We start from the raw sequence: 288,358 nt of genomic DNA, 5'->3' as shown, positions 1-288,358 counted from the left end.
ATGTAACACTTGGTTAAAAAAAAATAAATCAAATACAATAGAGTATATCAAAAAACAAATAATAAAAAGAAACGTAAAATACTGGTCGTTAGCTACGATAACAAGCGAAATGAATCGAATGGCTCCGCTCTCGTTGCAGACGTCTCCTTATATAATGTAGTCGTTGTAATTTTTATGACTCGGCTTAATTGACTTCTACTTCGTATGTCATCGCTGTTTTAATATCTAATAATTTTATGTATATAATATCTACAATAACATAATTTGTAATAATTTATAGTGCGAAAAAAAGTCTTTACCTAGTTGACGAACACAGAAAAAAAGAGAATATTACAACGTTGTACAGCATGACGTGTATACGGACGTTCCAAAATTGTGTCAGCCAAACACGGTTTATATTAAATAGTTATCTATAACCTATTAGACACAGTTCGTTATTTGACAATTTGGTGCTTAACGGACGGAAAGTTTCAGAGGTATAAACATCAACGCTACGTCGCAATGCCAAATGTCAAACAATTTCACTGTACACAAACTCGAATAAAACCTTTGTTTCGTCAAGTGTACTTATTATATGTATATTGTAGGTACGTATTTTCGACTTGACATATTATCGTCAAAACCCTCGCGTCGTGCGGGTTGTAGTAACGTCAAAATACGAAAGAAAAAACTCAAATAAATTATTATACAGGATGATTTAAACCGCTATTTTCCATCAACAATTGAATTTTCAAACTCTGGTTATTAGAATTTTTTTAATTTATCATGTATTCAATCATCATATTTTCAAATTATGGTATCCATAGATTTTTTCGTAATAAGTGCTTAAGAGGTGACCTGTGGTGATCCAAACTTTTGTTATTCAAATTAGAACTAACCTTTCCCCATCCCCTAGCTATTTTACCATCAATTATTTATTAGACATTTTTTTCGAAAATCTTGATGTTGATACCTAATTTAAAATTCAACCTATTATTATAGTTTATCAAATATCAAAACTTATATCCCATCCCAAGAATAATAATATATACTCTTTAAAATTTTTTTTTTCCAAAAATAAAGATGATGAAATATTGGATCTAATATTTATCACACTTGGACATTTTTACAAATTTTAATGTTTTATGATTAAAATTAATCTCTAAAATCACAATTTAGACTTAATATTTTCAAAACCCATTTTCGAGAACATATTATCCTTCGTACATAAAGTCAAATAACTTAAAAATTTTCTCGTTTGAATTTTAATTGTGTTACGTCAAAATGATCAGAAAATAATCTGTTAAATATTATTAACAGTAGAAAAATTTGAGATCTCTTTGAAAAACACAAGTTTTTATCTCCACAGGACACTCTTAATGCAGTATGAAAAAATCTCAAAAATTTATAAATATGATCATTTTAAAATTAAAAAAATCGGGTTTTGAGTAACTGGCATTATTGTAGAAAATAAAAAATGAGTGAGTATATATTATGATATGAATCACTCGGTGTGTAAATGTAGGTAACGATTTTTATATTGTTATCTGTCAACGGTTTTTTACAAGTTTTGGAGATATTATAGGTGAGCGATGGGTACTTAGGTGGTTTTATTTTATTTTACTGATGATAATATTATGCACTTTGCAATTTGGTAATATTATGAAATATTTTTCACTATAATTCATTTCCTAGCTTATTATTAGATTACTTCATTTCGCCGTTTTAAAAGGATTTTCAACTCGCTGATTGATTTACAGGGAATCGTTAACTTTCTGGCAGCTCTATTATAACTTATAATGTAATATTTTGCGTTCCACGAACCTGTCTCTTTCGTCTCGTCACTATCGTCATTCGAACTGATAATAAATAACAATATATGGATCGAACCGCATCAATGGTTATTAGGTTGTTCCAGACGACTATTTAGCGTTTTCTATCGATCATAATATTATTATCGTCTGTTGTTATCAGGTAATGCAGTCTGTCACCGCGTCGCAATGTGCGGCCAATCAAATGTCAGCGTTGTCTATTTTTGTTTTTCCCAGTACAGCTTTTTTTTCTTCCATTTCATTATACATTTGTTCTCATTTGTTTCTCGATATGACTGCGTGGCGTATTTTATTTGTCTCTTAATATTTTATATAAAATCGTTTTACCCATAATAAAGTAATATACACTACAAACTAAATATTATATTATAATATGTAGATACCCACATTATAGGTATATTACCTGCAGAAACTATACATGACAATCTTACACGTCATCGACTCAAAATAAAATGATGCTGCTACTTTTTAGTTATGTTGTGGCAAAGTTTCTCACATATTAGTGTCACTACCTAATGAGCATAGTCTTATTAATTATATATTGACTGCGATTCTCTCATATCACATGATATGATGTCATGTACCAACTTTGTTATAAAGACATGGTCAGTATCTGACATCTGTATAATACAATACGACCTGACTATTCTAAGGTCTATGCTATCTTTTTCTAACAATATTGGCCCTAGACCACTCTCGCTCTCTCTCTTACTCCTCTCTGTTATCGCTCGATTTCTCTAAAGGTCTATGCTGATGAGCGAACTATTTCGCAAAACTAAAGGTATGGGTAAAGGTATATTCAAAATAATGAATAATGACGAAAAATATTTCACAAAGGTTTATTGATTTTAAATCACTATAACATAATTTAAAATACCATATTATTATATTATGTGATCAAAAATAAACAAATTTTATTAATATGTTATGGTATAATTTATTATATCGAATTTAGTATGGAATTTGTTGCATTATTATTTTACACGAATGATGAATATATAATAAAATTACGAATAGATTAAATGTAGACATCAAAATAAATGTTATTACTTATTCGTATCTTAATTGAAACAGTCACACAATATATTATAGTTAATTTGGGTATTATATAAGCATATTTATAAAAAAAACTGATCAACAACATTTTTTATACATAAAAAATTAATATTATTGATTTAATTTAATTCAATTTTAATTTGATGAATATTTATGCTAAAAAAAATATTTTTTTATTATTATAAATATTAAAGCCTCAACCACTAAAATTATTGGTTTACATTATTTATAAAATTAATGTAATCGTGGCCTTATTGCATAAGAAAGAAAAATAGAATTCGATAAAATATTATACATTATGATTATTTTTAGGAAAAATATGATTTTGTTGGAGTTTTCATGATCACATCCAAATACTTCGTATAGGCGAGTAAAAATATTTAATACACTTATGTTATATTTACAAAAGTGTAAGTTTAAAATAAAATAATACGCCATGCAATGTAAATAGTAAAATAAATTTAATTTAAAAATTAAAAAAAAAAACATCAATAATTGTAATTATAAAGAGTTAATTAACTATTTTCTGAATGCAGACATAAGTCAAGTCCAGCTTAAAAATGGTCGGAGAAAGTAGAAAGTCTTTAAATTGTGAATGTCATTGACGACAAAATGTTTCTATTCATTTGGAACTTAATATTTCTTCGTGTAAACGGTACTGCCACGAACACTAATCTTTTGTCAAGAATTTATTATAGCGAATAGTTATTATTTTTTCTGCAGAGGAAAAGTAATTAAAAGAAACCTATTTTAACATTATCATGAACGGGGTGAAGGAAATTACTGCAAACTATTCAATTTAAGACTACGTATTATAAATACAAAAGAAAAAACCGTCAAAGGAAACCAGATAACGTTATATTTTATTATCGTTTTTTCCCTAAATTTTAATCTCTTTATTCTTTTATAAAACTAAAAACACACACATATAATTCCGATTTTTACCGCGTTTCATAAATTAAGTCAGCTTGGTATAATCTATTTCTTATTATCTTATAATATATGTTATATAAGTTTCAAACATATTATTTATTAGCTTTTGTTTATTACTATTAATTATATTACTATACCGCTTTGCTAAAGATGTTTCAAAGTGGTTTGATTTATAATATAATCACATATACCACGAAAATGATTCACATCCACATTATTATAACTACAGGTACTATCAAAATATTTTTCTAAGATAATGAAACTCTCACAAAAAAATAAAGCCAAAGTTTCATTATAGTCACAATTACTGAACTAGGTACAGACAAGATACCGTATAATTTTAATCACCAACAAGAATTAAACGTTTAAATTATTTATTACTTGTTGAGACAAATGTACGCATGACAAACATCATGTAATAATTATATCAATTAATTTAGTTTGGATACAATAAAATTAACATTATTTTGTAATTTAAAAAAAAAATAAATTATATTTTAAACTTTGAATAAGAGTATATGACGAACGAATATGCCATTAAAAATGCTAATAATAATAATTTTTAAAGTATTTAAAAATATATAAATATAAAATAACTAACTTTGAAAGTATTTAAAAATATATATAAAACTAAATAACCTCGAAATGTGCTAGTTTTTAATGAGATTTGATTTTATTATTTTGCCACCATGGATTTTTAAATTCGTGTTCCTTAACTCCTGAAAGTTCATAATAGTTTTTTATACTTTGTCAGCCGGACGTATTTTTTAATGATCTAGATAAATTTGATACGTGTACAAAATGATTGTACAACGTTGTCAGAACAATTTGAGTCTTGAATTATAGTTAAGCAGAGCAAAGAAATTAGCATTTTAAGTGTCCTGTGGTTTCAAAGTAGTTTCAAAAGTGTTTAAGTTTTTTTTGGTTTTTTTTTTTTTGCATCTTCCCAAGTACCCAAAATCCAACGATAAAGCTGGGTTGACTTTAATTAGTACGAACTTAATAAGGAATAATGTTTTGGTTAACAGAGTTGAAAACTTTCACGTAGAGTGTCTCTTGAATGTTAATACCATTTTGACTAATTCATTGAAGATTAACACCTCGCGGGACGACGACCGGTGTCTCTTTTTCGTAATTCTTGGCTCAAGTTTACGAAGCCGTCTCCGGATTGGATGGGAAACAAACAAGAAACAACAATAATCATAACGAGATGGGTAATTCTGCCTCAGTGTGCGGTGATAAAATTAAAAAACATAACACATCTTAAAACAAAAGAGACCGTATACTAGGGAAAGTTTTTTAAATATAATGATTTTTTAAAAAAAACCTCAACCCAGGTGTAGTGGTTAAAATTTCTTTAGACGCGCATAATCATGAACAAATTCTGGGTGTGTGCAACTCCTTTGTTAATCCTTGAATATATAATTACGCGTTCCTGTAAAGAATCTCTCACCCACCCTTCACCCCCGCCTCAAGGGTATAACTTGGCTGAATGGTATTTCTCGAAATACTCTAGGTGTGGTTTTATTCCACAACACAATAGATGTCATTTTTCCTAACTCAAACGACGAATCGATTATTTTAAATATTCATATATAACATAATATCTAAGCAGAAAATGTATTTCATACCTATATGGCTATATGCAAGTATGATAGACATCATTTTGTCTGCAGTTCGCCCTCGGTGAAAACATTTAAGTAGTTTTGATTTTTTTTTTTTAACTATCGTTACACAATTTATTTCTTATATGGCATATTATTAACATAATGTTAATATTGATAATGTTCGGGTTTTAAGTTTATTAATTACTTGTTATTTTAATTATATTATGGATCTCACCTGCAGAGTATTTGCTGCTCAACTCCAATTTCGTAAATATTTTTTTTCTCTTTCCCTCTTTCACACTTTCTCTCAATTTATACTGCCGTCAAAACAATCAGATAAAAGGTTTTTCCCAGAAAAGTACATTTTCAATTTGGACAAAGAGATATAATCCTGCTCAACGCTAAAATACGACGTTAATTAGGTACATCTCTTTGTTGATTCAATTTTACTTCTAAACCTAAATACTAAAAGAAGCTTTCATTGAAAGTATAAGGATATTATGTACATATTTATCTGCAAAGATTACAAACTTCGATCTACTTCTGACTGAAAACTTAAACGATAATTCGAAATTTGAGTTTTTTCGTTTTATTATACGTTCTGATACGACACATAGTAAATGCGATTGTCTCAGAGTGTAACTAACGTGGTGAATGTCAATGAATATAATTAAAACCTTTTCTATTTAATCATTTACTTTTATTTTCACAGTAAAAATGTTAAACATTGTACACATAAAAGTATTCTAAATTATTTTGTTTACGAAAAGTTTAAGATTAAAATCAATAAATATTAAATAGATAAAATATAATTCAATTTAAATATATTATCGACCCGAGGTCGTCATGATGTAACATTATATTATTTTACATAGTCATAGTAGATATTTATATATTATACATAATTAAAAAATAATGTTACTATTTAAATAATTTCAACTGAGAACTTAATGTGATAAATGTTTTTTTGATTCATATCGAAAATGTAAATATAAGTTATCATATATTTACAGTGTTATCGACATTTCATTTTTTAAATTCGTACACATATGCAAATATATATTTGCGGATTCACTTAAAATCTAAAAATTAATATTGAACATTTTTAATATAAAAAAAAATGCAACGCACAAGTTCTAGTACCTAATCAATAATTTTATAGTATTTTTCATAAATTAATATTATAATATTTGCAAGTACTAAAATTAATATTAATATGTATTTTAAATAAAGATGAGTATTACTCTTATAATCTAAACAAAAATATTTTGCTTGCAAATTTAATTCCAAGTGCCTATTTTTTGTCAGCATTTTAAATTCTGAGTGGAGCGAGGAATGTACTTATTGATTTTACCATGATGTGTGTGTGTGTTTTTTTTTTGTGTCTGTCATCAGTTCATCACATTTTGGGGCAGTAAAAATGCTTCGAATTTCGACTTCAGTACCTTGTTAGATCAGAAAGTGAATCTAATTGGTACTTTGTGAGATAAAAAAAATAATATTTTTCTAAATAAATAATAATCCGGATAAACAAACTAAAATTAAGGAAAAAACGGGAAATTTTACGCACAATCAGTTCTTGACAAAATCGATTTTGGTTTTTGATGTAACTTTTAAAAAAATGACCAACAAATAGATACATGCATTTTTATATAAGTATATTCTATCCACCATGCAATTTTCAAAACATTTTGATTTAAGTGTAACTATTTATAGGCATATGCAATTTTAAATCATTATTAGTTTTTTTTTAAATTAATATCAATAAAATCTATTTGTTGGGTAGAAAATCTTGAAAATTTAATTCAAGACACTCAACATATTGTTACAGTAGCAGTTGAAAAATATTAAAAATATATTGGCGCGATTTTTTTTTTATAAGGATTTAAAGTTCAAATTTTGACTAAATACGTATATATTACGGAAATAATGTTCAAATTATCTTAGATAGAAATTCATAAAAGTTTTTCTTTTTAAATCTAAGATTTGAAAATTTAAATCAAGATTCCTTATAAGTCAAAAAAAAAAAAAAAATGCCCACCGAAAAGTCAAATATTTTAATAAGTATTAATAATAATCTTTAATATATCTTAGAGTCTAGGACCTAGACAGATAAACCATCTCCGTTCAATCGTTTTTCGTTTACAATGATATAATATTATTGGCTTCAAATTTAATTCCATGCATTACAGTAACTCACTTGTAACCTACTGTACAGCAGAGCGACATCCACGACTTACCCGCTTTTTAAATTTTTTATTTTATAAAATAATAAAGAACATTGCATTGATTCAATGATTTTTTTTTAATACAATTTAGTATTAAGTATTTGTGTTTGATAATTATATCAAATGTTTTAACTGGATCTATTTGGTGTAGTTAAAACAAATTATAACTGATTGTAATTTTATTTTTAATGGTAACAGTGCAAAACTAATCAATACAAACCCAATAACACAACCACACGATAACTTAATATACTTAAACAACAACATTTTGTTTCTTGTAATTATTGTAGGTCACTAGACGGTGTATCCTAGTTGCGGACAAAGTGACAAAAACCATGTGAGTTGTGGACGAAATCTAAAAAGGTAACATCTGAATTGCGGACACAAATGTTACAATATACTAATTGCGAAAAAATTTCCGAACGTTGGGAAATTACTGTTAAATAAGAAGAGATCTGTTTATCTTCGAAGATAACAGATGTAAATCTATATATAAATTATAACCTTATCAGCATTAAGATTGTGCTTGTGCTTTTGAGACGGCTGTCAAAAAAAATATGATTAACTACTTTAAAACCTATAAAACCTATCACAATAAATAAATAAATAAATAAATAAATAATAGTCTATAAATATTTTATGAAAAATAGCTTTCAACAATTTTTAAAATAACCATAACTATTTCGCAAGACACAAATATTTTTAACCCCACCTACCATTTTTTTGGTAGCATGTCCTAAGTCTCGAAAAAGTAGTGAAGGGAAATATTTGTGTCCGCAACTCTCGTGATTTTTTATTTAAAAAAATTTTGTATACGCAACTAGTATTATGATAACGAAACTCGTGTCCGCTATTGTTGTGTTATAATATTGACCTGAATAATTTCGTCCGCAACTAATATGTGTCCACACTAGACACCTATCATTCCCGTTAACGAGAATTACCCGTTTTCGCCAAAATTTAAAATGACCGATTCCGCCATCGCCCGTTTCCGCCAATTTACCTGCTATGGAATAATAATAATAATTATTATTATTCATAGTTCATAAATTCTAAGTATTTTGGTTCATCGTAGATCGTGAAAATATTTTAATTAATTTCAGTTCACTAAAACTACGTACACATGATGCAGTAGTACATAGGAAATGTTAGATACAAACGAGCAATAAGCGATAGTTGTACACATTAATCTATGATAGTGACAATTTTAAATGCACCCATACATACAATATATATTAGGTTTTCAATGTTTTCATACATAATGTATAATATATAAATATTACTTAAATATGGAATCATCACATATAAATCGATAAGATTGAAACTACAGTACAGATAAGAACATTTTTTACTCCATAAAACTACTGTATCTATTTATGAATAAATGACTTTTACTTTATTATTGTACTATGACAAAATATTATGTATTTATTATTTGCTATATTATTTATAAATATATTTTTCAATATTTAATGTTATCATATTATATTATATCATGTACAATTACTTCAAGTTAAAAATAATACGAATATAATACGGCAATTAATACAGAATAATATTATGTATAATATACATATGTATAAAATTATTATAATGATACCATAGCAGGTAGATTGGTGGAAACGAGAATCGAACCTTTTTTAAATTGGCGGAGACGGTACATGCCCCCGTTAATATATCTCCGTCATAATATTCACCCACTCTTCGCGGGTTCCGTGTTAATAATGTACGCTTTATAACGAGGATCTGTTTAAATGTATTGGATTTTGAACTATTTATCATGACCGATTTCTCTCCCCATTTTATTGAAAACCGCCCCCAAATTAGACGTATATGACATCAACACGTTAGCCAGTGTCACGTATAGATGATTTTCTAATCAAATAATCGAAAAAATAATCTCGTGTGGAGTACTAGTAGGGGTGATAGCAACCCCAAGGTTGATTTAATTTCAAGCACAAAAACTCATATGTATTGTTTAATATATTTAAAAACGTGTAAGCTATGCGTGTAGGTATATTGCTATTTATTTTTTTTAATACTCTCGTCCTGCAACGATAATAATTAAAATTAATCAATACTCATATACAATATAATATAATATATTATATAATATTTTGGTCAAACGTTTTAGTAAAATATTAAACAGTTCATCGAAAATCGCGCGATCGGTGCGATCGATTCGAGGCATTACCGGCGAACCGAATGAGGTTTTCCTCGCAGTTGGTTTTCCGCTCAACTGCTCAAGTATGTATAGATATACCACTGTACGTGTACGCGTAATGATACACTCGTATTGTAATATAGTCTTCGGGACCGGAAAGTCCTACACGCACGTTTTATTTCGACTTTTTAGCGGTTAGCTCCACGCGTCGTCGTTGTTTACGATTTCGCATACCATAATATATAATACCTACTATAATACGTATATACTATATATATGTATATATATATGCAAAAACATCGCGTACGACGGTCTAAATCCGATTTGAGCGCGGCGTATACAATCATAATAATAATATTACTATTATTACATAAACACAGGTGTTTATTGTAATGTACTCGCGACCGACGGGCGGTAAAGCACACACAAATGTATAATATATTTATACGTATGCGCGCAGGAAATACCGGTAAATTCGATTATGAACTACCCCGAGGCGATATTTTTTTTTTACTTTTTTTCCCCCTTTACTCCCCCGCTCGCTCGGCCCGTCGTACAATAATAATAATATGTGGATTCCCTTCGGCTACAAGGCGGTTACAATCAGGTCACGTTTATAATGAAACGGTCAATTTTATGGAGGATAACCTGCACCTCCAGCCACTACCCCGCCTCTCCTCTTCGACCACCACGCGACGCGCAGCTTACGGCGTATACCGGGACGACAAAGTCGGAAAACGATGAACAGACGACCGGGTGAGCGCGCGCGCGCGCGGGTGTGTGTGTGTGCGTGTCTGGTGGTGGTGGCTCTGCATGAGGAGGTGTAGGCGGCCGAGACGGGTGGATGATTGGCGGCGGGGGCGGAGGAGGGCAGGACAACAACTATACGCGTATAAACCGTATTTGGTTATTGCTTTCGGGCGGCTGGTGGCACGTAAGGGCGTTTGTTTGTAATGGAAGCGAAACTGTCCCCTTAAATAAGGTTTATCATTAAATTTATTGGCATTATCTTATGAGTCAACTGCGCGTTTACGAAACGTCCCGCCCGGCTGCTGCCGCCACCGCCGCCGCGTTCTCTCCAATAACTCAAACCCATTTGTTTCTCTCTCCCCGTTCACCGTACGTCCGTTTCGTCGTATCCTCCGCACTCTCGCTCACTCACACTATCTCACTTTCTCTTTCTCTCGCACACACACGTTGTCTCTCTGTCGCCATTTATACGGTTCTCTCTCTCCACACACACATACAAATAGAGACAGTCGGTTTACCGTTTTCCTGCACCGCCGTCGCGCGTGCAAACAATCTGCAACATTAAACTGATCAGTCCGCGCGTATATATATATATAGTTTTAATTATTTGAACACACATACAAGATGTGTAGTTGTGTTCAAATCGAATTTAATCTCGGTATTTAAGTGTCTGACTTCTTGCTCTCTTACCCATCCACCACCTCATCATCCCCCCACTCGTGCACAAACCCTTAGCAGGCCACCTCGTTTCTTGTTCGACGAGTCTCCACCGTCGACACCGTAGCTTGGGGTAAACACACTTAGCACTGCCGTACTGTGCATCCAAACTCGAAATCCAACTGAATTAACCCCTCCCCCGAAAAAAGTCGAAGCACGTGATTTGTGAAACTATACATATATTATTATGTATAGTATTATGTGTTGTGTCTGTCGGTCGGTTGGTAAGTAGAAAGATAAGTACCAAGTGGCTTCGCAAACAAATTCGTAATCCACACACTCCGAAGAGAGTAAATAAGATACGCGTTTACGTGTTTACGCGTCAAATTCAAATCGACGAAGGTGTTTTTTAAACTCAAAATATTTTGTAATTTTTGTTCTCATTAAAAAAAAAAAATGTAAATACCTATATTGGTCCAGTTAGAGCCTGTTAAGATTTTGAAGCTCGTAAGAATAATAGTATATTACCATATTGATTTGCGACTGCACACTGATAAGGAAGGACTGTGACATGATTTTTAGTATAAAATATTATACTGATGAATGTGCATTATGCATATTGTGCATCATAATTTTACCTACTACACTCGTATAGATGGTATCTTACAATTAATGAATACATCGTATTATCGTGCACTTTTTCCGGCGTCGTTATAAACGTGTGATATTTTTATCAAATTAGTTAAAGTCGTGCTAGAAAATCGAATAAATCTGAATCAAACTTATTTACAGTTAAAATCCTTTAGAAAGTGTTGTTATCCCCGATCAAACATTGTATTCAATTTTCGTCTATTATATATTACCTATATAATTACAGTTTCCGTATTAAAGTTGTTCCAAAACAATCTCCCTTATTAACAATATATAATATCATGCAACCATAAGAGTATTTCAATAATTATTTTAACTATTTATGCGCCTCACACTTATATCTATTATAATATTATAAATTACCTACATCGTACAACGATATATTATAATAATATCATAATGACGTGACATTCACTAACTATAGCCTATATAATATCCAAACATTTAATTTTGATGTCTTATTTATGTCACATTTGAATATAACAACGCTTCAACGTTAACAAAATGTGTTGCTTTTTATATTTATTGTCGAATACATATTTTTTAATTTCTGTGTTACTAAACAACGGTAATATTATCATTTCGTCGTAGTTATTCTGTACTCATTGTTCAAAGTATTCAAAACACGAAGGAGAAGGAGAAAAATTGTCGCTCTGCACAGCTAACAGCTAACATAGGTGTATTGATTAGTAATAATACAATATCCGATTAAAGGGAGCGGCGACGAGTGGGTCGGACTGAGGAAAAGGATTTTCATCGGTGTCGCGCGTACCTATACCTACCAATGTATATATATATATATATATGTACATCCAACAACTCTCTTATCGCTCGTTCCGATATATAAAATAAGCGTACTCGACAATTTGGCCGCGAAAACGTTGCCTGGCAAACGGTCACCATACGCGGGCGCGCTTGTGTGTGTGTTCGTAAAAAGGTTTAGCCTATGTCGTATTCTGAGAACTGCGAGCTATTATTTTGAAGGTGCGAGAGAGAGAGAGAGAGAGAGCGTTTTTTCGGCGACGAAACTTTTCCCGTAAATGAAAAGGCGACTCGTTGAAAATAATGTCGCTGCCCGTTGCACCGCGCACTGCGGCAGTCATCGCCGTAGTCGCGTAACGGCCACGTAAAAGAGAACAATATATATAATATATAATATAATATAAAAACAAACGATATGGTCCGGAAAAGGTCGTCGTCCGACTGGGGGGACGTGAATTTTACGACGGTCGGTGTATATCATTATGTGTACGGCGCGATAAGTCTCTATTCCTATATAATATGAAATCGATTCCTGTGTATCCGCATAAAATAGCCGACTTCTGCGAATGTCGCTCGCTGCATAAATTGTCCGTGCGACGACAATAATAGCACCGTTCAGATAATATTATGATACGGAAGTTCCATCGAGTCTGATAATATGAGATATTATTATGTCGATGAACGCGAGAGGCGGTTTTAGTGATATTATGGTTTGAAACACAATTTAGATATCATAAAATAAATATCACATTTCAAAATGATTTCTCCAAAAATAATATTGAAATATAGCAGTTCTTGTCTCTATTTTCATTATGCATCCGATTTGTTTATTACTGATTAATCCACCAATCATTAAAATAATATCAAAAATATTATATTTCATAACCGATTAACTCCGATAGGCGACAGTATATAATATTATATAGGTTTTGGTTTTTATTTAGTTGGCAATGTAATTGCGTATAGTTCAAGGTTAATATTATAAGGATTAGTCTAAAAGTTTCTCGCAGACCAGATACAATGTCATGTAGATTTATCATTGCGCTGTTGATCACGAACAAGGATTGAGTTTATTTTAGATTAGGAATATTTCTTAGTAGTTGGTATGTTTTTGATAAATTCTAAGAATAAAATATACACCCCAGATCTGATACTCTAAACACGATCTGTACCTCAGTAATAGTTAATACTATAATGTATATAATATGTAATAAGCCAACAAAATGACAACAGGATCTATGGTTTATCTAACTGTCCAACTCGATGAACCCCGTTCGCATTATTTTGAAATCGTTACAATTGGTTCGCCTCTCATATTGATAATCTCTAATCAATTCAACATTTCAGCTATTAATTAAATATTTTAACCTTTACATTGATACGTTTTTGTTTGTTTAGAAACACGTAAGACGTAAGTCATTGTAATAATGTGAACGCTATTCGTACACTTAGTTAGGTATAAAAATATCGAAAAAACGTAAATAATTTATAAAACAACGTATAACTCACATTTTGATCTAATCGCATACTTAATTTACCGTAGAGAGACATAAATTTGAGAATCAGTGGTCTATGTTCAAAAAGGGACTGTCTTGAAAAATAATAATAATAAAAAACCGTAATGATTTAAACATGGAAGTCTATTATTATCATGTAATGTGAGCTGTATATTACATTATGAAAGCGTTTTAAGGATAACACGTTTTTCTATTATTTTTTTTTTCGTCGAAGTGTACGTGTTTTTATCCTTTCCGTCGAGGATATTGCAACCGCGGTCCAGTTCACGCTCGGCACAGCCCGAGCGGGGTGGTGGTGTCACAGCGGGACCAAAGCTCAGACCTTTTTTTTCTTTCATAATAATATTATATACTTATACAATATCCTCGTGCTTGTACGTCGAAAAAATGCGTTTCGACGTAACGGCCGGCCACTCGTCACTCAGCGGGGCCGTTGCCAATTATTGTTATTATTATTATTTTCGCGTTTATACGGCCGTCCGTCACTCGGCTGTCCCCGTGGCGAGGAGAGAGCCCGCCCACGCGCACTTAACCCGACCGCGGCGACCTAATAATATATTATCACGATTACTACGATCATTATGATTATATATACCGAACCACTGCCCCCGCTTCCGCAGTCCGTCCTCGGGCCCACGATTCTTCCCCTTCGTCCACCGTCGGAGATTGTTATTAGTATTTTTTTTTTCTTTTACACGCGCGTTTTTATGATTATTATTATTATTATTAAGCCCGACGTCTGTCAACGTATTTTCCGCTGCGATCCCATTGCTAATGGACCGCCGCCCGTCTCTTAATTGAATCCTTTCAAGGCTTATTACGTGCCATTATCTTTAATTCCGTGTATAGCGCGTATTATATGGACCGATGCCCCCCGTGCGGCGCCGATGGCAGCCACGCAGACCCGTCGTTAACCGGAATCGCCTTTTAAAAACGAAAGGACTACAACTGCGCCCGCCGGTGTGTGTCCGTGGCGAACTGGCGAACGACGGCTTTCCGAGGAAATTAATATCTGCCCGTCGGATTATACACAGCACTATATTATATTGCCACGATAATATAATATACGATCACTAGCTGGGGAGTATACGAAATATGTTGACAGCGATACAACGATGACGAAGACGAAGACGGCACTATATTATTATTATATTATTGTGCACACGATTAAGATACAATATTATACTACCTACACGATTTAAGGTACGCATCTAACGTGACCGTCATAATTTTTTTTTTCTTCAAAGCGGGACACCTGTACATTTTAACGAAAACACTATAATATAATTTCGCGTAAAATAACAATTTTTTTATTGAAAAAAAACATTCATAATTGTTTCTATAAAAAATGACGACAGAAAAACGCAGATAATATATTAATCATAATAAACTCCCAAAAATCTATGGACCACGGGTTTTAGTGTTATACAGTACCTATATGTAAAATATGTAGGTATACATATATACTGTATAGTATAGTATAGTATATATATATAGTATATAGCCTATAGTGTATAGTATATACGTTGCCGCATTCAGCGCTTAATAATATAACCATAACAACATATTAATTTGTGCCTTTACGACTGTGATGAGGTAGGCAACTTAACATGTAGCACTACCTCAGCGCATTCAAATAATAATAATAATATAGTATAGTATAATAGTTGGTGGCAGGTATTTTATTACAAAATAATATGACACGATGCAATAAACTGATACAGCGCTTGTTTGGCAGATAACAACAAAAATGTGTATACAAATAATACGCCTAATATGGCTATCAAAATAGTATAAAGTTTAACAGTAGGCCCCAATGTGGCTACCAAAATAATATACAATACAACAGTATGCCCAATGTGGCTACCAAAATAATATAAAAAGATAGGTGTTATACAAATGTTACAATAATAGTAATAATAATAGAATTGATATGTAGTTCCTCAGACTACCTTTATAAAAAATGTAACAATAACTATACAATAATCCAAGACCCGTCGGTCATACAAACACAAAACTTTTGGTCGACCAATACTCACATACCAGTTGGGACACACACCTGGTTTTACACCCACGCTACCGCACCAGGGCCTGTAGGTATATTAAATAGTTTACAATAAAAACAAATTGACCCTGCGTACGTGCGAATGTGTGCCTACAACTGTTCACGACGACTTCACAACGATAAAACACTGGATGCAGCCGGGACAGGATCTCAAGTCCACACTACTGTCCCCACGAGCAATAAGGTACACCAAAACACGTTGAATCACTATACAAATCGCTGGTAATTTTGGCCACCCTAAAACAGGCGATGAATTTACAAATTCACAACAACGTGCTTTGGGACGACTGCAACCAGAACATGAAAAAATGGTAAAACACAAGCTGACTGCACAGCGGACAAAAAGTAAGTAATGACTTGACTTTTACATGTAACGGACGGAACCTACGTAAAAACTCAAAATGAACGATCTTTCAGTGTCACCACACTAAACAATAAACAATGGAAACTAGGAACTTTGTGACACTGAAAGCATGACTAAATGAAAAAACTTAAAGTTTTGAACATAACCGATATTATAGAAAACATTGATAATGATTCCACAGCTGGCCGGTCGCACATGGAAGCCTGATAAGGCTCCGCCGACAAGGCTGTAACTGTGGAACGCACCGATACATGCACATGAAAATGATACCAACAACAACACCACATTAAACTTGTTTGCGGCGCAAACAATATATAAGTATAAAGCGGGACATTTTTAGGTTCATCGGGGACAGCGTTAGGTATATCTTAAATCGTGATTATGCACTGTCCAACGAGAAAAACGACAGTTTTTTTATTTTGTACATCTCCACTACGTAGCACCCTGCCATTGGGTGACCGGTTTTGATACCAATATTATCTATTATAATACCTATTACGGTGGGGGATGCGCAGAATTGGTACGTTCTCTCGCTGGATAGAGTATGGGTACCAGCCGGTTAGGTCATTATCATATACCTGCAGTCGTCCGTGATCAATTAGTCGAAATAATGTCATCACTTACTGCCCCGAATCCCGATTGATCATGAATTTGTCCACGCTCCAAGCGAAATAACGCGTTTTTCGTGTACAATTTAAACTATATAGGGCCTATAATATAATAGAAAACGCGTTTAGAATTCGTGTCTGGTTAGGCGTATACTATCTAATTTCCTGTTTGATTTTCGACCAAATAAATCAGTCATATTGCTGTAGTAAAATTTGGTAGTCGGTAGTCGTATATAGGATACCTAGGTAAATATTATACTATTGATACCTATTTATATTAAGTATAAAAAATTGTTGAAGTAGTGTCACTGGGCACCCTCTTCACTCACGACATAAAGCCTTGTAAAAAAAAATATTACTTATTATATATACATTTACAGACTGTATATTTTCTTTTCTAATAAAAAAAAAAGCATAAAAAAGCGGGTAAGCGGATGTCGCTCGGCTGTACATTAGGTAGTGGGGTGGACCTCTGACTAGGGAAGGTTAGATTTGAATGCAATGATAGGTATCATTGTATACGAAAAACGATTCTGAACGGAGATGATTTGTCAGTCTAGGATAATATATTATATTTAAATATTGTCATATATTCTATTTTGAAATAAATATTTTATTTTTCAATTAGGACGCATTTTGCATAAGGCATGGTTAATCAATTTTTCCAAAAACATTGCATGTAGTTATCATAATTCATAATACCTTATATTATCATAGATATTATACATATACCTGATTTCATAAAAATTTAAAACTCAATCGCTCAAAACATTTTTCCTACTATGACGCTTCGAGTTTTCTCTATAGCTACTTGAAGAAAAACTTATGGATATCTTAGTGTTGTATTTTTAATCCTTAGTTATGAACCCAACAATTTTTTTGATTTTTCAACTTCAAAATAATTTGCAAATATTCATGGTTTTGTCAAATTTTTGTCAATATTTGAAATTCAAATGCTAATATAAAAAAATTGTGCCTATAAATTCTTATAATTTTTTAATCACTATAAGAATAACTTATGAGAAACTTTGTATTAAATTTTCAAGTATTTTGATTGAGCCAAACAAATTTTTTCAACACTTCAAAAAAAAATTTCAGTTGTCTATAAATATCTCGAAAAAAGTCAAAATATTTTGAAAATTAAATCAGGTAAAGAAAATGTCAATCTAAATAACTGGTAAAATGTTCAAGTATCTACGACTCATACTTTTTGAATAATCACAAATATTTAAAATCGTTTCAGGATAAATCGTTATTGTTACGCTATTTCGTAAAAATTTAAAATTCAAACGCACTTAAAATTTGTCCAATAATGATGATTCGAGTTTTCTCTATAGCTACTTGAAGGAAAATTATGGAAAACTTAGTGTTGTATTTTTAATCCATAGTTATAAACACAAACAATTTTATGATTTTTCAACTTTAAAATTACTTGCAAATTTTTGCGTTTTCAACAGATTTCGTAAAAATTTGAACTAAACACTTATAAAAAAAATTGTGACTTATGATTTTTAATTTTTTTTTAGCTACAATAAGAACAATTCATAAGGAACCTTGTATTAAGTTTTTTTGGTCATCTAAAATTTTTTTACTGACACTTCAAAAAAAAATCGAAAATTTCAGTGGTCCATAAATATATCAAAAAAAGTCAAAACATTTTGAAAATTAAACTGTATATAGATAACACTAACATAAACATTTGGTGAAAATTTCAAGTATTTACACAGTGAATAGTTTTTGAATAACAACCATATACAAAAATCGATTTGGTCGAAAACTGGTTTTGCGTAAAAATTCCCGTTTTTCTGTCATTTTTTTTTTGTTTTTCTTGATTTTTTTGAAAACTGTTGGAAAATATTAACTTTTGACCTCTATAATGCACCAAGGATATTCACTTTTACATCGGAAACCACCCCCAAAGTTTGAAATTGAAGCATTATTTCGACTAGTTATGCTGTACACAGAAACAAAAACAAACAAAAAAAATAAATAAAAATACACATCATTGTAAAATCAAATATTCATCACTTCGTTCAGAATCTAAAATATGTATCAATATATATAATATATTAGGTATTATTTGAAAAAAATTGCACTTTATGTTTACGAAAGGGGCAAGATAAAAACAATTAGATTTTTGAAAAACTAAAAAATATGCAAGTTCACAAACTTCAACAAACCATTCATAAAATATGTATAAATATACTATTATTTCTTTTAAATTCAATATGGAGTGACGACATATTTAATAATTATTATTACCAGCTAGTTAAAAAGAAGTGGCCCCTATTGTAGCCGATCGTATAAAGTAAAGTTTAGTTTCAGGTTTGCTACTCTCAATCGAAATAATGTATGCTCGCAAAATATGTGTTATCAAACAATATAATATCATACCATATGTTTGTTGTGAACATATGTTTTGAATTGCATGGTGTCAATGAGCGCGGGGAAAACGAATAGGACAACGAAAATAATATCAGATGGCCGTTATAGAACATATTGTAATACACTAGTAAACAAAATCTGGGCTCGCGTAGAATGAAAAAAAATATATGGACACGCAATGTGTATCTGTGTACGTTTTTATTAAAGACTAAATAAAAAAATGGATTTGCCATCCCTGTCATAGATATAAGATAAAAATTGTACTGTTTTAGGTATTTAATGTTTGGATTGGAATACATATTTTGCATCTAGTAGAGAGTTATCAAAAACACTCAAAGTAATTTAATTGTTAATGAATCGATTATATGGTAGGTATATAATATACATTTATAGGATGGTTATTTCTTCATTCTCATCTACGTGTATTTACGGTTAATTTCAACAGCGCCTGTTGTACATATATAACGGTGTCATTTTTGGAAAACTGTGGATTTCAACGACGAACTTTTTTGAAAGTGTGCGTGTATGTGGACCGCTGGTCAGTGAAAAGTATAGAGGCGATCGCTTTAGAATGACAGTTTTTTCCTGTAGATATACTTATATCATATATAATACGCATAATATGTATAAATATAGTGGTAGAAAAAAAATTTAAACAAAAAAATATTTTCTTTATAATGGACTTTCAAGTTTCAAATATGCAGTCTTTGAGTCTAAGCAAAAATTTTAAGCGCAAATATGTTTATAATAATATTATAACAATGTATTAAAGTCACGTGATATCTCGGGCGCTTGTAATTAACTGCTCGTAAACGTCAAAATCTAAAACGTTCAAGTAATAGTTATTACGCGTGTGGTCTTGCATCGCGGGCGGCCTCCTAGGTTATAAAATAAAGTTTCTCGCCGTCGGTCGCTGTACTCTGTTAAAGACTTTTGTATAGCGATTTGGCAAGTACACCCCTTTTCGTTAACCGTCGACGTCGTTGCCGGACGGGAAAACAATGCTTTTGTCACGAACACTGATAAATTATTATACGGCCATGCGGGGTTCGGATTAAAAACATGCCATAATATATCCGAGAAAAATAGAAATGGCGGGATGAAGAAAAAATTAAATTTCAAATGTACGTTGGACTCGGACCGGACGAGTGCGGCCAAGTGCAAAATATCGGGGTCTTCGTTGTTTCGTTCGTTGGAAATAAGTGTAGGTCCGCGCGTTATTCGCTCATCTAATTACAGATTTCAGGTATAATATATGTATTAGGTATATTTCACGACAGCCACACATCGAACACACATCTTAAAGTCGAAATTTCTGCAAAGAGTTAAATTTGTTAACTACAAACTTATAGGTTAGGTATATCTGCTAATAAAACCCTACGAATCGTACAATATACAATCCGACAGACAAACGTGAGAATTCGATTTCATCGCAATAACCATCGCGATTCGACCCAACGTCAATTTTCACCACGGTGATCACGTTTCGGACACTATATTATTATTATTATACACCTCGTCGAGGTTGACATCGCATATAGACTTACACGTTTTGATATTTCCATCATATATACCTATGCTGGCAAGATTGGCATGTAATCTATTATAGTGATAAATTTGAATATATCATACATATAACATAATATTATTTATCATAGGTACGCAGGTATACCGCTATGAATGTCGGTCTATGGTCTTTGTTATCTATGTGTATTTTGGAATTATTCAGAAAATGTTTACAAATTCTATATCTATTATAAGGGTATATGTTCATGTTTCTTGAATTATTTAATGCCAAAAATCTCAAACATTAATTTTTTAAATTATAATTTCGCGAGTTTATATACTACTTCCTACAGATAATAGCTGCATAGTATCTGATTTACGATTATTTTTTACTTTTCGATTCCATATACAACCTTTATTGCCAATGTTCGATTTGGTCCAATAAATTACGCGTCTATAATAACATACACCTGTAGTAACTCGCACATATATACATATAATATTTATAATTTATACGCGTTTTCGTAGATTATCATCATTTATACGTTTAAAAAAACCGTTAACAATATAAATCGTGAGTGAATAATATGTGTTTTTATACGTATATATTATATAGTTGTTATTGTTAATTAAATGTAAATCTCTTTGTGTATATATATACACAAATATTGTTTATTGTGTGGTTGATTTAGTGTAATATATATAAATTTGACGATGAATGCGAATATCGAAACAGATAAACGTCAATATTATTTTGAAATATTTCGCGATCGATAGTTGTGGTAAAAATATATGTTTTATGGTTTAAAAAAAATAAAACAAAAAACGATAATTTATTATGCTCGTAAACGCTCGGACAATTGGATACAGCGTTTTACGACCAAGGCCCATATTTGTATATCACTGTTAGTGAAGTTTTATAACGGTTGATTTGAAAATTTGACATGTATATTACACGCGTTTTCACCGATAACGTCGTCAAAGTCCAATAGTATGATATTCATGTGATAGGGACATGTGTCGGATCGTGTTGGGTACTCGAAATTGGATATTTTTTTGATCGATCTACTATAATGTTATGTTTTTATCAATTATAATGTGTCGAAGCTGAATGCTGTTATACTTCTATATAATTTATCATTCAACAAGAAGTGCACAATCGATTAGAAAGGTTTAATCATTTCTCTAATTTATTTTGAAGGGAACATCTTTATCACATAAACTCCAAATGAATTAATAACACTATTTGAAATAAAATATAAGTACTTGAGAGAAATCAATAACAATATTCAAAACATCTTCAAAATTAATTAATTGATAAAAAAAAGAATACCTCTCGCTTAGGTAATAAATTAATTAAATAATAAAAAAATTTACATATGCAAAAATCAGATAGATAATAATTAAAAATTTCCTGACATAGATTTTAATAACATCTAAACAGGTTGGATTAACAAACTTAACATACTAAAATTAATAACTGAAATGTCAAGAAGACAGTTAATAACATCTGGTCTAGTTCCAGATCTAAAAAATTTAAAATAGGCTGAAAAAATATCTAAAAGGAGAATCTACTCCTGACGATTTCGAAAAATCAGTACATAATTTAACATTTATTTCAGAAACAATTACTAATTCTGTCAATAATACAATAAAAAACAATATGACTGACAATAAAAAATCATATTTTAAAGTTTTAAACCAACTAATTTCTCAGATTCTATTTCGGAAAATATTGATTAATTTTTAAAAAAATACAACAGAGCAGCCATTATAAATGGTTGGTCTGAATCTGAAAAAACTCAATACATCCCTGTATTTTTAGAACGTTCCGCTCTTACTTTTTATGACAATATTATAGATAGTGGGGAGGATATCAAATGGGCTGAATTAGAGAAAAAACTTAGACTAATAGAATTTGAACCGATAGCTTAAACTGATATGTTTCGATTAATGTTAGAAAAACGTCAATAATTGACGAATTAACCTGACGAACCTATTGTCTTGTACATCAACGAAGCTGAGTCTTTGTGCAAACGTATTGATAGAAATATGTCTGAAATATGTCTCAGGAAGAGATGGTGTGTAATATTATGAAAAGCTAAAATCCCTCCATAGCACGATACATAGCTATAATGGGTAGGTAACGAAAATTTATCTGAATTAAAAAGTAATGTACGAAAACATGAAATGATTGAATTTATGATCGCAGGTGAAACCCCTAAATCTTCTTTTGATTTCGAAATAGATATAATAAAAACCAAAATTCAACAAATAAATACAAATAAAACACAAAACAAGAGGAAATCGATAAAATACGCGATGAAATCAAAGACATAAAGACTATGTCTAGTAAATATTTAAACGACGATAAAAACAAACAATGTCAGGATAATACTGAACTTAAAAATCCCTATGAACCTAATAACAAATTAAATCAGAATAACTTTAATAATCAACAATGGCACACGCAAATGCCTCAAACATATAACTTACTAGTCCTACCATATAACAATACACGACATTGAAACACAGTTCCAGCGCATTATAATCAATCATACTTTCCACAATATATATATATCTCCCGATATATTTTTATTTTATTTTTTTTTTTTGTGTTATTACAATATTTAAATAAGTTCTTGGCTATTTTTGAAACACGAAAATATACATCTTAATTGTTTGCAATAAATAATTTAAGTTTATGTATAAATCAAAAAAATACTATAAATTACAGCATTGTATTCAACAATAAATTCGTTGATGGACGTGTGAGGTGTGACACTCGTAATTTAAGTTTGACAATGAATTAATCAATTCACTTCTTCTAAATTCGTTATATTGTACCTAAATGTTATGGACGTACAAATTTAACTACTTATTAAAAGGAACTTTAAAATGTTTTATGAATTACGATTAGAGTGTCACCGATGAGTTCACCTTAAAAGTAAAATATTTTATATATCATTGTTTACGTAATAAGCTATTCAGAACTATTGACCGTAGGATCAGCGACCTAATAATTACAATATTACGATTAATTTTTAAAAAAAAGATGAGATAGGCATTTCTGGAGAAATTATGACCCACAAGGCCACAATTCACATATTCAAGAATTCTGTTAAATGTGTGTTTGTTACATAACTATTTTTACAATTCCCAAAATGTACCGAAAACTATGGCTTCTATTAAAACATGCTGTTACGAAAAAATACTAACGAGGGCATTGGCCGTAGTCGATTTATTCCACTTAATCGTATAGGACCACAGGTTTAAGAAAATAGAGGGATATGAACAACATTTTTTTATAATGGATTTTGTATACTTACGAGTTTGTAAGATTTATAATAACTATAGAGCAGCATCACATCACACGATATGAACAGTTACACTTTTAAATTTTTCTTTAAGTTTGTGGCCTGTGTATCAATTTAATTAATAAATATCTTGCATTCAACTAAATGAAATTAACTTGCATGTGTCAGTGTTCCATATAACATTATATATAATGTGTATATACAGGGTGATTTTTTTTATCATGAACCACTCATTATTTCAAAAAGTATCAATGTTTTTGAAAATATTTTTTTACAGAGTTTCATGTTGTTAAAAAAACAACGTTTTTCTTTAAAAATTATGTTTTTTAATATTTTTTATTCATATAATTTTTTAAGTTTTTACTTTTTTGAATGACAACCTAGAGTTTTAATTTCATATTCCACAGCAGAATATTTTTCTAAGTATTTTGATACGTAAATATCGAATTTTGGACGAGTAATTTATGAGTTATAAGTATTTAAAGTTTAGACAAGCGGAGTAGTGGACAAACATTTTACGGGGTAACCTCGTAACACTCCACTCCGCCAATCTAAACTTTAAATACTTATAACTCATAAACTACTCGTCCAAAATTCGATTTTTACGTATCAAAATACTTAGAAAAATATTCTGCTTTGGAATATGAAATTAAAACTCTAGGTTGTCATTCAAAAAAGTAAAAACTTAAAAAAATATTTAAAAACATAATTTTTTTAATAAAAACGTTGTTTTTTAACAACATGAAACTTTGTAAAAAAATATTTTCAAAAACATTGATACTTTTTGAAATAATTAGTGGTTCATGATAAAAAAATCACCCTGTATGTGTGTCACTGTAAAGTTCCTCTGGTAAATAGGTACTTACTATTGGAATTGAATCCACGAAGAGTTTGTATTTTATAAGTTTTGTTGTTTTTATCGTTTGAATTTGGAACGTTACATTTCCGAATCGTATCGATTCTGTGTTTTAATTTTCTGTAAACTACTTCATGGATGGTTGATAGGTACAACTTATAGACATGGTTTTAAATGTTAACATATTATTATCATATATTTGTTTAAATTATTATTGCAGTTTTAACGATAAAAGTTAGTCTGAGACGTGGATGTTAATTTTAGATGAGTAGATATTCTAGTTGTAATAATAATAATAATAATATTTTACAGGTTCTTTGAAGTGCGATTGTTTATGTCAAGTTTTCTTTTAAAACCCTGAATCATTCTTTCGCCCTGAATCATATTATTCGGAATGGTATAATAAGTTCTTTTTGTTTCAAATATTAAATATTAAATTTATATCTAAAAATTTAATAAGATAAGTTTAAAAATATATATATATATTTCTTTATATATATGAAAAAAAAACTTTAGATGATATGTTCTCATGGAAAGTTAAATACCTACAGTTTAACTAACATAATATAAAATCGGTTATATTGTCGCTTACCCTGTGATACCTATTACATGATGTATTATTTGATCTAATTTGTTTTTAATCTAATATTGTACAATTGTGTTTATATATTTCTTGTAACTTGGTACTTATTTATGATTTTTACGCATTTTATACATAATCTACATATTTAAAATTGTCCCCAAACATTTTTGTTATTTGCCCTTTAAATGATGTAGGATCCCTTGCCTTTTTTACCAGTCCACGCCTGGATATATACGTGTAATACCTATACTTCTACATATTATTATACACCATTCTAGCCGGGTGCAGCTGTACGACATATTATTATTATTATAATATTATATAATATGCTACGCATAACTGCTGTGTAGACGACTTGCAAATCATGTCGGGTGATTCATATACCGGCTAGTCGTAAAGTTCATAAACACGTTTTTTTGAAGTCGACTCTGCCGTTTTAATCAAGTCTTAGAGGCGGCGGTGCTGTTTGTTGGCAATTGAATAACGCGTATTTTTCCATGCAGCACCGTGAGGAGTGCTCGTTTTAACGCGCGCAACACAAAGTAAGAAATAAATAAAGAAGAAAAAAAAAGAAGAAAAAAATCGGATAGGAGAAGAAAAGCAACGTAAAACGTACCGGACGGCGGCGGCGGCGGCGGCGGGGTGTAGAAAAACATTACGTATTTATGTATTTTAAAGGCATCATAAAAAATAATGAAACAAACTTCCTTGCCTGTAGAATTATCGGTTTCGTCGCGCTAATATTTCTCTTTTTCTCATGTCGGTGCTTGTGTGCGTTTGTATGCGCGCCTCCGCTGCAACAACACAACGCACCCGCCACGCCGCTCGCTCTCCGCACTGATGTAATAGCAAAATCCAGCTTTCCCTTGTCGGGATTTTTCATCGTATTTATACATTTTTCCTTCACCCCCGGCCCGTTTCGCTGCCACCCGACCACCACCCGCCGGCCGACGACCCGAAAGAACGCAGCTATTTCTTTTTATGCTCGACGCCCGGGATATCACTCCGGCATTATTGCCACTAATAAAATCGTCAAATTTAGACAGATTTATGCGGTACATTATTTTTTATTGTTATGTCCTTCGAGGCTTTAGGACCTGGGCCGCGTGCATGCGCCACCACCCCCATGCACCACCGCCACCATCTGCACGCTTTCCATCGTGATACCCACGAACACCCCCACGCGCACGCGCGCACGTGTTATATTCAAGTTCTTTCACCCCCTCACGCAGGAATATATATATATATATATATATGGTGTGTGTGTGTGTGTGTGTGTGTGTGTGTGTGTGTGTGTGTGTGTGTGTGTGTGTGTGTGTGTGTGTGTGTGTGTGTGTGTGTGTGTGTGTGTGTGTGTGTGTGTGTGTGTGTGTGTGTGTGTGTGTGTGTGTGCGCTAAATATACATTTACCCTCGATACGGCAGTCCCCCCGCCACCACCGCTAACCACTTCCCATTCAATGGTGCCTTAGGAGGATGTTCCTGCCCGAGTACCTTTTTTTCACTCCTGCTCGTTCTTATCTCGCACTATCGCCGCACAAAAATTGTGTAACCCATATCATAAATATACCACGGGTGCGTCTACTTCCTCTGTCTGGTGTAGTGCAAAGCGTGTACGAGTTTGCATACTGTGAGGCGTCTCCGCGATAGATGGCGTCGGCCGATTCGTGGAAAGAAAACTGTTTTCAAAAACAAATCGAGCCTCGATGGAGACGGAATGATGATACATTATTTCAAAACTGTATCTATTTTCTTGTCGAATTAATATGGGTACCTATATGATTAAAATATTACTATCGTCTTGTATTGATCCCTCGCTAGCCTTGACCGATGACGTCAAACTCTTTCCCATGGACTGTGGTTTTGTATGTTGTTTAATCTCTCCCGAAACCCGACGATTAATTAATATTTTACTGTGAGATTTGTGATGTTTATCCGAAGATATGTGACGGGAATCATATTAATACAATAGGTACTATAAAATAATATTATAGCTTTCAAACGTGAAACACTATTTGATATTCAGTTTTTTTGTCAGTGGCGCTGGTAAAGGCCAGATTATAAAAAATAAAAATAAAACTATTTTTGAAAAATCGTAGATTAGTTAAATGTATTTTTGAATTAAACGACAAATGAAATAAGCTTTTTCCTTCAAACCTAGTGAATTATTATAATTAATAAAATATAGTAAGTACTTATTAATATTAAACATAATATAAGTAATCAACATTTTTTGGTGGACGGTGGTGTTCAATCTTATTGCAAATAGTAATTAGTTTAATAATAGTTCCCAAAGTTTGCGTTGCGGCATCCTGAAATGCTGTGGTGTCTTTGCAGAGGCGTTGTGCTTCCGTAGAATTGTTTATATACTGTTTATAGTCCAAAAGTAAATTTGAAAATCTCACGATGATTCCAACGGAAACGATTACTGTTATGTAAATAAAAATGTATTATAGATTATGTTTAATTTCAATCAAGTGCATATTATTTTCATATTGTTTTTATTTACTTTTCTATTTCTAATAGTTAGTCACTCCATCATGGCTTGGAAAGGATTTCCTTAGAAAACCTTAGTTCAATTAAGACACACCTAGCTAAAAAGTTTGGAAACCCCGGGTTTAGACTGTTATAATAATCATTATTGGATAACTCTCTTTTTATACAGTTAAGCACTTCTAGCTCAGTCAAGTTTACATATTACACTGTAATGTTTAATTCTCTATATTTTTTACGATTTGTCTTCTTTTTTTTATACATTTAAAATTCAAAAAAACTATTTGAGAATGTTTGTACCAAATATCGTAGTATGGCGATTTTTTCGTTACAGTTTTTTATCCGTTTTAAGAACTTAAAAAACCTTTAACAGTCTGATATTTTATAATTTTACGTTAGTTTAGTTGTTTTCTGTACTGTGTACTGTGTATGTACAGGTGTATTCATGATATATTATTTCATATGACTCATAATGTGGTAAATATAGTCTTATATATTATTATATACGATGAATACAAATATAATAAATAGGACAACACATGTGTGATTTTTTTTATCGAAATTCGTTCAATTTGTTGTTGTAGTTTGGGACGACGTTTTCTGAATTGCGGACAAGTTTTCTAGTAATTTAGTGATGGTTGCAAATGTAATATCGTGAACGGAGGGATAGGATGGGGTTATGTGGGGGGAAAAAAGTTTTAACGAACGAAAGTTGACGAAATAAAGCCGACAATTTATGGCGACGTTTCAACTTTGAAACGACCAATACGTACGCCGTTTCTTGCTACGCGCGTCTCCGCCAACTTTTCGGACACGGAACAAGGAATTAATTATACGGCCAAGGAAATAAAATTGTCACTCGCCTTACCCCTCGCGATTGTCCCCTTTCCACTCACAGACTTCCAGAACCCACCTTTGTTTTTTAATTTTTTTTATTAAAAAAATGTCTCATTTCCTTCGCGATCCGCGAAAAAAACAAATTAAACTAACAAAATTATGGGATTTAAGTCTTTAACTGGGTTTTTCAAGGAGAAATAGCGAACACTCGGCCACAAAAACTCATTAGCTTCACAATCTTCAGTGACACAAAAACAAGTAAATAATAATACAATATTAAAATATCCTAAGCTAGATAATTTAATTTTTCCAAAAAATTTTAACACTTATTTATTGGATGTCTTTGTTTTAGTATTATATGTACATCTTAAAAAATTTATTATTTATAAAATGTTCAAGATAAAAAAAAAAATTATATTTTTAATTATTCATCAATAATTGTTATTTCTGCTGTTCAGCTATCATAAAAAGGTAATACCTATAATAATAAAAACTGTTATTTCATGTTTGTCACACTTAGTATTTTGTTTTTTTAATAATAACTTACTATAGTGACAAATAATTGTAAAATAATATTTAAATCTTTAAAAAAGAAATCGTACCTCCTTGTTGTATAGTGACTTAACCTAATTACGTTGCTTCGTTGGCATATCTTTGGGCTCGTCTGTTTTAATCAAAAATAATGTAAACGATAATATACATAATAATATAATATATTATATAGTATAATATAGTCATGAAAACTCCTTGGATTAGCCTTTAGGGTTATTATATGTTAGTTCGCGTTAGTTGTTATATGTAACCAAAAATAAGGTAATCAATATATGCTTTACGTTTGGGTCTAGTGAAATTTTAAATTTTCGTACAATGTCTTACGTTGAATATTATGCGAGTAATTAAAGGTTTGTTATTATGTGACGTAAGTATATATTGTATAATCGATATTCTTGTAAGGTTATTTCGAATATCTTAAATTATAATACTTTACCAGCCACTTAGTTGTTGACGTTGAGCCTTAAAATTACAGAAATCCAATAGATATATCATATATGTCAAAATATATATAGAAACCTGATGTATTTATAACTTCTGGATTAACTATTACTATATACTATGCTATATAATATAACTATATGTTCAAAAAACAACCAATATAATACAAATTTATTAAGCTAGTTCGTCGCATATAATGCACTTTATTATAATGTATTATGATAATACTCGATTTTATTGGTGAAATTCAAACAGAACTTTTCAATAAAAAGTGCTATACTGTATATTTAGAACAATTATCTACGAATAAAACACTGAAATAATAATTAAAACTAACATTATATTATAATATTATGTATTATGATGATCAAACCCTGCAAAATCGATATAACACTAGAATATAAAATTTAATTATTTACAATAAAATCGAGTGTGCTTGTGCACACATTTTAAAATTTGTAATTTCAAACATAATATTAAGTTATAGATCAACACTTAATATTATAAGCGTGCACGTGTTATTTTGTTTGTAAACGACAAGAGTAAAATTTAGAATAATTAATTTTGTGTCATATGTTCTTTGATCGGAAACTGTTTGAAATGATTATATTATTTGATAGTAACGACACAAGACAAATTTTTAATTAAAAACTTTTATCTTTATTCATTTTATTCGTTGATACAATTTTACTTTGTATATAAAAAAAAACTACTTTATGTTTATAATTTAATAAAACAATACAGACCGACTCATGTTCCAAGTAACGACTAGTAGTCAGTAGACGCTTCTCAGTCTGTCCAAAAACTTTCAATTACGTAACCGTCGAACTCGTTCCGGACAATCGTTTCGGACGTCATTCACATCACCCCCAATACATTCAGGAATGTTTAATTAAAATTCACCTAATTACAAAACGAATTCAGTCTTTGTTCAAGTTTTCCATCAGTGCTCCCATAATGTCCACCGTTCTCGCCGTTATCGACAACTTAACGGAATTTTAAAACTTGACGCAAAATGTAATCACGTAAAACACTTTTTCCTTAAATGACACCGACAATATTATATTTTCTTACTTGAAATATTTATGAAACTTCAAAATTCCTATTACTATAATTATTAGCAAATGTCTGTTACCTAACCTGCTATGGTGTAAACATTTTATAAGGTGTTCACGCGTCTTAATGATGCATATAGTTTTAATCGAATCATATATAAATACGTCACGCTGATCGGGTGACCGAGTACGAATAGTTGTTTATGGTTTATACTGGTATATATTATATACCTAATAACGTTTACTGAGTGGTGGAATAAGAGGGATGGAAGTTTCTTTCGAGTGTGCTATACGACGACGACCCTTACCCACTCTCACACGAGCACCACAAGCCCCGACGCTGCGCTCCCGTCGCCGCCGCATCATCGGACACGGTATTAAACACGGCAGTTAAGTAGACTACTAGTGAACCATAAATAAGCGCATTCGTTTTTATTATTTCTTTTTTCCGTTCGCTGTTTTTCCAGAATTTTCTGGCAAAGTACACCACCACAGCATGGCCTAAAGAACAGTTATATGTATTTAATGCACCATTTAACAACCACTAACAGTAATTAACGATTGTGGTCTTATATATGGATATATAAGGACTAAGGAGTTAGCTCTCTGTTGTTCCTCTTCGGAGATTATCGGCGCATAATAATAATTATAACAATCATTTCGCGGATGATGGTTGGGGGGGGGGATGGCGATGTGCTACAGAAATTGTGTGGCGGCGATAGCTGGGGTGTATATTGGATGAAGGGGGTATATGGTGGTGTAAACTTTTTGCCCGGCTATTATCTTAATCAGCCCAGTGCCTGCGGTCGTTACAATTATTTTTGCTCGAAAAACGAGCCCAACCAAGCTCATCCGACGCGCTAAACCCGCGAATTTTTATTATAGTCATATCTTTAAAAAGTGTTGCCTACGCCGGGGGACTCGTTTGCCAGTGATGCAATTAAACAATAGCATATACACGTATATATATTTCTTCTCTTTGTTAAACACAGATACAGTGTATACATGTTATATCCCTCGCAAAGTATTATATTATTGTATTATATTATAGTCCTCTTCCGCCGTTCGGCTGTTGTTGTAACGACGATCTCGAGGAGCTGGCTTTTCTCTCTTTCCCACCGCAGTTCCATCTTGTATAATGTATTTATTTTATTTTTTTCGTCCGTCTCGCGTACAAGCGTGTGGTCGTGGTGCGTATACACTCGCCCGACGGCTTCGCTCCAATAACAGTAAACTAAACGCTAGCTCCCGAAACTGCAATATCAATAAATTGTCTACAATCTTCCCGAGAAATTAAAAAAAAACCACAGTCAAACCCTTTCTTTCACTCTCCCGCAGCTATATACTCCTGAGAAAAACTGGAGTCCTCCCGCGTCTTTTCTTCAAGTCTTTTTTTTTTACAAAGTTAAAGTCTCCGATTTACCTATATATATATATATATAATTTGAATCAGATAACACTACGCGGAATTAGTTAACTTAATCCGTTGGCCGGTTTATGGGTTTGCATGCGTCTGTGTGTGTGTGTGTGTGTGTGTGTGTGTGTGTGTGTGTGTGTGTGTGTGTGTGTGTGTGTGTGTGTGTGTGTGTGTGTGTGTGTGTGTGTGTGTGTGTGTGTGTGTGTGTGTGTGTGTGTGTGTGTGTGTGTGTGTGTGTGTGTGTGTGTGGTGTGTGTGTGTGTGTGTGTGTGTGTGTGTGTGTATGTGTGGTTATTTATATTTACGACGGGAGACGATAGATATAGTCGTAATGCGCACACACAATCACTAGCAAGTATATGCTGGTGATAAGAATGTATAACATTATAAAAGGAACCGAAACGTGTTTGCGTATTATTTCATATTATATATATTATATCCCGTGTAACAGCGCGTGTGCAACGTACACGTACATCAGTCGCCCGAACGAGAGCGGTCGTGCTGACGGAGCATAGGAAGTGAGAGAGAGGAAGCTCAATTAAAGTTTAATCCGAAATTATTATATCCTTTCGGCGGGCGTGCTAGTAACGCCGGTGGGAGTGAAGCCTTCATCCTCGACCCACCCGCTGCAACCGCTCGTCCGATGTGCCGTTTACGTTAAAGACATGTACATACATTTATATTATATATGTATTGTTCCGATTGCTCGCATTGGTCGTCTCCGAATAGCATATATATATAGTAAGTATATACACTAATATTACATGCGCGTATACATAAAAGTCAGTGGGGGTATATATACACTGCGAAGGAGCGAGACGCGCATAGACGACGGTGACTTGCTTAGAAATCGCCTTGATTTGCCGCCGACTGCAACTGTTGTTGCCCGCGTCACGTCCCTAAAACGCACCCTCCCGCCCCGTCGATCCTCATCGCTATATAATAGCTGCGACTGGCGACAACGCTTCTCTCTCCTTTTCACTCCCTGTGTATATCTATATATCCCCTCTCGCTCTCTCTCTCTCTCCAAAACGCACTCTCTCAGTCTTCCACAATCCTCAGCCATAACTTAGGTATACGCCACCAATAAACGTCACCCCTTCTACCCTCTGATCACAAGCCGCCAGAAATTCGTATTATTATACGCGTAGGTTTTCCTCTGCTGTCCCTCCCTGCAAGCGCCCCGAATTTATTAGTACATTACAACAAGCCCAAGATCAGCCGCCACCACCTCTGATGCACCGGTGGGTAGGACAGGATGTGAGGGGAGGGTATTTGTATAATATAAAAACGGTCACGCGTGCAATCTAATGCGCTCGGCGAGATCACGTCGTGCCGGTAAAACCGCGGTAAATTTGGAATATGAAAATACACGTTTCCGACCACAATCGTACAGTTGATATTATATATATTTTAGTGTGGTCGTATTCTCATACTAGATCCTGCAGGTCGCATAGCTGGATTGTATCGATTAGTACCTATAGTGATTTGAAAATTTTAAATCAAACAAGCTCCTGATACAAAAGCAAATAAATTGGTGGTAAAACTACGACGGTAACCGTGACACGGATGAGTTTTTAAAATATATCGATGTCTATATGATAAAATATATTTTTTTGAAACATATGCGTACCGAGTATACAGCAGTGGAGATTAAGTATTTTGTAAAAATTTTATAGACTCTCAAATAAAACAGTATTTAGGTATATGCAAATGATGAAATTATTGATTATAGCTGATTAAGGTATTTGGGTTTTAGTAATATCTGAAAGTGTTTTTATACATAAGAATAGAAAAAAAAACCTGCATAATGCTAACATCTACGGTGTCATAAAAAACGAAATAGTATAAAATAGTTTATTTATTTTGTATTTTTGTGTACATCGATTGGTTTTTGCATGTTTATGCAATCATTAACATTGTTTCAAAATTTCCCCAGGTGGCAATATAAAAATTAGGCTTAGTGGTGGAAAAATATTGAAATGGTAAAAAATGTAAAATGTAAAGTTATAAATTAATTGAACATTTTTATTTTTCAAGTTGTTTTGTCATTTTAAAGATTATTTAAAATAATATTATATATTGGTTATTACTTATTAGTTATTATACTGAGTTTAATTTTACATTAATTTACCTAATTATTTATTTCTTTTATTTATATTGTTCCAGCAGCAACTACAAGGTTATTAGCTTACAGTAGTAATATTTTAAGTTATAGATTATAATATATTATCTATTTGGTACTATAGATTAAAATTATGCTAATATATATAATGCAATTTATAATATTATTTAATAATAACAATATTTTACAATTAATAACATTTTTTTAGAGATAGCATAATACGTCAGAATTGGAAGCATAGGATGCATATTTAAAAGCTGGAGTACGTAAAAGAGCTAGTACCTACATCAAATGATAATTCTCAAATTCCAATAAAACAAAGGAAACTAACTGAATATAAAAGTACTGATCGGTCTATCATAAACAAAAAAAATTAGACGAAAACATTTTGCATTACATTATTCTTGGTATGAAACCACTGTTTACAGTGGAATATGAAAATTTTATAAAAATATTTAAAGCTAACTCCATTCTCCATGAAATTAAAAATATTATACGATATTATTAATTCTTTTATTGCATAGATTTAGATTGTGCTCTTATTATTTATCACGTAATCATTTTATCGTCATTGCTGTGGAACCTTTATGTTGCTTGGATAGTTCTTCAATTCTTCAGAAGAAAGTGGCTTAAACACAGATCTATAATATGTAGGAAAAATGCAATGAATAAATGAATATAAAAACAAAAATTAGTTTTACATACGTGGACAAAAAATCGTAAAATCCAGTGGCATCATTTTTGGGAGGTCGTACACAAATATTAATGGGTTGTATTTTGTATAAATGTTCTACTTTTCTCGATATTCTGTACTTTTGAAATACGTCAATAATTCCAACAAATAGCAATAATCGTTCATTATTATCACCTAGAGCAGGTATACTACCTATTAATGAATCAAAATTTTCTTTTGGCAAAGTTTTAGTAGTATCTTGAATACTATCCATTCCTATTGAATTATTCATCAAACGTTCCCACCTGGCTATAGCTGCTTTATTTAAAGAAGTGTCTGGTTCTTGAACTTGATCGATATAGTGAATGCCTATTAAAAGACTGTAATGTTTTATATTATATTCTTTTAGAAAATCACAATCACTTTTGATGATTTTGAGAAGATCACTTAGAGTATTTGGCATCAACAATATACCTTCAGGATAACTTGTTTTAAAGTTATTTTTTTTGTAAGTAGGCATATTTTCTTTATATAAAGCATATCTATTGTTTGTCGATCCTTTTAGATCATACATTTCGTGTATTTCCACGTCTGAAGGTAATAAATTAATCATAATTACTAATATGATATTTATTAAACAAGAGGGTATATACTCATAAAGACCCGTAAATTTAGTCAGCATAGAGCCCTGATTTGAATTTAAATGATTGATGTAATGTTTAAGCATATTTCTTAAAAACTCAAGTTCGTTGTCTTTAATAGTTTTAATAATAAACTTTTTATCCTCTGTGATGTAAACTTTTGATCTGCTAGTACCCGGGTTGGGCAATACACTCAGTTGGTGTTTACATAATGAATCTAAGTAATCAGATTTGTTTATATCAAATAAGGATCTGAGATACGCATATGCTAAGAAACCATAATTCTTGAATGTCCAATTTGGACAAGAGTAAGTTGAAGGTTTTTCATCATCATGTGATTTCTCATGAACAGTGTTATAATCAGACTCACCTAACTTGAATTCAGGCATTTCAATCATGTTGATTAATCCTCTATATAAACCTAATTGTATGCATATCTCAGTTGGAGCAGATTGGATTTTATCATGGCTGTTTTCCTCCTCCACAATCATATCCCTGTAAACACCTAAAACGATTTTAAATTCAAATCAATATAAATGAATATATTGAATAAAATGAATAACTAAAATGTAGAAATGGGTTGTCGATGACTTATAAATAACACATGAAATAGCCCTAATAACTCCAGAAAAATAACTAAAAAAAATCTACATACACAGCAGAATAAAATATAAAAATGACAATTATTGTTAAAGAAATGGAGATTTAATTGATAAAATTTCTAAAATTAATAGATAATAAAAAACATTTAAATCACAAGTCTAATACATGGTAAATACATTTGTATGTAATTATTAAGTAGGAATTAAAATATAAAATAGAAATAAAAATAATATTACAATACTATTTTTCATGGTTTTCGCTGGGTTTGAATATGATTGAATATCATATTACTATAATACAGACCAACAACTTTTGTCTACTCTTCAGCATTCCCTTAACCATCTCGAAATGTCTTCCTTCGTTATTTTTTTTCAAAACAAAATTTCACATTCAGATTTATTTCATGTTATATATATGAAAATAAATCATGTTTGTGCTACTGCAGACTTTTGTAAATGTGATCGACATAAAATTTAAATCATTAATTTTTTTAAATTACATAAACAATATATAATATTTAAAAACATTAAAATAATAGATTATTATTTAAAAACAATGATTATGTCAATATAGCGTCATAATACAAACGGCATACCATCATCTACAACTTCAGAATATAAACTATAATTACACGTTATCGTTAAAATTTAAATTATTTTATAATACAATAATATTTGATCTGTTCAAACTAATTACGAATTGGTTAATAAATACTTTTGAGCATTACCTTCACCCCCTCAAAATGTCTTCCATCATTAATTTTTTAAAACTAAATTTAACATTCAAGTTTATTACGTGCATAACCCTGTGTGAAAATAAAAAAATGTGTGCAATACTAGTGTTACTACGGACATTTTTAAGTATGATTTTCACACAATGACATTTCTACCTATTTAATATATCTTAGAATATTAGATTTTTGTCTATACACAATGTCAATAATTGTATCAATATAATATTGTGTCATAATACAAATGACATACATACCAGTATCATTGTAAAGTTTTTTCACTTTTAAAGCTTTAACATGCATATTATGGAATAATACGGTTAAAAGTGTTAAAGCCATGATATTATAAACTAATAAAATGTTAAGGCCTTTGAGAAGTTTATACGTATTAATCATCATTTTTAGATTTGTAAACACAATTTTCAACACAGTTACTTCTCACGCGGTAAATGAACGAATGATGTTACTTTACAGTCTTGTTAACAATATTGGTTGTTTAACCATATTGAAGCGATGTCTGTGTTATATAAACATTCAAAAACCAATTGGTGCACACAACTGTATAAACCATTACACTTTTTGTGCGTTAAAAGTTCCTAACCAACAATATATAATTTGATACACAACGTTTTGAAAATTTAGAAACATTAAATTTAAGCATTAAAAATGTACTTATTTAAGATGCCAAAAAGAAAGCATTTGATAAAATTATCTAAAATGTTAAAATTTCTAAAATAAAGCCAATAAAGGTAGTATTATTAAATACAAATGCAAAATACGCTTCGACAGCCATTAATTTAATTCTGAAATTATCATCATCAGTTATCAAATCAATACAAAATTAATAAAGGTGTACTAATCTTTTGAATTCCATTGTTCTATCTTATTTTGTTAAAATCACAAACACTAGTAAATTTTTTAGTTCGAAATTCGTAATATTTTAATTTTATATAAAATTAAAAAATTCAGTAAATTGTGTTTGATAGCTTATATCAATATAATACTATTTAATACATATGAAAAATAGATAGAAATATTTTAATTTTAAGATAGGTCAGGCCGGCGAGCGGTGAAGCTAAATGTGCTGAGGCCACAACAATATTATTTCCTATTTAACATTTCCGCGCACGCAGGCAAGGGAGTCCGGTTGTCGCTGAGTAATTCGGCCCGATGAGAGGAGGTACGACTATCGTGTATGTGAAGCAACAGTCGTAGTACGATTATTTTGATTTTGTATTATTGTTTTATGCTTTTAATAAAAAATGTTTCCGACCTATCGAATCTTATATTATGTTTTATTACTAGCCACACAATCCTGCCGTACTCTTTGAATCCAACCTGTAACCCGTTAATTTATGGGCATTGTTCGTGCCATACGGAGTAGTATTCCTCGCCCTATCGTAAAATATTTCTTATAATAAAATATATAAAACCTTATATTATCTGTGTGTTGTCATTGAGGCTTCAGCCAAAATACGTTGCATAATACATGCGATTCGGAACACAGTCTGTCGGCCCTCTGAAGACTGATCGTCACTAACAAACGCTGTATAATCGGACACGTTTGCCGTCGGGTGCCGTATAATATACCAACCTTGTTCGGTAGCGAATGCTACATGTTGAATCATATTGGTAACACAAGGTCTCTTTCCTCACCAGATAGAACAATAGCATGGCCTGTCCATAATTTCATTATCTAATGACTACGGCACGCAACACGGCGCTATGCAGCAGCATCCGAAGAACATCGACGAATGAATGTCCTTAGGCGTGGACAACCGCCGCAGACGCCTCAGTCTACGAGCACTATCATACGGCGGCGCGCAACCAAAGGGGGGGGGGGGGGGGTCCCCGGGTCCAGGCCCCCCCCTGAGTGTTTATAAAATGGAACATTAATTAATTTGGGAATATAATAATACATTGTAAGTATAATAAATTTTGTTAACCAACTAAATAATTTTGATAACAAACCTTATCAGCTATGACTTATTGTCATTTTCTCATATCTTAGTCCGTGATATCAATGGATCGTAGTAAGTAAATTGTAGGAGAGGACGACGTAGTCCGTGGCACGGTTATCTACTAAGGTTGGAGCACGGCACGTTATCACATGTTGAAGTGGCGTGACTAGTGAACTAAAAGCGCTAGTAGTAGTCGACCCGATTTTTATATGTTAAACATACTAAAATTTATAGTTTTGTACTACTTAAACGTAAAACAATTATTTTTATTGAAAAATTGTTTGAAGTAAAGATGTTTGATATTAAATTGCTCATTGATTCAACTTGGTTAGAATTATTTAATTAATAATTAAGTCTGTAAATAAGGTTTTTATAACATAAGCTTAGGGAAACATCTCATAAATGAAATTTTCAATTATGAAAATAATTATTTTTAATAATATAACATTTTTAACAGATTTCATCACGTTTTGTAATTGATCATTTATACTTCCAATCATTTCTTGAATTGTATGTTAGATTCTCGAATCCTAGAAAACATAAATTATTGTTATACCGAAAAATATTTTTTTAATAATTAATACTTTAATTATTAAAAAGCAATAAGCTAAAGCCAAGCAAGTATAAGCAAGTTTAAGTATTTAATGTAATTTAATTATTATGTTTTATGTATTATAAAGTTTAGATATTTTCTTTTTTTCTCTTGATATTTTTTGTAATTTAAGGTTTTCTTGATAAGTATATTGGCGTAGCCTCATTTGAATAAAATAAACTAAAATTTCTGTAGCCACTTCAAGTTGATGTTCTGCACATGTATATTTGAGTTCAAATTTACTTTCAACAACTTCATCTATAACTCTTTCAAATACATTATAACTTGTACAATGTTTAGCAAAGGAACTTTCAACTTTACTGAGAAATTCAAACAAATAAGTGTTTGGATATAAAAGGTTACCTCTTGATTTTAAAGTAATAAGTTTTGCTGCAGGATGCTCATTACCTTCAATATTTGATGTATCAATTTTTTCATCTAATATTTCAGAGTTCACATTAAGCACCGGATGGTCAACAGATTTTCTAATTTTTCTAGGTTTAACATATTTTTTAGAAAGATATGAAGGACCATAAAAAATAGTAGGAATAGCTCCTTCAACAAGTCTCCATTGTTTGTATGGGATCTAATATAAATTTAAAATAAATACTTTAGGTGATAACATTAAAAAAAAAAAAATCACAAATATTAAATAACTTACTTTAACAGCGCCTGAAGACCAAAACTTTATTATATCATTTTCATTAAAATGCTTAGCACAAACATATGTATTTTTTGTAAATACTAAATCTTGGCGAGGTATTGCTTTTGCCCACTTCATTCGGAGATCCTTATTTTTTGGCACACAAAATTGATGAACTTTTTCAGTATTGCTCTCTGAAGTACACCCAACTACACAACATTTAACCATTTTATAAATACGATACTTTAAATAGTCAATAGGTATTATAAATCTCAATAGGTATGCTACCAATAGGTCATCTCCTAATTAACACTATAACGTCAAAAACAAATACTCGAAAAAAAAATATTAAATATTGAAGAATGATATCTGCTCGTTTTTGGAGGGAAAAACGTGATATCAATTTTCTATCACAATAAACGGTATAATATTTCTTTTTAATTACGTACTTAATTAATAATTATAGTTATTGAAAATTAAGTCATCTTAATCTATAAAAAATAAAATTCCGTATCAAAATTAACTTATTTATTTCATTACAACACAAATTTTTATAAATTTTAGATAAAAAAACTTATTTTATCCTATTCTTTATATATTAAAACCGGGCCAACTACTACTAGCGCTTTTAGTTCACTAGTTACGCCACTTCGACATGGCTATTCATAGGGAACATAGTAGCGAGTTCCAACCTTAGTAGATAACCGTGGTCCGTGGTGAGAATTGAAAATTGAAATAGTGCTACCAATTATTTTAATTGTGGTCACACTGTCATAGACATTAACTTAAACGTGTTTACTTTATACGACATACGTAAATGATAATCGCTTATCGCAATAACTTTTAAGCTACTCCTACAATTATGTTCCTACTAACGTACCGTATTATCAAACAACAATTTGCTTTTTTTTTATCTTAACCAAACGGTCGTAAACGGTTGTCCAGTTAATATAAAATTGTATATTTCTGTTCTATTCGTATTTTGTACTTTATACTTTCATTATGAAACGTATAAATACATATTTTAAAGTATTAGATTCATCAGAATCAAATTCTAAACTTACTTCTGAATTCTGATGATGTTCAAACTTCTGATACAGAAACAGTGAGTGTAGTTGACCATAGTATTTTCGATATTAACATATATGTTGGTAAAAAATTGAATGATGCTGAAAAAATTAAATACCTAGAAAACATCTGGATTCCAGGTAAGACTTTTTCATTTCCTTCTACTGAGCATGGCAAGAAACTCTTAAAATGTCAATATAGCTGGCTAGAAAAATGGAATTGGCTGGCTTATAGTAAAGTAAAAGATGGCGCTTACTGTAAATATTGTGTGCTTTTTTCTCAATAAAAAGGTGGTAAGGGTAATCAGCCGCTTGGTCAGCTTTGCACAGAGGCTTTTAATAAATGGAAGCATGCTGTAGAACGGTTTAATAGTCTTGAAAAAACGAATTATCATCAAAATAGTGTTATCGATTGTCAATCAGTTTCTGCAATTGTTATAGGAAAATCCGATTCAGTTTATCATCAATTAAATAAAGCTGAAAAAACTCAAAAAGAAAACAATCGAAAAATTATTATTCCAGTAATTGATTCGGTACTACTATGTGGCCGACAAGGCATTGCACTCAGAGGTCACCGTGACTCTGGAGTCCTTCTTCAACATTAAGCCATTAATTTAATTCTGAAATTATCATCATCAGTTATCAAATCAATACAAAATTAATAAAGGTGTTATTCTTTTAAATGAGTTGTGATATTGAGTGGGGAAATGAAAACGCAAAAAGAATCTATTAGTTTCTATTCTTTTCCCAAAGATCTTGCCGGTTTTTTTTATATTTTATTTTATTATGATGTTAACTATCAAACAATTCGACTATACTTGTTATATATACAACATCATGTTAAGTACACAGCTACACAATATACCAAATGGTTTTAGTTTAGTAAACAATCCAGTGTACAATATATAACGAGGACCAAGTCAGTTGTGTTTTTTAGTAAAATTATACCATTTTTTTACAACAATTTTGTGTTTTTGATTCAAATGATCAACGAAATTCGGTTACATCACTGTTAACTGCCAGCTGGCATTCTATCTCAAAAATAAATATCAAAATATTATGTGGGCATCATTTTGAGAAAAACATGCTCCTCAATTTTTTGGATACTACTCTAATTTTTGCTCAACATGCCATCATATACCTGTAATAACCTAGCCTCTTTATTTTTTTCCTCCAAATTTGACTCACCTGCGTTGACTTTCTTTCTCCACCATTCAAGCCTGTCTTCAACAATCGTATTTTATTAGCTATCAAAACTACATCGGATGCATTTTAGCGTATAGAAAATAAAATATTATATTTTAGATATTAAAAAAATGTGTATTTTTTCCATCATGTAATTATGTTAATACTTAAATATGTATTTGATTTAATATACTAATCTTATACGGTTGATAATTTTAAAGTTAAAACTTTTATGCAAGTAGCAAGTTAAAATTTGAATAAAATTCAAAAAAAAAAATGTAATGAATATTTTGTTTTTCGGGTATGGTAAGGTAACATAACACTGATTGACCAATGGTAAGGTGGCCACCACGTTTTTGAACGAGCGTCTCGGGAGAAAAATTACGTGACCAATCAGAAATGTTCACATTAATTGTTAGCTGCATTTGTGAAAATAACATTTCTTATCATCCTAAAAAAAAGATTTATCATTTATATTATAAAATTATAAGTTTATTTTCACCGCAAGAGCTCCTGTACTAGACGGTTGGCTCCTACGACTCGCACCACAGAATTTAAAGATATAGCTGAAATTACAATGACTGTTAACAATGAACTGCCGCCATCTCTCACTCTGGGACATGGCAGAAACCTACGGATGCCCCAATAAAAATTCTGCCAAAACTCACCCACGTGTAACACACCTTAGCGTTCCATAAACCTACAGTACCACCCCCTTCCCAATGGCCTAAGGTGCCGTGGGATAATTGTTTAAAAAAAAAAAAAAAAAAAACAATGAACTATTTATTCAATTACCATTAATATACATAATAATAATAATGACTTTCCAGGGGATGTCCAATCCACCTGAATATAATTATAAATAAAATATATAAATCAATCAATGTTAATTGACCCAATGTCAATTAAAAATATATGGGTAAATAGCAATAAAATAAAACAAGTAAAAAATGCAAATACAGTTATTAAATGATGCCAGAGTTACCCAATACACAATATAAGAAGACAGAAGGTGAAACGTTGAACTGCAGATGGTTGAGATGAAAGTGGATAAAGAACCATGTAGTAGCCGATCTGACAATTTAAGGTGATGACCACGTGATCTTGGATACCGTGAACGACGATGAAGTGTGATGTCAAATAATCACAAGAAGAACTGGCAGCTATCCCAATGGCTATTAGATTGAATAAGCACAAGATCAATTATACGAACGATAGCGGCCATCTTCCCGTTGGCTAAACAGTGTAACCATATCAGAAAAACAAAATGTTAAATACAATGTTTTTCCAAAAATGTATAGATCCACCTCTAGTTTTATTCAAATTAATTACTAATTGCTTAAGATTCTTAATTTTAAAATTATCAACTGCATAAGATTAGTATAAATCAAATATATGATTAAATAGGTATTCATATTAAATACATATTGAAAAAAAAATACACGTTTTATTAAATAAAATATATATTTTATTTATTAGAAGCTAAAATGTAGTTTTGAAATTTATAGATCATGATTGTTTGAAGGCAAGCTTGAATTAATTAATTAAGGTACATTAAGATTATGGTTTAAAAATAAGAAAATAGATTGAGAAGAAAAAAGATAAAAGAGTATGTTATTATATAATGCTTCTAATGCACAGTATTATTCAAAAAAGTACAGACGACAGATCACAACAGAACATGTTCTGCATGTTTTAACTGCAGTTAAAAAGCAGTACACGCTAAAAAACGTGTAACAAATGCTTTTGCTAAGATTTTTAATAATCTTAATGTAAATTTTTTGAATTAAATCATGAATTATGATATCAGTTTTTTAACTGATAACACTAAATTGATAAAGTAGTCAACGGGAACATGGCCGCCACGTTTTTGTTTAAATTAAAAGTGTCCCTTTATGATTTAATCTATTCTGTGCTATTAATAGACCTATAGTGTCCAACGACAACAAAAGGCCTGGCGGCAACATGAGGCGCTGTCCGAGCGGGAAAGCGGTGAGTGGTGGGAACGTCAGCCAACACTGGTGAGAGAGCAGTTGCACCTTCATAGGGGCGCGAACAAAATAATATAATACCACAGATTATATAAAATTATATAATAATTATATATATATATATATATATATAATCTATGATAAAACGGACGATTAGTGCTTACGTCATACACGTTATCAAATCCTATCAATGAATCCGTTGGATCCAAACAAAAACTATTGCAATGTATTAATATTTTAATTGTAGTTACACGTTTTTTAAGTTGAATTGTTTAGCTTTATAAATTCTTAAGGTTTGTGTGTACTAATTCACTGTGCATAGTTAATTTACACTGCTTGCAACCCTATTTTTGCTAAGCTTTTCAGATTGCTCACAGTTTAATCACGTATTGTTAAAATTGTATAATATAAATTATATAACTATTAATTAATAGCAATTTTGCATTATATACAGATGCTATTGTTTAAATAAGGTTTAAACTGTGTATTCGGTTGTGCTTATTACACTGAAAATAGTCCTTGTAGCTTATATCGCTTTCCAAAAGAATTAAAATCAAGAAGATATTGGACAAAATTAATAAGGTAGTGTTGGGCCTATATCTTTAATAAAATTATTTTATTTGGTAGTAAAAGTATTGGTAATAATAATATTAAAACAAATTTAATTTGTATATAGTGGACAATTTTCTATGATAACTGTAAAATTATAAATAAAATGTTGTGTAAAAATTTTCAAACTGATTTTGTCAATAAAAGTTTGTACCTACTACCTAGGTACTTCAAATAGTCGTGTCCAACATTGCTTAAAAGTTATGTTTGTAACTATGACATAATTCTGCAACTTTTTTTCTACTAAATGCAAATCATCATTATTATTAATTTTTAAAATATGTAGCTTCAACATATTTGTATTATATTATTGACACCAATTGACTTCATTCCAACTTGTTTAGATTCTGCCTATAAGCCTTTACTTATGTTTTATATTATGTCCTATAGATTATGGGTATTAAAAATAGTTAGGGTTGCTTGAAATATTTATATAATTTTAAGTATTTTTCATCATTTAACTATACAACTTTTGGGTTTAAAAATGAAAAAAATCATATTTATTATTTTAGAAGGACAGATGAGCCTAAATCAGGTGCTCGTGTGTGCAGTTACCACTTTCAAGGTGGAAATAAATTAAATGGTCCTACTATACTTCCTCATCGTTTAAACCAATTTGACATTCATCATCTTATTACACCAGAAAAGAAAAAGACCCGCAAGAACTCTCCAAAATTTATTATGAACAAAGAGACAGAAAATAAAATTGTTTGTGCACCGTCTCCGTTCCAACGGCCGCGGCGCGGCGGGCATCGAATCTTGTGATGGGGGGCATCACCTACATCGCGTAAGCCGAGCGCCCCGCGCCCAAGGTTAATATAATTAGAAGGTTCGCTTATCGGGCTAATATGTTGTGATTGGTTGAATTGCGTGTGACGTCAAAATAGTACACATCTTTTTATCTGTTATCCTCGATTGTAAAGTATACAAAACTCGGGGTTTTTAGTTGTTACTTGTTAGTTGTTATGTCTTATGTTGTATACCTATCTTGTAAATAATTTATTTTGAACATGTTTAATATATAAATTTAAAACATGTTTAATACATAAATTTAAAACATATTTTGTTTTAAACGTTTTGTTAATTGTTCAAACGAATAAAACATGTTCAAAACAATGTAAAATGTGTGTACCTATCTAAAGTGAATATTGTATTTTTTTTTTTTTAAATATTCTGTTTAAAACTCAAACAATTTATTTTTTTTAAACATTGTTTTGAACAGAAAAATCAGTTTAAAACCAAAAATTGAAACAAAACTACAGTAGGTACAAAGAAATAACAAAACTTAAATTAAATTTGCATTAAGTTGTTAACTCCATACATTATTAGATTTTTTATTGCTTTTTCATTAATTTTCTGAATATCATATATATCTGGGTGTACAATATAATATTAATACAGCTAATATGAAATTGAATATTGGTAAGTAAAAATGTACTATATATTATAACATAAAAATTAATCAATTCTTACAAATATTAGCCAACTACTGCAGTACCCAATTTTTTAAAGTATTATTTATAAGCATTAAAATTAAATTTTTGATGTTGTAAGACATGAATATTAAATAATAATGTTTTTAACCTAATAAAACATAAAAAAATATTAATGAATTTTATATACAAATATTGTCAAATAATAAAGTAGCATATGGATAACTTATAATTACATGGTCTACTTACATGGCTGAATATCATATATGTATATTATAGTTAAGTAATTTTTTTTTTCATTTTTTTACAATTTTTATATCCTTCAATATCTCTATTATAATTTTTTCTTTTTATTAATTTATTAAATTGAACTTCTTTTATTTTTATACAACCTAACCTATCAATATAGATTTGTGAATGGATAGGGTGGTCCGTGTGAATTAGTTCATTAAATAGATTTCGATATACTATTTCAGGAAATTTTTTTTTTAGGTGGGTACATAGACTGGTATTAATTTCGTAATTATGTATACTTAATGGGGGGATAAGGCAAGTTTCCTGTTGAAAAATTGTGTCAGGAGAGATATTGTTGTCTGTAATTTCTTTTGATAATCTTAGGATTAGTGGCTTTCTGAGTTTAGTGTTTGACTCATAAATAGATGAAAAATGATTTTCATTTATAATGAAATGTTGAGTTATCTATCTGGTGTAGACAAGATTCTAGTTATATACTTGAGAGATAGCTTAATTCTGCGGAACTGGAGTGGTGGTTCTCCAGTAATGGATAGTAAGCTAGTAATAGGGCTACTTCAAAAGACTCCAATTGAATACCTTATTCCAGTATTATGGACTGGATACAGAATTTTTGTAATGTTCAAGTTAGAATTACCAAAGCAAATTGAACCATAATCTAGTTTGGACCTAACAAGTGATATGAATAGGTTTAATAGAATTTATTTTTACAATTGTGTAATATCAAAAATGAAATTTTTTGGAGGGGGGGAGTGGCAAATTTTATGTTGCCCCTGATGGCAATTTTTTTTAAATGGACTAGCTTGTTGCAATTAATATCAGCGGTATGTATGCCATTTGTATTATGACACTATATTTAAATAGGTAGTCATCTGATATTCTAATGTTTTTAAATAGTATGTGAAATGTATATTTTATAAAATAAAAAACTAACCTTAATGTCATTCATACTTATAAAATTCTGCAGTAGTGCACATATGATTTGTTATCAGACGGGGTTAATGCATGTAATAAATCTGAATGTGAAATTTAGTTTTATAAAAAAAAATAGCAAAAGATAAACATTTCAAAGGTTGAGAGAATGTGCAAGAGTAGAAAAAAATTGTTTGTATAGTAATAATATGTATGCTACAATATTGTCAGCTTCTATTGTCAGTTTTTCGTGTTTCCAAGAGCAGGACAGTTATTGAAAAATTAATAGCACGAATTGCAATTCGTAGCAAAATCAATTAATGATACATATTAGAAATCATAGTCTAAAACTGCTAAACTTTTCATTACTTATTGTTTTGTTTCCTACGATTGGAATTTATTTATAAATAATACTTTTAACGGGAATAGGTAAGAGGTAAGACGAAACAATTTTAGGTGCCACAGGCTCACAGTCAGCCATCATCATTTGACAACGATGCAAATAAAAAACTAAATAAATTTATATTTACAACAAAGAAAATACTCAATGCAATCTTAAAATTCAAAACTTATATAGTTAGTTTCTTATATTTTTTATGTAGGTGCCTACTACTTTTTATTGGCTTAGTGTTCCTTTAGAGGACGTAGAATATAGCATACCGCGAAAGGAACAAATATATCTTAAATATATACTTGCATATATAATAATATATTATATATATAGGTATATATAGGTATATATTATATATATATTATATACTTAATATAAAAAAATGTTCCCAATCTTCTCAATATTTCCCAGGAATTTTAATATTATTTAACTTCCATTGACGTATCATCTAGATAAAACTCGTCAATTTCGTCGAAATTATAAATGTAAAATCTAATGTAAAAGCTATGTGTGTAATATGTAGAGAGAAAAAAAGAAAAGAAAATTATTTCAGAAGCAATAAATTCCACATCAAATTTTCATCTACATATATGAAAGTAAGTACCTATTTAAAATATGGAAACTCTATGTCTATAATATTAACCAATTAACTAATTTAAAACTATATATAAATATATAAATATATAATTTACTTATGTACCACACATTTTGAACATTTATAACTATATGTCTATTGTCTATATAATATAAAGTTATTAAGATTCGAAATTTATAATATTATTTAATAATAACAATATTTTACAATAAATAAAAAATTTTAAGAGATTGCATATGTCAGAATTGGAAGTATATGATGCATACTTAAAAATTGGAGGACTGTTGTGAACCCCTGTCTGTATAATATAGTATAGTGTGTAAGCATAAACATGTAAACCGATGGAGTCACATGGTCTTAAGAATTCGCTGTGTGGACAGTTTTGAGCCCGAGCGAACCCCTACCGTGCTCGCCGTCTGGGAAATATTTAGTGTAGTTCTGGCAGACCATTGAGCAGAGCCTCTGTTATTTTATTAAGTCTCACAATTATTCTGTGCAACTAAATTTCTTTTAAAATTTATTAAATTAATAAAGTATTAGTGATAACTCAAACACTGCGTATTTATTACTAACGAACAAACTTGGTAGTGGAGACGTTCATAACAGGACGCAAAAGAGCAAGTACATCAAATGATAACTTTCAAATTCCAATAAAAAAAAGAAAACTAACTGAATATAAAAGTACTGATCAGTCTGATCATAAACAAAAAAATTAGACGAAAATATTCTACGCTACATTATTCTCGGTATGAAACCACTGTTTACAGTGAAAGATGAAAATTTTATAAAAATATTTAAAATTCTTTTATTGCATAGATTTAGATTGTGCTCTTATTATTTATCACGTAATCATTTTATCGTCATTGCTGTGGAACCTTTATGTCGCTTGGATACTTCTTCAATTCTTCAGAAGAAAGTGGCTTAAACACAGATCTATAATATGTAGGAAAAATGCAATTAATAAATGAATATAAAAACAAAAATTAGTTTTACATACGTGGACAAAAAATCGTAAAATCCAGTGACATCATTTTTGGGAGGTTGTACACAAATATTAATGGATTGTATATTGATTTTGAATAAACGTTCTACTTTTTTCGACATTCTGTACTTTTGAAATACGTCAATAATTCCAACAAATAGCAATAATCGTTTATTATTATCACCTAGAGCAGGTATACTACCTATTAATGAATCAAAATTTTCTTTTGGCAAAGTTTTAGTAGTATCTTGAATACTATCCATTCCTATTGAATTATTCATCAAACGTTCCCACCTGGCTATAGCTGCTTTATTTAAAGAAGTGTCTGGTTCTTGAACTTGATCGATATAGTGAATGCCTATTAAAAGACTGTAATCCTTTATATTATATTTTTTTAGAAAATCACAATCACTTTTGATGATTTTGAGAAGATCATTTAGAGTATTTGGCATCAACAATATACCTTCAGGATAACTTGTGTTAAAGTTATTTTTTTTGTAAGTAGGCATATTTTCTTTATATAAAGCATATCTATTGTTTGTCGATCCTTTTAGATCATACATTTCGTGTATTTCCACGTCTGAAGGTAATAAATTAATCATAATTACTAATATGATATTTATTAAACAAGAGGGTATATACTCATAAAGACCCGTAAATTTAGTCAGCATAGAGCCCTGATTTGAATTTAAATGATTGATGTAATGTTTAAGCATATTTCTTAATAACTCACGTTCTCTTTTCTTAATAGTTTTAATAATAAACTTTTGATCCTCTGTGATGTAAAATTTTGATCTACTAATACCCGGTTTGGGCAATTTTATCAGTTGGTGTTTACATAATGAATCTAAGTAATCAGATTTGTTTATATCAAATAAGGATCTGAGATAAGCATATGCTAAGAAACCATAATTCTTGAATGTCCAATTTGGACAAGAGTAAGTTGGAGTTTTTTCATCATCATGTGATTTCTCATGAACAGTGTTATAATCAGACTCGCCTAACTTGAATTCAGGCATTTCAATCATGTTGATTAATCCTCTATATAAACCTAATTGTATGCATTTCTCAGTTGGAGTAGATTGGATTTTATCATGGCTGTTTTTCTTCTGCACAATCACATTCCTGTAAACACCTAAAACGATTTTAAATTCAAATCAATATAAATGAATATATTGAATAAAATGAATAACTAAAATGTAGAAATGGGTTGTCGATGACTTATAAATAACACATGAAATAGCCCTAATAACTCCAGAAAAATAACTAAAAAAAATCTACATACACAGCAGAATAAAATATAAAAATGACAATTATTGTTAAAGAAATGGAGATTTAATTGATAAAATTTCTAAAATTAATAGATAATAAAAAACATTTAAATCACAAGTCTAATACATGGTAAATACATTTGTATGTAATTATTAAGTAGGAATTAAAATATAAAATATAAATAAAAATAATATTACAATACTATTTTTCATGGTTTTCGCTGGGTTTGAATATGATTGAATATCATATTACTATAATACAGACCAACAACTTTTGTCTACTCTTCAGCATTCCCTTAACCATCTCTAAATGTCTTCCTTCGTTATTTTTTTTCAAAACAAAATTTCACATTCAGATTTATTTCATGTTATATATATGAAAATAAATCATGTTTGTGCTACTGCAGACTTTTGTAAATGTGATCGACATAAAATTTAAATCATTAATTTTTTTAAATTACATAAACAATATATAATATTTAAAAACATTAAAATAATAGATTATTATTTAAAAACAATGATTATGTCAATATAGCGTCATAATACAAACGACATACCATCATCTACAACTTCAGAATATAAACTATAATTACACGTTATCGTTAAAATTTAAATTATTTTATAATACAATAATATTTGATCTGTTCAAACTAATTACGAATTGGTTAATAAATACTTTTGAGCATTACCTTCACCCCCTCAAAATGTCTTCCATCATTAATTTTTTAAAACTAAATTTAACATTCAAGTTTATTACGTGCATAACCCTGTGTGAAAATAAAAAAATGTGTGCAATACTAGTGTTACTACGGACATTTTTAAGTATGATTTTCACACAATGACATTTCTACCTATTTAATATATCTTAGAATATTAGATTTTTGTCTATACACAATGTCAATAATTGTATCAATATAATATTGTGTCATAATACAAATGACATACATACCAGTATCATTGTAAAGTTTTTTCATTTTTACAGCTTTAACATGCATATTATGGAATAATACGGTTAAAAGTGTTAAAGCCATGATATTATAAACTAATAAAATGTTAAGGCCTTTGAGAAGTTTATACGTATTAATCATCATTTTTAGATTTGTAAACACAATTTTCAACACAGTTACTTCTCACGCGGTAAATGAACGAATGATGTTACTTTACAGTCTTGTTAACAATATTGGTTGTTTAACCATATTGAAGCGATGTCTGTGTTATATAAACATTCAAAAACCAATTGGTGCACACAACTGTATAAACCATCACACTTTTTGTGCGTTAAAAGTACCTAACCAACAATATATAATTTGATACACAACGTTTTGAAAATTTAGAAACATTAAATTTAAGCATTAAAAATGTACTTATTTAAGATGCCAAATAGAAAGCATTTGATAAAATTATCTAAAATGTTAAAATTTCTGAAATAAAGGTAGTATTATTAAATACAAATGCTAAATACGCTGCGACAGCCATTAGTTTAATTCTGAAATTATTATCATCAGTTATCAAATCAATACAAAATTAATAAAGGTGTACTAATCTTTTGAATTCCATTGTTCTATCTTATTTTGTTAAAATCACAAACACTAGTAAATTTTTTAGTTCGAAATTCGTAATATTTTAATTTTATATAAAATTAAAAAATTCAGTAAATTGTGTTTGATAGCTTATATCAATATAATACTATTTAATACATATGAAAAATAGATAGAAATATTTTAATTTTAAGATAGGTCAGGCCGGCGAGCGGTGAAGCTAAATGTGCTGAGGCCACAACAATATTATTTCCTATTTAACATTTCCGCGCACGCAGGCAAGGGAGTCCGGTTGTCGCTGAGTAATTCGGCCCGATGAGAGGAGGTACGACTATCGTGTATGTGAAGCAACAGTCGTAGTACGATTATTTTGATTTTGTATTATTGTTTTATGCTTTTAATAAAAAATGTTTCCGACCTATCGAATCTTATATTATGTTTTATTACTAGCCACACAATCCTGCCGTACTCTTTGAATCCAACCTGTAACCCGTTAATTTATGGGCATTGTTCGTGCCATACGGAGTAGTATTCCTCGCCCTATCGTAAAATATTTCTTATAATAAAATATATAAAACCTTATATTATCTGTGTGTTGTCATTGAGGCTTCAGCCAAAATACGTTGCATAATACATGCGATTCGGAACACAGTCTGTCGGCCCTCTGAAGACTGATCGTCACTAACAAACGCTGTATAATCGGACACGTTTGCCGTCGGGTGCCGTATAATATACCAACCTTGTTCGGTAGCGAATGCTACATGTTGAATCATATTGGTAACACAAGGTCTCTTTCCTCACCAGATAGAACAATAGCATAATGGACCGTCCATAACTTCATTATCTAATGACTACGGCACGCAACACGGCGCTATGCAGCAGCATTCGAAGAACATCGACGAATGAATGTCCTTAGGCGTGGACAACCGCCGCAGACGCCTCAGTCTACGAGCACTATCATACGGCGCCTAGTGTCACCCCAGTATCTTACATGCAGCTGCAGCCATTCACAGAGAATCGTAGGTGAGGCTCACAAGCGCCGCAGTCAACGACCGTCATTTATCGGCTGCGGCGCTGCGCTGCGGTTCCGTGGGAGTTTATGTGCAAAACCAATCAGTTTACTTCTAAGACGAACAAGAAGTTAAATACACAGTCCACTGACTTAAGGAGGACTCGTCAAAACAGGCGTTGAGGACTTAAGGTTTTAATGGTAAATTTAGTCTTACGTTAATTGTATTCTTTCAATTTCATCTGTAACCGGTTAATTTATGGTTGTCGAATGTCGAGGACTGAATTTATAAATCAAAAAATATCACAGAATAGATTAAATCAGAAGGGACACTTTTAATGTAAACAAAAACCGTGTCAGCCATGTTCCCCTTGGCTAATTTTAAGTTTCAAACTGGCTCAGAACTATCAAAGGAATGCAGTTAATTTGTAAACGTCTAGGTATTGAAAGATGGTTTCAAGTATGTTTTACTTAGAAACTTCAACCAGGACCCTATCGAAAACTTTTTCGGTTCAATAAGAAGCCATGGAATTAGAAATATTAACCCAACCCCTGCAAACTTCATTTCTTCTTTTAAAGCTCTTGTCATTAATAATTTTACATCTAGTCATTCCGTTGGGGCGAACTGTGAAGACGACGACTGCGATGGTGTTCTGGATAATTTAAAATAATTTTTGTTTGATGAACTACCAACTGAAACTATTATTGTAGAAACTGATTGTAATGACCAACTAAAAAATACTTTAGTGTCAATGCCACCCAATAACGATAATATTATAACCTCTATTATAAGTATTATAATATATATATATATAAATATACCCTTAGTTATTAAAATAATTTATGTTCATTTTAAAAAAAACATCAAATTTAATAATTTTGCAAAAAGTTTGCCGGTGTACATTGTACAATGAATATTATGATTAATGTTTAATTTCTAAAATAGATGGCGCTAGGTACTACACTTGTACCTTTGGAAACATTTGGGGGGATCACTGATAATGTTTTCGATACCAGTCCTGTATATCTTAGTCCGCGGTCCAACGACAACAAAAGGCCTGGCGGCAACATGAGACGAGCGTCTGGAGACAGCACCCTCGGAACAGTTTCCCTTATCACAATACCATTATCACATAACCAACCAAGATACCGGTTACAATGTTTAATACCATTCCTTTGGTTAATACTTTATCAGTATAATTGATATTAAATTTAAATTATTATTTATACCATAAGGGCATATTAACGTTTTTAGCGACTTTAACAAAATACCAATACATATTGATATTATATAATTATTTTGTCATTTTGTCATGATTATTAGTTACTACAAATTACAATACTTATTTCAATTTTGTATAATAATTCAACATTGTTTTACTAAACACTAAACTCACATTAATAAATATGGTAAGTCATTAAAAAAATATAAAAAATAATTATCCTTCACTGAAGTCTAAAATTAAAATTGTTTAAATTACTAAATTAGTAATCTTATTTGAGACTGCAGACAATGCAGTACATAACTATTTTAGGTAATAACAGAAAAAATATAGGGAAACGTGCCATAAAAATTATTGGATAGTGTGAAATAGGTATGTGTTATTTCAAAAATATTATAATTTAGATTATTTTTGGCAATGTATATTATATTTATGATGAAGTAATAAAATTATATATAAATATTTTGTTAATTAATTGTAGTATTTAATGATTGGAAAGAGAGGGAATAAATATGCTCATCTACTAAAGTTGTTCAACACAGAGGGATAAAATTAAATTATGTATATAATTATGTATTTCATAGTAAAAATATAGGGAAATGTGCCTTATTAAATTAAATTTAATGTGTCCTGTTTTGCTATTGTATTGTAATTTGTAGTAACTAATAATCATGACAAAATAATTATGTATATTTTGTTATAGAAGTTATGCTGTGTTATGGTAATAATTTAAATAATTTAATATTTAAATTTAATATCAACTATACTGGTAAAGTATTAACCAAAGGAATGGTATTAAACATTGTAACCGGTATCTTGGTTGGTTATGTGATAATGGTATTGTGATAAGGGAAACTGCTCCGAGGGTGCTGTCTCCAGACGCTCGTCAACATGAGGCGCTGTCCGAGTGGAAAAGCACGAATGGCTCTTAGCAGGAAAAATTTTTTGTAGAATCCATGACGTCATATCTCATGAAACTGTGATAAGGCGAACTATGATAACAATGATAACAAGAATATCAAATTCAGTGTTGCCAGATGATACGATCTTGGTGGGAAAATACAATAATTTAAAGTTTGGTACGATCCCCCACCAAACCATTAAAAACAATAATACTACCTATTAAAATAAATGTTTATTAATAGCAAAATAGTAAATTGTAATATAATATTATATAATATTATTTTAATTTTATAAAATGGTATATTAAAGTATTTTACAATACTATTACCTCTCTGCTAATAAGTAAATAGGGAGTAACGACTATTTTAATAGCAATTATTATTTATAATTAGCAAGAGCAGTACTATTTTATTCATCTTAATCAGTCAGTTCTCAGTTCTTCACATCGTTTGCCTATTGTTAAATCATATTTTATGTTGTATTAAATTATTAATTCTTTTAAAATGAACAGTGAAACTAAAGATAATCCTGATAATCCAAAAAGGGTGAGAACTCCGGAGTTGTGCGGTGAGTGGTGAGTGGTGAGCGGTGAGTGGTGGGAACGTCAGCACTCAGTGTCGCCAACAATGGTGAGAGAGCAGTTGAACCTTTATCGGGGCGCGAACAAGTTAATATAATACGGACGATTAGTGCTTACGTCATACACGTTATCAAATCTTATCAATGAATCCGTTGGATCAAATCAAAAACTATTGCAATGTATTAATATTTTAATTACAGTTACACGTTTTTTAAGTTGAATTGTTTAGCTTTATAAATTCTTAAGGTGTGTATGTACTAATTCAATGTGCAAAGTTAATTTACACTGCTTGCAACCCTATTTTTGCTAAGCTTTTCAGATTGCTCACCGTTTAATCACGTATTGTTAAAATTGTGTGAGATTTCGGTCTTTTTAGGGACTTACTTTCCACCCTTGTGCTCAGGGGAACACTGACCACATGACCTATAAACAGCACCGCGTGTTGGCTCAAGAGTCAGGTCGATGGAATTTATAGGTTTTTGTACACGCAGTGGTTAATGAAAACCAAAGATTTTTTTAAAAAAAAAAGAAAAAAAGGGGAAAAGAAATATTTTAAATAACAAAATTAGAAATTTAAAGGTAATTATAAGATTTATTTTAAACGGGGCACTAAATTTGCATACTAAATAAATAAAAAAAAATTAATAATATCAAAAGGCACATGGCAAATACATTTAAAATATAATATAAAATTTTGCACATGGCAAAGTGCACCAAAACAGCGGAAGTAATTAATAATATAAATTTGGCACATGGCAGTTACATTTAAAATATAATATAAAATTTTGTAAGTAGCAAGGTGCACCAAACAGGGAAAAAAAATAATAATATATTTTTGGCACATGGCAGAATTATCAGGAAAGTAATAGAGAAAAATACAAGAAATAATGCTACGGCTCCGCATGACGGTTAACGGGACACCTCTTAGGAAAAAACGGAGCATAAGTAAAAAATAAGTTAGAGTGATACATAATCAAAATGAAAAAAGGGAAAAATAATACTTGATTATACCGGGGCACCTTTTAGGAGAACCGGAGTGTAAAAAAAAACAGTGGTGATACATAATCAAAATGAAAAAACAAAGGGAAGTTGGGGAAAATAATACTTGACGACTGCTGGTGGCTTGAGATGTTGGTAACCGGTTGCTGCGATGAGCTGGCCTCGTGGGCTGTCGATACCTTATACTCGTGATCGACACGGCCCATCTGCACCGGTTACGTTGAAGATGGTTGTGGATGTTAGCCGCCGGGCCTTCCACGGCCCCAGATAGTCGACTAGGCCCATCATGGCGTCGGTGAACATCAATAAAAGAAGAAAAGACAGGAACACCAAAATGCTGACCGCGTGGTTTTTGACGTTGACAGACGGATCGGCAGACTTGACCAGTGGGACTTGCACTAAAGTCAGTGGTCATGAAAAGGGTGTCGAGACGTCGGCAGGCGGCTCGGCTTGTCGGTGACCGTTGTCGAGATATTGATAGAGTGGGACGTGTGCAGTGTCGCTTTTTGCGGGGATTTACAATATTATTGGCTTCAGACGTCTTGTCAGCATGTACCGGCGGACGCGACCGTATCGCCGACAGCCGCGCAGGTAACCACAGTTGCTGAGCCATAGATAATAGAAGAATGGATAGGCCATGTTAAAGCATACAACGCAAGTGGTCGCGGTCTTTAATGTGGAAGAGAGAAAGGCCGGGCTCTCACTCTCGCAGTTGGCGATTTTGTTAGGTTTGCCAAATATTAAAATCATAGACCTTATACTCATAGACGGAACGTGGTAGTAATTCCGGTGTCCAAGCGTGAGAGCGCTGATCAAGGTAGTACACCCGTACACCGCACATGCGCACAAGGCCTATCGTATTGTACAATAATTTTTAATTCTGTTGCGCCTGCGACTTATCAACACACCGCGTACTATCACAATAGTATATTACTGTTATATTTCCTATTTATGTTTATATTCATTATATCATGATTTATACAATAATATTATAACATATAATATCAATAGCATAATATCCAGCTTCTTCTCTAAGTGCTTCTTCTTTTTCAAGTTCTTCAACTTTCTATATTTATTATTATAAAATGTTCAGTTAGATAATATTATATATACTATATAATATAGTTTGTCGTCCAAGAGCTGCTTTCTTCACCATTTTTATAAAAAGCATATATTAAACTTCTTTTATACTAGGTACTACTTACAACTTACTAGTACCTACTAAGTACCTTACTTTGTTAATTACAATAGAACTATTATAGTAATATAGTCTAGCTGATTATAATTTATAAGTCTGTTTGGCTTTGATCTATGCAGTATACAATAATGAAGTTGTAATTATAAAATGGTATGTGTTAATAACAATGTTTTTGGTCGCAAGGAATGGCATCACTGCTGGCACGCTAGGAAAGACCGCACCACCCACCCGCATCCCGCCTGGATGTTCCATCTATGAGTATAAGGTATATGATTAAAATTAAAATACTAGTAGATAACAATATTGATAATAGAAGAAACTAAAAATAACTTTTATAATTGGTCATATTTGTCAACATGACACAGGCGCTCACTGGACACGGCTGTTTCCAGTTTGTTACTAAACAAAAGCAAACGAACAAATTGAACTTACTAAAACAGTTTTATTAAATGCATAAACATAAAAAAAACAGTGAACAGATACAAACAGAGCCCACAACCGGTACTCTGAGACTGACTGTGAGAATGACCATAACTGAGTGATTGGTCAAGCCTTTTACAAAAAACAGGGTAGCCAACACTCGGCCATCCGACTTTACTTATCGGCCTCGATAAGTCATTATATAAAATAAACTTAATTAAATTAATATTTCAAACAAAATTAAACAAATCAACAAATCAGTTCTTTAGATAGACTTAACTAAATTAATATAAATATTTTTTTTTTTTTTTTTTAAACAAATAAACAATCAGTTCTTTAGATAGACTTAACTAAACATAATCTTTTAAATACTTTGGTGGTTTCCTTTGACGTTTGAGTTTGACAGTTCCATCCACCCTTGGTAGATCAGCATTTGATTTGTTAATCTCTTCATCTTCATCTGCTGATGACTCACTTCCTTTTTCCTCAACCTGCTCCTCTTGCATTATTGAAACTGCCTTTAACTGAGACACATGAGCTGTTGTAGCATAAATGTGTTTACCATCCCTTGCCATCTCAGCGACTCGGTATGTGTTTCCAGGTAGTTTCCCTATAATTTGTAACGGGCCCCGATACTTGGTCTGAAGCTTGGTAGATTGACCTGGGTTAGGTGCACGCAACATTGCCACCATTTCTCCAACTTCATAGCTTATTGATGTGTTCCTTTTCTGATCATATCTTTCTTTCATTGACACCTGAGTTTTCAAAATGTTATCTCTTGCCTTAACCTGTAACTCTGCTGCATTCAAATGTTGATGTGTACCAACACCATCTAGTAATCTCAGCACACTTGAATGGAACTGAGGACGGTAACCGTGAATCAACTCAAATGGTGTGTATCTGGTAGTCTTACTTTCTGTGTTGTTTATGTCACGTTCAACTTCTCTCAACTTTTGGTCCCATAACTTTTGATCTTGCGCTTGAATTGCAAGCATTGGCAACAAGGTTCTATTGGTCCTCTCTACTTGTCCGTTGGCTTGCGGGTGTCGAGACGAATTGAGAGTGTGTCTGATCCCATTATGTTGACAGTAGTCCTGGAACGCCTTGGACGTAAAACATGTCCCTCTATCTGTTATCAAACGATCCGGCAATCCCCATTGACTAACAAACTTCTGTAAACTTCTAATGGCTGCTTGAGTGTGAGTGGATTTTGCTGGACATAACAATACATATTTGGTAAGGTTATCTATTAACACTAACAAAAATTTATTGCCCTTTAGACTGGTTTCAAAAGGTCCCAAATGGTCCAAGTGAACAACTGCAAATGGTCTTTTTCCAGGGGGAATAGGATATAACTCTCCTGATTGTTTTCCTCCAGGCTTCTTGTTAACCAGACAATCCAAACATCCACCAATATGCATCTGTACGTACCTCCGCATTTTTGAAAACCAATAGTGTTCCTGAATTTTCTTTAGTGTTTGATCCAATGCCCTATGACCTGCCATATCATGGGCCATTATCACTATCCCCTTCCTCAGAGGCTTAGGTACCACAAAACGACTTATCCCCTCTAATTCTCGATACAATACACCATCCAATAACTTGAATTTATTTACAGCATTCCTCTCATATGGAGTTCGGTCACCTTCGCCCTTCTCCAATATGTTGATTAATTGACATGTATCAGGATCAGCTTGTTGCATGTATCGTACACGTTCTCTAAAGTCATTAATGTCATAACCAAGGACCGATTATCCAATGCCTCTTCTACTGCTTGTGCACTGTCCGTAGTACCTTCTAAACGACTCAATGCATCAACGTGAGCCATCTGCTCACCTGATCGGTACTTGATATTCATTTCAAATTCTTGTAATAGGTCGAACCAACGAGCCACCTGTGGCTTTGCTGACTTGTTGGTGTTCAAATATACCAAAGCCTGACAATCAGTCACCACTGTGAATCTGATTCCAAGCAGATATGGCCTCAATCGAATTAACGTCCATACAATTGCGTATAATTCTAGTCTACTGGAGTGATAATGTGATTCCGCTTCAGTTCTTTTGCTCACCGCATACACTAAGTGTAGTGATTTCTCAGTGTCACCCTGCATTAACATGCCCGATAGACCTTTTGCGCTAGCATCTGTGTGTACTTCAGTCACCGGTGATTCGTGATTGTATAATTTCAACACTGGAGCAGATGTCAGTGTACGCTTCCATTGTTCAAATACTCCTTGTTGTGCTTCCATCCATTTCCATGGTTGATCCTTCTTCGTCAAAGCAGTCAGTGGTGCAGAAATGTCCGCATAATGTGTTATGAAACGACGGAAGTATCCTGTCAATCCAAGGAATCTTCTTAGTTCATGGACATTATTTGGTTCTGGGTAATTTTCAATTACAGCTATTTTCCGCCCCGGACGCAGCTGACCTTCCTTAATATTGAAACCTAAGTAATCCAATTCAGTGACTCCAAAAGCACACTTGGTTGGGTTCAAGGTCAACTTAGCTCGTTCAAGAGCTTGAAATACTCTTTCCACTTTCTTACACATGTCTCCCCAATCTGTTGCTGGAATAATGACATCGTCGATGTAACAACGAACAACACCTTCCCTCTTGAGCGTTCCCAACACCTGGTCCATCAATCGGCAAAACTCGGCTGGTGCATTTTTCAAACCAAAAGGCATACGTTCGAACTTGTATACTGCATCAGGAGTGATAAACGAAGTCTTGTCTTTCGCTGCCTCAGCCAAAGGTATCTGTAAATAACCATTCGATAAATCTAAAGTGCAAAACATCTTACCAGCCGACAATGAACTCAATTGTGAATCCACATCCGGCATTGGATATGGCTGTGATATTGTCTGCCTATTCAGTCTCCTGAAGTCAACACACAACCTCTTCTTTCCATTTGCTTTATTGACTAATATTACTGGTGACGCATAAGGAGACCTGGTCTCACTAATTATACCACTCCTGACCCATTCTTCAGTAATTTCTGCTATCTGTCTTCGCTCTTGTTCGGATGTGCGGTATGGCTTCATCGACACAGGCTTACTGTTTTGTTCTTCTGTTATCTCCATTGTCACCAAATCCGTGCAACCCAATTCTTGTAAATTCAATGCAAACACTGCACGATACTTATTCAATAACACTGTTAATTCTTCTTTTTGCGTGGAGTCAACCTGACTACCTATTATCACATCATCTGTTGACAGTGACACTTTTGATGTCGACTGTTCTTGCACCAAACATACTTGGACTCCATGTTCATGCTTATTAACATTGCCGCATATTGCTTCCACGTCCATATCTGCGTACTCAACGACAAACGTGTCATCTTGTTTGTGGTAAGCAATCTGAGGCAAATTGAGCCAAGACTGTCCAATCAGTACTTCTACTGGAATTGCTTTGTCCTCAACTACTAAGAATTGCATCTTGTCAGTCTTAACCCCATCGATAACCAGCTCTCCCATTATTTCTGCTAATGAAGTGATTCTAGGTGTCTTCATATCACCCACAGCATACAATGGTTTGATTGATGACACTATTGGTAATTTGGTCCGTACAGCTGCAGACGATCGGATTAAACATACTGTACTACCTGAGTCAATGAGTCCACTGAATTCAACTTGATTAATTTTCACTTGTTTCCCAAACGGATTCTTCCCTGCACACTCCGCCACCACCACCTGGCACGTTTGAGCAGGATGTTCTTGCTTAACAGAAGGACATTTGCCACGAGTATGTCCTTCGGCGCTACACAATGAACATTTCATTGGTCGTTTTGGTCTCGGACAATCGCGCGCTATGTGACCAAAACCAGAACAATTGTAACACTTAACTGTACTGTGTCGTGAGTCAGATGTCGGTGATTCTGTTTTCATAATGGTTCGTGTCGCCGATGTGAACTTACTTGGTTCTGACTGATTACTTGTTGTTTCTTTTTTCGACCACATCTTACTATGATCGACTTTAGTACTTACGGGAGTGTTTGGCTGATCTCCACGACGATCAGATTGACGTTGCCACTCCAATATGTCTATGAGTAATTGATCTTCGTCGTCGTGCTTCCTCCCAAATGCATACATCGCGAGTTCCCGAGATAAAATGCCCTGTAGGACATAATCGCGAATTTCCTCGAACGGTAATCTGACACCTTTGCACAATCGCACCTTATCTTGAAAATATGACATCAGTGATTCATCTTTGTGTTGTACACGACTGCGCATAGCGTCCCACTTGTCGGCCATGCGTAATTCACGTACGAACACTAGTTTAAACTTCTCACGGAACGTGGACCAACTCACAAAATTTTTCGATAAAAACCAATTACGTGCCGCATCCGACATATTCGAACGTACAAAATGTAAACGAAATTTGAATGGCCACTGATTCAAATCAGCTAAACCCTCTATCGTTTCCAACCAATCTTCGGCTACGTGAGAAGGTTCCGATCCAGTAAAACATTTAACTGACTTATTGACGTCTGGGATGACACGAAACTCTATTGACTCATCATTTGCCTTAGTGTTCAATGATGTCTCGCCATATTTCGCATTTACCTGTGCTAATTCATCTTCTAGCTGTCTGAGTTTAGCTCGCTGCTCGTTCACTAATTGATACAATTCATTATACTTAGGTGCTGTAATTTCATCAACGCGTTCACTCGCCATCGTCATTCGTCACAACAAACGATTCGTTCAGGACTGATAAGATAATCTTTGTGATAACAATGTAATCATTTCCAGCTTATCTCTACTAACAATGCAGTCATCGATTGACACACCGTAACGTCAACTTGTACACCACCGTTACTTCTTCCGCACACTGTTACCACTAAACCTCGTGATTTCGCAACACCAGTAGCGACTATTGAATATAATAGGCACCAACCGTTTCCCGTATTAAAACGAAATCAAAACGGCAACTACACTCGCGAACTATGGATTTATTATCCCACTTCTGAAAATGTTACTAAACAAAAGCAAACGAACAAATTGAACTTACTAAAACAGTTTTATTAAATGCATAAACATAAAAAAAACAGTGAACAGATACAAACAGAGCCCACAACCGGTACTCTGAGACTGACTGTGAGAATGACCATAACTGAGTGATTGGTCAAGCCTTTTACAAAAAACAGGGTAGCCAACAAGTTCTACCTCCATCGCTTCGCCAGGGCCGCAAGCCCAAGGTGTGTCCACTGCCAGTGTCCCTCGGATACAGCAGAACACACCTTGTTCCACTGCGAGAACTGGAACGGTCTACGAACCGACCTCTCTGAGCGCCTCGGGCATCCACCAACAACAGCTGATGTGCCCGACATACTCTGTGGTCCTCTACTCGAAGACTTGCCAGCAGACGGCCGTCAAAGGGCGTTTGTACTCTGCGATGCTGAAGAGACTCTCAGACTCTTCTACAAGATGGTGGAAAACATTCTCACCGTCAAGGAAGAGGAGGAGAGGGCGCGACAAGCCACAGGAGCTGAAAGATGAAGTCAGTACGGGATTCGAAAGTGGCGGGCTAAGCCGGCTTGAGAAGATGTCATCAGTACGAGATGTCTAATGTCTAGGATGGCTGGCTAGTACGGTCCGAGAAGAGGCGTCAGAATGCGATGTCTAGGGCGGCGGACGCGGTCGGCCCGAGAAGATATATGAAGGGATAAATATTTAAAAAAAATATACTGCTGTATAAAACTGCTGTGAGGGGATATAGCGGGTTAATCTTGCTTGTCCCTACTTACGATGCATTGTTTTGTAAACTCATAACAGGATTGGGGCATTCGCATATATACCAGGTTACTGAGGAATGGGTATCTCAAAACTGTTATGTCTACTTCTACTTGTATAAATTTATGACTTTTATAAATAAACGATGCTGCATGGGGGCAAAGCAATGTGAAAACAGATCGGCCTCCATGCAGTGATTTAAACAGGAAAAAAAAAGGTACGGTCCACAGGAGGGGCAGTTGCATACTCTGCCCCTCCCGTAGTACCGCCCATGCGGAATTGTCTACACCAACCCATTATATAACCATCACCATCTTCGAAAAGTTCATCACCATCTTCATATCCACCCAGGCATACTGCATATAGGTTACGTGAGTCGGCTTTACACCACATCATAACCTTGTATTCTTATATATGCCATGTTATCTATTTTGTTATTATTATCGTCATCATGTGTTATATGACGCGGGGGTACTAACTACTAACACTAGTATTTTAAGTACCATTACCCTGTTATATATCAAATAGTTATTATTTAAAATATTATTTAGTACCTATTATCATCTACGCCAATATTTGTCTGTTTATTATATGTATTACTATTTCATTACACCTATATTTCCTTGCCATAATGGTCACCACACCGGTACAATTTATATTGCGTGGCTAACAATTTCTTATTTGTTGAGACTTGGTACGCATCATCATTCATTGAGTGATGTGCATAGAGCGTCAGTATCCAACAAATTTCAAGATGACGTGGAAATAAATTCAAAGAAAAATCCATGTTGCAGGTAATATATTATTGTAAATATCAATAAAGCATATGTTGCTAGGTAGATCATGTGCTGTGTACACCTTGAGTCTAGTAAAAGTAAAATCAAACGGAAGTCTAGAGATCAATTGACGATTTCGGCATTCGAGTATAATAACATTGGGTGTGCATCACAATCGATTAACTTGTCAATGGGGCCAGGACAATCTAAATGTGGATTTGCCAAATGTAGATGTCCATAACGATGTCGCAAGCGTATGGTAACGGATGACTGCACACTCAACTAGTAATCTGAGATATGACGATCACGTTGGTGGGCTTGAATCGCGGACACTCAGACACCGACAGAACAGACTCACACTGAGTAGCACCCTTTTTTGGGTGATTAATTGTTGAGGTAGCGCATAAACATCATTGTAGTTATGAGTTTAAAACCCAATTTTTTGCGCAGCTTAGTGTCATCACCGATACTTATGATCTGTTGTCTAGTAAAACTCGAATAGGATGTAATAGTCCAGTGATATCTTGAACACGAATAACGGTGATTCCCAAAACTATAGCTGTTTCGTCGGACAGGTCACCAGCGAGAGAAGCTTGTTCTGTCTATCGGTTTCTCACTCGTTTTTTCGTTATGGACAATGAAATTCACTGATTTTTCGCTGGTATCAGACAACTCAGACAACAAGTGTTATGTGCAGCATGATATTATGTTGTCTCTTCGAATTTTTTACACGTGTACGGGGCCATAAACATATAATAGAATAGACCGCGAACAACACATATTCCATGTAGAAATTATAGAAGCCAACATAATATGTGCAAGTGAGAAAGACTCTAAAGTGGTTTTCTCATGGAAAAAAACTATTTACTCCATGACAATAATAATAGTGATAGTGATATTATCATTTTTTTACCATAACAAAAACAATAACAAATTGTTGATGAACATCTGCTTTTTACGTGAACAGCGAGTTTTTTAGTTGCCTATTAAGCCTTTTTATTTTGATCACTTTGATATTATAATGGTTCAAAAATGTTACACGAGGACTCCCGGGTTTAGTGCCTTTCGACTACAACCGCGGACCTCACATTAGCGCTGTGCGCTAGTCGAGAGCCACGGAGGTTTACGACCGGCGTAAGTCAGCTATTGCCGGCCGGACGCAGGCCGCACGTCGTCTAAGGACCACGAGCACCTGACGCAAACCCGTTCCCACCGAAGTCGGGAGAGAGTGCGCCCGTACCGTTGACTGAGGCTTGCACGTGCCCTTCACCACCCTGGTCGGGTCGCGAGCTATCCTCATCGCTTCCGTATATGGTCACGGGCAACCTCTGGTGCATATAGCCCCACCAGCAGGCTGGGTGAGCGCTAAGGAGTAATCTCACTCAGCCGCCTTCCCCTAGACCCAGCTTGGTCTTTTAACCACATAGTACAGCCACTCCGAAACCAATCCGCCAGCGATCGCGCAACGACCGGAGCCGGTACGCGACCGCTGTGTGAGGGCACGGCGTCAATCGCTCAACGCCGCGGAGCTCCCCCACATCCCGAAGTACCATTCTCGCTTCCGTTAAGAAAGCACATCAATGGTGAGATGGGCGGGCCGAGCTTCGTTGGCGTTATGCCTCAGCTGTGGTCCTCCCGAGATTTGGGCCGTGTACCACGGGCTCACGGTGGGCCCTCGCCCGGCAGCGCTCGCTGCCGACGCAGTGGGCGCGACCCCCGAGTTAGAGGCTCGGTAGCCTGTTCAACGCCTCCCAGAGGCAAGGACCCGCTCTTTGTGAGGTCGCGGTCAGAACCTCGCAACACCCTAGTCCCCGGAGGTTTCGGTGTGTTCGCGTCCCTGACGCCGACCCCGACTGGCCAACCCTTTAGTTGCCTCCTACGAAATGCGGGTGAGGCTGCTGACCTATTCGATCTCGCCCGGCTCGCAGGACGATCTTGAGATCATCGATCAGTTCTTTGTTGAAGACTCTCCCGAGCGAAGGTTCGGAAAGCCTCGTAGCTCTTTCTACTGTGTAGTATGACCCCATTCTATGGTGGCCACGGAATCGCTTCTTCTTGCAGTTTTCTCTTCAAATGTTCTCTCTAAGTATGAGTCCTGGGACATGCGAGAAGAACGTGTCTGACTGTTTCGCTGCCATTTCCGCAGGCGCATCCTGGAGCCGGTACCAACTTGAACGTGTGGAGCTTTCCTCGGAAATCCCCGTGTCCAGTTATAATTTGACTCGTGTAATGGTCCATAACGAGTGGTAGTCCGTATCGGACTCTTACGCCGGAATAAGTTGGAATGTCCACTCCCCTTTGTCCTGTGAGGACCATCTGTCTTGCCATACCTCTAGTAGGTTTTGGAGGCCTTGTTCATATTCTATGTATGATATGTCATTTGTCTTCAGGGTTCTGCAAATGTTACAGCTGTGGTTCTGCTAAGACAGACAATGTCAAACTTCACGGGTAAATATTTTTTTATTCATAATATAGGATGATCCTTTTATCAAACTTATTTTTTATCTAAAAAACCCTAAAAAACCTAAAAAAAAACTTTAAAAAATATAAAAAATATATTTTTTTTAATACAAACGTTTTTTTTTTTTTTTTTAACTTGAAGCTGAAAAAAACATTTTCAAAATAATGACTATAAATATAAAATAATTCTAAGTACAGTTTGTGAAAAATCTTTGGGAACAAAAGAATCGGGATCTGCTCTAATTGGACGTAAAAATTGAGTTGGTTTAATTATACCGAATCCAGATGTCATTGAAATTTGTAAAATAGCTGAACGTGTAATTCGTGGATACTAAAAAATTGATGGGTCAAACGTTCTAAAGAGGATTATAATTGAATATATGAGAAAAATTAATATTAATAAATATTTTATCTCATTATCAAATTATTTTCTCGAACAAGAACCCTTCAATAATCATCTCCTACAGCTTTCAAAACTAATTATGCACATTTTTACTACATTAAGACTTCATCATATTAATTCATCAACAGATTCAATAGATCAAAAAATTAGAACATTCTACACAAAATTAATACTTTTTAAACATCAATAAAATATCATAATTAACATAAAAATAATAATATATTGTTTTACCTTTTTTTTTTGTTATTATACCATTTGTACAAAACACATTATAATATATTAATTGTAATTTGTAATAATTTGTATATTATATACTTTAAAGTTTAAAATGTTTAAATTGTAAATATATTTTTTTTAAACTTGTAAATTGTGTCAAATTTTTATATCCCACCCATATAATATAATATTATCTACATCGTGATTCTGCCTCATAATATAATTCAACTGGAAAAAAAAAACAGTTTTAATAACTCATCCATGAGAAAACCTCTTATGGTTCTTTCTCTCTCACACATATCATAGCTTTGTACTTCTCTTTCTATTCGCGGTCTATTCTATTATAATATGTCTATGTACGGGGCCATACAGTTATTTGACGCATGTCCCGATGCAAAACAAATAAAGAATAGTGACTTATCAGAGATAAACTTAAAACAACGATAAAGCATACGACCGTGCTGACAAAATAGGCTTTTTGTAGGCTTCTGCTATGAGGTGGTCGCGAACGGAGACTTTCTAAACTTGACACTCTTACCATTTTTTCAGAAGGTCTTATCCGACCTCTCTTCCTTCTTATACAAAAAGTGTAAGATGAATTAAGTAATAGTGACTTTCAGTAGTCATCGTGATTGCATATTTCGATATAATATGCTTACAAATAAATAAATAATTTAATTATTATTAATCAACCTAAATAAAGAAAACATCAATCTTAACTACTGCTATGTACTGACGTCCAGCTAAAACACATAAAACCGCATATACACGTAAGTGTACGTAAGTGTCCTTGGGGCGTACGATTTCGCCAACCAGTTATTGTATGTTTAGGACAATAAGTGAAAGTTCCGTCTGCTAATATAAATTCAACTTCATTACATAAAAAATTGGAGATTTGTTTTACATGTCACTATATAATTATTTGAGCGGACTCATTTACAAACACAAATTGTTCACCATTATTTAGTGTGATGTTTGATTCCTTTATTTTATTAAGAGCATCTAATAGTGACACAGGCACAGAGGGTAGAAGTTTTTGTCTTTCACGATATACATAGACTGCCTCATAGCATCAATGTTATCTAATATAATATGTACTAATATTTGAAAAATAAAAACCATAATCGTATCTTATCTGTTTAAATGAGAAACGTATAGTTATAGAAATCTGCGTATACCTAATCCCGAAAGTTTTATTTTTATGATTTTGTGATCTTGATTAAATATGATTAACTTGTGTGCGGTACTATAAACGATAATGTTTTTTTAGATAAATGTATATGTAATATGTTATTGATATATATTAATGTGTGCGATATTGTCGTATTGAACGGTTTGATTTGAGGAAAATATGCGGTATTAAGATATAAAAGTGTGCGGTTTTGAACGACGACCTTTTTTTGAAATTGTGCGGTTATGAACGACGCCCGAATATATTATAATAAATAATATAAATATTTAATAAAATATCAGAATCATAAATTTATCATAATGATGGAACACTTGAAATAACGTCAAATATTTTGTAGTAAATTATTGTTGATGAACGTAAAATACTCTTAGTTTTTTAATAATTCAGTACCTTAAAAATAACCGTAAAATTCGTTAATATAGTTGTTTAATACTGTTGTAAAAACGTAATGTATTTTAAACACAAAACATAACTTTAAAAATATAAAAACATATAAAATAAACTTAAAAACCATAACAACTTAAATGTTAATAAAAGTATTTATTATTCATTTTATTATACAGAATTAACTATATTGGTCAATCTTTACTATGATTTATTTTTGATGGTGATTATAATTTTTTTAGTCTATTGTTGACAAAGCAGTATAAATATTTATTACTTTAGTTTATTTATTATTATTTTTTTTTTTTAGGGGAGGTGTTTTTTAAATGCTTATATTAGAATTACAAATGTATACAAATAGAATAATAATCGTTGGTATAATTTTTATTTTTTGAATTTTCAAGTATGGTGATTATACAAATGTGACGGGCCTGTTCTGAATAATTAAAACTATGTTACTATTGCATTATAAAACCTGTTTAGGATACATTTTTCTCTGATGATGTTAATTATATGTACCTACGTAATAATAATAATAACAGTCTTGTTTAAAGTTTTGTTTTGAGCTTTCATTGACAGTCCTACCCCGGACATAACCAACGCGTAATCTGCTGTCGGAAATGTTAGGATAGTTTTTCGGAGAATCGCCGACAGAGGGCAACGCTTTGTCGTGCTCTTTGTGGTTTTGCCACAACCGAAAACCCGCGATACCGCAATACTAAGACCATGATATAAACAATAATATAGTAAAAGTCCTAATTCGGTCAAATTTCACGCAACACATCTGCTTACCCATATTATCATATTGACATATTGTCATTAAATTATTATTACTAGGTAAATCATTCTCCCCATTAATTTAATATATACCTAAATCTTAATATAACTAATGTCGTATAACATATGTATAATTACAATTAAATAAATATTTTCATAGTATATATTACAAATTGTTCTGGTTTTTATTATTTTTTATAAGGAGCACCATGTAAACCTCTTATTTCAAAAAACGGCGCCGCGAGACTAAAAAGTTTGGAAACCTTTGGCCTATAGGCTATAGGTATGCCGAAGGACCTGCATAATGACCGTCAAAAAGTTACGATAAAGGCTTGTTGTTACGGTGCAACTCGTTTGTGCACAATCCAAATTGTTTACCTAGATATCGATGACTCGTTTGCGCACAACATAAACACTGCGTAACATATATATTTTATATTTTTAAATTTTGACTCACCTAAAGTAATTGATTATCGGTACAAATGACCGGCATATCAATAATCAATATATTATCATTACTCATTAGTTATTATCATCATTGAAAATAATCGACGTGTATTAAAAATAATATTTTTAAGCAACAGTCGTTCGCCAGAAAATGGTACTATAACTACTGAATATGGATGTAGAAATTTGTGATGTTTTTGAAAAGCTTCGAGGTAAAAAGTGTATAAATATAGATAGTTATAAATTTAGAGAATTTCGAACTTTAAAATCTGGTGATACACATTTTAGGTGTACAAATAAAAAATGTTCCGTGAGTGCTGTAGTAAGGTTAGTTAATAATGAAAAGTATAAAAATTTTTAAATGACAAACACGCATACCCATGACGAATATGACAACCTAACAATTCATCGAGAAGTACTTAAGCAATTTAAAACGTAGAGCCGAAGAGATTTACACATTAAACCAAATAAACTTATACACCGGGAACTGCAAAACACTGATAACTCCGAACATCTTAAATATTGAAATTAATTCAAAGATCAAACGAAAAAAATCCTTTCCAAACATACCGAAATCTTTAGAAGATGCTAAAAAACAATTAATTGATGTTTAGCATAATCTTACTTACAAATAGGTAATAAATTTTATTTTGTTAGTGATGATGAAAATATATTTATATTTACATGTAAACAAAATTTGGAATTGCTACAAAGTGCAGAACACGTTTTTGGGGATGGGACATTTTCATTTGCTCCGAAATGTTTTGTTCAACTTTATACTATTATATTCACGTATATACAAACAATTTTTATGTTCCTGTGGCATTTTGTTTTTTAAGTAACAAACATACTGATACTTACATCAATATATGGAATACGTTACAAAATATAATATGTATTCAAATTACTGGTAATATAATACATTTAAGCAATTTTCATGTAGACTTTGAAAAAGCTGCGCATAATGCAGTATTGCAAATTTTTTCTAACTGCTAAATTGCATGCTGTAACTTTCATTTAGGACAAAATTGGTTTAGAGTTTAGACATATTCAACAACACGAAATATTATCGAGCTAGTACTTAAACAATGACTATGAAATATTTTTTTGGATTAAGTTATTTACCCTCTGAAGAAGTTTCTGATAGATTTTGTGATCTTATGTCAATAGCAATAACTCGGCTACATATACCTACACCTCACACGCCTACAAAACCCACCCACACTGATCGAGGTAGGTACTACTGTTGTCGATAATACTCGTATTATAAATATTGTAATAATATTATATTATGGTGAACAATTTTCTTAAAACAAAACCGTATGTAGCACGGTACACTGTAAACGTGTCCAGAGCAAAGCTTTAAGATAATATTATTGCAGTATTATACATGATGTCGTTTAAATCTAGTCGGTGCTGTTACACTCTGTTACAGCTAGACTGTACTAGGTATAGATATAAAAATATAATACAGCCATGTCACGACTCTCGACAATCCAAAGTTAAAATGGAGATAAAAAAATCGTTTCGAAAGAATATAATATATCATATGACGTATTAATTGAGATATGAAACTCAAATTTAAAGCCGATTAAATTCAGCTACAAGCTGACGAATACCCCAAATTGCGTCTGTACGAGTGTATGGCGTGAAGCGATTTTGGGTAGTTGGAAAAGAACAAGTTTAGTTTATTGTTAACGAATTTAGAATTTTATTCCTATGAAATTGCATTTTGCGACTAGGATCAGAGCCATAGTGTAATGCATACTATTATTGACTATTGTAGGATAGGTCAAATAAGATGTATCATAGTAATGAGTGCACAAAGATGCCGCAATTTTAGATTCTGAGCGGAGCAATAAATGTATTGATTTTACCATGATGTGTTTTTTCTTTTGTGTGTCATCACGTTTTGGAGCAGTAAAAGTGCTTCGATTTTAGACTTCAGAAAAGCTTAAAAATTTAATACAAGGCTCTTAACATATTGTTACAATAGCAGTTGAAAAATAAAAGAAATTCATAGCCACATTTTTTTTTTATAAGCATTCAAAGTTTGAATTTTGACAAAATACGTAAAAATCACGAAAATTCACAAATTATTTTAAGGTAGAAATTCATAAAAAATTTTCTTTTTAAATCTAAGATTTAAAAATTTAATACAAGATTCCTTACAAGTTTTTCAATCTTTATCACACATAAAAATTCCACCGGAAATTCAAATTACATTTTTATGAGCATTTGAAATTTAAATTTTTACAACATTGGATTTTCACTTTTAGCGATTTCCTTATTTTGGTGTAACTCTAAAACAAATGACCGCAGATACTTGAAATTTTCACTGAATGTTTATATAGGCATTTTATATATTTGATAAAATTTTCAAAATATTTAGATTTGTTTTTAGCTGTTTACTGACATTTTAATTTTTCAAATTTTTTAGTTTATTTTCCTATAAATATCGATAAAAAATTATTTGTTGGGTAGAAAAGCTTGAAAATTTAATACAATGATTTTAACACATTGTAACAATAGTAGTTAAAAGATATTAAAAATACATAGGCACGATTTTTTTTTATAAGCATTTAAAGTTCAAATTTTGACTAAATAGTAAAAATTACGGCAAAGTTCAAATTATTTTATGCTAAAAATTCATAACAAATTTTTCTTTTATATCTAAGATTTGAAAATTAAATACAAGGCTCCTAACATATTTTTACAATAGCAGGTGAAAATAAAAGATATATATAGGCACAATTTTTTTTACAAACGTTAAAATTTTGAATTTTGACAACATACGTAAAAATCACGAAAATTCACAAATTATTTTAAGCTAGAAATTCAGAAAAAAATTTTATTTTAAATCAAAGACTTGAAAATTTTTAATAATCTATAATATATTCTAGACAAATAAATCGTCTTCGCTCAGAATCGTTTTTCGTATACAATGATAGAATATCATTGGATATAAATTTAGGTTCATACCCACTTTGCCGAATCCCAATTTGCCGACAAATATACCAGTTTCAAAATATTTTAAAAACGTTCCCATTTCGCCGACAGTCTAGTTTGCCGACATCTTGGTTTGCCGACAAATTATAAATATAGTTTCAATTTTCTCGATTCGCCAAAAGGTGACAATAATTTTTATCAAAAACGGATTTTACTTATGGACTATTTTGTGGATACATATTTAAATAACGATCCTTGCATGTTCGACAGGAAAATATGGAATCACATCAACACTGATAAGAAACGGACAACTATTTTGAGCTGTTTACTGACATTTAATTTTTCAACTTTTTTAGTTTTTTTTTCTATAAATATCAATAAAAATATATTTGTTCAGTAGAAAAGCTTGAAAATTTAATACAAGGCTTCTAACACATTGTAACAATAGCAGTTAAAAAATATTAAAAATACGTAGGCACGATTTTTTTTATAAGCATTTAAAGTTCAAATTTTGACTAAATACGTAAAAATGCGGCAAATGTTCAAATTATCTTAGATAGAAATTCATAAAAGTTTTTCTTTTTAATTCTAAGATTTGAAAATTTAATACAAGGCTCCTAACATATTTTTACAATAGCAGTTGAAAAATAAAGTAAATTCTTTGTCACAATTTATTTTACAAGCATTCAAAGTTTGAATTTTGACAACATATGTAAAAATCACGAAAATCACGAAAATTCGCAAATTATTTTAAACTATAAATCCATAAAATTTTTTCTTTTTAAATCTAAGATTTGACAATTTTTAATAATCTATAATATATCCTAGACAGATAAACCGTCTTCGCTCAGAATCGTTTTTCGTATACAATGATATAATATCATTGGATTCAAATTTAATTCCGTCCATTACAATAACCCACTTGTAACCTACTGTACAGCAGAGCGACATCCACGACTTACCCGCCTTTTGTTTTTTGTAATTACGCATTTTATAATAATTATTATATATTATTATTTCAAATGACCATTCCACTAACAATACATTGAACATTCATTGCGCGTCTTAGCTGAGACATGAATTAAAAATAATCACTTCAATAATACATCATGATATCATTGATATCACATGATTATAGAAGTGCCTTTACATTATTCAAACTATATATACTCAGAATCAAATACTATAATATAATATAATATTATTCGCTTTACATGGATGTAACATGCAATTATTTGTTTGTATTTTATAACACTATTTCACATACATACACTCACATAAATACGATTATGTTGCAAACACGCGCGCGTATAAGAATTTTTTTTTTAAGAAAATGTATGATATTATACAATTCCGACAGGGTTTAGAGATTCATATACTGCTTATTTACGTACCTACGTATGAGAACAACGGACTACCTATGTACATATAAAAAGTTAATAACGTTTACATAAACAATAATTAATATAATTATAACGCACATTATACAGTTTTTTTTTTATGAAAGAACATTCCAAAAAAAATCAATGACTAATGAGTTTTCTTGGTGCTACATAAAGGCGTGTACATTAATTCATTAGTCGGGTCTATCATACTTCTATTAATATTTAAAAATGATTTTCAAAAAAAAAAAAGGAGGGTAAGTCGTGGATGTCGCTCTGCTGTACAGTAGGTTACAAGTAGGTTACTGTAATGGAAGGAATTCAATTTGAATCCAATGATATTATATCATTGTATACGAAAAACGATTCTGAGCGAAGACGGTTTATCTGTCTAGGATATATTATAGATTATTAAAAATTTTCAAATCTTAGATTTAAAAAGAAAATTTTTTAATAATTTCTAGTTTAAAATAATTTGCGAATTTTCGTGATTTTTACATATGTTGTTAAAATTCAAACTTTGAATGCTTGTAAAAAAAATTGTGCCAATATATTTATTTTATTTTTCAATTGCTATTGTAAAAATATATTATGAGCCTTGTATTAAATTTTGAAATCTTAGATATAAAAGGAAAATTTTTTATGAATTTCTAGCATAAAATAATTTACGAATTTTCGTGATTTTTACATAATATGTTGTCAAAATTTGAACTTTAAATGCTTATAAATAAAAATTGTGACTATGTATTCCTTTTATTTTGCAACTGCTATTGTAAAAATATATTATGAGCCTTGTATTAAATTCTCAAATCTTAGAATTAAAAAGAAAAATTTTTATGAATTTCTATCTAAGATATTTTGAACATTGCCGTAATTTTTACGTATTTAGTCAAAATTTGAACTTAAAAGCTTATAAAAAAAAATCTTGCCTACGAATTTTTAAGATTTTTTAACTGCTATTGTTACAATGTGTTAGAAGCCTTGTATTAAATTTTCAAGCTTTTCTACTGAACAAATACATTTTTATTGATATTTATAGAAAAAAAAACTAAAAAAGTTTAAAAATTAAAATGTCAGTAAACAGCTCAAAACGAATCTAAATATTTTGAAAATTTTATCAAATATATAAAATGCCTATGTAAACATTCAGTGAAAATTTCAAGTATCTGGCAGATACTATCTGCGGTCATTTGTTTTAGAGTTACACCAAAATAAGGAAATCGCTAAAAGTGAAAATCCAATGTTGTAAAAATTTAAATTTCAAATGCTCATAAAAATGTAATTTGAATTTCCGGTGGACTTTTTATTTGTGATAAAGATTGAAAAACTTGTAAGGAATCTTATAATTATCTATAATAATTTGCGAATTTTCGTGATTTTTACGTATGTTGTCAAAATTCAAACTTTGAATGCTTATAAAAAAGAATTGTGACTTATGAATTTATTTTATTTTTCAACTGCTATTGTCAAATTATTATAGATAATTATAAGATTCCTTACAAGTTTTTCAATCTTTATCACAAATAAAAAGTCCACCGGAAATTCAAATTACATTTTTATGAGCATTTGAAGTTTAAATTTTTACAACATTGGATTTTCACTTTTAGCGATTTCCTTATTTTGGTGTAACTCTAAAACAAATGACCGCAGATACTTGAAATTTTCACTGAATGTTTACATAGGCATTTTATATATTTGATAAAATTTTCAAAATATTTAGATTCGTTTTGAGCTGTTTACTGACATTTTAATTTTTAAACTACTTTTTTAGTTTTTTTTTCTATAAATATCAATAAAAATGTATAATTAGATTTTACGCACAATCTAAAATCGTGCAAATTACAAAAATAGTCGTGCAAATTCGTGCTAATTACGTGCTAAATAATTGCATAAAAAAATTGTCATAACATAAAAGTGGGGGGGCTGGGGAAACGTACGTTATTGTAACAATATGTTAAGAGCCTTGTATTAAATTTTCAAGCTTTTCTGCCTAACAAATAATTTTTATCAATCTTAATAAAACGTGATGACAGACACAAAAAAAAAACACACACACATCATGGTAAAATCAATACATTCATCGCTCCGCTCAGAATCTAAAATATCAATATCGTAAAATCAGTTATATGTTAACTAAGTATACTTTTCGATTATAATATATAGAAATATTTAAAAAAAACTTATAAAATATATACATCATTATACCGTCTGTGGATATAGTTAACTGATTTTTTTTTTAAATGTTATTGTTTTTAAAATTTATTTTCTATTTTTTAAATTCACTCAAAAGGATAATATTAATATTGTATACTTTTTCTAATTAACAATGTAGTAGGAATCGTTATCATAGTAGTCTCATACTGACATGGTAGGTACATTTCACATAACTTATGAATGTTGGTAAATAATAAATAATAACAGTCGTTTGAATTTGGTATACGATCAAATAATTTATAACTGCAACTGTGGATGATTAGAAGCGTATGTAAATTATGTTACATATAAATATATAAAATAAAAAATATGATAAGTATAACGAAATATGTGTAGTTTTTTATAATCGTATTTACCCTGCGTCTTTTAATGCAATTTCTACTCATGGTCCATTTTTCATTTTATCTTACACACCAAATCGTAAAGAAATCAATGAGATTTTTTTAAGTTAGAATCAATGTTATTTATGTTATATAATAATCACGCGGATAGGCATATAATACAGTGACATTTTTGTCTGAGGAATTTATTTAAATACACCACTACTTATCAAAATCAAAATCTGCGTAGTCGTTACTTTAAAAACAAAATATAATACGATCAAATTATACATTGATAAAAAATTTAAATTTAATTCTCTTTTATTTTAATGAATAATAATTTGTTTTTAATTCAACATAATATAGCCAATATAGGGATGAGAGTCCCGTAAAGATGATTCAGGTCCGATTTTCCGACATCCAATTCACCGACTACTCGTTTCGCCGACGCGGAAACCGGTTTCCGGTAAAAATTAGAAAAGATTCAATTCGCCAACAAACGTTATTTTATAAAATATAAAAATAATTTTTATGTGGAAACCTAGAATATTACAATCTACAATCAAAATGTTGATAAAACTATTAAACTACGATATTATTTGGAATTTGTCAGTTGATAGTAATCATTGCATTGATAGTTGCGTCGTCAGTTGTTATTTAATAATTAAAATGTCGTGGTTTAAAATAAATTCTGATCGTGATGGTCAACTTTTAGTAGTGGATAACTTCATACATCGAGTTGATAGAATAAGATGTTCTAACCACTATTACAAATGTATTGACAATTGTGGAGGTCGAGCAATATATAGAGAAGATTCAGATAATGCTATGATGTCAAAAACGCATAGACATCCGTCACATGGTCACATGGAATCCAATTGGCTGAACGTGGTTTTCGGAATAAGCTTAAAGTGAGTTTGTATTAATTTATAAAAAAATTTTCACAGTTGAAAAATATTAAAAATACATATTATAGTCACATTTATTTTATAACCATTTAAAGTTCGAGTTTTAATATGTTATAACTTAACAATATAGGACGAAGTGGTAATAAATCCCACAAAAACTATACCACAGACATTTAATGAAATCCGAAGATCAATTATGGCTTCAGGAATAGAAGGTTCTACGGAAGCCGAAGTAAATGACGCTATACCAATTTATACTAGTGTAAAAAGTTCGGCATACAGAAAAAGTATGAAATTAATGCCAACGTTACCCAAAAAGCTGTCTGAATTAAATATTGAAGGTGACTGGCGATCAACAAACGACGGAAAAGATTTTCTTTTAGGTATTTATACTAAATTATTTAAATTATTTATTTGTAAACTATTACTAATACATAATAATATTATCACAGGATGTGATGGCACGGATAATAAAATCGTTATATTTGGTTCCCGAAGGATTTTTACGTTGTCTTTGTTCTGGTAATATAGTTTTTATGGATGGCACTTTTAAATCAGCGCCAAAATTATTTACACAAATTTATACCTTACACTGTTTTGTTGTAGGAGTGATTATACCTCTAGTAATTATTATTTTATTTTAAAATTTTATTTAGAATAACGAATAAATCTGAAAATAAAATATATTTTTTAGGCTTACGCATTATTACCCAATAAAAGTACATCAACATATTCAAGAATGTTTGAAATAATAAAAGAAGTGGCATTAAAAAATGGATTAAAGTTTAATCCTGCTTGTTTCCAAATAGATTTTGAAATTGGAATGATCGTCTCCATTCGACAGTGCTTTGGTTCTGATAAACCCATAAAAGGGTGTTTATTTCACTTTAAGCAATCTATTTGCAGGCGTAAAGTTCAAAGTTTGGGATTAGTTTACGATTATACACATGACGATGGTATTAAAAAAGTTGTTTGTCGTCTTTGTTCATTAGCCTTAGTTCCGATGGAACAAATTGATAATTGTTGGACAGAAATTCATAGTGAAGCACGACAGTAAGAAAGTAAATATAATTTTTACGTAATTTATTAGAACTATATTAGCCAAACCTCATTTTTTACTATTATTATTTTAGGTGTGCTGAAATTATTAAATTATTTTACCGAAACATACTTGGATCCAGATATTTGTTTATTTAATAGAAATATGTGGAATCATTTTAATACAGATGGAGCAAGGACTATAAACCACCTTGAAGCATGGCATGTAGCTCTTAACAAAGCTGTTGGAAGACCAAAGCCAAACATATTTATTTTATTCAAAGAGCTAAAAAATCAACAAACAAACTTCGAGCTCAAGCTCATAGATGTAACCTCATAGCACAAAAAATATAAATTTTTAATAATAAATATACCCATTACCCGTAGAGGGGAATCTTGCCGACCGATGAAAACCAGTTTTTGCCATTTTATATATAGGCTAAAAAAATATTAAAAATCGTGAGATTGACAAAAATAAAATGTCGAAAGGTCAAAATTTTCAATAAAAAAAAAAGCGGGTAAGTGCAGGGTATTTCTCTGCTGTACATTAGGGGGTAGGGTGGACCTCTGACTAGGGTAGGTTAAATTTGAATGCAATGATAGGTATCATTGTATACGAAAAACGATTCTGAACGGAGACTGTTTATCTATCTAGGATATAATATAGATTATTAAACATTTTCAAATCTTAGATTTAAAAAGAAAATTTTTTATGAATTTCTAGCTTAAAAATAATTTGCAAATTTTCATAATTTTTACGTATGTTGTCAAAATTTAAATTTAAATGCTTGTAAAAAAAAATGTGACTATGCATTTCCTTTATTTTTCAACTGCTATTGTAAAAATATTTTAGGAGCCTTGTATTAGTTGTATTAAATTTTCAAATCTTACATTTAAAAAGAAAAACTTTTATGAATTTCTATCTAAGATAATTTGAACATTGCCGTAATTTTTACGTATATTAAATCAATATTTGAACTTCAAATGCTAACAACAAAAAATTGTGGGTATGTATTCTTATAATTTTTTAATCACTATAAGAATAACTTATGAGAAACTTTGTATTACATTTTCAAGTATTTCGATTGGGCAAAAAAAAATTTATCGACACTTAAAAAAAAAATTTTCAGAAAAATTAAAATTTCAATTGTCTATAAATATCTAAAAAAAGTCAAAATATTTCGAAAATTAAATAATGTAAAGAAAATCCAATCTAAATAACTTGTGAAATTTTCAAGTATCTACGGCTTATACTTTTTGAATAATAACAAATATTAAAAATCGTTTGAGGATAAATCGTTATCGTTACGCTATTTCGTAGGAATTTAAAATTCAAACGCATTTAATATTTTTCTTATAATGATGTTTCGAGTTTTCTCTATAGCTACTTGAAGGAAAACTAATGGAAAACTTAGTCTTATATTTTTAATCCTTACTTATAAACACAAAAAATGTTATGATTTTCAACTTCAAAATTACTTGCAAATTTTCGCGTTTTCGACAGATTTCTTAAAAATTTGATCTATAAACATCTATAAAAAAAAAAATTATGACTAACGATTTTTAATCAAACAAGAACAACTCATAAGGAACCTTGTATTAAATTTTCGTCTTCCAAAATTTTTTTACCGGTACTTCAAAAAAAAATTCTAAAAAAAGTGGTCTTTTAATAACTAAAAAAAAATTAAATTTTTTTGAAAATTAAACTGTATATAGATAACACTAACATAAACATTTGGTGAAAATTTCAAGTATTTATAGAGATTAGTTTTTGAATTACAACCATATAAAAAAATCGATATGGTCAAAAACTGGTTTTGCGTAAAAATTCCCGTTTTTCTGTCAATTTTTTTTTTGTTTTTCTCGATTTTTTTGAAAACTGTTGGAAAATGTTTAAAGAAATGATGAAGGTATTGATTTTACAATGAAAATGCTTCAATTTCAAACTTTGGGGGTGGTTTCCGATGTAAAAGTGAATATTCTTGGAGCATTATAGAGGTCAAAAGTTAACATTTTCCAACAGTTTTCAAAAATATCAAGAAAAACAAAAAAAATGACGGAAAAACGGGAATTTTTACGCAAAACCAGTTTTCGACCAAATTGATTTTTTTTATATGGTTGTAATTCAAAATCTATTCACTGTGTAAATACTTGAAATTTTCACCAAATGTTTAGGTTAGTATTATCTATATACAGATAAATTTTCAAAATGTTTCAAAAATTTGAAAAATGAATACAAGGTTCCTTATGAGTTGTTCGTGTTGTAGCTAAAAATTTAAAAATTGTTAGTCGTAATTTTTTTTATAAGCGTTTATAGTTCAAATTTTTACGAAATCTGTCAAAAACACGAAAATTTGCAAGTAATTTTAAAGTTGAAAAATCATAAAAATTTTTGTGTTTATAACTAAGGATTAAAAATACAACACTTAGTTTTCCATAAGTTTCCTTCAAGTAGCTATAGAGAAAACTCGAATCATCATTATTGGACAAATTTTAAATGCGTTTGAATTTTAAATTTTACGAAATAGCGTAACGATAACGATTTATCCCGAAACGATTTTAAATATTAGTGATTAATCAAAAAGTATGAGTCTTAGATACTTGAAAAATTTACCAGTTATTAAGTTTGGCATTTTATTTACATGATTTAATTTTCAAAATATTTTGACTTTTTTCAAAATATTTATAGACAACTGAAATTTTCAATGTTTCTGAAATTTTTTTTCGAAGTGTCGATAAAAAATTTTTGGCCCAATCAAAATACTTGAAAATTTAATACAAAGTTCCTCATAAGTTATTGTTATAGTGATTAAAAAATTATAAGAATACATAGTCACAATTTTTTTTTATAAGCGGTTATAGTTCACATTTTTACGAAATCTGTCGAAAATTCGAAAATTTGCAAGTAATTTTTAAGTTGAAAAATCATAAAATTTTAGATTCTGAGCGGAGCGATGAATGTATTGATTTTACCATGATGTGTGTTTTTTTTTTGTGTGTCTGTCATCACGTTTTGGGGCAGTAAAAGTGCTTTGATTTTTGCTTCAGTACCTCGTTCGATCAGAAAGTGAATCTTGTTGGTACTTTGGGGGGGGGGGGGGGGGTCAAAAGTTTTTTTTACAAGCATTCAAAGTTTGAGTTTTGACAACATATTATGTAAAAATCATGAAAATTCACAAATTATTTTAAGCTAGAAATTCATAAAAAAATGTCTTTTTAAATCTAAGATTTGAAAATTTAATACAAGATTCCTTACAAGTTTGTCAATCTTTATCACAAATAAAAAATCCACCGGAAATTCAAATTAAATTTTTATGAGCATTTGAAATTTAAATTTTTACAACATTGGATTTTCACTGGATTTCACATTTAGCGATTTTCTTATTTTGGTGTAACTCTAAAAGTCTAAAATGAATGACCGCAGATACTTGAAATTTTCACTGTATGTTTATAGAGGCATTTTCTATATTTGATCAAATTTTCAAATTTTTTTTTATTTGCCTTTTTGACATTTTAGAAGTTACTGCATTATTCCTTTTGAAATAATCTACATTAAAATTACGAATTCCAGTAAATTCATATTCTTTCTATATTTTTAAATTTTATATGACCTGCAATTTGCAGCTGTAGGGTAATAAACTGAAAAATTAAGTCAAAATAAAGTATAATCTAGTCAACAATCTAATTTAAAAACTATAGAAACTCCAACATAAATAAAGGGTTATATATTATTGAATATTATGTCGAAATTGGTGTCTTCTGTTCTTGTATTTTGTTATCGAACGCCATAACAGTGTGATATAGTATCAATTTTATTATTAGTTGTTTGATTTAACAATCCTTTAATTCTGTATTATGAAGTGTATATTATAAATCATGGTTAGAAACATTTAAATTCAAAAAGATAACATTTTCCAAAATTATGCACATCCTATATTCCTAGGTGACCTGGGTTACCAATGTTACCATAATGTTTTTAGATCATTCGGAAAATCAGTTCCGTTTCACGGTGGGGGGGGGGTAATAATTGAAAATAAACAATATTGTTATTTCATTTATACAATTTTACTCAGATCTATGGATACAATGTCAACATTAGAGTTATTAGGTTAAATAATAAATGTTAAAATAATACAAATATGATACTTATACAACAAAATACAATGTGTTACATAATTTTTATCAATTTATTATTCAGTCCATGTTCGCCACATTCAAATAATAGTTTGTAGGATTTAGTATTTTATGACAACAACGATAATAACGAGTAATCGTTTATCGTGAGGTTAAATTAATAAAATCATACAAAAATATGAACAAAAATAAAAATTACATATTGTACAGAGTGAACACGATAATCTGTCACTTGATATAACATTTTGCATCAATATAACCATGTTAAATGATTATCTTTGTAAAATTCAGACATTTTTCAAATCCGGAGGCCAATCTCGACAGATGTTTGAAACCGGACGTATGGTAATTCTAGCTATTGATAAGGCAATTATGCAGTAAGAAAAGTAAAGCTTTTAAGAATCCGATTTCTAAGAAATAATGCAGTAAAGCCATGGACAATGGCCTTGCTATTTTTATTCTCAGTATTTTCTTAGTAAAATTTTTCATGGGGTTTATAGTGGTTTTTACCACATCTAACCTTAATAAAAAAAAACACAGAACTCTTCAATTAATAAAAATTTCATATTACCTCAATTTTCCCTATTTCGGAGTTACTAGTTACTATACACTGTCTACACTTCTTGGTAGCAGAGTGAGATATTTAGGTTTCTCCAGCGTGTTTTGTTAGTAGGTATTCCTTGTAGATTATCGATAACGGAATATATTTTATTCAGATATATTGCTCGTATAATAGGTAGTTGTGTAACATAAAACTTGGAAAAAATTATTTGAGCCGATATTACAATTATTGATATTTTAATAATTAAATTACCTGCCACAAAGTGCTGGTTCGGTTTCTAATCAACCTTATATTATATAAGGTATATTATATCACATGCATTATTGACGGACCATGGACAGTTTACAACAAAAATTTAATAGTGGACGGAAATGCAGATTTTTAAATTAATATTTAATAATAAAAATTAATATTTGTGAACATTTACATTTTTCAACCAAGACAAGGTAATAACACATCTATACAATTATATAGTTACGTTGTAGTGAAATATATAATTAAATACAAACATTTTCACGTCCCATTGTCTCGTTATTTAAAATTATAACATTTGATTAATTTATTTAATTTTTTATGCACAGATACTACCTATGTCATGTACTTGCATATTATACTATACTTTTAGGGTTATCGTATTTTATTTTTATTGTTAGGTAACCTACCTGCCTATTTATTTTTCGATCTAGTTCGATAATTTGATTTGATGTCAGGGTAGTGTTGCACGGATGGAAGTGTTTAGGTATTTAAAAAATAATTTTTAATTTCCCGAAAAAAAGTTATCGCATATTTTACTACAATTTATTATGGTAATGTGACATAATAAAATAAAAAAAAGTTATAGCATAATTAACTTTATGTTTATAGTATGTAGAGTCTATTTCTTACACATTGGCCGAGGCCGTTGAAAATATTTAAAATTTATTGAGAAACATGAATCATCATCTAATAGGTATACATTTACGATTTACAATGGGTTTTCACATCTATTAACAAAACAAACATTACAACAACTATTATTTATAGAATTCTATTTCTAATTTCTATAAATAATACGATTAAATTAGATAACATCGATAGTAATATTTATAAATAGGTACTATATTTGTAATCATTATAATATAAATGTAATATTATAATTATGATATTAAAATATTATCTAATACTGTTTTAAAAATATTATGATATAATTCTCTATATTTTAAGTATACTAATTCTGATCGACTATAAAAAAAATTATTTATCTATATTATATACACTAATGTATATTAATTTACTATACATTTTATTTATTGTTTTTCTTCAAATACTCGTATAGCTGTCCTCACTAGCACACAGGAATTCATTATGTAATTTTAAATTTTAGGCAACAATTTTCGTATTTAAAAAACACTTTTAAGTATAGTTTACACTGATAAACCTAAAATATTTTGAACTAAAATTATGAATAATTTTAAGATTAATATAGAGAATATTTATCTATACTACAATAATACTAAAATAATGTAGTATCATTATGACGTAATTATTATAATGATTTGAAAATATTGTTTTGCTTAGGTCAGCAAGATACGTATGTAAAACTAAATATCATAAATTCATAACTTTTTTATTATATCATACAATTAAACTTTATTCTTGTACTACCATATATTATGAAAATATTTTAAAATAATTATAATGTTGGTATGGGTGTAGAAAAGCTTACTTAACAGGATAACAAATATAAATATCAAAAACATATTTCAAAATGTACTTATTAATATTATTGAATACTTGATGGTTTATCATGTATATTAATATATTATGATAATATAACAAATATTTTGTACAGATTCAATTTATTCCGTGATATAGTCATATCACATATTATACGTAACTATTTATAGCTAATAATATAATATAATACTATAGTATATTATAATATTCGATATACCTACGACCTAAGCATGATTAAATCCATATTTTAAATACGTATTTTTTTACGCATTTTTTAAAATAATGAATAATATATTAGCTATTTATGTTATGTGCATACCTATAATGACACATTGACGAACTCCATGCATTGGTCAATTTGAATATTTTCGTTTCTTATATACATAATTTAGTTGATATTATTGCTATATTATGTAATAAACCAGTCTCTATGTATAATACATAGTACATATTACAAATTGTTTCTGTATTTGTTTTTCTGTATATTGATCTGTATTTGGTTTATAATATATATAATAATACAGCAGTCAGCAGTTGTACATAATATAGATAATATATACATATGATACTATAGTAACAGTGCACTTTTTTATCTACTCTCATGCGCAATGACGTCACATCGTGAACTTTCAATTGACTTTAAAATTAATCTTATAATTACAGAAAATTAGGTATGGTTTTCTTTGTTTCGTACGTAATTTCGACAATTAGATGGGTGTTGTGAAACGAAAATCGATGTAATATTATATATTCTAAACTCTAGCGACTGGATTAAATGCGATTATTTTAATGCCTAGTAAGCGAATTCCTTGGAAACCGTTACAATCTGCAGCGTGTCGCGTACCCTATATCTGGTTGTATACCTATAAATCATAATAACGTATCGTATGCCGTCACCAAATCGCTGGTCTCTATAAATCATCTTACGGCAAAATATTCAAAAATTATTTATCTTAAATTCGCTCAGTATTTATCTCACATTTAGAAATACCAATAGCCTACACGCTAGTACGCTACACAATAATACTTGCATCTATTATAATATATTATTATGATAAAATTATATTATCTATTTGCGCGACATCAGCTTTGAGAGCTGCTACGGTAAGCCGGTCGTCCTACTACCTCATCGACAAATATGTAGGTACAGACAATAGGTCACATTAAAATCACAGTATCACACCTGTATCTAATTAAATAATAATTATTGTAATATTATATAGAAGTGGTGGGGGGTGGCGGGAACAGTTTACGCCAAATAAGTATACCATTTTTCCCCACCAATATCCATTTCCATCAAAAGTGAAAAGTTTACCTTTCCGATTTCCCTTGATACCAGTTTGCAACAAATGAAATATTGCTCACGTTTCAACCATATCAATTTTTATACTTGAAAAAACACATATGAGCTGTAATAAAGCACACTATTTAAAACACTATATACTTGAATATAGAATAACTAAGTAACAATAGAAATTCCGTCACTCCGTAAGGTACTCGTATACCGGCACCGAATAATAATTATGATTCATGAGTTGGTCGTATAAAAACATAAAATAGAAAAGAAAAACAATTTTATTTTAAAGTAAATATAAATTTTTTACTTAACAATATATTTTCTTAGAAAAATAAAATAAAATACTCGTGTGGTTTTGCAATGACTAATTGGTTTATTTTTAACTGTAGACACTTTACCTATATATTATTTTTAAATATAACAATTTTATTATAACAATATACAGCGTATATTTAACGAATTCAATATAATACTTTGTTAACGGTACCGAGTTGTATATTATTATCAATTATCATTATTGGTGTATACTAACTGTTTTATAACCACCAAACCAAATTTATAATACTTAGCAACTCACTCAGCAACTTAATCGCCATCACAAATACACGAAACCAACCAGATATCACAAAGCTCATCAAAGAGGAAACTTTTCTTGCAGGGAAAAAAAATAAACATATCCTTTTTGTATGGATCCCGGGGCACATAGGCATTCCCGGAAATTAAATGGCTGACCAAGAAGCTTACAATGCAATTGTCTCTACATCAACTCCAACCATAAATTCCATCCATAAATTCCATCACATTCGCAGATTGCATTCGCAACTCAACACCAAAATCAACAAAATAAAAAATAATATAAACCCATGGAAAAATCCAAAACTCAATAGAAAAGATGGAACCATAATAAACCTCCTCCGAATTGGTCACACACACTTAACACACAGCTACTTGAGGAGTAAAGACGATCCTCCACTATGTGAGTAATGCAGCGTACTTTTAACCGTCAACCACATCATCACTGAATGTCAAAAATACAACCAGTATCGAAATCAATTTCACATATCCGAACAAATCTGTCAAGCACTTGGACCAAACCCACAGAATGTAAAAAGTTTAATTTTATTATTAAAAAAAAAAACAGAATTGTACAATTTAATTTAATGTAGAAAATTTATACTTAAAATACTAAAAATGTAACAAAAAAAAAATTTCTTTTACTAATGGCCTAGTTGTCGATGTACTTTGATCAATAAAAAAAAAAAAAATGTTTTATTTAAGTTTATGGTACATATTCATATTCATTTACCTATATACCCCATTTCTTTTATATTCCCATTTGTCCTCTACACGTTATCCAAAAATCAATCCTGGATAATGAAGCTGGCCAACGGGGACTTATCATTCTTCATTTGATACAATATTATTACTATTGCAAATTAAAACTTGGTATATAAACTAGTATATAGGTGTTATTAATATTATTACTATTGAATTCATTTTATGTTATTGTATTATTTTAATTTTTTGGTAGGATTTAAAAATTTTTTTAATTCACCAAATCTTATGATTTGTCTGGCTCAGCTGCTTTAACATAATATTTGGAATTGGGTTCACGTGTATAATGTAATAGAGGCACGAGATACCCAAATAAATTATGAATGAAAACATATTTTGCAGTTTTTTTAGAAGTTTAAAATGTAGACTTACTGTATCATAACTTTCAATAGCAGTATAGTACATACAAATTATTCTGATGGAAACGCGTGGTGAATGTCTTCTCGTCTGGTGAAAAAAGAAAAAATACGTTTTTGATGGAAACGGACGGAACTGGTGGGCAAAAAAAATTTACACTTTTGGTCGAAACGTGGTCCACCCATGGTCGTTGTCGCGTCTGGTGCTAGTGTGGTCGTACGGGTGACCGGTCCGGCACTCCCTTTGAAAAATCTCGTCGGAAAATCTCATCACGACGAGACGCGTGCGATCCCGGCCGGCCGGCAGATGGCGTCCCATCTTGTTTACTGCTGTTGCGCTGCCCCGTTATCAAAAACTGGATGCACTCGTCGGCGGCGGCAACGATCGAGGCCACCGGTCTATTAATAGTAATCATATCACTCTCAGAATGTGCGCGTGTGTACAGTTAATGTACGTGCGTGTGCGTGTGTGTGTGTGTGTGTGTGTGTGTAACAACAACTTGTTGCTCGCCGCCGCCGCCGCCGTCGCCGTCGTCGCTGTTGCTGCCGCCGCCGCCACCGCAACCGTAATATTTAGTTTTAGTAGTAGTCTACGACTACGATTCGTGCACGTTTCGCGCGCTCATCGTACACGCGTTAACACGTCGTGTAATTGTAATTTATATCATAATAATAGTAATAATATCAATAATAATATCCTATACGGACAACAGCTGTAAATTATTATCATTGTCAATAGTAGTTGTATTCCCGTCGTGTTGTTAATATTTTTTTTCTTTGAGCCGCGTCACATTTATTATTTTCCGAAAATTTGACAAACGTATTCATACGTGCGTGCTTTAAAAACTTTTTTTTAAACATTAATATTCTTCAACGCTATTAAAATCATCATAATGTTGTAACGAGGCGCTTATAAAATAATATAATATCATCATTATTAACTGTTGCTGCTGCGGCCTGCGGTGATCGGTCAGTGTTTCAGCACGCTCGTTTCCCGCCGCCGTCGTTCATTTTCTAGGTTATGTTTAATGATAACCAGTTGTCCGAACAGTGATAATATTATACAAAATACACGATTGAGTTGGACCTGTGGTACGACGTCGTGGACGGATACAAATCAAATGCGTTATCGTTTTACCGACCAGTAAGTAAAAGCCATTGGCGGGACTATAACGACTGTCGTTCTCAGTTTTATTTTGCATTGTTTACTTTTATCGTTTCATAGGTATAATATGTACTTACCTTAAATTTACTGCCGACGTTTTATTTTTCCTCGTATTTTATTGTGATCGTCTGTCTAACCCTCCCCGCAAGTGTTTCGAAATTTTGTTTTTCGCGTTAGCTGTTTTTAATTTTAATTTATAATTCATACGTTTTTAACTTTTACCGCATTTACGTGTGTGTGCATAATTTTATAATATCATGTGTAGACTGTAGAGTATACATTTCTCAGCGTTCGTGACGAGCCGGATTAAAGAAAATATTCGTTTTGTATTTACAGGTAATCGGGGCGTGCATGAATTCAGAATTATTATCGGTCCGTCAATGATGTCAACTCGGACGCTAATTCTGACGGGTAAGTGTTATACATTTTAATTATAACAATATAAATACATAATATATTACAATTATTACATTATATATATATATATAATATATCGTTGTCATATGCAGGTGTACTCGTTATATGTAGGTAAATAGATCTAGAGGTAATACCCTGCTTCATGTAACTAAGTAATTATAATACAATTATGAAACTAGTTTGTGTTTGTCATGTGTTCGAGTAGTCCGTCGCTCGCGTTAAAATTATATTTTTGAAATGGTTAATATCCCGGTTAATATGCATATCGGCTGGACCCTCACCCTTTTTAAGAGTTTTTGCGTGCGTCACGTTTCCCGAATGACATCTATATATTATTGCCTCGAATTCATTTGTAAAATACTAATAATATTGTATTAATTGTGTCTTTTAACCACTATTATTAACAATAAATAAATAAATTGCGTCGCACCGCCGGTGGTGTCCCTTCTATTATTGACTATTGTGCTGTGTCTCCTGATGCTTTACAACTACTACACACTCACGTTTCGTTGACCGATGACCCATCCATTAATATAATAATAATAATAATGATAATAAAATATTAATAATGTTATTTGGTTTTCGCGCAATTGAGCGTCGGCAGTCTTCTCGATTTTCGGGCGGATGACGAGAACTAACGCGACTGTCGTTAATTATAATTATTTTTATTACGTCTTGTTAATAAAATAATAATACGATGGATGCGCCGCTCTTTGTCGTTGCGGTTGCCTCCATTTGCAGTTTTGAAGAAAAAATAGAAGTGTATGTTGATGATAAAAAAATATGCGCTAAGCCTACGAATAAATTACAAATCTACAGTGTTTAAAAAATGATTTTGTATATCTGTACGAGGCTTTAGGTATAATCATTGATTAGTATTTATAATCAATGGTATAATGTAATATGGGTAAACGTTTCAGCGGCAGCATCCATGTAAGACGTACATGCATACTATAATGTCTATAATATATATAGTATTATATGACACTGACATACTTCAACGACTCCGGGAAACATATAGGTAGATCGCAGGTATGTACCAGGTATATTATCGGTAGGTCGTCTATTGTATTTTATTGCACGTTACGATTATACTGTGGTCAGTGTGTGTATATGCGCGCACTAAATGTCCGTCTTATAACAAGCAGATGCAAACGAGCTCAGAAATCTACTTGTAAATAAAATAAATATTAAACAAAAACTGAATTTTTACCCGAGCAAGCCACACCACAACTAAAACTTACTATAACACGACTACACACCACACCACACTACGCACAATCTTGACCGTGACATTTTCGGCGGAGGCCACCCAAACAGCATTGAGAGCTCGAGGCGCCGCCTGCATAGGTTTTTAACATTACAAAATACAGTATATTTTACTATTAAATTTATTGTAATTTGTAAAATTGTATGATTATGATACTATTATTATTATTATTATTATTATTATTATTATTATCGCGTTATAATAATAATATTTATAATAACCAATGTTATCGAAGATGTTCGGACGATGAAGGCATTTCGGTTTTTTTCTTTACACATTGCGCTCCGCCGAAATTACGTAATTCCGATACAAAAGTCCGACTGTTCTCCCCGCCACCGTTACCAATCCTATGCAATTGTGTGTTCTTTTTGCCCCGGTCGTTTGATAATTACACAGTAATTCGGGAACGTTTTCGAAGGTCAACGTGTGACACTCTGGCCAGCGGTGTTTTTACACACATATTCCCACAGATACGTGTCATAAGTACAATGTACATCAATATTCAATACTATATTATGATATTATTATTGTTATTATTATTACTACAACAATTATTATTATTAGTTATTACTACTATTACTAATATACTACTAATACATACTACCACTACTACTACTACTAATACCTACTACCACTACTACTACTACTACTATAATATTACAACCACTGTACATGGCGTTGCCTCATTGTTTTCGGAAATGAGTAAATGACGAGGTCGAATTGTTCGCAAAGTGGTTCGACTTCGTCAATATATATAGTACTTTATAACAACGCGTGTGGTGCGTAGGTGTTACCCCGGGGCGATGTATATACGTGGTCCTACGATAATAATTCTAATATTAATATTTTGGCATGTCAATCGCTCTTATATTACACATTATTATTTGGTATGAAATCGATTTGTCCGACGAGACGTGTTGGGCGTACCCGGCCATATGATCGCGCGTGCTCGATGTAGTACCTATTGACGATTTGACTCTGAAATTACATAATATTTTTAATATTATGCCATATTATTATTATTATCATATCTTCTGCGTATACAATAGATATACATCCTGTTCCTGTATGTATGACGCCGCAAACTTAAGAGTTTTCATGTGCACACTTGTTGCATTTAACGTCCGTTTAAATAAATCGAATAAAATGATCGTATATTGTGCCGAGTACTCACATACTTTAAATAGGTAGGTTACATGTCTACTTATACTGATTAGCTAGCTTGTCGTGCGACTTATCGCGATCAAACAATGCATTATAATTTAATGCTAATATAATGTTATTGTTTTCCAAATTTTATAAGTTTATAACATACAAATATTATTTATTATGCGTCTAGTGTGTTTGCCCGATTACGAAAAGACAACACACGCGTATCTGTGATGAGGAAATACAAAGTTTACTATAATATTTTTAAAGTTATTTTACGACGCGTTATAAAAAAAAAGGCGATTGTCTAGATAACCCGAAAAGACACTTCACGTTTTGGCGATATTTTTACTTTTTTTTTTAAATTTTTATACTTCGATGGGTTAGCTAAAAGACATCTCGCGTGTTTTGGTACAGAGTTATAATCTGAAAAGTCCCTTAACAATTACCGAGTTATTTTTAATTGATTTAATAATGTTTTACGCGTTAGGATTTTCAAATACACGCTGTAGGTATTGCTTGATATTATACCATTATTATAAGTTTAATATTTTAATTATTCATAAACTTTAACCAATTAATGCGACTACCTTTCGAAATAATAATTACCTATTGAAAACGAAAATTGTTACTAGCCGCATAATTTATTATCATTACCTATGTGAAACAAAATATTATATTATTATGTTTGTGTACGAAACGTGACAATTGTATTACATCACGTCGTTTTGCTCAACGCAGCTCTGAGATTTATATATTAAAATATATTATATTTTAACAGTTTTATATTATTCTTATTCCTATACCTAAAGTTAGCATTAAAACTAATTATATGGTAATATACCAATACTAACCTAATATTGCCGGACATTTTTTATGTCGATTTATAAATTTAAATCCTTTACCATAACAAATTAATAAATTGTTTAAAATAATTATTCTCTAGTGGATGAGTTATCTTCTCACCTAACCTAAAACTATTCCAAAATTTAGGTAGTTTAAAAAAATAGATTTTTTAAATGCGTTAACTATACGTAGATATAATAATATATAATATATATTACGTCTTATTTGTCATAAAAATATCATTAATGATTTTAACTCATCTTATGTCTGGTTGTACGCACTCTTGTAGGTGCCTAAGTATATTGTGTATTTGACATTATTGTGTGTTTAATGACTATAACGTGTATACTGTATATATTATATATACATAATAATTACTCCCTTGCCCAGTAATTTTATTTAGCAATATTTATGACGTACTACTTTTGACGATAATAAAGCTGCAGTCGTTTGTGTTATTGATGAAATTATGAACATGAATCATTATTTAGCTTAAGAATATTATTTTTTATCTAAATCCTTGTATTTATGAACATGTTATTTAATCAGTTGTTATATAAGGTAAAATGATTTTTGAGATTATCAATTTAGTGTATTACCTATTAAAGAGTAGGTGAATGCAATAAATAAAATAATAATAATAATAGTATACATTTAATTATAACATAATAACCATTAAATTATCTTTTCGTGCCCAAACATCATCTGCCTGCTATACTAGTGAAATATAATAAAATTTATTTTTATTACTTTTATAGATAATTTGAACAATGTTAACAGATAATTTAAATGGCTTTTTTCTTTCATGTAGGTACAAATACATATAATATGATCATTATAATGATAATAATTTTCCTTGGTAGATACAAAGATATTTTATATCATATTATATTCATATATATATAATGAACTTTTATCTCGTACAGAATCGTGATACGTAATTGTGGAAATTGTGTGTGAACTGTCTACAAGGTCTATTATACGTTATGATATCAGTTTCGTAATAAATTATTATATTACGAAATCGGAAATTGTATATCATCATCGTGATTTTGTATTTTCTTTTTCAATTTTTCCACTTTAAGCTCTTATAGGTTACTCGGCCAATATATGCAATATATGCATATTGGAGTGTCATAAAAATGTTGTTACATTATTTGCATGTAACATCCAACAGGGATTAAATCAGCAATTTTATTACCTACGGCTTATACAAATCAACAAAACATACAATATTAATTGATTTATTGTCCTACAAATCCTCCAGATGTATAATTGATTTTTACTACCGACACATGTTAATCGAAATCTTTATTACAATAAGTACTAATCTACATATTGTGATTATCACCTATAGTTGTCATCGATATTAATAATCACCGCACACGTGAGTACTCTACTAATTATTATTCTGTTCGATTTCCCATAACACTTCAAGATATTTACGAATTTCTGAAATTGTCGACTCAACATGTTGATACTCGTATTATATAGCAGCTATGTTCTAGTCTTTTCGTTTAATTCAAAACATAAATTATTAACAATCGGTCCACGAATTCTCACCGAGAAGGAGGAGGTACTTAGTGAAATAACTGGCAACTGGAAGTCGGGCTATTTCCTGCGTCCATGAAAAACCTCACCTGTCACCGCGGTAAACAAAATATATTTTTCTTCTCCCCTCGATGGCTGACACCATTCTTACGTTTTAGAAATTATCGTTCACCGACTTACGTGTAAAACAGCTATTATATTATAGTGTGGGTACCTGCTGTAATATTATAATATTATCGTCGGGAATTTTTTTTCGCACACTCGTTTACGCGTTTCCGGCTGTTCGACGGTCATATATGCATAATAAATAATAATATATAATATTTTGTTATATATACCGACTGTGTTGGTCGTCGCCGGTGTTTACGTGTGCAGATTTCGAGCACGCCACACAAGTGAATTTACACGCACTGCGCTTGTGTGGCCTCAGATATTATATATTTTTGAAAGGACGGCGACCGACGGTCAACAGATGAGAACCAGTTGTTCTGCTGCTGCTGTTGTCGTTGTTGTTGTTGAGCTATGATAATATAAGGTGCCAGGTTGTCTGGTCCACACTCGTTACATATATTATACCTATATAGTATATAGTATACCCGTCACCTGGGCGCTCCCATTGGGCCGATGAGAGAGAAAACGCATCACTGCGTGCGACATGTTCTCCATTCGAAATTGCACATTTTATTATTATTATTATTATTACTATAAGGGAACGAGTATTTTTTTCAGACTGCACACGTGAATACTGCAATGTTTATTATTTGTATATTGTAAATAAAATAAAATATATACATCCGAAATCTCTAAAGTAGTTTCCTGACGTGCCATCATAAATTCTTATTGATGGCTATAATATACGCGTACAATTACAACTGTTGTGCAACTGTGAGTTCTTTCTATTTATGCCGAGCGTGTGTGATGTGCGAATTTCATCGTTTCATAAAATACTCGAAATCGTACTTAGACTAATATAGTAATATTAAGTATACTTCAGTAAGTTGTAATATTATTGAATAGTAGATAAATGCATGACGTGTAGAAATATATACAAGCCAGTGTATATATACCGATAAAATTTGGTTGCAACCGCCGTAATGTTATAAATCTTAGGGTTAGACCAACCACTAAAGTCTGGACATATTTTATGTGTACCTATTATTCTCAGGATTAGATATAACATAATAATGTGGCGTATTTCTTTCGACATTAAACTTAGGCCCCAGGGTTGTCTCTTGTCTGTGTACCATTTTTTGACAGTTGTTCGGTATGTTTTCATGGGCTTCATTTGAAAGGGGGTTTCAGGGTGTGCAACGGTACCACTAACTTCCATGGGTGACGAAAAATTAAATTATCTAATGATTATTGCAGTTGAGAAGGAAGAAACAAGTATGATATTGGTTTACAAGAGATTGTAAATGTTTTTACACACATTAAAACCCTCGTTAAAACCCGTCGATATTAAATCTTAAAATAATTAATATTTTAATATTTTGTATGATTGATGTTTAATTTTGGAATTAGAGAGTATCATTCATTATTCATTATATACTTTATCTGCCTTTTTTCAAATAATAGTGAAATGGCTTTATTAGCTCGTTGCTCATAATTTATAAGCTTTTAATTTTTTGAACTGCTAGCTATTTAAAAGTTGCATTAGTCAAATAATTTCAATTAGAATTATAAAAGGAAAGGAAAGAATATTTACATTGGTTTGCATAGGTACCTATTATATATATGGCCTGGTGATAATATCAAAATTGGCCTGCCTAAAAGTTCGCACATCTGGAAAAAAACTGAAATGACGCCCCTGTACGTTTTAATAAGTTAAATAAACATTTTATACACGAATTGTTTAGAATTACTGAATAATTGGTTCGCTGCAATAAATATATCTATGACATGTTTTATAACGTGTTTTGTAAAGTGTACTTGTGTATACTATCATGTAAATTTATTACCTATACTAATTATAATTTTTTTATTGTTTTTAATGTTTCTGATATTGGGTTTTTGTATATTTGCTTTTATGCTATGTTCAGTAGGTCTCTATAATAATTAATATCCATTAGTCATGATGTTATTCAAACTAATACCTACACATGTAAAGGTAACTTATAGATTTGATTAAAAATTACATTTTTCATAAAATAGTGGTTGAAATGTTTCATGTGTTCCTTATTGGTTTATCTATTTTTTTAAATCTTTTATGTAATTTTCTATAACTCATCTTAACTTGAGTTTATATACTTAAGTCCATTCGTAGATTATCGATTGTAAAATAACTTATGAAAATGAATACACACTACTTATATTTTAGAAAGTTGATCGCATTTTTGTTTAAATTTGGTACACCCACATTGAAAAATTGTTTTCTCTAATCTAATATTGATGTGACTACCTATTATATAACATAATATTAAATATTGTTATATTTTATGGATATTGAATAAAGTGCGAACATGTTTTTAACAAATTCCTTAAATAGTAAACGATTGTTTCATTTTATTATTTCAATGTGATTATATAATAATAGGATTAATATTTTGATTATTATTTTATCAGGCGAGTATATATGAAACCATAATTTTATTATATAATATATTTTGTTTTACGTAACATATCACTGAAACTGAAATCTGCCCTAAATTGTAATGAATTATAACAAACGCATACTGCATATTTTATATAGACAAGCAGTAACATAATATTTTTAATCTTACGATCCTTCAACAACGTATACACGGCAAATATCTAGTAATCAAATAATATTTTGGCAACCAAATACAACTGTACTCATACGTTTAGAATATGGTTCAGCACAAAAGAATGGTTCCATTTTGGTTTATGTGCATCGTTTTATTTCTAGTGTCCATACGCATATGTTTAATGTTCTAAAAAAAAAAATGAAGTTATTTACTTCTAAAGAAATCGCAGTCAATAAGTGGGTTGTGCACACATGTGTCTAAAACCAAAACCGTCGGATTCAAATATTTAAAAATGTTTCTATAGCGAGGAAAGCCGAAAAATAATATTCATGAATGCATTTAATGAGTTATTATTCGTGATGACCAGTTAACATAATGAATAATGATATATATACATAATATGACGACTGGAAGTTTTAATATTTCGTGAATTCATAGGATCTGTACAAACCAAAAATGTGTTCAATATTTATACTAACAACAATGCTTTGCCTCAGAGATATGAAGTGAAGTGACATGACAGTTTGATTAATAACGCTTTAAAAACATTTGAAACCGATTACGATTAAAAAAAAGGGGGAATTCGTATTAATATAAATAGCATAATAATTATAATAATATACCAAATGTTTATAAAAACAAAAGTGATATAATATTACACTGGTTAGTGGTTCTAAATAAATAAAAAATAACACAAAGCTCATATACAAGCTACCTAATACAAGTTCTATTTTCACTGCGGAATCATTCGCAATTCTCAAAGCGATTTAATTAGCAATTAACTCAAACATTACAAAAGCAACAATTTTTTCAGATTCTCTCGGCGCGATAAATAACATAAAGAATTCACACAACACCAATGAGTTAAACATACAGGTTCAAAATCTGCTTCAACAAGGGAAAGAAAAAGGAAATACCATTCAACTTTGCTGGATACTGGGTCATTCTGGTATTATCGAAAATGAGATAGCCGATAAGGCAGCAAAAGACGCAATTACTAACCTACTAGATGCTAAGCATCAGCAGTTCAGCTCGTTACCAAACAAGATTTAACACCCTTAATTGTCCAGCATTGTACCAAGTTATGGCAGGCAAACTGGAATTCCGCGCGCACTAAACTACACGAAATTAAACAAGATGTTTTCTCATGGCCTCATCCCACACACTTTCCTAGAAAATTTAAAGTTATACTAACAAGACTATACGGATCGGCCACACCAAGATCACTCACAGTTATTAAATGAGTAAAAACGATCCCCCGATATGCAAAACTTGCGGCACGTACCTATCAGTCAAACACATTATGACTGAATGTCCGACTGAATGTCTTATCTTATACCGATTCAAGATTGGAATCAAATCTTCCTGAACACCTGGCAGAATCACTTGGCCACAACAACTCTTCACTCGCAGTCACCTTCAATTCATTTCATTGGCAGAACTTCAAAAAAAAATTTAAAAAAAAAAATAAGCGGGTAAGTCTTGGATGTCGCTCTGCTGTACTGTAGGTTACTGTAATGGATGGGATTAAATTTGAATGCAATGATAGGTATCATTGTATACGAAAAACGATTCTGAACGGAGATGATTTGTCAGTCTAGGATATATTATATTTAAATATTGTCATATATTCTATTTTGAAACAAATATTTTATTTTTCGATTAAGACGCATTTTGCATAATATGGCATGGTTAATCAATTAGTGTAGTTATCATGTAGTGATGTAGTTATCATAATTCATAATACCTTATATATACGAATACCTGGTTTGAGGATAAATCGTTATCATTACGCGATTTCATAAAAATTTAAAACTCAAACACTCAAAACATTTTTCCTATAATGACGCTTCAAATTTTCTCTATAGCTATTTGAAGCAAAACTTGTGGAAAACTTGGTGTTAAATTTTATAACCTTAGATATAAATACAAACAATATTATGAATTTTAAAATACAAAATAATTTTGAAATATTCATGGTTTTGACAAATATTTGTCAATATTTGAAATTCAAATGATAATAAAAATTTAATTTGAATTTCCGGTGGACATTTTTTTTGTGATTAAGATTGACAAATTTGTAAGGAATCTTGTGTTAAATTTTAAAATCTTAGATTTAAAAAGAAAATTTTTTATGAATTTCTAGCTTATAATAATTTGCGAATTTTCGTGATTTTTACGTATGTTGTCAAAATTAAAATTTAAATGCTTGTAAAAAAAAATGTGACTATACATTTCTTTTATTTTTCAAATGCTATTGTAAAAATATATTATGAGCCTTGTATTAAATTCTCAAATCTTAGAATTAAAAAGAAAAACTTTTATGAATTTCGATCTAAGATAATTTGGAAATTGCCGTAACTTTTACGTATTAAGTTAATATTTGAACTTCAAATGCTAATAAAAAAAAATCGTGCCTATGTATTCTTATAATTTTTTAATCACTATAAGAATAACTTATGAGAACTTTGTATTAAATTTTCAAGTATTTTGATTGGGCCAAAAAATTTTTATCGACACTTCAAAAAAAAATTTTCAGACAAATTTAAAATTTCAGTCGTCTATAAATATCTCAAAAAAAGTCAAAATATTTTTAAAATTAAATCATGTAAAGAAAATGCCAATCCTAATAACTGGTAAAATTTTCAAGTATCTACGACTTATACTTTTTGAATAATAACAAATATTTAAAATCGTTTCAGGATAAATCGTTATCGGTACGCTATTTCGTAAAAATTTAAAATTCAAACCCACTTAAAATTTTTCCTATAATGATGCTTCGAGTTTTCTCTATAACTTCTTGAAGGAAAACTTATGGAAAACTTAGTGTTGTATTTTTAATCCTTAGTTATAAACGCAAAAAATTTTATGATTTTTCAACTTCAAAATGACTTGCAAATTTTCGCGTTTTCGACAGATTTCGTAAAATTTTGAACTATAAACGCTTATTAAAAAAAATTGTGACTTACGATTTTTAATTTTTTTTTAGCTACAATAAGAACAACTTATAAGGAACCTTGTATTAAATTTTTAAGTTTTTTTGGTCGTCCAACATTTTTTTACCGACACTTCAAAAAAAATTCTCAAAAAAAAAAAAAAAAAACACACATCATTGTAAAATCAATACATTCATCACTTCGTTCAGAATCTAAAAATGTACACTTATTCAAATGTAAATTCTGTAAATTATAGATGTAAATAATGTAATTTCATTGTTCCCAATGGCCGATGTCGCAGAGGGCTTATTCTTAATAAAAAAAAAAAATAATAAATAAATAAAAAAATATTGTTCTATTATATATATATTGATCTATAATATATATTATAATTATACTGCAGTAGTGTAGCTAAAGGTATTATATACACATTTTACATATACAGATATTATCACTACGCGCAATAAAGTATTGTTAATAATATTATATATAGGCAATAGGCATATTAAGATATATTAATGATTTTAATTTAAATGTATTGAAATCGAGTACCTATTTACGTGTATATTATATATATGTATGTAGTATTATAATGTAGCGAATAACATTTGATTATTATTTATTAAATTATAATTATTAGCATTCACGTTAATTATTAATCGTTGTACAATAAAATATTTTGACTGTGTCAACCTCTATAAGTATAATATAGTTATCGATCGTCTATAAAGTTTTACGTCTATACTATAATAATAAAGATCTACTCCTTATTAAGTTCTCTCGTTTATGTTTCTTACTGTAAATATTTAATTTAAGCTATTCATATTTTGTAAGCCCAATGGCCTATGCTGCCGAGGGCTCTTTCCTAATAAAAAAAAAGATCTACTCCGTCAATCGTTATACTTATAACTTTATAGCTATCTTTTTTTTATCTGCGCCTATTTCTAAGTTTTTCTATGTGTTTCGTCTGAGAACCACTGCGGCGTTGTACTAATTTTAAACGATTATTCTCGCTTTTTAAAACGACTAAACCTTCAACTCAATTCACTTAAGTGCGTGTTACGTCCCTTCCTCATTGGTTTTTCGTAAAAAAAATTTATATATGATTAGGTACATACTTTGAAGAATATTATGTTATTTGTGTTCAAGTTTTGATAGCGATATTTTCCTGAATAAAGTTGTTTCTTATATAATTATTATTCTGTTAATGTTTAACAAAGGTTATATTATATTATTAATTTAGTATTATAATCATATTGTTATTATTGACTTGTTATTGTCGTGAAACTAGTACAACACTACTATATTTTCTTCATGTCGTATACACATTTGTATTGAGCAATGTTTTAATTATTAATATATAAACCTATCTTTGTGATGTATATTATGTTAGTACATCACATGTGTAATAGAAATAAAGACAATACAATATTATCGTAGTCATAAGTCGCTGCAGGGACAGAGGTGCGCATACCAAGTGCCGTAAACCTATAAAAATACGTAGGTAATAATAATTGTAAATCCTTTTTATCTTTTCGTCAAGTCTTATAATATTATAAAATGTATATGTACATTATTGAGCTAGGTAACTAAAAGGTAAATAAAAAAAATTATTACATTATTATTCTATAATATAGTTGGCAGTGGTGAGTGTGCGCTGTGCGTATTATTGTAATGTGTGTTTGCGTGCAAATCGAAGCAAGGAGTGCCTTGTGTGTAGTGTATAATATAGTGTTCGGTGTGATATTTATATATTATGCTTGTATAATATAATACAAACCGGCCGCCATCAGTAAAATATAAATATATATAGGTATATGTAATATGTACAGGCAGGGCCACCACACCCGGCAATTTATCAACGGGCCAAATGGCCAAATGCACAGTATCTAATATACAACACTTGCTATATAATATTATTATACTTGAGGTGTCTATTTATAGTACGACCGCGATTCCTCGTTCAGTGTAATAATATTCCGCGAGTATATTATAAAAAAATTATAAATATATATATAATAATTAATAATACAATTATTATGTAATATTATATTGCGACCGCGGTGTTCTTCTAAGGAAAAAAAAATTGTTGTTCGTGTGTCCAAACGATCTCGTATTTTTCGAATCCCACGCTCCTTCACGTCCTTTATACCAGTTAGTACTCTATGTATCGTATATATATATATATATATAGATACAGCCTCTGGGGATGTTTCGCGTAGAGCATACCTATATATGTATTATTATAATGTATATTATATGATATATGTCATGTAAATCTTTTTTTCTTTTTTGTGTTTGCTGTCGCTGGCTGGCCGTGAAATTTGGCATAGCGCGAGGTAAAAATCCGCTAAACGATAACCTCGCTTAAAAATAATAATAACACGTACCCTACCTATATACCTATGCGCAAATAATATGCATAACCTGTTAAGTCGCTGAATACTCTACGCACGTTATTCGAGTATATATTATGATATTGTATAATTTATATATATATATATATATATATGTATGTATGTTTATATATATATATATATGTATGTATGTTTATATATATAATTGTTATATTTTTTTCACAAGAGTGGTTTACGTATAACGGAACCGTATTCGAGTGTGAATGTGTTTGTGTTTACAGTTTGAATGCTATATATAGGTACATAAAATATATAGACTACAATAATGCAAGGTACCTACAAAAGTATTATATTATTATTCTCTGTATATAGGCAAGTACGCGATATTTACTTAATATTTGTACGCGATTATCGATTTTTATTTTAAAACCACATATTGCAATTAAAAACAATCCTTATGTACGTTTTATTATCAATAAATATTTTTCGCTGAATACTTATCTCTAAAAGTAATCTGATAATCTGTTTTTATTTAAAATAAAATAAAAGTTTAAAGCAAAATTTCATGATCAAACAAAAGGTTATCACATCTTATCCGCTTTTAAAAGTTGCATGTTTAATTATATTTATACAAAAGACAATTTCACTTCATAACAATATTATGTGTTCATCAAACTACATATGTCTGCATTATGATCTCTAGTCCGAAGACGTTTTTATTGTTTTTAATTATGTGAGAATTTTGAATTAATGTTTATAGTAATTATTGTACATGCCGTTGTCCAATGAAATACACGGAGTAAAAACAAAGATAAACTTTTGATCCACGTTGCATTTGCTTGAATCACTCTACATATTATATAGGTATAATGTATATACGAGCATTTATATCTAAATACATAATGATTAAAAAGAAAACATTAATAAAACTGTTTAATTTATAGCTTTTACATTCTACACTTTGTCCTAACATCTGTTATAGTTATTATATGACAATAAAGGATGCTATGTTATGTATATGTGCACACGAATATTTACTTGAACTTGTAAAAATTTAACAAATTACACTTACCTATATATTATAGCATTATTATTATTTTTTTTTCAATTCGTTCTTGAGAGAATTAATTATTTATAATTTTATAGCCACAATATGTAATTTATTATTTAAAAACAATTATGAGCAGTAGCTTAATCCCAACTATATACCTGCTTAATCTTATTTATTATCAAAATGCAATAAAAATATGATTAACACTTAAAAAAGGTATATTGAATTTTCCCCTCAAGAAATGTCACTTAATATTTTAATAATTTTAAACCTATACATAAATTACTCATATCTTTCGAATACATTGCGCAAATATCATATTGTATGAATATAATCATACAAATTAATAATTATGTACTTCCATTGAATTTACTATATTTTATTCTTTAGTTAACTAGAGGTTAATATATCTCTACGAAATTCATAAAATAATTACAGTTTGATATTCGCTGGTTTTGTCAATAATAAATTACTTACGTTGAATGCATAACTAATTGTGTCAGTAAATTTCTAGGTATATTTTAGTAGGAACATTTCATCAATTATGTGTCGGATAAACTGAGGGCATTCAAAAATAAGAACTAACCTCTATATTTTATGGATGGATATTAAAATTAATTCATATATTATTAATAAGTAATTGAATAGTACCTATATTTTTCGTGGGCTATCAAATGAAGCAATAATAGTTGTTGGAAATGTTTTTTCTTTGAGAAAAAATAGGAATAGGATAATAGCAAATATTAATAAATATATTTATAAATATTTGCGCTTTAAGTTTTCCAAAACAATCCAAATAATAATTTTTCTCAAATTTTACATTAAAATATGATATGTCTTATTAAATTTATTTTTTTACATTGCTTTATAGAACGATATTATCAATCTTGAATTATTATATTTTCTTACAAATTTAAATGCATAACATAATAATTAACTATTCTCTGTGTTGATAAATTATACACATTATCTATATTGTGATTATATTGTTTTAAAAGATAATAATAGGATATTACCGGTTGATTAAACGAGTGTGATCTATACCGACAAACGATGATCTACGGTATGTATAGCTTATTAATAATATTATATGTAACCTATTATAAAATTATGATAAATGCATGGCTTCGTTAATCTGATCATCCCAGAGAATTTAATAACAATTGATCATTGCTATTTTGTATAATTAATTATAATAATATGCCGTTTTAAATTTTTTTTTTTTACTTCGGGTGCCACTATTAACCGGGAGTAGGCTTAATCTGACGTAGTTCTGTCGCGCCCTTAGAGGTATACAATAATGATGGCGATCTCTTTATCTGTAGGTAAGTCTCGTCTGGTTCAGAAAGAGAAACCGCCTGTGACCGTGTTCGAAATGATGATTTTGCGCATTACCCCCTTCAAAAACTTCACTTTATTTCAGGTATAATGGTAAATTATTGTTTAGAAAGTCATTTTTTTAAATATACAGAAATAAAGTGTTTTTTTTTCGAAACTATAGGTACTATATGGGTACCTACCATATCGATATAGTTAGTGACCATGTTAGTTATGTGATAAACTGATGATAAGTATTACTTTAATTTGTTTCCTAAAAACTTTGTAGATCCTTCACTGCTAGGGTTTGGATCGCAATCATTCTTAGGATTAAATTAGGTACCTATATTTATTTTTACCTTCTATTATTACATCGAAATGAATCATAAATACGTATAATGGCGACATCAATTTTTATATTGCATTACTAACTTATTGCGTACCTACCCACCAATTGCTGTTACCTAAAAAGTACTCATAACATACTATTTGGTTTTTTATATACACCTATACTTGATATTTTATTGAATTTTTTATGTATGGTTAAATATATTTTTAAATATTTAATTGCGTGAGATAAATCACTCTTAGAGCTTCCCGTCTATTGGTGAACTTTTTATTAAAATGAAACTTTTTATTGGGTTTGACCACAATCTTCACTTTTATTTTATTTCCTTATCCAAGTAATATAACGTAGTATATGTATGATATATATTTATACGGTTTCGGGTTGTAATTACTATCAATATCATAGTTACATTTATTCTACATGCATATTTCTGTTTAGATTGATTGCTTTCGTGACGCTTAGTCGTGGGTCTTTGAATAAAATGTTCAGAAGTTTCTCCTTCTCTCTCTTTCTTTCTCCAATTATGTTTTTGCAATGCAAACAACACTAATTATTAACTCTTATTGGACATATTGAAATAATCGATTTGAAGTTAACCCAAGTCAATTTTTTTTGGTAAACACAGAAATGCTAACACACCATGTATATATTGGTAAATTAGCTAAAGAGGGTTTTTATAGTCGAGCTGTGTCAACAAAATGTCTTAATAATTTAGCCAGCAACAAAACAAGCTATAAATTTACTTCGGCTTGATCAAAAAATAAAAACTATACGTTGTCTATAAGTAGAATTTTGATATGACTATTACCTACTCAAAATATGATGTTCGAAGTCCCAACCATGAAAATATAGACTATATTTTTATGATAGAGTTTTCGATGTTGCTTCTATTACATCATGAACAATTTTTTCAATATTTTACTTCAAATCATATTATATATCAAAGCATTTAATACTAAAATGTATAGTGAGTGTGTAAAATGTAAAAAGTAATGACTCGTTGTATGTTATTAATTATATTAATGCTGAAATTACGTATCTATAAATATAGATTATAGATACTAAGACAATTCGATTTTTTTACAATATCAGGATTTAGCATTTGAGAAAACTAAACAATGTTTTGTGTAGAAACAGACATGACCGAGAAAATGATTGTACGAATATTTGCGTGCCTATACTAAAAGAAAAATAGTAGTTAATATTTATAATTCACATTATTACTAAACTTATATACTGTAAAAAGCCTGAACACAAAACTATTTTTATCTTATCTAATAACTTTTGCTAAGTAAATTAGAAAACATTTTAATCCAATTAAGAAAACAATTTAATGTTTACGATACCTATTTATAAAAAACGATAAATTATTATGGCGTGCTTTGTGTACTCTAGTTACTAATTAACTTTACCGTCTTCAAAAACTATCGCGCTACAATAATAATACAACTTCCAATAAACGATTAGCTAATAATTCAATTAAATACTTACCAATATATAATTTAATATGTAGGTAGGCACTCTTTATGTTTACATTGAACTCGAGCTTAAATTAATTATTTTAGGAAAATTAAATCCTTCAATTTACGTATTATTATTATTTAGCTCACGTATAAATATAATATATTAAATATTTATATTGTTTCATTCAAATTATATTTACTATTATCGCGTCAATTATGAGTTATTAATGTCATTCAATTTTTATGTAAATAGTACTCAAACATATTATTATTATTATTATTATTATTAAAAAAATATCGGCGCATCAAAGGCAAGCGTGAGATACAAAATAAGCGATTTTTTCCCTCTTGCACAATATTATATTATATTACCTCTTATACATAATAATATTATCATAATTACATCGGCTATTTCAAAGGTGTGTGTGTGCTATCTTTAACACATACACGTGGGCAACATAAAAAGATACCTACTTTGTTTTCTGTTGTGATGTACCTACTAAAACGTATGTGTTACATATTATATTACATATTACACGTTATATTTATATTACTATTATTATTATTATTATAATGCTGTTAAACTAGAAGTGGTCGTAATAGACGTAATAACATGTTCTGCGGGCCTAATGCGACGTACGTTTTATGCGAATTATGTGCTTAGTGTACACAAATTAATAAAATATACATTTTTAGGTGTATAGTAGCTCCAGTGCTATAAAGAGTACAAAAAACGACCGTGTGTTATAAAAACACACGTCGCACGAATGCGTTTTGGCCGTCGATAAACGACATTTCCAAACACATAATTTCACGGCGATAAATGTGTTTTTAATTTGACTCAATATTCTCCCCTTGTAATTGGTCTGCCCGTGTACCGGTAATTGGTTTATCATCATAAACTACTTTCAAACTTACATTTCATTTTCATCAGTCATAATTACAAAAAAATTAAAAAAATTATTGTTTAAAACTACTCAAGGGAGTATGGGCTCTAAAAAATATGCAGTTAAATTTTGATTCCACATCGACAATATATATGAGAACTCGAAAATTCCGATTGAAAATATTATTTTAGTGTCGAATTATTGCAGCACACTATCTACAAACATGTTTTCATACGGTTTAGAAATATATTATATGTTTTAGTACCATTTTTCAAATGAGTAATCGTTATCTTGTATATTATTATAATAAAAACCTATACAATTAATACCTAATTTAAATTAAACAAATCAAATCTGAATGATTCAAGCGTAGTTTCAAAAATCATCATGCTAAAAATCTGCGCTTTTGTATTTATGTTTTCATCCTTGATCTATATATAGCACAAATAAAGTTAATACATTTTTTGTATAATTTTTTAAAAAATTGTTGATGTGCTCAAAAGTCCAACCCATGTTCAAGTTTTAATTGATTGGACATGCTATGCGTACTAAACGAGCATATTGCATGCTCAAAATTCTAAAATATATGAATTTCAGCAGACTTGCTAATTGATTATAATGTAAAACTACTAAAATAGCTACTTATTACACAGCTCGAGGAATTAATCGAGTAAGTACAATTTTATTATATTTGTGTTAATAGCATTAAATCGGAGGTAGTTACGTAATGGGAATTTTCAGAGTTCATCAAACTTTGTAAACTTATAAAAATAGACATTCCACTTTTAAATAGAATTTACATATTATGATTTGTTTTTTTCAAACCATAACAATAGGCACTATAAATATACCTACTAGTGTTTAAAAAGAAGTTATTTATTAATTATTATATATTTAAACTAGGTAGGTGCGATTAGAAAATTATTTTACTCGGTAATCGTGTATACAACCTGCAGCATACACAATAAATGTATATACCTAGTTAAAATAATAATAATAACAATAATTTCTTTATCATAAACTTAAATTTAAATTTATGCATTTATAAAAATTGTACATGTCTCAACTCTTAGATAAAATAACTCCTAAGTCCAACCTGTTGGCGACCGATGAAACTGAAAATTATTACTATAATATATTGATAAGTATTTTTGAGTAATTTGATATAATTTATAAATAAAATAAATTGCTACTAATTTTAAGGATCGTATAAAAATGGTAACTATATTTTTAGTACGTAATTAATTGTCTAAACCAGTGCTTCTGAACCTTGGAGCCGCCACCCCTAGTAGGCCGCGGCTTTATGACTGGGGAGCCTTGAAATATTTATTCCATTTAAAATATTTTTGGTTATTTAGTTATAATATTATAATATCATATGGTTATATGATTAATCATTGTCGATAAAGTTTAATGTTAGATTACTGTTATTAAATAATAATACAATTGTTAGGGGGGCCTTGACAGTTTTACATTAAATTTAGGAGGCCCCATAACAAAAGAGGTTGAGAAACACGCTGTTCTAAGCTATAAACTTCGATCGCACCAGATAATTATTACGAACAATTTGAAAGGAATACTCACATAAACATGGCAATCTAAATGGTGTTTATTGTCTTACTGACATAATTATTGTACTAATAATTTTTCAAAACCTATCAATAAGTGATAAGTAAGTCGTTTGTTCAAAATAATATCTTTTTAGATAAATATTATAATATAATCACATAGTTTTAGTACATGGAATTTCTGGCACACGATTCGTACTTATATAGCTATATTGTACATTTTGATTCAGCTGCTTATAATAATTGGCCAGATGTAAACCCGTAAACGGTATACACATAATACATGTGTGGGGCGTATTATAGGTATATATTTACGGAATTATTTTTAACTTACCATAAAAGACTTTCTGTGTTAACCATTAAGTGATATAGCTTTACTTATTATAATTTGTTTGTAATTATCGTGTTCTACTTATATGGCGACATTGTAGCGATTTATGATGGTAAAATGTATTTTCTTGACGCCATGAATAATTTAAAACTGTGTTGTTCAAATATTCAATACAATACAAAAACCTACGCCTATGTACCTACCTATATTAATTTCGTCGATTTAAACTATTTAGATTTTACTGTTAAATTGAACAATAAACTTGTTTATTACATGGGTATTTATAGTTTTTTTGATTACGGTCCTACCAAAGACCAAATATTTACATAGAGATACCTAACAAGTATCTGTTAGTGTAATTTATGTATTTTCTTATAATAATTTTTATTTTTTCATTTTTTTTCTTGTCTGTCACGCGTAGGTTACACATTTTAAGTATTTTACTTGAATATGATTTTCTATATAAAGAACTTTCTTCCGCGTATCTGAAAGAATATTATATTGTATTTATGTAGATAGTATAGTATACACTAAAAGATATAATATCTGACCGTGTTCATTTGTGAAATTTATTGTTGTACCTACGCCTGTAATTTCACAATTTCGATAAAAAAAAAAAAAATTAAAAATTCATCAACAATAAATGCTCCTCACTGGAATTATTATATTATTATCGTGTTAATTAATAACGAAAAAAATTACGTATGTAAAGTATACGAACTGGTCGATAATCAAAAACACAAATATAAATACTTGTATGTTTTAATATCTGATTTATACAAATATCAAATAATTATGTGTTTCCTCTCGATATGATTCAATGTATTTAACTACGTTATAATCAAATCCCGCACGAGAAAAATAACACATTGAACTCGATTGCGATCAAATTTTGCTGTGTACGTATATATAATACACTAAACATAATATGCGCGCGCGCGCGCGCGTGTGTGTGTGTGTACATTCTTTAGTTTGGGACAGAGTAATTCTGACTATAATCAATATATATATATTATTATTTATTATTATGAGACCGGGCGTTTTGTTCAATTGTCTCGAATGAATAACAGCGGAGGCATCCAATTGACTGTAGCACTACAAATGTCGTCGACGGCGCGTGATGACGGAGATACATCGTCGAAGTCGCAGTTGTAATTACAATAATATTATGTGTAGTTTCTAAAAAATAAAATGTCGTGTCGTATGAATATGATGTATATACATGATATATCGAAATGCACGGACCTCGCCCAATTATTATGCGACTGCTGTTCTCGTCACACACGTGCTGTGTGTTCCCTGATACACCATAAAGCTATAATATTATTTTAGGCGGCATTCTCATGTCTGCGCGTTTATCTAAAATTCGTTGATAACTAGGAAGATAGTGTAGCAACAACAGCTGAACTAGTAGTAGGTAGTAGTAGTAGTAGAAGTGATGATGATTGATGGGTCACGACCTTATTATTAACTGGTTGGCACAATAGTATTATATATATATATATATATATATATATATATATATATATATATATTATAAGATATAAACGTATTATAATATGCCATGTATATCGGTTTGCATTGTTTTCTGTGAGCAACTGCGTGCCAATCGTTTATTTATAATAATAATGTACACATGATGTACGTATAATGTATATGTAATATATATTTTAAACAATTTATTTATTTATATTATTATTATAATAATCTTTAATATTTTACCAAAAATTTTTTGCCGATACATTCCTGAAAAATCATATATATGTATAAATATTCCATTCATGCTCAACCTTTTTGTGATGGAAGCGGTAGGGAGCAGCTTCAATATAATGTATGTATGAAAAAACATTTCTATATTATGTCTCGTTTCTGATGTCAAAAAACTTTGTATTTTTTGACAAAAATGGTTCTCTGCCACCCTTGCAACTTAATATCATATTAATCTTATGAACTAAAATCAAATAAACAAAAAATAAATCATTGATGATAAATTATAATGTAATATTATTCATTATGAATAGTAAATTATACATATCGTTTATTTAACTCTGTCCTATTTATGATTTTCATATTATTTTAGAAGTGGCTGGCGGTAATTTTAATCAAATCGTATTTTACATAATCAACAACAACAAAATAATCGTATTCTTTAAAACAAATTATTGACTTCGTATCAATAACTGAATAACGTATAAAATAATAAATATACAACACTAATTAATAAAAACAAAATAATCTCAACATAATATAGACTATAGTACAACGGTCGGCAACTGGCGGACCGCGGTCCGAATCCGGACTGTGGAACGCAGAGAGCCTCCGGACAGTTGACATGTCTTAACATTTTTTCTTCATATTACTATTATAAAAACATAAAGATTTGGCAAACATTTTTTTCACCTAACCTCATTTATTTATTATTTTAATCTTACGGACTCCAATAGAAATTACTTGCCGACCCCTGCTATAGTAGATAGGCAAGTTTAAAATTAAGGATATTTTAATTTATAGATAACCACTGCTTCAGTGGTATTGCTATTATTTTACTGACCTTTTAAAGATCAATAAACCAATTAATAAATTACGTAGGTGTATAAAACAAGTTGATTTTAACTATACCTATAATAATATACGGACAATGTTTCCACACGCATTTTGCTGTTTAAGCTTCGCTGGTATTTAGTATGTTAAATATTTCAAAATAAATTTATCTTTATTTTGTCAAACATTCCAAAATATGTTGAATGCAAATTTGATTTAATTATGTAAATCAGTGTTTTATTTATAATTTTAATTTTTAGTATTTGAAACTCATACTTGATGATAGAACATCTAAAAATGTCGAACTGTATTGAAGTGAAATATTTAAAATATTTGTCTGGAATCCCGACTTACAAAAATATATTTATATAATATTAGTATACCTACTCATATTATGATACAACATATTTTCAATTTTATATGAGAACTGTAATCTATATTTATTTGTTTAAAAAAAAAATCGTTCTGGACTCGGAAAAAATTATTTTAAAACATTAACGCGTTTTTTTTTTATTTAAATAAATAAAAAAAAAAATCTATTGAGCTTATAATATTAACCATACATTCGCAGCGCACGTGACGTTGTAGTGATCACAGATATAATATATAACACTATATTATACTGCGAGAGTGATGACTGACCAGTGACCGTTAATGCTAAATGCACTATTATAGCTACTCAGCAATGGGGATGACCGCTATATGTTTGCAAACGTCCTTGGTAATAACTTGGCATTTTGAGGGTTATGCGTGATTTCGAGAAGTCAACTACTTCTTACGTACGTAGTACCAATAATAATATTTTAGTTTTATTTATATTTCTGCGCGGGTAGGTAATCGACTGATAATTATTTTCTTTCTGTTTTCAACCGCCGACACGAACACGTGCTTAATTATAGTATATTTAGTAGTTGTAAAATAATAATCATTATGATGTATTTTTTTTTTTTTTTTTTGTAAATATATTTTTATTACGTTTTATGTTTGAAAACAAATTGCGCGAATACATGCAGCTATTATCTCGTTATAATAATAAATAAATGCGATTATTGCATCCTTATAACAAAATTATATTATATACCTATTATATTCTTTGTCATCACGCGTTTAATACATTATCGTTATGTTATATACTCATCGCATGATGTAGGGGTACTTATATAATATATATATAAGAGAGATATACCAGCTATAATGCGATCGGGTTGATGGGTTCAATTAACCATTTCGTTTTGTTACTCTGATTGAATGGAGAAAATCCATTTGGAGTTTGTGCAAAAAAAAAAAACCTTAAAAACCAGTTTATTAGATTTGTATTTTATTCCATACATTATTTTTGTTATACGCCACCGTCTTCCTGTGCAACAAACCAAAAACCTGTTATTACTGTATACTTTATTTTACTTTTTTTTTATAATCGGTCGGTTGGTTTATTCAAATCGAACCGGTCGCGGTCGTCACTTGTTTCGTATATGCACACACTAAACTATATCATGATCATTATTCCCTTAAATTACAAGCGCGGGGCTTAATTGTGTCTCGCTTAAAAAATTTAAAAAATAAAAATATTATATTATGTATATAATATAAAATAATAAAAGATAAACACTGAAATGTTTTCCACGATGTATATATAATAAATAAATCATATGTGTACCGGCGACATGTACGTCAGACCACCGCAGAGAGTTTTAACGACTAAATTAGGTATATACATGTAGTATGCATATAACTAAATGTGTTTAGTTTTCTCTATTATGTATGTATGTATGTACTTTGTATGTATATAGCCGGTGTGTTTATCCCGTCTACAGTCACGTCGCCGGTTTGGATGTATTACGACCAAACGATACACGTACCTAATGTATACAACGTAAATATTAATTTCCAACCCTTCGTTTATACTGTTTAGAATCAACAGATCGTGAACTGATATAGAAATATAAACGGCTCATGTGCACTTAAAATATCTAAGTAGAACTCATTACGGGTATAATAACATAGGCATGGTAGTCGACGTTATATTGTTATAATATATCCTGACAAAAGATTTTTAATGTTTGATAATGTATCTATCTAGTAAACGTTTTATTATATATTTTGATAATTCCAAATTATTTTTTCATGGTTTAGAGATTCGTAATAAGCATTCCACTAATTGATTGATTTTTAATGTACCTATTATTCACGTAGTATAGTCGTCAGACCGATGTGTATCTAAGTATCTTTACAATTTTTTCTTTTTTATACAAAAACCAATTTATAGTTTTAAGTGACTTGTATTTATAATGTAAAGAAAAATACTTGTTTAGATTGATTGATTTATTCCGTTTCTTAATTTTAACTCTTATATGAAAAAAAAACAGTTGTATCTACTAATATAGACATACGTTAAACATTCATATTGATGTTGTTGTGTATAACTTAATAGAATACAATATTCGCTTAAAGCTCTTGAAATAAAAATATATGGTTCCTACCTATATCAGATATATTATATTGACATTCGTTGTTTAGTAATTATTGCGGTAAATTTTTATTTTATATTTCTCAGTATCATGTTTTATAACATATATTCTAGTAAAATCAATATATACACACAGTGGATATATATAGGTAATAAATATTTACTAGAATTAAATTTGAAAACGTACTTTATTCTGTATTAAGTGTATCAAACGTATAAATTTCTATCCATTTTAATTAAAATATAATTTGATTGTTGTTATAACTGGATTAAAAATTATCAACTATTCGGTCTGGAAATTAGGTAAATAGTTGCCTTAAGCAATGAGTAATTACATTTTTTGTGTTTACAATCTTTGTTATATATACAACCATACATTTATTCAAACATTAGTTCGATCAAATCGACAAATCAAGATTGTCTTTTTTTATCCAAATCTATACTTCACATCACCTGCATTATTTAATGCAAATACGAATTAACACGTAGTAGTGGATATTATAATAATAATATCTTATAAAATGCACATATGGTACGATAATATATGCATATTATAAGTATAGATATACCTATGTATTATCTATACCTATTTTCGTTTGAAAACATTTGGCTTTTAAATAGATTGTTAAAATGGTAATCGGTAAAATGATTTGGTCAAGCGTCAGCAAATTATGGCATAATCGTGTTTATATTAAGGTTATTTAAAAGTTGATTACTCAATCGAAAGAAAATGTTAATTTAAACACAAATACATGTATTTATTAACATATATAGCTACATAATATTACAATAATATTTCAGTAGGTATGTACAAAACGAATAACGATTCGTTTACTCGTTTTGCGTGGACATAGTATTATGAAAAATGTATTATTAGCGTATTCTACGCCTCAGTGCTTGAATTTGATGCATACCTAAGCTGCATTATATATTGCATACGTATTATAAAAAAATGAACCATATTATGTATTTATATCGCATACATATTGTGTTCGACATAAATTAAATGTAAATAATATAAAATATAATGTGAGGCTGTGAGGGGTTAAAATGCTTTTTATCCCTCTTATAATATGTGTCTTGTCGGAACGATATTACGTCTGCGCGGTCTACTATAGACACCTCTCTCGATAATAAATTATTATTATTAATAATATCATAACATGATCACTCACACCCGCATTTAAATAGTATATATTATCGTTAATTAGGTTGTCCTCGCTTGTTGTTTAGTCATGATCAAGAATAATAGAGATGACAGCCACGTTTTTAATTTTTTTTTTTTTGTCAACAAACATATAAACAAATATTATGTATATAATAATATATATAGGTAGGTACTTTTTTTCCCATGTTATAGTGTTTTCGTTTTTTTTTCTCTTACTAGTAGGTATAATTTATACACGTACTCGTGTAGTTTTATTATTATTGTTATTATTACCATCATCGTATATGTGATATATCTACCAACCAGAAAAAGCGTATTCACTGCTTCTGGTGCATGCAGAGAACAGGTGAAACGTACAAACTTCCCTTCGCTCTCCACCGCAGCCCACGCGTCTCCGCGTAGATATATCCATTGTGCATTTTTCTCCGAAGACTTGCAATGTGTTTACACACTGCGCACATGAGCCATTGTCTTCTCAATCTGGACAAGAATTTATAATAATAATTATTACCTACATCGGTCAAATGAAAATGTATTAGCATTTGCGATTGCAGAAAGGTGACTTGTGGCGGTAACAATAATTTAAAAAAAGAGGGGAAAACGAATGATAAACAAATCGATTTAGACATTTTACAATATTATTATTTTGTGGCGCGAAGTGTCCTTGTTTATATATCTATGTAGTGAGTGACTAGCCAACGTCCACAATATAACACATATACACACACCCGCGCGCACACACACTAGAATAAGTAGTTGTAGGTTGTATAATGATAATAATAATGTACATAAAATGCGTGAGTGTGTGTGAGTGCGTAGGATTCGTTTGACCTCTGATACGCTCATGGCTATAGGATCTAAAAATAGACTAATTTATCTCGACCAGTGCTTCTCAATTTTATTCTGAATTTTTTTCTCGCAAAAACCAAAACCCAATCTTTCTATGTAGTGACATGGCAAAGATGGTACCAATTTAATTATTCAACCCATATTATTTTGTACACCAATTTTTTAAACCTATTTTTTTTAAATTTGTGTTTACAGATATGGAATGGTAACGCGTCGAATTAAGTTGCTTTCAAAAATGGAGCTGTTGGTTTGCAGGTATGGCTAATTTGATTTAATGCAAGAAACTTTCATTGCTTCCGGCAATTTGATTATTTCATCAACTAAATCAATAAATATTAATTACATGTTGTCACGGAAGCATGTGCATAATATTATTACAATAGTTTAAAAATTGCGCAACTTTTTTATAGCTTCGTGTGTTTGGTTATTATTTGTTATTAAATTATAACATTATAATATGTATTAAATATTAATCGTATAATTGTTTTAAATTATTTTCTAAATAACAATTTATTACTATCTAAGTTTACTGTAATTATACAATGAGGTAATTATACAATACATGTCCCCGTTCTATGTAGATTTTTACTTGAGTTAAATATTATGACATGTGTCAATTGTGTTTATTATAACATTTATTGATTTCAACAAATCTATATACCCTGCATAATCTAATGATCTATAAATTAACTTATAAAGATTATATTTTATAATCAATATCGTATCATTCATATTACTTAAACGCCCTCCGCCTTTTAAAACACGAAATTCTTTCGCCATACTATCGCAAACGTTTATGTCTTTAAATATATTTTCCTGTTTTAATGCACAGTTTATAACACAACACGTAATCATTGTTCGTGACGCCAGTCACCCAAGGGGAGCTGCAGGAACCCGCAGACCACTAGACCGCTCGGATCTATTAAAATGTGACTGCTCAGTGTGTCCCAAATATGATCCTTATAGAGTATATTATTATTTTTGTTTGTAAACGCGCGGTCACGATGTAGAAAAGATATCTTCTCTACATCGTTGCACGCGGTGTATACTACGCTTTGCCATGGTTTATAACTTGTAAAGCGTCCCGTGAGTCTGTGATGAATATATTTTTTTTTCTTTTGTTAATGGGGTGATGAAATCGTCATATCCACCAAACTGCTTAATACTTTTACCCCCCCCCCCCCCCCATGGTTCGAAATAAATTTCAAAACGAACAATTAGGATTAATAAATAAGTGTATTTAAAAACGGTATCCTGTACGTATAAATATATATATATTAATAGCCAATTTATGATATAGGTACCAATACTAAGTAGTTAAGTTTATGTGCAAACTCGATATAACATAAAACTATATTGAGAATATAACATTTAATAACCTTTCTTCCTGTAAATTATCTATTTTGTATAAATCTAAAATGGCGTAACTTTCCTTCGTTATTAATATTATATAGTTTACTTGTATGGACGCGCGCGTTTATGTGTGCGTGTATGATAGAGTTAACTATATAATTGTATTGTATATATAAATATATTATTATAGTTTATTTTACGTACAAGTACGCGTAATAATGTTGGTGTGATATATACACATACCTGGCATGCCCTAGTACATTCGTTAATAAATTGTATTGTTTCTTTTCTAACGTACAAACAATTTTGTTTGTTTTCTAGATTAAATTATTATTTATTCAAATCACTCACTCTCACTTAAAATCGTTATGTTTATTGGTATAATGTTTGCTCCTACAATAATAATATACTAGTCAGCGTATAGTTAAGAATTTATTTGTATGTTTAACACAAACATTATATACCTCTTAATCTACAGCGAGTCTTAATTTAATTTCATGACCACGTGTTGAATAACTTGTGCAAATACCGTTGTGATTTGTTTGATAATAAAACGAACCTTATACTACCATCCCTTTTATAACTAGTGCACAATAGTATATATATATTATATTACTAGTAGGTATATATGTACGTAAGCTAAGCTGTTAGAACTAACGAACTTATGGATAGGATGGGGTCATTCATCATCATTTCGCCTCATAGTTTTTTATAAGTCGACGCAATAGATATTTGGTAAAAAAATGTCACTTCAGTCATTTTGTTATTGATATACTAAAAAATGTAATCTTTTACTTTGACCTTTTTCATATATAATATCTATTTTAATGCTTCATGTGTATTATACGAAATATAATATATTATACACGTGTATAAAATTATTAACTTTTCTATAATTACTACCTCGATGTTTATAACTAAGATGCAAGATGCAACTTTTTAGGTACATTGAAAATATGGATAAATGATGTAGGTCCAAAAAAATAATATCATTTTCTAACCTTATTCATTTTCCGTGAATATTTATAAAAAATATGCATTATACATGTTATAAAATATGTGTGTGATAATTTTTAAAAATTCACCATGCCGAAACATTAATATACATGGCTATTTGAATCTGGTGTCTAATGCATTTTTATTTCTAAGTTTTTTTCATACCTAATCAATGACGATATATACCTACTTGTAAATATTTTTACTATAAAAAGTAGATTGCGTTGTTTGTACAGTATTAATTTTATTGTTAATAATTGCCAATTCTCAGAATATGACAATCCAGTTGATATATTATTATATAAGCATTATAAAAATATTTATTATGATTATATGCAATCATTTATTGTTAGTTATTACGATTTCTGCGTAATCGTCATATTTTTTTTTACTTTCCCTATCTAGGTAGGTATGCAACATATTTAATGTTTGTAATATTGATGATAAAAACATCAGACGTACCACCCAAAGTTGAGTTCTATACGTCCATACTTCTGTGTGCCAAAATTTCTACCTAAATTGAGCGATAATAATACTTAATCGTGACTTAGGACTGTCAAACAATATTTCAAAAAAATAAGATGAGTATCAAATAAATACTTAAATATACGTGCATTTTATTGAAATTTAATTTTTCTTATTCATTATTTGTATTATTGTCAATTATTGCTACCGACTACTGATGATCGACAATATCATTAATATTTATATGCAAATAGTGATTTCTCCAGTTCTCCTACTCCGTGCGCATTCAAATCGTTATTGTTAGTCCATATAGATAAATTACGTAAAGAAAATAACTAAACGATAGGAAAATCCTATGAACTAAACAACTCCCGAAACATCGTACATATTGATTCCCTTAAGGCCCAAATGCAATGACATACTTATAACACAAAGGTATTGCTGCTGTCCAATCAATAAAAATCATTTTAAGTGCATTTAAACATCCCCCCCCCCAAAAATGTGTTATGATTTGACTAAAACCACGCTTATTGGAATCCTCAAAACGTTGGTGTTCGGAACATATCCTCCCCTTAAGCATGCGACGACACCTGCACCATAAAAATACTCAAACATATTATACATTATTATTATTATTTTAATGCTACTTATATACCTACCCATGCACGGCTAACACGTATCCGTTTCGGCAGGTGAAATGCGGAACGGTCGACCGAAGGCGGCGGTCCTAATCTTGTTGCTCGCGTTGTTCGTCCTGACCGGACCCCCCGGGACGCCGGCGCAGAACACCGGTGGCTCATCGCCCACAGCCGCCGTAGCCATCACCGCCGTTGCCAACACCGCTTATATCCCATCTACCACCACCACCGCCACCACCACTGGCCCGACAACCGGCAACTCCACGACCACCGTCATCGAAACTGCCACCCCCGCCTCCAATACAGTGTTGCGGAACCTGACGATCGGCTATCTAACCGCGGCCAGGGGCAAACTGGACAACCGACAAGGCCTGGCCATTTCGGGTGCCTTGACTTTGGCGCTGAAGGAGGCGAGTATATACTGCTATAAAACCGTTCTTGTCCCTTATATGCCCGACCTGCAGCATCGACATTTGCAGGACGCGTTTAGCCCCAAAACGATATATTATTATTATTATTATATTCATTATATTGTATATTATATTATAGTCACTTGCGACGAGAGACGATGATTAGACTTCGTGTCATTTTTGTGACTCTTAGATTATGAAACATTTGATTTTCAATCAGATTTATTCAAAGTAGATTACACAAAAAAGCGACGTGTTTGCATTTAAACAATTAAATCCAGGCCCGGTAGGCCTTTCATTCGTCTAAAGTTGAGTACAGTAATCCTTCGTTATCCGCGGTTGGGTGGGCGATAACATTTTATTAATAAATAGTACATAGTACATACCATGAAATTGTATCTTTATTATACCCATACTTATAACAGATAAGCTACATGAAGTACATACCTTAATATGTACGGTTAATTTGTTATATCTTGAAATTGTTCAGTTAACAAACATGAATTACAAATTTTTTTCATCCTTCCTAATATATTATGTATGTATAAATAATTAATAAATTATATTTAAAAAAAAATAATCAAGTAATTGTAAAAAATATTAACCTTTTTGAGATTTTTAAAATTAAATACAAAATAATAAAAATTAAAACTGTATGTAAATAAAACCTAACTTCCCGTTTTACATTGCTTAATGGTCTCGTTATTCGCGGTTTCGATATCCGCGCAACTTTGCTGGGACCTAACCTCCGCGGATAACGAGGAATTACTGTAGTTATACCGCTCTTAAAATTATTGACTCGTAAACGGTGGGCTGTATTGCGCGGTTTTGCGATAACATGGTAAATGCATTCAGGACGGATTTTTGATTTAATTTAATTTGTTTTGCAGATCGAGGATGATCCGCACCTGTTGCCCAACGTGTCGTTGGTGTTGAAATGGGACGACACTCATGGCGAGACGGTGCACGCGACCAAAACCATCACGAAGATGATATGCGACAAGGTGGCAGTGTTTTTCGGACCCGAGGGCAATACGTGCTACACAGAGGCGATAGTCGCGCAGGCGTGGAACATTCCAATGATCAGCTATGTGAGTGCCTTACGTTTTGATAATAATATTATTGTTATTAGGTATGTGTAATAATTATTATGTGGAGAAGACACAATGCGGTTCCTATTATATTATTATTCTTTACCACTGGATTTCGTACCCATGGGTATAGTATTACGCAAGGTGAGATTATTTTGACGACTTGCGTTCCGATTATTACATTTGTACTTCGATTGGGCATTACCCATTTCGTTTGATTTATCTTATAAATTACACTGTTATTGAAGAACAATGCTTCATTTTCAAAAAAAAATAATTTTTCATTTGTTTAGGTTTATTATCCTTTGAAAAATTCTAAATATAGTTCCATATTCTATAAATCAGAGGAAATAAACTTTTATAAACTGAAAATGTTAGTTTCTGCAGTTGTAGGTTTTAGTATTTACTGTGTAAAAGCTTATCTTTAAGAAACACTAATAATAGTCCAAGATAACAAGATGTGTGTTGTGTGTCCAGTGTCCACTGTTGTATTTCCCTACAATATTTAAATATATAGGTAAGGTACACCATGCGTATCAAATACTATTAATAATAATAATAATAATGATACTCGCAGCGGCCACTTTTCTCTGTTTATCTTGCCCATTCTTATTAATGTTATTATGTTATTATTGTTTATATGGTCGACGTTTTTACGTATATAATATATATTAGTAGGTGTACCGTAGTTATGTCAGGGTGGACGATTGTTGACTTTATTTATTCGCATCTCGCTGTCAATTATCGGCTGCTGTAGTCGATTCACACGTGTACATCATCATATATAATATTATTATAGTGTATAGATAAGGACAATTAATCGACATTCTTGATTCGAATAATCGAAACTAATTGTTTGATTTATAAAAGGAGGTTAATCATGTAAATCGAAGACTACTCGATTATTAAAAATAAATAAGTTTTATTATTAAAATAGTAACGATAAAAATGTACAAGGACAACAATGAGAGGTTTAAGTTTTTTTTTTTATAGGTTTTATTTTTTATAAAATAAGTTTTACAGCGTTATTAGTGTATTATTCTATAATATATTTCGTGTCTCTTTAATCCATTAAAAATTTAACATAAACCGTACTTTTTAGCGTTTTCAGTACTTTAAGAAGCGTCCTTGGGAAGTTATATATACTTCTCCTGGAAAATTGTACATGCTTTAACCTATATTTTTCGCTGACAGCCTGTCGTGAGTCCTATAGTTTATACGTAGGTATGGTTAATAAATAATAACATTGAACTCACTATTTCAATCGTGTGCAATGTGCATACTGAGAGTTCATGTTCTTAATTTGTTAGACGCATTGATAAACAATTTGTATTTATTATTTTTTATGTCTCCCCTATTAATCATACTTATAGCATAATAATAGTAATAATAATAATAATAATAATAGTATAAATGATAACGTTACGAAGAAATTTAATAGTATAAAGCAAACATTTCGATATAATAAAATGTTCGCAAAACATATTTTAAGACTAACAAGTCAACAATTTTTGAAAAGATTGATCGTTAATGCAGCGATATATTATGTATAGCAATTTGATCGCCTCCGTGGAAATCTTTTCTTATCCCTTTACTTTACTAATATATTTATATACTCGTAGAGGATAAGTGATGGTGGCATTGTATCTATTGACACATATATATAATAGCCTTATAAGTGCTCACATAATTATATTGTTATAAACAGGGCTTGGGACTTAAAGCATTTGCTTATTTTTATGGATTGACTTAAAATATAGCATAGTGCTATGGAAGTGTATGTCATGTTATAATACGTTTAATTATGAAGTTTGAAAGTGCTTTTTTTCGCTTCTTTCAGCTGTTTTTCTGATTATTTTTGCTTATTTGACCAGTATTTCTACGTTTTTATAATGTTTTCTACTATTACAAATACCTATCGTTTGCATTTCATTTTTCAGAAAATTCATAAAATCCTTAAAGTCTCGAAAGTGAATTTTAATTTATTTTATAATATGAAGATAAAGATTTATTTATTTCGTTTGATTTTTTAGTTGGAATTTTTTTAATTTTTGTTTTTTGATAAATATTTTTGCAAAAATGTAATTTTTTTAAATGCTTATTTGAGTGCTTATAATTATGTTTTAAGTGCTTTTTTAAGCGCTTATTTTAATGATTTTAAGTGCTATAAGTCCCTAGCCCTGGTTATAAACGTTAAAAAAATATATGAAAATGAAAACATAATACATAGAAAGGCGAGCAATTACATTTTGAATATGGTTGTAACATTTTTCAGTTGACTCGTTTGAATTATAAATACGTTAACATTTTTCTTTGACGCGCCTATTCAAGTATAACTTAAGAAATATATTATTTTTATTACAAAAAAATAATCTGAATTGAATATCTAATATATTTGAATACCTCCAAGGTCTTAAGACGTTTTGATTTTAATATTTCTGTATTAGTTGTTGTGGTTTATTATACTTATATAAAACTGTAATATGCGAAGCTGTAAAATCTACTATATTAATGTGTTTTTTTTATCCAATTCTAAAGCTTCAAGTGTATTTTTATAACAATTTATACTACATACTATCATCGCTGCATATATTTATATAATTATTGTATTATAGTTAAGCCGCATAACCAAAACACAATAGTGTTTTAAAAAGCCTTTAACAATAAATTTAAAATATCAAACAATCATATTAATTTTTTTAAGCTGTATCATTATCATATTATTATATAATTCGATAATTTAATTTTTTATCAATATACTTAATAATATATTTACTATATTTTGCATTTTTACCAAAAATTTATATTTATTATTGGATTATAACAATTTTACATTAATAAATCTAATAAAATAAAAATAAATAAATAAAAACCAGGAATTGCTGTAAACAAATTAAACAAATAATGCTTTATCAGTAAAACGAGTGATGTTCAATGTCTGATAACATAATAATATGTTTATATTGGCACTAAAGCTGTATACACAAAACACAACTGAATAAAAATCGTTTTAATAATTTTATTGATAAAAGTAAAAAACTAACAGATATATCCGTACAGCTTTTACTGTGAACAACACATTCCATAAATCATCAAAACTTTTAGTGGCAAGTACTTAAAATTTAACCTGCAAGCTTAATTAAAAATATTGAACTTTTTTTTGACATTTTATATTAATTTTTATCAGTTAATATGATTCCGTCGATTTTTGAATATATTAACTATTAAGTATGTTTTTATATGTAGTAACAGTGGCGTACTCAGATTTTTCAATGTTAGGGGCTTGGAAATAAAAATCACTCAGTCGTCTTAAAATATGGTTTGAAAAATAAAGTAGATACTTTCTTAATTATATAGTAGGTATTTATGTTATATTATTTATATATATATATATATATATAGATTATACTTGTAATAATTAGGTAAACACTAAACATACGATTTAAGTTGCTATATTAAATAATGGGTAAATATAAAAACAAATAATAATAAATTATATGGTCAATTGGGGGGAGGAGCTTCAGCCCGTTAGCCCCCCTTCTAAGTACGCCACTGTGTAGTCACTGTAGTAATGTAATTGCTTTTTAATACAAATTCTTGGGACTACACCACCCAGTCCATTGTTCTCAACCATCTAACCTAACCTAACTATATAATATTTGAAATTGTGTTAGTAATTATGTTCTTTATTGTTTTTATATATTATACTCTTGACAGTTTACAGTGGTAAAATACATAGGTAATAAAATAATAAAAAAATGAAAACAAACTAGCTTCATAAGTACCTACTATATAATATAAGTTGGTTTATTTTTTTTAATTTTATTAATTTTTATTTTTCAACTATGTTTGTTGGTACACATAAGTTTATTTTACGACATTGCATGTAGGTCCAACACACAAAGTCATTTAAAATCTCATAAGCATGACCTACGCTAGTCATTAATAGGAGAAGAACAGCACATCGTGTGTTTTACGAACGGTTAAGTTAAGGTTATTATTAGTGTTGTTTGCAAACTCTTTATGTGGATTTAGTTCATCTGACGTGTAATTAAAATATGTACTTTGTGTACAGTTTCTTTTTTAAAATAAAATTTAAAAAACCATAATTTTTACACCGCGAAATTTCTTCGGTTTTCATTGTACCTATGAATTGTATTATTTCCATATACTTTTATACTCAGGTTATATTTCAGGTGTGTTTTTTCCCACGAGGTAAATGTGTATAGGAGCTATGTTACAACTTTTTTCCTTTTTATATATTTTACCACAACATAATAACTTATTAATATTTAAGCTGACGTTCCCGATACTATATAACAGTGGTTTATGTGAACAATATTACAGTATAATATTAGAGTAATAGAAATAATATTATGTATATATTCTTAATGCTTTTTTTTTTTTTTTTTTGGAGACCATAAAAATTGTTTAGCGTGCATGTGCACGATTAAATTGCGTTGCGTTCAACTGTCACCGGCCACCGTCCACAACAATGGTGCGTTTTATATTTTAGATTATATAGGGTGCACATTGTTCATTGGGGTATAAATCTGGTATAGGTAAATAGGGTAGACTGATTCCCAAAGTCGTATTTTTTTGCATTTATACTATTATAATACAATTATTATTATATAACGTGGTCGATGGTTGTTACATGTGAAAACGGGCGACGAGAAAATCTATACATAGCATTTTGGTTAACGTGTGTTTTAGATTTTCCAAGGTCGTGTTTTCTGCTATAAATAACCGATGACGGATCTCTTTGTACTTTTTACTGTTTTGTTAGGTTTATGTTTTTGCGAGAAACGGCGTGCTGTCGTGTGTACAGTTCGATCGGAGAAATGCTGCTCGCGGTCGTTGTAGGTATTGGTGAAAGATAAATGCGCTGAGCTTTTCACTTATCACGATCATATTACATTTTCGTTCGTTAATATGTCCATCATATTATCATAATATATGACCAGTAACAACAGAATATTATTTATTACTGAGTGTCTGAAGCTGAGATATGTTCTAAAATATTTATAACGCTCAATAAGCGCTCACTTACCCTTGTGGACAAATCCCCGACCGTCGGGGAAATGGAAAATAGGTTATCGAAATATGCATTTTTGATATTCAAACTTTTTCGTTAGACAATATTTAAATGACAAAAGGATAATATTTTCTAATTTTGTATCAAGAGTTAAACTCTGATATCCACTGTTAATTAAACACATTAGGTCCTAAACGACCTAGACGTCATTACTGTATTTTACCATAATATGTTCGAAGGCTGTACTACTGACTACACGAAAGAGCGTTTTCTCCTATATTTTTTTGGTTTCCAATGAAGGGAAAACATTGGTAACGACACAATCTTGCAGTGGTCTTCTAGTTAATCATAATAACTTTAATTTTATTATCAACTTATAAATTATTATACAGTATACGATTACACACAAAAGTAATGAAATACATTATGTAACAGCGCATGTCGTCTAACGATTATTATTATTTATATTCCGAATAAAGTACTTATAAACAACGTTTAAAGTATATATTCTATCAAGAAATGAGCTTAGACGAGTCGCACTCTTCCAGTCAGTACATTTTTTTCGCATAAGTGCCTATATATATAGGTACCTAATCTAACCTAACCTAACGCTTTTTATTCGCCGTTTAGAAATATTATATACTACATCATGTCAAAAGTTGCAAGTGATAATATATTATAATAATGATTACACATATTATTTATATATTTATTAGTGTTTTACCTTGAACATCGTGATATTTTTTTTCAAATTTAAATTTTGTTACCTATTCATCTACTATTATTCGTTTGCGAAGGATGTAATTATACACTAATATAATTTTTTTTCAATAACACCTTGATAGTTTCGTCAGGGATTTTTTCAAATATTTTATCAATGTATTATACATACATCACATGATTTCATTTATAATATTATACAGAGTGATTCTGCAATCATGTTAACCACCATATTTCCTTTAATAATGACTTTGTTCAAATTCTGATTTTTGGAATTTTTAATTATACCTACTTAAAGATCAAGTTTTAAAAATTCTTAATTTTTTTTTGAATTTCTATAGGAGTGTCATGTAGCTATAAAAGCGTTTGTTTATCAAATTAAATACCCCCATCCCCTTATTTTTACTATAAATTATTTAGTGGATGATTTTTTTTTTGAAAATGTTGATGTACCTAATTTAAAATTCGAATAAATAGTTTTTTAATTATTAAAATGGTTGTACTAAGGATAATATAGTTCTCAAAAATAGTTTTACAAAAGTATAAAACATACGTAATTATCGAACTAGTATATTATATTTGGGTTGTTCTTACGAATTACCTATATATTAATCAGATTATTACTATTATTGACTAACATCTTAAAATCTCCATAGCCCACATATCTTATAAACTCATTTCCATTGACCTTTTATCTTATTAGAATATAAATATAAATTATAAATAACTCAAACGAATTTTGATTCTGATATATATACCTACATCAAATTTTTTAGAAAAATTATTCACTGAATAATTTACAGTTGAAATGGAAGTTCTCGATTGAAAAACAAAAGTTTGTAATTCCACGGGGCTCCTTAAATAATACAGAAAAATCTCAAGAATTTGAAAATATTCTCTTAAGTATAACTAAAAATCCAAAATCAGCTTTTGAATAACTATACAGTATTGAACGAAAAAGAGGGTCGATCATGCTTAGTGAATCACTCTGTATATTATAATGGAGCACATCGTTTGATCAATCTATTATTTAATTTTACTAACGAATTATTATAAAAGTATTATTCTGACTATATAACCTACATTTAAAATGTTTCAGAAATGTGCCGATTACAAAGCATCGCAAGTACCAACGTTTGCTAGAACCGAACCTCCGGATACGCAGGTATTATGAAAAAAAAAATGTTTTCATATTCTATAATATATCATATTATGTTATGTAACATATTTCATTACTGGAAGCGATCAAATTTGTTGTTTTAATGTGTTTCGTAGATAACCAAATCGATTATATCCCTTTTGAGGTATTACAACTGGAAGAAGTTCAGCATAATCACAGAAGAACCGTGGAAGAACGTGGCTGAGTCTTTGAAAATCCAAGCGCTAAACGCCAACATGACCATAAACCATTTCTTGACGATAGTCGATCCGCACCAGTGCTGCGAACAAGATCAGTCGTGCTGCAACGTCGGACACTGGTACTCGGTTGTACAAGAAACCATGGTCAATACCAGAAGTAAGATTTTAGAATATTTTATGTCTCCACAGTTGGCTACCCATAATGTGTGCGTTACTCAAAAATTTCCATATTTATCGAGTAATACAGTTGAGTACCTATTATGAATTCGTGACTGTCATAATATATATTATTGTAACTATAAGACAACAAGTACCTATAAACATAAACATTTTAAACGCATATAGATACCATAAAAACAAAACATAACCGACATTTTTTAAATGACATCAAATTAACAAACTCGATGTAATCTAATTGCTAGAAGCTATACGTAAACTATTAATAATGATAATAATTTATTAAAATCAAGACTATATATATATCCATAGGCGTGCGCAGACCTTTTTGGCAGGGTGAGCCAATTCAATGATTTAGACACTTCAAGATATACTTAAAAATATTTGATCAATTCAATTTTTCAATTTTCAATGTATTTAATTTATTATTATTATTGAAAATTGTAATTTGTAATTGTATTATTTAATTTTCGTGACAAAAAATTATCAGGTCACAAAATTTACAGCAGATACTGACATACCATACGGCTCGCAGGGTGGGCCATGGTCCACCTAGCCCACCCCGTGCACACGCCTATGTATATATCTAGATTCAGCCTTCTATGCTACTTTTGTTATGTATACCTATATTCTATACTGCATTTAGTTAGTGTTAACATTGTTGATAGGTACCTGTTATTATTAACTATTCAGTATGTACTTGTCTTATTATAAAATCAATTAAATTGTATACGTATATATTTCAAACAATACAAATTCCATATAGTTTTCTAACTACGTATTAAGCTGTTTTTGATAATTTTAGGAGAAAAACTTGGATAATACATTTTTTATCAGAATCAAATTAATTCGTTTTTTGTCACTTCGGAACGAATAAAACAATATTTTTTAGTTTGCAGTGACATTGACCATAATTATAATAATATGCTTATACAACGTGTTATTTACGTTTCGAATGTTCCGAACACGTGTTGGTGCCTACTTAATTTTATATGACGCGGTGCGGCAAGATGTGAAGAAGACTTATCTTCTGAACGCAACTCGATAGCATTATTACATAATTAATAATTATCGGACACCACCCTTTATTCCTACGTCTTTCGTACCATAAATATTTTGACCATTGCTAAATTATTGTTATTTAGCCATGATTTTGACAATTATTTTTATGCACGCATTTTGTTTGTCAGTTTACGTATTTTTGGGCGTTGCTAAATCACTGGTGGACATGATGAACACAATGCATGCCTTACAGCTATTTGACAATGGGGATTACATGGTCATTTTCGCGGACACTAAGATCAACACTTGGAAAGATGCCCAACAATATTTGTGGAGTAACTATAATCATTCTATAACATCTGCACATTATTAGCTATACTATCTCAAACTTATTTTCGTATTTCGATTTCGCCTCGTGTAGGACAACGTGATTCATTCGACGTATCGAATTGTATGGAAGAGAAAAATTTTCTCAAGCGTGCACGTTCGTTGCTGGTCATTGTTGCCTCGCCACCGTCGCCTGAAAAATACGGAGTTTTCACAAATAAAGTATTAGAATTCACCAGCAAAGATCCGTTTAAATTTTCGACACCCAACGTGTTTAAAAACGTGTCTTATGTCAAGGCAAGTACTGTTTCACCTTATTTGTTCAATTTTTATGATCCAATCGTGCAACGCTAATTTTACTTTTGTCGATGTACAGTTTGTGTCCATTTACGCTGCTTATTTATACGATTCAGTTATGTTATACGCACGAGCGTTAGATCTCTTGCTCAGAGCCAAAGCCAACGGTGGGGAATTAACGGGTGAAATGATTGATGAAGTAGCTTACAATGGAACACTAATCATTGAGACACTTGTCAGGAATATAACATACCAAAGTAAGAACAAAAATATTATATTTAAAAACTAATATTATAACTATATTGGCATATATATATATATATAATATATATGGTGCCTTATATTAAACAATGCAATTTGTGTGTAAAGGTATCACTGGTGCTACAATAAAATTAGACAATAATGGTGATTCGGAAGGAAACTATTCGGTGGTTGCGTTAAAGTCACATGACTTTCAATACCATTTGGCTGAAGGAAATTTCTCTTGCCCCTACTACATGATACCTGTGGCTCAATTCTACCACGGTGAATTACTGGTAAGAATCTACAACTTTGCAATACATTTTATTCCATTCTTAAATGTTAAATAATTTGTTGTTACTTGTAAGTGTAGGAGTACAAATTGAACTCTCCTAATTTGAAAATCGAATGGCCTGGTAAGAGTCGACCTGATGATGAACCGAGTTGTGGCTTCAACAATGAGTTGTGCAAAAAAAATGACATGGAAAAGAGCTCTATTATAGTTGCTACAGTTTTAGGACTGACATTATTTTGTGCGTTTGTCATCACCCTATCGATATACAGAAAATGGAAGATAGAATTAGAAATTGAAGGACTGTTGTGGAAAATAGATCCATCAGATCTACTTGGATACTACAATAAAGATATTGTTTCATCTCCTAGCAAAGTAACTGCATTCATTAAAGTTGAGTATTTTAATTTTGTCAAACTGATGTTGTTTAGTTGAGTTTGGTTTCGGCTACCTCTTACGAATCCCGCTGTGGACTTCAAGTTTTTGCAACAACCGGCCATTATCGCAATATAACTGTCAGAATTAAAGAATTAAAATTTTCAAAGCGCAAAGACATCTCTAGGGAACAAATGAAAGAAATGAGACTATTGAGAGATTTGAAGCATAGCAATGTAAATTCTTTTATTGGTGCTACTATTGAACCATTACGAATACTTATTGTCACCGATTATTGTGCTAAAGGAAGTCTCTATGTAAGTTTTTTTTTTTTTTTGAAATTTTATTATTTATGTAATATTTATAAAAATAATTTTTAATTTATTATTTATGTAGGATATAGTAGAAAACGAAGACATTAAATTAGATAAAATGTTTATCACTTCTTTAGTCCACGATCTCATCAGAGTAAGTTGTAACCGGCTTTACATTGGTCTAATAACTCTGTTATTAATGCTAATTACATTCTAATTTATTTGAACGTGTCAATCGTTAGTGTACCCCATTGTTGTGCAGGGTATGATATTTATACACAACTCGCCTTTAGGTTGTCATGGGAACTTAAAATCATCTAATTGTATTGTAACTAGTCGTTGGGTATTGCAAGTCACTGATTTTGGTCTACATGATTTGAGGCAAGGTGCAGAAAACGACTCTATTGGTGAACATCAGTATTATAGAAGTAAGATTTTCCACGTATAATTAATTAATGATATTATTTAAAAATCTTAATACTTACTCATATTTTCATATTTTTACTTTTAGATTTGCTTTGGAAAGCTCCAGAGCTGTTGAGGGACCCTAGTGCATGGATAAAGGGTTCACAAAAAGGGGATGTATACGCGTTTTCTATTATCTTGCATGAAATAATGTGTCGACGAGGTCCTTTTGGTGCTTGCGGCGTCGAAGAACCTAAAGGTTAGATACTTGAAAGGTAACAATTTTCTAGGTAAAAGCTTCTGAGCCCCAGATAAAATATTCAAGTTACATTGTATTTTTAACCAGAAATTATAAGACTGGTTAAGTTAGGTTACGATGAAATAAACGGTGTGCCACTGAGGCCTAGTATACACCATTTGAGGGACTGTGAAATGGCAGAAGACTATGTCATCCAATGCATTACTGATTGTTGGGATGAATATCCAGAAAATAGACCAGACTTTTGTACAATACGTGCTAGACTCAAAAAAATGAAAGATGGAAAGTATGTTGATGTTAATATTGTAATTATTATTTTAAATGTATTTCTTATGAGTTCTATTTTATTAATTTAGACATAAAAATATAATGGATCAAATGATGGATATGATGGAAAAATATGCAAACAATCTTGAAGATCTAGTCAACCAACGGACACATGAAGTCTATGAAGAAAAACAAAAAACTGAGGATTTATTACATCGAATGCTACCTGCGTAATTATTAAATTGACAGTTTTGATTTACTAAATTTTAACTTGAATTTTATATAAACAGGCCAGTGGCAAAACAATTAACTCTAGGACATGGAATAGAACCAGAATCATATAATTCAGTTACCATTTATTTTAGTGATATTGTTGGTTTTACTGCAATGTCTGCTGAGAGTACTCCTCTACAGGTTAGTTATATGAATATTAAATAATGATGTAATTTTTTTTTTTATATATAGTATAGTATAAACTATAAGATATTAAAGTATTGTAGCTGGAAGATTGCATGAAAAGTCACTAAAAGTGTAATTAATTAACCCTAACCTAACCTTTTAAGTCTCTTAAACATGGTTTAGTGGCTCACAATCGATCCATGTTAAAAACCATTAAAATTATCCATTTTTATGTAATCCGACATATAAATATTGATCAATACCTACAAATATTGTAAAATAATAACTAATTTTTGTATTTAAGGTTGTAAATTTTTTAAACGATCTATACACATTATTTGACAAAATCATTAAAGGCTACGATGTTTACAAAGTTGAAACAATAGGAGACGCATATATGGTGGTATGTAATATTATTATTATTCTTGCTTTATTTAATAGTTAAATTTATTATCATATTATTCACTTTTGTTGTTATTATTACAAATTGAAATCATCAATGTATTTGATTGGTATAGGTGTCAGGATTGCCTATTAGAAATGGTAATAGACATTCTGGTGAAATAGCTTCTATGTCATTAAATTTGCTTGAAGCTGTAAAACATCATAAAATAGCACATAATCCAGAAGTCACATTAAAATTACGAATAGGAATTCATACAGGTATAACATAGTTTATTATAAAATGTTTGTATCAATTCATTATTGTTGGTACTAATACCTAAATTAATTATTTTTGGCAACAAATAGGACCTGTGGTAGCTGGTGTGGTTGGTCTCACAATGCCTAGATATTGCCTATTTGGCGATACAGTAAATACAGCCTCACGAATGGAATCCAATGGTGAACCTTTAAAAATTCACATTAGCGAACAATGTAAAAATGCCCTTGATGAGTTGGGAGGATATATAATCAAAGAACGTGGGTATGTTAACATGAAAGGAAAAGGAGATGTGCTCACCTATTGGCTTGAAGGAACAAATGAAAAAGCTATTAAAAGAAGAGATGTATGTAAAAAAAAAAAACCATGATATTTTATTGTTTCGACTTGGATAAAAATAATTTTTTTACTAAATTAAAATGTTTATCTTTAGGTGGACTTGACTGAATCACCTCCTCTATTTTGTGGATCAAAACGCCACAGTCCAAAATTATACAACTTTGGAGAGTTTGGTAGTAGACGCCCATCGTTTGCTCCCCGAGGGAATTCTTTTGATCAAAGTGCCAAGGATAGTCAGACTATACTTAATGAACAGCGGCCAACTCCTTTACCTCATCTTTTACTTGAACCACGGTGTAGACAAATGATACATTCTGCATCTATGGATCCATTTCCAAATAAACACATTAGTAGAGTGAGCTCAATGATTAAAAGAAGTTGTCGTTCGTTAGAGGTTCGAACATTAATATTAATGTGCAATAAGTGTATTAAGACAGGTGTATATGTTTACCATTGTAAAATTATTTATTTGTGTAGGACTCAAAACTTCTTAATGATCAATGCACAAAAGAAGAGAACTGTGAAGAAAGTATTGAGGAAACTGTGGTTAATGGTAGCCTTCAATATACCCCTTTATTGTCAATAGAAGACAATAAACGATGGCATTCATTTGAAGACATTTCCATGGAACCGCATAGAAAAAAATTGGTTTCGAGAAATTCAATTAGAAGTTGGTTGGTTGGACTATTCAATGGCACCACTACACCTTGTCGAACAAGTGAAGTATCATTACGTAAAGCGTATTCGGATAGACAACAAATTGTTGACAAAGAGAGTGTGGTTTAAATCGATAAGTATCAAACCAGATTTGAAAATAATTTCTGGTTAAATTATCACTGAAAAAACTTAACGAATAGGGAAATTTATAATATTGTAATCAAACACATTCTAAGTGCTGTACAAAAACTTCACAATTCTTTGACAATTTTATTTTTAGCCTGTATTCTGCTTAAAAAAAATTGCACCATTATATTAATATTGGCCTCAATTACGCCTTTTATAATAAATGTTTTAAAGACAAATTCTATTTATTTTGTTTCATGAAAAGTTCAATATTTAGAATTTGTTAGTAATTCTTACTTTTGATTAAGCAGAAAATCACATCACTAAGTTGTTTATTTGGTACCATTGATTATTTATTATTATTTTTATTATTATGGATATATTATATTGTTATTATTATTACCTAATTATTGTGCCATTCAATAAATTATTAGGTATCTATAATAAAATGATGTGTCACTTAAATATATTTTGTTGTAGTTATTTATTTTATTTTTACTCATTTGATAATATTAATAGTTTAATTATTTTTTAATGGTCAAAGTTACTACATTATTACAATAGATAATAATATTATAATATATATAAGTATATATTTATGAAATATATTTTGTTTGTTTTTTTTTTTTAAGTTATATTATAATTGTTCAATGTTTTTAGATATTATAAATTAAATTAAATAGAGCAATTTGGAATTCTTTTTTTATATTTTTTAAATGATCATATCATCAATTGTTTGGGCTAAGTATTAGTGATAAATTATTGTGATTATTACAAAACAAAAAGTAATAATTATCACAATCATGTGTATTTGTAATAAGATTTTGAATATGACTTACCATCATAGTTAAAGTTTATTATTTTATTATTTACCATTATATTATAGCTTTTATAATTTTGAAAATTTCATATTAACTATGTGAGACAGTATTTATCAAATTACCTATCTTATTTCTTAAATATTTATTTCTAAAAGCAATGGACTCTATTACTTATGAATTTATGATATACCACAGTCTAGTCAAATTTTTGAATTTAATTTAATTTTTAATATTTATCTTTATACTGATCAGTGATCACAAATTATATACAATTTTAAACGGTTTTGTTACTTATTAAGCTTTTTTAATTATTGTTTTCCTGTAACTTATTCAGTAATCTATCATTTTGATTTTGGTTATTAAATTACTGTTTATAACGTTAATCGATAAAAAAAATCATTAATTTTGTCTTACATAGGTCCAGTTATGCATTCCTATCCTCCAATTATGAATCATTGTCTTAATAATTACTGTTCTCCATTTTTAAATATTACTTACCCAGATGTTGAGATAAGGTCATGCTGATCATTTGAACTCTTACAAAGTTTGAGTTATGTCATAAATCTAAAATGCCAGGTTATATAATATGTTAATTTCAAGTAAAACAATAATTTTGATAGATACCCAGTTTTAATGTAATGCACGCGGTATTCAAAGTTGGAAATCTGAATTTTTTTCATAAGTTAAATGTTTTCGTGCTTACATTTCATTCTGGGTGGACCCTTGATGGACGAATTCGATCTTTTTTTCACTATTATTTGGTCACAAATTTGAATGTAAAGGGTTGGATATCAGTCTGCCATATCCAGAGCGGTGGGTGGGAGTCAGTACAGTGTCGTTTGCATACTGCCATAGACAATTTTTACTGTTATGTAATTATAGCTAATTTTACTTTGTAATTTTCATCACAAAATTTTGATTAGGTTACCCATGATATGCCTATTTCAAATATTAATTAATTTTATTAGGAAAAATGTCACCTCAATTTATGAAATATAAAACAAAACTACCAGAAATAAGTTAATAACAATTTATATATTACAAATAATATTATTTATTTACATAATTTAATACACTGAAAATTCAACAATGTACAAAGATATATGTTATTGAGGTGTAAATAATTTGTTTATGAGTAACATTTGAATATTTAATGAGTCCACCTGAAACAAATGAATAAATAATATGTGGATAAGTATAATGGAAACAATATCATAACCAGGGCTCGGAAGTTATAGCACTAATAAAGTAATTTTTTAGCGCCTTAATATGCATTTAAAAACACCACAATAAGCGCTATAAATAGCACTAAAGATTGGAAAATATGTAAATTAAAATTTCATTAATAAACAATTTTTATTTAAAATTTTTTTATAAACTAATTTTTAGACATTTTTAAATTATACAAGTTTTATATAAAATATGACATACTAAATATTTGAGAAGTAGGCACTTTTCCGGCTCAGAAACATTTTCTATCTAACCTTCAAACGAATTCGATAACTGCAGTACATTTGATAAAATTTTAAAAATAACTAAATTATTGGAAACAAACGGAATAACCTGTGCGATCGGCAATAGTAACTAAAATGTACCTACTGTTTGTCTTTGTTAGCATATTCATTATTCAATACAATTTAGTTAGTTTATTTTCATTTTATATAAAATATGCTTTTAAATAGCACTTAAAACTCAAAATTAGCAAAATCACAAATATGCAAAAATTTTGTATATGACATTAGAGAAGTTTGAAACAATTTTGTATCTTACTCTGAATGTCCAAAGACCAACCAATAAAAATATGCATTTGCTAGAACTTCCGAACCCTGATCATAACCAAACATTCATGTTCATTATTCATTTTTAGGGCTAGTTGTCTACGGTTAAACTTCGATTACGCTTAATCAGCTGATAACAGATATTTAACCATGCAAATTCGGCCGACTAAACTACGGTTGACTTTAATCAGAGACGGTACAACTGGCCCTTAGAATTATATATTTGTACAGATATTGTTTAAATAAATCACATTCAAATAATATAAATATAGTAAAAATAATAACGCTTACAGTCTAAGTACTTTGTCTTTTCCACCAGAAGCAACTTTATGTCCATCTGGAGACCAATCAACAGCAAAAACTTCATCAGCATGACCAGGAAGATCACCTTGTAATTTTTTAGCTTTCACGTCCCATACTAAAAACAATATTTATTATTTAAATGTTTCAATACGATAAATTATTTCAAAAATATGGACCTTTCAATGTTGAATCTGCACTTCCACTGACTAGTAGTCTAGAATCAGCAGACCAACATATCATGTAAACCGCTTGTACATGCCCTCGCATTGTTCCAAGAAATCTAAGAAAAAAATAATTTTTCAATAACACATGAATTATTTTAAATATATGACCAAACATACTGTCCAGTTTTTCCATCCCATAATTTTATAGATTTGTCGAATGAAGCAGACGCAGCTATTCGTGTGTCAGGAGAAAACTGTACACAATTGATCAGCTGTTGATGTCCAGTCATTCTTGCTACACAATAGGCAAAACATTCAAATATTGTTGATAATATATTAATATCAATAAGTTCATGGATGACTATTTTAGCAGGATTAACAAAAATCATTACCAATAGAGTTTTTACTACTTTCAGGAGCCCATAAAAAAAGTGTAAAATCATCAGATCCAGAAATCAATCGTTCACCACCGTTTGCTACAGCCACATCATATCGTTTTTTAGCTTCGGCTAATACATTATCAACTATAAAAAATTCATATAAGCATTTAATACAATTATATTTAAACATAAGCAAATAAATATACTTTTATCATTGTTAGAACAAGGTTGGGGCACCATTGCTGTTTTTATCACATAGTCAGTACTGAGTGCAAGAGTGTTCACCCAATGAGCATGTCCTTCCAACGTCCTACATAAAATGCCCTAAACCATTAAAATAAAGGCTTTAAGACATTAATTAATTTTACAGTACATCTCGTTATTTCGTTGCATAATGGGCCAAAAGAGTCAGATTACAAAAAAAATCTTGACTACGGGAAATACTTATTTATGTATTAGGTATTTTTAATTAAATCATAGAACATTAGTATATTGCTATCAATACTTGTAATGTTTTTGCAAGGAATGTTTCTTTTTTCAAACTATGATTAGGAAAACAGATAACACGTGGTTAACTGATCGTAAGAAGGGGCAAACTACTTGATGTGTTGGGATATTGCATAACTGGGTTTTAGAGATTGAATTATATTGCATATAACCAGGGCTCGGAAGTTTTGCAAATGCATATTTAAATATATTATATTATATTAGTTTTGGAACATTCAAAGTAAGATACAAATTTGTTTCACATTTCTCTGATGCGGTATACAAAATTTTATGTAGCTAGTTTTTGCATATTTACAGTTTTTAGTGCTATTTTGTTAATTTAGAGTTTTAAGTACCTATTTACTGTCATATTTTTATATAATAGAAATGAACAAAATTTTATGAAAAATAAAAATTTTGAATAAAACAGCGATATATGATTATGCGAACAATAGGAAATGTTCCAGAGCCGGACCAAGTACTGACCTGCAAAATATCTACCACTATATTTTATGCCTACATTTTGTATGAAAACATAAACATTTCAATTTGTATATTTTTCAATATAAAGCGTTAAAAATGTACTTTAATAGTGCTATAACTCCCGAGCTCTGCAGATAAAATTACGATAACAGTATGATTTATTTAATCTATTTTAGTATTTACTACTTACATCATTGGCCCTCCAAACTTTAATCGTACGATCTTGTGAACTACTATACAATAAGCCAGATCCACCCCACTTTAAACAAGTGATACTGCGGGTGTGACTGGTAAGAGACCTTTGGCACTGACCAAGTATTACATCCCAAATACGAATATCCCCATCTTTACTACTACTCGCAAATCTAGAATAACATTATGAATTATTAGAGAATTTAATGAAATAGAAAAAGTTAAATACTTAAATGTTCTTACATTCTACACTCTGGGGATAAATGATATGGAGCCCAACATAGAGCAGTAATCCATTGCTTGTGTCCAGTCATTGGTGGACCAACCCGTTTGCCAGTTTCAACATTCCAAGACATAATCATTCCATTTTTGCAACCTGATACTAGATATTTACTATTTGGAGACCAGGCAATACACAACACCCAATTCTTATGACCTATAATATACATAACATTATAAGATCGCTTAATTAATATTAATAATGATTAAATTTGAAGTCATTAATGATTATTGGAAGCAAACCTTCACAGGTATGTAACGGTGTTTGCATATCCAGATCCCAAAACCTGACCGTCGTGTCACCTGACCCGCTGGCCAGTTTACGGCTGTCTGGACTGAACTGCACTGATATCACGGCTTCTGCGTGACCTGGTAAAGAACTAAAAACGTTTTATGGTGACTTACAAAAATACAACAATAATTATCTATGTAGGCACATTTTACATTTCAGTCAAACACTGACCTAGTACATCGGGTGATGGGTCGTACTTTAAACACGGCTTGTTCTTGATAGATAATATCAATTACGAGCTCAGTGCTGAATTTTTTTTTTGCATCAAGACATTCGTCTAAATTGTTGGTTATTTCTTTGTCGTCGACAAAAAATGCGTATGGCACAGACTCGTCCTAAAATTGTATCGTTTTCATTAGTTTATTTACTACGTAAAATACACTCCAGGGCTGTTGTTCATCATTATTACTTGTTTGAGTAATGAATTGCAAATCAGTTGTAAATGTTTGACGGTGACGTCTCGAGGTAAGTCCATCATGTTGCTGACCGTCTCACCCGTTTCCGATTTGAAACGGGCCAATACCGTGCTCACTGCATCCTCGGTCATTTTGTTGGAAATGGCTATCACAATTAAAAAGTCTGACAAAAATACATGAACGTCATGAACCACAAATATGACAGAAATCAACTGGACAAGACAGTACACAGTAACACTGTAACTAGTGTAACTGCAACAGTCTGTAAGAAGTGTAAGATATACTTTGAATTTGAAATTTGTATACAAATAGACAATGTACACCTCTACATGCGTGAATGCCACATGCGGGCACCGACTGCCGGGTACAGGAATGATAATCACTAATCAGACAATTTATAATGATACAATAATTGTTGCATTTGTGGTGTTACCAACGTAGGAAAAATGATTTACTTAACCATATTTTAAATTCGGACTGGCATTATCAATTTATTATCGTGGTAACCTTAGATCATTAATTACTGGTATATTATGATCTAAGGCGGTAACTGACCAACATAGCAGCAGCTGTTAACGATTGAATTTTCTTCTCCATTATCTGCCGTGCTAAGGTCGTTTCTCACAGTCTCGTACTCTCGTGTGTCGATAGTTATAAACTTATAAATTATTTTCGACTTTTTGACTTTCAGTGAGCTACGATTAGCAGTTAGCACACTTATCGTGTTGTACAAAAGAAAATAACTTAAATCATCGCCACCATGTCAAGAATAATATTAGCGCAATTGAAGAAATCCAACTGTAAGTACTCATAACTGATTAATGTACTACTGTAACTATGCAGTCTGCAGAATTCGAATTTATGATCTCAACTCAACTTTGATAAACGTGTCTAACGTGTCTAACACTTTGATATTGATGTGTTTTTAAAGCCGTGTTGAGAACGTCCGTGCGTTCCAAAGCTGATGGTCACCATGCCACTTATAAACCCCTGACGATGGATGACATGCCAGTCCCAAAGGTGCCATGGAAGGAATACCACGGCAAAACTAATACCAAATACAACCTAGTATTAGTTGGTGGAATCGCTGCTCTTGCGACATCCATCTACGTTGTTAGTATAGCCTATTGCTTTTGGTACCATATTTTTGTAATTATCTAATATCAGATGTATTGCATACTATTAGTGTTCTGTGTGGATTAAATACGGCAGTTCAAATAATTTTGTTTAAATTTGGGGGAGGGGGCTCTAAAATGTACGAGCACCCATCTGTCTTCATCTAAAACTCCAACATGTTAACTGCTTTTAAGTTAATCATACTACCTATATTACATTTAAAATTTGATGATAATATAAAAGTATGTAACTTCTACCAGCATTTTTATCATATCTACCACCAAATCATTCTATGAGGTCCATCTGCTCCCTACGATTTGTGCAACTAAATAGATACTATATTCAATAAAAATCTAAATAATATCGACCTTAAGTTCAAACTTGTTTTACATTTGTACAATGTAATATCAATACCATGTCATCATATTTTTCTCAAATTTATGATACTAAAATACTTATGATTTATATTTGTAAATTATAATTATATAAATATTAATTATCATATGTTTATTTATTCAGTTACAGGACAACTGTTTCTTCAATGCTTTTGCACCACCATACCCTTTCGAAGAAACTGAACAGAAGTAAATATGAGTATATATTTTTTTATCATTTGTTTCCGTGTAGTAATTAATATTATATTAAAATAAAATTGTATTTAATTATGTATTTGATTACCAATCCACAATAAAATAATTTAATTAGGTAATGTATAAGTCTTATTTATTTTACATTCACTGTCATTTCTTGTAGCTACATTGTACAATATGGTCAGTTATAACTGTCAACTATCAAAAAAAAAAAAAAAACAAATGAACTGCAATGTTCCTGTCAGTTTCTTATAAGACATTTTTTTCATAACTACTATTTTCATAACACAAAGGATTTTGTCAAAATAGTTTTATAGACTTTGTAAAAAATGTATGTGATTCAAGATTTATGGTGCACGCTTCTACTATCAAACTATAAATAATTTTTCGAATCTTAGAATAAGACATAGTTTAATTTAGGAAACTTTTTAAATATTTGATGCCACTGAAATAATTCTCCTCAAAAGTATATTGACATTCTTAAGTTTCTATATTTAAAAACAAAACAATACATTTTTCTGCGTGTTAACTGTCAATATATTTATGTTATTATAGATAAGTATGAATAGTGCAATCAACACATAAATATCCATCTATGTAGGCTAATGTTGGTATTGTTGTATTTGGTCACATGCAATTAAATTATTATTTTGATCAAAGGCATAATCATGGAAGGCTGTCCCCTTCTTTTTAAACCTTCTATTCCTTCACATTGTATTAGTTTAGAGTATAATAATTGAGTCTTATAAAGTATAGATTTAAGAATTATTCACTTGTTTAAAAATATTTTAAACACAAGAGCTGAATAAAATTTAAAAAGCAAATAATAAATTAACTAGTCATTTTATTCATAGTTATAGATTTGTGTAAACAAATTTTTAATTTATCATACACTCTTCCTATTATTTTTTAAATTAAATGAAAAAATCTTAAATCAAACAGTCAGTGTATAGCTGTCAAATGTAAAATGTAAATATATTACATCTTAAGAAATATACTTTTAGGTACTCAATAATTGAATAATAATATAAGATATTAGGATAACAATATTGTAATATTTATATATTATGATAAATTATATTATCACATATCTTAAACATAGTTAAGTTATTGTATGTAACTATATAAGACATGCTTTAACTTAAGGTACAAAATAGTATTAATATAGTATAATAATAATATAATGTTTAACAATAATTAGTAATAACTGGGCAAAAAAAAAAACAAATTAAGTAGTAATTTTTATGGTAAATAGGTTCTTAAAACTAAATGAATAAAATGCATAGGCCTATGTATACTCAGATGGCAAGTATTGTTTTAACATTATTGGTAAGTGGCATACTTTTATTGATTAATGGAAGATATATCGTATATGTTTATTAGGTATGTTTTATAGAACTATAGTAACAAGACATTAGATATAAAAAAAAATACAAATTATGATGTATGTATTTTTACCAACAAAATACATAATATTTCGCATTAAAGCATAAATAATAAATACTTTATCTGAATAAAGAGTACCTGCAATAATGAATAGTAAAGTATTGATATAATATAACAACCAAACTTTTTTACAAAAACCAACAAATTTGATTAAAAAATTATACAAAATTTTAAAAAGTAACCATCCATAATAATTATATATTTCATAGGTAATAAAACTTAATTTCTATAATCGTCTAAGCATTGTATTAAAAAAAAAAAAAAACAATTTGTTGTTTTATAAAAATAAATATTTGTTTTAAAAATGTTACTTTTTAATGCTTATAAATAAAGGCTGGAAGTACAACAGTTTTCATATAATTCCATAATTTCCATATTAATTATTGAAAATAACAAAGTACCAATTTTTTGGCATTGAATCATGATTTGTTTTTTTTTAAATGTATACCTAAATTATTGCTAACAGACATCAAACATAAAATTTTATAATTTAAATGGTTAAAAATTCTTAAAATAAACAATAAATTATAAATAGATCAAAAATTTAAAAAATAATATTCATACCTCTAATAAATTATAAAACAAATAGGCACATTTAAAATTTATGATGATCTGACAATGTTAATAGTGACTACTTAACACCTAGGTAACTATATTCTAATATTTAGGAGTTTGGAGTTGTTAATATTGGTAGACGTACTGTTATAGTTATATTTTGAATATTATTATTATTATAAAATTATTAATGTTTATACTAATAAGTATATAAAATGTTTATGATTATAATTATTAATTAGTTGGGTGGTTAAATATGTTCAATATGATGCATAGTATATATAATTTAATAGGATTATTAATTATTTCTTTGATAAAGTTAGTTAAATTATAACTTGATCAATGATTATTTTATAAATTTCTACTTTTCCACAAAATAAAAAGTAAAATCATTGGTTGTCCATGGTTAATTAGAATTATATAACTGTCAATATCCATAGAAGTAATTTAAATATATTATAATAAGTCACACTAAATGAATATTCAAATAATAAATAAGAATTTGTTTATATTTAAACTGAAATTGTCAAAACTAATTATTTTATGTCACGCTTTGATTTAAATAAAACTAAATCAAACAAATAAAAATAAGCTATGCATAATTTTTTTTTTATATAGGTTTTGTAGAAATTGTTTAGTTAAATATTTAACAATTTGATGTATCTCTATAGGTATTTGCACTTACATACCTAAATAATTTTTAAATCATAGACATTATACTGCTACACAAATAATAACAGACAGTCATGTATGTATAACGGCAAAACAGTAGGTACTTTTTGAACGGTAGTGCTGGGTATTAAGGTAAGATATATAAAGATTTATGGATAAATAGATTATTGCATTATAAATGTATTTTATCCTGGATTATCGTACTTTTTCGTCATACTGCATCACTGTCTTTTTTCGTAAAGACAGCCTACATCACTGCGAGATGTTTTATCTCCGTTCGTGATGCTATTGTTAGGCACAGTTCTTGTGCAGTAGTATAAGGTTTATGGTTCAAAATCTTTATGCATCGTTAATTTATTACAAATTTACAACCATTTAAGCGTAATTCAAAATCTCAAGAAAATCATAAAAATATAGGTAATAATAATATATATATAATAAGTTCTTACTTTTATGGTCAATTTTCATTATTATGAATAATTAATTATTGTCATTTATGAATACTGATTTGGTATTTGGTATACAAATTAAAAAACAATAGGTACGTTAATATATTATTAATATTTTTATAATACCTATCAATTTAATTTAAAAAAACAGCAGTATTAAAATCACTTTAGCCTTTATATAAATATAGATAGGTACCTAAGTAATAATCGTGTAATACCTTCATAAACATTATTAACATTTTCAGTAATATTTTAGACAGGTAACATTACATCAGTGTTAAAACTTAATATATGAAACATAAAAATCTTTTAAATGTCACTTTATATATTCACATGTTGTGTGAATGTAAGTAACATTGTCATTGTATTTTATATTGCTGCTTAGTCTTAGGTATACTTTTAAAATAGGTACCTACATATATATTAGGTATAACACGCATATCAAATTGTTGGTACTATTGTTATGATTATTAAAATTATTAGGTATTATTGATACATTAATATTATTTTTCGATAGTATATTTTTGATGATTATCATAAAGTGTTTGCGTTTTAAACTTTGGCTGGCGTTTTTGATGTGGTCACCATTAGAAGTATTTGAAGGTAACGTGTTAAACACCCTGAAAAAATGAAATTTAAATAACTCCAAAATAACATTAGTTCTTTTCAATTTTTCCAATCCAAAACCATAAAGATACTATAGGTATACGGTATATGGTATGCATATTATACAAAATATTGTGTGAATGTGTTTCTTACCAACAATTTTGTGGAATATCATGGGTTTGTTTTTCCAAAAAATGAACACACCGTACACCGGTATACTGGTCAATATCATTAAACAACCATATCCTAGAAACAAATAATATTCTTTAAACACGATTTATTATAGATTGGATTATTGTAAATACCTACAATAAAAGGTAGGGTGCTTACGAGGTTCAAATGATCATTCCTCAATTCTCTAGGGTTACCTATTTATTTTATAAATAACTTATTGTAAACTAAAATTTTTCATATTTATGATTAAATAGGTAAGTAAGTTTTCACTGCAGTGGCGTATTTACCACGAAAGATTCCCCTTGGTATCTTATTTATTATTTATCTATACTATTATATTGTCAATGGTAAGTGAACTACCCCTTCCCCTTAGGAAAATTACATGTTTGCTAACGTATATCCATTATCCTCTTTTCTCGACAAAATCCTAAATACCTACGCCACTACAGGTTCACTGAACATGATGATATTAGAACATCGTTTTATTCCCAACGCGGTCGAACTGCTAAAAACCTGCTGTACAACATGGCGGCTGAGATCAACAAAACGGACTGTCCACTATTGTGGACGGCGACCACGCGCAAGCCAGTTTCGGCGTCTGTCGACGATGAGCGCTCGCCCGATACAGCGCGATTGGCGCACCTGAACCCTGCGCCGCGCTACGCCTCAGCACCGACGCTGTGGTAGCTGTCCTCGAACGAACAGTTATTGTCAGTGGTCAGTGGCAGCCGCTGGGTTCTCCTCAAAAAAGAAGTTATCTACCGGCTCCCGCCAAACAAATAAGATACAGCGCGTACGACGGAGAACTTATCGTAGAATACGCGCGACATTTCGTCCATATAACATTGAGGGGTCACCTCGCGACACAATAATATGAATAGATCACAAGCCGCTAACCTAAATGTTTACACTTAGAGCAAAAAAGATCATCGACCGACGGGTACACGCGACAAATTTCGTTTCTGTCTCAATTCATATACACAATGTCGTATACACATCGTCACCGATGCGCCACTGTAGACACTTGAAATGGTCGAGACGACAACGCTACCGGACTTACGGCAGTGCGCAATCGACGAATCTATAACGATCCACAGCTTCAGTGTATTATCGCTGACAATACAAAATACAACAAGTTCGTTGCCGCTGCAGACGCGCACCTCCGAACGGCGTTCTATATTCGGATTATTCCGCGGATAACGCGCGTAGTTTTCGCCGCGCCACCCTTCGTCTCATCAAATTTTTCTACTGCTGCAGGCCGGACAGGGATCACGCGATGGACCCGAGCCCAATGCGAACCGTGCCAACGCACCAAAGTACACCAAACACACGACGTCCATCACCAAACCGACTAGATTGGACCGCTACCACCGTCCAGCAGATACAATAGTAGGTACCTACTAACCGTCGTCGACCGATTCACGCGCTGACCAGAGGCGTGGCCGATCGAAAAACATGTTACGTAGCTCTTAACAACGAACTGGAATCTAGCACGGTTCGGCGTACCTACCCTACGTTATCACCATCGCCGACCGAGGCCGACTGCGGTTCGAGTAGGATCAGTTCAAATCACTTTTGATCACCTTCGGCATTCATTATACATTCGAACATCGCCTTGTCACCCTCAGGCCAACAGGATGGTAGAACGTTTTCATCACACGCGCACGAATCACCGCAGTGCAGGTCAGCCAAGGTGCTCATCCTAACTACTATTCGCGCTGCGCAACGCGCAGTCAAAGCGGCCATCGAACAAGCTTCGGCCGAGTTGGTATACGAAACAACCATCAAAATGTTCAAAAATAATTTGCTTAAAATGTGCAGTGCAGTCGATCAATAAGTTTTTATTACAAAAATACAAAAATTTGAATTTGAATAAAATATGCATTGTTAAGATAAGAATGATGAGCAATATAATTTATAAATTATATATTATATTTTACACCCACCTGTTTCGACCGGACTAGCGATTATCGGTATTATGGTTACGAAAAGCGTGGCGGCGATGTAGATGACAGGGAAGAACATATTGACTTTGATCGGTCTCTTCAAATCTGGTTGAGTAAAACGCAGCACGGGTATACACAAAACCGACACACCGATGCTTAACTGAAATTACATACAAATACGATAAATAGTACAACGTTATATGTTCGTGACCGCAAGTATTAGTTATGTGGTCTGGTTTAACTTGATTATTGTTAGGTATTTTGTTCAAACGTACCCATGTCGCAAATCCTACATAATTAATAAGAGCGTAAATGTTAGATATTTGCAAGTATATCAGAGACAGCAAACACTGTGAAAACGAGACAAAAACATTATTATAATATTATAATACTACCTGCTTGAACATTTTTTATTTGTACATAAAATTTTATTATTATAATATTTACTATGCATATGACTGCTGGTGTTGGTGTCAGTCGATTGATTTGGATCATGGTCAGGATCTGTGGCATTTGTCCCTCGCAAGCTCCGGCGTAGAATAATCTATATATATATATATAGGTATAGTATATAGGTATGGTAATAATATACAATATAATATATTTTGAAATTAAAAATTATAATTCATTCGCAATTTCTACTTTTAATACGCGTACGTTTATAGTATTTCTATTGATACTTTTACCTACCGAGCTGTCGCTTTATAAAAGTTGATGTAACTATACATTTTGGTTATGGTTTAAAATTGTAAGCAGAATTAAAGCGAGCAGATACTAATATTAAATAACATTTAAATAGACAATATGCATATTATTTGATTTTATATTACAAATGTTTGATCATAGTTTGTAACAATATTGCAATTTCATATACGTAGGTAGGTATTGTTCCCTTTATCATTTTTTTTTTTTTTTTTTTAAGAAATCATTGAAACGTCATAACTATTATTACCTACCACATTTCTAAGCGATTTAATAATTAAATTTACAATTCAAACAAAATAATATATCAATAACTTAGAGTTTTTCATTAAAATATCGAAGTTCTTTGAACTTTAAATATTTCTAGTTCTGAGTATCACCATTACGGCATTACAATATAATATTTTATATAAACTAGTGAAGTATACGAGTATGTATTGGTACAATAGGTACGTCTTACACAATAATATAGACATGAAACTAAGAACACATCATAGTCGTCTGACTATCACTATACTGAACTTTACTCTATATAGTCTACATAATTTTGTATAAAATGAATTATTATGATTCTTATATTAATTTACTTTATGTAAAGCCTAATATTTTAACATTTTTCGGTTTTGGTAAATATTTAACTGCAATGTCAAGAATCATCGCTTAGGTAGTAGGTACTATAAACTACTATCACGTAATAGAATTTTAAAACTTAATAATATTATATCTATATACGGCTTATCATTCTATATCAATGATAGTTAGATACTTGATTTGTAAAGTAACAAAAATACAACACCCGAATATTTTGAATTAGTGTACCTAATCATAAAATTTACGTGTTAAACATGTTTTTTCACCTTGAACTTGTCAGTAGAATACCATTTACAGCACCAAATGTAGATAAAGCAACAAACAAAGGAATCGTCCATGCCATTGAACCGTACAGTCTTTCCGCAAAAGTCTATAACAAAAAATAATGCTCATCATATAGTACGTAGATGAGTGTATAGGTAGGTAGGTACGTAAGTTAATTTTGAAATATTTATCATACTAAAATTTACATTAGATGCTATTTTTGCATGTTTAATATTATTTTGTATTGTCAAAATGTAATTATTATCCAAGTGACTTTGCTCTCAGGTTGGTTCTAGGCTCTTGGTACCTATTACTATAGGTACCAATATATAGTACTATATAACCTAAAAATTCTTATTCATTCAATATGATTGCGCTGCAGTATAGCAGTGGCCAGTGGATAATATACAAACATTTTAATTTCGTGTTCAAACTTCAATGTTAATACCTACGTTTTTTGTTATAATAATATTGTTTAATTTTGTATATTATACAAAATATGTTTTTTATGTGTATTATTATGCGTATAGCTATTTTACGAAACGAAAAACTACGCACATCAATGTACTCATAACAACGCAAGAATATATTATATATTATACCTATAATATGTACCTACTAAATATAATATGTTAAATACAAATTTTCACTCAGAATTCAATATGTGTTTCTTAATCGGGATTGTAATACGTATACGCTTAACGCGTTCAAAATACTTACAACAGCTACAGCTTCCGAAGTCAGGACTTCTTGAGGCGACAAAGTTGTATAAAAAGCTATATTAGTGAAGACGTACACGACGGTGACGAGTATGCATGATATTGCAATCGCCCTTGGCAGGTTTCTAAATAATAATTAAAGCAAAATTAGTTTACGTTTACGCCATTATAGTTAAACTAAACGCATAGAGTTATATAAATTATACAAACCGTATAGGATCTTTTAATTCTTCAATCACGAAATTTAAATAATTCCTAAAAAAAAAAAACAATCGTGTTTGTATATTATAAATTATGATATTTATGAAATTCTGTATCGTACATAATAATATATGTAGGTACCTATAATCACGTAATTAAATTGTTCGAGACTGTTATGTTATTCTAAATAATATAATATTGGTTAAACATAATTAATATTATAATTATTCTTAATATAGGGCAGCAACAGTAACGAATAAATGAGAGTTTTTAGGGCTCAACTATATGTATGGGAAATTTGAACTTGACGTTTTAAACATATGAAAATAGAAGACAGATTATTGGCGATTTTCCGATGTATATTACTATAGGTAATACAATATTTAATATACCTATTACTAGTATTACTTGAAAGATTTTAGATTGGAATAATTATCACTAGGTAACTATTGTTCGATATAGTTTTACTCGATATTCAGGTATTATGCAATTTTAGGCAATACGCGTACCGTGTACCTATTTTACGAATTATCTGAATTTTCTCGGTCGAAATAAATTTGAAAACCTTAATTAAGGAAACAGAATTTAAATGCCGTTCGTCTGCAAGTCGGTTGCAGAAAAGTGAAAAGTCATCGAGAAAATCCCACGCTAAAACGTCGTAACGTCTTTAAATCTAAATATATACCTACACACATTGCAGCGGAGGAAGCATGTCTACAGACGTTGTTTAAAATATTGTGAACGTGTGTTTTTTTCGGTATAATTATGCGTTAAAGTTGCGCCCTTTTAAATCGTAATACCATGCAATGTCTTATAAAAATATTATGTCATACTATGTAAAGCCTGCGCACTCGATCAAAATATTATACCTAAATGAAAACAGTATCAAAATATGCAATTTTTAAAACGTGAAAACATGCACCACTGCAGCTGCGAGAAACACCACTAGGTATGTTACAAATAAATAATAATAATAATAATCTGCAGCCTCCAAATGTATATAATATAATTTAACAACATTCTGTAATAATGTATATTTTGTGAACGAAATTATATAATATAAAACGGCATCAGATGTTATATTATTGTTATGTTATGTTATTATAATAACGGTTATGATATTGGTATTCGTTTATTTTACAGCGTAAATCTTAATTTATAGTAACATAAAAAAGCGAATAGAGTTAATAAAATTAACAACATATTGACTCGTTGTAGAAGATGGTTCGTCCTAAACACTGGAAATTGTAATGTTTATGATTAATGTATACTTTTGCTAAAATCTACGTCTACTAATATTGTTGTTATTATATATTACTATTACATAAACCTTTACTAAGGTATCTACCACATTAAATTTAATAATAATACACACATAATTTAAATATCAAGCTTGACAGTCGGCAGATGGTTATTATTATAATAATTTTATACAAAAATATATTTTAATAAATCTTATTGAAAATCAAAAAAAGTTTGAAAAATTGGAAACATAATTATAGCATATTATTAGGAAAAAAACAAATCACCTATTTCATGCACGTAATACGTTTTAGTACTTTTTATATAGTATTAAGGTACAACTTTACTGTTATGTTGTTAATATTTTAGATGGTAGATCATGAACAAGCGATTTTTTTTTCGTTATTATCACAACTCATTAAATAAGAGGCAGGCTTCGTTAAGTACTTATAGGTATAGCTTATGACCCACATTAATTACATTTTCGAATCTGCATTCGCACAAAACGTATCCGAGCAATATTCAAGTATTATAATTTTTTTCCATTCCCATGCGGAATTCTTATCAATAATGCCATTAAATGACATTTAATTTAATTTCTATTACTTTGGCATGCATATTTGTATATAAAAGGTACATAATATTATTGTATATTAATAATATCCGTATACATTTAAAGAAATCCTAAATATATTAGAAACAACAGTAGGAAATTGTATTGTTATTATCATTATTCAGTATATAGATATTACAATATATTACAATATATTGTATGTATATAGGTACTAACCATCCGTTATACGCAAAAAGGCCAGAATAAAACGAGAGAGCGATCGAGGTAACTTCGGTTTTTGTATTTACAAACGTAAAATGTTCGGTATGCCCTTTAAAATAATTCATATAAAAATAATAGACAATTAAATCGTTTCGTGACATTATAGCTGAAAATAATATTAAATATTACAAAAACCATAGGTACTAATACAATACATAAGTCATAAATGGATAAATGTGACTTAAAGAAAAACATGTTAGGTAACAATATTATTACAAATGACAGGTAAATAGGTAATATTGTATTTCCATAAAAAATAAACCTCTATAATATATATATATATACCTATATAATATTTTATACAATCAAAAGGCATATTGTTTTTAAATATGTTTATATATTATATATATATATATATATATATTAGTGTATTATGTACAATGTATAAATATTTTTGCTCTTGTTGGACGTGCGTGAAGTTGGCCCCCCCACTTTGTCGTATCGACCTCGAACCTTCGCCAATATTTTGGAACTAATTTGGAACTAATTGGAACCTTGTTTTCGAAATTTGGAACCTCAAATTTTAACCAGCACAGAATTTTTTCGGTTGGGGGGGCCAACTTCACGCGGCCCCCCCACTTTGTCGTATCGACCTCAAACCTTCGCCAATATTTTGGAACTAATTTGGAACTAATTGGAACCTTGTTTTCGAAATTTGGAACCTAAAATTTTTACCAGCAAACAATTTTTTCGATGGGGGGGGGGCCAGCTTCACGTGCCCCCCCCCCCCCCCCCCACTTTGTAGGGTTTAACTAACTGTTTAATTGTTTAATAAACATAATAAAAAAATGCATATCTTTTGATAATTTATTTTTTTTTTAATTTCTTTATAAATGAAATATTTTAAAATGTGTTAAATTTTCTCTGACATTTAAATATATATAGAAAATAAAATATTCTATTACTGTATATATTTATTGAGAAATTAAGCGAAGAGTAACTGAAATGATGCTGCAAATAATACAGTTAGGTTACGTTAAGTAAGGTATAATAATATATTGTATAATATTACGCAGTAGGCATATGTAAAATATTTATAAGTGTGTATAACCATCATCAAAAAAACTACGTACACTTTATCGAAAAATCTAAATCTTAAAATTATAGAAGCAAACTTCACGCAGCTTCTATCGGCCAATTTCGCCCGATCGTAGAAATATTTAACATCACATTATCAACTATCGTCAATCTAAAAAAAATATTAGGTAACTTATAGTGCCCATGAATTTTCAATTCAATGTGGATAGTTTTTTTTAGTAATGTAACATTTACGTTATGAGTAACAACTTTTAATTTTATGTTTTAGTACATGAAGCAAAATAGAAGCCACGTTTTAAGATAATATTTTATAATAGCTGTAAGAGTAGACAAATGTAGATCATGGTGATCACTTGTTGGGGTCATTCTGACATTGTTGGTTAAAACAGTAATAAAGTGTTATATTTTAATTATTTTGAGTGTTCAATGGTGTACCTATACGTGCGTCGGAAGCTATCGGCATATATACCTATACAACCTCTTACTTCAACGTTTGCGTATAAAAACTACATTATAATATTATATTGTGTATATGATCGTATGTAATACAATTGTAATTGATTAGGTAGGTATACTGTAGGATTTTGATAAACAAAAAATTATACATATGGTTAATTTATATATAATAAAAAGAATAAAAATCGTAAATACAATTAAGTATAATATTCAATGTTCAATAACTACTAAACAATTTTTAATATAAAACAAATAAATTTTAATAAAAAAAAAAAAATACTCAATGTGGCTGGGCAGCGGACACAAAACTAAAATTGCATATTAAAAAATCACTGCTAAAACTAAATTATAATAAAGTAATAAGAGTTGTAGTAGGTAGTACTTATATTTTACGCATCCTGTTGTGCGATGGATGGCAGTGATGGCACACAAGTATACAACATTATAATTTGGTAAGCATCATATTTTTAATGATATCATAATATTATGTGTAATTTACTAATTTATTATTATAAATCACATTATCTATGTTATATTTATCGTGTCATATAATTTATATGCTATTTTTAGTACAACGCATTCAGTCCGCTGAACAAGCCGATATAAGAGTTATTTTTATCGATTACTTTGTAAATAGCTCAATATTCTCATAACATAGTTTTATACATATATTTTATATACCGTATTATTTTCATTAGTTAAATGGTAAAACCACGAGTCACAGAACAGATAATATTTTCATTCATTTGCAAAACGCTAATGTAGTGAGATAGACGCTTATAAATTAAATTTATGATTTTGGTTACATTTAAGCATTTTGGACGTAGCTGTTAGAACTTTTTATAAGTTTTTTTCTAAAAATGAGCAATACAAAGGTAAGTAATTTACTTAAGTTATGATTTTTATGAATATGTAAATGCTAAGTTGATAATAATTTATTATAGTAATAAATACAAATTTAAAATGTACATTTTTGCGAATTTTAATTATTTGAATTAGTATACTGAAGGTATAACAATAAATTGATCAGTTGAACATTATTATTAATTGTGAGTATGAGTGCCGTATTCAGGGACACCAGGGCTGTTTTTTTCTTTTTTTACAGGCCGTATGTACTACCAATGTACCCAGTGGCGGTTTTGGCAATAATTTTCTGGGGAGGCGATAAATAACTTCACATAAGTGACCCGTGGGGGGCTTCGCCCTATAGAATTATTATACTTATACTCATAATTGATAACTTATAAATAATTGCTTAGGGACTAATCACTAATGATTAATACAACATACAATATTAATTATTATAGTAACTAATAACTAATAACTATACATTTTCAATTTTCATAATTATTTACTTTTACGCATAGAGAAATACGATTTATTTTGATAATAATTGAAAATGAGCAGTTTTGTGAATGTGTCACTGTGATAAGCCGCGAGGTTGATCCTTATCACTGAAGGAGGCGAAAATATTATTTTATTGCCGCCCAACTAGCAAAGCGCATGCGCAGTTCAAATGATTGTTTATGTGTGTGAGTGTGTAATTTCGTGTACACTTTGATAGCAAGGTAGGCAACAGAATCGGTTGCCACCTCAAGCTTCTACAGCGGGCAGCTGCTGTTGTAGTACAGTATGAAAATAACGTACTATTTTTAATATTTTTAATGATTTTCCTATCATTGAAAATAGTATACATAAAAGGGGCTTCGATTTTTTAATCGAATATAAAAATTCTTTTTCTTTTTAACTTTTCAAGGGAAACCGCGTGAAGTTGGCCCCCCCCAACCGAAAAAATTCTGTGCTGGTTAAAATTTGAGGTTCCAAATTTCGAAAACAAGGTTCCAATTAGTTCCAAATTAGTTCCAAAATATTGGCGAAGGTTTGAGGTCGATACGACAAAGTGGGGGGGCCGCGTGAAGTTGGCCCCCCAACCGAAAAAATTCTGTGCTGGTTAAAATTTGAGGTTCCAAATTTCGAAAACAAGGTTCCAATTAGTTCCAAATTAGTTCCAAAATATTGGCGAAGGTTCGAGGTCGATACGACAAAGTGGGGGGGCCGCGTGAAGTTGGCCCCCCCAACCGAAAAAATTCTGTGCTGGTTAAAATTTGAGGTTCCAAATTTCGAAAACAAGGTTCCAATTAGTTCCAAATTAGTTCCAAAATATTGGCGAAGGTTCGAGGTCGATACGACAAAGTGGGGGGGCCGCGTGAAGTTGGCCCCCCCCAACCGAAAAAATTCTGTGCTGGTTAAAATTTGAGGTTCCAAATTTCGAAAACAAGGTTCCAATTAGTTCCAAATTGGTTCCAAAATATTGGCGAAGGTTCGAGGTCGATACGACAAAGTGGGGGGGCCAACTTCACGCAACTTCTTGTTGGTACTTATATTATGTAGTATATAATATATATTTTTTTTAAAATGAATTTGTAGGTAAATTTTATTGTTTTTAATAATAAATAATAGTATAATCTATGTATTGTTCATCTCTCGTGATACCGTGAAATTAAAATTATCGAATACTCAATACTTTTAAGACCTCTCCAATATTTTTTTAATTATCAAAATCATAATAATGCTATATAATTATTATTTGACAATATAAATTTCTAAATTAGGTATAGGTAGGTATGCGTTTTACATCGGCACGGAAGCGAACGTTCGAAGATCTACTTTACAATGGTCTAAACTTTTTAATTTTTACATAATATCTACATAACGATACTCATAATAAATACGTTTGAGACGTCGTTTTTATCCTTTTAATATAAAAATTTCAATTTCAATTATTTTATCTCGTTTCTCTCTAACCACATCACGACATAACAAAATATACTCGTAAAACGTTTAGGTATACCGTATAATATCAATAATTATTGTTCGCAAATCATAATACTATGCATTTATATATATATACTACATATATATTTTTATATATGTATATAATAATATATATGTGTCTTACGCACAGATGTGTATAATATATTGTCATTTTTATTTTATTGTAGGTATGACATAAAAAGAAAGAAATATAAGAAACAGTCAAAACACGTGAAATCGAATTTCGTGCATCAATATAATAATAATAATATGTCAGCCGTTTTTATAACGAGATTCCAATTACATTCAAAACGAATATAACGGTTGAAGGAAAAAGAACAATCGAAAATTAAAAGGGAAATCGAGTAAGATTATTCCCCGCAGAATGACACACGACGTTTTGAGTGTATAATGTAAAAACCAGATAGATAAATGTATATTACGGCATAAAATAACCATTATAATACTGCAGTATCGGTGTCTATATTACACAGGGTTATACACCAGGCATTATCAGCATTATCACCCGCTTTTGAATTCATATGGAATTTTTTAGTATATTAAAATTAAGTTAGAGGCCATAATAATTTTTATTCGTGCCATTTAATGAGTGTCTTGTAGTGGCCGACCTTACAAAATTCTATTTTTTTTTTTCAAATGTGAATCACTTTTTTCACTGAAATAATCGTTAAGCAGATGGTTTTATTTTAAATTTGATTTTTGGTGTGGGTATCTAAATTAAAATTTGAAAAAGTTATTTACCTACTTTAGATTATGCAACTTTATGATAAAATAGTTATATTGTTCGTAGATATTTTTATATGTGGGGCGTAATGATATTAAAATGATGGAATTTAATAATTTGTTAATATTATTTTACTACGAATGTAAAATAAGCATTAAGACAAATATGTGTTACATAATGTATTTTATATTTTATGTAAAACCATTATTAGTTAACATAGAATTATATTAAAGATTTTCAAACAAAAATATCAGGTGTGTTACCCTGGCACCCTAAGGTCAAAATTTTGAATTGAAAACTGTTTAGTATTATGTTATTTATTATGTAACATTTTGAAACCGCAAAAAAAATTGTAACCACATCGGTGCCCCGGAAAACGGCGTTACAAATTCCGGGTGCCAGTGTAACATTAGATAATTAGATGTAAAAGACAACAACTCAAAATGTTGGATGGTTAAAAAGCTTGACAATTTTATACAAGCTCCTCCATAAATTGTTATTGACTTATTGTTAAAATTTAAAAATATGAAAATACATAGGCTGCATAGGTGCAATTTTTTTCACAATAATATTTGTGTGGTGATACTTGAAACATTTAATGTACATAAATTATTATATTTTGCATTTTAAAATGCAAGGGGGTGTGCGAGGGGACGGAGTTTCCCTACTATTTTTCTTTTTTTGCGTAACCTAATATTTTTTTTTACTTAAACGGGGGGACGGTACAAACTAATGTCCGAAATAATTTTTATTAAAATATTGATTTTTAATTGATGTCAATTATATAAAATTTTTACTATTTTTCATATCAAAATTATTTTTATATGAATCTGTCATTCCAACAATGAAATTACCAAGGTTTTTTTTCAGTGTAAATATATATATATATTATATATACCTGGTTTGAGGATAAACCGTTATCGTTACGCGATTTCATAAAAATTTAAAACTCAAATGCTCAAAACATTTTTTCTATGATGACGCTTCAAATTTTCTCTATAGCTATTTGAAGCAAAACTTATGGAAAACTTAGAGTTGAATTTTATAACCTCAGATATAAATACAAACAATATTATGAATTTTGAACTACAAAATAATTCGCAAATATTCATGGTTTTAACGAATTTTTGTCAATATTTGAAATTCAAATGCTAATAAAAGAAAATTGCACCTATGTATTCTTATAATTTTTAATCACTATAAGAATAACTTATGAGGAACTATGTATTAAATTTTCAAGTATTTTTTTGGGCCAAAACAATTTTATCGACACTTTAAAAACATTTTTTCAGAAAAATTGAAAATTTCAGTTGTCTATAAATATCTCAAAAAAGTCAAAATATTTTGAAAATTAAATCATGTAAAGAAAATGCCAATCTAAATAACTCGAAAAATTTTCAAGTATCTACAACTTATACTTTTTGAATAATAACAAATATTTAAAATCGTTTGAGGATAAATCGTTATCGTTACGCTATTTCGTAAAAATTTAAAATTCAAACGCATTTAAAATTTTTCTCATAATGATACTTCGAGTTTTCTCTATAACTACTTGAAGGAAAACTTATGAAAAACTTAGTGTTGTATTTTTAATCCTAAGTTATAAACACAAAAATTTTTAGGATTTTTCAACTTTAAAATTACTTGCAAATTTTCGCGTTTTCGACAGATTTCGTAAAAATTTAAACTATAGATGCTAATCAAAAAAAATTGTGCCTATGTATTCTTATAATTTTTTAATCACTATAAGAATAACTTATGAGGAACTTTAAATTAAATTTTCAAGTTTTTTTGGTCATCCAAAATTTTTTTACCGATACTTCAAAAAAAAATTCTCATAAAGATCGAAAATTTCAGTGGTCTATAAATAACTCAAAAAAGGTCGAATTCGATTTGGTCGAAAACTGGTTTTGCGTAAAAATTCCCGTTTTCTGTCATTTTTTTTTTTTGTTTTTCTCGATTTTTTTGAAAACTGTTGGAAAATGTTAACTTTTGACCTCTATAATGCACCAAGGATATTCACTTTTCCATCGGAAACCACCCCCTAAGTTTGAAATTGAAGCATTATTTCGACTGGTTATGCTGTACACAGACAGTAACGATAATGATTTATCCTCAATCCAGGTAAATGTATATATCTATGATAATATAAGGTATTATGATAACTACAGGCAACGTTTTTGGAAAAATTGATTAACCATGCCTTATGCAAAATGCGCCCTAATTGAAAAATAAAATATTTGTTTCAAAATAGAATATATGAAATTATTTAAATATAATATATCCTAGACTGACAAATCATCTCCGTTCAGAATCGTTTTTCGTATACAATGATACCTATATCATTGCATTCAAATTTAACCTACCCTAGTCAGAGGTCCATCCCACCCCCTAATGTACAGCAGAGCGACATCCACTTACCCTTTTTTTTTATTTTGTTTAGAACTTCTAGTAAAAATTATGATAGTTCGACAAAAGGTACTTACTAAAATAGGACTAATAGAAGTATTATTTACCAAAAATAATAATATATATATATATACCAAATAACATCCTAATTTAGAATGTTATCTGATCTTAATTAATACACATTCAAATAATTACAAAACATAAATGTTTTTAAATGATAATGCTGTTAGTATTAAGTATACATTTTGATATTAAAACAGATCAAATTAATTTTATCGTTGTAAAAAATCACTAAAATCAGGCATAAGAATTGTTAAATATTAATATTAATTTTATATTATAAGTTATAACTAATGAGTACCTACTATACTTTACGTTGATGATAAACTATGATGAGTCTAGTTGTCTAGTTTAAGTCGTACACGGTACACCTAAAGTTTTTCAAATGTACTGCGCTAAAATATATTGTGTTCATCAGGCGTGTCTATTGTGTATATTGTTTATATACTGATCTTAAATACTAATCATCAACTTCAGGGAATTAACATAATATTTTATAATGATGACAAATTTAATATAAAATGTTTACATATTAAAGGGTACCTATAGCCTTTAGAAGATGTACAGAAACAAAATTATTACAGCGGAACCTCGATAATGTAACGTCTATACCTAGAAGTCAAATTTTCGATACCTCGATGGAATCTATATGAATTCTTAACCCATGCATTTCAATATGTACTTACAGTTTTTCTATAACTTGAATTTTTTTTCATTTTAAAGGTTTCGTTGTATTTAAATTATTTTTTTTTTTTTAACGAGATTATTTTACATTTGTACATACACAAATATATGAATAATTTTCTTACTTAAATTATACCATAATATATAAGATTTTTGTTTTTGTCTATAACTCTAAAATAATAAGATTAACGCGATAAAAAAAATCATAGACAATATATTACGTTTCGTCTAACGTCGACAACTAATTAGAACGAAGCATCCATTCATCTAATATTCTATTGAACTGCGTGCTTGTCCATAGGACTTCTTTCTCCTCAGATCTCAAATTATTTTGTAAGTACATGAGATCGTCACTTATGGTTACTTTTAGTAAGATACTGAGATAAGTGTATTTTTGCAGATGGAACTTAATAGTATCTATTTGAAAATGGATAATTGATATATTTACGTCAATCACTGAGAAAAATACAAAGCAAGGCATGTAGAAAAATCAATCAATGACATAAGTCGATAAATGGGTAAGAGTTTAAAATTAGAACATAGATCTCAGTAAAACTAGCTAAAGACGGCAGTCCGCAAGACGGTGTTTTCGCCAATTCCCTCATAGAAATTTCCTAAACTAGTTAATGCAATAACCAATAACCTCCTGTTAAGACACTTATTGGCTTTTCACAGCATAACATGACGATAAATTACTTTACCAATTATATGCTAATAAAATAAACTGCTAGTTGGCAACATGTATTAGAAATATGAAAAGCACTCTTCCCTTTAGACCATGCTGAAGAAATGTTATGTTATGTTAAGTTATCGAAATTGTAAATGTGATAAATATAGGCAGGTATTATTAAAACTTTAGGATTTGTTTGACCAGAATAGAACCCCTATATTTAAAAGGAGTCTCTAAAAAATCAACTTAAAACAAATAGACACCTAATTATAACGTTTTTTAACCATCTCTATATAAAAAATTTAAAAAGTGATTACATTTTTTTCAAGTCTAAAATAAATATCTATACTTTCTGATCACTTCGATAGAATTCTTTACAATTTCATTTTAAAACAACTATTACTTATAAAATAACCTATTTCAAAAAAAATATGAATTTAATTTAAAAAGCAACCTGATATTCTCCATATTTGAAATAGATGACATTTCAATTTTGTTTTACAATAATTAATATCATAATCGTTATTCATTTAATGCAAGTAATATCGTCTTTCGTGGACAGATATTTTATGAATCACTATTTTATAATATTTATCAAATTTGACAAATTCAAATTATTTTAGGGTTTCTATTTCATTCATAAAGAATCAAACCTTAGGTTCTGTTGGATATAAATTTATCTACTAAATCACAGCCCAAAAATCAGGTAAATTAGTTAGAAATTTTTTTTTAAGTTAACGTCCTTCGTTCGATAAATATACTAGCGTTTAGGTTTATACATTATAAGTGAGTACAGTGTGTCATAATACTAATTGCTTATTGGTCATTACCTCTTTCTAATAAGGAATAACCACTGTTTGGAAATTTTACCCAATTTCCCAAGAGGAAAAACACATCACAGAATATAAAAAATATAATAATATTCTATTGTTCTCGCTCTTGTTGGTACTTCGTATTCTTTGACATAATTTATCGTTTGATCGAATACATTTAATGAAAATTAGTTTACGGTCCAGCTCGTTTATTGGTCGAGTGTAATTAGTTTTTTCTCTCCTTTAAACTATATTGTACAAAAAGATTATTCTATCTAAATAATATTTTCAAAAAATGAAAATTTGGAAAAAATAAAAATAAAAATCATTGTACATTATGTTTTGGGATATTGTAACCGTTTCGGGTATAATCAATTATTTACACGATCAGTGTTTTAATAAAAACCTAAGCCTAACCTAAATGTAAAAACTCATAGAACGACCATTGCATAACACGCGCTGCAGTACAACTGAAAAGCAAATAAATCTGACGGAGTTTAGAAAATCAATGGTTTTAGTTATGCACGGATTATACATAATATTACAATGTATGGCGAATATTATGTTATACATTTATGTTTTATGGCGTGATTGTTTATAGGAGACTTATATTATATTATTATTATTATAAAGGAAGCATGCGCGTGAATGTTTTGTTGGTTTACGGTGGTCGAATGAAAATGTAACGAAAAAAAATTTCATTAATAATTTCGTGTTATTATAACACATAATATTTTGTGAAAAACGAAAACAATAATAATAATTATTATACTGTAATGTTTTCGTGGGACACGCGGTGATACGGCATTATTTTATTTTTCGCGCGTTGTCTGCTGCAAACAGAGTAGGTACTTACGCTGTTCGGAGAGGAAAAGCGATTTATTACTATTTTTTTTTTTAATCTTATAATGCTCTCTTTATCCACTACATCAAAACAATGATGACGATCGCGAGCAAATCGTTATCGGAAGTGCTCAAACGGAAATGCTTATAATGCACAGTAAGTTGTGGCATAGGCTCTGCCAAGATAATTTTGCGATTAGGGTATGTACTATAAAAATATACGGGTACAAAATATTCTTGTATAAAAGTATTCAAGAGTAGAACGAAAATAAAAATACCTATAATACAGTCATACAGGCCACAGATTATTTCACGAACATGCTCATACCACCCCTAGGGTTCAAGGCCCTATACTAATTTATCCTCTAATAGTGAATTCATTCCAATTCTTAAATTCAACATTTTTTAGCATACTTAACAAAGAACATATTTTTAGATACCTAGGTACTGATATTTCTGAACTATGACTTTATGCTCTAATGATAATTATTCTAGTCCTTAATTTAATGAATGTTTATCATCTTTATCATCACCATTTAATTACATCAAAGTTTTAAATCAAATATAAAATAGATTTAATAATTAGTCTTACTCATTAAACCTTAAGGTGATTTTTTTATACAAAGTTTAAAACACTAATGTATTAAAAATCTTCTAGGTACTTTTAAATAATTATATTTTAAAATCATCTATACAATTAAATTAATATTATCATTAACTATGCTTTTTTGAATTATGTAAAGGTAGGTATATATTAATTTTAATCATTTAGAAACTATACTCGTTCGAATTTTGATTTATTTACCTTAACTAATAATCTTTAAAATGCTTATTAAATTGCAGAATAAAGGTGTTTCTCGTTGAAATATAAAAATAATTGCATTAAATCAGATTCAAATGAATTTATTATAATGGAAAAATTCTGGTGAGCATATACTTGGTGGCTGGCGGATCATTCTGATGCGTCTAAATTAAAAAAAAATAATTTTAAATACTGTAAACGATTATTCATAATAATTATATAGGCAACGTTTAATCCAATCTAATAAAATCATCGGGTGCGCATTCGCTCAATCTATTTTATGTAACAGCCACTGGCTACTTCAAAATAATATAATTTATAATCAAACAAATTTCATACATTGACACCACCCATTTTCAGCAGATTGCTACGGACGACCGATTCTTTGGTCGCGCAAAAACTGTTCACAGAGAGACTGACTTTAATAATATATGTAGGTACAATAGGTACACTCTATTATATTGTACAGCTGTTTTTTTTTTAATTGTCGTATATAATATATATCATTGTAGTATTATACCTAACTACTCTCAATAAGCCGTGTCGCGACACCGTTTCGGCAATTCATATAAATTATATAAACTTGTTTTTTCTCATATTATATCTTATCAAGCGTTTAAATTCTATTTTTTTTATTCATTATTTTTGACTTCAACAACAATAATATTCGTCGCTATACCCAGTAAAACTATATATTTGCATAAACGCGTGTAGAAATATCGTGATTAGCTTAAAATAGTTATTTAATATGATTATATATATATTATATGAATGAATTTATTTTGAATAGATAATGTACTATCTATTTAAATGTTATTATATTCAGGAGTTGGATCATTTATAATTTTTTTGTTTCATTTTTGGTTCGATTAGGTTCTGGGAAAATAAATAATAATTTTTTGACAGTACTGAGTTTAACTGATTCCACTGATTCCAGTATAATTTAAATATAGCAGCTCCTACCAGTCTTATATATAATATGATTAAGTGATATTAAAACTATCACGGAAACATTCCCTTAGGTAGTACTCTCGAATTTTCTGGTCTTCAGCTATTTTAAAAAGAGTTACGGTGAAAATATGGTTCCAATATTTTGATTTGACTATGTTATATAATTTCAGTCATTTTAGAATGTTCTTTCCAGTACGATTCTAATGTCTAATTATGATAATATGTATTAAATATATAGATATTATCAGTGATTGACTTGGGGAACACAAGGGGGGCGGAGTTCTTCAACTAATTTTTCAGAAATTTTAACGTATCACTACTTTTATTTTTAAGCAACGCCACATAATTCTGTATTTTTATCAAAATGCATATAATAACATCTTCTTACCATAGGTTTAATAAAAATAATAATTATTATTCAATTGATTATCTTTAATCATATCATCCAAAAAAGGAAAAATTGGAAGATAAGAAAGAACATACCTATAATTATGAATTATGGGACTATTTAAATAAATAGTTAAAATGAATTGTTTTTTTATTCAGTTACTTTTGAGTTTGTTATTATATTTTATAAGTTATAAATTTAATTTATAGTATAATATTTACAATATTTTTTTTTTCAATTTGATTATTTATTAATATTTTTCATATGATTTAAAGAGGGTATGAGAGAGTGGCGGGCGTAGCCCTCATGGTTTAGTGACGTTTAACAAGTGATTGGGACGCTTATTTTTACAGTTGACAAAGTCCTCCCACTTATTTTGCCAAGCCGAGCACTGGCCACTGGGTATTATACTGTTATGTTTTTTTAACGATAATTTGTGGTCATTGAATATTCTTCTATCACATTATCCCTATACCTTCGTAATGAGTATCTTTATCATAATTTATGAATTTCTTCCACTTCACTCTCGTAATTTATAATCATTTGCAGAACTTACCTGTTTCCTATTCATGTTATAATATGAAATTGCATATTTATTCGAACACAACTTTGCACATATTATATAGTCCTCGAACACATACTCTTACGTACCTAATATTATTAACTCACAGTGCGTTTTCGATTTTGTTCCGGTCATGTGCGCGTCTCTACAATTTTATAATATTGGTACTTATAAATAATTCGATGTACCTACTTATATTATATTTTATCGGAGGCATTATTCTGTCTATACAGTTCTATACACGCACAATTATTGAGAGTTCGTGGCCTGTGTTTCACGATAATTTTGACATGCAGTAAACTTACTGTCACCAAATTAAAACATTTTTCATTTTTTATTCATCAATCGGATATAGCTATGTATATCGTATGACGTATATATGTATTATATTATTATATATGTAACAATTGCTTCGACGGCTTTCCAATATGTATAGGTACCTGCTCGTACACAACAATAATAATTATATTATAAACGTCGTGATAGGTGTTCGTTTTCATTTGATGTGGCACGCTGAGGCAGTATAACACGGGTATAATACACGACTATTGTATTATATTATACCAAACGATAGGAAAACGCGTCAAATCTTATCGGGGGGTCTTGTTGGCCGGAAAAAAAATTGACTTCGAAATCGTTCGTCACCGATTGACCATTTGACAGGTATAGGGTAGGAGAGAAAAGAAATTCACCTATCACATTGACATTTCGAGCGAACCGTTTAAATAAACGAGAAATATAGGATAATTTAGAAGTAGGTACACTTATATGATGGATACTGTTCGCGAGTAGTTAATCAAGTGGTGGCGATGTGACACTTATACGCGCTACGACTGATCATATCGAAGTCCTCCGATAAATATTTTGGTTAAGTACGAAATCGAAATATATTTTACTATCGATTAGAGTAAAACGATTGCGATAATTATAATTTCTTCTTCATAAAACACATAGTTCACCGATAAAACAACTATTTGACGATACAAGGATACAACAATTTACACGAATACTCCAATTAGCGTTATTCAACCAATTACTGCCATCTTTTCTTCTAGGTATTCTGATTGCTATAAATATTAATCATAATATTATACACGTGTTACAGTTGACTGATGTAGTTTACTGAATATCATTACTGTCGTCATTTATCACATCATTATCGTTTTCATCGTCATTCGTCATCACTATATATAATATAGTCTATACGATTATAATTTAATAATATATATGTGTGAACAATATTTAATAATATTGTGACTGACGTATGTTTAGACTGTGTACCAGCGACGAAAACGGTGGAATAGAAATCTGAGACGTCGAACGCGTTTTCAGACGAAACAACAAAGAATTTCGAGAGAGACACGTCGATGCACCAATCGAATGTGGTCTCGTGTGTCACGATGCACACGATATGTGACGGTAAGTATTATGATAATAATAATAATAATAATAATAATAGTAATAATAATAAAAATAATAATGATAATCAAAATAATTTATGGGTTGGTATTGTATACGTCAAATTATGCGTATGTCTTATTAACGACGACGTTGTGAAAGGTCCATCGCAGCATCCTTGTCATCTATATATATAATGCTACTATTACGATCGCTGTTCCAAGGACCCCCAATGATCCACACGACAACAATAAAATATATATCATGACAATGTGTGACGCCGAACGGATTATTATTGTACGGTGTATAGGAATTACGCGTGGAATTCCGGACGAGATGTCGATATATATTTTATTTTTTTTGTTGGATATATTATTATTATATTGTATTATATTTAGCCTTATATTTATTTCTTATATGGAAAGTTTTCGAACATATACCTCGTCAGGAAATTTTGACATATTATGTAGTTGTAATTATATTTCACGAGACGCGTTGCAATTATTGTTACTATTATTACTATCTTCATCGTCGTCATCGTCTTTATCGTTGACGATTGAGATTGACCGCTGAAAATAACGACGATCGAATTCCGATAACGCGCTCACGACGGGTAATTTGCTTTGAAACCATCAGTCTGGGATCACAAAGTTGCAGTTCTGTATATTTTGCTAGTGAAAAAAATCACCGCACTACAAATTACAGAATACCTAATATAAGGATTAGACAACCAAAGCGTACAGTCTAAATTCCGGACGGGTGTCGCGATATTTGCATTATAGCCTAAAGGTAGATATAAACCTACTATTTGACAAATATAGTAGTATTTATAATGGAAATTAATTGTTAAATAGTCCTGTTACAACTTATATAAATGTTTCAAGTTTATTTTAATTCAAAAAACAGCTAGCTATTACGTATAGGTACCTCGTACATATAGGTAAAATATAATATAATTGTTAAGCTATCATAGTCCTGATATTAGTAACTCATTTATATAAAAAAAAAATATTATTACGTAACATTTTTTGTTACGTTTATTTAATTTAACTGATTTACGTTACCACTTATAGTATAATATAAAGCTGCATTGAATATATAAGATATTATATTCATGAATCAAGCTAATAAGTTATCGTTTATCGATATATGTCTATAATTATTAATTAGAAGTAAAATATTTTTATATAAAATGTGAAAATGTATTCGAGAAAAAATGTCTATCTATTTCGTATTGTTTTATGAAGTTTGTTGATAAGCTAGATCTTAATTTACTTTTTGATTTTTTTTTTTTTTTACATAAATATGCTTTATATTTGTGTTGAAAATTAAAAAATAAATGTTTGGAGTAAACACAGCGTGATAAACATCGTATTATTTTATTTATTATTTAATTGATATTAATTGTCGTCAATGAATATCGTTATGATTATGATATCAAATATACCTTCTTAGTATTATTTTTTTTAATGCAGGATTAGAAAATTAGTACGAATATAACTTTTTATTTTTTTGGTCGAAAATCATAAATTTTTTTACGAAAAAAATAATTGTACTATAAGCTCAATGGTATTTAGGTTCAGTGAAATCTATAATAAGAAACGCACCAGTCTATTAATATTGATGTAGATAGTATAGATACTACAATACAAATTGATTATAGTTATCGATTACATCCGATTTTGTGACAATGATAATTTACTGCAGATAGGTACAAATAGGCATTCTGAAAAACCAATTTCTTCAACACCGAAATCTTTAAATCTCTTTCTCTCTCAGTCCGTACATTGTACTACTCTACAATAAAGTTACTGCCGTTACTGGTATAAAGATAAAATAAAATATTATTATTTCTGTTTTATACATTCCAATAATAATTCAAGTATAGAGTCTCATTTTAATAAATGCATACTTAATTGATAAATAATAATCATATAGATAATATATTTTATGTATATTTTCTCAGTATTTCTAATAAAATTCTGACATCAGTTTTTCGAAAATTGACTTATATCTGATTTAAAGCTTTTATCTTGTTTGTACAGTTATTTTTAGTGATCCAAATGATACAGGATATCATCCATCCACTTATTTTAGTAATAATCCTCCACATCCACTTTTTCGATTAAAACCATTCATCCTTTTAAGATTTTTAAAAACTAATGTTTTAATAATTTGTAGCCCTTATGTGTACAAGGTGTCATATCAAACAATATTGACTATGATTGTGTTTATAAAAATATCTGTGAATAATCTTTTTTTTATAAAACAAAATAACATTGTTGATCTCTAATATTTTAAAATTTGACACCCAAAGTCAGTGGATCAAAACGCCACTTGTTCGATAAGATAAACTAAAAAATACGGATATCCAAAGTAATGCAAAGGTAATCACTAATAAAGGAGATAGATAAGAGCACAAAACAATACCGATATTTACACTGTACTGGAGTTTATGAAAACGCGAAATGTAGGAATTTGCTGAGTTAGAATTTAAAAGTCCTACCATATCTTATTTCTGTCCACTACTTCGACTATATTGATTATTTTAATAACTTTTAATCCATGCATAAAATGTTATTTTATTGAACATAATATATAATATCTATCTATATATGTATCTAAACAATTTTTATCCACAGTGTAAGAATAATAATGTATTTTTCTTCTGAATGACAACGCAATATTTTCAAGACATTATGAAATATTATACGTATAATATAGGTAATATTATGTTTTAAACGTAATTGATATATATTTATAGTTTCACTTTTTTTTCTCTTAGTTAAATATCGCTATTTAGTGTGTCAACACGAAGCCTATCTGTATAGGTAGTATACAACATAGTTACGAGCGATGAATGATAGACGTATGAATAATAACATAACGTTATGACCGAGTAACGTTATTAGGTAATATTTGTGTGTACGAACTCTTCGATTATCATTTTTTATGCACTCGGATATTTTTTCTAATGATAACTGTACTGTACCCATTATAGAGGTATATTATGTTTATATCACGTACGTTTCCCCAGCCCCCCACATATCACTTTTCCAAAATTTTCTTTTGCCAACATTTAGTACGTCATTTGTTTGTATTTGTTTGACCAAATTCAGAATTTGTTTGATGTCGGTTCACCTCGGAAAATCGGTTTTCCGTGCGGGGGGCTGTGGAAACGTTTCCATAGCCCCCCCACCCCGTTAATTATTGACTTTTCCCAAATTTTCTTTTGCCAACATTTAGTACGTCATTTGTTTGTATTTGTTTGACCAAATTCAGAATTTGTTTGATGTCGGTTCACCTCGGAAAATCGGTTTTCCGTGCGGGGGGCTGTGGAAACGTTTCCATAGCCCCCCCACCCCGTTAATTATTGACTTTTCCCAAATTTTCTTTTGCCAACATTTAGTACGTCATTTGTTTGTATTTGTTTGACCAAATTCAGAATTTGTTTGATGTCGGTTCACCTCGGAAAATCGGTTTTCCGTGCGGGGGGCTGTGGAAACGTTTCCATAGCCCCCCACCCCGTTAATTATTGACTTTTCCCAAATTTTCTTTTGCCAACATTTAGTACGTCATTTGTTTGTATTTGTTTGACCAAATTCAGAATTTGTTTGATGTCGGCACGCCCCGGAAAATCAATTTTTAACAACAGTATTTATTATTATATATTATCTATCTATAAGTATATAATATATTATGTTGTTGAAACCTGATAAAAATTAATACAATTCTTATTTTTATAATATACCTACTGATTTGTGTTTATTTAATGTAATATATACATTATAATTACATTGACACCAAAAAAATTACTTAACATTATATGTATCGGGAAAATTTTTAGTTCGAAACGTTTGACATGTTATTATTTTTTGCTGTTCATACATTTTTTGAGTACGAACTATTTTAATTTTCGAACTTTTTTGTTCGAGTTCGGTTCGGTTCAGATTTTTTAAGACTTGGTTCGAATTTCGAACCTCGAACAGTTCGGCCCTCGTATTGATTTTACCATGATGTGTGTTTTTATTTTTATTTTTTTGTCTGTCATCACATTTTAGGGCAGTAAAAGTGCTTCGACTTTTGACTTCAGTACCTCGTTCGATCCAGAAAGTGAATCTAGTTGGTACTTTGAGGGGTTCTTAATATTATTATATAATTCATAGTCACAATTTTTTTTTTATAAGCTTTCAAAGTTTGAATTAACGATTTATCCTCAAACGAATTTAAATATTTGTAATTATTCAAAAAGTATAAGTCGTAGATACTTGAAAATTTTAGTTAAAAGTTAAAAGAAAAAGTTATTTAGATTGGCATTTTCTTTACATGATTCAATTTTCAAAATATTTTGACTTTTTTTGAGATATTTTTTGACCACTGAAAATTGTCTTTTGAATTGTCGATAAATTTTTTTTGGCCCTATAAAAATACTTGAAAATTTAATACAAAGTTCCTCATAGGTTATTCTTATAGTAATTAAAAAATTATAAAAATACATGAGCACAATTTTTTTTATTAGCTTTGAAAGCTTATAAAAAAAAAATTGTGACTATGAATTTCTTTTATTTTTCAACTGCTATTATAAATATATGTTAGGAGCCTTGTATGAAAAAAATTGTTCCTATGTATTTTTATAATTTTTTAATTACTATAAGAATAACTTATGAGGAACTTTGTATTAAATTTTCAAGTATTTTTATAGGGCCAAAAAAAATTTATCGACACTTCAAAAGAAAATTTTCAGTTGTCAATAAATATCTCAAACAAAGTCAAAATATTTTGAAAATTAAATCATGCAAAGAAAATGCCAATCTAAATAACTTGTAAAATTTTCAAGTATCTACGACTTATACTTTTTGAATAATTACAAATATTGAAATTCGTTTGAGGATAAATCGTTAATTCAAACTTTGAAAGCTTATAAAAAAAAATAGTGACTATGAATTTCTTTAATTTTTCAACTGCTATTGCAACAATATGTTAAGAGCCTTGTATTAAATTTTCAAGATTTTCTACCCAACAAATACATTTTTATCGATATTTATAGAAAAAAAATTAATATGTCAGTAAAACGCTCAAAACAAATCAACATATTTTGAAAATTTTATAAAATATATAATATGCCTATATATACATTCAGTGAAAATTTCAAGTATCTGCGGTCATTTTTTTTAGAGTTACACCAAAATAAAAATAAAAATCGCTATATGTGAAATCCAGTGAAAATCCAATGTTGTAAAAATTTAAATGCTCATAGAAATTTAATTTGAATTTCCGGTAGAATTTTTATTTGTGATACAGATTGAAAAACTTGTAAGGAATGATGTATTAAATTTTTAAATCTTAGATTTAAAAAGTACATTTTTTATGAATTTATAGCTTAAAATAATTTGTGAATTTTTGTGATTTTTACGTATTTTGTCAAAATTCAAATTTTGAATGCTTATAAAAAAAAAATTGTGACTATGAATTTCTTTTATTTTTCAACTGTCATTGTAACAATATGTTAAGAGCCTTGAATTAAATTTTTAAGCTTTTATACCTAACAAGTAAATTTTTATCGATATTAATTTTAAAAAAACTAATAATGATCGAAAATTGCAAATACCTATGAATAGTTCAACTTAATTCGAAAATTTTTGAAATCTGCATGGCGGATAGAATATCCTTTTGAATAATTACAAATATTTAAATTCGTTTGAGGATAAATCGTTAATTCAAACTTTGAAAGCTTATAAAAAAAAAATTGTGACTATGAATTATATAATAATATTAAGAACCCCTCAAAGTACCAACTAGATTCACTTTCTGGATCGAACGAGGTACTGAAGTCAAAAGTCGAAGCACTTTTACTGCCCTAAAATGTGATGACAGACAAAAAAATAAAAATAAAAACACACATCATGGTAAAATCAATACGAGGGCCGAACTGTTCGAGGTTCGAAATTCGAACCAAGTCTTAAAAAATCTGAACCGAACCGAACTCGAACAAAAAAGTTCGAAAATTAAAATAGTTCGTACTCAAAAAATGTATGAACAGCAAAAAATAATAACATGTCAAACGTTTCGAACTAAAAATTTTCCCGATACATATAATGTTAAGTAATTTTTTTGGTGTCAATGTAATTATAATGTATATATTACATTAAATAAACACAAATCAGTAGGTATATTATAAAAATAAGAATTGTATTAATTTTTATCAGGTTTCAACAACATAATATATTATATACTTATAGATAGATAATATATAATAATAAATACTGTTGTTAAAAATTGATTTTCCGGGGCGTGCCGACATCAAACAAATTCTGAATTTGGTCAAACAAATACAAACAAATGACGTACTAAATGTTGGCAAAAGAAAATTTGGGAAAAGTCAATAATTAACGGGGTGGGGGGCTATGGAAACGTTTCCACAGCCCCCCGCACGGAAAACCGATTTTCCGAGGTGAACCGACATCAAACAAATTCTGAATTTGGTCAAACAAATACAAACAAATGACGTACTAAATGTTGGCAAAAGAAAATTTGGGAAAAGTCAATAATTAACGGGGTGGGGGGGCTATGGAAACGTTTCCACAGCCCCCCGCACGGAAAACCGATTTTCCGAGGTGAACCGACATCAAACAAATTCTGAATTTGGTCAAACAAATACAAACAAATGACGTACTAAATGTTGGCAAAAGAAAATTTGGGAAAAGTCGATAATTAACGGGGTGGGGGGGCTATGGAAACGTTTCCACAGCCCCCCGCACGGAAAACCGATTTTCCGAGGTGAACCGACATCAAACAAATTCTGAATTTGGTCAAACAAATACAAACAAATGACGTACTAAATGTTGGCAAAAGAAAATTTTGGAAAAGTGATATGTGGGGGGCTGGGGAAACGTACGTGTTTATATCCGTGTAAAGAGGTGATAAAAAAAAACAACAACAATACTGTATTATACAAACATGGGTATACCGAACGCAATACATCTAACCGATCGCGTGTATGATAATACATAATAATATGTAGGTACTAGGTATACATTGGTATACATTAGTCGTGTTTAGCAAGAAAAATCATCCAAAGATTAAAAAGTATTTTTTAATAATAAATAATAATCTAGTATACCTACTGCACAATAACGGGGTTTTAACGGGTTTAGACACACTCAATATCTAATTCATCCTACCGGTAACAATAATTTAATAAAAAATTCTACGGGGCTGCAAAATGTTGTAAGAACAATATTCAGATATCTATATATAATATATCAAAATTGTGAGACGTTCGATAAAACTTTAATTGGTTTTCGTTGACACAATTATTATTCATCCAAAAATATCCAGCCTCTATTATTTTAGATTCTGAGCAGAGCGATGAAAGTATTGATTTTACTATAATTTGTGTTTTATTTATTTTTTTTTTTTGTGTCTGTCATCACGTTTTGGGGCAGTAAAAATGCTTCGATTATTGACTTCAGTACCTCGTTCGATCAGAAAGTGAATCTAGTTGGTACTTTGGGGGGTCAAAAGTAAAAAATTTAATTAATACTTTTCTAAATAATTGAGAAAAACAAACTAAAAATTAAGGGAAAAACGGGAAATTTTACGCACACTCATTTTTCGACAAAATCGATTTTGGTTTTTGATGTAACTTTAAAACGAATGACCATAGATACATGAAATTTTCACCGAATATTGATATAAAAATATTCTATCCACCATGCAATTTTCAAAACATTTCGACTTAAGTTGAACTATTCATAGGCATTTGAAATTTTCGATCATTGTTCGTTAGTTAATATCGATAAAAATGAAAAGCTTGAAATTTTAATACAATGCTCTTAACATATTGTTACAATAGCAGTTGAAAAATAAAAGAAATTTGTAGTCACAATTTTTTTATAAGCATTCAAAGTTTGAATTTTGACAAAATACGAAAATTCACAAATTATTTTTCATAAAAAATTTTCTTTTTAAATCTAAGATTTCAAAATTTAATACAAGATTCCTTACAAGTTTTTCAATCTTTATCACACATAAAAATTCCACCGGAAATTCAAATTAAATTTTTATGAGCATTTGAAATTTAAATTTTTACAACATTGGATTTTCACTTTTAGCGATTTCCTTATTTTGGTGTAACTCTAAAACAAATGACCGCAGATACATGAAATTTTCACTGAATGTTTACATAGGCATTTTATATATTTGATAAAATTTTCAAAATATTTAGATTTGTTTTTAGCTGTTTACTGACATTTTAATTTTTCAAATTTTTTAGTTTTTTTTTCTATAAATATCGATAAAAAATTATTTGTTGGGTAGAAAAGCTTGACAATTTAATACAATGCTTTTAACACATTGTAACAATAGTAGTTAAAAGATATTAAAAATACATAGGCACGATTTTTTTTTATAAGCATTTAAAGTTCAAATTTTGACTAAATAGTAAAAATTACGGCAAAGTTCAAATTATTTTATGCTAAAAATTCATAACAAATTTTTCTTTTTAATTCTAAGATTTGAGAATTTAATACAAGGCTCATAATATATTTTTACAATAGCAGTTGCAAAATAAAAGGAATACATAGTCACAATTTTTATTTATAAGCATTTAAAGTTCAAATTTTGACAACATATTATGTAAAAATCACGAAAATTCGTAAATTATTTTATGCTAGAAATTCATAAAAAATTTTCCTTTTATATCTAAGATTTCAAAATTTAATTCAAAGCTCATAATATATTTTTACAATAGCAATTGAAAAATAAAAGAAATATATTGGCACAATTTTTTTTACAAGCATTCAAAGTTTGAATTTTAACAACATATGTAAAAATCACGAAAATCACGAAAATTCGCAAATTATTTTAAACTAGAAATTATTAAAAAATTTTCTTTTTAAATCTAAGATTTGAAAATTTTTAATAATCTATAATATATCCTAGACAGATAAACCGTCTTCGCTCAGAATCGTTTTTCGTATACAATGATATAATATCATTGGATTCAAATTTAATTCCATCCATTACAGTAACCCACTTGTAACCTACTGGACAGCAGAGCGACATCCACGACTTACCCGGCTTTTTTTTAATTTAAGCTATAAACGTTAGTAACGATATAGGTACAATAAAATTCTGGATTTTCTCAATACCAATTTTTGGCGGTTATCTAGCTCTCGTCAAATTATAAAAAAAAATTAATTTTCTCAATAGCATGATGATGTAAAGTAATATTTGGTAAATATTGTATTGATATATGTTTGTAGAGGAAACAAAAAGTTTTATTCTTATATTGAGTGACAGGAAGTCACCAACACTTTGACCATGCACTCTCAAATCTTTAATATACATCACTCTACTTATAATTTAAATATCCGCAACGGTATTATTATTATGGCGTTCGCGGCGATTAATCGTCATAATCGGCGCGACACGTGTCATATCGATTCCGTCACATGACGGAAGTAATTATTATTTTATCCGCAGACGAATCAGTGTTTTCATCTCGTTCGAAAACGCGTACGTCGAAATTTTTTCTTTATCTTCCGTCTGTGCTCTCGCACACGTACTCGTGCGTCTGACGGGAGATTTTCACTCTTGGCAAGAAAAGTGTCCCCTCTACGCCCGTCACCGGTGGAGGTCGATCTCCGAACGTCGCGGGAAATCTTCGGCTGATCATGGCGGGTTAGGTTTGATTTGGATCGTTACCTGTGTATACAGTCGCACCGCCACCGCCACCGACATGTCGCAGTCTCCGAGTGCCGTTCGTCAGAACAGGGACGTCGATCAATAATTATTTATTTTTGTCGCTGTTGTCGTCGTTGCGTTGACTGCAGTTTTATATTGTCTCGAAAGAGTGTTTTTCTATATCTGCACATAATATTCGGTTTTCCGGTTTTTTTGTTTAAGACATCTCATTTGTCGCTTCCAAATGAATAATGGCCAACACCGCTGCGCCGACCATGTGTAGTTTTAGTCGCTGGTCCGCGGCAGCGGCTGGTCTCTTGTTTTTGTTGTCGTTGACTTTAGGTCACCAGGCCACCGCGGACGTCCGGCATGTCCGGCACAAGAGGACGGTATCGGATCTCATGGAAGGACTCATGAACGCCATGCACTTTCACGTGGATCCAATGCCCTTACCATCCACCGTAATCGCCCGAATCACTCATTTGTCGACACCCAGCAAAGTTTACAAGTAAGCCGATACTATTAATATTATTATTGTCATTGTAATTGAAATATCAGATATGGTTGTTTTTTCATCATACTATAAACATAATCTAAAATGTTTATACGATTTTTAATCTCATTCTTTAACTATAAGAAGATTTATAAAAGTTTATTTCGTGTGATACTTAAATATACTTTTTTACTCGATTATTGGGCATTGTATAATTATTAAACACTAGTAAACTAAAAGCATGACTTTATTTTAAATAGGTTTAGTGTTTAGTCGTTAATATTGTCGCTGAATTTAAAAATGTTAATTTTCATATACTTTAGTTCTTCTCTAATAAAATAATAAATTACGTAGATATAATAACAACATATATTTTTAAATTAAATTTTACTTTATTAATATTAGGTAGATTACTAATAAGTAATAACTATCGAATAATTATAGTTTTATTAAGATGCGTTATTGACATTTTAACTGTTTTCGAGTATATTTAATGTTTATCTACAAGTAAATGCGCACATAAAGGTATTTTATCCATCCTAATATATTATGCATGAATTAATACTTTTATTTTTATATAGTTTCACTTTTATTCCTATATACTGCAATTTTTACACATGTCAAAATATACGTTATAGCGTTTATAATAATTTTCGATTTTACGTTCCGCGAGATTAAACCATAGGAAATAGAATAATAATATCACATAGAACAGCTGTTATTTTAATATGTAATTATATAACAGTATAGCTAATTATGAAGTATGATATTATGTTTGTTGTTATTATATTTATTTTAGTTTATTATTAATTCGTTGAAAAACATTAACTGCAATTACTCAATTATTGAAATTAAGAAGAAAAATTAAAGGAGGAAAAGTCCATCGAAAAAAGACAAACTTTTTTGTGTATATCGTATACACACTATACACTATACATTTAACATAACACGTATTATACAGATCGTTTTAAAAGTTTTACAGAAATTTCCAAACATCAACCAATTTAATCTTAGAACTTTACGCTCCACAAAACTTGGTACCTACTTTAGTTTCTAATTTTTAATCTACTGGTGCTAATTTGATTTCACGAAAATACCCTATGAGATTTTATGATAAATTATTTTATGTACTATATCCAAAGCGTTAATGATTGATAAATAGATTATAAATAGATTATCAAAATTTTTTTATGAATTTCTAGATAAACATAATTTGCGAATTTTTGTGATTTTTACGTATTTGGTCAAAATTCAAACTTTGAATGCTTGTTAAAAAAAAATTGTGACTGAATTTATTTTATTTTTCAACTGCTATTGTAGCAATATGTTTAAAACCTTGAATTAAATTTTCAACCTTTTCTACCCAACAAATACATTTTTATCTATATTAATTTAAGAAAACACTAATAATAATCGAAATTTGCATACACCTATAAATAATTCAAGTTAAATCAAATTTTTTTGAAAATTGCATGGTGAATAGAATATACTTATATAAACATTCGATGAAAATTTCATGTATCTATGATCGTTTGTTTTAAAGTTACATAAAAAACCAAAATCTATTTAGATCGAAAACTGATTGTACGTAAAATTTCCCGTTTTTCTCTTAATTTTTAGTTTGTTTATCCCGATTATTAAGTAAAATATTGAGAATTTTTTACTTTTACCTTCATATATCATCTAGATTCACTTTCTGATCGAACGAAGTACTGAAGTCGAAAATCGAAGCACTTTTACTGCCCCAAAACGTGATTACAGACACACAAAAAAAGAACACACACATCATAGTAAAATCAATACATTCTTCGCTCTGCTTAGAATCTAAAATTACAAATGCTAAACTGGTAATATTTGTTAAAATATCGATGATCGATATTATAATAATATTTAACACCGATATTCTATATTTCTAAATAACTAATTTCCCTTACATAACGTACCTACTATACATAATAAGAAATGTTTTTATACACACCCATTGGAAATCGTATGAATTATGTATTGTGTTGCGACATTTTTTTTTTATGAAATTATCGATGCATTTATCGATGCCAAATATCTATTACCTGCGTATCATTTATTTAATTTTTGAAATTGTCTTATTTTTCCAATACATCTAATACATCGTAAAAAAGTATTGAATATAGAATAGTGAAATAAAACCATTACAATATAATTATATTTTTTATTAATTATTATATCATTGTTTTCTATAATTTTCTTTTATTTAATACGAAGGTATTACAATTTATATTTTAACGAATTCAGTTAAAATATAATTATTATAAGTGATAATATAAAAATGGAATCATTATTGCTGAGTAAAAAAAAATTAACTAGGGATTTAATGATGAACGATCTTCATATTTATTTAAGAAAATAATAATAATATGATGGGATTATCAACGAACAAAGTTACACCCACGTAGTCAAAAAACATTCTCTTATAAAAGCGGTCCTTATTATACTAACAAAGTATTATTATTAACAATATAAAATAGGTAGTAGAAGTGAAAATGAGCGATGGACTCGTTTATTTAGTATTTTTCATTCGTCATAGATAATTTTTTATTATACTTAGTATATTTATTTATTATTTATTATTATTTTTTTTTTTTTTTATAAAGGAGAAAAATATAATAATATATTGTTGTATAAATAATTAATCAATTTCATTGGGCAATTAAATAATTTTGCTTTGAAATGGTAGAGCCACCATTAAGTATAGGTATTAGGTACCACAATGAGCTAATTGTAATCTACTTGAGGTATTTAATATGAGTATAAAATAATTCATAACCTACGACTAAATCATTTTAAACTTTATAATTTTATTAGATCACATATAATCAAATATTAAAATCCCAATACTATTCGTTTTTTTTTTATATATATATATAAATTTAAAGAGTGCTTTCAAAACAGATTATAATATAGCAATTTATGTTACTTGAAAAATAATATTTATTATTCCTATAACTAGGTCATGGTTCTATATAAGATTTATGTTAAATTAATGTAATAGGTTGTTTACAGATATTATTGATATAGGCAAAATGTGCATTAGTCCATTACATTGTTAATAATATAAATATATAGGTGTTTTTTTTATTAAACCTTTATTAATATATTCAATCGAAAAGTGGAATCATTATCATTAATTTAATGTGTCTAGAAAATTATACAACAATATTCAGCGATTCGCGTGAATTTCTATTTAAATTTATATTACTTGATGACTGATGTCACGTACAAGACTATTGTTTATTATTATTATTCAAAATTGCAGCACAAGAGAAATTACCTTTGTCCAATATAAATTGTAGAACAATCGTTTATGAAACTATATCAATTTTATTTATTTTTTCAAAAGTCTTTTTCGTGACATTTTTATTTTGATATGGTTGATTGACGCGTTTGGTTTTTTTTTCTACAGGTACGTTCCAGTCCAAACATTAAAGTTATCAAAATTGCGTGCTCGTCAAGTAGCTGAACCAAAATTAAGACTAAAATATCCGAAAAAAATTTCAATAGCCACAGAAGACTCGTCGTTGACATTGTTGAAAAACGATCTTCCGTGGACGTTACACCCGCTTCCACCTCCTTTGCCAACGTCCAAAACGATCAAGCTCGAGGTGGACAAATCAATGCCGTGGGCATTGCACCCGCTCCCACCGCCCGTAAAGACGAAAACTTATTCTGATTTCTATTGGCCGGACTCTAAGACACGGCCAAAGTTCTATTACAAGTCGAAACCGTCGAAGCCATACCGTTATGTGAATAATAATAACTATAAATACAAGAATACGAAGTCCCATGTCAATTTCAAACCGACTTCGGAATATAGCAAGCCCGCTGTCGGTTATAGTTCCGTCGTCGATCATGATACCAAGACAAACGATTACAACAGTCACGCTGATCACAAGCCCGCCGATTACAATAGTAATAACAATAACGACAATAATTACGATCACGTCGGCTACTCGCCGGATAGTTTCAAGTACGTCGACTACAAGCACATCGATTACAAGCATATCGATTACAAGTCTCCAGACTACAAGTCCGAATACTCGAAGCATACGATGGGAGGAGAACTGCACGAAATCAATGACGACGGCGACGGCGACCATTACGACCACAACGACAACGACGTTTACCATTATTCGCACGACGATCACTCGGGCCGAATCAACGATTCGCCGTCGCCGTCGTCGCCGCCTACTTCCGAATACGTGTCGCACATCACCATCGAACCGTCCATTCAAATAGCGTCGTTTTCCGAAACGGAACTGCAAGGCGACGGGACGAATAAGGACAGCAGCAGCCTGTCTCAGAACGATGCGAAACACAGGTCGTGCCAGTGTACGATAAACGGCCACCGGCATAAACGTGACGTAGATGGCGACGACGGTCCTCGCCGACCTTGGACTGCAATCAATGGTACCGTAGCGGTCGCCCACGTCGACCCTACCGACAACCGTACTGCGATCCGGAAGCCAACGGATTCGAACGCGGCGCAGTCCTCGCGGAACGCGTACTTCGCACCACCGCGAGTCGGACATGCCACCGACGTGCAAATAATCAAGTCACACGACATCACCGATCAATCGATGATCAATGGTCACGGTCTTGCGGAAGACCCTAGCCGTGCGCACGGCGCTTCAGGTTCTGCGAACGGTCCCGGACTCGCGGTGAACGGCGTGGGTTATGTGCAACGGGTGCGCAACATGAACAACGACCATCCGGTCATTCGGCTGCCACCCGCCGAAGCGGATCATCACGTACAGACGAAAAAGAACGACGCTCACGCGTTCAGGGACGATAGCGACAAATTCAAAGTGGACTTTGGTCGCGACATCAATAATGCACGCGACGAGTCGAAATCGGCTGCCAACAAGCAAGGACTGCAGTACTCGCTCATCAAACAGGACGTGGGAAGCGGAGGCGGAGGCGAAGGAGGAAGTGATGTCGGTAACTCCAGATTTGCAGACGATTTCGGAAACAGACCGACCCGGGACAGACCGGACACACATGGCAGAGTTTATCACACCGTCAGAAGCAAAGTGGAGAACTCGGATCGAGGAGTTTCGTTCAGCGTGCAGACTCCGTTTTCCGTTTCCAGTTTTTCGTCAAACGTCCGACATCCGGAAGAACGTCATTCTCGGTTTCGTTATACCGGACGCAAATCCGAGTCGTCCGCATCGCCATCGCCGTCACCGTTGTTGTCGACCTTCCAGACGGGATACGCAGAACCACCGCTGGATTTTGAGCAATTCGGCTTGAAGTCGGCTCTGGACGACTACCATCCAATCAGTCACGATTATTTTTCGAGTGACTTGTTTGAAGACAAACAGCCGGAATCTGTAACAGATGATCGGTTTTCATCTCGATTTCCAGAGAGCTTCAGCGTGAAAAGTCGACCTAGTTCCGGGGTCGCGGGTCGACCAATTTCGCACTTTTCTAAAGATTTCGGCCTCGACAACGACGACCGGAGTCGTTTGAAATCGTTCCGATACAACGCGAAAAACGGGCCATCGCAGTCGGTCGACGATCTGTTCGACATCCGGTCGAAGGGCGGACGTTCGTCCAACGAACAATCGGTCTTGGAATATTTCCAGCCGGTCGTTATCGACTTCGACAAATCAAAACAGGATAACAACGATTTCAAATCGTTCGGTGGCAACAGCAATACCAACCACGGTGGAATCGACAAATCGAGGTACTTCAGTAAAACGGATACTTCGATTTTTGGGAAATTAAAAAAAAATCAGAATTCGGATCATCTTCGTTTACCCGGCCGTCTGCACGAATCCAACGAGAACTTGTCGAGGAAAATGCTTTTACATCCTTCCACATTCGACATAGATTAGCACGATATTTATACATAATAGCGCGTATATATAGGTCGCTTGTATAACTGTTTAAACGTGTTTTCGTATAAACCGTGATTTACTTACAACCATCAGATTATGCGATAGGTATTTTAAAAAAAAAACATGTTTTGCCATTATACGCTCTTTGTGTTTATTATTATTATCGTTATTATTACTGTTTTAAGACAATGTACGCATAAGTATTTCCAGCCCTGTAATTAAAAATAATTGAAATTTTTTCATATAAATACTATATAATATACAATTGATATTGATCGGTTGATTCGACTTATAAGAACGAATTCCTGTCTTTATATATATATATATATATATATATATATATAATATATATGCGTATGTGTAATTAATTACAGCTCGGTGTGTTTAAAAAGAAAATACATTTTTCTTAGTGAACACTTTACTTTATTGTTTAAAAAAATGTTTTAATTTGTTATCGCTAATAAATTTAGGGTGCCATGTAAAATAAAATATTTTTAATATTAGATGATAAAAAAAAAAAGTTTTTATACATCGTGGTGACATTTAAATATGTTACGTGAAACGGCTATTATTTTTATAACATACAGAACGCGGTTTGCGATTAGTTTGTACACTTAAACATATAGTATATACATATATATATAATGTACAACATGTGATGAATGTATTAATGTTAATTGCTATGTTCATATATATTTATATATATAGATTATATAATATGATCGTTTATGTTATGCTATGAAATGATTTTCTTGATGGAATTATAAAATATATGTAATTTAATTATTATAAATAAATAATTTAATTTATATAATATATGTATAGCGTATACTGTATAGTGTGCACGTATCGACATTTTGAAAGCTTAAATTTTCACTTGAAATTGTTTCAGAAATATTTTGCGTGACCTATTATACTGAAAGCGCAGCATTTCGACAAACTTATAAAGCTCAATTGTAAACGTAAATTAAGCAAAATTTGTTGAGCGTTGTAGTTGCTATTGTGCTTTGATATATATATTGGAAAAAAAATCGAAAACTAAACTTGAAAATTTAAATAATTACTTAAACTATCAACATATTATATTATCATACAATAACAGTAAGAAATGGGATTTTACTTTTGAGATGTGCTTTTTATATTATATAAATTAATTTTACTCTAAGCTTCGTTTCAAAAGCCACACGACTACACGAGACTCACTCGTGAGCCTCGTCGTGCCCACCCCTGGTCTACAGTTGTGACTTATGACTAACCATTCGTCATCTCCATAATATAATATAGTCCAATGACGATGATTTTCTCTTTGCTGTAAATTGTTTACGATGAAACTCGTAATATCATATTATTATTGTGGCCAATACTACTGCGTTTTAAATACACACGTTATCACGAGGAAATAACATAATATTGAATATGATTTATGAAAGAAATTAAAGCGTTTACCTGCGTATAACTGGTAAACTCCAGTGGTAATAATGACCATGAGAGCTAACAACTTGGCGTACGTGAAAAGGTCTTGCACGCGTGTTGCCCACTTAACGTCCCAGCAGTTGATAAACGTCAATAACACTGAACAAAGAAAAAAACAAATAAATAAATTTAAAAAACAAGAATTTAGACACGGGTAGTGAGTATTTTCAACAGGTGTCATTGTATCGTACTGTTTGTAGATGTAGTCCGATCAAATATATATATTATTATTTTTATTTTTATATTTATTTTTTAGTCTTTGAAATTGTATTCCAATAATCACACTTACAGCTTAACCCATCCAACGATACCATAATGTTGAAGGTACACATTGTTATATACATTATTTGTGTTCACTATAATAATATTATCATGTGTATCAAATTTAATTTTTAAATAATGAAACCTAATTTGAAACATTTTTACGGTATTTTCGTGTTCAAAAATGCGTGTGTATCATATTAAATTATAGTTTTATGTAAAACAATTATTAATGAACCATTATTTAAATCGCTGAAAGTTAAAATTTCAAAATCGGCTATTATACCTATGCTCATCGTTGATAGAGGACAATACAAAAGGTGATTCTTTTAAGTGGGTACACTAATTATCTCGAAAAGTATTTAATTTTTTCAAAATATTTTTTTACATGGTTTATTAAAAAATTATATTTTTTATCCTTACCTTTTTTAAGCGTTTTACTTTTTTGAATGACAACATAGAGTTTTAATTTCATATTCCAAAGCAGAATATTTTTCTAAGTATTTTGATTCATAAAAATCGAATTTAGGACGAGTAGTTTATGAGTTATATGTATTTAAAGTTTTGACAAGCGGAGTAGTGGATAAACATTTTGCAGGGTAACCCCGTACCACTCCACTCTGCCAATCTAAACTTTAAATACTTATAACTCAAAAACTAATAGCCCTAAATTCGATTTTTATGAATCAAAATACTTAGAAAAATATTCTGCTTTGGAATATGAAATTAAAACTCTATGTTATCATTCAAAAAAGTAAAAAACTTAATAAATGATAAGGATAAAAAATATAATTTTTTAATAAAAACATTGGTTTTTTAACAACTTGAAACCATGTAAAAAAAATATTTTGAAAAAAGTAAATACTTTTCGAGATAATTAGTGTACCCACTTAAAAGAATCACCCTGTATAATAATACAATAATATCATATTTTACAATGATTATTATAATATACTAATATATATACATATATTTTATTAGCTTTTAGTCGGTAAATACCATAATATTATAGGCGGGTGATGTATTGTGTTCTGAATGAAATACTATCTACCTACCGGCCGAAGCTACAATAATGTCCGTGTTTGATAAAATTCAATTACCTATGATTAATATTATTATGTCATCATATCATGTTATAGCCTACGAAATCTAAAATAAATCTTATACGCCACTTGTATGACGCTCATGACACGTATCAACGTACAAAATAATTGTCCTAAAAAAGATTTATTTAAACGCGAAATAGCATAAAACCAATAGGTAGCTTAAAACGTTCAATATAAACTTAAATCAACAACTTCGTCTTAGATTAAATTTCTGTTGTGATCTTCATTAGATATATTAAAAATAGGTATATATTACGATATACATTTACACAATACAAATAACGGTATTATCGATTTCAAGAGAAAACTTTATTCGGTCTTCCAGTTAAGTCTCCTATGCATTACTCCGTTTAATTAAAATAACAAAAGACGACTGTCCTGTAAAAACTAATTTCATTTCAAATGTTTTCCGTACGTTCTTACAGCGTTTCTTCCCTTCGTAATGTCTTATAGACCATTCGGATTAAATCATCACGAAATGATGGGAAAATCCAATCCACTATAAATTGAGTAGGTATACGACCTACTATACAAATAAAATCAAAAAAATTATATAGGTACGTTATCAATACAGTAAATAACATTTATACACATCAAGTAAAAATCATTTGATGCCTAAAATTAGTTGAACTCAAAATATATTTAAAAGTGGATGAGATTGTATTATACATTGTAATTATTATACATCGTTATTATATGCTTCGTTAGTTTCTTACATTTTGAACTATGCATTGTCTTGTTTTGTTAAATTAAAATTTTTGTTTAGATTACCAGTTATACCGTAATATTAAGATTTTTTTTATGAATAGATGTTAATATTTCGATTTTTTTTTTGAATCCGGTTCCGAGGCACATTTTCCCAGTTTTTCCGTTTGCGAAAGTCGTTCTGTCAGTATATGAGTATCAAACCAATGAAGTTTATTTCACTAGCTACACAGATTGATCGTTCTTTTGATTTGATTATTTATCATGTATGTTAGCATTTTTTTTTTTAAACAAGAGAGTGCTCTAAAACGTCCATATTATGTCCGTTGTACCTATATTATTATTTTTTATATGCATCGAATATTCTGTAAATGTTTAATATTTAATTAGACAGTCTACTTTTAGTTTTATTTCAAAATTACACAATATAGCTAATAAATTAGTAAGTATCTACGATTTCTACCTATTTCTGTCACTTTGTTGTTAATTAAAAAAAAATACTGAGTAGTTCTTATCAACATTTCTATCGATCGTATCCATCATATCAAAATATAAATTACTAAACATGCTTATTAATATATATTTAATTAATCATTATGGTATACTTAATAGTTATTCATTTTTAATCTCATTACAGAGTTTTATTCGTCATAAATTATTTTATTTAAATTGTACAGTAATGCAAGTTGAGCGAATTAAATAATAGCTATTATGTACATTCTAACCTAATAAATAATAGACATAAATTAATAAACTTTTACTAATTATGAAAAACAAATAATTGTCATGCGTTACTTATGTGCCATTAAGATGCGGTATAGGTATTATCCATCTCATTCTATGCAATGAACGAAATATTAAATGATCATTTCACTTGCTTGAGCAGTGTATCATAATAGTAATTATCGCCACGCAAAAAGATTCTTCCACGTGCGAGCACCGAAATAGATACATACAATTTAAATCTATTTTACATATTATACAGAAATATAATGTGATTTCGATCTCTCTATAAAATAATTTTATGTTTATTGTTATTGTGAATTCGTGACGTAAAAATTCATATTCACACTTATTGTCGTTTAATACCTATACGTAGTATACGTACATGTCGTACAATTATTATTACGAATTATTCACGAATATTGCAGTTAACAAGGTATTTCCTTTCTGACTATTTAAAGGATCATAAATATGAATTTATAAAGAGTATGATAATAATATAATAATATATATATATATATTACTTGGCCTATATATAATATTCTGTTGTAACTAATAATAAAAATTATATTTCGGTTTAATGATTTTTTAAATTTGTTACACGCCTTCACTGTATAATATTACTATCAGTTATCGAAATCGAAAAGCTACATAGTATATTATTGTAATTATACCACCTTACCTATTATAAAAATTATCATGTATACGTAAGACACGAAAATGAATAATATTTGAAACGGAAAAATTAATCAAAAATTGGCTTAAAAATTCACCTTTGTTATGAGATTGTAAGTGATGGTATGTATACCGTTAGATGTGCGCATAGCATCTGGTGGGAGGCTGTGGGCGAAAGTTTCATTGATTTTTTCCCGAGCTTCTGGTGGAACGGTAGTTATGTCCACGTGGATTATCACATTGGAGAAAATCGCGCACGCAGTTTTTACGCACTTCCGAAATGGAATATTTTTAAACAAATGATGTACTATTCAGGCCTTCAGGGTCAAGTACGGATTTAAAAATGAAAAAAAAACATTTCGCAGTCTAATAAATGAAGGAAACTACCTATGCAGTACATGCACATACAAGTATATGATACCATTGTATGTTATTCTAAAAACATATATTATTTCAAAATTTAGGACAATTTTCCAAATTTTGTATCGTAAATTATATGCGTTTTGTATCTAAAATGATTCAATTTTCTGGACATTTTTCTTAGAAATGTCTGAAAAATTAAATTCTAATATATATGTATCATCTAATTACCAGCTATTGCCTATATATTAAAGTTAAAGCTAAACTAATTTCAATAACTATATCTTGGTTTAAGTTGTACTAAGTTCACATATTTCGGACTATGTCTTTTAGAAGTGACATGTAATAGATCAACCTATTTAAAACAATTAGATTCAATCCAGTAGCTGCAAGTTTCTAACATGACTATACGGTTTTTTTATTTTCAATTTATTTATTTTCGTATCTGCAGATTTAAGTTGTTGTTCGATGACGTTTAAAGTTTTAAAAAATTTCTTTTTAATTTTTTACCATGTACGGTATAGATTTCGAATACGGTCAGTGTGAATTCTGCCGCCATTTCGTTTAGCTGTTTCAACTAAACTACGAAAAAAAACGTGAAAGTAAAACATAGCTATAAAATCATTTTATTTTTCGAAGATTTAAAGCGGTTAAAAGAAATACATCCGGCAAAAGAAATAAGAGTTCAGATTTGAAAACAGCATAACAAATACAATGTACCTACAATATGCGCAATAGGCTTACAGCAACAACGAATATTTACATTTTTTATATAATAATATACATATTAGTTTGATTTTTTTTAGTATTCAGTCGTTGCACATTTAAAATAATTATTTTGTTTTTACGGATTTTAATGTCGATGACTACTTTAAATGTCTGCCTCGATGATCCAATCTCGTACAAGCATTATCTCTTTTTATGTTTAACCTTGCTGTCTTTTAATTTCCCATCATCGTCAATATGTTTTTAATTTTTTATATTTGTCCTATTTTTTTTTTTTTAATGTCAGTCCATTGGCCAATTCGGTGAACAGATTTGTTAGAAATGAGAGGGCAAATTATAAAATTTATAAGCAATGCCATAAATAATTGCATAAAAAAAAAGTACACTACAATTCATTATGAAATTCACGTAATACAATAAACTCACCTCAGATAAAAAAAATAGTCACTTATTATTATATTTTTTTTAAATTGAGATAACATCATAAGTACAATAAATCATCCTCAGAACAGTCAAATCAAAATTCTCGAAATTATTGAAAATAGCTGGAAAATAATTTATACACAGTAACAACAAAATACTCAGTTTATAAGAAAATATATGATTTCATATTCGAAAACTACAGAAACTAATTTCCGTAAAATTAGAGCTAATAATATTTTCATTTTTTGAGCATGTGCAAAATTGCATCCCAATCGGTATACGAGTATTCTCCTTCCAATTTTATCAGACTTAGGAAGTTGGGACTGTCTGCAATATTACCTACTACTATAATATTGGTATATAATGATTCAAAATAATGGTTTTATTATCAATACTTATATTATAATATAATATTTTTAACTCGAAATAAACTGTAAAAAACATTTTTAACCATACCTGTGACCTAAATAGATTATAGACAGTCCTATATACATTTTCCTTCCCATTTTAACGGACTTATATATAAGTCCGTTAAAATGGGAAGGAAAATGTTAATATAGTGTAATAGTACTTACCAAAAAATATTCAAGAATTATAATGTTGTAGCTAAAATAATTCAGGACCCAACTAGTGTGGTAACTATAAAAATCCGGGACCGAACTAGTGTAGTACCTATTAAAACCCGGGACCGAACTAGTGTAGTACCTATAAAAATCCGGGACCCAACTAGTATAGTACCTACAAAAATCAGGGACCCAACTAGTGTAGTACCTGCGATTAGCCCCTAGTACTCGGGACCCAACTCGGATGCGCCGAATAATATAGGTAATAAAAATATATGTTTAGTATACAACATATACCATACGTTATAATATGTTTTATGAATTATTAATAATCGATAATTATTTAAATCTTCCGTTTCAACGCGATTAACGTATTATAATTTATAATACATATGACAGGAACGCGCAAGTTATACGCGCAACAATATGTATAGGTTAGGTTAGGTTGCATTCACACGTTGTGTTGCATTCATCGGGACGCAACACTTATCACATTCACCGCTAAAGGGCCAGATTTAGGTGAGGGCTGAGTGGGCTGCAGCCCAGGGGCCCCCACAAATTCAGGGCCCCACCAATGTTATGATAGGTATTTAAATTAGGATACAGAAAAAATATTTTATTTATACATTAAACACTCATATTTACACGTCATATGTAATTAAATAATATTGAACATTATTTGGACATTTAAAAAATTTAATTTTGCTAACTATAATAATAGATGTATTCGCGTTTATTGACAATGAACGGTGTCTAGATAAGATAGGGTTTTATGCCATCCGTAATTGGTGTTGATTTTTAAAACGTTATTGATAAGTTTGTACAAATGAAATTAATAAAAGTTCCAGCCATTTAATTTTAATTACCTGACATTATTATTTTTATTAGTCTTTATTTAACTATACTTACATCTAATATTATGATGATATTACTTATGCTATAGTTATACTTGATTTGATTGTTTTTATAATTATTTATCATTAAATAAATAGTTAAATTATTATTACAATAGTAGTATACTAAATATGATAATAAATGTTATTTAATTTGTAAAAAAATATATTTTCTTATTTATGTGTAAGGGGCCCCACAATGCATTCCGGCCAGGGGCCACCACACACCTAAATCCGACCCTGCACCGCAATACGCATATATAGGGAATAGACATATACTATTTGGTACGTATAATTCGATCACCGACCGTAATAATATATAATTAATTACCTATGCAGCAAGTGGCCAGCAACCGTGTCGATTCTTCGGGCGGATCGCAGTCGGTGTACATTGGTTTCAGCACGTACAGGCTAAACGTGAGGGCGACGATGGCTTGCGAACACGGTCGGACGATCATGCACTCCACCCACAGTCGCATGAAAGCTATAAACGGGCCAAACGTCTCCATTATGTACGCGTAGTCGGCTCCGGATTTGGATATCATGCATCCCAGTTCCGCGTAACAGTAGGCGCCCACCTGTGGAATCAATAATAACATTATATAATACAATATATAGGTGTATAATATATACATAGTTATAACGGGTAAAGCTGCTGTGACCACGACGACGACCCGACAAAGTATATTATAATAAGGCGATAATGGGTGGTACATATATACAGTTAAGTGGCTGTGGTCGGACAAACGATATACGCGCCTGATATAACCGTTATAAATATATTATTTTAATGAATCTGCAACCACTAATTATTATATTAGGTGCTTTAAACGCGATAATCGGTGGTTCGCGATTGATCCGTCATTAAGTTCTAGTGAACGCGCTTCAAATCGATCAATTTTGAACTACGCAACTTGACATATTCATACGTAGACTGTATATGTATATACCTATACATATTATACCTAATACCCGTAAGTGTATATGTTATAACTTTATAAGTAATGTCGATGCAGTATGCAGTCTCGTCGAATCTAATATAACGTAGCGAAATATTTCCAACAAGCGCAATCAAAATTCTGCATACGTCGATAGATAGGTATATACAACATAATAGCATCGATATCTATTCTATTCTGTAGAGTTTAACTGTTTAAGCACCTGTTGATTTTTCGAGAGGAGAATTTTTTCGAAACAATATATTTGGCAATCGCCTGCAATATTTGGTATACACCACAGTACCACACGGCGTTTCCTAAAACGTTTTTTTTTTTTTAATCCTCGGCGTCTATTATGTCCATAGGCATACAAGGAGTTTTAAGGTTAACAATTTCTTAAAGTACAGTATTCACACAAACAAATTACAGATCATAAACTATAGATAAAATTGGCCTTAATTAAAAAGGTCATTGTGTGACTTTTCCTCAAACTCGTTACTATATTTTGTAAATTTGAAACTTCGTCATCGTCATAGACGATATACTCATATTTCATAGAAAGGACGTGATGGCTTCTCCACCGTTAAATATATTCTGCACTTCAAGTTTGGAAACATATTATATAATGTTTGAACTCTTGTGTACATCGATCACAAACGCCACAATTTCACACTATATTGTGTAGTGGACTTTTGCAATATTGCTCGTTAGATATTGATGGATAACAATATTGTGTCCCTACGGATAACATACGATGTATATCCTCTTAATGCACGCATCATTATGTCAAGTACACATTTTCAAAATCGCCCCAGTTTTGTGGCAGGCGTGCAGTGGATTTGTACATCATTTGGGTAAGTTTAAATAATTTTATGTAGAAAAAAAACTTACACATACTCTCACGTGTATATATTAACGTAGGTACTCTCTGGTTATACTGTTTTGTTTCAAATTTTGACTTAATTATTTGTACTTTGTAGGTAGGTATAGCCTATATCCTACTGCATTAGTAATTAGTATCATCTATTGATCGAAATTCAACCATAAAACCGTCTCAATATTCTTGTAAAACAGTAAAACAAACACGCTCTAAAGTATTGAATTTATTTTCTAATCGTCCAAACGAACTTATAAAAAATCTAGCTGCATTAACCATTCCTGGTAACTCTCCTTGTTGCCTTAAGCGAAAATGGTGCAGAGACCTACTAAAACCTTAATCCAAAAATAAAAAATAAAGAATAATTGTATAAAATAATTAAAAGACGAAAGTGTGATCAGTGGATGGTTTCTTCATTGAAAATTTTTAATTTTCCTTTTGTCAATTAGCTAATACTCTTATTGTACCGATTGCATACTGAGATTGTGTACCTATATTATTAATGAAGAAAGAAAAAAAAATGTTTTCTAATCACACACTTCGCAGTCCGGTATCGACGTTTGTTCTTCACCTTTTATTTTCGTACGAAAGTTTAAAATGGAAAAAATAGATAATTCGTGTATTTTAGTGTTGGAGATCTATGTACTAGCTAAGCGAAAATTACGGACATGGTCATATGATCTTAGATCAGTGGCGTGATGGCGTCAAGGGAGGGCACGCGTGGCCATTGCCCTTCTTGAAAAATCCCTGGACCTAGAAATCGTATGAAAATCGAAAATATTCAAATTTATAGGTATATCGAAACCATTTTATAAAATATTTTTCAATGTCTGTTATTATTATATATTATGCAGTATTGCAGTACAAGGATACACTAGATTATTTTATTCTATTTTGTAGAAAGTTTAATGCATACATGACGTAGAAGTGTGGAGCAAAGATTTCTCACCTTATTATTGATATTATTATATATTGGCCCTTCAGTAAAATTACGTGTTTCGAGTTGGCCCTACCAGGTATAAAATCTTGGCGTCACCACTGATGATGTACATTTGGTTAAAGATTAATAATAATTTATTATTATTTTGTTTTATCGTATAAATTGCCAATTGGTGAGGTACCCGCTACTCATTTTATATTTTACATCACCCAACTCAACAATATACGTTTCCAGTAATCCAGTGATATAACATCTATTTCTCCATATACTATGTGTATAGCGAAGTTATATATAGGTACGACAAAAAGATTGCTTTTGTAATGCGCATTAATATATTATTGTATATAATGAACTAATGAAGATATATAAAGATGATAAAGATAAAAATAAAAATATATAAAGCAAGATATTCGCCAACGAGTTGATAGGGATATTATAGTATTTTATTAACATTGCCTACCTTAGACTTTCAGCACGAGTACCATTGTACTAATGTTTAACGACCAAACCTAAGGTCTGGATTAAAAATAAATTGTCCCTATTGTAACGACAACATATATAACATATATATACAATACATATACATTATTATAGCAACGCATTAAACTATATTAATTTAAAATGCAAAACACAACTCGTAGAGCGTTATTGTTGGAACTTTTTTTTATTTTGAAATTTATAATGGCTATGCCTACACCTATATATTATACAGTATATACAAATTATAATATTTTATTTCATTCGTGATTTTCTTATTCCAAACGTGCATGTGATGTCGTTGATTTACGAAAATCGTATAGCGCTTATTACGGTGCAGCCACCTTAAACGAATAATATCTACACTAAATATACAACATATTACTATAATTTATTTCAGATTCAAATGCAGGTATAGATTAATTCTGATGGTGTTGTTAAAATAACAATAATAGTTTGTCAAATTTTTTATCTATATTTCATGGTTATCATGTGCACGTTTTTAAAACAGATGGAATTCAAACTCGTCCAAGATAATAATAATAATAATAATAGTCGTAATAGCCAATAGATATTGATATGATTATAGTATGCAAGCAGGTATATACCCACCATAGAAAATACGCCGGACAAGATCCAGACGATCAGAGAAGCGTTCACCGAACCGGTGTTTTCCAACACGCCCGTCGGCGATATGAATATGCCGGAACCGATGATGCTGCCAACGATCACGGTGACGCCGTTCAAAAGGCTCATTTTGGGTTTCAGTTCGATTTTATCGTTTTCGGCAGGGGCCACGTCCGGCTCTACCTCCGATCCGCCTTCCTTCCGCTTCGCGCCCATTTTTCTCGCTCGTTTAATACTGCTCCTTATCGCAGTTGTTGCGGACGACGACTGCACGTGGCTCTGCTGTATATACCCACAGGTTTTGAATCTGAAACGCAAATACGTTTTAATTATACAGCGACGAGCGCGTGTACACCGCGAGATAGGGACCTACTCGTAACGATATGTATGCGCTGATAAACTATTATTTCAATAAGCAAATTAATAAGCGTCTCGTGCAGAGGACGGAGATTTGAGTAAGGGTCCTAAGATATCGCTTACCTAGTTTTAGTTGCGAAACAAGTCGTGGTTGTTATATTATTGTTTAACGACAAAGATTAAAGAACATTTGCACTTTGACAAATGATGTAGAACTGTTTTTTTATTTTTCATATAGGTTTGGTTGTAGAACACAAGTTAAAATTTTACAGGCCTTTAAACAACATACTCGGCTTTGTGATTCAATGCCGTCACTAGGTTTTTGTTTAGTAATTACATAAGTATTTCGAATAAAATGTCAACCTGTATAATGAAATTAGATTGATTCGGTATTTGCCCGTGACGCGCACAGTCTTACAAGTGGGCTGTATGAACAAAGTAAGTATATTTTTCAAAACAATTCCAATATCAACGTTAAATTTTAGACCAGCATTTATTTCGATTTCTTATTTTGAAATATTTTATAATAGGTACCTAATTTATGCGTTAATCAGAATTAAATATATAGGTAATTATTGATATAGAAAAGATAAAACATGGTTTTCATAAAAATACATTAATGATGACGACGTACTGATCAATAATCAATTATAAATTATACATTATATATTCGAATATTGTGAACCATTAGTATACTTTTTAGTTTTTATCTCTTCTTTAACTCTTAGTTCTAGATTAATCGCTGTATTTTATATTTACATATCGGGCAACACTGCCGCTTAAAGAAAAAACGTATGGAATACACTCATGATAATAAGTAAATATAAATATAATATACATATAAAACTTCATTTAAAATATAAATTAACTGACTGCTCATAAATAAATTCAAATTACAAGTACTGTTATTATATTGTGCATAGGCGCTTACAACTAGTGTTTATAAAATTCAAGTAACAGAGTAAAAAATATATTAGTTTAAAATGAATGTAACTTATCACTTATGCTGTACCTACTAAATTAATACATGCATATAAATATTCTTATTTTACATTTGGACAAAAATTATTCACTATTAAATTTTAAATATTTGTATGAAAGTTATAAGAACTAAAAGTTAATTTTTTTTTTTGCTTGCTATTTAGAACCCGTAGGACGTTTTCTTTTATATATTTAAGGTGCACGAGACTACACTATACTACTTTTATGGAAAAGAAGATACTCATTCCTCAGTCGTAAAGCAAATTGTCTATGCCACAAAAATGTCGATATAAAAAATATATAGCTATTTAAAAAAAAACAAACTATATAACTAATCAGGTTCATATAATTAGCATAAAAATAAATATCTAAGAGACTAAGACCGAAGTTACAGTTTTAAATATTATATTGTTGTCTATGCGATGGTTTTTGAACCATAAGTAGAAAACCCAGGCACATGCAATACAGAGTGGCTGGGTGTTCCTAACTTCAGAGAGGGATGAGTGAAAGGGTCAAGGGAGTTTCACTGAAATGTTTAAAAAAAAATTTTTTCTACGTGGTAATGTAAGTTTATTTAAAAAATGTTTTTCTTATGCCCCCTCAAAAAAAATGTGTGGTAAATTATGTGTATACGTGTGCTATATGCGTGCACTGTGCTTAAATGTAATAATGGTATGGAAAGAATTTTATTAGTATTTTCAATATAACAGTTTTAACCATGATAAATCCACATATAATACCACCAGTCATCCAACATCAAATTGTGGGCTTCTGTACTAAATGTTTTTGGGAGTCCTATACAAAACTTCCAATAAAATAATCTCATACACGATTTCTATAGGAAATCAATGATTAAAATAACAAAATGACTTGATAATATAACATTATAATGTATATTTTTTATGTCATAAAATGTTATTCATTACAAAATAAGTAATTCGATCAAAATTAAGAAAATTTCAAAAATTAATTTTGAATGATCCCTAAAGTAGCCGGGTTCCCGTACTGTAGGTTTGTCCCCCTCCTCTTTGTTGGGACCTTGAGAGCACTATACCCTAAACCGACTAAACCGATTTACAAATATGAACATCGATATAGTTGATAAGTAGCATAGTAGTACGATAAGATATTTAACGAATAAATTCAACAGACTCTCGCAATCAAGCTCAGTGGCGTGATACAGTCCTATGTAATACATTATTATATCGTCTCCGATCGGCGTGGAACATATATCAAATATATAAAGTTTCACATTAAGTTTATTGGCCAAGTATTGAAAAACTATAACACTACTGCAATATAGTTGTAGTAGGTATGTATATTGTATATAGGTACACAGTATAATAAATTCCATTCATGGTATATAAATATAAAATATAATACAAAATAATAATATTAAAAATAATAATATACGTATTTCGCAACTACTTACTATGCCATCGTGAGATAAAAACTAAAAAAATATATATTATAAATATATATAGAAAAAAAAAACAGTGTGCAAAAAATTTGAAGGCGTCGTCTCGTCTTCCGCTCAACGATTCGGTTACTGAGCAACGCTACTATATTCCCGGTCTCTGTCTATCCTGTGACGCCCGACCGCGGTGTTTGCATATGTGTGTGTCTGCGCATGCGCGTGCGCACGCCTGAGCCTTTTCTCTTCATGTGTATGGTGTGTGTGTGTGTGTGTGTGTGTGTGTGTGTGTGTGTGTGCGCGCGCGTCAGGATATTGCCAATTCGCAGGCGCAATCCCTTCAAACTTAATGGCGCGCGATCGGCCGCGACGATGAGTAGCGTTATTTAATTTCATACCGAACAGCCGCAAGAGCGCACACACGCGCACAGCACGACCGTACCTATAAAACAGTGTATTTTATTTCTTTTTTTTATCTGGGGGGAGGAGGTCACTGATATCAATATTTAACGAATTTAACGAACTTTTGTTTTAAGTAATGACAACAATAATTATTAATAAAACACGATAATTATTGTTCAGTTTGTTTAAAGATTTTACTATGAAGTTTTTCAATTATTTTTTTCAATTTTCAGTAGGGATTGAACCTTGATACCCCCCCCCCCCCTTATAAGACTATATGTATATGAGTAATAATATAATAGGCACAAATCCGTATATATAGATTATAGGTATATAGGGCGTATCTGTGGAAGATCATACGACTTCATCAATAAATCACAGAATATATAGGTATGTCTTTTGTTGACACTCTGTATTACAGTAAGTAAAATAATATGTTAATTAATTGGAAGAGTTAGTAACCCTAATTCGTGACCAATATAAAATATTGAATGGGAATATTTTAAAGCCATTTTTTTATCGTAATTTATGACGACTAATGTAATTACAATGATAAACACGGACAGTTCAGGACGGCATTAAATCGTCGCCGGGTTATAGGTAAAATCATAAATTACCATAATATTATAAACTGATTTTAATTAATATGACATAGCTATAGGTATAGTGATAACATAATCGTGTGACTGTATTATCGCTTTTGAAAAATGTATGGTCGAATGGTCGTTAACATAATAATATATTGTCAACTATATATTATATAGTTGTAAGAAGTATAAATGTTTCCAAACAGCTTGTTCGTGTATATATATATACTGTTTGTATAGGCACATGACACAGGAATGGATGGGGGTTGTCTGGCCGAAAATCTAGTGGCCGAAGGTTTTGTGATCGAAAAAAAGTAATCGAAAAGTCATCAGGTCGAACACATTTTTGATCGAAAAATATAATATCGAAAACTCAAATGATCGAAATGTTATGTAATATTATGGTCGAAAAATATATATTTTGAGTTAAATATTTTTTTTTTTTAAAACACACAAAAGTAAATAATTGAAAATTAACTAAAATATATAGGTATTATATTATGTAAAAAAAAAGTTGTAAAATATTAAAATAATTGGCAGGTATAGATACTAGTATTACCTAGTATTACTTGTAAGTATTAGTATAAATAATATAATATAATAAGTAATTAAAATTTTAAATTTTGAGCTATTCCTCTTAGATACTTTAATAAATCATAACCTGGATCAGCTAATAATACGTATCGTAATGCACGGGGAGGACCGAGGAGAGTGTTACTTGTTATCGAATATTCTCGATTATCGACTGTAGTATTACCCGCGTGTAGTCTAGATAGTAAATATAAATATATAATTATTATTATTATACCATACACTATTATGTGATAATATTATTCTGTGAAAGTTTACTTTAGATGATTATTTGTTTTTAGAAAAAATTAAATATACAATATTTATTTTGTTTATTAAAGAATCTCAGTGGGTCCAATGGCACAGATAATCATTATCTTTACTTCGACCGAAAAACCCATTCGACCACAAAATATTTCGACTATATTAATAAAATATTCAACCATCTGTTTTTCGACCAAAAAACGATTCGATCACATGACATTTCGATCGCTTTTTTTCGATCACTAAACCTTCGACCAAATGACTCGCGCCGCACAGGAATATTTGATTTTCATCTATTTCGTGGCTATACATGACTATATTACATGCCTAGTTACATAGTTTATCAATAATACCAATCGAGAAATACTTAATATTTGAAATATAGTATGTTGTCTATAGTATGTTATCCAGTCGGGTGGTGCTGCTGAGTGCCTGCCTCTAAATGCTAATTTCTGTTATTTCATATTATATTAATTATCAAATTTGCCCATTGTTCATAATGTTGTATAGATTGTAAATTACTTAAATATATAAATAAAAATATCGAAAAAAACTTGTATATCCAGTAACGTGGCAAACTTGATATTTTTCTGGAGGCTGATTATATTTCACGCGCCCTGGTGCAAAACTAGTTACCAGATTAAATTCACTATCATGTTTATAACTAGCTGTCGTAACCTCGTAACTCATAGTTTACTATAGTTACATAATACTAAAGTATCACCTATTTGCCATTTCTCACTTACCAGTATAGATTACTTATTAGTGATAACGCTGATTAAATAAGATGGGTTAAATTTGAGTTTAACGATAAATAAACTCATATAAATGATATAAACATATAGTTCACTACTTTAGTTTTTAATAATTTTACTAATGTATTCTAACATCTAGTACTTTTTCTACATTCTATAAAATATCAAGTTAGTCTAAAGTTTAGGCTCTAAAAAAACAATAGCTCCACTCCTTATATATTAGAAAATAGTCTATAATATATTTTATAATTTTTATCGATACTTAAATAATATTTATACTATTTTTTTAGGGATGAGGGTGATGATTTTTTTTGTAATTTTTTTAAAGACTTACCATTCGTTGGCTATATTTAGATTGTATATTGGATACGTAATATATCCGATATTAGTTAAGTATATGAATTTCGTACACCGAGAGCATGTGGTACTTCGACTGGGGCCGAGAAGTGTTGACTTAGAATTTAGATGGTAGCGGCGGGATATGACTTGCTCTCATCGAACTTTTAACTCTCGATCCTATCGGAGTACCGATTATAGTTGCGATGAGCTAAAATGTTACTTTATGGAAATTTGAACAATACAGTAATGTACCTATTTTGCCTATATAATACGCCGTCCAACACATTCAGTTTGCACGAAATATGGCGTAGGTACGTACAACAATTTATTATATGATATTGTTTATATTGTACAACTATTCAGTATTTAAAACGATATTTTAGCGTTGTATATAACAGTTGATTGGTATTGCATTATATTTTTGATATACTATAATAATAATAATATTAAATTATGTAATAAACTTAAATTTAAATTGGATGTTATCAAGACTCAATGTTAGACCATAGGCGTGCGCAGACTTTTGGTTCGGGGATGCATACTATAAATTAGGACCCACAATAATTTTGAAAGCCATTGGTAAAGCAATATATATATATATAAAATGCACTAAAAATAATTTATTTTATTTTATACATTGTAATAAAATAAATATTACATCAAAATATTCTATGAAATTCGATAATATTATCAGCGAACTGAGTAAACCATTATAACTTATTAATAACTATAACAAAAATGTTATATGTATATATATATATATATAATGTTATAGAACACATGATTCTCTGTTCGATGGGAATTCTTATTTTTTCTTAAAAATAAAACATATTAATACTATTTTATAATACTTGGAATTTTCAAGATTTAAAATTTACACTTAAATGAAAATAATAATTAGGGCCCTTAGTGTTTTGGGTGAAGAGTCCAAGGGTGCCCAGGCACCCTCTGCACCTCTCGTGCGCACGCCTATGTGTTATCTAAAATAACTACCCATGAATAAGAATTAAAAAGTTCTACGGGATGAGGTCTAGGAACTCCCAACATACAGATGGATTAATTTCAAATTCTGAATCAACCATAATATGCACTCAAGTATGATATACACAATTTAAAATCTTTATCGCCGAAAATCCAAAAACCACGAGAGATTGATTATGTATGAAACAAAATGATACATCGAAGGACCTTTAAAAGAAGTGCGCGATGCTTGTGACGAGAGTGCGATACGCTGTATTTAACACTTCTATCTCTCTGAACATAACCAAACTACAGTTATTTTAATAGTAATGAAATGTTAACAACTATTAAAATATTTTATGTGTTTAATGATGCACATACTTCTGCAACTCTTCTCCAATGTAATTCTAACAAAACCCTATAAGACCTAAAAAACTAAATTGGTTCTCGGTTTCAGAGAACATTCATTACTAAATACAAATTACATTTTTCTAAATTTTAAAATATGTTAATTTTTTTAAACTTTTATATTTCACATAATGTACATAGTACATACTTGATGAGCTCTATTTAACAAGCTATCAACCAACTAACCAGTCCCTATAGTGTAAGTGAAAAATGGAGATTTATGGACTGAATACAATGTTTTTCTGGATTAAAACAATTATATATGATTTGGATGCTACTGTAGTACTGTCTTATTTACTATCACAGTACACAGTTAATATCACATGCAGACACATTATGCGAATATATATATATATATTTATATGAAGTTATTAGATTGAATTATTTTCCATATCATTTATTATGTGCCTGATAAAAAAATTGTTTATTGTGAGAAGCAAAGTTCAGGAGACGGCCAAGACAAGGGTGCAGGAATATTTCTAAATTTGCTGTGTTAAGTCTGCTACTGACTTTAAATATATGTCTTTAATAGTTTAGATTTTAGATACTACTGAGAGTAGTAAGGAATTTGGATATTTTTCTCAGACTAGTTATTTAACTCAGTGACACCTAATCACTGACAAATAATGTAAAAATAAATACTTTATTAACCATTATGAATATTATGGCAAGTAAAAAATAATTACATACTTTTACAATAAGACCTTCTTAATTTTAAAAATCCTATTCACAACGATCATAGTTTATTTAGCTTTGATTTAAAATCAATATTTACTTGAATTGATAACTGTATAAAATACTCAAATGTTTAGTTATAAAATAATCATCAAGTTAAAAGCTTTTTACAATAAAAAACAGAATTTTCTTAAAAACAATACACTAAATAAAATTAAAATGCTCTTATATTAAACAAATATGTACATGAAATGAAAGAAAACTAAATTACTTTTTCTTTGTTTTGAGTACCGATCCAGATCCCGCAAACGGCTTAAATTCATCTTGATTTTCATGCTGTAATCCCAAATATGAATACACGTTTAGACTTTAATTTTTTGTTTATACATATTTTCTACAATATATCAAATAGTTAATTGATTTATTTGATTGATAAGAAATATAGATTACAAGTAATAAGTAACATATTGAGATAGATATAGTAATTATTACCACTTTGTCATCAATTACTGGACGGATATTCCTTAAGAACTGTATAGTTCCTAAGGTATAATTATAATCTGGAATACCTCTTTGGTATGCTACTTTAACTTGATTCAGCGGATCTTCAGTATTTTCTTTCTTTTTTTTACCATCTAATCTATTGCCTGAACCTTTGAACGCTATAAAACCAGCTGGTTCTGGCATTAAATCAGCAGGATCAACCATCATCTCTTCTGTAGCTGGTTTTTTTTCATGCTTAGGCTCTTGATAACCAACTGGTGCAGCAAACTCAACATTCATATCACATTCAATGATACTAACAGCATTACCCGGTTTTGTTTCCAACACACACATTTCATATACTTTTTGGTTGTATTTTATAGCTATTAAATCACCAGTAGTCAGACAAGCAAAATTACGCAAGCAATTTTCTAAAACAGCCTTTGGGTTGGTAATATCTAAGAATTCAGAACTTTGAGGTTGAAACTTTGAAAATGTGGCTACTTCTAATGAAACACTTTCAACTTGCACCATGTCTCCTTCATCTAGTAACAGGTTTTTCATCATCTAAATAAAATACAGTTAGCGTATCACATGAGAGTTACAATAACTATAAAACAGATCATGTTAGAATTTCAAACAAATTATCACCTTTTAAAAATTAAAACTGTATGATATGAAAAAAATGTCTTATAAATAAAGGTGGTGCTAGTGTAGCGTGCGATCTACCGCTTACGTGTGCACAATCGAAAAGCACATTAAATTATTATCGACTATCGGAGACGAAATATAACATTTTTGTTGTTAACGATAAAGAACTGGATAGTAGGTAGATCACAGGCAGAGCACACGTAAATGGTAGATCGCGCGCTACACTAGCACCATAAAGGTAATCACAACTTGAAACAACTCTTAATGCTCATATAGAATTTTTAATAAATATTCTATATTATAACTACTCGTTTCTAAATATAGTTATTTCAAATTATAATTAATAATTTATTTACTTATTCTCTATATAATAGATATTTAGTGATATTAAATAAATTAAATTAAACATAAATAATAAGGTTTTATGAATTTTTCAAAGGATTAAGTACCTTTGTTAATTAGATTTTTAAACATTTAGATTTAGTTTTAACCTGCATATTGAAATAATAAAAAATTTAAGATTTTGTCATGTCCTTATGTGTAGATTTAATATGCATTTATAGAGAATAAGATTGCCGGATTTAAAATAGATTTATGATTATAATAACATGAGATAAATCAATACCCAATAAGGAATGTACACTTTTCCTTCATCTGCGATAAACTCCAAAACACCGCAGTGTGTTTGTCTGTTGCTTTTTTTGTTAGATAACTTGAACAACATTGGATAGTTGATATTTAATCGAGTCAATGTGTCAAGAGCAGATGGAGGCATTATAACTGAAATAATAGTGTTGAGCAAAAATAATACATATTACACAAATTGAAAAATGGAATAAATTTTATTACTTTTTCCACCACTATCAACGTCTTCTCGTTCGCTGCCAGGAAGCATTGATACAGACCAACATCTATATGTAGTGTTGAACGGTCGGAGCATATCATTGAATAAATTCAGGGAAAACTGAAATATATTAACATTAGTTCAAATGAGTTCTGACTATGGCGAAAAGTTAGCAGCTTCCTTACCATTGTGTTATCAAAGGTGAAGCTTATGGAAGTATTGTAACTGATTTCCAGCCGTGAGTATGAGACTTGAGTACAGACTGTAGAGCAGTCATTAATTATTAATGTACTTAATTAGTAAAATAAAATATGTACAAGTATAAGTAGGAAAATATAAAACAAATGTTATTCAATAACATTTATCAATTTACACAATAGCAAGGTAGTTATAATATTATAACTATCTTGCTACCATATTGTATTATAACTACCTTGAGAATGACGAATGCGATTGAAGATTTGAAGATACTAAAAATTTAAAATTATAATGCCATGTCACGGAATTATTAATAATATCAAAAAAAATAGTTATTATGGCATCAATGCATCATAGACATTATTTTTATTATCATATCCATGATATCATGCATGGCACCACCAGAGACTGAATCACAGAATATAAGAGGAAGGACGCTGAACGGCTGAACTGTGCATATAAGAGTGGTCTGGAATTATCACATTCCGCCAGAATGCGTGTCAGACCATAGTGATCATAGATAATAAATCATTTATTATCTATAATTATGGTAGTGAATCACTAAATTCAACTCATTTTACCGAGTCGAATCCATAGAATAATATATATAATATAATACTCTATGGTCGAATCATTCAACTCAGCTCAGTTTAATGAGTCGACTCCTCGACTCTCAACTCTTTCAATCTTAGATCATATACAATGGATACTGGATAGAGCCATACGAACTATTTGTGAAGCCAACATCACTGTAGGACCTCGCCGAGGGCGACCCGTTTTGCCTCCCCCTAACGCCGGCCCTGATTAAATAATTTATTTTACATTTTAATGCTAAAACATTCAAACATTTCAAACTTGGTAAAATTACTAAGTATTGTAGGTACAAATATCGTATTGTGGTAATCAATGTTCAGCGGTAATATTGATATGATATATTTAATTGATAACGTATGCCACGCCCTCCCGGAGACCGTGTTCAAGGCCACAGTCACCCGATTTTTCCAATTCACAGAGTGTCGTACCCCGCACCCCTGATAGAAGCACAGAAGTCTGTGGATATAACACAATTTAAGATATATATATCTATATCTTAAATCGTGGTATATAATACTCTTATACATATGTATATGATCTAAGATAATACTGTTCTATGATAATACCGTGATAAGTCATGAGTGATGTGGTTTTAAATAATAACCACGAACGTGGTCGTTACCATGGTATAAGTGTGATAAGGAAATGGATCACACGAACAATTTTTCCTGTGAAGAACGGTTCAAACATTTTATATTCTCCCTTGCCACGTTTGTTGATAACGTAAGCGGCGATAAACAAACGATTATCACGTGTTTCCTCTATAGATCTTCAGTCAGACTTCTTTAAACGGAATTTAAATCGTCACATGTATAAATTTACGTGTAGTGCTCGAATTAATTGCTATTGACTTGGAAATGAAATCGTGTTAATTGTTGTGTTTGAACTGTTTTAACCATGGCCAGTAAATCGGTTCTGGATCTTTTCTCAAAAGTCGTTAAAGCGCCACACAATAGCCAACCGAAACTATGCATGCAACTGGTGAAACATTTGCAGCTATTCAGTAACGAATCTGTAAGAAATGATTGTTGATTAATATTTAGTTAAAATCGCTAAGTGTACATAATTTCTTTTTACAGTTGGACGAACAGCGGCAAAAAGAAGTATTTTATGTGTTAACAAGATTGGTTCGTGGATTAGGATCACCAAAGACCCAAGTCAGAGTCGTTTACTATTCTATTTTGGTGGTTATTGTGAGCCATTTGACAGACAAGCCATGGTTCAATCTGGACAATTTCAAAAATGTTGTAGATAAGGAGTTGACTAAATTTGATTCAAAAGCAGTGAGTAACTGTTTCAATATTTCTAGTTTTGTTAAGAAAATACTTTTAATTTAAAATAGATATCTAGATAGTCATTAATTTCTTGGCTATTCAATTAAAAAGTTACAACTAGATAAAACACAATATTGTAAGGAATATTAATGTTTAAATATTTACTTCTAATCAACTTTTCCTATGTTTGCTATCAAAAGCTTTTAGTTTTATTTATGATTACCTGACTGTAATTTTTACTCAATGTATAAGATATTTGATTGGGATTCAATATCAAGTAAGTTTCGAATTAACATTTCATTTTACAGGAAGAGGGCGATGTTTTGTCTGGTAAAGTGTTATGTTATGGTGCTATGATACGTAGTGGAATATTTAGTGCTGGAGCTATGGATACTCAAAAAGCTATTGTCGCTGAACTTTTAACTAATATGAAAACAAGATCTTATTTACCCCTATTGACGTACAAGTTTTTAACTGAAGGAATTGATTCAGTAAGTGATTTTTATTTTTATTTTTTCAATAGTGGTTTGTAATTGTTAATTATACATTGTTATGTGCTTTAGTCCAATAATATTATGTTTTCGGAAATTATTTGGCCTTATTTAAAAAAGTACATTGGATTGCCTATTACAAAACAAACTTTAGATTCATTATATTGCATAATAAAAGTGCATAGTCGGTATCCAAAATTAATTGATGGTGTATTTATTCCAAGAGTGTTGGAGACTGGAACTGAACTCTTATGTACTGAGTCAATGAATGACATTGCAAAGATATTAATATTTGTAAGAATTTTTACTTTTTGAACATACCTAGTTTAAGAATGTTTTTACTAATTACATTGTATGTATATCTAGCACATTTCCTCTGTGGAAGTACTTGAGCACCCTGTGTATGAAGCCTTTTCTATTGCAATAACGTCTACGAGCAATAGCGATTCACTTATTTCATCATTTTGGGGTGTTCTTCAGCCACATTTCACAGGCCCGCATAATCGCTATCAACAAATGGCAGCTATGAAACTGTGTACATATATCATTAAAAATAGTTCTCTAAATAGTGTACATTCATTACTTTCTAATTGGTTTTTGGATATGTTACTAAAATCATTTACTCGTCCAAATGCTGATGCACTTGTATATCATTCTCGTGTAAGCATTTCAGCTGTAATGGACAGATTGGGCTCATCTGCAACACCCAATATTGCTTATAAAGTCTTATTGAAATTCATTCTACCTCCTGGGGATATGATGGTTGAAAAAATAACAGGTATTTTATTTTATCATGTTTAATCCTCTAAGTATTTACATAACCATAATTTTCTAGGTATTAAAATTGTTCAAAATTGTCTGATAAAAATGGATGAACAGCACATTAAACTTTTGGCTAAACAATGTCATCAAGTTATACTTATGAAAAAAAAAGAAAACAATGAAAAGGCACATTTCTGGAAAATTCAAGACCGTGGATATGCAGCTCAACTTCTTGCTAGGTACCTATACATGTTTTAAAAACCATTATTTTATTATTTATATGTTTGTCATTTTTTAGACTTTTAGGGCTTCAAATTAGTACTGATGTTATGTGGAAAATAGAACAATTAAAATTTATGTTAGAACACGCCTTTTTCACAAATGCGACTGAAAAATATCATATAAGCCATGAATTAGCTGGCAAGTTTCTTATTTATCTTACATAATTAATTATTAGTGGTTATAACCAAATTTTACTCAATACAATATATTTTTGTAGCGATCATTAGAGATTCTTTTTTAAAAGCACTCAGTCACAAACAACCGAATATGGAAACACTTCGGACAACTTTGTCTACACTTGTTCATTATACTGATGAATTATTGAAAGACAACCGTCAACTTCGACCTAAAACTTCAAAAGATGTATGTACTTACAGATATAAATATTTAAGAGAATTTCATTGCACTATTTTTCCCTGGCCTATTTACAATTAGTAAAGTTTCATCCAGCAGTACCAATTTTTAGTAGTTAGCTTTAATATTAAATTGAATGAATTGACCTGTGATAAAACTTAATGATATTAGAAACATTATTGGTGTTGGATTTTTAAATTTTTTTCTATTCTTATAATAGTATTTAAAATATTTCATATATCTGAAAATATTAATAAAGTTAATTTACGAACACACATATGTTTTTAACTTTAAGTTTAGTATAATAGATCATTTCATTTCAGTATTAAGCCTACAATCTCAAGAAAAGTTGATTTATTTATACACGGTTTTGTTTGTCGTATAATAGGATATGAACAGTTGGAAAAAAATGATTAAAACCACCAAAGACATAGAAAAAAAATTAAAGAAATGTGAAACAAAATCTAAAGAGCAGTCAATTCTTTTTGTTTTTCACACTTTGTTCTTGCAACTGGGAATTTATTTATTTGTTGAACCATCAGTAGCCATTGACACATTACAAGTAAGGCATCATTGAGCATTTTAATGTTTTAGTATACTAAGTTATTCTGAAAACATTGTTAATATTTTTAATATTTTCAGGAATTACAAAACTGTTATGAACACCATACAAATAATAATAGAAATGAAGAAAAAGATGAACTTCATTGGGTCGAAGTTGTAGTGGAACTGATGTTGTCATTATTAGCTAGAGAGTCTTATTTATTAAGGCAATTGATTTCCCGTGTATTTTCACATTTATGTTCAGAATTAACACCTCAGGCATCTCATCAAATTTTACAAGTATGTTGTTCATCATTAGCCATGTTTTTGAATATATCAACTTCACATTTTGTGTAAAGGTTTTAAATCCTCAATATGATACTGCATCAAATTCAATGGATGATAGTGATGAAGAGTCTGAAAGTGACAAAGAAGATGATGATAATGATGATGTGGAATATGAAGATAATCAAACAAAACTTAATGGCAACGGAATCAATGGTCATTGTTTAGATAATGAAGACGATGAAGAAACTGATGGCTCAGAAATTGATGAACAATCAAGTGATGACGATCAAGATAATACTGAACAGTTAAAATTGGCTTTACACAAAGCAATGATGTCTGCCAATCAGCATTCAGATGATGTAATTATATTATTTAAACATCAATGATCATTAATTAAAATATCAAATATTTTTAGGAATCTGTTGATATTGACGATATGACTGAAGAAGATGGTAAAATAATGGATGATTTACTATCAGAAGCCTTTAAAAGCTTTAGGAAAAATTCAAATAAAAACCCTAAACTTATCAAAGAGAAGATTAATTTTAGATTGAGGTATTTATTTCAAAAGTCCAATAGAATTTCACTTTAAACACTTAACATTTATAGGGTTATGGATTTAGTGGATATATATTTGGATAATAATCCATCTTTATGTCTCATACTGGATACTATTCCAACATTATTTGCATTATTGGAATATTGCATCAAGGATATTCAACAACGACCTCTAGAGACTCGAGTTCGATCAGCGTTAAAAAAAATTAGTCAAATCAAAAAAATCAATGACACAGAAACTGTTGATGATGAATTAATCTCAATGGTTTTAAAAGTCTTAATGGATAAAGGTGTACGAAGTATGTATATAATATGAGAATCTCAAAATCCATGAATGAAATATTAAAAGCACCGATTTGTATTTTCATTAGCTACACCTGTTTTTTTGGATATAAGTACACATATAACACAGTGCTGCACATTTCTTGTAAAATCATATGTCCACATAATTTCTGGGTTGCCAACAAAAAAACAAAAATCGTCTAAAGTCATAAACATTTTGGAGGATTCGCTTAAAGATTTCTTCACTAAAAGGTAATTCACTAAAAATATTATTGGGCAGTGGCGGCTCGTGTGCTCTGAAAGTGGGAGGGCGATACAAAATTGCTTATTTATGGAAAGTATTGAACACAAATAATATTAATAATTATTATTTATTTTAATCAGTTTAATACATATAAATTATTATAATTCTAAATTGTCAACATTTTTTTATAGATAGAATTGATTAGAGTTACGACCGCACAAAGTAAATAATAAATATGCAAGTTCGGAAATTGGACTCCGTGCATAATGGCCAACGGGTGATTAAAATCATAGCCCCAGCGGCAGTATTATTATTGTGTTCCCCCTTATTTTTTGTATTCCAACCATAGTAATGGTGAGCGACTCCCGACATCGCCCAAGCATCGCATGTGCTACTCGCCGGTCCTGGCAAATTGTTATTGGTTATCGATTTTCAGAAGCTACAGCGTCGAATCATTTATTTTTAGACCTCCATTATCTGATAATGTTTTCATAATATGTATTAGTGTAAATGTAGGAAACACAATTTTTATTTTTGACAATATACTAAAATATAAATGAGAAATTTAATATTTAACTTATAAATTAGTAATGAATGATAATTTTAGAAGGGAGGGGCAATCGCCCCTCCACCTCAATCTACGAGCCACCACTGTGGTTGGGATTGAAGTTAATTAATTTATGTTTTATAATTTAAACAGAGACTGTTTGTTACCTGCATCTTTATTCGAGTCATTGCTGTCTAAAGTCTTATGGAAACGTAACATTAATTTAATTGAATGTATTCTGCCATATGCCTTTAACGACTCTGTTAGATGGTTTAGACGATCACAAGCTGTATGTATGTTAGTATCATTTTATCAAAACACAAGACTCTTGGAACAATTAAAGGATGGCACTCAACTTGATGAGATAGAAAAGAAATTGTCTGACCATGTTATTAAAGTATGATTCATTAATTATAATATGACTAATTATGTTTTTGATAAAAAAAAATCCCAATTTTAGTTCTTCACTTTATTGGATGACAGTCAACCAGATGTGTCTGGACGCCAGAGGTACATAAATGAATTGTTGAATATTTTGTGCATAATTAGTGGTAACAAATTCTCACATCATTGTTGCGATTGGAATCAACTCACACAACTCTTAGAAAGCTCTACAAGCAGATTCAATCAAGTGGGCCGTAAGAACTGGAATAAACTTCAACAGGCTATTCAAAAAATTAATACTGCTAAGATTAAGTAATTTTATAAATACAATTTTTGTATTAAATTAGTTTGTCAGTTCACCATAAGAAATATTTTTTTCTACATTTCAGTGTTAAAAATAACCACTTGGATGACAATTTCTGCCCGAAGACACCTGCTGGAAAAACATCTGTTAAAAGAAAATCATTAGTTGTGTCAAACAAAAAAATTAAAAAAATTAAAAATGTCAGCGATTAAAACAAGAAAAAACTGTTATTTATTCTTAAATTTATACATTTAAAAAAAAATAACCTGTCTTACTTGACTTTTTTTAGGAAATTATGTTATTTTGTTGAAAACGTTTAGCTGTTGAATGTTATTGCAATAATAACTACTCTTGATTACTTCTCAAAAAACCACATGATTTTAAAATGTGTTCAAGACAATCGATGACATAATTCTCAATAAATGTGAATAGAGTTATAATATATCAGCTGTTTTGAAACAATAACAATAGTTGGTCAACCCTGTTTAGAAAACTGTTTCAGAATGTTCTTTTTCACAGTATGGGAAATTAATTATTTTAGTATTCTGGTATCATTTGTTTGTTCATATTGTGCACAGTGTACTGAAATGATTAATATATTATTTAAAAATTACTAACTTTATGTACTGTATTATATTTGATAGTAATGTACATTTTTTATTTTTATCTAACAATGTGTCAATTTTATACTAAAAAGAAAATACACTAGAATTGTTATTTTTTAAACTACTGTGATCTGTTTTTACTTTAGTGTAGATCAGTGTTACTTGCACTAAATATTGTTAACAATCAAATTTGGGTTACAATGATATCTACTTTTAAGTCTTTAATGATAAACAGCATTGATAAAAGCACTATAAAAATAGTTTTGACAATTTTATATTAATTTAACTTTTACCAGGCAGTTGTCGGAACATTTTTTTTTTTTTGCCATTTCAAAAGTTTCAGAATAAATAAACAAATTTAAATGTGTTGGAAGGAAATTAGTAATAATTTATAACTTATAAATAGGGCTTGGATTTTAGTATTCAAAAAAGTGTTTGTGATCTAAAAACTAAAAAAAATTCCTAGGAATTTACCACAGTTTTCTTCAGAAATTTATTTAAAACCCAGATTACCATATGTGTTGTTTTAGAATAATATTTCATGTAATATGAAATTATATTCAATTGCAATAGGGCATTTATTTGATTTTCAGTCACCAACGTCAAATGGGAACCAAACAAAAATATTCGTTTCTCGTGAGCTCCTCTTTAAAATGCAATATTGGGAGAATTGGTTTCTCGTTGTTCAATGTAAGCACATTCTCGGACGTAAGCATTAGTCATGTGCCCATGTACCAATTCTCAGATTCACGAGTACTCCTTCCACTAACTTTTGAAAAGAATTTTCTTGGCTGTAGATCGTTAACAGACGGGCACACTCTCACTCTTTCAAAACCGCCCCCCAGTACTATGGATGGAGCCATGGCCTGATATTTGAAGCACATATTATAAGCGACAAGTCTCTCCTTGAGATTCATTATCTGCGCATGCGAGAGTTTACTCGTAGCATATTTATTCTAATGTTTTTAAGAGGACGTTTCACCCGCATGTGTTGTCTCCGTCTTACAAGTGCGTAACATTGCAAAAACTGTTTTGCGCGGGAAAGAACCGAGAAAGATACAATTATAACTAAGAAACGAAATTTTCACCACATAAAAAGGAGATTTTTTTCTGTGCAATATCGTTTTTATTTTTTCGATATCACTTATACAAAAAAAATTCTTATTGTTTTATAATACATTAATTTTGCGTTTTTTAAGCACGAATAACTTTTTTTGTAGTTCTGATATCGAAAAAATAAAAACGATATTGCACAGACAAAATTCTCCTTTTTATGTGATGAAAATTTTATTTCTTAGTTATAACTGTATCATTCTCGGTTCTTTCCCGCGCGAAACAGTTTTTGCAATGTTACGCACTTGTAAGACGGAGACAACACATGCGGGTGAAACGTCCTCTTAAGTCTCCCTGTGAATTTATGAGTGATAACTTAATAAATATGCGACAAGTAGATTCGCGCATGCGCAGATAACGAATCTCAAGGAGAGACTCGTCGCTAATATGTGCTTCAAATTGTTTACACAGGCATCTCGCCTCCATCCATGGTATATGATCTAAGGTGGCAACCATGGGTACTATCACTACTATCTTGAGTTTTATTAGTTTTAATTCGTGGTCCCTTTACAACTTACACTCTCTATCCCTACTTTCTATACGGCAATGCCGGCTTGCACATGTTAAATTGAACTTTAAATATATTAACTATCGAACACGAGCAAACGTCGTAAGTCGTGAACTCGCGCAACATTGAACAGTGAGTTTGAGACGTTGGACTAGAATTTGACAGCATATAAATTATAATGTCTGTGGATTAGGTTACAGAGGGGAATCAAAATTCTAAAATCAATCTACCCAGTTGAACATTCAGGAATAAAAATTCATAAATGGTAGGCAACAGACATGGTTAAGGAACAATACAGGGACACGGATGGATCGCGTATTATGTGAGTAATTTAAAACTGTGGTTGTTTTAACAGTATGCCAAAACTACCAGGTTGTTACATCTTTATCAGTGTTGGGTAGTAACGTATCGAAAGTAATGCGTTACTGTAACGGTGTTACTTTACTTGTAACGCGTTACGTAATTTCATTAGAATTATTTCTAAGTAACGAAAATGTAATGGAAATTACTTTTGATAAGTAATTTCTATTGAATAACGCGTTACAGTTTCGAATTATTAAGTACCTTTTGCAAATTGAAAAAAAAAATATGTCTATAATGCAGATATTATTATGTTTACCAATCTAGTATAGTAATATACTATGTTTATTTATTAAAGCTCTTTATACAACTGATCTCACAATTTTGAATTCAATGACATTATTAGTAAAAAATATTGTTATTAAATACAACACAGCTTTACCATCCAGTGCTTCTGTAGAGCGATTATTTAGTGTTTCAGGGGATATTTGTCCTATAAAAAGGTCACATATGATTGACAAACATTTTGAAGATACACTATTGTGTAAAGTTAATTTAAAACATAAATAAATATAAAATAATAATATTGTATTATATTGATTATAGTATATTGATTTCTTTTTCAAATTATATCTATTTATATAGGTAATGTATTTCTAGTAACATTATTGCCAGGCACAATGATAATATTGTTAAAATATATTTAAAAATATTTTTTTTTTTTTTGTAACGAGAAAGGAATGAGTTACTTTTCAATTTGAAAAGTAAAGTAATTTCATTACAATTTTATTAGAGTAACGAATAAAGTAACTTTATTACATTTCTCTCTAAGTAACGGGTAAAGTAACTTCATTACTTTTTAAAAGTAATTTACCCAACACTGATCTTTATCAATTAATTCTGTGTTTTAGATCAAAGATCAGCTTTACCGTAGACAATCCTCAAGACATCCAGAGGAAGTCACATTTGTGCATAAATACTAGAAATCTATATGCCATAAATAATAACAATGCGTCACGTACACCACATCCGTATGGAGTGCTCGATCACAAATTAGTGAGTTTTAGTAAACTATTTAGCCATTGTTTTAAGTATTAATTAATAATAATTGTTTATTTATTGTTTCCCTATTGGTCCTATGATCTCTAATAAATAATCATAATTTGTCCCTTATAAGAAGTCTTTAATTTTTTCTGTGTACAGGGAGTTAACCAAAAGGATGCGACATGTATGACTTGCAACAAGGGATTGAACGACTGTCCAGGGCATTTGGGCTTCATAGACCTGCAATTGCCAGTCTTCCATGTTGGATTCTTCAGCTCAGTTATAACAATATTACAAACAATTTGTAAAGTAAGCCAATCCATCAATATTTTTCTTCTCTTTACTTCATATAGTTAGGTTTTTTTACAATTCTACCACTTATTGCAAATATTTATTTCAGAATCCTTTTTGTGCTAAAGTGTTATTAAATGAAGAAGATCGAATGTTTTTTTATACAAAGTTGAGAAACAAGAATTTAACATACACAATGCGTAAAAAAGTGTTTAAAGAAGTCCATGCTAAGGCGAAAAAGGTGCAGATATGTCCGTTTTGTAGTGAAATTGTGGGTCAAGTGAAAAAAAATGGTATATTGAAAATATCATATGATCGTTACAGGTATAAAAAACCTGGCACAGAAGCTGAAAGTAAATTATGTTAGTATTATTATTTATTATCAATGCAAAATGCCAATAATTGTAATTTTCCTAATGAGAATTGTGCAAATTAAATCAATTAGGTGCTTTGAATGATGTGGTTAAGTATAATAAAGAAGTTGAATCTATGAGAAATTATCTATTTAATGAGAACCTTAATCCTCAAGAAGTACTACGTCTATTATTATCCATACCTTATGAAGACATTATATTGTTGGGTATGAATCCTGAGGTATCAAATCCTGGATGGTTGTTAATGACAAGAATGTTAGTACCTCCAAATTGTATTCGTCCATCTGCTGTTTCTGATATACGATCAGGAACGTAAGTACAATATTATTTTAATGAAACTGTGAAACATGATAATTATGTTCAAAATTGTTAATGTTATTTTATATTTAGAAATGAAGATGACTTAACATTAAAATTATCGGAAGTTTTATTTATTAATGATGTAATTGTTAAACATAAACAGTCTGGAGCTAAACCCCAGTTATTGCACGAGGACTGGGAATACTTGCAGTTACATTGTGCCCTATATATTAATAGTGACTTGTCTGGTGTTTCACGTACAATGATGGTAAGTTTTAACTAATATAAAATATTGTAGTTTAATTATTCATTCAATATCTAATGTATTATTATTTATTCAGCCAAAAAAAATTGCTAGAGGTTGTGTTCAGCGTTTGAAAGGAAAACATGGACGTTTTCGTGGTAATTTATCTGGTAAAAGAGTAGACTTTACAGCACGGTCTGTCATTTCACCAGATCCGAATCTTCGAATAGAAGAAGTAAAAATTTAAAATTAACTATTTTACAATAAAAAATTTAGATCCTTATTGATCTTTTAGGTTGGTGTTCCAGTTCGAATGGCCAAAATTTTAACATATCCTCAAAAAGTATGTCCAGCCAACATTGAATTAATGCGTAAACTAGTGATGAATGGACCTGAAATTCATCCAGGTGCTAATTTTGTTGAACTTCAAGGTTCGAAGTTGAAAAAGTACTTGAGATTTGGAAATAGACCAGCTATAGCAAAAGATTTAAAAGTCAGTGTTTTTTTTTTTTATAAAATTTCTCTATATTTTATTAAATTTTTAATAAAATGCTTACAATCTTATAGTAGCAAACATGTTGATAGTAGCTAACTAGCTAAGTATCAGCATAAAAACCTATCCTTTTATTTTTAGTTATACATATATAATATAATATAATGTAAGAACCAGTGTTTGGAAAGAACGTCGTTCTTAAATGCATGTTCATAGTTAATAATCAATACAGGAATGTTACTCCATTTTTTTCGAATAGAACCTGAACGATGTTAATACGTTTAATAAACTTGAATGATTTTTAAGATGCTCAATTTATCTACTATTTAATGTATGTATATAATTTAGATACTTAAGAAAATATATATGATCTGAAGTCTAAACTGTGTTATTATTTTTGGATTGTCCTATATATTTATGGGTTTTTATATAAACTATTCATAAACTAAAAATTAGATGAACAACCTAATGAACATGTTAATTTTTTAAAAGAATGTGAAGGTGAACTACTTCATTTTTATGGTGAACATTCCGAACACTGAAAAGAATATAACTACTTTAAGTTAATACTTAACTTAATTTTCATTTTAACTAAAATTTAACTTAATAATTAAAAGATACTAGAACATTAACTGACAATTTTTAAATAGACTCACGTAGGATAAACTTTAAATTAATTATGAATTAACATTTCATGTAGATTGGAGATATTGTTGAAAGACATTTATCTGACGGTGATATTGTGTTATTCAACCGACAGCCTAGTCTTCATAGATTAAGTATAATGTGTCACCGTGCAAAGGTTTTAGAACATAATACATTAAGGTTTGTTTAAACTATTTACTTATTTTATGTACTGGACTGTAAATATACAATTTTAGGTTTAACGAATGTGTATGTACTCCATATAACGCCGATTTTGATGGTGATGAGATGAATTTACATTTGCCACAAACCGAAGAAGCTAGAGCTGAAGCTGCTTTGTTGATGATTGTTAGTATTGAATCAATATATTGGTTATATTTTATTTATGTTATTTTTCAAACAAAAATTAATTAATTTTAATTTTGCTATAGAACAAATCAAATCTTGTCACACCAAGAAATGGAGACATTCTCATTGCTGCTACTCAAGACTTCATTACTGGAGCATATTTATTAACACATAAGAATACATTTTTTAACCAGAGAGATTCTAGTAGACTAATTGGTTGGTTAATGTCTGGGGATGATATTAATATTGATTTAACGCTTCCGCATCCAGCCATTCTAAAGGTTTATTACAATTATCATTCATAATTTAACAAAATGTAATATTTTTAAACTGTGTATTGTTTAGCCTCACAAACTCTGGACTGGAAAGCAAATATTAAGTATAATTATGAGACCAAGTAAAAAATGTCAGGTGAAGGCTAATTTGCGATGTAAAGGAAAATCATATACTCGTGATGAAGAATTTTGCTTTAAAGATTCATGCAAGTCAAATGATTAAAAATATTGAAAATAAGTTTGTTTCATATTTTTCAATATATTAATATATATTTTGTTTAAATAGATGTTTACATAAGGAATTCTGAATTGTTGGCTGGTACTATGGACAAGGCAACATTAGGTTCAGGTAGTAAATCAAACATATTTTATGTTTTGTTGGCTGATTGGGGTTCTGATGTCTGCTGCAAAGTTATGTGGCGTTTAACACGTCTTACGTCATACTTTTTAATGTTACGAGGATTTTCAATTGGCATTGGAGATGTTACTCCTAGTGATGATTTGCTTCAATCTAAAAATGAATTGGTTATAAATGGGTTAGGAATTAAATATTAAATTTTTTTTTCTATTTTCTGAACCATTAAATTAATATTTATTAATTTCATCAAATAGAAATGCGTTATGTGAGGAAAATATCCGTTTGAGAAATGCAAAAGAATTAAAATGTCAACCTGGTTGCAATATGGATGAAACTTTGGAAGCAAATATTTTAAAGCAACTATCTGGCATTCGAGATTCTGTTGGTAAAGCTTGTTTATTAGAGCTTCATTTTACCAATGGTCCATTAATCATGGCACTATCGGGTTCTAAAGGTAAAAATTGATTGTATATTTTTATATTAAAATTTAAAATAAAATAACTGTTTTCTATTTATTGTTATTTAGGATCCAATATTAATATATCTCAGATGATTGCATGTGTGGGCCAACAAGCCTTGAGTGGACATCGTGTTCCAGATGGATTTGAATCTAGGTCATTACCACATTTTAAACGATTTTGTAAGTGTGGTTCTTCCTATTTAACCTTGAATTGTATTGAATATCAAAAAAAAATATTTTTATAACTATTTTCAGCGAAAACTCCAGAAGCCAAAGGCTTTGTTGAAAACAGTTTTTATTCAGGCCTAACACCAACAGAATTTTTTTTTCACACAATGGGTGGCCGTGAAGGTCTTGTGGACACTGCTGTAAAAACAGCTGAAACCGGATACATGCAACGTCGGCTTGTCAAGGTTTAATTGATATATTTTATTTTACTTATGTTTAAATAAGTAATCAGTACATTTTATAAATATTGTTGATTATTAGTCTTTAGAAGATTTGTGTGTCCATTATGACAACACTGTACGTAATGCTTTTGGAGATGTCATACAATTTGAATTTGGAGGTGATAGCTTGGATCCTACTTACACAGAAGGTATAAAGTTGAATTAAAAAAGTTTTACAATTTTTTTTTTATCCTATTAATACTCTTTCATTAGCGATTATTTAAATCTATAAATTTAAAGATAATTGCTATAGAACCACTTCTATCTTTTTTTTTATCCACTTAATTCACAGTAAAAAAAACCTTGACTGTGCTTCATATATTTTTTTCCCTGTAATTTAGTCTTCAACAATCATCTAATTTTACTTTAAATAACTAAGTTCTCATTTTTATTTTTTACAGTAAACAAGAATTTGTTTTATTATTCCTAACTAATTTTAGTTTTTATCTTAATTAGTACTTTTGTCCTTTAGGATAAACTATTATGACATAAAAATGATCAAATCTTTATCTCTATGTATTAAATTGTTTTTTATATTTGTATTAAAAAGTCAGATAATTTAAATGATAATAAGGAAAAAAAACTTAGAATTAATCAAGACATATTGAAAAAATAAGATATCAAATTAATTTATCTGAATAATATTTTAATTTTTGTAGAATTTACTGATTAACTATTAAATAATTGACTTTATTTTTTAAAAATTATTAATTTTTAGGTGATGGTGTCCCAGTTGATTTCAAACGTGTTTATTTCAATGTAACTGCTAATTACCCATGTCTCGATGAATGTACATTAGATTCTGAAGAAATATTGAAGATAACTGATGATGTGTTATTATCTGAGGATTTTCAAAATGTAAACACTATCTTCACAGATGAATTAAGGTAATATAAAAATTATGAGATAATTACTAAACATATTATGTATCCCATAATTAATTTATATTTTCAACAGAAATTTTGGAAAAAATTTATCAAACAATATGGCAGAAGTAAGAAAAAAATGGTTAAATTTAGAGATTTCAAAAATCCAACGAATAACTTCTACACAGCTAATAAAATTTTATGTGACTTGCCTTACGAAGTATATGGCTGCTGTAATTGAACCAGGTACAATTGTAACAATAAATAATACCTGAAATTGAATTATGAACAGTCTAAATCAATTTCATTTATATAGGAACTCCTGTAGGTGCTATAGCAGCTCAAAGTATTGGTGAACCTGGTACACAAATGACATTAAAAACATTTCATTTTGCTGGGGTTGCTTCAATGAATATTACTCAAGGTGTTCCTAGGTAAAAAATAAATTAAAATTGAGTGCTTGTATGCATCAAACAATTACTAATAATTATTCATTCAGTTTTTACTATTCACTTACTATTTGAATAATAATGTACTTTCTGGTTTATTTACTTTTTTATTTGACTTTTTTTTAAATATTTACTTTGATTAGGTTTTAATATATTATGTTTTAATCTATAAATGATATGTTATTTTTTTAGAATCAAAGAAATAATCAATTCAAGTAAAAATATAAGTACTCCTATTATCACAGCATACTTAGAAAATGATAAAGACAAAGAATTTGCAAGGATCGTCAAGGCTCGTATTGAACAAACAACACTTACTGAAGTAAAATAAAATATTAGTGAATATGTTATAAAATATCAGGTAATAATTAATATATTGTACAATTTTGTAACTTTTTTAGGTTTGTAGTTTTATTGATGTAGTACTTGATAGCACTGAATGCTATCTATTGATACACATAGATATGAACCGTATTAAATTATTACAATTAGAAGTAACAATTGAGTCAATAAGAGATAGGTAAGATATATATAGCTTATTAAAAATGTATGAATTATTAATAGTTAGTTACATATCTATTTTTATTATGTGTTTTAATTAAATTTTGAAGTATACTTTCAACTCCTCGAATTGGTATTAAAGCAAATCAAGTAAACATCGATAATGAATCATGTGTTAGTATATCGTTGCCATCAAAAGGCACTCAATCATTAAACAATTGGATAAATATATATTCACAAAATTTACAAAAAGTTGTTATTAAGGTATCTATTATTTAAAAAAAATGTTTATGCTTAATGTTATGATTCAATGTTATTTTAAAATTAAGGGTATAAGTGCAGTATCACGCGCTGTTATTCATGAAGAAGATGATAATGGTGAGATTCGTTATAAATTACTTGTTGAAGGTGATAATTTACGAGAAGTAATGGCAACGCCTGGAGTAATAGGGAAACGATGTACCAGCAATAATACATTTCAAGTATGGAATGCACTTGGCATAGAAGCATCTAGGTAAAATTTAATATGATGATTTTTTTTAATGTACCATACTACAATAATTGAGAAAATCTAATCAGTGTTCTCTGAATTGACACTTTTAACTAGGGTTATGAGTGTGATATGTTCACTTTGAAATATTTCAAACTTGAAACTTTCAGCCTTCTTGATATATTTCAATGAAATATTTTTTTTTTTTTATCTATTTTAGAAAAGATATAAAATATACAATCTGTAATAAATATATACTATAGGTAATTTCGATGATTTTAGATTTTTACAAAGCTTGATGTCATGATAGAAGAGGGTGTCCAGTGACACTAATTCAAACTTGATATGACTGTGGATATTTAGTTTAGTGATGATTTTTTTTTTTTTACTAACTAATGTTAATTGTCTGTCTTTAAGTATTAAGTAGGTCACATGGCCATTTTCGTTTGAGGCGGCGGATTGGGTTATCTGTGAGTGAGAGAGAGCAGATGGTTAGGATAATTAATAGTAATATTATGATATTTCTTGTAGTGGTTTGACACTATTTTGGAGATAGTTAGAATTTTTAGGTCATTATGAAGAGTGTGATTGCTGAAATACCAGGGAGAATTAGTTAAGAGTCAGAGATTGATAGATTGAAAAGCTTGGTGAAATATTTAAAAATAAAATATTTAATTACATTTTTTGTTTTTTGTATGTTAGACAAAATCACTAGATGATCAAACTGAGGTCATAGCTGATTTGTAATTATTAGTTCATAATAATGTTTTTCTTTGATGTTTATAAATTATAATCAAAATTAATAATACTAATATAATATATTATTATATTCATAATATATTAATATTCATAATATATTAATATTCAAATATGATATTATATTAGCCCTATATGCTGTAAATTATAAATTATAATAATGCTTTTACACTAAGGATTTAATAAGTATAAAATTTTTATTTTATTTGAATTCAAATAGGAATACTACATAAGGTTTTAACTCATAGATTATTTTAATAGGGACTCTATTTATAACTTTATCTAATTAGTAATCATAAAATATTAGATAAACATGAATTAAGAAATTGTAATTGAATGTAATTCATGTGTTTTAAAACTTTTTTAAATATGTTTCTATGAATTTTATGTAATTAGTTTAATGCAATAGGTATGTAAAAAATATTTCAATGACATTTTTACTTTAGATTTAAATTAAAATTATTTCTTATTATTTTTCATAAAAATAAATTTCATGAAATGTTAGAACCCTACTTTTAACAATTTTAACCTTCAATAACATTGACTATGTAAATTTGTTAACACTTATTTATAGTCAGGAACTTCTTGCATTTCCAAGTTTTTTGTATTGTTCATAAATAATTCTAGGTAAGCTATACATTTGTTTTATGAAATGGTGAAATTAAATATAAAGTTTGAATTTGCATATTTTGTCATATTTTTTCTTATATACATATACCTAAAATTATTGTGGAAAATCAAATTTGGATATCATTCAAAAATACCTCTGCGAATAAATTATCTTTTCAAGCATTCCAATCATTTTTAGTGCAACAAGTTCCAATTTATAGTTATAAGTATCAACAACTTTTTTACTATTATAATATACTCATTATTGAAGTAAAATTTGGAGCTCTAGAGAATTATAAAAATATACTAGTATAGTGGGTCTCAAACTTTTTATTCGCGTACCACTAAAGTATATTATTTATCAATCACATACTACTAATGATTAAAAATAAAACTATACTAACTTTACATTGTTAAATATATTTATTTATGAATACAAATGGATAAGTGTTATATGTTAATTGTATATGAAACAAATAACAAATTTTCAATGAGATTGCTATGCTTAGAATTTAATATTTATTTTTCATTTTTCACTCTACCACCATATAGTCTATCATGTACTACTATTTGTATGTATAGCACAGTTTGAGAATCTTTACTCTATTTCATTTAAAAATAAAGCAGGCTATGGATGAAAACTGGTCTCAGTTCACTCGTGCTTTTGTAACAAACTGAGAAATTCAAATACCATAATTTGTTAGTAATTTAATCATATTTGAATAAAATATAATTAAGTTTTGGGCTGTATTTTGTTTTATAAGTTTGTGGTAAAGAATTTCTTTAAAATAATCATTTATTAAATTAAACTTTTATTTCAATATTTTATCTTATTTGTTAATTATTAATTACAGGGCAACAATAATATCAGAAATTGATAGTGTAATGGGTAATCACGGAATTTCTATCGACCCTAGACATCCCATGCTGATTGCTGATTTGATGACTAGTCGTGGTGAATTATTGGGTATAACACGTTTTGGTTTATCAAAAATGAAAGAATCTGTGCTAAATCTTGCTTCGGTATGATAAATATTTTATTTAAAATGTTCTCTGTATTATATAGTTTTATTAAATGTTTATTTAATATAAATAATGGTTACTTTGACAATCATTTTAGTTCGAAAAAACTTCTGATCATTTATTTGATGCTGCATATTATGGACAGACGGATACAATAAATGGTGTATCTGAGAGTATCATTATGGGTATACCGATCAACTTGGGTACAGGATTCTTCAAATTGATTTATAAATATCCTTTTTATACATTCTTATATGTAATTTATTCAATCAATCAATTATTCATTATTATTTTTTTTATGAAGTGAAACCTTCCTGCTGCATATGCCTTAGAGGGGTTTAAAATATATTTTCAATTAAGAGGTCAGTTTTTTTTACGGATATTAACTATGCCAAGAAATTTTTGTATTTATCAATGACTAAAATTATTATGTTATAAGCTATAACTGATTATAAATGATAAATATTTTAAGTATATAACAAATTTGTTGAAAATTATTCCTTAATGTTTAATGTTTAAGACCAAAAACAAAGCTACAGATTTTCCAAAGCAAACATTTGTATTTGATGATCCAGATCTTCACGAAAAAGGCTGTTATTGGCAATAATTCAATGAACACATAATATACTTGTCATCGTCTATAAATTATTTGTTAAATTGTTGTGTTCAATCTGTGATATTAATTAGTTTTTAATGTATTTTTGTCTAGTATGTATTTAAAAATGTATTGTTATTCTTGTAATAATTAAATAGTGAATAACATAACAATTTGTTGATAAATTCATTAAAACTTATTTTATTCCTAAAATATAAAAATTACAATTCACAATAATTTATTATTATTGTTAAGTATAAAATTGTCTTATGAAAAATAAATAAATGCATCTGACAATTCCATTAAAATTCTGTATATATAAAAATATTGTCTATTTTATTACTAAAAATGCTTTTACACTAATTAATAATTTATTTACATCCAATCACTATAATTAAAATGTAGAAATTTGATTTATGTTAGTGTTTATTAACTAACTATATGTGTATTTATTTTTGATAATATAGTAGGTATTGCAATGTTTAATTTGTTTAAGTTTAGTATCAATTAACATAAATTAATTATGAACTTAAAGCATATATAACCTATTTTTGTAAACAATTGTAATTTTTTCTAATTAGTAGTGTTTACTTTTTACACTGTACTATTATGCCAACAATTATTTGAATGTAATAACTTATGCTGATAAACAGGGTACTAGTAATAAGTGACTGACTGTTAATGTTACAAACTATTTATATTTTCAAAACAATTACAATTGTATTTAAAAATGTTGTTTTCCAATAATATTTAATAATATGTTTTTTTGTCTTTAAATATCTAAGTGATCATTTCTTATGAATCTTAAAATTAACCATGAATTGTGATCTTAAATTTTTCAATTATTGAAGATTTTTAATCAAGCTAGTGACTTATTTGTAACAGGCAGCAAAAATTTCAAATTCAATTTCAGTATTACTAATTAATTTTAAACATCTTAACTAAACAAAAACTCATTTAATTAAAAATCCACGTGTAACTAATCAGTAGTGGATACTGGATAGTGACGTGACTACGTGAGTTACTATTATCATCATTAAAAAGCATAATAAAATCAAAAATTAATATGCATTAAGCAAAAAAGTCCTGAAAGGAGATATCAATGCTCCTATTGCCCCCCCTCATAATATCCCTTATCTATTGGGAGACCCTTCATGCTTCATTCTATTATTTCCGTGTTATTTTTTATTTATCTTATGAATAATAAGCTTCTACAACAGTTGACCCAGAAAAAATTTTTGCATTTAACAAATATATATTATAATATATAACAGAGATGTAATTTCAGTTATTATTTATTGGTGCCAACATTTTTTTGACTACCAAACCACTGTAGTGGGCTTATTTTTCGGGCTGAAGGGTCATGGGAAGTACTTAATTTACCTTTTTTTTTTCACCTTTGCCAACTATATGCTATATATTTGGTCAGACATCATTGTCTTATACCTCCACACTGCTCTGCTCCCCACCATTCCTGTATTCACACAAGGTATTTTCATGTCATTCTCTATTTTATCTAACCACTTTTTCTCCGGTTTACCTCTCTTTCCTTCAATAGTCCAATACTAGTTTTCATTTTCCATAGCCATGGATGTAGGTACTTTTATATCTATAGTGCATCCTTTTTCCTCTCTATCTCTGACTCACTACTTATTCTCATAATAGGACAAATCGACTCTGTAGAATTTCCAAAACTGCAGTAAGTCATTTATGTCATTTATTTAAGATAAAATCACTTAAATATTACCTGATATCAGTATTCAGTATGAAAATGAAATTATTTCACTATTGATATACTTACTTTTTCGTCCAATTACGTGTAGGTACTTTAAATGTACGTAAATTATGTATATAGGTAAACATTATGTACCTACCTATTTATTTTGAGGTTAGCAGTTGTATTTGTATTTAGCTCATATTTACTACTGACACTTTATTTGGATAATAAATGTATAAGTATAAGCAGCTTAAATCTTAACAATAAAACACCTAACCTAACCTAATCTAAAAAAAATGTCTTCCCTTTGTAAAAAAAAAAAACTTTCCCTTTTGATGAGAATTATTATAATATTGTTGATTTTGTATTACCACAATATAATATGTTGTCTTATTGGTGTCCCCATGGTGGGCAAGACTACATAATATAAAATCTTTTGAACGAAACACAATAGGTATTTTTTTTTTATACTAACTCAAATACTCAATATCCGATTTAAAACATTTAGGTAAATCGCAACGCTTACCTATACTTTGTGAATGCACACCCTGCACCGCGTACCTACCTTATTCTTATATATACCTACTTACATACCTACATTAATTGTACAATATAATTTTTTCTTTGTGTAGAATTTTAAATCAAAAATAATCTCGTTTATAACCAATATAGTACGTTTGAAAATGCTAAATTAAATGATGTGTTAATTATAACAAAAATATCCATAATTTAAAAGTGGCAGAAATCAGTGTAATATTAAAATTGAAAAAAATATATATATACATATTATGTACACAATAATTATAGCTGTTAAAATAGTTTTGTTTTAGAACACAAACAGAAGTAGGTACATGAAGAAATAAACGTCTCGTATTTTAAACACGATTGCAGTCACGTTGCACCAGGACTAGGTTATAGTGACGTATACCAAGCCATTACCTGCTAATACCTATAAATATATATATTATAATAGGTAGGTCGTAGCTGGTACCGACGTAGTTAAATCGTACATTCGTACCTGCTATATACTTGGGTAAATATATATATATAATATATATACATAAATATATAATATACATCGTAAATAGTAATCATCTAATATACTTGTTCCGTGTTCGTACGCCGGTTGGACACTGCAATGTTGAAGGTCGCCGGTGATAAGGAAGGCGTTCGGTGTTGCATAATTATTATCTGTAGATAATATGGCGATGGTCCGACGCCCGAGTAGTCGGCACTTGCAGTCTACACTCCGCGCGGTCTAGACGTCTGGCGCGCTCGTTTCCTCAGCAGCCAACGAACCAGTAAGTCGGAGCTCAAACATGGACAAGATGAAGACCGGATGGTTCAGCGAACTCACGGACCTGCTGCCTGGCAGAAGTTTTTCCATGGAAGTGGAACAGGTCTTGCACCAGGAACAATCCAAGTACCAGGAGATATTAGTGTTGAAAACGTGAGTTCTCGTCGTATACGTCTGCTGTTACTGCCAATGTTTCGTATTATCATCATACCTACCTATTACCTGCTACATATTTACTTTAATAAATATATTACGTCGTATGCCTATGTATATATACGATAATGACCATCTACGTTTCAACGTATTATTAATTATTATGTTAAACAGAATAATTTTGTCGACCGTACCAATAGGTATAGCGACATCAAAATGATTTTAAATAGTGGCGGGACAGGGATGAATATTGTTTTCATAATATGCACTTTGATCTTTAAAAATATACACACATAATGTGTTGTTTCCGTCCTACATGTGCGTAACAGCAAATTTTACGATCATCAGATCACGTTTAACTCCGTTAGTTTAAAATATATTAGAGCGAATTGATATGTTATAAAATTTAAAGGTAAGATTACTATCTAGTCTATCTCATCGGCTTTTTATTACATTTTAATTTAATGGAGAGTTATGACTTTATAAGTATTTTAAAGTTCTAAGTTGTTTGTATACATCTTAAAATACTCAAAACTCGAATTAAAATTAAAATGTTAATTAATATATACATATATATATATATATATATATATGTATAGGTATACTCGTATATTATATTAGTAAAACCCTATAATCACCTCATTGCTGCATACACCATTGGTTACTGCAGATCTCAAACTAAAATATTCCAATTATATTATTCATGAAGTTTTCCACGAAAATTAATACACCGGCCACACACTTATTTTATATTCTTACATTGTAGACATACACTGTACAAATTATACGATAGAAACCTAATTGTTATCGTGAACATTTTTAATATTTATAAAAATACATATTTTTATATGTATGTGTTCACAACAGTTTGAATTCAAAAAAAAAATAATCACGGATTAGTGAAATATATTTAACCATTCTTTTTAACTGTATTTATTACAATTTATTATTTAAACAATAATATGCACATTATTGGGTAAATTAAATGAATGGAAATCATCAGACTTAATATAGGACATGCTACCTATGAGTTTTTTGTCTTCGTCTCAGAAATTGTCCTTCATAAGTTTCAATGGTGTGCTGTTTTAGTTTTTATATTATAGTGAATTAACTCTTATTATCAATCTATATTAAGTGAGAAGCGTCGGTGATTTTTTTCGATCATAGGCGCCCGCAGAAATTTTTCTTGTGGGGGGGGGGGGCAATGTTAGGATTTGAGGATAAATATTATAATTTTATTAGGTGTTTTAAAATAATAACTTTTTTATTATACTCGTATACAATATATTATATTTTATTATATTACAAATTATTTTATAATTAATATAGGTATAAGTAAAAGGTAAAGGTAACTAATTTTCAAAAAGAAATTTTAATCGTCTCACATCTCTTCCGAAACGATCAACAATTTCTTCATAATATTTGTTATTATATTAATTAGATCAATTAAATCATCTAATCTAATGTTTTTAATGTTTCTAATGGTATCCTACTATTTTTATAACCACTTTCAATTTGTTGTATAGTACATAGTAATTTATCTTAAAACATTCAATTAAAAAAAATATTTTGAAAATCCAGGGGGGGCAAATGCCCCAGCTTCCCCCCCCCCCGCGGGCGCCTACGTTTTTGATATTCTAATTTTCAAGCAAAATATCAACAAATTGAAATTGCTTTTATCATCTCACTTGAAAATTAAAATATTTAATAATTCGACGCTTATAAGTTCAGATAATCTTCTTAGCTAAAAATTTGATCTTAGGTCAATCAACTCTAATATCAAAACTAACCAGAACACTATTGAATAACTAATGAACGAAAATTTGTTATTTCGTACACGTGTAGGTACGTGTGTAAAAAAGAGACAACAATGCATGAGTTTTATATCACTAAATATGACAACTAAAATATTATACAGACGAATAATTTAAAGGTAAAATCTTTTCATTATTGATGAACTACAATGAAAGGTTCAACGGTTCAGCCGCATGTCTGCATGTCCGCATGGCCACATCTCGCACATACCTATCTCAATTAATAGTCCTCAGTAAATAATTACTTAGGTGGCTAGCCTAGGTATAATTATTATTAATTTTTACATAATTACACCAAAGTATTCTTGTATCCTATACGAATATAGTACATTATATAACTTAATTTAACATTTTATACATTTAATACAGTCATAAAGATAATATCATATTGTTATAAGAACAAATGAAATTCCACAGGTATACGATACGTTGATACGTATATTGTTCACTGTTCAGTAAATATCTATATATAGGTACAAATTAAACTAATTTGGCCGCGGACATTATTTAATAAAAAAAAAATATAGTTAATTTTCTCATCCTTAAAATAGAAAACTAATTATTGTTGCAAATAATTATATGTTATAGAGATGTCGTATATAATAAAACACTTCTAATAAGATATACGGATTCGGGATTATCATTAATCGTTAAAAAAATTTTATTTGATTGTACATGTTTATAGACAATAGACAATATCATGTATTATAACTGCGATATTTATAAGTTATAATCTATTCGTATGTATATTAACATTATTAACTAAATTATTGGTATAGGCGTATAATATTATGTATTCTAAGGGGAATGATATACTGGCATACTACTATAAACTAAATCTAATTAGGACGTAATATTTTGTAAAATTGTTTTGAATATAATGATCTAAATAAATAGCTACGTGATATTTTCTCTACGGTTTTATAATCAATGCTATATTAAATCTAATTTGAAGTGTAACAGATTTTTAAAAAACTGTAATATACATTTTTGTTCAGTATAAATATTGAGGTACATTATTTTATACATTAGATGGAAATAATAAAATATATGGAAATATATATTATAATATTATGTACCTATATTATTTACAATATTAGTATATTACCTACTATCATTATTTTGGCCTTTTGGGTTACGTCTAATGTGCTCCCATATCTTAGATCATATTATATACACTGGATAGAGTATGCCACGCGTAGTCAGTGTTTGAAGCAGACCTGTTCGGGCCCGAAATACTTATTGTGTATGCGTAAGAAATGAAATAGATTGCGCGGGATGGGGAAAGAACTAATAATGTGTGATAGTGATTGGTAGGGCTCGTGAAATGTTATTAATTTGATTGCATTATTGCTATGAAAAAACCCAAAACTGTACTTAAAAATTGCAATAAAAAAATATTTTGTACCAAAAAAAAAAATATATATATATATAATATATTATATAGGTACTAACAAATTATTTTATGAAATGGATTAAGTCATTTTATTAAGTAATATTATAAAGTTTTATTAGATAGGTTTTAAACGAGTAGATAATGAAAAAGATTTAAATTCAAATTCTCGTCAGTTGTCATTAAAAATCTGGTAAATTGTGCGGTCTTCTTATTTTTTCAGAAATCTACAAATATAATTTTATCAAAATTTAAAACTTTTTATTTAAACTATTTTTGATTTCTTTTTTTAAAAAAACTTTACCTTACCTTGAAAATTATTGCACTGTATAATCTAACAAAAAAAAGTGAAAACATAAAAAAAAAATATAAAATTGTATTGAAAATGAAGACAAAATTGAAAAAAGGTCAAAAAGTTGAACTTAAATTTTTTATATATATTAATTGTTACTCGTTTGAAACAAATTTATAACTTACCTTAGCAATGAATCGGAATAATAGAAAAAAATGCAAATGCAACAACATCCAAGCCCTAGTGATTATAGATACTGAAATACTGAATACTGATATATTTCTTAACAAATTTTGAAATAAAAATGCGGGTAAGTCGTGGATGTCACTCTGCTGTACAGTAGGTTACTGTAATGGATGGGATTAAATTCGAATGCAATGATAGGTATCATTGTATACGAAAAACGATTCTGAACGGAGATGATTTGTCAGTCTAGGATATATTATATTTAAATATTGTCATATATTCTATTTTGAAACAAATAAATTATTTTTCAATTAGGACCCTTTTTGAATGAGGCATGGTTAATCAATTTTTCCAAAAACATTGCATGTAGTTATCATAATTCATAATACTTTATATTATCATAGATATACATATACCTGGTTTGAGGATAAATCGTTATCATTACGCGATTTCATAAAAATTTAAAACTCAAACGCTCAAAACATTTTTCCTATAATGACGCTTCAAATTTTCTCTATAGCTAATTGAAGCAAAACTGATGGAAAACTTAGTATTACAATTTACATTTTATAACCTTAGATATAAATACAAACAATATTATGAGTTTTGAACTACAGAATAATTTGCAAATATTCATGATTTTGACGAATTTTTGTCAATATTTGAAATTCAAATGCTAATAAAAATTTAATTTGAATTTCCGGTGGACATTTTTTTTGTGATAAAGATTGACAAATTTTTAAGGAATCTTGTATTAAATTTTAAAATCTTAAATTTAAAAAGACATTTTTTTATGAATTTCTAGCTTAAAAGAATTTGCGAATTTTTGTGATTATTACGTATTATGTCAAAATTCAAAATTTGAATGCTTATAAAAAAAATTGTGACTTTGAATTTATTTTATTTTTCAACTGCTTTTGTAACAATATATTAAGAGCCTTGTATTAAATCTTCAATATTTTCTACCCAAAAAATACATTTTTATCGATATTAATTTAAAAAAAAACTAATAATGATCGAAAATTGCATATACCTATGAATAGTACAACATAAGTCAAACATTTTTGAAAATTTCATGGCGGATAGAATATACTTATAAAAACATTCGGTGAAAATTTCATGTATCAATGGTCATTTGTTTTAACGTTACATCAATAATCAAAATCGATTTTGTCGAAAACTTATTGTGCGTAAAATTTCCCGTTTTTCCCTTAATTTTTAGTTTGTTGATCCCGATTATTTAGAAAAATATATAAGAATTTGACCACAAAAGTACCAACTAGATTCACTTTCTGATCGAATAAGGTACTGAAGTCAAAAATCGAAGCACTTTTACTGCCCCAAAACGAGATGACAGACTTAAAAAAATATATATTCATGGTTTTGACGAATTTTTGTCAATATTTGAACTTCAAATGCTAATAAAAGAAAATTGTGACTATGTATTCTTATATTTTTTAATCACTATAACAATAACTCATGAGAAACTTTGTATTAAAATTTCAAGTATTTTTATAGGGCCAAAAAAATTTATCGACACTTCAAAAAAAAATTTTTGTAAAATTGAAAATTTTAGTTGTCTATGAATATCTCAAAAAAAGTCAAAATATTTTGAAAATTAAATCATGTAAAGAAAATGCCAATCTTAATAACTGGTAAAATTTTCAAGTATCTACTACATATACTTTTTGAATAATAACAAATATTTAAAATCGTCTGAGGATGAATCGTTATCGTTACGCTATTTCGTAAAAATTTAAAATTCAAACGCACTTAAAATTTTTCCTATAATGAAGCTTCGAGTTTTATCTATAGCTAATTGAAAGAAAACTTATGGAAAACCTAGTGTTGTATTTTTAATCCTTAGTTATAAACACAAACAATTTTATGATTTTTCAACTTCAAAATTACTTGCAAATATTCGCGTTTTCGACAGATTTCGTAAAAATATGAACTATAAACGCTTATAAAAAAAAATTTTGACTATCGATTTTTAATTTTTTTTAGCTAAAATTAGAACAACTCATAAGGAATCTTGTATTAAATTTTCATGTTTTTTTGGTTGTCCAACATTTTTTTACGGACACTTCAAAATATAATTGTCAAAAAAATAGAAAATTTCAGTGGTCTATAAATAACTAAAAAAAGTCGAAAATTTTTGAAAATTAAACTGTATATAGATATCACTAACATTAACATTTGGTGAAAATTTCAAGTATTTACAGTGATTAGTTTTTGAATTACAACCATATAAAAATATCGATTTCGTCGAAAACTGGTTTTGCGTAAAAATTCCCATTTTTTTTTTTGTTTTTCTCGATTTTTTTGAAAACTGTTGGAAAATGTTAAGTTTTGACCTCTATAATGCACCAAGGATATTCACTTTTACATTGGAAACCACCCCCAAAGTTTGAAATTGAAGCATTATTTCGACTAGTTATGCAGTACACAGACACAAAAAAAAACACATATCATTGTAAAATCAATACATTCATCACTTTGTTCAGAATCTAAAATAACGAAATGTTACACAAATGTGTATTCATCAGTAATCTCTTATCATAAAACAGTTAAACAGTTTTGCGTATGTGCTGCAGTGATGACTTCGGGCCCGAACTACTATGCTTCAAAATTTTAAACCATAGCTCTATCCGGTGTATGATCTAAGTCCTATATTGTCATATTGATAAAATAACCAAAAGGGCGATCTGATTGTCCCATTATACGTTTATATTTCCATCTGTAGTACTTCGCCGTCTAATTTGTCAATCTACAGATTTTTATAAATAAAAATAGATTATACCTGCAATTACCTACTAACAATTAGTGCATTAGCATAATAAATACCAATAATGTTATGTAGCTATAAAATATGATCAACTCAATAACTTGATCAAAAAGAACTTAATGATTTTAAAGACCTATTAATAAATAAAAAACTAATATACAAAAATATATTATAATTTATAGGTATTGGCAAAAGGTTAAAGTTTATTGTTTATAAAACCAATATGTAATATAAAGTTTCTCAAATCTCGATATTAAACCACGATAAAAAAAAATTCTAAACCGTTAGTTAGTTGGTACTTGAATAAAAGGTGATTCACAAACATTTTTCGCCTTTTTTTCAATATTGGCATGGCAGTTACTTAAAATCTGATTTTTGGTATTTTTAACTGAACTTAAATATCATACTTTAAAAATTCTTGAGATCTTATGTGTACTATTAAAGTATAGTATCCGGTGGAGATACAAACTTCTATTTTTCAAATGAGCACCCCCTTTTAAACTGTAAATTATTCAGTGGATAATTTTTCTGAGAAATTTGATGCATCAGAATCAATATTTATACGAGTATTTTTTGAGTATAATGGGTTTATAAGATATAGGGCAGAAGGGATTTGAAAATTTTAGTCATAAAACTAAAAATTTGTAAAATTGAATCAATTATAATAAATGCTTTTTACAAAATTACGTCTGTTTTATATTTTTGTAAAACCATTTTATTATTTTAATGACTATTATCCTTTGTTCAAACATTAATTAGGTAACATCTAATAAGAAACTACTCATTTTAATTTTAAATTAAGTAGGTAGGTACATCAAAATGTTCAATAAAATTATCCACTAAATAATTTTGGTACAGTAAAAAAGGTGAGTTCTTATTTGAAAAACAAAAGTTTGCATCACCATAGGATACTACTTAAGTAATATAAAAAATTAAAGAATTTAAAAAAATTGTCTATGGGTATATTTAAAAATTTTTAAAATCAGAATTTGAATAAATTCATTATTAAAGGAAAAATGGTAGTAAGCATGCTTGGTGAATCACTCTGTATAATAATGTTTAGAGTTCACCACTTGAGAATCGCTGAGTGGTGTATTATCTTAATTTGTTTAAGTCAAAATTAACGTTTATTGATTGATAATAATACATTATTGGATAAAAAAAATAGATTATTAACATATTTTTAAATTAATTAAGATTTAAAACTGAGGAGTAAAACGTTTGATTGTGAAAGTAAAATTATGTAGCTTAATATAGTTAATATATAATATATTATAAGTACATATAGGTATAAGTGCGATTACCTTTATTGGAAGGTATACAACTATACAAGTGATTAAAAAAATCTAAGATAAGATTTGACTAATTACAATAGCAATTATTAATTAGTAATTATTGATTATTTTAACATTCTGGTTTTGATCATTAAACATATATTTTTTTTATGCTGTTTGTATGAATGTTAGCATGTCTGATGCTGATTATTGAAAAGTCAGTAGCTATAATCTATATATATGTTACGGTAAAAGTACGAATACCGGTTAAAACTAGGATTTACCGGTAAATTCTAGGTTTCGCAGACTGCTGTTAGTAAATGTTCGAATTTTGGACATTTACCAATTGATCTTGGTAAAACCTAGGGTTTACCGGTAAATCTTAAGTTTAACCGGTATTCGTACTTTTACCGTAACATATATATACATATATATATGTATATATATATATACATGGTGTAAGTGTTACAGAAAGACCTGAAATAAAAAAATATGCTAATTAAGCATAATATGACAAAAATTGTTAATATTAGGTATATAATTAAATAATTTAAGAAATATATATATATATATATATATTATATATGCTCATGTAAGCAAATTCTCAAAAATCATATTTTTAAAAAAGTTATTAGGTACGTTCCAAATTAATTTTACCTAAAAAATATTGAATTTTAAAAAAATTACACGACTTAGATAAATCTTTTTACCATCAAAATTGTTCCTATAATCGGATTCACAAATAAGCTTTTTTGAATTTATCCAAAAATTGTTTTATTAAAATTAAATTTTTTTTATTTTCAGTACCTATAGGTATATTATATATTTAGTATATATACTAAAAAATAAACATAAAAAAAATGCACTATACATGTAGCTCTAGGGTCAATTAATGAACAAAAAATAAATAAAAATATTAATTTGAACTATAAAGTTATTCCAAAAGTCAGTTCTATCTGTTATACCTTGTATAATGACTAGTCCTGGGTGATTCATCATTGCTTAGTCGGAACCGCTGAAGCTATGATTATGAAATTTAGGGCTGCAACTTGTTTGCGCACATTCTACAATTTCTACCTGAAAAATCGGAACTCGTTTGCGTAGGTACACAGTTATATTAAATGTACAACTGGTTTGCGCACACGAAAATAAAGAGTAAGGAGTCAATAGAATCAGTTGAACATCGCATAAACTTATGGGCAAGATCTGGCGAAATAGACAAAATGAAATACATAAAAATAATGGAAAACTGTTTTTACTGAAAATAATAGACACGTTTACCAATCATATTATATTCAAATTAAAATTAAAATTTACACAAACAAGTATTATATTATATGCATAATATGCTAGGTCTAAAAGGTTAGGCTAAAAGGTAACTGTGCGCAAACCATGTGCTTGGTTACCGTTTAACTGTTCCCAAACGAGTGGTAGTTTTGTTTTTGGTATTTGTGCGCAAACCAGTACCGCCCAAATTTAGACAGGTTCGTTTCAAAAAAGGATTTTTCAAAATTCAACCCCTACTAGGGTTAAAAAGAGTAATAGGGGTAAAAAATCACCTAGCTGGAACTGCAAAGCTATTAGTGTGAACTTTGTACAGTATAGTTTTGTTTCATGGTGTAGACACTCCATAAGAAAGGATTTTTCAAAATTCAATCCCTACCGGGGTTAAAAGGGTTGAAAATGAAAAATTCATCTAGCCGGCATGCGAAAACCTCCTATGACAGGATTTTTCAAAATTCGACCCCTATAGGGGTTAAAAGTGTTAACATATATATATATTAATATATAGGAAATTGTTCGTTTGATCAGTTTAATGGCTTTAATCTCTTAAACTGTTTAACTGATTTAAAAATTTTTTTCCATCAAAAAGCTACACAATCCCGCATGAATCTATCTGGTATATTTTATATCTCGATAAGTTACCCTTAGTTTTTATAGAAATAATAATAATAATATTAAATATATTTTTGTGTATTATATGGTCATTGGTTAGGTATATATTATGGAAGAATAAGAAATTAGCAATTTTTTATTAGGCACCAATTTTAAAAATTGTTTCACCTTTACAAAGTTAAAAATGCGATAGATAATGAAGAACAAACTATAATCCTTAAAATTGTATGTAACATTTTGTATTTGTTTTTATAATATCATTAAATGCTCAATTAAATTGTAAAGCACCATGATTTTTGTAAGGAAATTAACGTGTCGTGGGGAATGACTAGCACATTTTTTACTTCTGATTTCATTATAAAGATATCATGCTACATTTCCACCATATATCTAATATTCACGCTGGACATATTTTTCATATTGAACAATATTATTTATAAAAAAAAAAAATCACAATACAAACAATTTTCTCCATTATCTATTGAATTAGAATTAGTTATCAAAGTATAAGATCCATACAATCGTATATAGTATTTTGAAATAATACTATGTTGTACCTAGGTATTTTTGAAGATTTAGGTTAGGTACTTTCATTTATTCAAAAATTCAACCGATTTCAAAAACTGATATTTCTTGATACTGTAAATGAATAACTGTACGTCTGTACAAAATGGTTATTTTATATTTTTAAACCATATTGTAAAAGGGAAGCTATTATAAAGTCGTAATATTATTAATGTATTGGTCAAATATATATGCAACTTTCTTGATCATATATTATAATTCCATTAAACGATTAGTGAGAATGGCAAGTATACTTAATTTTTTTTTATTTCACATTTGGCTGGGGCACTCTATATATAAAATATTCAAGGACACCAGGTAATCTCTCACGGGTATAGCTGGGTGGGCCAGACCGCCACTGAACGTCTGTCTATAATAATGTACTGCTGTAGTGCTGTATCGGTTCACCGATAGTAATATTATATAATAGTCGATAATACCTTAAAATTTAAATAATTGGTTTGTCAAAAGAAAATCGCACGGCGTCGTTCTGGTACTAGATGGTATGATTCAGTGCACGGAGTTCGATGAGTTTTCTTATCAAGAAATGATTTCATTTTTACCATTGTTCAGTCACCCAAAACCACAAAGGGTAGGTATATTTTAACGATAAATTGAAAATGTACACACGAGTTCCGTACCTTTCGTCGGTTGTCCTAAATTTCTTTCGTGGACAGGTTCTCATCGTGGGCGGCGGCGATGGAGGGGTCGCTCGGGAAGTAGCCAAACACCCATTAGTGGAAAACATTGACCAAGTGGAAATCGACGACCGCGTTATCGAATTGTCCAAGAAATATTTACCGTTCATGGCCGAAGGATTCAACAGCCCCAAAGTCAACCTGCACGTAGCTGATGGTTTCAAATTCATGGAAGAACACTTTCAATACTACGACGTCATTATAACTGACTCTTCTGATCCTATTGGTACTATACTCGTATTATAATCATAAATGCACGAATGCACGTAAACGATCGCCTTTATTTACAAATTTGTAGGGCCTGCAGGTCCCCGGGAAAGATATAAAAAATAAAATAATAATCGGTATAGCGTATACATTATACACAGCCAATATTTTCAGATGATGTACCTAAAATGTAGTTTTAATCATTATATTTTAATTTTAAATATTTCAGTTCAACGTCTAAAGAAAAAAAATATTATTCTAATTATTAAATAATTAGTAAAACGAATTTGTCCATGCTTTTTTCCTGACATTATCGTTAAAAATAAAAAGCATTTTTAGGTACATCAAATGATTTTGCAATATTAAAAGAACTTTTATTTCTGAATATTAAGTGCTATTTTCGGCATGTTATAAAATATCGTTTTAAAAGACACTAAATATGAAAGTGTTCGAAAAAATCTTGTTTTTTTGACATTGCATTGGAAATTTGGCGTTGCTCCTCAATATAAAAATATTAAAAATTAATTTATTGATATTGTCGTTTTTTAACACTGAAAATGATACGAAAACGATTAGATTCTGACCATCGTTTTCTTATACTATATCCCAATCAATGTTTTTTCTACTTTTCTTTGTTTTTTTTAAAACTTTCAATGAAAAAAGAGTGATACTTTATTCAATTACTTTCATATTCAATGACTTAAAAAAACAAATTTGATAAAAACTGAACGTTTATTTTAATGTACAGAGTGATTCTTTTATCAAACAACACTTATACATATGGTGTTTGTGTGTAAATACCACCTAACATACACCTTACACCTATAACACACAAACACCACCCAAAACCACCCAACTTTGGGAGGCTATATCTTGTAAACGGATTAACGAAAAATGAAAATTTAAACGTGAAAATTCATTGAAAAAAATGCCTTTTTAGTTCATGAAATTTTAAGTATATAGGTTGTCATTTGAAAATCAAAAGTTGATAATGGTTAACGGTTAACCTGATAAATATAAGGGTGAAAATATTTAAAAAATATATAGTTCTAGAACAAGATGGTTCTAAAATTTTGAGAAAAAAAAGTCAATAGTTTTTGAAATAATGAGTGTTGTTTGATAAAAGAATCACCCTGTATATATATATACATTTTATAATATTAATGAGCCAATTCATCAATATTATTAATCGTTAAGTAATTATATTATTTTATGTTTTTGAGTTCATTAATTTTTAATTTTTTTTCATAAATAATTATCGAGAGGTATTTTTTCATAATATCATTCATGTATTCGTTTTTGTTTTCATTTCAATCGTATAATATACAGGCCCAGCTGTCTCACTTTTCCAAAAGTCGTACTTTGAATTAATGAAACGAGCACTGCGGCCCGGTGGCATAGTGTGTTCACAAGCCGACACATTCTGGGGGCATTTGAAAAATGCAACGTCGATGCGCAACCATTGCAAAGCAATATTCGCCAAGGCAGCGTACGCGACGTCTTACGTGTCCACTTACCCGGCAGGTCAGATCGGTTTCGCACTCGGCAGTCTTGATGAGGTACGTATACATACCAGTTAATTGTGATGATAATAATTATGCCTAATTGAAATATGAAATAACTTATAAGCAACATCTGTAGTACCTATTATATTTCATCGACGTAATGTATACGTATATACACGTGTTTATAGATTTATGAATAGGTAACATATTAGATCGATAACCGCAGAAATCGAAATAACGTTTGCATTTCAAACTCTACTACTTTGATTTTATTATTTCGAACATCGCGATCGCCTTTTCTGTCACTTATTATTATAACGACCAACAACATTAATGTGAATTTTAGATTTAAATAATTAGGTATAGGTATTAGGTAGGTAATTGAGTTGGTGGGTTTTTAATCAAATTAAAACTATATATTACATAGAAATATTTCAGAATTATTAATTATTTAACACATTACGCATTTGCGCCATTTATAATACCTACGCCCTCGAGTCTCGACTATACGATTTGATAAATTTCTAAGACCTATTCTGGTTCTATTAAGAGGACGTTATACCCGCATGACTATTGTATTGTCCTTGTCTCCGTCTTACAAGTGTAGGTATAACAGGACATTTTACACTCAGCAGATTAAGTTTAAAATTTAGAGTGATCTGTGAATTGAGCTCTTATTATAACAATTAAAAGTAACATTATTATCGAGGGCTTCTATAGAGCTTCATAAAGCGAGTAATGAGTATTTTAAAATTGTAAATTGTTTGTGTATCTTAAAATATTCATAATTTGCTTTAAAATTAAAATATAATAAAAAGCCTATGAGAAGCCCTCGATAATAATCTTATCTTTAATTTTTATAAGAGTTAAATTCACTCTAAATTTTAAACACAGCACGTATAGCTAAACGTGATTAATGATTATTAGTTAATACTGAGCGTAAAATTTGGTAGGTTACGCACTTGTAACATGGAGACAATTATTAATACATGTGGGTATAACGTCCTCTTAATGAAATTAATGAAATTCATTAATTCAAAATTATTCAAATTATTGAAAAAATGATGAGTATATTGAACATATACATGGTGAATCACTCTGTATATATTTTACTATAAATATATCATCAAGTATATACCACAAATCATGTTTATTTAAAGTGAACGGTTAAACAATCACAATAGTTGATTGATTTATTCGTACCTGCAACATAAATTTGCTGTCAAGGTTAATATGGTAAAACAATAAAACATAAACTTAAAATAATTTTGTTTTGAATTGGCGCCCTTAATAATATATAATTTGCGCATGCGTCTATCATATAGTACCTACCTTATCATAAAATTAAAATATTAATTCTAAAACAACTCGGCAGCACTCGCAGGTTAGTGATCTTGTAGTCTTGTGTTTTTCTAAATTTTATTTAATATTTAACGATCAAAATAAACATAGAGCCAAACAAAAATAAGCATGGATGGACATTATTTTCATATTTTTCAAACATAAATTAAGTAATTATTACTTGAGTATTTAATTTTTGCGTCTTAAAAAACCATAATTTTCCAATTTGTATCTTATCTATTAAAATAGTTAATAAATACAATTATAACGAATTATATGGCTATATAGGTGGGTTTGGGGGCGAAGTCTCCACTTTACATAATATCTAGAACATTTAGACAAATACCTATTCTCAATAAAAAAATTACGAATTCATCATTGAAAACATATTATGAAACATGAATTATAATCATCATTCGATTAGATTAATGTTTTAAGTATAACATTATAGTCGATTAACTCAGAAAATAATTGACATCGACCTAGACAACTCAATAATCCACATTGAAGTCCTTTCGGTAGGTTTCTGTGGCGAAATTTGAATAAGTAATTGTTATCTTTAGGCTGGTGCCTACGTTTATTCGATTATTACTCTCATTTGATTTAATTTTGAATATAGTATAGGTTTCTAAATAATATATATAGGACTGTACTCTGCAGTAGCCAGTAAGTACCTAATGTAATTTAAATTGTTGTGTATTTGTGTTGTAATATTGTCTCTTGTAGATAATCATGATAAACTGGTGAGTACCTACTTAACTTCGTACACTAAAGCAAATAATAATTTATAAATTCATTGTATTTAAATGCAGTGGCGTATTTTGGTTGATTTTTCGGGGGGTGTCAACATTTATTGAACCTCAAAAACAAAATTTTTAGTATTATTTACTAATGTAAAAAGACATTGAATTAATTTTTTAACAAATTAATATGTTAGGAATTGACAAGAAGTTTTACATTTGATAAAAATAGTATACTATAAAATAAGTGACAACACTAATGTCCAATATATTAGGACTTTTTTTTAAATGTCGGGGGGTGTCAAGACATGGAGGACACCACCCCCCCCCCCCAAAAAAAAAAAAAAAAAAATACACCACTGTTTAAATGTATACGCGAGGTACCCACCTATATTTACCTAATATCAAACACGCGTTCTCGACTTCGCCGAGTACAATCAGCTGCAGTATCAGTGGTATCACTAGATGTATAGGTACTGTGGCGTATTTTGGGTTTGGGTGATTTCTGTGGGGGGGGGGGGGGTCCTACATTTAATGAATAAACATAATATACTAAAATAAAAATAGTAAATTATAAAATAAATAATAATACCTACCAATATTTAGGGCTTTTTTTAAAGTCAGGGGGTATCACCACTGGATTTATATATATATATATATATATATGTATATATAAAATAGTTATATGTGTTTTCGTTTTACAGAATACAGACTTCAAAAATCCCGTATACCAGTTGACAGACAAACAACGAAAAGACATGAAGCTACGTTACTACACTACCGACATTCACAAGGCGGCGTTTGCACTTCCCGGGTTTGTTGTCGACGCTCTCGATGATGCCGAAAACAATTTGCAATAATTTATATTACCTATATGCATAATATAAAAATATCCGGTGTACCACGTGAGGATCATATTAGTTGTCACATCATGTTACAATTTATATTGTGTTATTGCTACATGATTATACGATTTAAATTAAAAATCTATTTATTTTGCACATATTTAGTAGTTATACCTAGTTATTTTGATCGTTATATCTCTGTTTAAAAAATATTTATGTAATATAAATGATATGTATATATAGTATGTATAAGGGTACGTGTATACTGTATAGTATGTACCTAATATACATATACTTGCCTATATGTGGCTTGTGGCTTGTGACATCGTATATCATACCATTCATACCTCAAGTTACAGTAAATATTAGGTGCTATATATATTATATATAAGTCAACAACATTGAAATATGAGAATGAAAAAAAACATTAAACATGTATTTTACAATCACAATTGTGATGTTGCAAATATAGTTTACTTGCAACCATTAAATCTCTGCAAAATGTATAATAATACCATTTTGAGAAATTGACATTGGCCATCGCTCATCAGCCATCATACTAAAATATTTAAGTTTTGTATTATTTCACAGATCATACAATATAAATAGGTAGGTAACAAAAATTTATCTACCAGCTACCTTAAATTATAAATATTTTTATTATTTCTCCCCCAGTAGGTACACAATTTGGTTTTGAAGATTTGAATTCCATACTTTTAAGTGTTACCATCTGCAACATTTTGACGGCATTTATAAGGAATATGACACAGACATTTTAATGATACACTATCTATAAGGCGGTACGTTGTTCATATTAATAATAATAATAATCATATTCAATCTGAATACACAGAACTACAGACTGAAGTCAGCTTACAAATTACGATTACAAATTCTATTGGTACTAATTATAATTAGTTTAAGATATTGTGATAGGCGTATATATTTTAAAGTTAGTATTTGTGGTGGTAAATTATGGTTGATCTAGGAAGAAGTCCAGGAAATACTTTAATACAAAATGTACAATTTTGAAAATGCATGAAAGTAAGTCGAGGAGCTTAAAAATTAATGAATTTCTATCTTACAATAATTTCCGAATTTTCGTGATTTTTACGTATGTTGTCAAAATTCAAACTTTGAATGCTTATAAAAAAAATTTTGACTATGAATTTATTTTATTTTTCAACTACTATGCTAACAAATATGTTAGGAGCCATGTATTAAATTTTCAAGGATTTCTAACCAACAAATACATTTATTATCGATATTAATTTTAAAAGAACTAATAATAATCGAAAATTGCATATGCCTATAAATAGTTCAACTTAAGTCGATATTTTTTTTAAATTATATGGTCGATAGAATATACGCATATAAACATTCGGTGAAAATTTCATGTATCTATGGTCATTTGTTTTAAAGTTACATCAAAAACCAAAATCGATTTTGTCGAAAACTGATTGTGCGTAAAATTTCCCACCGTTTTTCCCTTAATTTTTAGTTTGTTTTTCTCGATTATTTAGAAAAGTGTTAAGAATTTTTTACATTTGACTCCCCAAAGTACCAACTAGATTCACTTTCTGATCGAACGAGGCACTTAAGTCGAAAATCTAAGTACTTTTACTGCCCCAAAACATGATGACACTATGACAGATACAAAAAAAAACACATGGTAAAATCAATACATTCCTCGCTCCGCTCAGAATCTAAAATAAAATAATAAACACCACAAATCATAGGTGTTCATACTCTTGTTTCCAAGGATATATTTAGTTCCGGTTCGAACCATTAATAGGATATTCACCGTGTCAGGAGAGAGAGGCTGCCATCTCCCACCCGGGCATGGCAGAAACCTACGGATGCCCGCTTGAAATTCTGCCAAATTAGGCTTCCGAACTAGGCCTTCATGCCTACTCCCAGACATAGCGCCATATGAAAAAAAAGCTATACTTTTTGTTTGCATGATGAAAATATATTTTATTAAAATAATAGTTATAATTATAATTTCATATATTTTATAGAACAGAATATAATTTTAGGATGTTTGAATGATTCTTATTTTATGTGAAAATATATAGGTTATATATTTTCAAATTGTATTCTTCTATTGGTGTTATACTTACAAATACATTTTAAATTTCTATTGTTTCAATAGATTATTCGGAATTAAAACCAAATACTTTAAGGTTTCCTGTATCTCTTTTCCTATCAAATTGTTCTTTATCATCACATGCAAATGCTAATAAATACTGTTTTGGATGCCATGCCACAGTGAATGTTGCTGCTTCAATTGGTATATCAGTAATCTTAATTGGAATATATTACAATAAAAAATAACAATAAAATTGCAAGAATTATAACAGGTAATAAATATCTAAAATTAAATCTTACTTTTTCTCCTGTTGTAACATCTGCAATGTCCACATACAAATCTTCACTACCTGATGCCAACATTTTACCATCATACGAAAAACTTAAAGCTCGAACTGGCCAATCCAATCTAAATTTTTTGAGAGAAGAAAGATTCATTCCAAGAATATAGCAATAGTTGAATATAATTATTTTAAATAAATAAAAATTACTAAAATGTATTTGTAAACTAGGTACAATAGGTACATAGCAATTAAATTAAAATAATATAAAACCACAATTTAATAGAGGAACAGTTATATTGTTAACTGCATTGTCCTCCTTGGGAATATTTTCAACTTAATTAAAAGAAGATTAAAAATTCAACAGGCAAAAATGAACAACTGAAAGAGCATTTTATTTTATAATGGTTACCTGGTGTAAGTCTGTACACAAGCCAAATTCTCAAGATCCCATAAAGACACAGAAGCATCTGCCGAGCCTACAGCAAAATAATAGCCACTTGGTGCAAATTCTATACAAATACATGTACCCGGATGAGCTTTAACTACATGCCGCTGAACCAAGTCTGGGAAGCTATAAAAAAATTGAACAATAAATAATTAAGAGATCAATTACAAAAAAATAGATAATCGGACTTCAGAATGTCAGATTAATATATTTACCTTAATACATAAACACATCCTAGGCCATTTGTCAAGAAAAACAAATCATTTTCATTGTTCCATGACATTTCGTTCACTTCAAAATTGAATTGTTGTTCACTAATCGGTTTAAGGGTGCGAATATCAATGAAAGTTATCAAGTCTTCTTTATTTCCAACAGCAATTGTATGTCCGTCAGGAGACCATGTGATATTAATATTCTCTCCTATACACAAAAACAAGTGTTATTACCTATTTGAAATGGATTCAATGAAAAAGATTCTTCTAGCTATTTAACTACCTTTAGTTAAAATGGTATTGGAACATTTCTGGTGTCTTACATCCCATACTTTGACTGTTTTGTCACCACTAGCTGTGCTTAATAAATCTGGATTAGACTTATGCCAACATAATTGATCCACACTACCACTGTGTCCTTTATATGTGTATTCCTTGTTCTATCCATAAATAAGTTAGAAATTAATGAAAATACATTTATTGTTAAAAGGCATCAAAGCAAAATGTTGTAGAACATTTTACTGTAATATGATGTTAATTGACAATTTTGATAAATTAACATTTATCAACAATTCTTAGACGTTTAATCTTAAATGCGAATACCTAAACATACTTTATATTGCCAAAAGATAAATAAATATCAAATAACAATATCTTTAAAAGTTAATATATAGATTATAAAGTGAATTTTGAGTATTTTTTTCAATTAAGTTATACTCAATTTGACTAAAAAACTTTTATTGAAGTAAAACAATAGGTACCAATATATTTAAAAGCAATCTCCCAATTTGAAGTAAACTAAACATATAGTGTTAATAATACAATTATGGTATGCAGTCTACAATAATAATTGTATTAAATTCAGTGAGTTACATAAAATAATTAAAAACATATTATTAATAAACCTGTAATTTAAGCATAGATTGTTCAATAAAAAATGTACTAAACAATTCTTTAAAATCATTATAGACTGCTTTAATACAGTCTAACTTTTTGCTTTGACACCCATTAATTTATTATACTAAATATTTTTATATCACATACCTAGATGATCTCAAGTTTCCTTATAGCTATTCAAATATAATTGGAAATTAATAACCATTTTGACATTTTGAAAGTAAAAACATTGACTCAAAATTAAAGCTTAAACAATGATAAAAAAAAGACTATATGCACGGTGTCAACAGATATATTTGATTATATAGGTTCAATTTTAAAATATTATATCATATTTTTATAATATAAATTAATACAATCTTACTCCAATTCACAAACTCAATTTGATATTAACATTTAGTAAAACAAAACTTAATAGTTAATTTTCATTGTTTAGCAATACAATTTTCTTTGTCATTTAGTATTTTTTATGGAAAAGTCGTGTATCCTATACCTAAAAATCTATTTAATAAATTACTAGCAGTCAAAAAATTTAAAAAATAAATACATTATAATATATCAGTATAATATACATAATGCATGCATTTTATATTCAAAAACTTACAAATTGGAAAAAAGAAATTAAATATACTAGGTATTAGAATAAATGTGTTAACCATAGTAACAGAGAAATATAAATTTAATTCACAGATATAACATTTTGCTTTGACCACCTTTTTTTTAAACTAAAATGTATTAAATAAGCATTTTCTAATAGGTAAAATCAATGTAATACTCAATTAGTAAACATTTTTGTTCAACAAATACAACTTTTATTTTACTATAATACAGGTACACTACAAATGAAATAGTTAATTTGTTTTTGTTATATAGATAACAAAACACATACCATTTATTTATATAAATATTAAATTTACTAAGTCTATTAAAAGAACAGCAAACCAAAGCCCCACTGATTTTTATTTAATACAATAGAATCATTATTTGAATATAAAACTGGTAAACAATAATTAATTTCTAATCTCATTAAATTATTGACGTTTAATGCTAAACCAGCTCCATATGATAGTCGTATGTTGTTGATCAATCCTCGTATGTCTTTGGTTAGGTTTCCTAGACGATTTCCAACATTTCCGGAATTCATAAACAAATGTATCCTTATCAAATTGGAAAGTTTATTTTTTTTAGATAAAAATGGAAGTGGAGCATGTACATGAGTATTGTATCTCCAAAACATTGAAGAACCTGTTATGCTCCCATCTTCATTTTTACCTACGCCACATTCTTCAAATCCTCTGAAAGTCAATGGTCCACCGAGATAAAAATTATCTAAGATACTGCATGTTCCAGAGGATGTTCCAATTTTGTCTAATATTCCAAAAGAAAAAGATCCAGTAACAGCAAAACCTAGAATTGTGCTAAATGTATGTTGAAAGGTCAAATCATTTTTAATGAACTCATGGCTACCACCAATCCCAGCAAATTCTGAGCAACACTGGACTAGTGATCCATAACTAGGAAACACACCACTATCACGAGTATCATAAGAAGCCGTAATTTTAACAGACGACTTCATGGTAAGTCCAAGCTGTTCTCGTATACCAAATGGTGCATTTTGTGCATACTTTAAATCTCTAGCCACTCCTTCCCATAATAAGTTTAGTTTCAAATATTCATGGTTTAAATTTAATCCAGCATTTAATCCGTACTCATCAAATGAATAGCCAAATCTATTTCTATCATAATGGTTCTTAAAAACAGTTGTGTATAAATATGGACTAAATAAGGTAAGTAATGGTTTTGTAAAACTAATGCTACCAGTAGAAAATTTTTTGTTGGATGAGTATATATCAGACACAAAATTTAATTTTTCACCACGGCAGAACAAGTTTAAAAATGATATTCCAGTTGAAAGTTTAGGATCAGGGTTATTGTCAAAATGTGCATCAGATACAACTTTGACATGCCCTTGAACCCAATTACATTCCTGCACATTAATAGTAACATAATATTTATCTTGTCCATCAACACTATCAACATCTAGTTTGGCAGATACATCATTGAAACATTCTAACTGCATCAGGTTTCTTTTAACTATCACGCTCTTGGTAATTACATCACCGATGGTTTTGGAATCAAAAAGACATTTTGTAGCTTTTTTAACGACATCATCTTTAGTTCTTTTTAGGCCAACAATTTCCACCCGATTTATCCTGATTGGTTTTGTCTCTATCAAGTTTGCAGTATCCAGGACCATGATTATTGATTTGTTTTTTAAAGCTCACAGATAAAATAGGAAGTAAAAAAGTAAATAATAACTGTAATTTGATTTAATTTCTCACCAGACGGTCTTTATCCAATGTGAATGTAGCCACAGATTTATCAAATGAACACGACGCTAAACGTTTGCCATCACAACTCCAACCAACTGAATGTACTTTCGACGTGTGCGCTTGAAATTCTTTGACGGACTTGTGAGTTTTGAAATAATCTTTTAACTCATTCACATTGACGTCAAAATGTTTCCAATAACTCATTATAACTTAGAAATATTCATCCTACGTGAAAAATAAAGTATAAGAAAATTGTTGTGTATTTTTTAATTTCTTACAATTTTGGTATATTACACATGTTGATAAAACTTCGCAAATGTGTTAGCCGCCGAATTACAGTTCTATAACTAACCACTGTCGTCTGATACTTTGGTTATGGTATAATCAGTGTTGCCAAGTATTAAAATTAAAAAAAATTTAGTTACCTGTTAAAAATCAACCAAATATCAACCTGAAAAAAATTTAAATGACTATAATATTCAACCAGATACCTATATTATATTTTTCAAACATTGATAATATAAGAACTAATAAGTGCACTATTAATTATTATTTATTATATTGTATTAGTGCTTTACTGCTTTTAGTTAAAAAAAACAACATTTAAGTTAAATATACATATATGAATAAATTTACATAAATGCTGGTAGATCATCAAGTAATTCAGTGATTTCTGATATTTTTTTATCTACATTACTTTACTACTATAAACATCCATTGTCTGATAGGTTTAACAATAACATCTGGAAATTTACAATTATGGCAACATTTTTTATTTCTTTTTAAGCCTGAAAGAATATGTAGAAGTGATATTAACATTGGCGATTTCACTCTATTCTTTGACTTGTTCTTGACAATGTTCATTTGGCTGAAGATTCGCTCGCATGCAGTGTTAGACCAGGGAAATGAAAGCATTGTCATAGCCAAATCAACAAGATCTTATAATGGATTATTACCACCCGCATCATTATCACTTTTATTCTATGTCATGAAAAATTGTCTAATTTTAAATTAATCGAAAATAACTTTAGTTACCCTTTTCTGGTTGATTGTAGCATTTGTTTTTCTTTTTTGTGCCATACGTTGTAATGAGTCTACAATGGTGAAGTTGATCACAAATTAAACACTTACCTGACTTATTGCTCTCTGTACGTTTAAAAAACTGCCAACCTTGCTTGGTGCCATGATTTAAAATGAAAGTTAAAGTGCTTAATCACATCTTGTATACAGTATTCACTTTATTATTACAAAATAATTGTTGGATTTTCATGTTGTATCTTATCGCAAAAGTCAAAGTGGAAGCATATTATGAGTCTATAATCTTAATTTATTACCAAGTGGGTTTTCATCTTAACCGACAATAGATAGATACTTAATATACTTATAGGAAAATATGCATTTAATATTTTTAATATAAAATTATAAGCCAACAACTGTACGTCATATCAGATATTTTATCTTCATTTTTTTATTTTCTAAAATACAACAGACGAATCAAATTTACAAATGTATACTGGGTAGTGAATATTTGAAACAAATGCACTTTACCACGCATCTCACGAATTTAGATTTTTTTTTAAGACGTGTTTTTCAACGCTGATTTCGAAAACCGTTTGAATTTTTGCGCGGAGACAATTATTTCGGAAGTTATAGCCCCTCAAAGTTTGCGACCTTATGTTTATACTCATGCGCGCAACACTACTGCTGCGCGTAATGCGTAAAACGGTTTTAGATTTTTTTTTTTTTTTCCCGATGACAATCTTAAATTATGATTATTTTAAAAATTAAATATTATATAATATAACTATTATAAATTAGGATATTTAAGAAAAGAAAGCACATTTTAATTGGTTTTCGTTATATATTTACATCAATATTGCTAAATAATATATTTTATAATTACCTATCTTATTACCAAATTGTATAGGTATTATAACTAATATGCATATAGCTATAGCATATTAAATTATTTCTATGATTATAGAATAAGCTATATTAAGTTATTTTGCAATTATTATCAGCTATATTGTAATCACACTTGTAAAAATAACAAGTATATTATAGTAAATTTTTAGAATCCTACCATTAAAGTAAAATAAGTGTATAGTAGCTCCCTTCGCCTACCAGCTCCGGTCGCCAAACTCGTAGTCCTACGGACCTCTCGTTGGATGGGGGCTAGGCCTCCAAACCCCCCGGGATTAAATAGCAAATTTGGGGGAGGGGAGAGCATACCTGCCCTGCGGGCAGACGGATGACCTAACAAGTAAACTTAACCCTGTTAGTTATAGTAACACAAGTATAATATATAAGTAGCTTCCGTCGTCTATCGGCTCCAGTCACCTAACTCATGGGACCACCTTCAGTCTACCGGCACCAGTAGCCAAACTCGAGTTGCTCTGCGGGGCAGTAAAGTAGTATGTCGTGCATGAGTATATAAACATAAAATCGCAAACTTTGAGGGGCTATAACTTCCAAAATAATTGTCTCCGCACAAAAATTCAAACAGTTTTGAAATCAGCGTTGAAAAACACGTCTTAAAAAAAAAATATTGAAATTTCGAGAGGTGCGTGGTAAAGTGCATTTTAGCCGAATATTTACTATTTTTTTATTTTATTTCAGTTGTACTTATCCTACAGAAGAATTCAAATTAAGGCTGTATCATATAAAAACATTTTTTATTTTTTTATAACTAAAACTTAATACTGTTTTCAATACAAAGTAAAGTGCAAAAATATGTACCGGTTTTACAATTTAAAAGTTCAAATAATTTTTTTAAATGGAAAATGTTCGTTTATTTATATTAGAATTTATAACGAAAAATTTAATTTTCTGATTTAGAATACAGAAATCCACAATGTGACACCCAAATATTCGAATTTTCAAATACAAAAATTTGAAATTTGGATTTTAAAATCCGAAATCCGGATTTTCGGAGAAACCAGATTTATTTCACACCACTACTATTGTCATCCATTAATATCTTGCATTATTTATGCACTAAATTATTAATGGGATGAATACAATTAAAAAATTTACACTTAAAGAACTATTTTTAAAAGTTAAGATATTATGTCATTAGTGTAACAATTAAATAGTTATATACAAAATTATTTCTTATTATAAATGAGCAATAACATCAATAAATATATCAAAACTATTACATCAAAGAGTTTTGGGTACATTTTGTTTGGTTGAAAATAAGTAAGGAGTTAAATGATTGTTTCCCAATGGACATACGAATAGCTGTAGTTGATTTCAATAAAGCGTTTGATGTAAAACTTTCTGGTAACTTTGTTAAATATTGTGCACACGTAATAGAATCCATTTGCATCAATTGTGACTCATTACTGTATAAAATACCTATATATATTTATAATAATTAACAATATAAATACATGTATCTTTTATTTTCTAAAGTAAGTTTTTTTTTCAGTTTTCTCCAAATAAATTGATCTTAAATATTATATATGAAGCAATTTATAAAATAATATAACTTTATTTATCATTAAATTAACATACCTAATGCAGCTCGAAATAAAAATTGATCTTTATCTCTTAAAAAATTATCCCAAATAATAGATGCCAATTCTAAGTTCATTGATTTTGTAAAAACTGAATATATCCAATCAACCAAGTACATTTCAGAAGTTAGACCGATGAGATTAAAATGTGTATTGAGTCTATTCAAATTATGTTTAAGTAGATCATTATATGTAGAAAAATAAGAAGTCATCTATAACAGTAATAATCACATAATGAATAAATTTTAAATAGGTATGGTTTGTATTAACATGATACTAACCAAACGTTGGTTTACGGTATAAAATGCATTCAAGCATGGAGATTCCATTAAATTAACAAGACAAACAAATGCCTCAAGTTCTTCCATATTTAAAAGTAAAATCGCAGCAATAAAACACATGCCCTGAATGTAACCAATATCAGGCCGGAGACAAACATAGGCACTAAGAATACGTTTTAATACGTTAAAGTATGGTCCACCCTAAAAAAAAAAAAAAATAGTTAAATAACAAAAGCCAAAACATTTATTAGAAAATTACTATAGTATTTGTATGATGGATATTTGTTGAACCTAAACCTAAAACAGTATTCTAAGTAGTAGTAACACTTAAAAATACTAAATTATGAATCAAAAATGGATAAAAATGTGTTAGATTTACTAGAAGTCTTGCAAACACTGGTGATAGTACTTCTGCATTTAAAACCATTGCTGGTAGTTGAAGCTTTGAATTACTTAAATCAAAATAATAAAATACCAACTAACAATAAAACTTAAATTATATATTATTTTAATAAACAAATGTTCTGATTAAACAATAATTATTTATAAATTATAAAACCAGAACATAATCTTCAACATTAAACAAAATTATGCATTTGACTTAAATTATATCAATCATATGAGTCTGGAATAAAATTATAATATTATAATCAAAGACCTGTAAACATATATAGTTCAAACATTGGTATTTGATGGGAATTCTAATTCTAATTGGCCAAGTTCAGAAAAATTTGTCAAAAATAGCATTGCTGAGTTTACTATTTCCATAGCTGTACTCTTATGATAAATTATAATTAACTACCAAAACACAATGTATGAATATGTCATGGCTTTACTCTATTGTTGATGTTCAATACAATTGTTAACTTCTCCCGGGGAAATAACGTCAAAAATCTAGCCGCCGAAACAAAATCGAACTCGGGTCTCTCGCTTGCCGGGCGATTGCTCTACCACTAAGCTACTCGACCCACAAACACCCATGACGCTATATCTCCAAGTTAACGGATGTTTACACAATCTTAGCTAAATTAGTATGCATTGTACTTTTAAAGAGTTTCTATGATTGCACATCTAAATATTTATAATTTCAAAACAGTAATATACTATGGCTTATCTGGGAATTGTATGCATATTTTATGAAATTATTAAACGACTAAATAAATAATTATTTACTTGTTGAAAAATCCCCAAGTGAGGAAATGTACGCGTAATATCTAAATGTATGTATTCCAGGCAATCCATAGCAGCTTCTGAGTCTTTCAATTTATTAAATGAATTTGAAACACAACTTTTATATAATTCTTCATTGATAAGCAAATCATTGCCGATGGCTAAACACCAAACTTTACCACGTACACTTGAAGGCAAACCATTCCACCAAAGATCACGACATCTTTTTGTATGACACCTAATAAAAATAAATACACAATAAAGGATTAAGGGAGATGTATTAGATTTAAATATATACTACATTTTATGCCAATGTGGAATTATTTCTTGAGTCCATATTTTTGTTACATTTGCTAATCGTTCTTCATTTTGTAATTTTTGTTTTAAATGTTCTTTATGTTTTTTTGCTCTTTCAGATTCTGCAAAATTTAAATATTTAGTATTATTTTTAAATAAAAACTGCAACAACAATATGTTTAAAATTACCATTTTTCTTTGCATTTCGTAAAATTTCCTCATACAATTTCTCATGTTCTAATTGTTCTTTAGGTAGTTTGGCTGGGATTTGAGTTGGTCTACAATTTAAAATTAGAGCCGTACTACCGGCTATTTTGTCTTCATTATCAATTGTTCTGGTACTTATACGATCAAAAGATTTAACTCCAATATAGTTATTCTAAAACAAAATAAATAAAAATTACCTTAATATATAATTTATGATCAATGTTTTATTTTACTTTTTGAATAGATTTTCCAATTGTCAATAAACAGCATTCAGATGTTTTCCTAAAACCAAATAGTACAGACAAAAATAATATGAATTTATTTTATTGGTTTGAAATACAATTATAACTGTTGATAATTGTATTAATATACAATTAATATGTTAGGATAAATAACTATAGGTAGTTTACCCAATATTCAGACAAGTGGAATCAATTGATGTATCAATGTCAATAAGACATTCATTAGATTTTGTTATACTGCCACTGCATGATGAAAATAAAGATATTTCTGATTCCAATTCGTCTGGACCCGAGCCAAATATGGACGAACATGCTGTCCTAGAGCAACTACTGTCATCTGAATCAATTGTATCGCTGAGGTCTTCTGCAATAGTTTCTCGGTCAATGATTGACAAATCATCAAAGTAATAGGACAAACATCCATTGTCGAATGGACTAGTCGATCCGGAATCGTTCATCAATGATGAATAATAATCGTTTATATGATAGTAATACAATCAATGAACCAGTGGACATGCTGTTTTCTTCAATCTCTGCATGTTAAAATCGATATTTGATAGAAATTTGTACCAGATTAGTTTCTAAAACAGTTGTCATCCACGAACCACAAACGTTGAAAAATCAAGTACAATTCGTATTACTTAACACTAATACACTATACGTCTATTCACTATCAACATTTGACAATTCGACTATTGTTTATTTGTATTTTGTTTCATGTTTCATCACTTGTTGATGCTCAAAAGCTCTAAAATATCTCTTGTTATCACATATCACTGCATATTTTGTCATAATTATTAATTATTGTGATTTGACTGATTTCCTTTCTAAAATTTGATAATGATTCCATGTTCGGTGACATGAACAAAGAGCCAAAGAATAAAATAAATAATGTAGAGAACATGGACATATGAACAAGTAAATGCCCGAAATGGACTGTGCTTAGTGTGCTTAGAGAGAGAAAACGTCAGCCAATATTGAGCAAAAGAGATAGATCTATGAGTTGGGAAAAACAGTGTCACCGTTATAACGAAACTGAATTATGTGAAATTTTAAATATATAAGCAGTTTGTCATTAAGATACCTGTTGATTAATCATTTAGAATTTATACTTCCATTTTCGTTAATTTATGTTTAAACATTATAGATTTGATTTTTACGTTTTTTTTTTTTATAATTGAATATAATTTAAAATGGTCAATGTCTGTTGCATTAAAGGTTGTTCCACAAAAACCGCCAAGTCATTATGCTTCACAAGTCAGGTTTTTTCATGCATCTTTAATTCATTTTTGTACAATAAACTATTTTATTTTATTTAGAATTCCAACTGGTGAACTTGGTGTTAAATGGGTAGAATTTATTAATTTATGTATTTTATATATTTTTATATTTATTTATTATTTACCCATGGTTCAATTTTTCAAAATCAGCAGTGGTGTGTGATACTAAATTTACTAAAAAATACTATACTATTTCATTTACTTATTTACAAAATTTCCTATTAAAGGAAAAAAAACTTAATTGCAATGCTGTGCTCAGTATTTTTAATAACTCAACTAATAAAAACATAATACATTTTATGAAGTAAAAAAGCAAACAAAATATTTAAATAACATTTTTTTTTTATTCTATAAACTATAACAGGCATTCAGTTGTCATGCAATCAGTCTACTGCTTCTGTACGAATATTACCAATAGAAGTAGTACCATGCGTTGATAGTAACTTGTGTAGGAGTGTACTAATTTACTAATATAATGTCTATATATTATTTAATATAAGCTCAAATTATTATTAGCTTCGCATTGCATAAATATTTTTATTTATTTTAAAACATATAGTTTAAAGATCAAACATTTTTTTTTTTTTTTTTTAATTATCCCGCGGCAAGTGGCAACTAAGGCCATTGGGGAGGGGGTAGTACTGTAGGTTTTTATGAAACTTTAGGTTGGTTTTACACGTGGGTGAGAGTTTTGGCAGAATTTCTATTGGGGCACCCGTAGGTTTCTGCCATGCCCCGGAGTGGGGGATGGCGGCACTTGTTCTCCGGACACCGTGACTTGCCCGGAGAAAAATGCCGCCCGATGGTCGAGGATCGAACCCGGTCCGGCTGAGCCACAGCCGACGCGGTAGACCACTCGACCACCTCGTCAGTGTTAGGACTTATCTAGATAAATTATCCAGATAATAATTATTTTATCTTTTATCTTATCTAGATAAATAAATATAAGTTATCTAAGTATTTATTTTAGATAAATATTTGACTTATCTAGATAAATTTAAAAGATAAATTTTTTACTGAAAATTAGATAGATCTGTACCAAAAATATTATTAACTATGTGAATTTTGTTTTTGGTCCACTCGACAACTTCTTCAGCAGGGTGACTTCCCAAATTTTTATTTATACTTTGTTACTCCCTAGAGTCCCTTGGATCTTATTGGTTCCTTATATAATTATATGTGTTGAAGTTAATGTTTGGTGATACACATCATGATATAATAAGTTAAGTCGAAAATAAACATATTATATAGGCATGTACTTACATGACATTATATATGTTTTTTTAAATTAGTTGTTTTAATTTTAATTTCTATAATTATCTGTTATTTATCTGGATAAAATATTTTTATCTTTTATCTTTTTGTTAGATGAATTAAATTTGTTTATCTTTTATCTGTATCTTAGATAAAATTTAGTGTTGTTATCTTTATCTTTATCCAGATGATTTTTTTGTTATCTGTTCCTAACACTGCACCTCGTCCACCCTCAAACATTTTAAAAATATATGTTATACGAGCAAAGTGATATTTAGTGGTTACTGGAGCCTACAGCTCCTACTAGTTACCTGTTATAGCACTAGTGTTTGATTTGGGCTCCACAGAGTAAACAATAATTGTTGATCGAAAAACTGCCCACGGTGACCGTTTTGATCGTAGCGCCCGAAATTGTGAGAAATATGCCATTCAAGATACGTCGGATCTGATGCCCCCTGATAATGACTGGGTAGGCAATTTAACATCCACGCGTCTGATCACGAGTCTGTGGTGTGCGCTGGCTGTATCGACGTCTTCGGCGATGACGTCGGACACACAGAAATAGACGCATATGTCACAAAGGAACGGAAACAGATTTTACAAAGGGAATATTGGAAATTCAGGCTAGTTATTTATGGAGGGGTCCTCGAGGTAAGGTCTGGTATGGTGCAATGGTCGTCGAGGCTTACAGAAATCGGGCCATTCGTATAAAATATACAAAATACCTACTTAAAGTTACTTGAAATTACAGTAGGTGACGGTCCAATCCAGTGAGCAACGCAACTATTGACGACCTGGGCGGCCACATACCCATAGACACAAGTACACAACACACACTGGGTTGCTGGCGGACTTGTTACGCTGAGTTGTCTGGTACCAGTGCCGATCTCGGGCGATAGTTAGATTCCACGGTAGTCAACAACCGCCAACCGACGTTTGCAACAAGGTGATAGTGGTGAAAATTGAAACCAATACGCGCTACTTACTTGTCCGCTGAGGTAGATAGCAATAAGGTTTCAATCGAAGTGGTATAACAAATGAACACAAACGCAATGGATGTCAATAATATGTGTGTATATTGTACCATTTGTACCTCAATGGCAGCGTACATCGATCGGGTAAACGGAAAACACATCCACGGAAAAAAAGTCTCCAAATTAATATTTTATTTAAATTCAGTCTTTTATCATATAGGACATATAGGTATATATAGGTATATACATAGCCCATAGGTAATACATGATACATATTTTTTTGAAAATAATTCCAGGATTAAAAATTATCGTAATAGATATAAATATTTACATATATACATAATTAGGTAAATTTTAAATTTATTGAAAATTATATAATAATATAATATCTTAAACATATAATAATATTATTTAAAAAATATAAAAATGTAACTATTCAGATATGAAAGATCTCATTCTTATATTTGACCTATTTGCTTCAAAAAATTAGGAATATCTGCAGATTTGTCTTCATCAAAACGTTGACATAACATGTTCAATCGAACTTTTCCGATTAATTTCTCCTAATTCAGCCAATGCCATTCTTGCCTTGTGATATTATACTACCTATTATATTATTTTCAGATCTTTTATTTATTTGAATAATTAAATTTTTATATTTTTTAAATAATATTATTATATGTTTAAGATATTATATTATTATATTATTTTCAATAAATTTAAAATGATCCTAATTATGTATATAAATACTTATCTACGATAAAATATTAATTTGGAGACTTCTTTTTCCGTGGGACTTTTTTTCCTTGGAACTGTCTTACCGGGGACTTTTTTTCCTAATATCCATCAATCGTCGATGATGAATGAATCACCGAATTAGGTTTGCCGTAATGGCGAAAACAGTTAATTTATAATACACAATTATATTCTGCCGTAATGGCGTGAATTGATAATATACAATGAAAAGGTATTAGAAGAATATTGTTATAATAATGAACGACAATGTGTCAATGTATAAGCACTTGAATACGATTACGATTACGAACCGTTTTTTGGTTATGTTGACACCATACCACCTAACCTAACCAGCGTTACAAAAAAAGTTGATATAAATTATGGCGAATATGAGCAGGAAGAAAAAGTGAAGAGTGGCCTATTGTACGCACCAGACGCAATCGCCAATTAAGATATTGTGGTGACGGAAATGCTGACATCAGTGGCATGACCAACTATAGGTACTTTCTACAAAGGAAACATCTTACAAATTGATTATCTATTTTAATAGTAAAATCTTCTCAGTACAACACAAGTCAGATAACGATTTGTGGTTTTATGTGTTTTAAATCTAAAAGTGAATTATGACTTACTTATTATTTTTAAATTTTCACCGGTTTGCAGCAGCTGCTTATTATCAAAATTGTATTTTCATTGTCATCCTCTGAAACCGTATCACTCCGTTATCACGTGTGGGTTAATAATTTAGTGGTCGGTTTATCACTTTATTTAATGTATAATTTTGTACTATCTATATTCTATTACATTTACTTAGTACTCAGTACTCACTTCTTTCTCTTAGCGACGTTTTAAAACAATCGTATGCACATTTTTGCTTAAAAAGCGTTTTAAATTTAATAATAAAACACAAATTTACATAAACTACACAATGTTGATCAAAGTCAAGACTCTAACAGGAAAAGAGGCAAGTATAGTACACTTAATTTATACCCATTAATGTAATGTTGTTTGTAAATTGTTATGTTATGTTTTTAATTTGTCGTTGTAGATTGAAATCGATATAGAACCCACAGATAGAGTGGAAAGAATTAAAGAAAGAGTTGAAGAAAAAGAGGGCATCCCACCTCAGCAACAGAGATTGATTTTTTCTGGGAAACAAATGTTAGACCAATTTTCACATAATCTATTTTTATCGTAACTAATGTTTTTGCCTGCTTTTAGGAATGATGAAAAGACTGCTCAAGATTACAAAGTTCAAGGAGGATCTGTTTTACATTTGGTTTTAGCATTACGAGGAGGTATTTTCCTATCTGTTTGATAATGTGTAATAACAATTATTACTCTGATTTCAAACTTTTTTTTTCAACTTATATTTATTTCCATTTATATGTAACTAAATGCAACAATAATAAATAAATGAAATATTTACTATAACTTACTAGTAAACATTTGAGTATTAATTATGATTTAGATAGTCTGATGTCAAAGTCGGAGGCCGCGTTCGAAAATAAAAAAATTTTCTCATAATTATGGTGTTTTCAACAATATGTTTGTTAAAACTAGACAATGTGGACAAACCCCTTATTGATACAGAGTTAATAACTTCATACCTTTGCGTATTTTTACGAAGTATTAATTGAAATGTGTGCTTATTTTGTTTCTTTGAAGCAAACACATTAAAATTTAATGTTTTTGTTTTACTATATCTAAAATGTATGTATATAATTAAAAATGAGAAAGTCATTAATTTATCAAGATTTTTAAGCATTTAAATATTTTCTCATTCATTTATATAATTTTGCCCCATCAGTACTACATTATTGCATTACCTTGGTTTTCTCATAGATAATATAATAATAATGCCTATATTTTTTTCTTAATTTTTGTGATTGTTTATATCATTTTTAATTGTTTGATACCTAATTAAATGTAAATGTTGGTTATCTCTAACACTCGATTATTTCACTGATTTTATCACATACAGTTTTAAGTTTAATTTATGATCAAATGAACAACAAGGCATTATAGATGTGGTTTAACATTTAATATTCTAATGTACCAGATATTATAATTTATAGCTACCTATTGGTGATTATATCAAAAATTAATCCATTGTATTATGATTATAAACAGCTGTAGCTTTAATGTAATCATTTTTATGGTTGCATCTTGTGATGTGCAGACAGTGGTGTTTACAAGATTTTAGTCTGTGGGTCTGCCTCACTTAAAAGAGGCCACTGTGTAGAACCTTTGACCAACTATATATTACAAAGTCGCTCGCAATTTACCTATTAATAATTTATATCACATTTTGATACCAACATTCAACATAACTGTTTACATGACTAATTGTTAAGTAAATATTAAGTTTTACAAACCTTAAGGTATCAATTAATTATTATTTTTATTTGATTTAGGTACATTATTTAAGTCAATAAGTTTAAATAAGATTTTGTACTCACTATTTATATTTCATTACCAAGTCTTCATATTTGTATATCAGTGGCTTCATTTGGGGTAGGTGGGCATTGCCCATGTCTGATTTTAAAAGTAGCCTAATGGGTTGGTGCCTGGTTGATCCCGGTTGATATGCCTGCACTATTATATTATATAAGCAAAAAACATGCCTATTTTTAAAATATTTTAGGGAATATTGTATTGTGTACCTACTGTCTAAGAAATTATTGTCACAATGATAATTGCAAATTACTAATTAATTATTGAAATATATTTATATTAAAATGCATTATTTACCTTACCCATTTATGCTAATCAAAACTTTTGCACACTCTATTAAAAACTGAAATGACGCCACTGCTGTATATTCATCATAATATACTTATAAGTGTATAACCATATTTTTATTGATACATTCTTAAGTCTGTGTACATTTTATATATTATTATTACCTAGGTATTTGATATTTATTGATTATTGTGCATATTTTTTTTTTTCAAATAAAAAAAATATTATGTGATTTGGCATTTTGAGGGGCCACATTTTACTGAGGAAAAAACTGTAGGTCAACTGTTTTCCCAAACCCCTGCCTAACTGACCTCTATGCCCATATAAAATATAATAATACAATATTTATCAATCCTTTTTGTTGATTGCGCCTAATGAAAAATTGAAATAGTTTCTGTAAAAAGTGATTTATTTTGTTTATAGTTCAATAATGTTAACCATATAGGTATGTCTAATAACGTTTTTGAGTAATTTTACAACTACCTACATTAAATTGGCTGATTTTATTATTGTATAAATAGTTTATTCTTATTAATTTAATTTGAGTAATTTGTTTAATTATATACAACATAATTAATATAAATATATTTATATAGGCTAGATGACAAATAGTAGAGGTAGTATGTACCTATTTTTCAACACATTATGACGGCACTAATGTATAATGATATAAGTATTGATATAGTATTGATAAGCACTGTGATGTGTAAACATTTAAAAAAAGTATAATATTTTTATATATGTATAGGACATAGAATTGAGAAAATTGGTTGAAAACCTCAAAGTCTTGTTTAAGCTGTTCTAATAGTGAGAAATCTAAGTTAAACTCGGTGTAAATGTTCTAATTCTAACTTATTTAAATTTTAACTAATGAGTTATTAATGAAAAATATAACTAAATAAAAAAAATGTATTTATATTGGTAATCTATTTTCAGTTAAAAATAAATTCTTATTATAGGTACATTGTATACATACATACGATTATTATTTATTACTCAAAGTTATACATTTTATTGTATATCTACCTAATAATTAGTATACAATATAAAATTAAACATTCAATAAAATTTATTATAGTAAATTGTTTACATATTAAAAAAACAAACAAAATTACGTATTTATGTGCATGATAAATCTTTGGTAATAATTATTTAATATGTCAATACCTACATACATTTGATTTATATATTAATAAACTATTATTTATTTATTTAAACAGTATAGACTACTAGACTAGTGTAAGAAACATCTTAAGCAGTGTATATTAATATTAAAATGTTGAATAGGACAATAATTAATCTTAAATTATGTAGGTACTGACTAAATTCTATGAAATTCATATAGTAATACAAATACTACTAACAATATTATAAAATATTATACATAAAACAAACTACTTAATTGTTAACTTATTAAATATTTATTTATTGTGCTTAAATAATAATTTGCAAAAATATGGTTAAATGTTAAAATATTTGTTGCTGTGATTGAAGTTATGATTATTATTTGTGATCAAAGGTGTTAATTCAGTATAACAATGCTTGATTACTGGAAATTGTCTTCTTGGAGGTTTTTTATTGTTATCTGGTATTGTACAGTCTGCTGTTATTAACTTTTTGCTTTTATATCGCCGATTTTGAAACCAAATTTTTACTTGAGTTGGAGTCAACCTCAGTCTTAATGCCATTGCTTCTCGCTCTGTAGCCGATAAATACCGCTGTTGATTGAACCGATGTTCTAATTCTGATATAACATCCTAAAGAAATAATCAAATAAAACTATTGTTAATTAACTATAGAACATAAGTGTAATTAGAGTGTTCAAGTTATACATGGAAGATGTAAGAACGTTTGCCGTAGTTAAAATCTTTAATCTTTATAAAAAAATTATAGACTTTTTATAAAGATGTAAATTATGATTAACAGTTGTAAAAATGTTATGGTTTTAAAATTTAAATCACCTATTATTTACTTTTTCTTTAGAATATAAACAGTATAAAATTAAAATTATTATAAAAATTATTAGCCTAATATTTTAGAAAAAATGCCCCCAAAAAATTAAATCCATTAAAAATTGATGGCGTTTCAACAGTATCCATCTAGAATCTAGACGTTTTAGTAATAATCTAAAGTTAATGATATTAAAACTGTCAAGGTAATAATAAAATAAAATACTATTCTCTTTATATTACGCAAATTTATAGAAAAGTATAAAATATATGTTATCCAGTACCTATTAATATTTCTAAAATAATGTGTCATCAATTTGACTATTTAGTAAACATACCCAATATATAGATACTAATAATGTTGTTGACCTGTATAATGTATACTTATAAAGGTTACAGTAACCTATTTGTCAGTTGTATATGTAATATACAGGCATATTTATAATATAAAAATATGTATGCAACTACCTGTGAAAATAGTACTCTAGGTTTCCGTTTTGCTCTTTGTCTTTGACTCGTTAATGATTTACTCATTGATTTTTTTTGGTCACATCTGTTTATTATTGGTTTTTTATTTAAAGTTGATTCTATTACAAAAATAAAAATAACATTAGATTAATAACATTTTAATTTATTGATTTATTACCTATGTAAGTATTATAGTTACATTTTAGTAAACTAAATCAACATTCCAAAGAAAAGTGGGTACCTGTCCTCATAAAGGCTAAGATAAACAATATTTTAAATAGTTTATCTTATATCACATATTTCATTAATGATTTGCTACTTTAGACTTATCATCGACGCTTCAGAAAATAATCCCAAATATACCATTTCTCTAAAAGTATTTTGTGTATGTTTTTATTAGTTATTTTTAAGTTTAAAATAAAACATACAAGGTGCCTTCTTTAAATTCCTAAGTAACTTTTAAACTCATTTAGTATAATTAACAATTATAAACACAAAAACATTTAGCAAACTCAATATGGCTACCCCAAAATAGCAAAAAAATTAAATCATATTACCATATTATATTATTATGATCTCAGTTTTGATATGAATACAGTATTAACTATTAATTTTAATTACTTAATTTAAAATGTTTGTTTATATCTACCAAATACCTATCCAACCAACTTCAATTATTGTTAAAATAGTACCTAAACCTTAAGGCTTAAGATGTATCTAATGAATAGGAATTATTATTTAGTGATTCACCAGGTATGCTCACCTCATCTTTTATTCTTTAATAATGCGTTTTTTGAAATTCTGATTTTTATCATGCTGAAAGTTTAAAGTTTATAGTGAAAGACAATAGTATTAAATTTTATGATTTTTATGCCATTTAGTGAGTGTCATACTGTCATTATTTAATAGTACAAACTGTTTTTATCAAACAAAATACACACTTTTTTACAGTAAACAATTAATCAAATAATTTTTGTTAAGATGAAGCAACCAAATCAAAATTCCAACTGCTGTCAAACAAGTTTTTTATAAGTTATTTAACTTTATGTCTTTACTAACTAGTAACTACTAAAGATAATAGCCCATCATAAGTAGGATGGGCAGACATGCTGACGTGCCGTATTATACGGGAAAGTATTATATTTCAAAAGTCCTGACATAAGCTTCAGACCACCTTCAAGGACGCTGAATTGTCCGTTTTTTAAACTTTTTAAAAAAAATATTTCTATTTTCATGTATAGCAAGATATGTACAAAAAAAAAAAGAACTCCAAGTTAAAAATATAATCTTTTTCTATCTTTTTTAAATATCAATAAATATTCGTATATTGCAATGCATTTGTAGGATAAAATTGTTTTTGCTAGATATATTTTTATAATAACCGATTAGTATGTATGAAGTAATTTTTGCTCGTCTTCATAGGTAATGGATAGTAATAATTAACAGCCTGCATGATAATTAATAGAGACGAAAACTACCAAGATGTCGTGAAAGACCGACGATAAGACATAATATAGTACAAAAGTGTACCTACAACTGTACCTACTACCTTCATATATTATTTGTACGAACATAGAATATGGTACGAAGATTGAAGGTATAATAATATGAATCATATTATATGATTTCACTGGTAAATGGTAATGTCAATCTCTATGAAATATTTATAATCCTATTTATGTTTTCGATTTTAAACGGAGCGATTATTGATGTATTGATTTTACTACTTTTTATTTATTTATTATTGTTTTTTTTTGTCCATGTACATGATAAATTGTCAAAATAAAGCTTCGATTTTCAACTTCAGTAGCTTTTCCGGCAGGAAAGTGAATCTAGTACTAGTTGGGAGGTCAACATTTTAAACTCCCAGTTGTTTCCAAAAGCGCCCGGAAAAACAAAACAAACCAATTTTTACGCAAGATCAGTTTTTGAGAAAATCTATTTTAGATATTGGTATAACTCTAAAGCAAATCAATTGTTTAAATTGGCATTTTCTATACTTGATAACATTTTCAAAATATTTCAAATTATTCCAAGTTGTAAATAGACATTTGATATTTTCAATTTTATTCTTTTTTTTTCTATCAAGTCAATTTTATTCATTTGGTAAAAAGCTTTAAAATTGAATACAAGGTTCACCATAAATTAATATAATAACAGTTGGAAAATATTAAAAATATATAGGTATATTTTTTTTTTATATAACTGTTTATATATTTCAAATTTTGAAAAAATTTAATTAATTGAAAATTTACAAATTCTTTAGTTGTTAAAAATGTATAAATCATTTAACTTTTATAGGTAATGATTGAAAATTTAAAAAAAAAGGTTCCACATCAGTTGTTAATTCTGAGACAAAAAAGATCTAAAAACTATACAAACACTAATTTTTTAATATTTATTTTATGTTACATAACTTTTACAGATTGTATAATTCAAATAAAATACAAAAAAATGTTATTTAAGTTCAAATTTGGATGAAATTACATATTAAATAACCAAGAATTGAAGAAGAACCTAACGATTTTAGTTATTTTTTTTGTAATTTAAAAATATTATTCGTGGGTACTTGAAATTTTGAATTAATTTTATAGGTACCTACATTTGTTTTTTAAATAATAACAATAAAATTAATATAGTATAAAAAATCGTATACAATGATGATATTATATCGTTGAATTCAAATTTAATACCGCATCCATTAAAGTAACCCACTTGTAACCTACTGTACAGTGTACAGCAGAGTGACATCTACTTACCCGCTTTTTTATATTTAATTTATATTATCATACACTCCAATACATACCACTATATTTATTCTGTATATTTGCAAATAACTTGTAATAAATATAAATGTATATATATGGTAGTTATACGGAAAGATACACCAAACATGCACAATTTCCCATTAATAATGTGGGCATATTTATTCAAAAACTTTCTAATTATTGGAATTGAAAAATATATTATGGACTATCATAATATTATTTTCAATTATTATTCAGATTTACAAAATTTACAAAATCAGCTTAATAGTTGAAAATAAAAAGGTTAGTTCTCATTAGAAAACAAAGTACTTGGTATCCATCACAGCTACAGAACACTCTTTAGATGGTGTATCTATATAACCAATCTAAGCGTTTTCCAAGTTTGAGAAACAGCCTTACATGCAGCATATACCTAATCATTTTTAGCCGATTTTATGCTTAATTGACTATTTATTATTTGAGAAGTTCTAAGCTCCCACTATAGTTGCGCTTATGGTGTAAGCGTACATGGACGCGCATATATACTTACTGAAGAATTGGTCAGCGGTGGTGGCCGCGGTGATGCAGGCGGTTTGATCGGTAGCTCCGCGACCGGGTTGAAACTGAAATAAACCGTGTTCCGCTGACCGGAAGTCGTCGACGTCACAGAAACCTACCTGCAGTTCCGGGACCAACAGTGTAGGTGGTGGTGGCGGCGGCAGCGGCTGGTGTAGCGTTAGTGGCGTCAGTTGTAGCGGTCCGCTGACGTCCGCCGGCGTCCAGTACGGTTGCGACACGTCGACCAACCCGCCGGCGCCGGACGACGAATTGTATTCCTGTGGCGACGATGACCAGTTGTGATCGCTGTACGCGTCGTACGGACCACCGTATCCGCCGCAATATCCGGCGGCGGTGGCGGTTGTCGAATCGTAGTAATAAGGTTCCGCGAAATACTCGCCGCTGTCCTTGGCCGAGTGGTGCACGTGATGGTGATGATGTGGGTACGCGGCGGCGGCGGCCGGTTCGCACTCGGAGGCATTGCTGCCACAGTGCAGGTAGTCGGCGGCAGCGGATACCGTGGCGACGGCTGCGGCGCACTGATGCTGCGGCTGCAGGTATTCGTCGGCGGCGAACTGGTCCATGGTGGCGGTGCAACCGATAAGTGCAGCGTTCGTCGTGTGCATAGTTCTGCTTGCAGTCCGTCCCCGCGGCGACGTGTCTCTTCGATCACTGTTGCCGGTTGTGGCGCGCCGCCCGTCGTCTCCGCGTGCTGACGATGATGTACCGCAGCCTCCGCCCCTGTAACGCAGCTCTGCCGGGGTGCACCCGCGGGGGTCCCCGCCCAAGCCTGCCGAATCTCGACCAATCCTAGGGCCGCGTGGTGGACCCGGCGCGCCGAGCACATGGCCCGTCTATATAATATATAATATAGTAACTCGCGCTGCGATCGTCTCGAAAATAATATCTGTACAACACGCTTTATTATTATTATTATTATAATTATCATCATCATCATCATCATTGTAATATATATTATATGCATAAATCGTCTATGCATGCAGTATTGTTGTCGTCGAACTCACCTAGACTCGCTAGTATAGGTCCTAACGAAGACGATCCTTGACGATATTTTAATATTATTCATATTATTACGAAATTATTGTGGTATTTTATTATTGCACGTGATGTCAATAAAACGTTGACCGTACTGATGTGATATTATGATGAGTGGGGGGGTAGGGAATGTGCGGTGATGATAACAAAAGTTGCGAATGTGTCACTACACAATATTTAATATAATACTAGTAATACTACCTATACGTGTGAGTTACTATAATTAGGGCTATAATAGGATTTACTCGTATATGCAATAAACAATAATTAACTATGCATTTGTGTTATTCATAATATGTAAAAATATGCTAAAATATATTACTTACACATAAAAACATTTTCTATACATTTTTTCCAAAAAAACCTATAGCTTCAAATAATCATGTTAAAATGATGCGTTTACACATGAGCTGATTAATCGACATTACCTACTATTAAAAAATATTAAGAAGTTCTAAAAAAACAGACCAATAATGTATACAAATTCTTGTCCTAGTTATATCTATTATTAAGTTACAAGAAAAACACTCGTGAAAAATTGTTTCAAGAAAATAGTTATTATGATTGGATATAATTTTAGTCTTGTATTTAATATTTCGTTAAAAAATGTATTTAATGATTGCATAAATAGATATAAACAATACTGTTAAGTATACTTAAATCTTTTTTGTTAGGTATAAATTTGTTTTCAAAAAACGGTCTTGATCCGAACAAAGATATCAAATTTGTGTATATGAAGAGGAGTTATATTAAATTCAAATATTATGTTAGTAACTGTTTGTAATTTATAATTATTTATTTATTGAAAAACGTTACAAATTCAATACACATTTAAATTAACAATCTTAACCAAAATTACATCATTATAATATTAAAAACAGTAACGCATAACATATATAGATAAATAGACTACTTAAAAGTGACTGCAGGTCCTCAAATAGAAATATTTAATGTTTTCGTTCTGCTGGCATAATTACTACTATTTGTTAAACAAATTTTATATTTAGTAAAATATTAAATTATAAAATATAATTATTTAATTTAACAATATATTATTTATAAATTATAAATTATTCAAAACGAATATTATCAAAATATATTTTCAATTTTTAATTTTCAGTTCATTTTATGATCGGCTCTTAAATCAAACATTTTCATCATCATCAATCTACCTGTAATGTAATAAATTACGATTATAATAAGTATCGATTGTTTCTTTGTTAAAATAAATTATGTTTACTTGTTTACTATGTTATTAATGCATAAATACACAAATCGTACCTGCTGCAACTGAGTGAAATTCTACACGAACTGAATATTGATGAATGAAGCCATAACAAGTTGACATAATTCACATCCTATTTGATTTTTTTAGGTATATCAGTTTAGCATTTCATACATCTTGAGGGATTGCCAAAATTCATGGAATATTTTTGTTAATAAGTTTTGGATCAAGGGATCAGAGTAGAGTCATAGAAATTGTAGAACAGAGCAAATCCATGTCACGGTTGCCCAAGCCCCAAGGTGGCACGTGGAAAGATTTTGAGTTCACGCAAAAAATAAAAATATTTTTATTACATTGTATATATATTGGCTATATAATATATAGTATTTTTCATGGCAAAATTAATAAAAAAAATGTTATTTTTTGCCACATAGCGTTTAAATAATTTGCCACTCTTGTTGTAGAACCTATTATATGAACATTTTTTGCCTCTTTCAAAAATGTGCTGTGTGAATTTTTTATTTTTCATAGGTTAATATTATTTTGGACTCTGAGAGCAGTGATAAATGTATTGATTTTACAATGTTGTGTGTGTGTGTGTGTACATGCACGATAATTTGTCAAAATAATCCTTCGATTTTCAACTTCAGTAGCTTTTCCGGTTGTAAAGTAAATATAGTTGGTGCATTTGGGAGGTTAAAATTTGAATTTCTTAGTAGTTTTCAAAAGCACCGGCAAAAACAGAAAAAAAAATGAAAAACGGGAATTTTTATGTAAAATCAATTTTTGTGAAAATTGAATTTTGATATTGGTGTAACTTTAAAACAACTTACAACTTACCATAGACACATAAAATGTTCACTGAATGTTAACACTGGCATTTTCTATACTTGATAAAATTTTCAACATATTTCAAATCTTTTCAAGTTATTTAAAGACATTTTCTATTTTTTTTTAAATTTTATATATAAGTGACAGTAAAATTGTATTCGTTTGGTAAAAAAATTTCAAAATTTTGTAATTTAAAAATATTATTCTTGGGTATTTAAATTTCTAGAGTACCTATACTTTATATTCTAATATTAATAGTTAATGTCGTTAATGACTTATATTAATAATATTAATAAATTGTTTATACCTTATTCTATAAATGACTGAGTGAGTCGTATACATAATGTATCTGATTTGATTAATTTGTAGTTAGGATAGGATAGGTTAGGTTACAACATTATGTGACACAATTTTTAAAATATTTTGAATATTTTTGAGCTATTTATAGACATTTTTAATTTGCAATTTATAACATTGAATTCAAATTTAACACACTCATTACAGTGACCCACTCGGCACCTTTAATTGTACAGCAAAGTAAATAATCACTTGATCAGCTTTTAGTAGCTGCAGAGGATTATTTGTATTAAATATAAATGTATAATACATTAATACGTATGATTTATACCTTTTATTTAAATTAAACGTAACATCATATTTTGATAACAAATACAAATATCATCGTACTGCCTGGAGGCCGTTTCCTAAGAGTGTGAGTAGTGCGTATTTTTGTAGGCTTAGTGACTCCCAATAGTACCTACATTATTTCTAATACTGGTTGTTTTAATTTTATTAAATATATATATTATATATATAAGTATTTCTATATAATATCAACAAGATTACATTATTCACAGCAATTTTAGTATAAAGTTCTTCGGGCGTGGATATGGGAGAGGAGAAGGATTTTAGTTCCACGCATTTGGAAACATAATATTTACTACCTATGTATTAAATTAATTATACAATATATATAATTTATAGAGTTTAAGAGAGATGAATAATATTAACTAAATATATATTTATATATTTAGTTAATATTATTCATCTCTCTTAAACTCCATAAATTTACAACATAAGTAAAACTGCTATCATATATAGTTATTAAATCTTATCTATAATATTATATCAATAATCATTTATTTTTACAAATTATAATTGTATTTTTCGTAAATAAATAAACACCCTCCTCCATCATTTGAGATTTCTAGGTTCGTAGTGTTCGTACCCGAAGTTCTTTCTTGACTTAAAATAAAAACCACTATGTTTACTATACTAAAATAGAAAAATATCTATCCAGTATACATCTATCTTTAATTTGGAAGGCAATAACTAGTATATGCATTGTCGCAATGATTTATATTATATTTACACGCGAGGTTAGGTTCGTGTAAAATAATGTGTGTCAAATTATAAAAATATGATGTAATTTAAAAAATAAAAATAAAATAAAAAATCTATTGAAATAAAATTTGTTTTTGTACATTCATCGATATATTATGATATAATTATATATTAATATATGTATTTTAGCATTATAGATAACTGATAAAACACAGATGACTCTAGTCGCGAGGTGTGACCATCACGCACAGCCTTATAATATAACATACGCGTATGTAATAATATGCTATAATATAAAATCGTCTATACATATTTATAATTTCAGTCGTGCCCGACGAGTTACTAAGCTATTATATCAATAAGTCATATTTACTACTACTATACACGTAGTATAAATGACACAGCAGTCCCCGTAAAAGACGACCACGCAGAGTCGGCCACCACCTTTTTTGTTTATTTTAAATAATATTGTATTCGTCGGTGAATTTCGGCGTGTCTCGGGGTCTGGAATTTGTATTGAGAAATAATAATAATATATAATACGACGTAAGGTGTCCGCAACGGAACGGATTGTCAACGCCGGGCACAGTATCTAAAACAGATGGCCGTTTTGGTCGGTAAATAATATTATATTCTGGCGCCTATATTATGCTGTAATAATAATAATAATATTGTACGCGTATTATACATATTATTTTATACCACGCATGCGGTCGTCGTCGTTTGGCTGTGGTGGCGCGGGGTAGCGGTGGGGTTATCTGCACCCGACCATCGGCCCCTACGAACTTACACGTTATTAATTTTTCAAAGTTTATAAATACACAAAACGCCACATGGATCCCGGTATAATAAAAGCTTAATAATAACCGTTATTGTAATCTTCAGGAAAAAAAGACGAAAAAAAAATAATAATAAACAACAAGCGTTGTAAAGATATACCAATATTACGAGCGATTGACTATTATTATCTAATAACAGTAATAACCGACTTATAAACATGTATAATAATAATACACATTTCGTCTACGTACATCACAATGTTGTTTGCGCATGCGTACGGTGTGTTAAATAAATACCGTTTGACGTTCCGACGAGTTAAATAATTATTATTTATTTATAATATCGAACATCACGCAACCACGCAACTCATTTACTCATCTGCAATCTGTCCATGTCCAGAGGATCGAAATTCCATACGCGTCAGGGCCGTAGATACGAATTTTCTATGCGGAGGGTTCATATACTTCTTTCATACTGCCTCTTAAAGGAATTGCTTTGTAACCACATAGTGCATTTAATGATTGGAATTCATTTTTCTCTATATTTTGTTTTATTATTTAACTCTTATCACTTATCACATGCACTGCAGGCACTATTAATTCACCTTGGGCACTAGATCATAAATTTACTAAAATATTTTAGTAAGTATTTATTCAGTTAAAAAATAAACATTTGATAAACTTGAGAATATACTATAAAAAATAGACATTTTTACAATTTGTACTTTGTTAAAGGGGGGGCGGGGTATTGAACCCTTAAACCCTCCCCGTAGTTACAGCCCTGATACGCGTATATAATATTAACGTTCTGTTTATTATTATTATAATAGCTATTTAAACATAATAATATTTATACGTATAAACATTTAAGCATACCCATATTTATTGTAATACATTTTTTTATTTTAAAAGCATAAAACAATTTAATCAGTAATGTTTCAGTAATTGTGGACATAACGGATTTACTTAATTTTCGTCGATTATTTTTGATATTATTAGTTGATCCTGCACGGTGGGGCCCGTGGTTTTGCACTTTTATCTCTTTTTAAACTTCGTTAATTGTAAAAACCAACCATTTTTATTTCAGTTATTTTGATTGCTTTGACCAGACGGCAGACATGTGCGTCTCCAGACATTTTTCTAGGGGACGTGGGCAAAATTAATTTAAAAAATAAATGGAGATTTTCACATTTAAAGCTTACATTTTAAAAGTAATCTATGTTTAACTAAATTTGCGCGTTACATATAATGCTTTGGAAAACAAATTTTAAATTGTAGGAGAGGAGGCAAGTGCCAAGTTTTGCGCCCCTCCTGAACACGTCCATGTGACCAGATATAAAATATATTATAGAACTACGATTACCTATATCTAATTATAATAGCTATATTAATTTCTGTAATGCTAACAATATATTTCGAATGATAAAAAAATGATAGTGTTTTGAGAGTCCATATTATTCAACCATATTTAACCATATTCAACATTTTTTGTTGAAAAGTAAATGAAAATAGGTACTAATAATATTATCCGACGATACTACGGCTTTTGCTGTATCTATTGACAAAAATGCTAAGAAAGTCGGTCGAAAATCGTAGTTTTGCATAAAGGTCATTTGTTATAAGTAGGGTTCGGATTTGAAAGCAAATGCCTTTCTTTTATTAATCATAATAGAAAAATAATTTTTATACAAAAATGTGTTTCATTTAATTTCTTAGACGATAGATATTTTTTTTTTTTTGCCTTTTTACTTATAAATGCCTTTTTGCCTTTTTTTTACCTTTTGTACTTATAAATGCCTATTTTGTGTTTAATTTTCAGTTGATTTTATAACTTTATACCCAGCTAGAGTATTATCACTTTAAATGGGTTTTATTATTCGCAATATTTATCGATATCGTCTTATCGAGTATTTGGTATGGCCATAAAATTACCCGTACACCTATTTAAAGATTAAGATATGTTCGTAATGCGTAGATTCAAGATTATTCGTCAGTCCGCCTGCATTTGTCGATCGCAATAATTTAGATAATTATTTAAGTATGAAATACGCCCCGATAACTTCGGTGGACGTAGAAAGATCGTTTTCGATGTACAAAAATATTTTAACCCCTAACCGTAGCCGTTTTTCTGAAGACAGCTTATCAAAATACATGGTAGTCAATTTTTTTTTTAATACCAACTAGTTTATTTTACATTAAATTAACTGGTATAACTCAAGTAAGTTAATATTTAAAATTGTTTTTAACTAATTTTTAGGACAAACCTGGTTAAAGAAAAAGGTACCAAATCTATTTATACAAAATAGCATAAACTTAATGTAGTTTAGCATTCATGCTCATTTTTAATTTGTATTTTTCTCAAAATGTGTGCATTTGAAAGTGTTTAAAAAATGTTCACTATTTTATTTTGTAGTATATTTATGAATTGCCTTTTTATATAAATTAAATGCCTTTTTTTTACATTTTAAATGCTTTTTTTATTGATTATATTGCCTTCAAATCCGAACCCTAGTTATAAGCTTTTGATTTTGTATGGGTAGTAGATATATTATTTAATTATAGCTGTTCTGCAAAGTGCAAGGCCAAGGCGTTGTCCGCAACAAACTAAGTATGAAATACTAGTGGATTTATTCAGTGCCGTAGCTAGATACTTGTGTGCCCCGGTGCAAATTGGTGTAGGTGCCACATAATTTTATAACATAATTTTATTTTTTCTTTGTTGTATATTTTAGGTCACATTATATCAGATAATCGGTAAGGGCGTAGGACCTTTTCAAAATCAAGGGCCCCGGTACATTGCACCGCCTGCACCGGCGGTTTCTACGGCACTGGATTTATTATCTATTCTGTCTTAAACTCCGTTAAATACTTAAGTGCAAACTAAACAATATATTTTTTATATACTCATTTTGGTTATTTTACCGAATATAAAATATTATTTAGATATATAGAATAATCATGATAACTTTTTTATTTTATGTAACCTATTTAAAATGCAAAATTGATTACATTTTGTTCTTTTAAATTTATTGTATTTATTTGATTATTCAAATCTGATATTCAAAACTGTATTTATACTTAAGGTCCATTGGTCCATATTTTAAAATAGATAGGTACCTATGTACTCGTAGATTTTGTTTGCAGTTTAAGGAATGCTGCATAATGTCAAGACACAAATTTATTATTTTAAAATCAGAATCATCCTTTTTATTGTAATTTGGAAAAGCAGATTTTTTTTGAAAATATTATACATACACGGAAATTCGAACAAGTAGTTTCTGAGTTGTATCTTGAATGTTTAATGAAATATCTACTAAGGTTAATTTACAATGATTATAGTTTATGAAAATGTATTGCAATTGTATAATATTCTAAGAATAAACTGTTCATTTATATATGATACCTAATAAGTGATAGACTTATCAACAGTGGCGTACCCAGGATTTTCGAATGGGGGGGGCTAAATCTATATCGGTATTCGGTACCATAATAAACACAACGTTTATGCTTTGCTTATACTAGGTCATTGTTACTAAAGATAATACGTTGTATTCAATACCGTTTTTTAGAAATATCATGGTTTGTACTTTGTCTTTTTTAATATAAAATGTATTCCAAAACATGGCCAATGGGAGGGGCTGAAGCCCCCTAAGCCCCCCCCTGGGTACGCCACTGCTTATCAATAATATTATTAATTCATCTTTTACTTTGTGTAGATTAATAAAAACACTTAGGTATCCAGAGTAGGTATCCGTTTTAGGAAGTTTAATAATTATCAGACTTGAAAGAATTTTAATTTCAATGTATCAACGTTTTCAATAAAATTATGAGATTAACAAATTGTAGTAAAAAAATAATTAGGTTTTTAATTGAAAATAAACAGAAGTTTATTTTACCACAGATACTCCTCTTAAATGCCTAAGAATCTAATTAGTCTTCAGATAACCTTAAAAATTAGAATAATATGTAATATATTCAATAAAAAAGCATTACTGTTTGTCTGTTTAGGTAATTCAAAATGCTTTTGTTGGCTGTTATTATGGTTTTATTTTCATGTTATATATAGGTTTGATTTATAAAAAATATATAAATAGTTCCTAAAAATTATTTCATGCTATTTTTGTTACTGAATGTTTAGTGTTTTTTTTTTCTTTAGATTATGAGTGGAGCTGAAAGCCGGAACCAGTCCTTAATGTAGTCTCCTATTCAACATTTATCCAGATTTAGAAACCTATTACTACAAATTACTAAGCGAAAAATTTATAATATTACGCTAGCTTTAATAAAATTAAATACATTTCATTTTTACAGTTTTTTGTCCCGTCATCATGTTGTTTGCTCATAATTTAATTACTCACGTATTAAAATACTAAATCAATTATGGCGTTCAATTTAAGTAAATACAAAATAAAAAAAACAGTGATAATTGTTGATATACCTATTGTAGATAGGTATTTGAAATTTAAATAGTGTAAAATGTCAATAAAATATTAAAAAGTGTTCACGAATCGCAAATATATAAAGTACAGCGGACGGTGATAAATACGGTTACTGCAGAATTTTGTTTTTCTTCAATAACAAATTGTACACAACTGCAGGTCTATAATCAGTAAAATAATTCATTTTTGAGTGAGAAGATGTATGGGTCATGGGATATGTCACATGTAGCATCCTGCATGATGATTATTGATAACATTTTATGAATATATTTTAATCATCATAGGGAAAACATATTTTTTTAAATATTTTAATAGTATAATAAATTTAATATTGCTTGAAATTATTTTTTGAATGCATTAAAAGCGGTTATATTACATCACTGATTTTATATCACGAAATATCATTAAAAACGATATTAGAATCATTGTTTTACTAACGATATATCTACAAGAATATTTAATTTTATTACGTATATGTCTAATCAAATCTATGTTAAAGTTATATATATACTATTTATAGACATATTGATTACGGTCTACAGAATTTACGCAGCGTTCTGCAAAATATACACACATATAGCCATTAAGTACCTATATAATACCTCATACAGTAGGTATATTACATACAAATTATAATGTTACTAAGAAAACACAGTTCTCTTCTTATTTCCAAATTCTACCATGAAATACATACATGATAAACGAGACTACTATAGATGATTAATGTCTCGTCCCAATGAGGTTATTCCTTCTTTTTATGTCTGTCTATGAAATGAACGACTATGTTGTGCATATTGTACTTTTATTATTAATTAGTTTCCATATTGTCTTATGATCTAAAATAATTTTCTATTCTACATCAGCGTTGGTAAAAAACATGTTTTTTTTAAATAAACAAAAAAAACCGTTTTTTATGTTTTAAACATGATTTTTATGTTTTAAACATGTTTGTTGTTAAATGTTTTTTTAAATGTTTTTAACTGTTTCAAACTGTTTAAAACTCTTGTTTTATTGTTTAATATTAAATGAAAGTTAAAACTCGTTTTACATCTAACCAACCGATTAATCAACCAACCTGATTAACCAACCTGATGTCCAATTCATTGGTTTTGTTATCTATGGAAGCACATTACCTCCAAATAAATAGTAATCAATTTGATATCACAGTATCACAGTAACACTGATAACTGATTACTGGTAAGTTATAACGTTAGAATGTTTGACCATTTCACTTTCACGCTTGACGTTTATCTTTATTCTTTATTCGTATTTCGTATTCCCGCAATTATTATTACCTATCTTTGTTTAGTCGTGTAACGTGTTCATTGTATTCATTCTTATTTTGTGCATAATTATTTTAATTGTTTTTCAACTTATTAATTGATAAAATATTAGTATTTTAGGACCTAACCACGTAGGAATATGGTAGCATATTATGACATATTGACATAATGTTCAGAATTTAACCATCAACCTTACGATATCAATGATTTTATGAAATCAATTCCCTTGGTAATGATTGTAAAATTAATTTTTATAAGTTTCTTTTTATTTATTAAAAAAAAAAAATGTTTTAAACGAATGATTTTATTTATCTGTTTAAAACAATAAGCAATTTGTTTTTTTTAATTAGTTTAAAACATGTTTTAAACATGTCAACTCTGATTCTACTGTTATTTTGTAAACAACAGATTATCCCGTAAATTTGTTAAATAAATAAACCTTATATGTTATATGCACACCACCCAAACAAGTAACAACGTTTAAAAAGATATCGAAAGTTTTAGCCAAAAAATTTCGATTTTATATTATTTTATTGTTTCCTAAACATAATGTTGCAATCATTCAATGATTTTTACACATTGGTAGGCATTTACTTGAAATAATGCAATTCGTGTTCAATTATAAACGGTTGTAATTCATAATATTTTATTCATTATTTCGCATTCGAGTGAAAAACGCAACACACTGTAGTTATATAGGGTATTTGGGTGGCGTATAACCGAACAGTGTTACTCAATATTTATTTTTAATTATCGTCTGAAGGAACGAAAGAGTGGCGGTGAAAAAAAAATGTCACAACGGTTGTAAACAAGGCGTAAAGTGGGTATTGTTTTTGTGCCCGCCGGGCATAATATTATTATTATTAAACCGATACCGGGTATGATATATTATAGTATAATTTCAAAAATATAAGCTGTCCCCGTCAAGACCACGTTAATCAAATAATGTACCCCAAAAACGATGCTTTTAAAAAAGACTATAATATAGGTACCGTGTTCCCACGAACATGGTACACCATCTTACAAGTTGTCGCGTGTGTCCGTGGGAAATCCGATGACGTTAGCCACATGGCTGACATTACTAAATCTGTCGTTGGATCACCTGTGCTATAAACACAGTTAATTGGTGTGCTCCGTATATGATATGACCTTATATAATAATACATATATGAAAATGTATCGCTCACGTATTATTAGTATTATAATACGTGTCTGATCCGCGCAATGTGCCACCGATAAAAAGACGTGACCGAATTAAATCAACTTTTCCGAATTATTGTGTACATAACACAATATATTGTAAGAGGTAACTCACACGCGCGGCTCATTTTTTTATAGCATTTGATAATTGTTATTGGATACATATAAAAATAAATTGTAGAGTGAGGTATTCATTTGTTTTATGCATCAAGGACTCCAAAAATATGATTATTTTTTTTATTGCTATTTTTTGCATTATCGAAGCATTTTAGGTTTTTAGTGCTATTTTTCTAGTTAATATTTTTTTTGCGAATTTACAAAACATAAAGTTTAATTTTGTGTTTTACGAATCTAGTTAATGTTATGTCTTATGTGGTACGAAAAATAGAAAAATTTAGTAATTTATTTTAAGTATATTTTATTTGAATCCATAGGAGAAATAGTTAATAGGTACCCACATTTTTGTTCATATTAAAATATATTTTTAAAAAGTCTGGTGAGTTGGTCTTCCAAACAATAAAAAATTATAATATTCCTTGTTGGTTGTACGGATCGTATTTATATATTTTTGTCTGGAATATACTATCGTACATACATTGTACATACTATTTTATTATTTTTTAATTGTGAACAGAATACATTTCAATTTTTGCTATTTTTCATGTTATTAAAGCATATTATAGCGTATCTTTCAGTTATTTTTAGTGCTAGTTAAAATTCTAGCCCTGCTTATAATATGCACAACTTAAATAATTGGTGTATACCTTTCTTATAAAAAAAATATCTTTAGAATATACAGTTCAAAACCGTAGACATTCAATAGTGCTAAATTGCTAACTCTAAATTATTTATCTATAAGAGTAAAGCTGTGTGTACGTATATAATATATTACATTAATATTTTATTAATTATAAATTATAATGTAAAACAGTATGAAACCATTATACTGAATAATGTATTTGACATTTTAGTTTCAATGGCATATTAATTTAAATTTTGAAATAATTATTTATATTTTATAAACTGAATTATAATTTTTTTGAAATATTCAATCGTCAAAAGCCATTAGGTATATTATGTTTGCGTATAATACTGACTAATATATAGAACACGGGCTTGGCTCATACAAGTCCTAAGAAATATATGTACGTAGCATTTGGTTACTATAATTGCTTTAGTTTTTTGTAACGCCGTGTCCCGTGTCCCGTTTTAAAAATCTGATCATACCGAATAATTATTAATTACCTACTTAATGTGGTTTACTTAATGCTTATCGTATCACCCGACAAAGAGAATAAGTTATGCTTTATAGTTTGTATTTAATTGCTAATGAGTGATAAATTGCTTAAGGTTTCGCCTTAGTCCATAAATTTGACTCTATTACTTTTGATGTGGTTATAACCACGTATACCCGTTTAGTGTTATAATATAGTGACAAAAATCATCTAACGGGTATAACACGCATATATCTATATTATATATGTAATTAATTATGGCACATAAATCACTCTCGTTTTATGATTAGGTATGTTTCGAATAAAGTGTTAAAGAATAATAAACATTCGATTAATTTTTAGAACGTTTTTTCTATTGATATCTCTGCAGGCTATTATTATACGAATATATACATAGGTAGGTAGTTATAAGAATTAATTTTATTGTTACATGATAAAAAACGAATAACGTTAAATTTTGAAGCTGCGGACGTGTAGGTATGTCAAATGATTAAATATGCAAATGTGAAACTTGTGCACTAACTTTTTAATTGTCACACACCAGTCAAACAACTAATTAGGTCCGCATGGTTTGATATTTATAAAATAATAAAAGCTGAGTTGTATCGTAGCGATCAGCTGGCAGGTATAATAAATTATAACTTCGTATTGGTTTTTTAAACTGTCCATCATAGCCAATAATAGTAATAAAAATTTCAATAAATCAAATAATAATTGTCATTAATGGAAACATATTATATGTGCCTTACACGATAAGAGCGGACCACTTAAAATATTATATAATGTGCTATGACATGCTGTACAAATCGACTAGAATCTCACAGTAAATAAAATGGAAAATAATCCGATGAACTCGCATCTAGCTGTCTATATTATGATACCTAGTATAGACATTATTGATTTTACCATGTGTGTTTTTTTTTTAATTAAAAAAAAAATTTTTTTTTTGTGTCTGTCATCACATTTTGGGACAGTAAATGTGCTTCGATTTTCGACTTCAGTACCTCGTACGATCAGAAAGTGAATCTAGTTAGTACTTTGGAGGGGTCAAAAGTAAAAAATTCTCAATATTTTTCTAAATAATCGGAATAAACAAACTAAGGAAAAAACAGGAAATTTTACGCACAATCAGTTTTCGACAAAATCGATTTTGGTTTTTGATGTAATTTTAAAACAAATTAAATTTTCACCGAATATTTATATAAGTATATATTCTATCCACCATGCAAAATTTCGATTTAAGTTGAACTATTTATTGGCACATGCAATTTTTGATCATTTTAGTTTTTTTAGTTTTTTTTCTTTATTGAAAAAATATGGGTAACATGTACGTGTCATGTACCTACATTTTTAAATCTAACCCATGACCCATTTATCAATCAACCTTTGTCGTTTTATCTCATCTATTATCATCTAAATGTATAATATACGAGTATATAAAATTGAACGTGCAGCCAACTAAGTGATCAAAATAAAGCATATAATAAACTTAAAACCACGCAAATATCTAAAAAGGCTTTAAATCTTTATGGTACCTTCGTACCATCATGTGGGGGCGCACTAGAGCAAGAATTTTCCAATATTTCTCATTGAGATTTTTCAAGTTTCGTTTTCAATAAACCGCAGTCACCACTTTCTCTAAGGTAAACGCGACACAAACTAGCATCATGTTGACCGCATGCGAGAAATTCCAATATATTTGTAGGCACCTATACGTCGAAACCCGAAATCGAATAATAAACGGTCCGATTTTGAATAATATATATCGTATTACTTACCAAAAAATATTAGCAGTATGTCGCCGCACGCTCGGTGGACATAATCTATATATAATATATATAGTCATAATACATTAACTATATACATATGCGACGATATATATATGCGACGTAGTGATATATTATTTGCCATATAGCTGTCATACCGTCTAAACGTAATACATAATATTTGGATACGATGGAAACGATAATATTATTATACATATTTATGTACGGTATGTACGTGAAACCGACGGTGTGGTCCGGTTCGCGTTATATTCACAACACACGTGCGTACTCGCCGTATACCCGAACACGGGTTTCCATAATATTATAGTCGTCATGCCCGACGAAAAACATCTACCCACACAACCCCTCCCCCCCCCCCCGAAAATTGTGGGTTACATCACGCCAAATAGTATAATGTTTGGTATAGATTATATGCTACCCTAGACACACACGTCACACAGACGTCGGTCGTCTCGGGGATATCGTATGCGCACTATATATGTATATATATATATATATATATACAATATTATGTATACATCATATAACAAGCGCCATATAATATATACACAAAGTAATAATATATAGGTATACGCATAATATTATGTATATTATGTCATATTTCAATACGCTCGCCGCAGTATATATAAGTGTGTTTTGACGTGTCTTGTCTGTCCCGACATAATAACGCCGTCATCGCGTCAAGGTAAAAAGTCTATTAGCTCGCGCGCGTGTGTACCAATGTACCATCATATAATATTATATATAATAAATAAAATATATACCATATACGTTTGTGTTTTCCGACCAGGCGCATATACATACATATATATAAATATATTATTAGTTATACATCATTTTATTATATATTTGATCTATATAATAGGCGCATTGTAGTGCTGTACACACACACATATAATATATAAATTATAATATACATGTCACCCAGAGTACGAAACGGGTGTCACGTGATGAGTACCAGGAAAGCGACGTGCCAGCAGTATACTATATACATATAATGTATATGTATTGTATACCCATATATGGGCTATAATATGTTTACAAAACGTGCAACAATATATTAAAATAATTTTTACGTGAGATATATTGGTTTACCTAACCAGCTGCATGCAGAGATGTGAAGTTGCAGACATTACGCGCAATGATAGTGCAGAACTATTACATCAAACATGTACGGTCCAACAATGTTAAACTTGTCGGACGTATTGTTGGAGGCGCTTGGAGCCCCCATTTCCGTTTAAAAAAAAATGGGGGTAGTTAATCCCACAATGGATTTTGTATTGCAAACATATAATCGCACCTATATACGATTTCAGTTGTATGAAAACCGTTTAAAAACCTTCCGACAATGTTCGAAATTCAAATAAAAGATTTTTGAGAGTAGTGTTTTTAATAAAATAACGTGGCCCGTTGGTTTTTGTGATTTCGGCTACATTGGTGTATAGTCTAAATATGTAAAATTGAGGATGCTAATTTACGCTATAATTTCGTTCTAATAATTTTTCTATAATGTGCGTTTGTCCACACTGCAGCGCTGCAGAAACGCGTTGTATATAATATTGTTAGTCCCTATTATTATGCGACCGAAAAACAATAATTTCCATAGACTAATTGACACGAATATAGTGTTTGAACATGGGAAATTACATATTATAGTTATATGTATTTAAAATCAAAATTCTAAGTTTCATTGAGGAAACGATTACTTTTAAAGTTTCCCTTGTTGCGCCAAAGTATACAGACTAACTTGCAGTCCTAGCGGCCCACCGAGGAGTATCTTTGCCTATATATTCATAGTGTTTAAAAAAAGCTTGAGGATCGGTGTAGATACCATATGTATTGGACACCGGCCACCTGATCGATAAAATATACTCTCTGGTTGTAATCTTGTAATATTAATAATACAAACAATAATATAATTATTGGATTAGATTAGATCTTGTTGAATTAATTTACCTGTAACAAGTTGTATTTATGACCAAGCGGGTTAAAATTGAAACTTCCATTTTTGAATTTATTGAAATTTGTGTCCTGCTGCTGAATTCTGATTTTCAAATTGAATTGTGGGCAGCAGTTCAGTATGTGACCTACAAATCAATTTTTGATCAATAACATTTATCATCGTTGCAATGTAACTATCAAATGAAAGCAGAGTAACATGTATATTATCTTATTATTTATATGTTTACTTTTTAGGCCTACTTATATAAATAAAAACTATCGGAAAATTATAATTAATTAAAACAAAATTTAAATAGTTGGAATATAATATATGTATATGTACCTATATTATATGGCTAAGATTTTAATATCCCGAAAAAATTCAAAATAAACCCTTTAAGAAATGCAAAATGACTAGGAAAACGATAATGATTCGAAAATGAATTGAGATTTATTTAAAAAATATTATAAACCTATTAAAAGAGTAGTTGTTTAGCAATTTAAGATTGTTAAACAGGAAATATAGTGATTCTAAATCTAAATATACCACGTTAGTATAGTTGTACCTTTGACGTCACCTATATTCGTTATCTGGGTTCTGACATTTCAACTATTGTGCGATAGTATAAATATATAGTACGAATTACGAGAATCTACTTATTAATCTGTTGTGTTTGTGTAAAAATCATGTTGGTCTGAAAGAATCTAAAAAAATAAAATTTGAAATTGTTATTATTTTATTTCTTAAAATGCTCCACAATCTCTAAAATGCCCTAAAAATCAAGAAAATTACCTAGAAACTAAAAAAGGTTCCGTTGGGGTACCTATCAATATTAAACATTGATCGATCAATTAAATTTGTTATTGGTTTTATTATTGGGTACCTACCTAATAATCTTGAAATTAGATGAAGTTATTTATAGTTGCCTACTGTGTATAATATATCATAGCAATTATTAAGCACCATCAATATACGTATATTGTGTTTAATAATTCAAATAAATTTTTTTTTTTTTATTTATCATATAAACCCGAAAACTATGGCCATTAGCTGTTTTTAGGGGAGAGGGGTTGATTTGGAACACGTAATGTATGTGTGGCATTTCGGCAAGAATTTGTTGCTAAAAAGCCTGATGGCCAGTGGTCACCCATCCGGGAGCTAGCGACACCAGTCGGCACGTACACTCGGAGCGTGTCCGTAGTTGAACCACACCGCGCCACATATAAAATTATTTTTTACGCTACTGTACGAACGAAATGTAATATTATGGTCATTGGTCAATGCCAAATAACTAAATACCGCGGTGTTTAATAATAATTAATTTTTAGATTTAATTTTAATTTAAAATTAAAATTAGTTTGTTATTACTAACAAATTGTATATCAAACAATCGAATTATATGATTATACAATAGTACCTAATAGTCACTGCATATATTATATGTAAAAAAAAAATTATACA

At 29.8% G+C, this 288,358-nt stretch overlaps 17 protein-coding genes and 1 pseudogene across 23 annotated transcripts; 8 read left to right on the top strand and 10 right to left on the bottom strand.

The window, feature by feature from the left end:
• Positions 1 to 34,460: 34,460 nt before the first annotated feature.
• On the bottom strand, positions 34,461 to 37,839 carry LOC149055076 (phosphatidylinositol 4-phosphate 5-kinase type-1 gamma-like). Of its 2 annotated transcripts, XM_089229770.1 has the most exons (4): positions 37,644 to 37,839; positions 36,424 to 36,558; positions 35,445 to 35,781; positions 34,461 to 35,380 (listed from the first exon to the last, which is right to left on the bottom strand). In XM_089229770.1, the coding sequence occupies exons 1-4, from the start codon at positions 37,783 to 37,785 to the stop codon at positions 35,308 to 35,310; spliced, it is 687 nt and encodes a 228-aa protein (XP_089085896.1). In that variant the 5' UTR covers positions 37,786 to 37,839; the 3' UTR covers positions 34,461 to 35,307. The 2 variants fall into 2 exon arrangements, with proteins under 2 accessions (XP_089085896.1, XP_089085895.1); XM_089229769.1 differs by having other exon boundaries at positions 35,445 to 36,558.
• A 1,988-nt stretch (positions 37,840 to 39,827) lies between these two features.
• Positions 39,828 to 40,895, bottom strand: LOC149055075 (uncharacterized). The gene is made up of 3 exons (XM_089229496.1): positions 40,601 to 40,895; positions 40,183 to 40,525; positions 39,828 to 39,877 (listed from the first exon to the last, which is right to left on the bottom strand). Exons 1-3 carry the CDS (start codon positions 40,808 to 40,810, stop codon positions 39,828 to 39,830), a joined length of 603 nt encoding a protein of 200 aa, XP_089085622.1. The 5' UTR covers positions 40,811 to 40,895.
• An 8,665-nt stretch (positions 40,896 to 49,560) lies between these two features.
• LOC107164944 (phosphatidylinositol 4-phosphate 5-kinase type-1 gamma-like) lies at positions 49,561 to 89,962 on the bottom strand. Of its 3 annotated transcripts, XM_089228729.1 has the most exons (4): positions 89,893 to 89,958; positions 89,751 to 89,825; positions 50,015 to 51,134; positions 49,561 to 49,950 (listed from the first exon to the last, which is right to left on the bottom strand). In XM_089228729.1, the coding sequence occupies exons 3-4, from the start codon at positions 51,025 to 51,027 to the stop codon at positions 49,878 to 49,880; spliced, it is 1,086 nt and encodes a 361-aa protein (XP_089084855.1). In that variant the 5' UTR covers positions 51,028 to 51,134; positions 89,751 to 89,825; positions 89,893 to 89,958; the 3' UTR covers positions 49,561 to 49,877. The 3 variants fall into 3 exon arrangements, with proteins under 3 accessions (XP_089084855.1, XP_089084854.1, XP_089084853.1); XM_089228728.1 differs by having other exon boundaries at positions 89,751 to 89,962; XM_089228727.1 differs by lacking the exons at positions 89,751 to 89,825; positions 89,893 to 89,958 and adding an exon at positions 52,220 to 52,401.
• LOC149055074 (uncharacterized) lies at positions 79,058 to 80,674 on the top strand (annotated as a pseudogene).
• A 353-nt stretch (positions 89,963 to 90,315) lies between the features above and the next one.
• LOC107164970 (receptor-type guanylate cyclase Gyc76C-like) lies at positions 90,316 to 136,507 on the top strand. 2 transcript variants are annotated; one of them, XM_015513021.2, is made up of 25 exons: positions 90,316 to 90,878; positions 91,236 to 91,310; positions 99,652 to 100,312; positions 118,317 to 118,376; positions 121,628 to 121,983; positions 122,874 to 123,074; positions 129,932 to 129,997; positions 130,108 to 130,348; positions 131,559 to 131,705; positions 131,792 to 131,994; positions 132,074 to 132,251; positions 132,364 to 132,530; positions 132,608 to 132,901; positions 132,958 to 133,218; positions 133,298 to 133,369; positions 133,478 to 133,643; positions 133,727 to 133,879; positions 133,967 to 134,165; positions 134,236 to 134,376; positions 134,437 to 134,560; positions 134,850 to 134,948; positions 135,064 to 135,208; positions 135,296 to 135,552; positions 135,640 to 135,939; positions 136,023 to 136,507. In XM_015513021.2, exons 5-25 carry the CDS (start codon positions 121,633 to 121,635, stop codon positions 136,329 to 136,331), a joined length of 4,074 nt encoding a protein of 1,357 aa, XP_015368507.1. In that variant the 5' UTR covers positions 90,316 to 90,878; positions 91,236 to 91,310; positions 99,652 to 100,312; positions 118,317 to 118,376; positions 121,628 to 121,632; the 3' UTR covers positions 136,332 to 136,507. The 2 variants fall into 2 exon arrangements, with proteins under 2 accessions (XP_015368507.1, XP_015368498.1); XM_015513012.2 differs by lacking the exon at positions 99,652 to 100,312.
• Positions 136,508 to 138,165: 1,658 nt separating this feature from the next.
• Nle (notchless protein homolog 1) lies at positions 138,166 to 142,282 on the bottom strand. Its single transcript, XM_015512950.2, has 11 exons — positions 141,916 to 142,282; positions 141,678 to 141,841; positions 141,458 to 141,594; positions 141,179 to 141,371; positions 140,934 to 141,108; positions 139,981 to 140,098; positions 139,787 to 139,918; positions 139,572 to 139,689; positions 139,407 to 139,510; positions 139,219 to 139,345; positions 138,166 to 138,312 (listed from the first exon to the last, which is right to left on the bottom strand). The coding sequence occupies exons 1-11, from the start codon at positions 142,051 to 142,053 to the stop codon at positions 138,300 to 138,302; spliced, it is 1,419 nt and encodes a 472-aa protein (XP_015368436.1). The 5' UTR covers positions 142,054 to 142,282; the 3' UTR covers positions 138,166 to 138,299.
• A 227-nt stretch (positions 142,283 to 142,509) lies between these two features.
• Positions 142,510 to 143,747, top strand: LOC107164957 (uncharacterized). The gene is made up of 3 exons (XM_015512994.2): positions 142,510 to 142,722; positions 142,854 to 143,035; positions 143,558 to 143,747. The coding sequence occupies exons 1-3, from the start codon at positions 142,683 to 142,685 to the stop codon at positions 143,624 to 143,626; spliced, it is 291 nt and encodes a 96-aa protein (XP_015368480.2). The 5' UTR covers positions 142,510 to 142,682; the 3' UTR covers positions 143,627 to 143,747.
• A 916-nt stretch (positions 143,748 to 144,663) lies between these two features.
• Positions 144,664 to 199,420, bottom strand: LOC107165005 (Y+L amino acid transporter 2). The gene is made up of 13 exons (XM_089228726.1): positions 199,256 to 199,420; positions 196,471 to 196,792; positions 192,958 to 193,204; positions 186,165 to 186,290; positions 153,986 to 154,079; positions 151,963 to 152,007; positions 151,754 to 151,877; positions 151,036 to 151,139; positions 149,924 to 150,020; positions 149,752 to 149,826; positions 149,477 to 149,636; positions 147,510 to 147,602; positions 144,664 to 147,370 (listed from the first exon to the last, which is right to left on the bottom strand). The coding sequence occupies exons 2-13, from the start codon at positions 196,699 to 196,701 to the stop codon at positions 147,303 to 147,305; spliced, it is 1,464 nt and encodes a 487-aa protein (XP_089084852.1). The 5' UTR covers positions 196,702 to 196,792; positions 199,256 to 199,420; the 3' UTR covers positions 144,664 to 147,302.
• On the top strand, positions 177,609 to 185,573 carry LOC107164994 (uncharacterized). The gene is made up of 2 exons (XM_015513043.2): positions 177,609 to 178,857; positions 182,282 to 185,573. Exons 1-2 carry the CDS (start codon positions 178,601 to 178,603, stop codon positions 184,713 to 184,715), a joined length of 2,691 nt encoding a protein of 896 aa, XP_015368529.2. The 5' UTR covers positions 177,609 to 178,600; the 3' UTR covers positions 184,716 to 185,573.
• A 4,726-nt stretch (positions 199,421 to 204,146) lies between the features above and the next one.
• On the bottom strand, positions 204,147 to 206,854 carry LOC107164919 (ubiquitin fusion degradation protein 1 homolog). Of its 3 annotated transcripts, none has more exons than XM_015512930.2 (6): positions 206,609 to 206,854; positions 206,361 to 206,437; positions 206,181 to 206,295; positions 205,957 to 206,111; positions 204,690 to 205,247; positions 204,147 to 204,533 (listed from the first exon to the last, which is right to left on the bottom strand). In XM_015512930.2, exons 2-6 carry the CDS (start codon positions 206,361 to 206,363, stop codon positions 204,465 to 204,467), a joined length of 900 nt encoding a protein of 299 aa, XP_015368416.2. In that variant the 5' UTR covers positions 206,364 to 206,437; positions 206,609 to 206,854; the 3' UTR covers positions 204,147 to 204,464. The 3 variants fall into 3 exon arrangements, with proteins under 3 accessions (XP_015368416.2, XP_015368424.2, XP_089084805.1); XM_015512938.2 differs by having other exon boundaries at positions 206,361 to 206,466; positions 206,609 to 206,829; XM_089228679.1 differs by lacking the exon at positions 206,609 to 206,854 and having other exon boundaries at positions 206,361 to 206,580.
• An 860-nt stretch (positions 206,855 to 207,714) lies between these two features.
• Positions 207,715 to 213,504, top strand: Mybbp1A (MYB binding protein 1a). The gene is made up of 17 exons (XM_015513088.2): positions 207,715 to 207,981; positions 208,047 to 208,250; positions 208,550 to 208,732; positions 208,805 to 209,026; positions 209,099 to 209,510; positions 209,568 to 209,733; positions 209,793 to 209,914; positions 209,994 to 210,139; positions 210,519 to 210,692; positions 210,773 to 210,973; positions 211,033 to 211,320; positions 211,377 to 211,516; positions 211,571 to 211,818; positions 211,891 to 212,053; positions 212,746 to 212,989; positions 213,053 to 213,288; positions 213,366 to 213,504. Exons 1-17 carry the CDS (start codon positions 207,865 to 207,867, stop codon positions 213,490 to 213,492), a joined length of 3,393 nt encoding a protein of 1,130 aa, XP_015368574.2. The 5' UTR covers positions 207,715 to 207,864; the 3' UTR covers positions 213,493 to 213,504.
• A 2,000-nt stretch (positions 213,505 to 215,504) lies between these two features.
• On the top strand, positions 215,505 to 227,153 carry Polr3A (RNA polymerase III subunit A). Its single transcript, XM_089228136.1, has 27 exons — positions 215,505 to 215,828; positions 216,718 to 216,862; positions 217,010 to 217,159; positions 217,251 to 217,503; positions 217,587 to 217,827; positions 217,906 to 218,083; positions 218,157 to 218,294; positions 218,355 to 218,552; positions 219,253 to 219,377; positions 219,434 to 219,545; positions 219,629 to 219,826; positions 219,891 to 220,026; positions 220,107 to 220,356; positions 220,433 to 220,632; positions 220,705 to 220,818; positions 220,894 to 221,051; positions 221,128 to 221,236; positions 221,806 to 221,974; positions 222,045 to 222,199; positions 222,270 to 222,387; positions 222,595 to 222,724; positions 222,804 to 222,922; positions 223,014 to 223,167; positions 223,233 to 223,417; positions 225,613 to 225,781; positions 225,879 to 226,012; positions 226,301 to 227,153. Exons 1-27 carry the CDS (start codon positions 215,785 to 215,787, stop codon positions 226,386 to 226,388), a joined length of 4,170 nt encoding a protein of 1,389 aa, XP_089084262.1. The 5' UTR covers positions 215,505 to 215,784; the 3' UTR covers positions 226,389 to 227,153.
• A 2,158-nt stretch (positions 227,154 to 229,311) lies between these two features.
• Positions 229,312 to 245,246, top strand: LOC107165046 (spermidine synthase-like). The gene is made up of 5 exons (XM_015513099.2): positions 229,312 to 229,543; positions 240,222 to 240,342; positions 240,428 to 240,674; positions 241,985 to 242,214; positions 244,946 to 245,246. The coding sequence occupies exons 1-5, from the start codon at positions 229,413 to 229,415 to the stop codon at positions 245,099 to 245,101; spliced, it is 885 nt and encodes a 294-aa protein (XP_015368585.1). The 5' UTR covers positions 229,312 to 229,412; the 3' UTR covers positions 245,102 to 245,246.
• Positions 245,247 to 247,036: 1,790 nt separating this feature from the next.
• tex (THO complex 3 homolog tex) lies at positions 247,037 to 251,678 on the bottom strand. Its single transcript, XM_015513124.2, has 6 exons — positions 251,358 to 251,678; positions 248,402 to 248,558; positions 248,122 to 248,326; positions 247,871 to 248,032; positions 247,478 to 247,586; positions 247,037 to 247,392 (listed from the first exon to the last, which is right to left on the bottom strand). Exons 1-6 carry the CDS (start codon positions 251,550 to 251,552, stop codon positions 247,243 to 247,245), a joined length of 978 nt encoding a protein of 325 aa, XP_015368610.1. The 5' UTR covers positions 251,553 to 251,678; the 3' UTR covers positions 247,037 to 247,242.
• Positions 249,805 to 251,358, bottom strand: LOC107165053 (sorting and assembly machinery component 50 homolog B-like). Its single transcript, XM_015513110.2, has one exon. It carries the CDS (start codon positions 251,270 to 251,272, stop codon positions 249,941 to 249,943), a length of 1,332 nt encoding a protein of 443 aa, XP_015368596.1. The 5' UTR covers positions 251,273 to 251,358; the 3' UTR covers positions 249,805 to 249,940.
• Positions 251,679 to 252,788: 1,110 nt separating the features above from the next.
• On the bottom strand, positions 252,789 to 257,981 carry LOC107164911 (TBC1 domain family member 12-like). The gene is made up of 8 exons (XM_015512917.2): positions 257,235 to 257,981; positions 257,058 to 257,106; positions 256,807 to 256,996; positions 256,622 to 256,739; positions 256,324 to 256,558; positions 255,151 to 255,351; positions 254,868 to 255,081; positions 252,789 to 254,708 (listed from the first exon to the last, which is right to left on the bottom strand). The coding sequence occupies exons 1-8, from the start codon at positions 257,522 to 257,524 to the stop codon at positions 254,506 to 254,508; spliced, it is 1,500 nt and encodes a 499-aa protein (XP_015368403.2). The 5' UTR covers positions 257,525 to 257,981; the 3' UTR covers positions 252,789 to 254,505.
• Positions 257,982 to 262,089: 4,108 nt separating this feature from the next.
• Positions 262,090 to 262,755, top strand: Nedd8 (Nedd8 ubiquitin like modifier). Its single transcript, XM_015513076.2, has 3 exons — positions 262,090 to 262,273; positions 262,358 to 262,470; positions 262,531 to 262,755. Exons 1-3 carry the CDS (start codon positions 262,238 to 262,240, stop codon positions 262,625 to 262,627), a joined length of 246 nt encoding a protein of 81 aa, XP_015368562.1. The 5' UTR covers positions 262,090 to 262,237; the 3' UTR covers positions 262,628 to 262,755.
• Positions 262,756 to 265,183: 2,428 nt separating this feature from the next.
• LOC107165016 (uncharacterized) lies at positions 265,184 to 270,417 on the bottom strand. The gene is made up of 3 exons (XM_015513065.2): positions 269,769 to 270,417; positions 266,472 to 266,590; positions 265,184 to 265,811 (listed from the first exon to the last, which is right to left on the bottom strand). The coding sequence occupies exons 1-3, from the start codon at positions 270,400 to 270,402 to the stop codon at positions 265,515 to 265,517; spliced, it is 1,050 nt and encodes a 349-aa protein (XP_015368551.1). The 5' UTR covers positions 270,403 to 270,417; the 3' UTR covers positions 265,184 to 265,514.
• Positions 270,418 to 288,358: the final 17,941 nt, after the last annotated feature.

This window comes from Diuraphis noxia, unplaced genomic scaffold (genome assembly GCF_037042655.1).
Source record: "Diuraphis noxia isolate RWA-SAM2 unplaced genomic scaffold, SU_Dnox_SAM2 contig0005, whole genome shotgun sequence".
Taxonomy (NCBI): domain Eukaryota; kingdom Metazoa; phylum Arthropoda; class Insecta; order Hemiptera; family Aphididae; genus Diuraphis; species Diuraphis noxia.
Note: the sequence above shows the minus strand (reverse complement) of the source record. Positions and strands in the feature narration are given on the sequence as shown.

Coding starts and splice junctions, on each gene's coding strand:
- LOC149055076 (XM_089229769.1), bottom strand. CDS start 37,785: ATGATGATTAATACGTATAAACTTCTCAAAGGCCTTAACATTTTATTA. Junction 36,559..37,643: donor AAAACTTTACAATGATACTG/GTATGTATGTCA, acceptor AAATCGTTTTAG/GTGTTTACAGGGATATGATT. Junction 35,381..35,444: donor TTTTACGATTTTTTGTCCAC/GTATGTAAAACT, acceptor TACATATTATAG/ATCTGTGTTTAAGCCACTTT.
- LOC149055075 (XM_089229496.1), bottom strand. CDS start 40,810: ATGGTTAAATGTTGTGTAGTTGGGTGTACTTCAGAGAGCAATACTGAA. Junction 40,526..40,600: donor GGTCTTCAGGCGCTGTTAAA/GTAAGTTATTTA, acceptor AATTTATATTAG/ATCCCATACAAACAATGGAG. Junction 39,878..40,182: donor TATAGATGAAGTTGTTGAAA/GTAAATTTGAAC, acceptor TATGTTTTCTAG/GATTCGAGAATCTAACATAC.
- LOC107164944 (XM_089228727.1), bottom strand. CDS start 52,361: ATGATGATTAATACGTATAAACTTCTCAAAGGCCTTAACATTTTATTA. Junction 51,135..52,219: donor AAAACTTTACAATGATACTG/GTATGTATGTCA, acceptor AAATCGTTTTAG/GTGTTTACAGGAATGTGATT. Junction 49,951..50,014: donor TTTTACGATTTTTTGTCCAC/GTATGTAAAACT, acceptor TACATATTATAG/ATCTGTGTTTAAGCCACTTT.
- LOC107164970 (XM_015513012.2), top strand. CDS start 121,633: ATGCGGAACGGTCGACCGAAGGCGGCGGTCCTAATCTTGTTGCTCGCG. Junction 133,219..133,297: donor GTGCTAAAGGAAGTCTCTAT/GTAAGTTTTTTT, acceptor TTATTTATGTAG/GATATAGTAGAAAACGAAGA. Junction 133,644..133,726: donor TGAACATCAGTATTATAGAA/GTAAGATTTTCC, acceptor TTTTACTTTTAG/ATTTGCTTTGGAAAGCTCCA.
- Nle (XM_015512950.2), bottom strand. CDS start 142,053: ATGACCGAGGATGCAGTGAGCACGGTATTGGCCCGTTTCAAATCGGAA. Junction 141,842..141,915: donor GCAATTCATTACTCAAACAA/GTAATAATGATG, acceptor ATACAATTTTAG/GACGAGTCTGTGCCATACGC. Junction 139,919..139,980: donor TTGTTCTAACAATGATAAAA/GTATATTTATTT, acceptor AATTTTTTATAG/TTGATAATGTATTAGCCGAA.
- LOC107164957 (XM_015512994.2), top strand. CDS start 142,683: ATGTCAAGAATAATATTAGCGCAATTGAAGAAATCCAACT. Junction 142,723..142,853: donor GCAATTGAAGAAATCCAACT/GTAAGTACTCAT, acceptor GTGTTTTTAAAG/CCGTGTTGAGAACGTCCGTG. Junction 143,036..143,557: donor TTGCGACATCCATCTACGTT/GTTAGTATAGCC, acceptor TTATTTATTCAG/TTACAGGACAACTGTTTCTT.
- LOC107164994 (XM_015513043.2), top strand. CDS start 178,601: ATGGCCAACACCGCTGCGCCGACCATGTGTAGTTTTAGTCGCTGGTCC. Junction 178,858..182,281: donor ACACCCAGCAAAGTTTACAA/GTAAGCCGATAC, acceptor TTTTTTCTACAG/GTACGTTCCAGTCCAAACAT.
- LOC107165005 (XM_089228726.1), bottom strand. CDS start 196,701: ATGGGCGCGAAGCGGAAGGAAGGCGGATCGGAGGTAGAGCCGGACGTG. Junction 186,291..192,957: donor GCTGGCCACTTGCTGCATAG/GTAATTAATTAT, acceptor TTCTTTGTTCAG/TGTTATTGACGTTTATCAAC. Junction 149,637..149,751: donor ATGTAGGATTTGCGACATGG/GTACGTTTGAAC, acceptor ATGTAATTTCAG/TTAAGCATCGGTGTGTCGGT.
- LOC107164919 (XM_015512930.2), bottom strand. Junction 206,112..206,180: donor CGTTGATAGTGGTGGAAAAA/GTAATAAAATTT, acceptor CTATTATTTCAG/TTATAATGCCTCCATCTGCT. Junction 205,248..205,956: donor AAGTGTACATTCCTTATTGG/GTATTGATTTAT, acceptor TATTTTATTTAG/ATGATGAAAAACCTGTTACT.
- Mybbp1A (XM_015513088.2), top strand. CDS start 207,865: ATGGCCAGTAAATCGGTTCTGGATCTTTTCTCAAAAGTCGTTAAAGCG. Junction 209,734..209,792: donor GCAGCTCAACTTCTTGCTAG/GTACCTATACAT, acceptor GTCATTTTTTAG/ACTTTTAGGGCTTCAAATTA. Junction 210,693..210,772: donor TAGCCATTGACACATTACAA/GTAAGGCATCAT, acceptor TAATATTTTCAG/GAATTACAAAACTGTTATGA.
- Polr3A (XM_089228136.1), top strand. CDS start 215,785: ATGGTTAAGGAACAATACAGGGACACGGATGGATCGCGTATTAT. Junction 219,546..219,628: donor AAGCTGCTTTGTTGATGATT/GTTAGTATTGAA, acceptor ATTTTGCTATAG/AACAAATCAAATCTTGTCAC. Junction 221,237..221,805: donor GGATCCTACTTACACAGAAG/GTATAAAGTTGA, acceptor ATTAATTTTTAG/GTGATGGTGTCCCAGTTGAT.
- LOC107165046 (XM_015513099.2), top strand. CDS start 229,413: ATGGACAAGATGAAGACCGGATGGTTCAGCGAACTCACGGACCTGCTG. Junction 229,544..240,221: donor GAGATATTAGTGTTGAAAAC/GTGAGTTCTCGT, acceptor GTTTGTCAAAAG/AAAATCGCACGGCGTCGTTC. Junction 240,343..240,427: donor GTCACCCAAAACCACAAAGG/GTAGGTATATTT, acceptor TTTCGTGGACAG/GTTCTCATCGTGGGCGGCGG.
- LOC107165053 (XM_015513110.2), bottom strand. CDS start 251,272: ATGGTCCTGGATACTGCAAACTTGATAGAGACAAAACCAATCAGGATA.
- tex (XM_015513124.2), bottom strand. CDS start 251,552: ATGAGTTATTGGAAACATTTTGACGTCAATGTGAATGAGTTAAAAGAT. Junction 248,327..248,401: donor CAATACCATTTTAACTAAAG/GTAGTTAAATAG, acceptor TTTTGTGTATAG/GAGAGAATATTAATATCACA. Junction 247,587..247,870: donor TGTGTACAGACTTACACCAG/GTAACCATTATA, acceptor CAAAAAATTTAG/ATTGGATTGGCCAGTTCGAG.
- LOC107164911 (XM_015512917.2), bottom strand. CDS start 257,524: ATGAACGATTCCGGATCGACTAGTCCATTCGACAATGGATGTTTGTCC. Junction 256,997..257,057: donor TTGGAAAATCTATTCAAAAA/GTAAAATAAAAC, acceptor ATTTTGTTTTAG/AATAACTATATTGGAGTTAA. Junction 254,709..254,867: donor TTTATTTCGAGCTGCATTAG/GTATGTTAATTT, acceptor AAATATATATAG/GTATTTTATACAGTAATGAG.
- Nedd8 (XM_015513076.2), top strand. CDS start 262,238: ATGTTGATCAAAGTCAAGACTCTAACAGGAAAAGAG. Junction 262,274..262,357: donor AGACTCTAACAGGAAAAGAG/GCAAGTATAGTA, acceptor TTGTCGTTGTAG/ATTGAAATCGATATAGAACC. Junction 262,471..262,530: donor ATTTTTTCTGGGAAACAAAT/GTTAGACCAATT, acceptor GCCTGCTTTTAG/GAATGATGAAAAGACTGCTC.
- LOC107165016 (XM_015513065.2), bottom strand. CDS start 270,402: ATGCACACGACGAACGCTGCACTTATCGGTTGCACCGCCACCATGGAC. Junction 266,591..269,768: donor CACCGCTGACCAATTCTTCA/GTAAGTATATAT, acceptor TTTTTGTAATAG/AATCAACTTTAAATAAAAAA. Junction 265,812..266,471: donor CTAGAGTACTATTTTCACAG/GTAGTTGCATAC, acceptor TTATTTCTTTAG/GATGTTATATCAGAATTAGA.